Genomic DNA, 287,726 nt, shown 5'->3' on the forward strand with positions numbered 1-287,726 from the left:
ATGTACGATGCAAATACAAGATTAAAGATACAAAATACAGGGCTTTATACTATACATGTTTGTATTTGCATTTTCCAAACTGAGCCTAAAGTTCTGAGTAGAGGTAGAGCCCAAACCGAATTTTCCTAATCCATTGTCATTCTTGCACCGTTATGTTTAATGAAGGCACCAAATCGAACTAACAAGGTTGAATAAAAAATTCTGATTAATTGAATCGGTTGGTTTGGTTTTGGTTCAATATTTTCAAAAAACCAAAAGTACTGATTTGGTTTCAATTAACCAATATAAAAAAACCGGCAGTTAACCGAACTGACCGGTATGCATATATTATACATCATACGCATATTTATATATTGTATATATTTTATATTATCTATATATTATAAAATTATATAGATATGTATTATATACAAATATATATTTATTTACAATATATTATAAATATAAAATTTTAGAAAACCGACGAATCAAACTGATAATTAATCGAACTGGTCAACTGATTAAATAATTAACTTTGATTTGGTTTTGATTACCGATTTTCTAAAAATCGATAATACCAGCTTAATTTGAAAAATAGGCCTTAATCAAACCGTAAACACCCCTAACAAATCCTATTAGAATGATACGTTTTTAGATTTATAACCTTTTCAATGTTCTTTTTCCAACTCAGATTATAACAGCTATCAAACCCTAAACTAAAACCAACTCCGTAGGACTATGTTTTATGAGAATGATTCAATATACACCGAATCCTATTATATCATCTATCAAGTTTCCTAAACTAAAAATCTTTTTATGAATCCTAAGAGACATAACCTTCCATCCAAGAAATTATGTTGCATCGATGGAGTGATGTAGAATCAGGATTGCCCTACGTCAACTATATATTCATTACCTGTCCCGTAGCTAGACAGGTAGGGATGATTGTGGATGAATCATTGCTCGGATCAAAAGAGCATAATGATTAAAAGAGCATAATGAGACATTAACCCAATGGTGGAAAAGAATGGAAGGAAACAATGTCCATATCACTGCCCAAATTTTAGGGAAAGGAGTTGCTTTCTTCTATGGTTTATACTTTATATGGAAGCGCAACGTAACGAAAAAGTCCTTCAGGGGGCCCAATTTAAGGGTGGCATCCATCCAACATTTTTACCAGCTATTCGATATCAGTTCGTGAAAAGTTTGGTTCAGTTTGGTTTTAATTAAGTTTGGATTCGAATAGTTCGGTTCGTGAAAAGTTTGGTTCGGTTTGATTTCAATTAAGTTCGAGCTCGAGTCCAATTCAGTGGTTCGATTATTAAATGAGTCGAGTTTGAGCCTATTAGAGCTCGGCTCGTGAGGCTCGCAAGCCGGTTCGAATATATATATATATATATATATATGATAATTATTAATTATTATAATTCTTAATTTTTTAAATATAAAATAAAAAAATAATATATATAATTTTTATTTTTATAAAATATTTTTCTCAAAATTGAGCTCGAGCTTATGAATTTTTTACTCGAGCCGAGCTTAAGCTCAAGATTCTAGCTCAAACTGAGCTCGAGCTTGAGCTCAAGCCTTGTAGAACAGTCTAGAGCCGAGCTCAAGCTTGGTACTATTCGGCTCGGCTTGACTCGAATCCACCCATACGGCCCAACTTCTATTGTAGAAAGAGCAACTGTGGCATTAGTGTTCGTGAAAATCATTTAAGAATTTGGACAAAGAAAATCGAATTAATAACCGAACCTAGGTTGAGATGAGGTGATCCCCCAAAAGGTTCAATTTCAATCAAAATGAATTTGGGATGCCTCAGCTCATATTTAGATCTTCAACCCACAGGAACCCTATTCACACCTACCCATGCCTCACTACAGTTGTACATTGAGAGCATTTCCCTTATTTGCATGTTATCATTCATGGAGAGATGTTCAATATACAACTGTAGTGTCATGTGGGTAGGTGTGAGTAGGAGATCTGAATTGATACAATTAGTGGTAGATGCTCTCTTGAGTCACAATGGAAAGATTATATTTGCTAGTGCAGGATACTTGAACACAACCATCAAGATAGAATAAATTGGGAAGCAAGGAAAGTTCATGAACTTATAGTGTCAACCAACCGGCTTTTCGGTAGCTGATTCACTCTAACATTGACCTGAAATTGATTTTTGCAACCACCGATTTGGGGAAAAGGGAGGTTATTAGTGGTGTGTGGCACCAAATACCAAAACAAAGACCGAAAGAGACTCAAAGATTGTTGGGATGTGCATATGCAACCCCAGCTAAGCAATGCAAGAAAATGGACAAGAAATGCCGAACGGAGATCAGATATTCCCAGAGTTGAAGAAAGAAGGAAACCAGACTGCTTATTGGCTTTCTCACTTTGATCAAAATGGTGAGTTGGGGACAGAATCTTCACCTAAGATTTCCCCTAGTATCTTCGGTATATCTGTAATATGGATATGTGGGGCAGAACAAAAACGTAATATATTTTACCACTCTCGTTAGGTGAAAAGTTTCAACCCAAACTCAGGAGTTTGGTTTCAGTCAGGGCAAATCCCGTTTGAGCAGTCTTTATTGCCTTGCATTGAAAATATCTCTTTACTTATATGCTTTATTTTCTGAAAAATATTCTCAATGCAAAATTGAGAAAGGCTCTTAGAACAGTGTGGGCATAGGTTTGCCCTGATAGAAGCCGATCTCCAAACCCAGAGTTCCTCCAAGTAAAAAATTATGTATATATATCATTCAGCCACACATTGGAAGCATTTCCTGTATGTGTATGTTTATTTAATTTCATGAGTATATATAGTATGTATATAGTTTTTACTTGCAAAGAATCCCATCCCGACCTGAACTGCTTATTCATGACATAGTAAGGGTGTAACTTGGAGGATGGGTTTAGGTTCAACTTTTGCAATGGACCTAATCTAAAACCGAAGCCTGAAACGGTATAAAATGCTCCTTGTAGTCCTCTCTTTGTTTTTAAAGCTCAGTTTAGAAGAAGTACAAATCATGCTTTTTAAAAGCGGATCAGACTGTACGGTCAAGTCAGAAAAACTGGGAACCAGTTAGGTGACCAGTTCCATTTTACCTCAGAATCATTATTTTCTCCAAAACCGTTGATTTGGTCAGCAAACTGCTGACCCATGTGATTGAACCGTTCAACGGTTTAGTTGGTTTTTATTTATTTTTTAAATAATACTTTTTATCAGAACAGATCGTCTATTCGCTTGGAACAGTCAGACCATTCGACCTAGAAACCAGACCCCAGGTTCGTTGTCCTCTTTCTAAATTGAGCCTATTAAAATTTCTATGATCGATGGAGTAACTTGCAAGGGAATTGTATTGAACTTTTTTTTTTTTTCTTTCCGGCGGGGTGAATGAATCAGTTGTGGTCCAATTGGCAAAACATTGCATCCACAGTGTGGGAAAATAAAAGCCTTTTTAATAGTAAAAAGTTAATTTGCAATAGCGACCTGGGCGTCCAACACATGGTCCTTTTCTTTTATGAGTTTCCCCCAAGAGCAAGATTCATGAATTGGATCACACCAATCGACCGGGCAGTTCAACTATTCGACCTGCCAACTCAACTCATTAAAGTTTTGTACCGTTTTGGCCACACGAATTCTTTATATTATGTTATATCATTCTATCCAACAATGTTATCTTTATTGTTAAAATATGGGCTCTCAAAGAGTTGACATTCTAGGAAGCTTTCTTTATCTTGTTCACTGATGAACCATTCCTCATTTTTCTTGCATTTTTAAGCTTTCTTTCATCTCTAATCCGCATTCTTCACTGAATCAGTCATCTAATCCGCTAGGCTGGATAACAGAGAGGCTTCTAACTTTATAAGGTGGACCCCATGTATGATATAATTAAGCTATGTTTAGTAAAAATAGTTCAGGTTCATAATATAATTTTAGGATGCATATGAAGACTATCAAAGGTTTTTTGTCAGGGTAATGTGGCTCTTTATATTCGGGTTTAGGGATAAGGTGGATTGCGTCTCAATAATTTTTTTCCTCACTTTTGAGAGTGGTTAATTAATGAAATTTTATGGTAGTAGCCCCTCACCTAAAAAAACTCGTAATTAAGGGTGTCAATGGACCGGCTTTGGATTGGACTCTGTTCAATCTAAAAATAATTTGGACGGACCAATAAGATATATTGGATTGGATCAATTCGGTTTAACATATTCATTAGATTGAATTGGACCTGATCTATCCATAATAAATTTATATTAGATTGGGTTGGATTAAGCCAACATTTGATCCATTAATATAAGATAAGAATATAAGTGTCAATGAATCAGGTTTGGGTAGAAAGCAATCTAAATCAAAACAAATTTGAACAGATTGAACCGGTCCAAAATATTCATTGGATTGAATTGGGCTTGATCCATTTATAATAGATTCACATTGGATTGGATCGGATTGAACCAAATCCAGTCCAACTAACACCCCTACTTGTACTAAAATGTTAGTCAGTTAAAAGGGATTGTCCACTTCAGCCTCTTTGAATAGTCCATTCAGAACACTTCAGAGCAACTGAACAAACGTAGAGTCCATTTAGGAAGGCTTTTTGTCTTGGACTGAGTTGCCTTTACGAAGTCACTTTGAACAAAACTATTAAAACTAACTCGATTATTGGAAAGTCAGTTAAAAGAGGTTGTCCACTTCAGCCTCTTTGAGTAATTCATCCTGAACCCTTGAAAGCAATTGAACCAGTTTAGAGCCAGCCCATTTAGGAGGATTTTAGCTTAGACTAAGCTGCTTTTATTAAGTCACTTTGAAGAAGCTAATAAAACTAATTTGATTGGAAAGTCAATTAATTTCATGATTGAACAAATTAATTAAAGTATATTATTATATTGGGGTTTTCTGGTTTTTCCACCAAACATATTTCATGATTGAACAAATTTCATGTGGGGGCCACCTTGTAAATTAAGCCACGAAAGCCCTTCCAGAGGGGCATTTAGCTGCACATTCAACTTGGCCATTATTCCTAACGGGCCCCAACCCAAAAGCCTTATTAATTGAAACAGTTAGTTAGCGAACTGATTAATTTCGTGAACCATTTCGAAAGCATTTAACTGGACTATTTATGATAGTAGAAGGTTAAAAGACTCATAAAAGAAAAAAGAAAAAGAAAAGGATAACGTAAACAGTGGTTTTGCATAACTTAACAAATTTCTATTTCTTAGTGGGGAATAAACTAATTAATTGTGAACTGCAAGTGCAAGCATGGTGGTGGACAACCTAAACGGCATTGTGGTCCTGCTGAAATTCAACCCAACCACCATTTACACAGAGCTCTGGAAAAAGCGTGTGCATTATAACAAGCTACGTCATATCACTCCAAAGACTCCAGCTTTTGGTTAGAGACCTTTTCGACATGAATGAATGCCAAGGACCCATCAACCCAATTTTATATTATGAAGTCGGCCGGAGACGGGAGTGCTTTTGGAATGGGAAAAGGATAGGATCCCAGATATAGATATTTCAAAATTGAGATCTCACAAGGCACAACCTAACCCTTTGACGATCGATGATCGAGAACTCGAGATATGGAAGAATTAATATTGTTTGGTTCAGCTAATATTTGCAAAGAATAATTAGAAAGATAATGTAGTAGTCTCATCTCATATGGTATCTAAGTGGAGGAGTGCAAATGGTATCTGAAAATCCGACTTCATATTCAGGATTTGACATGATTTAATTAGAATTTGGATAGCTTTTAATATGATCATAGGTTCAGTTGGATTCAGATATTAAAATTATACTGTTTAGTTTAACGGATCAAATTTGGATATACCTGATAGTGATAAATTTATCTTCATATATAATCTATTTCATTCTAATAAAATTATATTATATGTTATATTATTTTCTTAATTAGATTCGAATTAGGATATGAATTGCTTGGCTTTAAATTCAGAGTTGAAAACAAAAAACAAAAAGGAAATGTTTGATCTCTACATCCATGGACGTCATGAGATGTTAACACTCAACTGTTTGTCACTTGGAAAAGAAATCTTGGGATGAAATGAAACCTCTCCTCTAATTGATCCAATGGCCATCTGTGTCAACTTCAGTTGCCTCCTTGGAGCCAACATCTGTAACAACAGTCAAAGTACGTAGGTTGTTTTGTTTGATGACTTTCATCTTTGGTGTTACTGTAGCAGCTTTCATTTCGTGCATTGTTGTTTATAAGGAAGGGGGAGGGAAAGGCAAACAGGCAATAGCTCGTGGACATGACATGGGCTATGGCCTATGGGGTCTGCCTCATTAATGCTTCTGGCCCCAGCCTTTATCCTTGTTATTTAACTGGGTTCCAAAACCAAAAGGAATCAGGATGCTTTCCTCCCCTTTCTGGTTTAGTTTCTATGGGTTGGGATGAAAATGTAATGCACAGCTGCTGCACAAATCACAATCACCTCATTTTAAATTGTTAATGCGTCAAAATGGAAGGAGTAGAGTAGATGATCAAACCCTCGCATTAATGTAGTCGGTGTAAAGCTTGTATACGTGGATTAAAATCACCAATAGTTGGAAAGTGGTGAGTATTGTGTTTGGGTTCTAGATCCTATTTTCGCTCTACAAACAAACAGAGAGATTAGGCAGATGACCTGTAATCGAACTAACTTTGGTTAACAAACAAACGGAGAAAAGACCGAGTTTATTTTCCAAGTTCCAACCAACGCTTTCATGCTAAAGTCATGTCCAATAAACAATTAAAAGGATTTCGTGGTGGCTGGTCTTGGGTGTTGGGTCCTTCTTTGCCTTTCTCACTCAGATAGGAATTGTGCCAAACCAAACACCCGGGTTGAAGTAAGCGATGGGTTTTCTCCCAAGGAATGTTGATTGTTGAATGGTTTTCTCTGACATTCAAAACCCAGTCAATTTACATGCTGCTAGTGCTAATGCTCTCTATCCCTCAACAAATATTTAATGAACAGTGATATTTATAATTTATTACCTGGGAATTAATGTAGCCTTGGAATTACAAAATACAAATCGTGGGCGTTCCCGTTTCAATTTCTTGAGACTCTTGAAGTTGAATATATTATCTTTTAATCGGTATTCATTTCAAGATTTCCCTATAATTAATTAATTTTGAGAAGTAATTTATATGTGTATCGTACTATTGTAGAGTGTAATAAGTGATCACAAGAAGTGTCAAATGTATCTTCCGTACGCTGAGCCTGAGGTTGACAGAAATTAATACACAAAAATGTTGAAAAGGCTGAGAAGTTTTTCAAAACGGGTTCTAACTTCTAAGAGGCCGAACGATAATGAGTTTGTTGGATAAATAAAGAAAAAAAAAAGAGAGGAATAGAAAATCCATGCCGTTGCCGCGTTGGACGGAATTGAGATTCCCATTTAAATCCATTAAGTTTCTGAGAACGTCAAATCAGTTAGGTGGCCCACCCCACCTTGACCTCCGCCCAATAAAATAACAAAGGGTTCGATCATCAAACATCGCTACCGTTTAAATCCATTAAGTTTCTGTTGTTTTAACATTACGTTCAAATTGGCGGGAATTTATTACGAGTTTCCTTTTCTTGGAATTAAAAAAAAAAAAAAGATTCCCATTTGAGGTTGAGCGCCAGAGCCCCATGTCATCGGTCGATGCAAACTTGCAAATGCGGTTTCTGCCTTTTTTCTCAAAAGCATTGCTCCCTTTTTCGTCCTTCTATCCATGGAAACTTTCGCCGTTCATCCATCCAAATGTAAATGTAAGATTGCAAATGAATCGGATGGGATTTGAATCGATTCAACAGTATGTAAATCAGATTTGATCCGATCAAATATGATTGGACTCGATTTGAACTCAAATTCTATTGGATGTCTGAATCTGATTTGATCCAACTTATTTTGTTTAAAAATTAATAAATTATTAAAAAATAAAATATACTAATTTAAATAAAATTTATAAAATATAAATATATTTTAATTATTTTTATCACATATATATATATATTTTTTTTATTTATTTATAAAAAAATAAATAATATAACAAATTTATAAAAAATACAATATAAATAATATATTTATAAATATATAAGACATTGAATCGAATAGGGGGTGATCCAAATCCAATCCAATCCAAAGATTCAATCAGGAGTGATCCAAAATCGACCAAATCAGATCTCGGATGATGATACGATCCATTTGCACCCCTATCCAAATCCAAGTCCAAGTCCAAGTGAATCTCTTTTCCTTAGTAAGAAGATTGATCGATCGATCTTTCATGGTATGGCATACTATAGGATATCATACATGCGCACATCTAAGATGCAATGATCAAGTGTCCCAGGTCCAGCCGTCCAGGTCCATCACTTGTATACCATAGATTATTGAGGCCCGGGCCCATTATTAATAACATAATAACACTTACAGTCTTACACTTCGGTTGGTTGCACAGATTGCAAAATCCCAAATCTTTGGTCTCTCTCTCTCTCATTTGGGAAACAAGAAGCTTAAAACTTGGCGATTGGCAAATGAGGTAGTGACGAGATGGGATATGCTCCTCACACTTTGGTGCCTCACATGTACATCCAGCATGCATAGATGTTCCCAATACATGGTAGTATGTACATGTGAGGCGCGTGTGAGACGCCATCTGTGAGGAGCAGATCGGTCTCGGGTAATGACTAGGGAAGACTGAAGAGAGAGAGCTACCAAACTCTGTGATGGGTGTAATAATAATGGCAAGAGTGGAGACTGAGAGGAATGTGCCCCACAATGAACCGGGATCTCCTCCTCGCATGGGGGCACCTTACATGCACATTGACCATACATGCTAGCATCACCCGTAAATAATAACTTATGGGAGCAGATTCGGTCTCCCCGTTAACAGTGTAAATATGTTACTGTGTGGTATTGCTTTTTCAACCTCTCAGGACAATGATTGTAGCATACACTACACACATGGAGCATGACTGAGTGTGGGACTGGCCGTATCATATTGGCTCTATGCCCCCCCCGGGCATTTTTATGGAGAGGACCGAAGAGAGGCCTTTTTGACTGTTCTGATATCATTTCATGAATTACATGTGTGGAATTCAGCCTCCTCCATCTCCATATTTAGGAGTGCTTAATTACGTTAAAAACAAGTGTTTATTCAGTTTTTGAATAAGTATTTATTTGCATTTGACATTTAGTTTTTTCAAGCATTTATTTTGTTTCTCCGACAAGTATTTAAATAAGTAATTGGGACTCTTTTGTCCCTTTTTTTTTTTTCAAGACATCCAATTCAAAGTGAATGAATAAAAGTATTTTCGTAAAAGTACTTTTTGTAGAAGTGTTTTTGTAAAAGTACTTTTATAAAATCACTTTTATGTAAAAGTACTTTTACAAATGTGCTTTCATTAAATTGCTTTTGTAAATGGACATAATTGGTATTCTAAAAATTTACCATGGATAATTTTGGGAGTAAAAATTTGAATAACTGCTTATTGTATGAACACTTAAAAAAAGGTTGGAAATATGGGCTTAAAAAATAAGCCCTTGTTTTTTAAATAATCATTTATTTTGGGCTTATTTTCCAAGCACCAATAAATGCTTAATGGTGTGGTCCCCACCCAAATAAGCACTCGTTTCGAATAAACACTTATTTTTAAGCATTCCCAAACATGGCCTTAGATTCTTGCACCCCTCTCTCTCTATTTCCATGTTTGTTGCACAGTTTTATTGTTTGTCCATGTCATGTGGTCAAGCCACTGTGTGCTTAAAACACGCTTCTTGTATTTCAAATTTTAATCCTAGTCTCCCAAATCAACAAACCCATCATCCATAGGTTGTGTTTAGTTGAGGTGTAAAATCAAACCATGTAAACTTTACGCCTTGGTTCGATTTTGCAAGCGTTTGGATAGAGTGTATATTTAAAACTCCATTTTGAAATACTTTTACACCAATAATTGATGTAAAAAATACATCAAAATTATCTATGTAAAACTACCTATTTCTACCATCGAAGTGAAATTCCTCTCACTCTAACTCTCTCTTCTCCATTTCTCCGTCTACTCCATCTCAACACCTTGCTCGTGGTTTCTCTCTCATCGGCACCACTCTTAGATCTCTCTCACTTGGTAGTGGCATAGTTGGCCTTCTCGACAACGACCTTGGTCACATTGACAACGAAAGCTTCAAGCTTCTTTTTAGCATACAAGGTGAAGTGACGACAGCTACTTAAATAAATCCCCTCGCAACCATGGTCGTCGAAGGGAAGGGTAAAGTGCACCGTGAGCCACACCTCTTGCTTGCTGCCCAAACAGCCTCTTAGATGCATCCGTTTAGGCAACCTTCACTTCCTCCCGTCTCATCTTGTACGCCTTTGCCATTTTCTCCGATCTTCATTCCTCTACTCTTTCTCTCGCGTTCGGTGCTTTGCAGTAGAGCGAACTGTGAAGATAAGCATCGAGAAAAGAGCCATAGTCTATAGTCTACAGGTAAGCAGACACATCAAACCGTTGGATCGGGATTATTGCATCACATAGGATTGTTGTGAAGTGCATATTGGTGTATGGTTGGATATTTACACCGACGCCTATCGACAAAAAAAAATTTTAAATTTATGCCTTGACAACCAAACATGATTAGTGTAAAAATTCAAAAACAACGGTTTCAATTTCTATTCATCACTGAAATGGTTCATATTTAAAATTGAATTTACACCTAAAACAAACATAACTTTAAGGGGTGTTTTATGACGTGAATTGTTTTTCTTGTTGTTACTCTCAAAAACAAAACAAAACCAACTTGTTGAAAACCAATTGATTTTTAAAACAAGGAGCACAGAAAAACATGGCATTCTTTTTGTATGTCTTTTATGTTTCTAAAACTGAAACCAAGAAAATATGTTATTGAACTCCTGTTTCAATAAACATGTTTTTATATGGTTATTCATTTTTTGTTTCTTTTTTCAAACCCCAAAGCTGAATTCATTCAGCAAGGCATGGTTATAAAATCATATAATTTGTATAGTCTGAAGTTTGTTTTGGTTTTTGGAAAGCATTACTTCATGATTTCAAAAACATGTAATGAGAAGCAGTGAAGTAATTTTACCTCGTATGGGTTAAAATAAAAAAAAGCCCACACATGTATCATTTTTTAAACAAAACTAATTTATTTGTAGTTTTCAAAACAAAAATACTGGTCAACAATTAAAAAGAAAAAAAAAACAAAACGAAAACAAAAAATTCATATCATAGAACATTCCTTTAATTTCATTTTTCACTATCAATCAAATTCAATATTCCCATGTTGCATTTTTGTTAGGATTTCACAAAGAAAGTATCGAAGGGTCCATTTGGTTTGTAATTGGAATCGGAATTATCCATTCTCATAATCTGTTTGATTCATATAAGAATGAAAATAGAAATTAAAATCATCAGGAATAGAATTTCATTCTTAAGGGAATGACAGGAAATGGCCATTCCTTCAAATGGAAGAATGTCATTCTAAGAGGAATGAAAATAAAATTCTAATTCCACCAAACCAAACAATTGAAATTGAAATAATCCATTCTGATTCTGATTCCGATTCCAAACCATATTCCCTTAAGGCAAACGGAACCTAAAATTCTGTGCTCCGTTTGGAAAATCCAATGGATGCAGATTATTTTGTTATCGTCTTGTAAACTGTTTTACCTTCCCATTAATTCCTTATCTTCCCCATTAAACAATTAAATAAAAATCTTTCGAATATCAGAGTTTATGTTAATGAAGAAGATTGAACGGATGAAAATTTGAAGGCGAGAGAGAGAAAGAGCAAAGAACAAAAGAAATATAAGAATCTTTGTGTGAGTTCAAGATAAACTACTACAAAACATTATCTGTTTTAGTTGTTCAATGTAAACCGAGATGACACGCAAATTTTATTTTCAGTGTCAGATGAGATGACCCTATTATATTAATTTTGACGATGAATGGCTGCTTTCGTAATTTTGCTAAGGAGACGAGGGTATTTGGATATGTTACAGATATTTTTTTAATTATATATTCAAAAATATTTGCAAAATTATTTACCCACTCTCAAGCAAGGTCCCAAGGTCCCTAAAATAAGTCCCTTCCTCATACACAAAAAATGAAAAATAAAAATACAAGACAAATGGCTATATAATTTTTCTCGTCTCTCTTTTGTTTCTCTCCCACCTTTATTGGGACTGATTTCTCTGTTCTCTTCTGGTTATATCATTCCCATTAACAAAGCACAGTTGGTAAAGATCCTGTAAGGAAATCTAGAGAGGCATCCGCTTGCGCTGTTCCTCTATTCGTTTCTCTTGTTTTCATTCCAGTGGAAGGCGACAGGAGAAGGGTTTATAAAGTTAAGATTTGTGTTCGTGTTCGCTGCTGGTTTGAAAGTTGAAATGCTGACAAACCAGCGATTTTTCCGGGTGTTGGAGCCGATCGGAAAATCGCTGGTGATTTGATGGAAGAGCTGGTGAGAGGGTTCCATTCGACTCACGCGGCATTTGATGGAGGTGAAAGTCTCGACCCGATGTATGGTTTCTCCGCAATCTGGGTTTCGAAGTTCGATTCTATTTGCAGCCCTTGTTTTCGAGGTAGCCTTTTACTGTTTCCTTTCTTTTATTTTGTTCTTCCCCTCTTATTTCTTTCATTGCTTAAGTTCAAAAGTTGATATTTAGGGTTTTCTTTCGTCTCCGGGTGCTAGGAATATGTTAAAAATGGCTGAAATAAATGCTTGGCTTTAGTGGGCCTCTCTTATGAGTTATGGCTTCAGAACTTTCGTTTCAAAGATGCATTTTTCTTTTTTATCTAACTTTTTTCCGTTATTTTTGTTGATCACTTGACTTCATATTGTAACGATTATTTGGTTTTTGAAGGTTATGAATAGCTGAGACCATCTTTAAATTTTCTTCCGATTTCTTCCCTCAGTTTAAGAAATGTGTTGTTGTTGGTTTATTTGGAGCTTCTAGTTTACTTAAAAATTTAGGGACATTTGCCAGCTATACTGATGCCTCTGGGTTATTTAGACCTTTGAGGGTTTTCCTGGCAGTTTTGTATAAGAAAGTCTTAATTTTATGTTCTAGCTCCCTTTCTTCTTCTTCTATGCTTTTAATTCGTTTTATTTGTAAGTCGGATTGGGTTTACTAGCCGAGGGTGAGACCCTTTGTGCCGTCCATTTTGCATCTTTTATCGAAGGGGTGATTTGGAGCTTCTTCTTAGTATGTGTCTAAAAGTGGGTGCGTGAGTTCATGTTCTATAGCATCAAAGAGTGTTGTTCCCGTTGTTCTGGAAGATCTTTCTTTCTTTCCGTAAATCATAGAATTAAGGCTTTATTCTGCTTGGCGTAAACTAGAATAGCTACTTTTCATTTTGTTGATTGATTATAGTGTTTTTAATGCTTGTAATTCTCTCTTTCCTTTAGATTGTATTTACCCTAGTCTCGATTGAAGCTGCTAATGGCATGCCCCAAGGAAATCAGCTGCAAAGGCAAGGCCTTGACCTTGAAAAAGGGAGTAAGGACATCCTCTCGCATTCCTGCATTCATGATCAGCTACTTGAACAGAGGAGGCGGCCCGGTCGCAAGGAGTATTCTGTAACCCCACAAGTCTACAAGGAGTCTGGTCTGAGTGGTCTCTCAAGACCCCTTCATCGCAAGGGAAGGGCATTACTTGGAATTTCCCCCTTGTCAGAGTCACAAAAGGATGCTAGACAACCTATCAGAATATATCTGAATTATGATGCTGTTGGCCATTCGCCTGATAGAGATTGTCGAAATGTTGGTGACATTGTGAAGGTGGGTATTTTAATAAGTTGATAAACTTGAAACTAGTCTATACATGCAGAATTCTATTTACACCCATTTTGATATCATGCTTCTCTTTTCTCTTTCTCTAGCTTGGAGAGCCTCCTGTGACTTCTCTTACAAATACACCTGCTTGCAATCCTCATGGAGATCCTCCTATTTTTGGTGACTGCTGGTATAACTGCACTTTAGATGATATTACTGGGGAGGACAAGAGGCATCGCCTTCGTAAGGTTTGATTTCACACCTTAAATCTCTTCTTTGATTTTATCTAAATCCATGAAACATTTTCAACATGATTTTTCTCTTACTAAACATAAAATATAAATAGTATGAATGCTGCTTTGGGTACCAAGTATCATCTTAATCCCGTTATGCACTTAAAATGTACTACTGAAGAACACTTTAAATTATCCTACTTTGTATTAATAATTAATAAGCTGATATATTATGAAATCTTTATGCTTATAACATAAATATAGTCCTCAGTGCTTCGTTTTCTTGCAATTCTATTTTTTCAATACATTATCTATCAATTATGATATTGGACTTTCAATCCGTAATGATATCAATGAGATTTTAAGAATATTAAAGTAAGAGAACAGTATAATCACTTATCCTACCCAGGGAGACAGATCTAGATCAATAAAATCCTTACATAAGAGAAGAAAACTATTCACAACAATAAGAGGAAGTAGCCCCAGAAAGTTCAAGGCCCCTAGCCATCTTTGAACTATTTTATAACAACTCGAGACCCCTGGCTTCACCTACTCTGCACCAATTAATGTAATCAATGTAAGAGACTAGGACCTGTCTCTGCACCAGTAGGGCTTTGACTTCAACTCCTCGAACCAAATCTTCAGACCCGTCTCTGTATTACATAATGGAAATATGAGAATCCCCCTCTACCTCCAGTCCTCTGCACTAATAGAAGCCTTCATGATGAGACCTTGCAATAGGGCCTTAACCTTAGTTTTAATCAAGTCTTCAGACCCAATGAACCTGAACAAGCCAAAATAATCTTCCATTACAGTAAAAGGGCTAGGTTTCCCATAAGTAACCATCCAAATTAAAATTCATTGTGTTTTTGTTCTGAGAGAACTAGCTCTGAGGAATAACCATCATGACGGTGGAAGGTCTAGAGATGTCAGACTATCATTGAGCCACATGGCTGAAAGAAAAACTCTTGAGCTCCAACATGATCATAAGATCTAATCATCTAAGCATTGACACATCAATTGGCTGTTTATTGGAGAAAAAAATATTAACTGGGTTCTCCCCACCCCTCTTCCAACACCACCACCAAAGGAAAACAAGAAAAAAAACAAATGACAGTCCAATATTGTATGTACTTTTTTCTTAATCTTTCTAAATGGAGTGCCCAGTACACCCTTGTTAAATAAACATTCTAATTTCAAAAGCAACCCTGCACAGGCCCTAGGGCAGACAGCCGACTGGTTTAGAAGAGCTTTAGCTGTTGAGCCTGTGAAAGGGAACTTGCGGTTAAGTGGATATTCTGCATGTGGACAGGATGGTGGTGTACAGCTTCCACGTGAATATGTAGAAGGTAATTGTTCCATGAAGAATTAATTTTTATTTTTATTTTTTTGTTTGATTTTATTTTATCTTGCTAGGTTGATTTGGGGTAGTAACCAATTACATTCTGTGCAGAGGGTGTTGCTGATTCAGACTTAGTTCTTTTAGTCACCACAAGGCCTACTACAGGAAATACTCTTGCATGGGCAGTGGCATGTGAACGTGATCAGTGGGGTCGTGCAATTGCTGGTAACACTATTCTGGATAAATTCTTTGGGCAGTCTTCTGCCCGTGCAAGTGTGGGATACATCTATTCTGGGAACAATAAATGACACTATTCTATGTACTTGTGTAGGGCACGTGAATGTTGCTCCACGACATTTGACAGCTGAAGCAGAAACATTACTTTCAGCTACTCTTATTCATGAGGTTGGTTGTTGAGTAAATAAGATGGAAAAGAGAAAATAGTATGCATTTTTTGTGATCTAATTAGCAAATTCATTTTTCCTAGGTCATGCATGTTCTTGGTTTTGATCCACATGCCTTCGCACATTTTCGGGATGAGAGGAAAAGAAGGCGTAATCAGGTAGATAAAATTATTATGACATACATAGTCCAGAAAATGCAAAAGTATGTTCTTTTTTCTTTTTTTTGGAGAAATCACCTACCACTGGTGGCTTTTATGTACACAAAATGTCTGGAGATGCATGCTTCACTTGTTAGTCCCATTCCTAAAAACATTCCATCCCCTCATATTATTAGGGTAGGATGATGCTTTCTTTTCTTAGTATTTATTTTCCCCCATTTCCTTTCTTCTCATTTATGTTTAGCATGTATTAGGTTGGATTCAACCTGTTAACATACAGTCCAAGTCCCTCACAATGTCACACCATTCATTGAATAAAAAAAGAAAAAGAATGGAAAAAAACGCTATAGTACTACCAATTTGTACAATGCCAACATATTATACTAATGTTTAGATATCTTAAACCAAGTTACATTAGGTTTTTCTTTTAAGCACCTTTGCGTTGCTTTTTTCTTATGTTTATTTATCTTATGAACTTGTCTCAAGCATGGGAAAGAGCTTTTTTTATTCTTAGTTCCCACGGTCAAATCAGTTGTTTTGTTTATAAGTCCAACGTCATGTTTAATTTATTTGTAAATCCAATTTGTTATGGTAAATTACCAAACCTCTTCAAGCAATGCTTCCACACAAAAACACAATTTCCCATTTTTGTATGTTCATGGTTTTCCTTCTCAAGAGTAGTACCAGTTAATTTCGATGTAATAGATAATTTCCATGCTTCTCTCTATCCACCATTCACTTTGTCAGGCTATCGTTTCAATCTTTACAATTCAATTGATGGGTCAACCTTTTGGAGGACGGTTAGAATAAAGAAAAGAAACTGTACTGATTTGATATCGTGTTAATATGTAATTTTATTTATTGTGGGAAACTCTTTACAGTTTCTGGTTGGTTTCAAAAAAAAAAAAAAGAAGACAAAGCAGTATGGGATGGATGAGATAAAATAGAAGATGGTGATAGTTCTTATGTTGGACTATATTGTTTAATGCCTTAATTTTGGATGTCTTAGCAGTCTGTTATTACATATTTAAAATAAGTTATATGAAAATTAGCATTGACTGAACAAGCATGGGCAATTGTGTGTTGTACATGGTATTAATAAAGATAAGAGGTCCGTCATAAATAGTTTTTCTGTGTGTCATAAGCCTCTCGCAGAAATGTGGGGTATCTGCTTTCTATGATAAGAGATACAAATCTGTAGCCTGTGTATTTTGATATCCTCAAATAAAAAAAAAAAAAAAACTAACAGGGTTTTGTAATATCTATTTGCAGGTTACTGTACAAGTTATGGATGAGAAGCTTGGGCGGATGGTGACTCGTGTGGTTCTTCCACGTGTTATCATGCATGCACGATACCATTATGGGGTTTGTTGAACACTTCTGAACTATGTGGATATATATATTGACAGAGGGTGCAATTTTTTGTTTGTCTTGTGTTCACATTTAAAGTTAAACATTTGATGTGTGCAGGCCTTCTCTGACAACTTTACTGGTTTAGAGCTAGAAGATGGGGGAGGACGTGGAACCTCAGGTCTCTCTCTCTCTCTCTCTCTTGGTAATTTGGTAGAGACATTATCTAAATATTTTGGTTGCTTTACTTAGATACAATGTCTAAATACATTGTGTATTTTGTTTCTTAAGCATGTTATTTTGACAAAGATGGCATTAATCTATTAATACAACATCATACCATTCTGTATTATCTAATTCCACCCATTTGCAGTGTTTTCTTGTTATACACCCTTGCCGTTCATTGTTTTCAGGTCTTTTACACAAAATCTGTTGTTAATGATCAATATGCATGGCTATTTGCATGCAGGATCCCACTGGGAGAAGAGGCTTCTGATGAATGAGATTATGACAGGATCAGTGGATACAAGATCAGTTGTTTCAAAAATGACGTTGGCTTTATTAGAGGATAGTGGATGGTATAGGGCTAATTATAGTATGGCAGACCGTCTGGATTGGGGACACAATCAAGGGACAGAATTTGTTACTTCTCCTTGCAATCTTTGGAAGGGGGCATATCATTGCAATACAACACAGTTATCAGGCTGCACATATAACAGGGAGGCAGAAGGGTATTGCCCAATTGTCAGTTATAGCAGGGACCTCCCCCAATGGGCCCGCTACTTCCCACAGTCAAACAAAGGTGTTTCTTGATGCTTCTGTTTTTCCACAGTTACATTTGTTGGTAGAAAGTTCATGCTGTTTTGTTTACTATTTGTTGTCAAGATGCTTCCTTTCCTGCATTTTAAGTGTTCAGCGTTCATTGACTTCTTTTCCCTAGCACCCATGATCATGCCATGACAGCTATCTGTCATTAATTTTGAATGCTTTTTTACATTTAATAGCTCAAAGTGGAAACTGTGTCATAACTGATACTACTGTCCTGCATGCATGCTTCAGGACAAACCATTAAGATGTTTCCCAGGATGCAAATCATCCTGGTCAAGAACCACAAAGAATGGACCTATTGCATTGTCTTAGAATCTGGTTGTGTCCAGCAAAAAAAAACCCCATGGTTGCCAGTCAATTCCTGAGGGGAGATCTTGTATGTCAGACTTGTCAATGTCTCCAACCTTTATGGAGGTTCTCCAAAAATTCCATCTATAGCTAAGATTAGGGTCTACGTATTACTCAAAAGAATTGGATGACCTTTTTATGGGTTTTGAAACATGTAGAGAATGCACAGAAAAATTACTGACAAATCATTATTAATTATTAGTTGACTTGTGCCAACTATCTTCTGATATGTGCAGGTGGGCAATCATCACTGGCTGATTATTGCACGTATTTTGTAGCTTATTCTGATGGGTCATGTACAGACACAAGCAGTGCACGTGCACCTGATAGAATGCTGGGTGAAGTGCGGGGGAGTAGCTCCCGGTGAGTTATACCCATGGAAATTTACTTCACAAAACAAGTTTCATCAATTGATATAGGCTTATGACATTTCTTTTATTTGTAATAGGTGTATGGCTTCATCTTTAGTGCGTACTGGATTTGTCCGAGGGTCCATGACCCAGGGAAATGGCTGTTATCAACATCGATGTGTAAACAACTCTTTAGAGGTATGGTAATCTTGGTCATATCTGTGGTGTTCCCTTGTGTGAAAAGTCCAATTCTTTGTGCTTGAACGTTGAAGGTTGGATGCCCATGACGTGAATGCAGAGGAGAAAGCAAAGAACTGGCCAAAGTTCTATTGAAGTTTTTTTTTTTTTTTTTGATAGTCAACATCAAATTCATGAAAAACCAGCATGCTCAAAAAATCAAGCAGCTGGAAAGATGGTAAAAGCTCCAAGGCTTGGAGCACAAATTACAAGCCAACAACTATAACAAAAGCAAACAACAGTACAGACAAATAAAACAGCTCTTGAAGAATTTCTTTTACCACATGCTTAACTTTCATGTTCCATATGACCTAAATTCTGGATTCTCTGGAATAGGCAATTTGGGTTTCTCTTACCATATGCTCCTTTCTGGTACGACTGAATTTGTCTTATGTAGGTTGCTGTTGATGGTATGTGGAGAGTATGTCCAGAGGCTGGTGGACCAATTCAGTTTCTGGGATTCAATGGTAATTCTGCATGCTACTGTCAAAAACTGTGGACACTTCTGTTTTCATTTTTTTTATTGGAAACGGTAACTTACTGTTTTCATGTTCATGAAAGTTTTTGGTCTTAATGTGTGCAGGGGAGCTTATATGTCCAGCTTATCATGAACTATGTAACACCATATCAGCACCCATCCCTGGTCAATGTCCCAGTTCATGTAATTTCAATGGAGATTGTATTGAGGGAAAGTGCCGCTGCTTTTTAGGGTTCCATGGTCATGACTGCAGTAAACGTAAGCCTTGGCCATTCCTTGTTTCTGCTTTAGATTGTTTTCATGTTTGGTCTTGAGCATAAAGGTAAACATGCGGTGCCAAAACCATGTGGTCATAGGTTGCCTAACCTGACATACAGAAAATTTTGAACCATGAAGTTGTCACTATTATTCCTCAATTTTTATAATACCAATACATAATAACTCAATGCTTCAAATTTTGGGAACATTTTCTTATAATCGTCAATGGCACATCACTACATCCACCATGTTATCCTCTTTGTAATTCAGACCATGATTGCATGATCTTCATGTTGTTTATTTTTTTCAGATTTTTATTAAGGTTTTTGTTTGCAGGATCCTGTCCAGGTAATTGCAATGGACATGGTAAATGTCTTCCTGATGGAGTATGCAAGTGTGAAAATGGGCGTACAGGCATTGACTGTTCAACAGGTAATGTGCCCTCTGTTCTGAAATTACTTTGTTTCTTTTTACTGATAATGTCACTGGTAATTTTACATTATCTTGTAGAGATATAATTTAAGCTTACTGTTCCTTTTAGCCTCATTTCAAGCAAGCTTTTGTTTTCATGAACAAAAGATAAATTAAGTTTCTATGTTACAGACATGATCTACTGAATTAGTAGATGCACCTTTGCCAGGTTATTGCCGTAGTGCAAATTATCTGATCCTAGGATTCAAATACATGACTAAGATGGACATATCTACACACGGTTGTGTTTATGGCATCTACAATGTCCCTACTGACTTGACAAACCCGGATCCCCTGAAAGCAATGTACGCACCCTGAGAGCATAGCATCCAGCCGCACATAGGCAATATTCTCTATGTATGGTATGTATGACTGGATGCCATGCTCTCAGGGTGTGAACATGATTTTTGCTTACTTCTATGCACAGGTGGCTGAGCCACATGTCTTTTCACAAGGTTGTGAAAACATGTGTTTTTTGCATTATTTGACTGTTTGCCAAATAACTCCATACCTTTTCATTGCCAAATAACTCCATACCTTTTGTATGATTGCAGCTGTGTGCGATGAACAATGCAGTCTACATGGTGGGGTCTGTGATAATGGAGTCTGTGAATTCCGTTGCTCTGACTATGCAGGATATACATGCCAGAACAGTTCCATGCTCCTTCCGAGTCTGTCAGTTTGTAGAGATGTTCTGGCAAGTGATGCAATTGGGCAACACTGTGCACCTAGTGAACCAAGCATATTGCAGCAGCTAGAAGCAGCTGTTGTCATGCCTAATTATAACCGGTTGATTCCCGGGAGTCGAACATTGTTTAATATTCTTGACAATGGTTATTGTGCAGCAGCCGCAAAGCGGCTAGCCTGCTGGGTAAGTTGTTTTTCAGATGTCCCTATTATTTTGCCCTCCTTCCTTATTTCTTCTCCTTTTTCTTCTGGTGTAATGCAATTGTAGAATAAATTGGTGGTCTCCATGCTGCTGACTCATCTCTCCCTCCAATTATGTCACCCACAGTTTTGCATAGCATGTGTTTCAAAGGCACACCTGTGTCCTTTTTCTTTTCAAAATTTTAGAGGGGTCGGTCTTAGGCCTGGCTACCCTGAAAGTGGTCAAAGCCCTAAAACAATGGATATTTAGCATATTGATGGGCATACCATATCGACACTAACCTTGGATATAGCCTGAGGTTTTTTTATTACTAATCGGAGTTGTCTGGTGGATTCTTTATTTTCTTCAAGAATGGCATGGCGGTCTAGTAGAAATTTCATTTGTTGGATGTTACATATATGCATGCTTTGATGGTGGCGAACTGTGATCTACTACCCTTGTTTTGTTAAATAGTCACACTAGATATGATTATTCTTTCACTAAATAGAGAATTATAGTGCTAATCTTCATTGTATGAAGTCGAACGTTAATTTTATTGATTCCTGAACTGGCAGATCTCAATACAGAAGTGTGACAAAGATGGCGACAATAGGTTAAGGGTGTGCCATTCTGCGTGCCGATCATACAATGCAGCTTGTGGAGCATGTCTTGATTGCTCGGACCAGACCCTCTTCAGCACCGAGGAGGAAGGTGAGGGGCAATGCACAGGCTTTGGTGAGATGCGACCATGGTGGCTAAGACGTTTCCGGAGCTTTTATTCCTAGTAAAAATAGCATGTAGGGAGTAGTTGTAAAATATGGGCCTGTATTTTTTTTAGCTGTCCCTTTTTTTTCTTTTTCTTTTTTGTAATTTTCTCTAGGGTTTAAATTGTAGCAAAGATAGCACGTGTAGTGCGATCATCACATGTAGGTTTTCCTTGCGCACCCAGCTGAAGGATTTGGGTGCCATGTTCTCCCATCTTGGGCTTCCAAAGATGGAAAGCCTAGAGGTGGAGAAATTTGAATGTAGAAAAAGAAAGGGGGAAAAAAAGAAGTAAATGAGCTTTTTGTACGAGATTAGCTAACAAAGAAATTGCACCAAGGCATTCGAAGGATGTGCCTTGGTTATTTCCTTCGTCTCTTACTTTATTAATTCCACTCCATCTCTCTCCTCAACTTGTCATGGTGCTCTACAATGAAATCCCGTGATTTCGTTTAATTGTAGGGTTTACAGTTCTCGTTTGTTGTCCCAACTCCCAATCAATTTGGTGGACCGATCACCCATGTTCCTCCAATCCTCCCTTTAATGCAGTATTAAGAAATTGGTCGACTGAACAAGATCATGGAAAAAAAAGGACGTAGAGAGCGTTTCTCTTCCCTATACATCACGGGGGAGCAAGTCTCAGCTATTTTTCTAAGATATGACGTGTAGCATTTGGGCTTGATTTAGCGGTAAATGAGGGATTTGGATCTCGGAACAGCGTGAAAAAATGTTTTTTCTTAAATTATATACACACACGTGTATATTTGAATGTGTATAGTTGGGTCAGGTTCTGGCTACCTAAGGGTTAAGCCCGGGCCTTGCCCGAAAAAAAAAAAAGGAAAGAAAGACTTCTTGGGCCCGAACCCATCCTTAATTGACACCTACCCATGAGACATTCCATCCGCACATTGGGAATATTTCCCATACTTGTTATCCATGGGGAGATGCACCCAATGTACAGCTGTAGTGTCTTGTAGGTAGCAGATCTAGAGTCCTTTTTATTAGGATATGTTTGATTGCAATGCAAGTAAATTTGTACTGATGCAAAACTATGGCAATGCAAATTCTTGGAGTTTAAATTCCAACCTATTTTTGTTTCAAATTTTAGTTTATTTTGTCTGATTGCATTTTTTCATTTGCACTCCCATGCATTTATACTAGTGCAAATAAAATTGCACTGGGACCAAACGCAGTCTTAATGTTATGTGAGCATGCTGTAATCTAAATGCTATTGTGCTAGCTTGCACTATACAGAGTTGCAGACGCTGGCCATATCTTGTGCACAACACATGACCACCACACATCGAGAACATCTCCCCCATGAATTATTACATAAAGTAGATTAGATATTCCTCGTGGTTGCAGAGTCTCGTGCCGAGCATTTGTAGTTAGTACTATTAACTCTTCTTGCACTTGCAGCTTTTAGGTATAATATGTTTATGACTTTATGCATTCGTTTGGCTCTCTCTTGTTTTTGGTATCCATAGTGGTGTGTTCCTGTTTCTTACATCATGTGAGTGTCACATATGTAATTAAATTTCGATGTAAGAAACATCATCAACATTATCATTTATGTCTTGTCCAACTAAATATGTTTTGAATTATGAAAACATATTTAGTTGAATACCGTGTTGCATAAATTTAACTTAAAACAGAGTGGAGTTATATGTGGCAAAATAAAGTGCGGGTGCTACCCAATGTATAGGAATTTTGTCTGCATTTTAGATGCTTTATGTTTTCAACGAAAACAACTTACTTTGATGATACTCCACCGTTCATAGTTCACACCATCTCAATTACTATTATCACAGCCACAGGCCCATAACAAATATTGGGCCAGCTCCAAGTTTGGTCGGTATCTCAAAATATAAAAGAAAGATATTGAAAAAAAAAACATAAAGAAAACACCGTCAGTGGGACAAGGCAGGATTCGTAATTTGGTTTTTGTAGTTACGTTTCTTGCTTCTTTTTTTTTTTTTTGTCTTTTTCTTTTTGATTAGTGTCTAAAAGATTCCAAAAAGTACATGGTTTTGTTTATTTTTAATAATAAAAATATCGTCGTTATATTTGCAAGGAGAAACGGCATGGAAATATCCTGGTTATATTTCCAAGATTAATACTTTTTTTTTGTTCGAACCATGTTATAAATGCAGAGTTATAAGGCAGAGTATTGATTAACTGCAGCTCACCACAATATAATAGATGAAAAACCAATACTACTAGCCAACACCCAGTTAATAAATAATAATAATATGTTCCCACACAAATTAAATGCCAACACTACCCTCCTAAAATCAAAATCCAATAATAAAATTATTTTTTTTACAAAAAAAGGACGACAATGGGGTCTGGGTTACTGGGTATCATCCAAATTTTAATCACGATCCGGTGGGGCAGAACGTGATCAAGTAATCAGATCCGGTGCAGGTGCACGTGCTGGATGCATCATCGTATGCGTAACTGTACGCCGTCGGGCAGGCCCTCTTAAACATCTCCGAGTAGCGGGTCGGCGAGCAGGTCTGCGGCGTGGAGTGGCCTCCAGTGCAACAGAACTCCGGCGTGTTAAACGCTGCACATGCACTCTTGCATGCTACCACGTTGCCGGAGTCGGTTACTTGCAGTTCTTTTGGACAGCTATGATTGAGATCGGCAACACAACCAGCGTACTGGCAGGCTCCTGTCCCACCCGACGCCCTTACTCCCATACCTACATTGTAGCCGTCCACGAGGCTTACGTCGTAGAAATCCATATTGTTAGTGCCGCTGACACCGGTAGTGAATTCGGCGAGTGTAACGGGTGGTGCGCCACCTCCCGCACACTTTAGTCCACCGCAGTCTCCGGTGATGCACTTACCGTTTCCCGAGTCGTCAAAGTTACATCCGGTGCGAGCCCAAAATCGACCAGACCATCCGGGTGGTGCGGTGAGCTGTACCGATGCACCGGGTGCCAAAGAGAAGCCACCCACTCCGAGGACGGCACCACCATTGCCGGATAATGTTCCTGGCCAGACCATGTAGGCGCAGTGGTTTTGGAGCGTGAACATGGTTGCGGAGGCTGCACTTCCTGCGATTAGAAAAATAAACTATCTTGTGTAAGAAGAGAAAGTGAAGATTCAAAAATAAATAGTAAAAATTAAACCAAATTCACTTGACATTACATCCTGCTACAAGCCTTAAAGCCAGAATAAAGGGTGAAATTTTGCCGGAGAAATTAAAGATAATAGTCAGAGTTACTTACCTAACAGGAGTGTTAGAAGCAAAGAAACAATTCTCCAGAATTCCATCAGCTTGTTTTGATTAGGATCTCTTCTCGGAAGTCACCTCTGAATTCTGAGGGAGGGATTAAGATATATTTATTTATATAAATAGATGCGCAAGTAGCAAGCGGCCTTGATGGAATTAGCGAAATTTTTTGTGTGGGATGGGGGAATGAGATGGAGATGGAAGTTAAAGAAAGAAAGCCACCTACATATACATATTTTAATATTTATATATATATATATATATATATATATAAAATATTTTATTTGTTCAATTCAACGAAGACTTTGGTTGTCCACGTTCGACCGTCTGGGCTGTCTATACTCTATAGAACTCTATGGCTTATCGCTGTGTGTGATTGTGACTACGTTACAGTTACTTCATCCAGCGCTGATGATACTATTATTATATATCAAGAATATTCAAGACTGTATCTATGCGAATCGAGGAGATCTCTGTTGACAACCCAACAACCCAACAGCCCAGCCACCCAGGCTATCTAATTTAGAAAGCCAAACTTTAGCTGTTTGTATCTGATTTCTTACCGGATCTTCGGTTTGGGCAGTCTGCCTATAAGATTAGTCCCTCGCCGTCGCCGGTTTTGGTACCTTAGTTGGATTTCTAGTTTAGGCCTACCTTACCTCATCAGGATTCAGGACTTATCACGCAAATCACGTATAATTTTATTCGGGTTCCGCTTGAATTTTCCGTCCTCGGGATGGGTTGGGGCGAGTTTTTATTTTTTTTAGGCTGAATCCGGGTTAACTATGAACTAGGCCTGAATCCGGCCCAAGTCTGACTCAACTATACATATCTATACTTATATACGTAAATTTTGCATACATATTACATATTTGTATATATATTTATCTATTTATATAAATACGTTATATATATATATATATATATATGTTTACATATTTGTATAAATATATATTAGGGTTGAGCAAAAAAACTAAAAAATCAAACTGACTGAAATCAAACCAAAAATTAGTTAATTAAATCGGTCGATTTGGTTTCGGTTCGATGTTTTTAAAAAATCGAAGGTACCTGTTCGGTTTCAGTTAATCAATATAGAAAATCGATGGTTAACCAAACCGATCAGTATACATATATTTCTATATGTTTTCATATATATTATTATTATATATATCGGCCTTGGTCTGGTCTTGGGCCTTAAGTCCAAATTTTAGGATTGGGCTTGAGTTGATCATAAATCTGACCCAACGTATTTGACTTGCACTCCTAACCTTTTGAGTCTGAATCTGCTCCTCACATACCACACCTCACAATGAGCTCACAATATATACTAATGACACATTAGAAACATTACCTATACTTATATTTATTATTCATAGGGAGATATTCCCAATTCAGGGTGGGATGGAGCTGTGAAGTGTAAGGTGTTGATATCATTAGTGGAGAAGTGGTGGTGATGGGATCTGCTCCTCAGCCCTTTTACAGTGACCTCACACCCACATCCCACCTTATATTGGAACATCTCCCATTTCCATGAAGTGGAGTTGATAATGACAATGGTAGCTTTGGTTCTAGAGCATGTACGATTTATGATGAGAAAAACCCTCTAGAAGGCTGAGAAGTGGTATATCTAGAGGATCAGGATCTCCTTCTCCTATCATGTGGACGGTCAAGATGCAGAAACTTGTCGGATTATCGTCTATCGAATTCAAACGTTTTTTTTTGTAACACCACAGTGGCTGTACATGGAGCGTCACGTGGCAACAGTTAGTTTACAGGGCAAAGAGACGGTGGAAGAGTCGGTGTCTCCTGATCTCCTCCGTGTCGTTGTCAGTGTCACTTGTCAGGTTGCTTCATCGATCACGTGAGAAGCAACGCTTCTTTTCTAATTTATAGTGGGGCCCGTAACACGTTCGTGGTCGGTTAAGCCAACGTGCTCCACTTCCACCGTAAGGTAGGATGCATCATATTCCAGTTCCACAACATTAGCCTACACCGTTGTGACACGTCATTGGATTTATTGAGGTTGGCGACCTACTATACCGGTTTCCTCCCATCGCGGCGATGATCATTATGGTTGGAGAAGACTGATAACCGGTCGGGCACGTCGTCCATTTGCCCCCAGCTGTAGTTCACCCAACTCAACCAAATCCAACAAAACGGAAAGAATTCAAAGATATAGACTGGACAAATGTAAACAAATGGCACCGGCCAAGTGGATTGCTTCCATTTCAGCAATATATAGTATAACGCGTTTTTTAAGGAATGGATGTGCGCTTCACTGATACATCCACGTAATAAATAACTTATAGATATGAAAGATATTTCCAATGTATGATAGGATATACGTGTGAAACGCCCTATGTGAACAGCAAATGTGGTATCGTTTTTTAACAAATATCTTATAGGGCAGGGCTGACAGATTCACAGCCCATAAACAGTCACAGCAGAGAGCAACCACAGTAGTTCCTCCTATAAGGATCAGGATCAGGATCAGTTAGACAAAGGTGTGGTTTTGGTGACGATGGAGTCTTTGAAACAGCTGCACGTGCCAGGTGAATAAACCTAATACGATAAGGTTTGATTTAGTAATAGCAAAATGATAAGGTTGGATTAGGATCAGATCTGATATCGTTTTTTAACAAATATCTTATAGGGCAGGGCCGACAGATTCACAGCCCAGCAACAGTCACAGCAGAGAGCATGTGAAATGGAAATATAATAGCAATATGATAAGGTTTGATTTAGTAACTGATGACAGAGTTGGAAAAGGGGGGGTGAACAGTGAACATAACAACCACAGTAGTTCCTCCTATAAGGTTCAGGATCAGGATCAGTTAGAAAAAGGTATGGTTTTGGTGACGATGGAGTCTTTGAAACAGCTGCACATGCCAGGTGAATAAACCTAATACGCGGTGAAGAGTTTTGTTTTGTTTCCCCTTCGACCTTCGTTTGTTTGCATTGCAAACCATCTACTTGTTTCAGAAAAAAAAAAAAAACGAAAACCTAATACATTGACTATATGTAATATAAGAAAAAGTTAGTTAGTTCTTGATTTATTTGTTTGTTATGTTTTGTTAATGATGCCACATTTTCTTCCAATATAATATGTTTTGTTAATGATGCCACGTTTTCTTCCAACATAACCAAATCCACAAATCAACCAGGATAACGTCGTTTTTGTGTTGTGGCCTTGCAATATAGAAGTGAATAATCATTTCAAGAAGAAAGAGGCTGGGAAGAGTGGAAATTAAGCAAGGGTTTTATCACTTCAGGTTCAGGGATTTGCATGGGTTTCTTTCTTCTTCCTTTTGGACGAGGCAGCAGTAGGTATACTTTCAATAATTTTATGGCTTCCTTCACTTTTCGGTAAGTTATTTACCCATGAAAGACTTACCCATTTAAGTGTATTTACCCATATTCTTTTATCTCTCATGTAAATAAGGTAATGATCATTTTAACAATAAAATCCAATATTAAAAGGGGCATTTTTGTTCCGTTCGAGTGTTGTCAACTTCCCCCCAGCCCCAGGTATGAAAGTCATTTACCCACGTAGGATATGAGTATCATTTATTCGGGTAAGTGATATCCAGGAAAATAAACTTTCCCTAATTCCCACATAAATATGAAAAAAGAAAATGGTTTCTTGGTAAATGGGAATCAAAATCCAAAAATAGACACCCCCTAATAGTCTCTTTTATGTAGGCGCGCATGGCCTTATCCCATCACGGGCCTATACGTGGCAAGCGGTGCAGTTCAGAGTAGACCCAATCAGGGTGTGTGCACGACAAAGTTCAGCAGGTTTTGAGGAGCCAATGCGTGGAGTCACCTGGCGGCCTCGAATGGCCACGCTCCTCGTGTATGGACCACATCAAGACTGTCCAAGCTCACCTACCTCCAGGTGGCCTCAAGTATAAATAGGAAGCGAACCCTCTAAGGTAAAGGATCAGAACTTAAGTTCTCTATCTAGCACTTGAGAACTCTGGTGGCCTCATCTGAGTGTATTCCCCTCAGACCTCGTCCACCTAACACTCCTAATACTAACATGACCGTCGGAGCCTCCGCTTTGGGTCCTCATTCGAGGCCTCTGATGTTCTCCTCTTCGCAGAGTCAACCTACTAGTCTCTAGTCACCTCAAACCTCGAATCACTCATCGACACCTCGGCTTAGGAGCGAAATTATAGTGTTGTTTTTCGCTCATCCTAAGCATCAAATATATATATATATATATATATATATATATATTTTATATATATACCACGTATGGGCCTCTTGCACATTCAACCCATCCCCTCTAGGAGCAAATTTTGGTGGATTCACATCATGAGAGTCAAGAAGAGATGCATGAGAGAGGACTTTGACATTTTCAGACATCACTTCATTGAAATGGTGAAAACAACATTACTTCAGCATGAAAATTGGAGATACAGTTAAAACTACACGAACCATTCAAACACAATTCCACCTCTTATCGATGTACAGGAAAAGCAATAGAATGCCCTTCCTGCATGCCCTCAAGCTACAAATATTATAAGGCAGGTTTGATGTTTCAAGACCAAATCTAGCCCTTTCTGCAGTAAGCTGGTCAGCTTCTTTCTTGACCCAGTTACTCAGATTTTCTCCGTGCTTTTACTAAAATCAGTAATGGTCGCTCTTCTTTTTCTATGTTCCCTTTAAACAGTGGATTGATCTTCCTGGGAAGAAAGATGATATACACTGAAGCTGACAAAGGAGGGAAAACAGTAGGTAGAACTAGAATTCTGGATATGTTTGCAACCTTGAGACTATTCACTTTTATGGGCCTAAATTCACATGGTCAAATAATAAGGATGGCTGGATGGGAGAGATCATGTCAAAGAGAATTCATTTGACTTTATACAACAGAAAAGAAAATTCTTATTTGAAGATGCAAGAGTTATCTACTACTGTTCAGCAAGGTCCGATCATATTCCAATTGTCCTCAATACTTCCCCTAAAATATATGAAAGAGGACTCATTATGTAAATCCTTCTGCTAATATTGAATGAATATCCAGGTTTGTGGAAAACACAAAACGCGCAAATCCAGATTTGAGAGGATCCTTGTTAGATGGCAACCAAAGCTTGAGGAAGATAAAGTGGTTTCCCACAAATCTAGGATGGATTGGCTGAATGTGGAAAGTTGTTTTTTGAATTTCTTTTTGGCATTGCAACTAAAAAGATCGTGCAGGTGTTTGCAGAATTTTACAAGTGATCATCATTGAAGGTGAATGACTGTAAAGCCTTTATGTTGTTAGAGAATATCAACCTATTCAAAACCTCATCTAACAGTTTAAGTTTTTAGGTTGAATAGTTCTTTAAGATGGTATCAGAGTTAGATTTGACCAAGTGGTCTACTATTCATTCTCATTACCCCTATTATAATTAATTAAGTTTCAACCCAAGGTATGGATGGACTTATGCTTGTTCACACTTCAAGTCCAATGGGCTTTAGTGTGAAAGGGTGTGTTAGAGAATATCAACCTATTCAAAGATCTCATCTAACAGCTTAAGTTTTTAGGTTGAATGGTTCTTTAAGAATCTGCATATCTTCTCTATATGCAACTTGAAATGAGAAATCTGTTTTTCTTGAACAAGGCATACCAGAGAATGGGCTGTCTCAGATAAGCTCTTCTCTTTGGTTGCGAAGGAAAACAATCAAGTTGCTCACCATATTGCTAAGTGTTCGGAATTTAAAGCTCCTAACTCCACCATTTTAGGTGATTGTTCTGCCGCGATTGATGGTTGCGGGTGGATGTTCATATGATTGTTTCTTTTGATAACGATGGTTAACAAAAATTTTAGTTTGTTGTGTCCGTGTTGTTGTTTGTTTAATTAGTTTATATTGTCTGGTTTGATTTCTCTGGTTATTTTATGTTTTCCTTTGCCCTCTTAGTAATCATTCCTTTTTACTTGCCCAAAAGGAAAACGCAGCTCCCAACGCAATGTTAGTATCCTTAAATCAAGGTTTTAAAAATTAGCCCAGAAATGGAATCGTTTTGGCCACCGGTTTCATCATCTGGGTCAAACAGTTCAAACAGTTTAAACACTTTAAAAGGTGATATATCATCTTACCCATTAGATTGAAATATTAGGTAAGATGCATATAAATATCATGAGAAAGAATGTTGAATAATGAGAGAAATTTAAGAAACCAGTTAAAAGAGTTCAGAAGAGAAAGAAGACTGAGAAGGAGGAGGAGGAGAAAGTCACTTGCAGCAGTGGCAATGACGACAGCGACAACAAACCATAGTGGCAACAGTGGCAGTGAACTACAGCAACAACGGCGACAATGAAAGTAGACCTGATCTCTCTCTCTCTCTCTCTCTCTCTCTCCCTCTCTCTCTAAATTGCTCTCCCAAATCTCTAAACCTGAGATCTCTTAATCTAAGAGATCTAAAGCTTTCCATTCTTGTTCTGTCATAAATAATAAACCATGAACCATTGTCCGGGTCAAACAGTTCAGCAATGAAACCATTTAGTTTTTTTTGTCCAGGGACCAGGTTTGGGATAAAACAGAATGGTCACCTGGATGATTTCCAATCCAAACATCCGGGTCAATGACAATATTGCCTTAAATTATTCAATAAAATAATTTCAAATATGCAAGAAATTTTACTTTCAGCGTAAAAGCACTGCTGGTAAGATATGTTTTACAATATGCACGACTGCTTACCAAAAAAAAATAATAATAATTTGCACTACTGGTAAACTCTCTTTCAAGATTGTTCGAGCAAGTAGAAGTGTAGAACTTTATAATATAATATGGTCAATTAAGCCTCTTTAGATGAATTTCATGAGAGAGAGAATGGATATTTATTATGTCAGTTTTAGGGTGATTTTTATTTGTTTCCTCTTGCCAATTGTTTCTACAGATCACATTATAAACCATAATAAATGAGAACATCTGCTTAGTGATTACAAGAAGCAAGCACCTTACAAACAGCTCCACCTCTCTACTACCGCAATTCCTCATCAAAGCGAGATCGGCTTCGGTCAGTGCAAGGCTTGTTCAACACTGTTCAAACATTCTTTACAGCCTTCTATCAGGAACATCCCTAGTTTCTTCTGATGTTCTACTATCATCTCCATTCTTCCTTCTTCTAATGTTATTTTCAAAGGTAGGTCTTCATCTTCCAACCGTATGAAGTTTATAACTGTTGATCGTGTTAAAGAAAATCCCTAGCTTCTTTTCCAAGATTGAGAGTTCAGTTAATTCAGTCCAAGAAAGCTTTTGAACTATGATTAACCTCCACCCCCTCATCTACCCCTTCAATTAGGGGTGTTTACGGTTTGGTTAATCGAATTATGGAGTTAATTTTTAAATTGAATCGGGTTACTGGCTTTTGAAAAATCAGTAATCAAAATCAAGCCAAAGTTGATCAGTTCAATTAACCGTCAGTTCAATTGATTGGTTTTTCAGTTTTCTATTATTTATAATATATATTATAGAAAAATATATAAATATATAATAAAAATTAGAAATATATATAATATTATATTTTAAATCATAAATAATATATTTTATCTTATATATACAATGCATATTTATTAATTTATAATGTATAAAAATAAAAAATATATAATATACATAAAATATATATAAATATATGTACATCGACGGTTCAGTTGACCACTGGTTTTTTATTTTGGTCAATCGAAACCGAAGTTGTAACTTCAATTTTTTCAAAATACCAAACTAACCAATTCAATTTACTAAATTTTCGATTCGATTTCGGACACCCCTACCTTCAACCATTCGAAATGATTGTCCTCCAAGTGGCCAAGTCATCTATTCAATCCGAAACCACCTACCCACCCCCCAGTATAAGCTCAAACTTCCCTACCTCTAATATCATAGCTAAAAGGAACATCCATTTACACAGACCTACAATTCTTGTCCTCTCCAAAAGTGCCTGAGCAACTGAGGTCATATTCTGAACAGGACGGCCAACAGCTAATCTCCTTGAGAATATCACTGTTTTTTTTTTTTTTTTGATCGGTAACCAATCACCACCACCGGCATCATCATCATCCATACCTTATCCCAATCAGAATTTATTAATTATGGATTAAGAATTGTGTTCAATCAGAATCTATTAATTCTGTACAACTGAGGTCGGGTCTGAACAAGTGAGAAGATAACTGCTATTTTGATTGGCAACCAATCAGAATTTATTAATTGTGTACAAATTCAGAGTGTTCCAAGCACCCCTTCTGATCTTCAGCACATGACCCACTTTTCCTTTTCATTACAATTCCTATAAATTTCTAGGACACATTCCCCAAATACAATTGGTCTCCTTTCGGACAAGGCATCAGCTAGACAATTAGCAAAGCTATAGAAAGGACAATTACCCAATGTTGGTCCCAGCTAAGGTTTTCAATCTGTTGTTGACCCTTCCTGTTGAACCATTCAAACCATTATCGGTCAAAAACACGGGTCTGTTTCATCCTAAACCCGGTATTTAAGAGAAAACCGCCAACCCGGGCAGTTAAATTGGTAAACCGCTTGAACTGTTCGCAGATCGTAGTCCATTCAACCCAAAACATGATGTCTAAAACCCTAGTCTCTTTTTATTTTTCCCCTTCTTCTTCTTCTTTTATTCTCGCACCAACCCATTGCATCTTTACAGAAACCATTATTTTTTTAATCTCATTTATATTCATAATAATCTAGTAACTACATTCGCCCACCATTGTAGATTTGTTGCCACTACCATTGCCTCCACGCTGAATATCTGATATGCGCTGCCGCTGCTGATATGCAACTGTCATAGATCAGTTGCCACTGTTATACAACCGCTAGAGAGTACAAGAGGGGTTGCCGGCGTGAGTTGGGAAGAAATGTCTCTAAGCATGAAGATACTCAGTTGCTGCTGCTTCTCTCTGCTCTTACTCCCTGAAGATACGAGGTGTTGTCGTGGTACTATTGTAACCACTGAAGAGCCTATCAGCTTCTGGCTATGGCTAATGAGCCTTTATCCTCCCTCTGTTAATCTCTTTCTTCCTTGATCTCCCTTCTCTACCCCTCATATTTTCTTATATATTCAACAAACCTAGATCCAAAGGATGATATTCAATGTTCCTAATCTAACGGTTAAAACATTATTACATGTTGAACCGTTGGCCCATGACCCGGAGGAAAAGACAGTTTCGTTTCCAGGTCCGGTTTTAAAACATTGGTCCCAGCCATCCAGGATCTTGGGAAGGTGGACCGGATACAAACTTAGGCCTCGTTTGAAGGTTTGGTGTCTAAAAAACTTGCTTTTTAAACACTAGATTCGTTTGGTATTGTGTCTGAAAATCGATCTGAAATTTTAAGTTAATAGTCCGGCACTTATGCGTTTAAGCGTAATTGAGAGGTGTATAAAAGACATAAATGCCCTCAAAAAAATTTTAATATTACATGTTTTTGTTCTTCATTTAACTTGAATCAAACCTTCACTACGACTTACAAAGCTACATCGCAGGTCCCCCACCACCGTCGCTGCTCTCTCTCTCTCTCTCTCTCTCACCATCGCCACCGTCGTTAGCGGCAATTCAGTGAGTAGAAATAATAATAATATTATTAATTATTAATTATTAATTATTAAACATTATTTTTAATTTTTTTATTATTTATTAATATTTAATAATTATCTTTTATTAAACATTATTAATTGTTAATTATTTTTATTAAATAGTCATTTTTAATTATTTCATTTTTTATTTGTGTAAATTATTAAATATTAATTATTTTAATATTTTTATAATCATTAATTTTTTTAATTTTAATAATTTCTTTTATTAATTATTAATTTGCTATTTTTAATTTGTATTGTTTCAATGTTATTTTGAAGTTGAAAATTAATTTTTTATGAGATAATGTAAATTGAACTCAACATTTGCAAATAATATGTTTTATAGGTAAAATAGTAAAATCAATAATTCCATATGATAAAGGGTTGATCTAACACAAACAAGCTTATGAATTCAGAGCCCGTAAAAAATAGAAAAACATCTATGCCTCTTTTCCGATTTCAAACACTTAATATATTTTTAACTTTTCAGATTCGAATTTTCAGATTTATCAAACGCCACCTTAACCTTTGGCAATTTCTGCACAAATTGACTGCTATCAGACTTGAAGCTGCATTTTCACACTTGTCAACCTGAGATCTGACCATTGCCTTCGTTGCACCAAGCAATGGGCAAATCTACAAGTCAAACTAAAACCTCGTACTTAGCTGCCTTGCCAACCCATCTTACTTCTCTCATGAGATGTGATGTTTCTATTGCCAAGGCATTGGACTATCATTTTGGAACCATCACATGACCACCTCAGAATCTCCGCATACTACTAGATTCCCATACTTCAGAGGATGACCCAGAATTAAACCATGCAATAAGGGTTCTACCCCAGTGGAATCACCGAAACCAGCTATTCCTATGAAGATGATCATATTCTATCATCATTCCAAAGAAGCATCCCCAACACCTAATTGCCATGCATCCACCAAAGTTTTAACTTAAAAAAGGACCAACTCCTTAGAGATAATGTTCCTTTGCGATAGATGGAGCCACAATATTCCACATTTCCACCAACCTCTAACGATATTTGTGGTAAACGGGAAAAAACCGTCCCCAAATTATTGTTGCCATTGTACATAGGATCTTCCTCCTCTTAGAAGACAAGGAAGCTTTGAAGAGACCACCTAACTCAACCACAGGCCTCTACCCACAAGCTACAACCAAATAAAGAAATAAAAAAACTGCATATGCTTGAGAAAAAAAAATACAGGAAATTGGTAGATGGAAAATGGTCTCACAGCTTGCTATGCACAAAGGGCAAATACTATGTGACTATTTAAATTTGGTTTTCTTTTTTGCAAGCTCTCAGTAGTATTAATCTTCATGTAATAAACCTGCCATCAAAAAGCCCTAATTTTCAGTGGTACCAGCTCTTGTCAAATACCTTTCACTGGAAAATCCAACATGGATTGGAGAGATTGGGAAAGAACTCTGAGAAAAGAAGCACATGAAAGCAGAGCCCACATGAGTCAGCTGACCGATGAAAAGATTATTTGATTCCCATACCACCCCCTTTATGTCAACAATGATATACTTCAAAAGCATAACATTGGACTCTCTTCTACCCACTTCCAAGTTCCAACCTCTCCCGAAAATAATAAAAATAAAATCTTCCATAGTAGATAGTGCATGAGGAGCTTCATCTATAGTGAATAATTTGGCCAATTAATTTCTTTCACAACTCTAGAGATGGCAAATTGGTTGAAATTTACCCAGATCTACCTGCAGTCATCAGAGGCCTGTTCTCATGGATGAAACCGGGCTTTAAACCAAAAAGGGCATTTCCAGCTTAGACAAACATTTCCACAAGGTGCAAAAAGTTGAGTGATTTTTCTTTAGCTGTTGTCTTGACCGTGGAGTTGAAGCACAAGCACAAGGATTAATATTATTAATCAATATAATTAATGAACTAGTTATCTTATGCATATTTTCTCATGGATATGACTTTTATATCCCCTCCCTATAACTACAACAACAACAACACTTTTTTTTGACAAGTCAACAACAAAAATAATTTCAAAGTGGCTCCTCCTCAACCTCAAATATCTGGCAACTAAAAAAAAATCAAAAACCTTGGACAGAGGAATGACATGACCACGAAATCGGTTCTAGCATTTTTTTTCTTCAAATACTGACCAAAGAGTTACTGCTCTCAAAAACCTCTACATGATTTATCCTTTGTTTTCCCTTTTATTACAGGAAAGCCAAAATTGTGACACAAAGGAAACACCCCATTCAGATAAATCCTTAATCAGATAGCTCTCTCTCTCTATATGATGCTAGCAAGGGAAGATGTTGGGAGATCTATATTTTGGTTCATCCCTTCCTAGATAAGGGGGCTGGTGATGGTCAAGTTTTAGTTGGTATATAATTATCTGTCACTCTGATTGGACTGATACTAGGAAAGCTCAAATTTCATGGTCGCCCTTAAGTACTTAGAAAACTTGTTTTTTGTTTTCCTTCTTCCCTTTGCCGAAAGGAAGCTGTCTTGAATGCATGCCTGCACAAACTCAAGGAAGAGCATCATTCCTAGAATGTGGCTGAAAAGTTGGCAGAAAATTAACTTCATAGGAAAAAAGCACCATTGGAGAACTTCAGAATTGCTGAGTTTTTAGCTGTATTGCAGGGTGCACAGCTTGCTAGAGAGATGAATGTGAACAGTTTGATGATTGAGGGGGATTCAAAACTGGTAGTGGGTTGGTTGACAGATGCAGAAACTAAAATCTGGACCTACAGGGAAGCTATGAAAAGGTTTAAATGGTTAACCCACTAGCATGAATGTAAGTACTCTATGGCAAAGGAGATTGGCCAGTGGGATAGCTGATTATCTAGCTAAACAAGGAGTGCATAAGGAGCATTTGTTTTGGGCACAATTAAAATCTGACTTGTAACTGAGGCTACATAATTGTAATCTGACTTGTAACTGAGGCTGCATCTTGCGCCTCTCTTTGGGAAACCTCATTGTAGAAGTTACTTGTTTGTTTTATTTAAAAAAAAAATCTTCACTTACAAAAAAAAAAGAACTTCGGAATTACTTAATAGTTGTGGCCAATGGTTAAACAAATGCATTGCATGGTCTAAAATGTCCATAAATCCCCTAATATTTCCAAGATATATGTCCATTTCTATAGGTAGCAATACGAAATTTTACCAGAATCAACCTATTCCCCAATAAACATTACCAGCAGTATGTGGAGTACAAGAGAGAGTTTCCACAACATATTTCCATTTCCACTTCCACGAGTAGCAACATAAAATTTTATTGGAATCGACATATTCCCCAATGAACACTACCAGCACTATAAGGAATACAAGAGATAGTATTATAACATAAGTCGGTGACAATATTGGAGATATGTTGAGTAACAATGTTATTGCTCACCTAACTTACTTGATCACCACTCCCAGCTAGCACAATATTCATTTCAAACATGAAGTTAAATATTAGATCATTAGGTTTTTTTTTGTGTAATAAATTATTTGGTTGATCTATTACAACCATTTACATTCCTATAAGTTTAAATTTTGCTTTAACTCATTCTTTCATGAAGTTTTGAATCTTAAGGTTTACAGGACAACTTCAGAAACGTATTATTTTGTCTATAACCTTAGTTTCTTAGCGTTGTTTTATGATTTGGAATAAGATAATAATTTAAAAAGGTGTCTATGCTTATTTTATCATTTCATAAAATATCATTCTATATTTTTTGCATATTTTACAATGTTACCACTATGTTTGTAATTTTTACAATATTTCTGACATATTTCCTATATTTGGACAACCGACATGTCCACCGACACTGACATTTTAAACCTTGATGCATTGACAATAGCACGTGATAGGTATTACTCTTGTTATTCTCATAACCCAACTTAAGAATATTCTAAATGATAATTGTAAGAAACTACCCAGTCTTATTAGTTGAACAATCATGACTTAGGCTTAGGTTATAAACCTACTGTAGTACCCTCTCTATTTTGCATATCAGTATGCTTACATCTTGATAACAGAAAATTTGCAATGAGAACCCTTCAATTTTCAACAACACCATTCAAGCATTTCAATCATTTCGGTTATCATTTTCAGATATCAGCTTGCGGTTTAAGGTTCCTTTTGTCATTTGTTGGGTTGTTGAGAAAGAGAGGAAAAAAGAATTTGAAAATCTCTGCTGATGTTTGCAAACTCTTTATGGATTCGAATATCCAAAATGAGTTTTAGGAGAAGAGAAACATATTTATGTGGGTTACGTAGAGGTTGGTATACTTAAGCATTGGGCTGTGGGCATTTTCCTTTGTCAATTATACTCTTGAATCATCAGTAAAACTTTTTTCTCCATTAATCCATTAAAAATACATCATTCAAGCATACATCTTGAATAAGCAAAGCTTTCCAATGGGCTATTAACTAGAAAATGAGAGTACTGAAAGATATTTTATAAACCCTTCTAACAATAGGAAGTATATAAATTCCACAGTCAATTACATCTTTGTGAACGGTTGTACTTAGATTGGAAATATTGGAGCCCAATGACATGCTCTTTTACTAACTGGATTTCTTGCAATAGAACATGGATCCCTTGGAGCCTAGAACTGGTAATGGTCGGATGTTCATATTGGTAGCAGATGCAAGATAAGCACAGCTTAGAGCTACATATATTTTAAACCAGATGGATGAAAAAAATGTGACAAACGTACAGATGCTGGTCAGTGCAATTACCAAGATAAAATTTTTTAGGCACTTCAACGTAGAGAGATCTCCTTCTGTTCCTTGATGAGGAAAATAACCTTGAGCACTAAAATCAGAGAGCAACTGATCCTTCAGTTGAAAGTTATCCATCAACCAAGCAGTAGCCCCATCTTCAGATGTTGGAATCTCACTGAGAGGGATACGTCGAACATGAATGTGAACCTCAGAAGGATCCACACCAAAAACATTGTCCATAAAGAAAGGACACCGATACTTGTACCCAATACTGATGTCATAAACTGCAGTTAATTGAAAACAACAGGGGGAAACACGCAGAGCAGTTAGAACAAAAAGATTACAGAGAACAAGAAAAATGAAATTGGAGGTTAATAGAAGTGATCTCCTTCAGTAAGAAATTAATAGTAAGGTAATCAGAACTTTTGCCTTAAAACTGTGTTGTGTTTGTGTGTGTGTGTGTGTGTGTGATTGTTCAGACTGGGCCATTTGATAACTGAAGTGGCTGAGCACAATACCAATGCATTGTTGTCACCTGAATGAGTGATGTATCTTAAAACTTATTATTGCCATAAGATTTAACAAGAGTGGTTTTATATGTTCCTGATCCTAGAATCACATGTACCAATTATTCCAGATACTGTTACCAAGTAATCCAACATTCTTGGATGGGCCTGCTTACCTACGGAGAAGTCAGAAAAAATTTAGTTTGATGGAACTCTAACCAGGCGGTGGCCAGAACAAGGCTGCCTACACTGTATTGAATGGGGAAAAGTATGGCAGCCACATGATCAAAGGCAGTGTGACAACCCTATGAGACCAATTTGGGTATCATTCACCACCTTTGGTGTCATATATTCATGTTTCCTAATGTCCCTAAATTTCCTAATGTTTCCACAACATATTTCAATTTCTATGGGTAGCAACACAAAATTTTACTGGAATCGACATATTCCCCAATGAACACTACCAGCACTATGCAAAGAACAAGAGATGGTATTATAATATAATTTGGTGATAATATTGTAGATATGTAGAGTAGCAATGTTATTGCCCGTCTTACTTGCAGGATTACCACTTTGAGACAGCTTGATATTTATTTCAAACATGAAGTTAAATATTAGTTTTTTTAAGAGGTAAAGTATTGTATTAGATTCAATTCAAAAGTACAAGGTTTTGTACAAAGAGAATCTGCACAAGCATGACCAGAACTAGGAATCCCCAAAAAAGTCCACCCTCAAAAAAGAACCAGAAGTATAAGCATCCCTACATACATCAGAAAGAGGTAACCAGTCCCTCAGCTCTTCTATTATAAAATTAATAACCCCAGCCTCAGACTAGGCTTTTTGCCCAAAAACCCTATTGTTTCTTTCCAGCCAAATAGCCCACTACACTGCAGATGAGATGACAGACCACACTTGTTTCCCTTCTTTAGACATGCCAGGCACTTTCCATCCAGCTAGCACAGAAGAGACTGATTCTGGCCAGCACCAACTCAGATTAATGGCCCTAAATATTAGCTTTTTTGTGTAATAAATTATTGGGCTGATCTATTAAAACCATTTGCAATTTCTATGAGTTTGAAATTTGTTTCAACTCATTCAACCATGTAGTTTTGTATCTTAAGGCTTACAAGACAACTTCAAAATGTATTCTTTTGTCTATAACCTTAGTTTCTAAGTTTTGTTTAATGATATCGAACAATATAATAATTTAAAATATGCACCTAAGCTTTTTTACCATTTCATAAAATATCATTCTATATTTTTGCATTTTTACAATATTTCCATAGGATATTTCTGACATTTCCAACATGTTTCCTATATTTGAATGACCAATATTTCCACCAAAACCAGCATTTTAAACCTTGTATATTGTAGAAGCTAGATTTCTGAGCCTGTTTTTGTCTGGAAAGAAACTACACCTCTTCCTAAAATTTTTTTTATTTGTTATGGATCCAGCAATCTATCATTAAAAATATGCAGGTTAATTGGTAATGCAACTCTAGAAATTCCTCTAGTAGATGCTCTAGTGCGGGTCCATAAAATGGGAAATTCAAGGAAATTTCAACAAATTTTGGAACAATCGAAGTCCATGGATTCTTATCGTGTTTTATCAGGTTTTCATCCCATCATGTGCATCTAATCCTCAGTTATTCAAATATATATTTTTAAAACCAATTATAACAATTATCAAATATGCTTTGTCTGCAACTTTTTCTTTATCATTTACTATGTCTACAAGATGAAATGGAAATTATTACAAAGAGTAATCACAAACAAGCTCTTTTAGTCAACTAAACTAAATTCATTAAATCCATGTCTGAAGTAGTTGCCATTGGCTACATAGAAAATTTTTCATCATTTCTGTCAGGACCTTATTTTCTGTAAATTGAGTCCATTCTAAACAAAGCTCTTAATAAATAAATTATTGATCATGTGGAAAATCTGTCAAACCATGAAAGAAGCAGGTAAGCATACTGAAGCTTATAGAAAACATATTTCCATTAAAGAGAGAAGGTGCTTGTAAAGAGATAAGATTTCAATAAATTGGTTAATTGACAAATGTTATCTTTGTATAGTAGCCACTGAAATGGCTTTTTAATGTAGCCACGATCTCAATTTTGCAGAGTATATCAAGTCAGTGAGCTGAACCAGCTCAGTGCATATTACCAGCATCCCTAAACCAGAGAGACAACAAACTCTTAATTTCAGAAATTGAAGATTAGACAAATGACTCTTGCGAGAGGTTGCAATATTCTGACTAAACACAATAAACTACTTTAAAGCAACAGAGAACCAAGAAAGGAAATAACCTGCATCCAGGGAACCCCTCAGAGCTTCCAAGCAAGCACAGAAACCCCTTGTTTTTGGAAGAAGAACATTTTTCAGGATAGGTAAACCATTCTCAGCTGCAAACTTTTGACTACGTATGCATTTCTCTTCTCTGTAAAGAAAGCAAAGCAGAATCCTAGGTGGGCAATATAAAAGTATTAAAAAAAAAACTACAATGCAAAATGTGCAAGTTCAATGAGTTTTTCAACAGCTAGAAATAGACACTGAGAATTAGCAGGTTAGATATCCTTTGACCTGCAATTTGGAGCCTGTGGAAAAACGTAAATACATTTTTCTAAAAGGCAAAGAAAAGTAGCAATAGCTATATTACAAAAGATCCTAAAGATGTGTTTTATCACTTGATAGATAATTTGTGTACATGGGATGCAATGTGATATAAAAGGAATGTGAGGAATTACGTATAATCAGTGCCCTCAGGAAAAACAGCAAGCCAGAGGGGATCTTGAGGATCAGTAAAAGTTGAAAGCATTTGACGCATGGATGATTCATCAAGTTCCCATTTCCTCTCTACTGAAATAAACTCCATAATGTGAAATCCCCAACCAAAGACTGGTAACTTCATCAGACTGCTCTTGAGAACATACTTAATATATCCCAGGCATCCTTTCCGCAATGCAAGGTCCCACAGATACATCCAGTCAACCTCAGTTCTATGGTTAGCAATGAGCAAAACACGTTCTTCTTTAGGAACAGATTCTCCAGAAAAAACAACTTTAGTCTTGTTTATCTTCTCAAAAAGAAAAGGCCATAAAGCCAACCAAGCACCAAAAAAGAAGGATGTTGCTTTCCTGCTATAGTGTATGCTGAAAAGTCGCAAAATAACAGCACTGACAGGGCCACAGTACACTAGCATCATAAATGCTGTTGAAAGTAGCACAACTAAACAAACAACACCCCTTAATAACCTAAAGAGAGTTAAGGGATGGTGTTTCGGTCGATCTTTTGAAATTAGAACCTTGTAAGCGTCCATCTGATTCTCCAAGAATATTCAAAGCCACTTAATCAATAGGCCCTATACTGTTCGTGCTAGATAGATTTGCCCTAAGATCACTTGAGATGGTGTCGAACAACAAGAGCAGGGTCACATGTCCATTTCCTGGGTGCAGTTCACCAAGTAAATCTTGACTGTTGAGAAAAAGTATCAGATGACCAATCTACTGGTTGTAAAGGAGCACTTGATCTTGGATTTAAAACTTGGAATAACTGATACGGAATTGTAAGATCCTGAGTACTTTAGCTGTATCTTAGTTAACAAAAGATGCATTTAGAAGGCCATCGGCACCAATGACTTTCAAAACGGTAAAGATACAATGGAAGAAAATGGACAATTATCTGTTAACTAACAGAATATGGATTATTTACATTTACCTGCACAAAGAACATAATGGTGGGATTTAGCAATGACAAGTTTCATATAACATATCAAAGAAATAAAGATCATGAATGCTGAGAAAGAATGAATAACAGTATCTCATCCTAGTAACCAGAATCATAAACAAAATTATTTAGCATGGAGCATCTATTTGAAAATACATGCAGGATAGAAATGTTAACTGAGTAGCCAGCATCAGTGTTTAGGTAATTCCATTTTTTTTCCATATAGAGCAGAGTGTTAGTCAAGAAATGGCATGCCCAAAAATGAGTGTGGCAAAACACATGCTGAGATGGATGAGTGGAAAAAAGGTCAGAAATAAAGTTAATTGAAGGAACTTGGGAGTAGACTCAAATGCTGATAAAATGAGAGAAAGTAGATTAAGATGGTTTGGTTACATGCATAGAAAAAGACCATTTACAGCACCTACAAGAAGAAGCAATCTATTGCAAACTGAAGAGGCTAGAAGGGTTAGGGCAAGACCAAAAAGGACATGGGTTGAAATAGAAAGAACTGATTTAAGCACTTAAAATTTAACAATGGATATGGCATTAAACAGAACATAATGGTGAAACAGGACCCATGTAACTGAACCCATATAGTTGGGACAAGGCTTAGGTGGTGATGATGATTAACTAACCATCAAAAGTTCCAATGCAGAACGATATGGCACTTTTGTTTTGTTTTCATATAGAGGAGCTCTTGGTGAAGTGATGTCTCTCCTCTCAAATGCAAAGATATACATTGGGCAAAGGCATACACGAAGCCATAAGCCAAAGAACCAGCTAGCTGATAAAACCAGAACTCTAGGTGTTGGGATGAAGCCAACTAGAATGGAAATACCAAATAAGAAAGGACAATCTTCTTTTAAGTAATACAAGGAGGAAGAAAAATATTTAGGTCCATTTGGTTCAAAGTCAGATCGGAATCAGAATCAGAATCGTCTATTCCCATGTATATTCTCTGTTTGGTTCAGACGGGAATCAGAATGGGAATTGGAATCAGCTGGAATGAGATTTCATTCCCAAGGGAGGGGGAAGGAATGGTCATTCCCTCAAATGGGGAATGTCATTCCACCACAAATGGGAATGGGATTCCGATTCCGTCCAACCAAACAGTTGGAGTCGGAATGGCCCATTTTTTATTCTGATTCCAAACCTCTATTCCCTTGAACCAAACAGGCCCTCAACTTCTACAATACTGATCCTGTTTTCTGAATGATCCAATTATCCAAGTATCCACCCAAGGATGAGAGATCCCAGAATGTCCATGGCATAAAACAATGAACTCTAAAATGATGGAAAGAAGCAATTTATATTCAACTTACAAAATCACGACAGAGCATGAACATTTCATGGTCTTGACCGCTTTTAGATTGAAACGAACATCGTCCAATGCAGAGTATGAGTGAAACGAACGTTCCGTGCTAGATAGATTTGCCCTAAGATCACTTGAGATGGTGTCGAACAACAAGAGCAGGGTCACATGTCCATTTCCTGGGTGCAGTTCACCAAGTAAATCTTGACTGCTGAGAAAAAAGTATCAGATGACCAATATACTGGTTCTAAAGGAGCACTTGATCTTGGATTTAAAACTTGGAATAACTGAAACGGAATTGTAAGATCCTGAGTACTTTAGCTGTATCTTAGTTAACAAAAGATGCATTTAGAAGGCCATCGGCACCAATGACTTTCAAAACGGTAAAGATACAATGGAAGAAAATGGACAATTATCTGTTAACTAACAGAATATGGATTATTTACTTTTACCTGCACAAAGAACATAATGGTGGGATTTAGCAATGACAAGTTTCATATAACATATCAAAGAAATAAAGATCATGAATGCTGAGAAATAATGAATAACAGTATCTCATCCTAGTAACCAGAATCATAAACAAAATTATTTAGCATGGAGCATCTATTTGAAAATACATGCAGGATAGAAATGTTAACTGAGTAGCCAGCATCAGTGTTTAGGTAATTCCATTTTTTTGCTATATAGAGCAGAGTGTTAGTCAAGAAATGGCATGCCCAAAAAATGAGTGTGGCAAAACACATGCTGAGATGGATGAGTGGAAAAAAGGTCAGAAATAAAGTTAATTGAAGGAACTTGGGAGTAGACTCAAATGCTGATAAAATGAGAGAAAGTAGATTAAGATGGTTTGGTTACATGCATAGAAAAAGACCATCTACAGCACCTACAAGAAGAAGCAATCTATTGCAAACTGAAGGGGCTAGAAGGGCTAGGGCAAGACCAAAAAGGACATGGGTTGAAATAGAAAGAACTGATTTAAGCACTTAAAATTTAACAATGGATATGGCACTAAACAGAACATAATGGTGAAACAGGACCCATGTAACTGAACCCATATAGTTGGGACAAGGCTTAGGTGGTGATGATGATTTACTAACCATCAAAAGTTCCAATGCAGAACGATATGGCACTTTTGTTTTGTTTTCATATAGAAGAGCTCTTGGTGAAGTGATGTCTCTCCTCTCAAATGCAAAGATATACATTGGGCAAAGGCATACACGAAGCCATAAGCCAAAGAACCAGCTAGCTGATAAAACCAGAACTCTAGGTGTTGGGATGAAGCCAACTAGAATGGAAATACCAAATAAGAAAGGACAATCTTCTTTTAAGTAATACAAGGAGGAAGAAAAATATTTAGGTCCATTTGGTTCAAAGTCAGATCGGAATCAGAATCAGAATCGTCTATTCCCATGTATATTCTCTGTTTGGTTCAGACGGGAATCAGAATGGGAATTGGAATCAGCTGGAATGAGATTTCATTCCCAAGGGAGGGGGAAGGAATGGTCATTCCCTCAAATGGGGAATGTCATTCCACCACAAATGGGAATGGGATTCCGATTCCGTCCAACCAAACAGTTGGAACCTGAATGGCCTATTTTTTATTCTGATTCCAAACCTCTATTCTCTCGAACCAAATAGGCCCTCAACTTCTACAATACTGATCCTGTTTTCTGAATGATCCAACTATCCAAGTATCCACCCAAGGATGAGAGATCCCGGAATGTCCATGGCATAAAACAGTGAACTCTAAAATGATGGAAAGAAGCCATTTATATTCAACTTATAAAATCACGACAGAGCATGAACATTTCATGGTCTTGACCGCTTTTAGATTGAAACGAACATCGTCCAATGCAGAGTATGAATGACCCGAACCTACCAGAGTTTGGATTAAGGGGCGGGGGAGGAGAGCACAACTGTCAATAGAGTTCACAGCCAAGTCCAAAATCCAAAAATGCTTGTCATCCGACTGGTCTGACAAAGTAGTCCTTAGAGTCCACCAAAGGAGAAACAAGATCCCATCAGATTTCTTCTGAATGTCAAAATCCAGTATTATTCAAACCACTGCAATCCCAAAGCTACTGAAAGCCCCAATTTAACAAAGTTGATTTAATTTTTCAGCAAAGCAAAAAGATCCTAATAAGCGTTGATGTGCACCATTTTCTCAAACTTGTGATAAACAAGACAATATTTCAGGACCAAGTAAACAGAGGGCAGGGGAAAACCCACTTGCAGAAATGACCATAGACAGCATGATTCTTTACAGTTTAAATCTTACTAGAACGGAAAATGAGTTAGATAGAAACATCCTAACCTAACAAAAATCAGAATATCTACAATCCATGAATTTCTTGAAGACGGATGACTGTAAATACAACAGACCTGAACGTTCTCTGCCACGTAAGGTAGGAAGGATGCTCTGCAAGATCCTACCACTAACATTTAAAGCCGGCGTTTACCGAGACAAGATCTTGTCTTCTTGTTCTTGGCTCTGAGGCAAAATCGTATGGGACCGCAATACACCCGCCCCCGCAAGAAAGAAGAGAGAGAAAGAAAGAGAGAAGCAAGTGATAAAAAAAAATAAAGAAAATAAATTTTATTTCCACGACTCATTCGTGAGGTCGAAACAAGATAGAGGCAGACCATCAGTCTCCACAGTAGAAAGGCATATAAAACTGAGTTTGGTCAACAGAAATGGTCAGCGTATACCAGCCCACACTATCCTCGTATATATAAAAATTAAAAATAGGCAAATAAAATGGGGGAAAAGATCACCTAATTCCCATTTATTAGAAAGAAAGAAAAGGCAGCAACTATCGAACAATACATGACCCAAGCCTCGGATGAACAGAAAAGTAAGTTACATACACAATGAAAGAGCTACGATTTCTAACTCATCGGGCTTTTATAAACGGCGGATACTCTGAAAAAAAAAAAACGACATAATCGTCGTGAAAGCAAGAAAAAAGCGAAAGAGAATCACTTACGTCAATGAAACTTTGGGAGAGAATAATCCCTTACGGATCAAACGAGATTCCAGAATTCGGGGAGTTTGATCCCATGACTCTTGAGCCTCTCTGTAGTTTAGATGAAAGACAAAAGACAGCTACAAAAATACGTGGAGACTTGAAGAAATAGCGCAACGTTGTTGCAACTTGCAATAGAATACAGCCACAGCCACACCCAGTGAAGTGGAGGGGGTATATATAATTGATATTTCGGGCCGGGTAGCCGGTCTGCCCGATCCCGACAGTGGGATGCGGGTGGCGGGTGCATTTTTTCAAACTTTTTTTCTATCCATTGCCTTCACTGACGCACGAGTAAATGTTGGGGCGGGTTGGGTTGATATTTGTTATACTTTGTTGGTCTTGGTTGGATTCATTGAATTGAGGTAATTAGTCTAAGTGTCTAACCCGATCTTCATTCCAAGGTTAGGCCTATTATAAGTTTATAACAAAATAATAATTGGCTCCCATAAGACATAATATACACAACAAAAGAAAAGAAAAAGGGGCAGAAGGATAAATGGTCATCCGCTCTCCTCCCACTATCTCACACTCACATATACATGTCGCCATTGTCGTTTGAAGAATGATCTAAGAATATTCGATAGGTTATATTAAATGCTCGATTATTTTTAGACTCCATTCCATTTGTAAAATCTCGGCTTCAAATTCCTAACCACATGTCCGGAATTATAATCTATTTATTTATGGAGAACTACTTTACGAGAGAAACACATGGTCTGGTTTTCAAGCACGCAAGAAAAAAAAAGATTAAAGTATACATTGGAGAATTGCATTTGTCAAATTATACAAATCCCCACTCATCTGTCACATCATCCCTTATGGCCGGCCTCACGTGACAGAGATTAGAGTTCGTTGTGACTATGCTCTTGCTCCCTAGTCAGTCTCTACTGCAGCTGCAGCTGAAGGGAAAAGGAAATCAAACACAATTCAAAAGATTGCTGTCCAAGTCCAAGGAGGCGTAGAATTATTGCTGGATCAGTTTAAAAGGATTTGTATTTATACTCTTTCCAAACTGGGCCTATATGTGCTGCTTCTTCAAACATTACAATTATGAAAATAGGCGAATATAGACCATGATCAATGAAAACAAAGGCAATATATGCATACCATATCACAATCATGAAATGAAAGAGAGAGAGAGAGAGAGAGACGAGCGAGCTACAAGACATATAAAATGACCATCAAGTACGGGTTCTGGACTGAAATTGTAACTTATTTGCTTTACTGGGTATAGACGAATCATTTTGTTCCACGCAGCCATAAATGTAAATGATGGAATTAATGAATCGTCTCTCGTAGTTATAGCCCACAATCAAGGTTTGCAATTTATTGAATCGTCTCTTGTAGTTATAGCCCACAATCAAGGTTTGAAGTGGAACCGCTTTAGCCACTAGTTTTTAGGTCAATGGTATGATCATTTGGTTCGAACAAATGGTTCGTTTCAATTGAAGAATTTAAAAATAATAATTATTATTATTATTAAAATAAAAAATGGTCAAAACCATTGAATGGATTGATGATTCAACCACCTGAGTCAGTAGGTTACCAATAAAATCATTGGCTTTTGGTCAAGGACCGGGTTGAGGGTGAAGCGGAACTGGTTGTCTGGACAATTCCTGAGCTGAACGGTCTAACTGTTTGGGTCAACAGTTATTCAAAAACACTGCCCACAATACCAAAAAAAAAACATCATGGCAGCCCTTGCATGCCAACATTGTTCAAATATTAAGGCTGGCAGGTAAAATAACTGTATTCTAAAAATAAATTAAACTTTAAAATTATTTAATAAAATAGGTAAGTTTTCAAATTTTAGAAGTTATGGAATTAATAAAATTCAAAATATTGTATTTAAAAATAATAAGAAGAAGAAAAATATTTGATAATTAATTGCTAATATATGATTGGATTATTTTTAAGATTAATAGACGAAATTTTAAAACCATGTAATAATAAATTTAAAATTAGTTATTACTAATTAAAAATACATTTAAGTTCCACTTAAAATAATGATATTAATAAAAAATAATTTTAATCATTTCGTACAAATTAAAATTAATTTTAGAATTAAGATGGTGCAATGTTTTAAATAAAAATAAATATACCACAATTAATCAAAAATGATAAGTAAGGTGATATATGCTTAAGATAAACTATTAAAAATTAAAATTAGCATTTATTAATTTAAATCCATTTTAAATTAAATAACTTGAATTTTTAAAAATGATTAAAACACATATAATTAAATTTTAAATTGATCTCAAATTAAAGTTTTAATCAAAATTAATTTAAATTTAAAATCAAATTCCCTTATACATATCAACTACATGGCAATTATTAAAACGTGTCATGCTTGCAGCTTTTCTTTTAACATTTGTTAAAACATTCTTTATTGGCTACCATGGCATTACTAAAACCTCTCTTCTTAGCCCACACTTATAATATTCTGCTTGCATTCGTTATATTAGATAAATTTGATGCAATGCATGCATCCCTCTTCTTAGCCCACAATGCAATGCAATGCATTACCAACTGCCATGGCGATGATTGTAGAGAGTCCCATACTAAAGTTTATTAATTTGGAGTTATAGCTGTTTGTTGGACAGTTGTACATCACATCTATGCAAAACAAATTTTCATGGCCTTGAGGTCTATGCACTAAGATTTAATAGGTAGTAATCTGTTCACAGGCCTGGCTTTGAGTTACATCCATTCAAATTTTGGCAGAAGTCAACCTAAACCTGGCACCATGAACAGGTAATTCATCTACCTACCAGCATTTATTAATACTAGTAAGTGTACATTGTTTTGTACATGTCGATTTTTTTATGATGATGACAATAAATAACATGTTTTCAATTTCTTTACATTTTTTATATTTCTGTCAATAAAAGTTTATTCTTATTTTCCATGCTTATTTTTGTTTAATATTTTTTATTTTGTATTTTATTTCTATAATTAATAATTATTATTATTTTTTATCACACTTGTTTTTCTTTAATATAGTTAATTATCATAAGATTGAATGAAAGAATAATGAAACTTAATACCCTAAATATAATACTTAATGATGGGAATCAAATGAGAAATGTAGTATTTCAAATCACATTTTGTGTTATGACAATTAGAGAGAGACCAAATTCAGATATTCTAGTTAAAAATAGGATTCAATGACTGTAAATGGGAGTTAATATCTTACGACTTAATGAGATGGATTTTTTTATGAAAAATGAGATGGATTTAAATCAGGATATAAGTGGTTGTTCAAATTTTTATTTTGTCTTAAATACAATGAAAAACTATTGCTTTGTCCTTATAATTAAAGAGCAACCAAATAAAAAATCATGGTATTTTAGTCAAACAAAAGTTTTACATTCTCACTCACACTTTTAATAATAAGTAGTAAGTGTGTATGTGCTTTGCACGTGGCAATTCTAAATGAACATAATTATAGTAATAATATATCCAAAATTCTCTGTAAACTTTATGGTTCTTTGCTTTTATTTTTTTTTTTTTTTGTTTTTTATTATTAATCATATGCAGATTGCAAAATCCAAATCTTATTACATAAACACATCATCCAAATATGTGATAATTATATCAAATTGTGAAGTTTCAAGTATGATTGACAGTCCTACTTGCTTGGCTATATTATTTTTTTATTTTTTTAGTGTTTAATCTTTTTGGCATATCTATGATTTTTTGTTCATTTATCAGAAAACTGTAAGATTTAAATAGATGAAATTGATGAGGTGGAAAGTAGTAGCTCAATTTACAATTTAAACATTTCAATTAAATAGGGACTAAATTTAGAAAAAGAGAGAGAGTATTTTAGTCATTGTTTAAAAAATCAAACTAGACCAAATAGTCGAAAGTGTTTGGTCCGAGAACCAGTCAGCTCACCGATTCTATTTTGACCCTAAATCAGTATTTTACACAAAAAAAAAAAACGTTGAAATGGTTAAAGAACCACTAACTCAGTCGTTTTAACCATTAAAATGTTTGACCCAGTTAATAGTTCTTAGGCCTTCCAAACTAATTCCAATTTTTTTATTTCAATAGAAATTACAAAATAAAAAAAATAAAGAAATTAAACTTCCATATCTCATAATCCTATTTGGTTATTCCCAATGGCCAAAATTAGTTAAGGTTTTTAGTTTTTCCATTTGATTTTGAATTTTCTCATTTATGTGTTTCTTTTTAAGTTGTAACAACAAACAAATTACAACTCTAATAAAGAAATAGATGCAAGAGATGAGAGATTAAACATCAATTTTATATTAGAAGTCTGAGATACACCAATGAAACAAACGATTTGGAATTTGAGAGAAATTCAGAGAGACAAGAGAGATGTAAGAAGAGGGCAAATGGTGTTTGTAGCGGCGGTGATGATGAACATGGAAATAGTTGCTGGTGATGGTTTATTCTTCTTCTTCGTCTTCTTCTTCTTCTTCTTCTTCTTCTCAGCTTTAACCAGTTGCTTCCTTCTCAAAGTCTCACACTCCCCTCTCATAATACACACACACACACCGATAGACTTTAACCTAATACTAAAATAACAATCAAAATAAAAAAAAAGTTACATTATATTTTGCATCTTACTAGTTTAACCTACTCAAACTAGACAATTGAACCGTTGACTGAAAACCATAAGCCAAAAGTAGTTATGTTTCTAGGCCATTTTTTAAAACCTTGGTTTTAGATGTGTTCAATTTTTCTATAAGTCTTTTGTATTTTTATGTATAAAAATAATTCTGATATGTTACACTTACTTTTTGTTTAATATGATAAATATATGATATTATACATGTGTTCGAATGCTTTTTTTACAAAATTTATGTATTTTTGTATTTATTAATTTTATCACTTACTTATGACATTAAAGGTTAACACATTTAACCCAAAAGTTGGACTATTCATTATTAAATAGTTATAAGTTATGTATTTCATTTTCATTATCAATAAAAACAATTATTATTTATTATACTTATTTTTTTAATTTGATCAATAAAAATATTATAAATGTGTTTAATTTTTTCTACATTTTTTGTTAAAGAATGGTTATTGAATTGCTCAGCCACCACTTGGATAAAGAATGGTTTTATTTTTTAGTCACTTTTAAAGTATATGGGTTTATATTGTTAAAAACGTTGACATAAATCAAATTAATAGAATTTATTAGTGAAAAATAACTTAAAATATAGGATTTAATAAGAGAATAATGGGATTTAATACCATAAGTATAAGACTTAATTAATGTGAGGGAATTAAATGAGGTAGAAAGTAATAATTGAAGTTACATTTTTAACCCTTACAATTAGAGATGGATTAAATACACAAATATAACCATTTTTGTAGCCATTAAAGCTATAATAAAATGATTTTTATACCCTTTATCAAACAAAGAAATTGAGGGTAATTTTAGTCCAAACAAAATTTCACAATGCACCCACACTATATATTAATAGCAAAATAATAATAAATGTTAATAATAACAACAATAACAATGATAGTAATAACAATGGTATAGAGAGTTTCAAAAAATCATTAGTAGGATAACATTCTAAGCCTTTAAACCATATAGTCCAATATATCTCTTTTTTTGGGTAAACTACAATGACCCCCTATGTTATGGGGCCAATAATAACTACCCCCTAAACTTTCATTGGCGGTAAAGACTCCTGAAATTTTACTTTGTGACACACTAGAGGATCGTCATTTAATCAGTTAACTTTGAAAAAATATCATCATTCAACTATTTTTTTTTTAAATCCCCAAAGTACCTTTGACTTATTTATTTCAACAATTTATTATTTGATTCGTTTTCTAAGTATAATATTAAACCACCTGGGTTGCTCTAATAGATCCTTGCATATTTTTGGATGGATTCAATATTCGGATGAAATTTTCATTTTAATAGATATAAATTGAAGGTTTCATTTGTTTATTTTTTTCTTACTTTATTGGAGAAAGGAGTGGATATTTTTTTATATTTTAAGATGAAGAGAGACATTCATGTTAGTGAAATGATTCTTGTTATTTTAACCGGGTTAGCTTGGAGAAAATGGACATATTTGTTGGGTCAATTAGGGTTTAAGAGAAAAAAAAAACAATGAAAAGAAAATAAGTAAAGTTCAAATGGGTACTTTGGTAAATTAATGCATTTTATCATTTGACCTAACAAGTTAGGGGGGTATTTGTCACAAAGTGAAAGATCATGGAATCTTTATCGCAAATGAAAGTTAGTGGGTAATTGTCACCGACTCCATAGCAATGTTTTAAAAAATGACCTAGAACCAGAACTAAAGCCAATATTGCCATCGATTTTAGGGTTGACAGTTCAACTGTCCAATTTGAACTTATGGTCCATTCTAATAAATAATTGAAAGCATATCAAAATAAAAAAAGATGGTCAAAACCGTTAAACAGGTTGAACAGGTCAACAATTCAACCACTTGGGTCAACGAGTCGTTGATCAATTCAACAATTTTTAACCAAGGACTAGTTTTAGGATAAAACGGAACCGATTGCTTGGATAGTTCCCAGTTCGAACGGTTCAACTATCTGAGTCAATTACAGTTCAAAAACATTGCTCCATAGTGTATTTGCAATATACCATTTTTACCTTGCATTTCAAATGCATAGACTTAATGTCAACTGGCTATCTATGTAGTCATAGCACAAATTAATCTTGCTAAAGTTCTAACCACATAAATCATAAATGGATCGGGGTCTGCTACCAACTAAACACTATCAACCCCATCCCAACAAGCCAACAAGCCACTATAGCCTCACATTAGAAACATCTCCCTTGTCATTCATGGGGAGATGTTCCCAATGGTCGGTTAGGACTTTATTGGCACCGTGTGTTGTAGCTGATCATAACTCCATATAAACATGGCCAAATTGATGTTAGGTTTTGAAAGGTCAGCGCTGTGTTAAGCATCGTGTCTTTCATTTGTATGAAAAAGAAAATGCCACTACAAGTCTCTATCCAATTTAATATAGCTAAAGCCAAATCATATTATAGTCTATGAACACCTACTAATACTTTTTAATATGTAATAACAAAAGCGTTTGTATTTGGAAAGAAAATAAACAAAGAGCAAATATTTCTCACTTTCTTTATGTATTTTGAACTTTTTTTTATATAAACATTTTGGTCTTTAATTACATCTAGGCGATAATTGAGTTTACATATCAACTAATCGAATTATTTAAACAGGTAGTGTTATTATTATTCTTGTTCTTTACTTCGAACATAAAATTAAAACTAAATAAACTGGAATGGCTTGTATGAACGTAAGATTGATGCATCTCTTTTCTCTCTCTCTCATTAATTTATCAATTTATCTAGTACTTGCTTATTATTAAAAAAAACTCCATTCTATCAGCCTCTAACCACCTAATAAATGAAAAAAAAAAACTACCTAATAAATGCTGAGCTGGGATCACATGCCAACAAAACAAGTTTCAACACCGTACCAACTTGATTTGACACTGTACATATTGCCATAAAACTAGGACCCACTATAAAAGTGAGACCCACCATATATGAGATGTGCGGTGTCAGATGTTGTTGGTGGAGTGTTGGAACATATTTTGCTAGCACGTGATCCAAATTCCTAAATGCTTGCCCACCCGTTCCAAATCCATCACCAATTCCATTTAATTAGTACCAATCTGGTTATGTTGGTAATGTTTTCAGGGTCAATTCATAAACCAAATCCATTGCCCTATTGAAAAAAGGAATAAAACTTCCATGCTTGCAAAGAATAAGAAAGTTGCTTATTTCTCCTTTTTTTATTTTGATTTTTTTTAATCCATGTCATTTTTATAAACAATTCAATAAATACTTCAATTTCCCTCTATCTTTTCCCAAAATTATATCTCTAACAAAATAGATTCCCATTTATACTCTTAACTAATCAGGTGCACTTGCTTTGCATTGCATGTGACAATTTTAGATGATGATGATGGTAATAATAATGTATCTAAACTTTTTTACAAAAATTATGTATCGTTTGTTTTTATATATTATTTTTTATTTAATTATGGTATTATGGATTAACCCATTTGAATTGTATGGTTGAATTGCTTACTTGCCACATGGATAGAATAAGATTTTTTTTGGGCCATTTTTTAAATATGAGTTTTATATTATTAAAAGTACTGGATATAGATCTAATTAATAGAATTTATTTATGAGAAAAATATCTTAAATAAAGATAGAGCAATATTTAATATCTGATATGAAAATATGAAAACAACACTATTTTAAAAAATATTAAAAGAAATGTCCATTAGATTCAAAGACAGATTAGTAAGCTTGCCAAATAATTTTCTTTTGTCACTTTTGTTTACAACGCTCGACTTTTCACTAAACCTGCTCATATTCTACCCTAAAATGTTAGACTTTTGATTGAATGTTGTATATGAAAGAGCCTCAACTTGTAAGGCTATAAATGAATTGGAATTGGATCAGATTGAACAAAACCCAAATTTGATCCAATTATTGAAAATTTGCATTTGAATCCAATCGGATATGTATTAATTTGACTCTGCACTCATTTGTAAAATAAAAAATAAAAAATTAATTACTTTTTAAGTTTTATATATAATCAAATATTATAAATATAACATATTGAATTTATTATTATATATAAATTCATATATAATGTAATTTATAAAAAATATATTTTTTATACTTGTAAATATAATTATATAAATTTTATATATTAAAATCAACAAATATTACGATATATTCAAATTCATATTTTAATCCGAGATCGGATAGAGTCAAATTTGAATTCGATTTTATTATTGATTGGATGCATATTGCAAAATCTGAATTATAGATGTGTTTAATTTTTCTATAATTTTTACATTTCTATCTACATAAACATAATTATGATATGTCAAACTTATTTTTTGCTTAATATGATAAACATACAACATTATACATGTCTCCACTTTTTTTTACAAAATTTATGTATTTTTGTTTTTTATATTTTATTAATTATTAATATTTAATTGTGACATTAAAGATCAACAAATTTGACCCAAAAGTAGAACTATTAATCTTCATAAATCAGGAAAATAAATTCATTTTTGGTTAGTTTTAGATTATGTATTTCATTTTCATCGTCAATAAAATATTTTTTTATCGCCATTATTTTATTTATTTTGACTAATAAAAATATCATAAATATGTTCAATTTTTCTTTTTTTTTTTTTGTAAATTTCTATATTTACTTCTATTTGAAAAAAAAAAATATTATCTAACTATGACTTCATGGATTATTCAATTTGATTTTGGATGGTTGAATTGCTTAGTGACCACTTAGATGAAATAATGGTTTTGTTTGAGTCCGTTTTAAAATAATGGGTTTACATTGTTGAGTGTATTAAAATAGATCTAATTAATAGCATTTCTTAATAATAAATAGCTTTGATATAAGATTTAATAAGGGAGAAATGGAGTTAATAACTTAATATAAGACTTAATGAGAGATGATTAAATGAAGTGAAAAGTAATAGTTGAATATAGGGTTTAAACCCACACAATTAGTGATGGACTAAAATCACAAATATGGGATATTTTAGTCAATAAAACTTTCACAGTCTCAATAATACTTTTATTTTGTTAAGAATATTGACATAGATCTAATTCGTAGCATTTAATAGTGAAAAATAACTTAAATATAGAATTTAATAAGAGAAAGTGTAAGTTCTCTTCATCCACACTTTTATATATAATATAGATTATTAATGCAATTTCAACCATATTAATTAATGTTTTATCAAAACAAGCATTTACCATGGCTTAAAAAAAACACATTTACCCCTTAGATAACTCAAGTTGGAGGGGCATATTTTGTTAAATGAAAATTCCAGAAAACTACACCCCATTCATACTTTTATAAGTAGTGTATATGTGTATATGTGTATGTGTGTGTATACTAGTAATTACGTGCATTTGCACGTGAGAAATTTTTTAATACTAATTACTTGAATTTTTTATATATCATAATTAACAAAAGTAACAATATGATTAAAAATAAACTCAAATGCTTGTAGTAAATGTGCATGTGCATTGCATGTGAAAATTTTAAATTACAATAACAATTATTATTATTATTACTATTGTTATTATAATAATAATAATATTATTATTAAAATTTGTATTCCATTTTTTCCATAAATAAAAATAAATTTTATTTTAATGATTATTTTTATTTATTATGATGAATATATAACATTATAATTGTTCCCAAATGTGATAGATTTTTTTGCTTTATCATTGTTTGTATTATATCTTTTTTCTAAATATTTATTATTCAATTATGACAACATGAGTTTCTTTTAAAAGTTGGATCATTGATCCACCATCTAGATAAGTAAATAGCTTTACTTTCGGATTTGTTTTAGATTATATATCATCTACATTATATAAATAATCTTTACTTATCATACGTAATTTTTGTTTGACATAATTAATATATAATTTTTTGTATATTTTATTGACGAATTGTACTTTTTATTTTTTAAATATTTTTATTTAACTATCATATCATCGGTAAATGCAATTGACCCAAACCACTAATCCACAACCCAAAAGGAAAAATAACATTAGATATGTGCCCAAATTTTTTATATTTTTATTTTTGTTATTATTTATATTTATATTTTTAAAGGTTTTATTATTTGACTATGACATCATTTCATTTATAGGTTGATCTTAACTTTGGCATTCCATTTTTATCATTCATAAAATTACTTCTTACATTTCATACACATTTTTTTAGTATAGTGAATATGCAATATTAGATTTATGTCTAGTCTTTTTTATTTTATATATTATATTTTTTTATTTAATTATGATATTATTTATTAACCCATTTGACCAAAAATGGTTAAATTGCTTACCCACCATTAGAAGGGAAGAAAATATTTTTTTAAATAATTATTTTTATAATATTAAAATTAATTTTATGAATTTAATAATAGAATATACCTTAATATGAGATTATAATATGAAAATAATTTTATTTCTAATTGGTTTTAAATTTTACATTCAATTTCCATAATTAATAAAAACATTTTTTTTTATTTAGCATTTCCAAATAGAAAGTTTCTCATACTCCAATTTGGACATCTCATCCTCCTGTACTAAAATATTCCTAGAAAGTAAATACACATATCTATTAAAAATATGCAACTCAAATTTCTAGATAGCATAATAGATGGATTAGAAATCAATTTAAATCATTAATAACCTTAAAGTGAACACATGAAAGTATTTACCCCCCCCCAGTACAGTAATTACCTTGACTTTCTTATTATTGGAATAGTGGTCATAGGCCCTCATTTGCTAATCCTCAACATGTTGGAAAATCCAATGCCCATGTGATAAGCCACATGTTGATGGAGAACAAGTCATTTCTATGATACACCCTCTCTCACACACACCCACAACCAAGTCTTTGTTATGTTATTACTTATCTATTTTTTCTATAAAATAAATTTATTTGATTGTTTGGTTTTATTAAAATATTTTTGCATTGAGAGAATATTGTTGTAGTACTAACTAGATCCACTTCAACTCTCACTGGGTCAATGGTATGCCATTTTGCATAGTCATTTAAAAAAAGTGACACTACAAAAATTAATACTAAATAAAAATATAGTAAAAGTAAAAACAATTTAACAACAAATTAAATGAAAACTAATACAATTATGAATGTCAAAATGCTCATATGTTGGGGTGGGGATGAAGGTCAACCCAAGCCCAACTCAAGGTTAAGCTTGAGTTTACCAACCCAAGTCCAACCTGAGTTTAACCCAACACATATCAAGATGGGCTTGGACTTTGACATGTTGAGCTTTATAGCCCAATTTCTAGCTATAATAAATTGATAATGTTGGGTGGGCTCAGATTCTATCGGGTCAAACTTGGGCTACCCAAGGCCTCAATCTAAGCCTAACCTAAGTTTAGGTTATGCCTAAGATTTTTGGCCCAAGCCTAGCTTGAAGTTTGAAAACTCAAGCCCTTGTGCAAAATCTTTGGTTAATTCAAACTCGGGTTAGGCCCACCTATGTTGCATCCCTAGCTCATTTTTCCTAATTCTTTTAACAAATCTCGTGCATTGCATGAGTTCCCCTAATAAAAAAAAAAAGGTGATGGCAGGGAATATGATCTCTACATCGAATCCTACCTATTGCCATTCCTAAAGATCATTATTTAACCAAATTTGGATGGACTCCCCATAGAGCGCACCTCACATGTGCCCCACAAGCATAACCCACCCACCCAAGATTTGAAAGGCTAAAAGCATATTTGAGGTATAATGGACCAAAAACGTGGAGTGTAAACCTCAAATTTAAAGAATAAAAGTAATTAAAGTTTAAAAGTAACATATAATATACCAAATCAAAATGATAGAAGGTATAAATGCCCATGAAATAAATGTTTATAATCAATATATTTCAGTGGTTAAGCATTAAATAAGATAATAATGAATCAACTAAGAATTGTAAACATTTTACATTTCATATATCAAAATGCAAAGTTATCAAATAATTCAAATGACCAATTTAGAATAAAGGAAACATAAGAAGAATCATCCATATAATGGGATATTAGATTTATGGTCATTCATTTTTTTAGAAGAAATAAAATAACTTAATTAATTTGATCTATGCAAAAAAGCAATAAAAGAAATGAGAAAAATAACAAACTTGGGACGTTAGATTTAAAATAACACGAAAAATCATTTGATATATCCAAGAGAAACTAGGAATTTGATTGGCTCTTTTTTGCATTGAATTCTCTGAAAACACTTAGAGAAACTAATAGAACTTGATTCCCATATTGGTTTTTCATTTTTACTCTTTTTTATTTATTTATCCCATATTTATCGAAGTGTCTATTCTATATTTTTGAAATATAAAAATGCAAACAAAAAATATAGATTTTTTTTGGCACTGAACCACTAAATAATCATTGACACTTGAGTCTTTTTTTTTTCTTTAATGACTCAAGCTACGCTTCAAGCCTTAAGACCTCAGGCTTATGGTTCATTTTAACAAAGACTTAAGCCTTACATCAAAGTTTTAAAACTTAAACCTTGAGAGGCAAAGGCCATGTTTGGTTCAATTCTCATTCATTATCATTCTTACCCAATATGAAATTCTAAAATGGAAAAGAATGGGTAAAAATAGGCAGAATGAAAAAATATTGCTATGAACCAAACACTTTTTTCCTGAAATTTAATTATTTTCAAACTGACAAGTGTCCTTTGTTGCTCATTTTCATTCTTAAAAAAAAAAAAATTATGCCGGTATTCACAAACCGTCAGCCTAGGTCTCCAATAGTCAATGTTTACCAATTGGCATAGATGTTTTGTAAAAGTACTTACGTAAAAGTGATTTTATAAAAGTACTTTCGTAAAAGTGTTTTTATAAAAGTACTTTCATAAAAGTGATTTTATAAAAGTACTTTCATAAAAGTGATTTTATAAATGTGTTTTCCTAAAAGTGCTTTTATACTTTCATAAAAGTGCTTTCGTAAAAGTACTTCAATAAAATTGCTTTTATAAAAGTGTTTTCATAAAAGTACTTCCATAAAAGTGCTTTTATAAGAGTACTTTCGTAAAAGTGTTTTTACAAAGTACTTCCGTAAAAGTGCTTTCATAAAAGTGCTTTTATAAAAGTACTTCCAAAAAATTGCTTTCATAAAAGTACTTTAATAAAAGTATTTTCGTAAAAGTGCTTTTATAAAAGTACTTTTGTAAAAGTGCTTTAGTAATGTACTTTTAAATAAGTGCTTTTATAAAAGTACCTTCATAAAAGTACTTCCATAAAAGTACTTCTGTAAAAGTGCTTTTGTAAAATTACTTCCATAAAAGTACTTTTATAAAAGTGATTTCGTAAAGTGCTTTTGCAAAAGTAAACATCTATGGCAACAGTTTTATAGGTAGAGTTTCCTCAAAAAATGAAATGAGCAAGATGGGGCATGATTCTTTTTCATGTTGCAAGCTAGTCATTTTTTGTGCTATGGGGCTGATTTTTCATTCTAAAAAGAATGTAACCCTTGGCAAGAATTTTCTAACAAAACACTATAATGTTATTCATTCTTGCCCATTATTGCCTAAAATAAGCAAGAATTAAGAGGCATAAGCCAATATCACGTCTCGAGGCTTAAGCCTTTTAAAAACAATGCATCCACTGACCTGACTTGCTCAGCCCTGAATTGGTATCACAATTTAACCGAATTCACATGAACTCCCCATAAAATATGCTCCACACGTGCCTCACAGGCCACAACCCATCCCCTTGAGAATTGGAAACATCTATACTTGTCAAGGGGAGGAGATGCTCCTAATACGTAGAGTGGATGGGTTATGGAGAGCCCATCCGAACTCTGTTAACCAATAGAATTGTCTCTTTAGGCTACATTTTTTTATTGTACAAATACAAAATCAGGGTCGTGAGTTTGCATCACTCACAACCAAAACGAAATCGAAGAAAAAAGGTATAAACTTCGATTTGAATAAATATTACCTCATAAAATGCATTTTACTAGTTGGCTGTTGGGAAACTCCTTCTTATATCCGGTCATCAGAAAAAAAAAAAATTCCTAAAACAATTATTTCCTATCATGTAACTTTTTAACCAGTTAGGGGGCCACCTAGATGGTTTTTAATACCATTGTGTTGCACGACTATTGTGAAGGTAATAAGGTGGCTGATAGTTTAGCAAAGTTTGGTTGTGTGTCATGTAACTTTTTAACCAGTTAGGGGGCCATCTAGATGGTTTTTAATACCGTTGTGTTGTATGAGTATTGTGAAGGTAATAAGGTGGCTGATAGTTTAGCAAAGTTTGGTTGTGTGTCATGTAACTTTTTAACCAGTTAGGGGGCCATCTAGATGGTTTTTAATATTGTTGTGTTGCATGAGTATTGTAAAAGTAATAAGGTGGCTGATTGTTTAGCAAAGTTTGTTTGTGTTAATGGTTTTGATTCTTATTTCAATAGTTTTTTATGATTTAATTTTAGAAACCTTTTTTGAAGGCTAAAATCAAATTTCATTCATTGAAGAAATTGATATAGGAACATAGAATTGCCAACAAGGCCAATAAGAACCCAAATACAATTTTTTAAGAAGAACAAAATATATAAATGGATGTAGGAGAATAAATGAACTTTTGCAATTCAACAAAGGTGAAAAAATCACCAATAGAAGTAGAAAAGCACAACTACAATCCACCATAAATAGCAAGAGAAAAGATAGGAGAGGTTCCCAAAAGAGATTGCAAAGAGCCGGTAATAGCATGGTTGGGGTAGATTCGCAAAAGAGGATAGAGCTCCAAACATTACAACCGATACCAAATATGTAACTGCTTTCCAAAATGGCATTTGCCAGAGAATTGCAATTAGAACTGACCATGAATTGCTTCTGCCAGAGAACCACAAACGGACTTAACCATGGATGGCAAAAACATAAAGCAACACCCATCGGTATCGAAAGCCCAATACATGATCCAATAACAAGTAACCCTTTTGTCAAAATGCTTGCAAAAAGAAGAAAAAAAAAACAAGAAAATAAATGAGAGAATAAAGGAAAATGGAGGGTTTCAGGGAGCGGTTCAGTGAAGGAGTGGTTTGAGAGTGTGGGGGGTTCAGAGAAGGAGCGGTTTTAGAGTACATGACCTCCATTGCAATTTTGTTTGGATTTCCGTATACATATATGGTGTATATAGGTTTTTATTTGTTTTTTTTTTCCATACATATATGGTGTATATAGGTTTTTATTTGTTTTTTCTCTTCAGATACCATTAGACATAGGGCTTCAAGTCGGGCTGGGTTAGGTCGAGTTGAGGCCAACCCTATGTTCTAAACCCCCAACCCTAACCCTAACCCAACCCGACTTACCCAACCCTAATCCTAACCCAACCCGACCTACCCAACCCTAACTCTAACCCTAACTAATTCCTTCAACCCTAACCCAACCCGATGACAACTTTGATTTGGACCCAACCCAACCTTCCCATCCCTTAAAATCTAGTAGAAAAATAAGTATTTATTTATCATGAGTTATGACTTGTGATAAAATTTTTATCAAAAATATAAATTCATGGAATCAATAATAATGAAACATAAAATTATGGAAATAAAATCACTAATAACAACTCATATGATCAAGCAAATAATTTGAACATAAAAATTACAAGACAAAAGGAAAAGACAAGTAGTCAAGTACCTGTGTGGCTGTGAATAACTTAAAGAAAGGCATGATAGTATGTAGGGGGCTATACGACTATCATGCATCTAAACAAATCAATGCATGTTATATATATATATATATATTATATATATATGACATGTAGTAGAGTTGTAGACTAGTAGTTTAGTACTATATATATATGACATGTAGTAGAGTTGTAGACTAGTAGTCTAGTACTATAGGGGGTCGGGTTGCCCGAGGGGTCAACCCTAACCCTAACCCGATCATCAACCCGGCCCAACCCAACCTGATTTTTTTTCAGGTTGGGTTTGGGCCAACCCAGCCCAAGTTGCAGCCCTAATTAGACAATTTTGTTTTATATGAGTTTTTAGTCTCTTGGTTCATGCAATGAAAAAAGAAAATTAAGGAAAAATTTTTTTATCATAAATGCCACTAGGCACCACTTGACTTGCATGGCTGGGCTTGGGATGGATCCACATCAATTGAAATTCAATGCAAAGCAAATTAGCCGGTTGGCTCAACCAAGGTTTGACCTGGACCAAAATCAAGGCTGATTCCAATTTTGGCGATATAGGGTTGGGTCAAGAACTCAAGGTTGATGTACCATTTAAGTGGACCCATTTACATCCATAGGTATGCAACTTAGCTACTTGACTTGATTTAGGTCGGCTTTAGTCCAGTCCAACTTAATAACTCAACTAAGGTTGCAATTTGGGCTGAGTTAGTCGGAGCATAATTTGAAAAAAAAAAGTTTGGGTTGGGTTGAAATTCAGGTTTTGAGCCTATGATTAAAAGTCCGACTTAACTTCAGGATGGGTTAGGATTGAGGTCTTGTCCAATTTGAATCAGATTGACTTAGCTTTCTATCTTTATGTATAAATATTACATAAATTTGTGTATTCATATCCATATCTATATTTCATATTACTATTAAAAACGTGGATGAGGGTATAAATTCTTTTTTCTTTGACTAAATCACTTATATTTTTGCATTTTTGTGATTTAGTCTCTATCTAATTATAAAGGTTGAAATGTAATTTGAATTACTAGTTTTCACTTCATTTGATTTCTTCTCACTGAATCTTATATTTAAAATTTTAACTGATTAACTCCCATTCTCTAACATAAAATCCTATATTTAAAGTATTTTTTTTCTCATTGATTTGCTTGTAATTCAAAGCAAATATTTTCTTTATATTATAATAATACATTATATATATATATATATATATATATATGCTATGGCTAGCAATGTTTGATATGACACGTGAGCACGACACGAAATTAGTGGATCCTTAATAGTGTTTGTATCAAAATCATGTATGACCCATTAACATGATGAATAAATGTGTCGATTTTAGGTTGATTTTTTTTTAAATGATTTTAGGTTGATTGACTTAACTTGAAAGTGACCTATAATTTATGACCTATTAGATCATGTATTTATATCTGAATAAAATGCTATTACGATAGGTAAATATAACATTGGGATTTTTTTTTTATGAATTTATTTAGCTAATGGATGATAGAATATTTATTTTGCCATATATATATATATATATATATATATATATATTATGTTAAACTGGTTAATCATGTTTATATATGTGTTATTTAGTATAGAATAAAATGGATTAATCGTGCCAATTCGAGATACATACACGAGTCATGTTGTGCTGCATCATGCATGTATAATAACATAAGTCGTGTTCATGTTTAAAAATTGACACTATTAATTAATCGTATGATATTCGCGTCAACTTATACATTTGAGTAATCCTATCTCGACGCGACAAGACTATGCCCTGATAACACAAATTGTCACCCCAATTTGGAGGTTATGGGTTTGGGGGATGGGCTATTCATAGGAATGCAAATGGATTTGATAAAATTCAAATAAGGTATATTTGAATTTGATTTGATAATACAAATTCTATATTTAATCTCATCTGACAATTTTACAAAGATTAATCAAAATCTGAATTTGTTAATGACGTTGGATATTTGAATTTATTTCGATTGGATTTAATTACTCATGGGCTTATAAAATTTAACAAATTATTAGCAAGAAAAAAGAAAAGGGAGAATGATCGATAACCCAAGGGTCAGAATTTATAGGCTCAAAGTACATTAGGGGTAAGCGCCAGCTCGAAATTGATGCCAATTTACGAGCGGGTATGGATGCAAAGAGTGTGATTTTTAGATCTTCTGAATATTTGTAACTTTGTAGTGAGAATCAGAAATCTGCATTAGGCCTGTCTATACTTTTCTAGAAAAAAAATTATAAAGCAACATAATCATATAAAAAATCAAATTATATAAGTGGTGATCTGATTTTTTTAAACGAATCATATTTTCTCGATCCAATCCAATCCGAACATTTAATAGGGGTATCCAATTCAAATTCAAATTAGTCATGATCATGATCAGGTCCATTTATACCCCAAGGATACCCTTTGTTGTGTACCCCGTGAAGCAAAATAAAATAATCAAAATGTATGATTTATGTATTTATATATGTACTAGTGTATTTACACATATGTCTATTTATAAATTATACATGCACAATAACAATTTTAAATTTAAAGGGTGGCCCCAATTCAATCCCTTTACAATTAGACTAGCAAAGCGGCCCTTGCTTCATGGGGGCTGGATTGGAATTGTATCATACTGCACACAATCAAATAAAGTGTACAGTAGAAGAAACCTTTGAATAGTAAAAATTCAAAAGCATAAAAAAAAACAATGATTTTTCCCCAATCCCAGTCCCTAGACAAAAACCATTGAATCAGTCAACGACCCATTGATTCGAGCAGTTAAACCATCAACCTGTTCAATTTTTTTGGCATCTTTTTATTTTTTTATTGGAAACCATCCAAGCAACCGGTTCCGTTTTATCCCAATCTCGATCCCTGGCCAAAAATCGTTGAATCGGTAAATGATTCATTGACCCAGGTAGTCAAACCGTTATTGTCAATCCAGAAACCGGTGGCCAAATGGTTCCGCTTTCAGGTCCTATGAGTCACATGCTCGAATGACATAACACGTAGGGTATTGCTTAATGGACCTCACACACTCAATTTTTTGCTTATAATTTTTTTTGTCAAAACAGGTCGTTCGTTCAAACTGGATAGTTGAACCGTTGACCCAAAAACTGGTGGCCAAAGCAGTTCCGTAATTTTTTGCCTTTAATTTTTGTTGTAAAAATGGGCCATCCATTCGAACTGGATGATTGAACCGTCGACCCGAAAACTGGTAGCAGTTATATGTATATATATATATCTTATAAGCTTATAAACCAGTACAGTTTGAGAATTTTCATTGATGAGTTTTCATTGAATTGCTCGTTCTTGTAATTTGAGAACCGTCTACCCAAACTGTGTCCGTTCTTATAATTTTCATTGAACCGTTGAACCGTATTGCCATTTGGCAAAAGGGAAGACCACCCATTTCCCTTTAATATATAGGAATAAGTGGATTATAATCCATCTCAAAAAACTGAATTGCAGCCCCTTGTAAAACTGCATCTTGGTCATGGATTTGGCATCAATCTACGGGCAGGATTCAGTCCACCCCTAGAAATCTTAGCTCATAATGCATGATCGCCTTGCATTATGGTTGTCCCCCTTTAGCATGTAAGCGGCGCCTCCCATGGACCGGTCTGAGCCAGCAGAGTGCCCCGGCCATTGGACTTGAGGTCATGATCCGATGCTATTGACTTTGGTGGAGCCATCCCATCGGGCAACTCCTAGCCTCTATGCGTTATAAAGGCTTGTTCTGGCCTGCCTTGGCCACGACGCCGCACGAGTTCTTTCGTTGTAGAACTACCCCCGTGACGGTTGGTATCAGAGCAAGTTGGCCAATTGCAGCCATAGTTGGTTTTCAACAGATTAGCCCAGAGCCAGTTGAAGCGGTCATTTCGACAAGTAGCATTTTGTGGGGTGCGGTCCCTAGACACTTCCACCCAGGATTGAGCAGAATTAAGATCAGGCCTAGAAAGAGGCCATTTCAGTGTTCGTGTCCCCATTCCAATGACACTAAAACAGCTTCCCTTGCGGGGGCAGACGCATTGGTTGTTGTCCTCATGCGGGGGCAGACGCGTGGGCCTTGTTAGGAATGTGGTTACGCTGGCCATTGGATTATGGCGGCCTTACACCAGCAAAGTTACAGGTGGACATGCTCAATTTTCTGGTTGAACACTTGCAGCAGCAGAAGCTCATCACAAGGCGAGTGCGTGTTCGGCAACTCATGGGTAAAAGTTGTGACACTCGCACAGATTGCGGTCAAGTCTCCTTGAGGCAGTAGTAGTGGGGCCCCCTCGGAGTGAAGATGTAGCCCGAGTCGGCGAGGCGAAGCGTAGTTTCGAGGGCCAGGAGAGCATAAGCCATGGCTAGGTTTGAGTAACCCGCACAGGGCGAGGTGAAGTCTGCAGGGCAGCATGGTGAAAGGGTACCCAGGTCATCGCCAACATGAGGAGTAGACCTATCAACGTGTTCGGTAGCATCACTGAAAAACTACCAAGAAGACGGTTGAGCCTTGAGGTAAGATGATACATGGGGCGGACCTCCGTGAAGCACCACACACATTTCTTCGAGGGCCCTTCTTTCACAAATCAACGGCATAGCCATTGCACGGTTTGAGTAACCTCAACATTGGAGGGGTGAAGTCCAGGCAGGGCGGCATGGTGAAATGGTTTCGTCCCCATAAATGGACACCAACATAGGCGAGACCCGGGTTGACCAGGTGAGCCCAGGAACTGGTGGAGAAGTGGATGGCGCGGGACACAGACGCACATTCATGTGAAGACCATTGTCGAGATCGATAATGGATTGAGTGGGGGAGCCTATGACGGTCTGACACAGGCTTAGCCTTGCCTACGCTTGGCAGGCTTACGTTAGGGACATGCCCGTCATTTTTGCTTGTAAGATTTTTGGGAGAACTGATGTCATCTTCAGGCAAACCACCAGAAGCTTAACGTACTCTTTGAGGAGGGGTGGTCGACCTCCTTGGGTGCCTAACCTTGGCACTTCTAGACCTTCATCCCTTGCGGGGCGGCCCTGGTTAACAGCTAGCATGGCTACCAGGGTTCCTTATGGGTGCACACTTGCTCATGGGGACAGTGTTAGACCGGCACTGCGCTGCCGATACTCAAGGGAGGCTTGGCATGCGGGCTTGGCTCAAGCACGTCCCTTCACCACGCTAATCCCTTGCCCAAGCTGAGTGAGCTATCCCGTTGCCCTTAGCGCATGGGTGTGTTCCGGCCCAGGCGGTTGCCTATCATCATGGCACACAGGTGCCTGTCATCATCGGCATACAGGAGACCCATCACATCGGTGCCAAGTCACCTCATCGGCGCATGGTCGCCTTGCATTATGGTTGTCCCCCTTTAGCACGTAAGCGGCGCCTCCCATGGACCGGTCTGAGCCAGCAGAATGCCCCGGCCATTGGACTTGAGGTCATGATCCAGTGCTACTGACTTTGGTGGAGCCATCCCATCGGGCAACTCCTAACCTCTATGCGTTATAAAGGCTTGTTCTGGCCTACCTTGGTCTGGACGCCGCACAAGTTCTTCCGCTGTAGAACTACCCCCATAACACTCTTTCACCTTATTTATTTATTTTTTTGTGTGCTGATGTTTTATCTAAACTATTATTGTGGGACCTTGAAGATGGACATTTGCACGGGGTTAAACTTGGGGCAGGTGGAGGTGTGCTGAACCACATAATGTAAGGAGCACTATGCAGTAAGTCAGCTGAATTAAGGAAATTCTAGACATGTTTTGTTCTTGGTCAGGTCAACAAATCAGTTATGATAAATCATCAATCTATTTTAGCTCTAATGCCCATAGACATTGTCATTGAATGTTAATACGATGAGGGGTGACGAATTATATTTGGGTTGTAGTCTTCATGACATTACGAGTTGTAAAGAAGATGGTTGGAGGGTGATTGAAAATGTCAAATCAATATTGGAATGATGGAAAGGCCATTGTTTGTCTCATGCGGGTAAGGCAATTTTGCTTCGTAGTACAGTGTCTGTTCTCCCTACATGCATCATGAGCACTAAACCGTTCACATCTTCCCATTGTCAGCAACTTACATATTTGTCCCGCAATCTTTGGTGGGTTTTTCTGCTGATAAGAAGCATTTATATCTACGCAAGCGGATTGATATTACTACTAAATTGTCATGAGGTTTGGGTTTTAAAGATTTTCGTCGTCTCAATATTTCCCTTGTCTCTAAATTATGTTGGAGATTTTTTATTGAGCATTCACATCTATGGTAAAAGTTTTAGAGTCCAAATATCTTCAATAAAAAAATTGTTGGACGATTTCTTCCAAAAGCATAGGGACTTATATTTGGACGAGTATGCTTAAATGTAGAACTTATCTTAAGTGTGGTTGCCAATGGTGTATTGGGAATGGTTGGTCTACAGATGCCTTGGCTGATCCTTGGTTGCATAAACATTGGACTATTACCAGTACCAATTTCTCTCTCCCTCATGAGATACTTGTACTACGTGTGGCATATTTTATTGACCCTCACACTGGTTCTTGGACACTTACTCATCATGGGAGGTTTACAACGTCTTCCATGTACAATCTCTTGTCAACTGATGATGCACACCATTCTAATGCATGTTATGCTTTTGGCACAATAACGTGGAAGAGCTTTTGGAGTATTGAGCATTTGCCAGCACGAGTGCAATTCTTTCTTTGGAGATGCTTAACGAATGCTATTCCTACCATTGGTCGATTGGCTAACTATATTATTGGTATTGACCCTACTTGTCGCTTATGTGGCACTACTGTTGAAACCATTCACCATCTATTTTTTGGTTGTACGATGACCAGATCAATTTGGTTTGCATCATGTTTAAACCTAAAAGTTAATGAACATATAGACTGGAGTCTACAGGATTGGCTATTTCATTGGTTTAAATTTGAATATTCTTTTAATGAAAGTCGATTATCTTATTTTACTATTGCAAGCATTTTCATGTGGTAGATATGGAAATCTAGATGTAATATAATCATGGAAAATCGGGCATTTGAACCTATGATAGTTATCTTCAAGGCCCAGTCCCAAGTGGAGGAGATTCGATGCTCTTTGTTAATTAATGGGGATATTTCTAATACTACCATCTCAAGGCTGGATGACTCATCCCACTTTTGGCAGAAACCTATTCCTCCTATGTACAAAATCAACTTTGATGGTGCTTTTATCGTCTTCATATGGGGGTTTAGGTGTTGTGATCCGTGATCACTCAGGTGCTTTTATTTATGGCAGATCCATTAAAGTTCCTAAAGCTTATCCAAAGAATTAGAAGCAAAAGCTGTTCATGCGGCCCTTTTGTTTGCTTTAGATCTAGGGCTTTCTTCCATCATTATTTAGGGAGATTCTAGATTTGTGACTACAAGTTTGTTGGAGTTTGGCTCTCACGCTCCTTGGTGGATTACGATTGCAGAATTTTTATTAGAAATTTATCCCCCTGCTCAGTAAATTGGGTTGCTAGTTTTAGTAATATGGCCGCTCATATGTTGGTCAAACATGCCATGACTATTTGTCATTTGCATAAATGATCTTTGTGTCCATCTTTTTTTTTTTTATATTATGCTATCTTTCAAGATTGTAATCATGAGCGGTTAAATTAATAAATTTGGTTATGATAGTGCCTCATAACCTATGGACGTTCAAAAAAAATTAATATAAAAGTTACAGATGATAGATTTTAATAATAAATACGTGAAATTATAGGAGTGTCTGAAATCTGAATAAACATCCATTTATTTATATCAGTTCGGACCCGATATAAGTCCAATCGGTAAGGTCCGATTAGAAATATTTTTTGGTAGAAACTAGAAAGATTGAAATAGAATTAAACAATAAAATTTGGATCTAACCATATCCGCTTCGATTCGAGCCGAACTTAAAGAATAAAATTTGCATCTAACCATATCCGTTTCGATTCGATCCGTTTAAAGCCCTAATTGATGCGAGAAAGGGGTTTTTAATAGATGAATTGGGTGGATGGTAATACCTGTTACCCTGTATAAGGGAGACTTGCAAAATTACAATTTCACACCTATGGAGTCATGGACAAGGCAAAGGATGCGCGCTACAAATCCCATTCACTGAGACACTGACGACTGTCTTTTGTTTCCGTCATTTCATCCACTTTACTTGCTGAAACTTCTGCTCCGTGATCCCTGCGGGGATACAGAAGTGCAATGGAAGCCGAATTCGGAAAGTATCGTCTTAACTGCGAACTCAGAGGTCACGAAGGCGATGTAAGATATCCCACTCATTGAAATCTTTGCTCCATTTATGTTGACGTTTCTCATTCGCCATTGGTGTCATTTTTTTTTTCTGTTTTCCTTTCCTTTTTTTTTTTTTTTTTTTTTAAGCTTCTGTAATTGAGTAAAAGTGCCATGATTTCTACTACATCCTCACATATTTTGTATGCGAGTAATTGAGTATGTATATGATGTGCATCCACCAAGTATCATCTTGGTTTACTCCCTCCTCCCCCTAGAGAAACAAGAAGGGAAAAGAAAGGAAAAGGAGTAAGAAAATCTTCAACCAAAATAATCCCGCAAACTAGATTTATATGCTGGCCTGATGACATTTAAATGCTCATTAGTTCCCTTATCAACCATTTCTTCTTCTTAACTGGACGGATGACGTTTAGATGTTCATTGGGTTCTTTATAAACTCTCTGCTCTGTTATCTGGGCGAACAGAGTTTGAACACTCCTTAGTTCCCTCATGGACAACATTGTTAATTGATCCATCGCAACGGAATTCTCTGTGATTTCTTCTCCATTTGATGGATGTAGACCCACAATATTGGTGGATAATAGCTGAACTGATCATCTTTATGCTCAATACAAGAGCAGTATCTCAAATATTTAGTATTGCACGTTAGTTTATTGGTTTCACCATAATAAATTATCATTGCATGCTACGGCGTTACTTGTTCTTTTACTAGAAGAAGATTAAATTGGGGGCATTTTGAGGTTGCTAAAGTGATGAAGGCTACACCAATTTTAGCATCTGGCAGCTTTATTCTTGAGCCTGTGTTAGAACCTTCACATGATTAAATGTTATATGTTCATTGACTTGAAACCATGATCATCCAAGAGTAGGAGGACCATGTAACCATGGCATGTAATGTGAGCATTGGGCTTCTTCGGCCCAGCAAAGAAGCTGATTACTTGCACACATAAAAAATTTCAAGTGCTTTTATTTTTTTTATTCCATATATTGTTTTTGATAAAAGTACAATGAATGTATCAAAATCCAATCCATTACTTTGGCAATGAAAGAAGGCAAATTAGGGTTTGAAGTACCAGAATCCCATTATCAGAGCACTATAGTCCTACATGCTTTCAATATGGTTATCTTATTTATTTACAACATAGAGAATGATTAAGTGAAGATCAGTCAACTGAGTTGCTAGTTATAAAGTAGATAATTCAAGAAAGACAAAGGACAGTCAAATTAGTTGCTAATTCTGGTGAAGTCCAAGATCGGAAAGATTAACACCTGTTATGTGTTGCAGAAAAGAAGTCCAAATAAAAGCCTTTCCTCTCATATGTGTCTCCTCTGCAAGGACAGTAGTGAATCTGTTTCTCATATCTTTATATCTTGTCCCCTTGTGCTTTGCATTTGGAAGCATCTTTGTTCTCTAATTGGATACAGATGGAATCTTCCTCAGGATGTGGTGGGCATCTTTATCCTAACTTCTTGAGGCAACCAAAGAAAAGAGGAAGACTTCTTTGGATTTGGAAAGCAGTAAGGGCTGCTGTGGTATGGATCATTTGGGAAGAAAGGAATGGAAGGATTTTTAATGATAAAAGCAGGACTGAGGAGGAAATTACTGATTTAATCAAATTAAAGGCTGTACTTTAGGTGAAAGCTATGGAGACTTTCCAAATTTTTTCCCTCAATGACATTTTGAGGTCATGGAAAGAGGTGGCGCTCTCAGATCAAGTCAAGGTGAGGCAAGTCATGGTTTGGAATCCCCTGGCTCAAAACTTCTTAAAGCTCACTTTTGATGGAAGCTACACTGGTAATATGGCTATGGCTGGGATAGGGTGTGTTTTCAGGAATTCAGAAGAAATGGTGGTGGCTTTGTACTCAGGACCATTGGAACACAGAGATGCACTGACAGCAGAAATGACTAGCTTATTCCATGGCTTAAAATTTGCAAAACAATTTGGCTTATACAATCTAGAAGTGGAAGGGGAGTCCCAGGTGGTTATCTCCTTGACAAGAGCAAATTTCCAAATCCCTTGGGTCTTCCAGTAAACATATTGGGAGAATGAGTACTTAATAAGGGGGCTAAATGTTTCTATCAAATGGGCGAGAAGAACAGCAAATGGAATGGCAGACACTATCCAAACAAGGGGCCTTAAGAAAACAATTATTCTGGGCTATTCTGTGAAAATTTTGGGGTGGATCTTGCACAATTCTGATTGTAATATTTGAGATACATTAATAAAATTTCTTCAACTGATAAAAAAAATTCTGGTGAGGTCCAAGATCTGCAAATTCTGTTGTAATTAGCTTACTAATGGAATGGTAAACAGGTCTATGTTTCCTTTTTTTTGATAAGTAACGGGGTCTATATTTTATCAAGGAGCATTTTTTCCCAGGGTGATGTTGTGTTCCTTCTATCTTGTTTCTGTTCTGACAGAGTGACTGTTATTCTATTACCCTCAGCGTTAAGGTTTAAGGAGGAAAATTTGTGGTTGTAATTATACCACCATCTACACATCAATAAACTCTTTTGATACTGTTACATATAAAAAATTAATAAATTTCTGTTTGAGTTTGAGATTTTTTTTTTTGTCGCCTTTTGCACATTGCTTGTTATATATATATATATATTATTTATTTATTTATTTATTTATTTATGTGTTGCCAGTCATATCTCATGTATCCATCCCTCATCTTGACCATATAGGGGGCAGGGTTTTACAATCCATAGTTCTTTGATTGTTGGTATTGATACAAAATATCAACATACCACTTGCCTATAAAAAATGAACCCTCTTTGGTATAACAGATACCTTTTTCAGAATATGATTATCCCACTCAGCTTGCTTATTAATAGAAACAAACTTATTGAGAATGTAAAAAATGCCATTCCATATTCAATGAATAGAAGTCCCTTCTGGCTCATGTCATTTGACCTAACATGTTCTTCCAACAATTGGAGTCTAAAGAATATCTTTCTCTTAGTATATGGTAGTGACTTTGATTAGTTATAATGGTCTACAGGGGCAATAGGAAAAATGTCAAGATACTTTTTAGATGATCTACCATTCCATTTCTATGTTAGAATGCTGAAATGGGGTCATTTGTGATCTCGAAAATTTGTGCTATACTGTGTTCCTAATTTTGTGTCAGTTGGTCTGGTACTGCAACTCACCTGTCTTGCATGCAGGCTGTATTCAAGCAGATGGATGTGCCTGTTGGGATACTTTCAAGAAACTATTTGTGTATTCATACTTCATAGGGATAACTGTATGATACTATTTATGATATAGTTCAGATCTTTCAAAATAACAGCAGTGTTCTGTGGAGCTGAATCTGAACTATTGTAATTTCACGTTGGTAATCCAAAATCTAGACGCTTGTGGTGCATCATCATGTCCATGTGAACACATTCATTTTATATATCAATGTTATCGTTATTCCTGATTGCAGGTGCACTGGATCATTATCATCATCTAAGCCTTATCCCTACTATATGGGGTCGGCTACATGAATCCTGTTCCACCATTCCGTTCTCTTGCTTAACATAAAAGCCATTATTATTTATCCCATTTGAAAATATATGGTGATGATCTTGACACTTTACTTTCCTATTAGGCCCGTGGGATATGCATTTGCGGTGATGCTGGGATAGCAACCTCCTCAAGAGACAGAACTGTCAGATTCTGGTCCGAGAATCCAGATAAAAAGCACAAGTACATGCTGTCTAAAATAATGTTGGGGCATACCAGTTTTGTGGGTCCATTGGCTTGGATCACTCCTAATGAGAGGTTTCCAGAAGGTGGACTTGTATCCAGTGGCATGGACACAAATGTGTTGCTTTGGGATTTGAAAACAGGAGAGAATGTGCAAACAATGAAGGGACATCAACTGCAGGTTACTGGTCTCACCATAGATGCTAGTGGAGACATTGTGTCCTCGTCAGTTGACTGGTGAGCAAACATTTAGATTAGTGTTCTGAATGTAGTTTCCAGATGCATTCTCAAAATCTTCTCCTTGCCTTGCTTATGTTCTTGATGTGTGTGTCTTTTCATTTTTACTAAGTAGTTCATGATGGAACAATTATAGATACTCTGGGAGGAAAGAGAGGATGCAGGAAAGTCAGTAAGCCCATCAAACAGTACTGATTTGTATTCACTCTTAGTATAACCCCCTCCATGCGACGAAAAGAAAAGCAAATTAGGGCTGCAGTATCAATTGTCTTGTTCATCTGAAAAGTTTGGATCACATAGTATTGTTCATCACATACATACTTTTTGCTCTTTTGAATACCCTTCAGAAAGAAATCCGTGCCCTTGGGCTGGGCCCATTCAAATTTCAATAAATGCTCAATCTGAGCCCACCCAACTTGCAGCCCTATGGACTATTTTAATATTTTATACTTTTCTATAGATGTGTCTGTGCATGCTTGTTTGTTTCTTGCCAAGTCAGCCTCTTAGATGCACATCAGGTTTTGATTCCTGTGTTTGTGTCCATGCAACACTAGTAAATGGAAGGTAGCTTCGCAACTTGCTCTGCTTAAGAAACAGTCATGAGGTGAAAGGTGCTAATTTTGTATTCTTTTTAGAATATTCTGACTAGTGTTGATTTTCACAAGTATTACCTCCCAACAAAACACCCTGATCTTGGGTGGTACTGGTCCTCCCAAACTGCCTCCACTAGGAAAACCATTTGGGGAGAGGGGATCAGTCTAGAGAGCCATAAAAAGGACAGCCAAAAATAGACCTGAAGAATTTACAAACCAAATTCTGCAATCACTCTTGGCTCTATAAAATAAAACGTCCAAAGAGTGAATGATTACCATGACCTTAGAAAGTTAACCTTCCCATAATCCTCTCCTAATGCCCAAATCCCATACAAACCCTTGTTCAGAAAAAAAGGAAATGCAATTTTATTGTTACAATGCTAGTAAGTTTCTTATTTGAAGGTGTTTATTTATTGATTATTTCTGTATGAGGTCTTCTGGACCATCATTTGGTTTATTTTATGTATTGTCTTTTTATTTTCTTGGGCTTCTGCATGATAGTACTATACGCTGCTGGAGGAATGGCCATGCTGTTGAGTTTTGGGAAGCTCATAAGGCAGCAGTCCAAGCGGTCATAAATCTACCATCTGGTGAGCTTGTTACAGGTATGATCCCTATTTTCTGATATGAGCCCATAAGTTTGTTTATCTTCTAAATCTTTTCAACTGCCTTCCCGATTTTATTGGACAAAGTTTAGTTGTGAGCTTTGGAGAATGAATTCACTTTATATGTTCTGTAACTCTTTTGTTAATTTCTTTGCCATATTTTTAATGTATTCTTTTTGGCTAACTAAATGGAGACCACTGAAGTTAAACGTATCCAAATACTTTTTTAAACTGTATAAAAAATAGGGCAGAATAGAGTAATGGTTGATAAAGTTTCATTGGAATGGGAGATTTTGTTATAAGATTAAAGGCTTCGCTGTCAAATTAGAATCTAATATCTTTGTTATATATAGGTTGATTCATCATTTCACTGGGGGTGATAAGATATCACCCTCACACAAGAAGAGAATGATCCTTCGTCCACACCCCAAACAGAAAGAGGCCCACATAAACATATCTAACAATTCACTTGGAAAAACACAAAGAATGGTATGCCCAAGACTTGACAACATGATACAAAGAGCCTAAAACATCCCAATTCAGATGCTAAGGTATCCTCCATCTCATCTCAAGTCTCAGCAAAAATTACTTTAAAGTTTGAAACACCTATCTTATACTTGAATTAACTCCACTTCCCAATAAAATCCATCCTATTCAATCATCTCTTATATCTTTAGCAGCCAATCAATTCAAAACCAAAACTCTATTCTCCTTGATCCCATGTCAAAACCATATAGAAACCCATGCAAGCAGTTTATATTGACTTATCTCTTCCTCTTTCTTGATCTTCTAGTTCCATGACAACTTTTTCTTGCAAGGTTTTTCCCCTATAAAGAACAATACCAACTTGCAATCTCAGAAGGTGATTGGGAGTGGCCATGAGGCGAATGGGATATACCCATTTGACATGCCTGGACAGATTCAAGTATCGCCTCAGAGAGTAGCTTTTGGTTCAAATGTGTCAGAGTCAGTTAGTCGTATTATGTTATGTCATTATCATTTGGGTCATATTTCTTTTTTTTTTTTTTTTGTTGAGTCTTTTGTTTCCAACTCTGTTTAAGGAAATTAAGTTGTTAAGTCTACATTGTGAGTCATGCGAGTTGTCAAAGCATTGTAGAAATTCTTATTCTACAAGTAATGAAAGATCTATAGTTCATTTTCATATTGTTCACTCTGATGTGTGAGGGCCATACCATTTACTTTGCATGGGTGGTTACAAATACTTTATTCTATTTATTGATGATTTTTCTTGTTATACCTGACTTTACCTTATACTTTCTCGTGCTAAAGTACCCAAACTTGTGATGCAATTTCGTGAATTTGTGCTTACTCAATTTGATATTTGTATTAAGATATTCTAATTAGACAATGCCAAGGGATATTTTGAGAAGGATCTTGATTCATACTTTGAGAGGTTTGGGGCTATACATCATAGTTCTTGTCTTCGTGCTCCAGAGTAGAATGGAGTGGTAGAGAGAGAATCGACATGTTGAAGTAGCCAGGAGCATCCTTTTTGCCTCTAATGTTCTAGTGAGATTTTGGGGTGATGCGGTCATGACAACTACCTATCTTATTAATTGCATGCCTTCTCGAGTCTTGGAGTTCAAATCTCCCTTTGCTATCCTATTCTCTGAAGGTGAAGTATTTCCTATTCCTTTGCATGTTTTTGGTTGCACATGTTATGTTTATGTTCCTAGCTCTCCATGGATGTCACATTTGTAGAGTTACTTCCTTTTTATGGTCATTCGTCTGAGGGGGAGCATTCCATTGAGTTGTTTGCTTCACTACTTCCTCTGACTTTTCCTGTTGACCTTGGGGTTGAATCTCATGTAATTCCTTCTGTTTCATTGGCAGGGTTTTCGTCTCCTAGTTTTTCCATTCCTGCTCTTGCTCCTCCTCTTGTTAGTCCTCCAGTTTTCACTAGTCATCCTATTGTTCAAAGGTGGCACCAAAGATAAGGGCTACAACATGAACATGTTGTCCCCCCATCTATTTTTGAGCCTTAAACATTCCCAATTCTTGAAGAGAGGACAAGTCCTTCATCACCTGCTCCAGAACCTCCCTTCCCAGACAATTTTCACTGTCTTACAACATGTTGTCCCTATCTTATTATTTGTTCTTATCCTCTATTTTCTTTTCAGCCTATACCTAAGTCAGTTATAAAGGACTTTTCTAAGCTAGAATGGAGGGAGGCTATGAGAACTGAAATAGAAGCACTTCGCATAAATAATACTTGGGATATTGTGGATTTGTGTCATGGGAAAGAATTAGTGGGATGTAAGTGGGTGTTTACTATTAAGTATCATGCTGATGGCACCATTGAGAGGTATAAGGCTCGACTAGCAGCCAAGGGGTATACTCAAGTATATGGATTTTCTTATATGGAGACCTTCTCACCAGTTGTAAAAATGACCTCAATAAGAGTTTTATTGTCCTAGGCAATGAGTTATGACTGGACATTACATCAGTTTGATGTTAAGAATTCTTTCTTAAATCGAGATTTGATTAAAGAGGTTTATGTGTAACTTCCCCTAGGCATGTATGGTAAGGAAATGCAAGGCAAGGTATGCAAGTTGAAGAAATTCCTTTTATGGCTTCAAGCAATCCCCACGAGCTTAGTTTGATAGATTTAGAGCTGCACTTGTGGAGTTTGGCTATACACAGACACAGTCTGACCATACCTTATTCGCGAAGAGGAGAGGTACTTAGGTTACCTTCCTTATTGTTTATATTGATGATATTGTGGTTACAAGGAGTGGTATAGAGAAAGTTCAAACACTCAAGACCTTCCTTAACTCAGAATTTGAAATTAAAGATTTAGGGGAGTTGAGAAATGGGAGTCGAAGTTGCTAGGTCTAAAGATGACATCTTCATCTCCTAAAGGAAGTATGTTCTAGATCTTTTCACGGAGATTGGGAAAATTGGTGCCAAACCTGCTTTTACACCTACTGCTGCCAACCATAATGATGGTGATCTCTTGGCAGTGTTCTAGAGACTTTTGGGGATGTTATTATACCTTTATATGACACGACCTGATATCTCATATGCTGTTAGTGTGATTAGTTAATTTATGCATGCCCCTAGAGACACACATATAGCTGCTGTAGAACGGGTTTTGTTACTTGAAGGGAACTCCAAGAAAGGGTATCCTCTTCTCTAGGCATGGAAACATGAATCTAGAGGCTTAAAAAGATGTCGGCTGGGTTGGTAGTATTGATGATAGGAGATCTACATTGGGTTATTGTGCCTTGGTTGCAGGGAACATTGTCTCCTGGAGAAGTAAGAAACAGTCAGCTGTAACTAGATCTTCAGTTAAGGCAGAGTACAGGGCAATGACACATGAAGTTTCAGAGTTGTAATGGCTTAGGTCACTCCTAGAGGAGATGGGTATTACACATGATAGGCCCTTAATGCTGTATTGTGATAACCAGACTGCGATTAACATAGTTTTCAAATTTCAACCCAGTTCAACATGATAGGACACACCATATGAAGTTGACCAGCATTTTATAAGAGAAAGGGTGGCTTTTGGAGAAGTTTGTCTTCCTTTCATTGTCTCTAAGCAATAGTTAGTAGATGTTTCGACCAAGGGTGTCCCCAATAGTAGGGAGATGGTTCAGGAAGCAGGAAAGGTAATGAGTGTTGAGAAAGTTAAGAGGACAGATGAAGAAGAAGGAATGTGGTCCTTTGTGTTATATTTATTCTCAAAAGGCCTCCTATTTCTCCCAATCCATCTTGACCAAATCATTGCTTCCAGCACCACTCCCCATATGTTCTTCCCTTTTTTGGACAAACCTTTTTGCTGCCAACCCCCTAGCAATGCCTCCAGATCCTTTGGAAAGCATATCTGTACCTTAAAAAGTCCCAATGGTTGTACCCATAGCTTCCTTGCAAACTTGCAATGGATAAATAAATTGCCTGCCTCTTCAGTAGCTTCTCCACACATTACACACCTGCTTGGTTCCACCAACATCCCTCTGCTAGCAAGTTTGTCTGCTGTTAGACACTTTCCCAAAGTGGTTTTGTCCATATCCAAAAAAATAGCTACTTTTGTGCTTCAAAAATTGTCGGCGGAGACAAAATTTTTCATTTATAATTGTTTGATGATGCCTACAGATTACTTATGGATTGACAACTTGTTGTAGTGATTCCAAAGGTTTCCATAGGATGGATTTATTTATTTATTATTTTGAATTGGCATGCCATTATGAGTGCAAAGGGTGGTAAACTGTTATGGACGCCTTCCTCGGGAAGATGTACCATCACCGCCGACAGCAACAGGCACCTGACCCACCGCCAGCAGCAGCAATGATTCAGTGATACTCATCCTATCCAGTTCGGCAACAACAACCTTATCTAGATTAGATTAGCTCATTTGCTTGTTCTTATTTTATTGTTCTTATCTCTTATCTTATCTTGTTAGTAGCTTATCAGATTAGGATTAGCTTATCTTATCCTTAGCAAGATAGCACTGGAAGTCTCCCTATTCAGCAAGGAGACTCCCTTGATTAGGACTCTTGTAATCTCCTATTTAAGGAGACCCCATTATTGAATGAGATATCGAATACTCAGTTTAAGGAGTGAGTTAGGAGAGTTGGTGATCTCTTGAACAAATCACTAGAGGCGTCGAGATAGGTTCATCAAGAGCAGGAAGGAACAAGGGAAAACAGGAGGTTTTCCCCGTGGATCGACTCGTGACGAGATCCTATTCCCGGGCCCTCAACAACTTGGTATTAGAGCAAGGCGTCATGGGTGATTTGGAGCAGCTACTATCCAGGGTCCACGACCTCGAGCACCAACTAGTGGAGACCAGCTCTGAAGTCCGTGAGATCAAAGAAGAAGTGATGGAGCTGCGATGCCTGATGGAGCTATTCCTTTCTAGGGAAGGGAACTCTGAAGGAGGGACAACCGCCAATGGCCGCCGACTAGATCTGCCAGAGTCTTCTGGCGAGCAGCAGTCTGTTAGCCAAAGAACCGCAATCATCCCCAAGTACAGCAGGCTGGAATTCCCGTCGTACAACGGCAACGGAGACCCCTTAGGCTGGCTGTATCGCTGCGAGCAATTTTTTCGGAACCAACGGATAGATGACCGGGATAAGGTAAGTCTAGCCGCCTTTCACTTAACTGAGGAAGCACAACTTTGGTTTTATCGGTTAGAGCAAGAAGAACCCAGGCTCAGTTGGCCCCAGTTTAAGTCCTATTGCCTTCTTAGGTTCGGACCCCCACTGACCAACAACCCACTGGGTGAGATGATTAACCCTAAACAGACCGGCACATTCGTTGAATATCAGCGACAGTTCCAAACCCTCCTCGCGAGGGCATCCTCCGTGCGACCTGATCAGCAAGTGGATATGTTCACGACAGGGCTATCAGAACCTCTGCGGGTGGATGTCGAGATGTAGAATCCCCCAAATTTGGTCACAGCCATGAACTTAGCCCGAGCGTTCGAGCGCAAACTGCAGCTCAGCCGCGGAATTTTTAATATGGGTTGGCCACTGAACTCATGGGTACCCCCAAGATCAGCAGCAACGACCCCCCCCTTTTGCTACCAGCCGAGAACTAAAATCTCCCACCACCACTGCCTCTAGACCAATGACAAGTATAGGTAGCAACATGGCCGCTCCACCCATTAAGCGTTTGACCAGGGCAGAAATGGCAGAACGTCGAGCAAGATGCCAATGTTTCAACTGTGATGACCTCTACTCGGCAGGACATAGATGCAAGAGGCTTTTTTGCCTCCTCATCGATGAACAAGAGGAGGAGGAAGAAGAACCAGTCACATTCAAGCCAGAGATCTCTCTCCATGCGATCACCGGCATTAAAACTTCTTAGACTATGTAGTTACAGGCACAGATAGCAGGCCAACTGGTGTGCATTCTCGTCGATTCAGGGAGTACACACAACTTCATAAGTGAACATGCTGCCCTTCAGTTAAAGCTGCCAATGGAGCTTCGACCACGACTACAGGTAGCCGTCGCAAATGGTGAGAGAGTTCACAGTCCAGGAATTTGTAAGGACGTGCCGGTACAGTTCAATTCTGAACTGTTTCTTGCTGATTTATCTGTACTTTCATTGGATGGGTTTGATATTGTTCTAGGGGTCAAGTGGTTAATTACCCTAGGGCCGATTTTGTGGGACTTCAACACACTCACCATGACCTTCCACCTAAATGGGAAGCAAGTTTCATGGCATGGTTGCAGGGTTAAAGAAAGGACACCACAGGTCCATGCACTTCAGACAGAACCAGTAGCCATGGAAAAACTTCTTGTCGAGTTTTCAGATATGTTCCAGGAACCCAAGGGCCTCCCCCCTTCCCGAGCTTGCGACCATCGTATTCCTTTGGTGGTGGGTTCAGCACCAGTCGTTGTCCGGCCTTATCGCCACCCCCACTTACAGAAGGACGAGATAGAGAAACAATGTACAGAGATGCTGAACCAAGGAATCATACACAAAAGTCACTCCCCCCTCTCTTTGCCGGTTCTGTTGGTGGCGAAGCAGGATGGATCGTGGAGGTTTTGTGTTGACTATAGAGAACTCAATGACCGGACGATCAAAGATAAGCTCCCTATTCCCGTTGTGGATGAACTGCTGGACGAGTTGCATGGTGCCCAGTATTTTTCTAAGTTGGACCTCAGGTCCGGATACTTCCAAGTTCGCATGGCTCCCGGTGACGTAAAGAAGATTGCTTTTCGCACCCACCATGGCCACTTCAAATTTTTAGTCATGCCATTCAGACTCTCCAATGCCCCATCTACATTTCAATCACTAATGAACGAGGTATTCCAGCCCCATCTGCGCAAATTTGTTTTAGTTTTCTTTGATGATATCCTCGTTTACAGCAATTCATGGGTAGAGCATGTCCACCATCTGAGGACCGTTTTCGAGATCCTACGCCAACACAAATTATTCCTGAAACGGTCCAAGTGCTCCTTCGGGGAGCGACAAGTTCTTTATCTCGGCCACGTCATCCATGGGCAGGGTGTGGCAGTTGATAGTTCCAAGATTCAGGCTATAAAAGAATGGCCCAAACCTCAATCAGCCAAGGCCTTACGCGGGTTCCTCGGTTTAACGGGTTACTACTGCAAATTTGTACAGAACTATGGAGTGTTGGCAGCTCCGTTAACCAACCTGTTGATGAAAAACTCCTTTCAGTGGGAGGACGCAGCAGACGAAGCTTTCCTAACACTGAGAAATGCCCTGTCTTCCACCCCTGTCTTGCAATTACCTAATTTCGCCCTCGAATTTACAGTCGAGTGCGATGCTTCCGGAGTGGGTATCGGGGCCATACTACAGCAGCAAGGGCACCCGATTGCTTTCTTTAGCCGCAGACTGGCCGACCGGCACCTGAAGCTTCCAGCCTATGAGCGCGAATTAATTGGCCTAGCCCGAGCCATCCAGCACTGGAGGCCATATTTGTGGGGGCGGTCGTTTGTCGTCAAAACTGATCATTACAGCCTCAAATACTTGTTTGAGCAGTGTCTCACCACTTCCCCTTAGCAGCATTGGGTTAGCAAACTGCTCGGGTTTGACTTCCGGGTGGAATATAAGGCAGGATCCTCAAATTGCGCAGCTGATGCCTTGTCTAGGCGAGATGAAGACGCGATGGTTCTGTGTAGCATTTCCCAACCTCGGATCTCTCTGTTTGACGACATTAAAAAGGCATCACCATAGTCCCCGGAATGGTCGCTGTTGCTACAGAAGATCCAGTCCGGCACCGCCGACCCCAATTGGTCACTTCAAGACGGGTTGGTACTGTATAAGGGACGAGTCCATCTTCCACTAGACTGCCCGTTGATCCCCACCATCATCACTGGCATCCATAACTCCACCCACGAGGGCATTCAAAAAACACTACACCGCGTCGGACTGATTTCCATTGGCGAGGTATGAAGACTTCTATTCGAGATTTTGTCCAGAATTGCTCCACATGCCAACAACACAAATGGGAAAACCTACACCTGGCAGGCCTCCTTCAGCCCCTCTCCATCCCGACACAGATCTGGGCCGACGTCTCCATGGACTTCATTGAGGGACTACCCAAGGTAGGTGGCAAATCAGTTCTCTTCGTGGTAGTCGATCGCTTCTCTAAATACGCCCACTTCATTCCTCTATCACACCCGTATAGTGCCACTTCGGTTGCTCTCGCCTTCTTTACATATGTCTTTCGCTTACATGGGATACCAGAATCCATAGTCAGCGATAGAGACCCGGTTTTTACTAGTGCTTTTTGGAAAGAGTTTTTCCGGCTACAAGGCACCACCCTGGCCTACTCATCAGCTTACTGGCCACAAACCGACGGTCAGACGGAAGTGGTTAACCGCACAATCGAGATGTATCTCCGCTGTTTCGTAGGCGATCAACCACGACGGTGGGTGGATTGGCTCCCTTGGGCCGAGTACTGCTACAACACAGCTTACCATTCTTCTCTCGGCATGACTCCCTTTCGCGTCGTTTATGGCAGCGATCCTCCCCGCTTGCTGTCCTACGAGCTGGGTTCTACTCGTTTGGAAGCAATTGATCACTCCTTACAAGAACGCGACGCCTTCCTAGCCGACGTCAGCCTTCGCTTACAGCAGGCCCAGCTCCGCATGAAGCTCCACTATGACAAGCACCACCGGGAACTGTCATTCGACCCAGGACAATTTGTTTGGTTGAAGCTCCAGCCCTACCGACAACGTTCCTTGCGCCACAAGGCTGCTCCGAAGCTGGCCCCTAAGTTCTATGGGCCCTACAAGGTTCTAAGACGGGTTGGCAGTGTGGCTTACCAGCTGGAATTGCCTGAGACCAGCCGGATTCATGATTTCTTCCACATCTCCTTGCTGAAGCCATTTACGGGTGTTCCCCTGGACCAAGTTCCCTCCCTGCCACCCTTGAAAGATGGGAAGCTGGTCCTCCTACCTAAAGCTGTCACCCGCTCCCGTTTCAATCGTGGAACCCTTGAAGTCTTGGTGGAATGGTGTAATTTACCATCAACAGAAGCCACATGGATCCCCTTGGCAGAGTTCCAAGCCACATATCCAGAGTTCGAGCTTGAGGACAAGCTCGTAGTCCAGGAGGGGAGTAATGTTATGGACGCCTTCCTTGGGAAGATGTACCACCGCCGCCAACAGCAACAGACACCTGACCCACCGCCAGCAGCAGCAATGATTCAGTGATACTCATCCTACCCAGTTTGGCAACAACAGCCTTATCTAGATTAGATTAGCTCATTTGCTTGTTCTTATCTTATTGTTGTTATCTTATTGTTCTTATCTCTTATCTTATCTTGTTTGTAGCTTATCAGATTAGGATTAGCTTATCTTATCCTTAGCAAGATAGCACTGGAAGTCTCCTTATTCAGCAAGGAGACTCCCTTGATTAGGACTCTTGTAATCTCCTATTTAAGGAGACCCCATTATTGAATGAGATATCGAATATTCAGTTTAAGGAGTGAGTTAGGAGAGTTGGTGATCTCTTGAACAAATCACCAGAGGCGCCAAGATAAGTTCATCAAGAGCAGGAAGGAACAAGGGAAAACAGGAGGTTTTCCCCGTGGACCGACCGTGACGAGATCCTATTCCCGGGCCCTCAACATAAACTATAAAGTCACAGTCTCTGTTTTGTTCCTTTACATCCTTGTATAAATCAGTAGATAACTGGGTGCAACTCGTTTTCAAGTCTAATTTCAACAGCTAACCTTTTGTATTTAGTCACACTGTAATCGGATCTTTATAGCTATCTCTTTGTAATTAGTCATGTAGCATTTAGAAATTTTTGTATGGCTTGGAGGGAAGCTCTCCCTCCCTCATATTTTGAGTATTACTACAAATACTCTTTATCACTTATCAAAAAAAGGCACTATTTCCAAATATCCCCAAAACCTCTCCAGTCATGGTGGAGGGGAAGTATGAAGCATCAAACAAATCTTACTTTTATGTCTTATCAGTTACATATATATGATTTTTAAGATGGCTCCTTATGAAATTAATGATACCTGCCTATGCTTGTTTGAGCAAGAACCTTTCCTGTTTTCCCACATGTATAATTAATGCACTTTCATTATGACTTCATTATTGTTACTAATAATGAAAAAGGTTCAATTTTTGTTCTTGAACTTGGAACCAAGAAAGCTAGGCTGATGTTTTGAATGTGGGACCACTGTGGGAGACTTGATTACTCTGAGTGATGTTTTGGCTTCAACTTTTATGGTGACGTGCTAGATTCTATGTTCATACAGGTTCAAGTGATTCCACCTTAAAGCTTTGGAGGGGGAAGAGTTGCCTACATACATTTGTTGGGCACACAGGTTTGTTTTTCTACTCTCTTTTGCAGAATCTGGTACTTGTCGATGTGTCTGTATATTTCCATTTTTTAGGCATTTTTGCTTGTTCAAAGCAAGAAGCATAACTGTTCTTTTTTGGATGATTAACTAGAGAACTTATTCGTATGAAAGATGAATAAAAAAGAAAGGAAATATCAACCAGGTGTATGGAAGACTCCAACCTAAAGTATATGTGGCTTGTACAAATGAAACCAATACAAAGAAAGCAAAACAGTAATGAATAAAAACTGTTCCTTTTCACTTTTCATTTCTATCAACTGTAGATGGAAGGTATACAAAAGAGGGGGCTGGTTCTGATTGTGGTGACAACGATGATTGTAAGAGCAACCAAAGCTGATGTCATGGATGAAAATGCAGTGAAAAGAAATCTCCAGATTGAAGTGGAATCGTTCAATATTGAGGTTCTTTTGGGTCCAAAGGGAATCTATTATTGAAAGGGATAGGGGTTTTTGGACCCAGTTGAACTTGTCTGAAAATGAAACCTCAGGACTTCTTAGATTCCACTCTAGGGTTTTAGGTGATGCTTACAATGCTCCAAGCTTTAGGAAATTCTTTGGAAATGGTTGTCATTTGATAATACATCTGACAGCCAGTGACTGCCGCCGGGGGGGGGGGGGTACATGCATTTTGCATCTTGGGTGGGGGAGGAGAATGCTAGGGGGATATGCATCCTGGAAGGCGATTCTGGCCTCGGTTGGTGATCCTTTATGAATACCTTGAAGCCTTTCTCTTTGAAACCTTCAAAACATGAATACCTTGAAGTCATATAGTTAACTTGGGGGGTAGGTAGCTTCATTATTATCGTGCACCCTACCAACCCGTTTGGGATTTGGAAAGTAGCCTTTGTCTATGACAGGCAGGGTGATATTGATTGGTATGATGCGGAGAGGGGTTTGTCTACCAATTTTCACTCTTTGGCTTTGATTAATCTTAGACTGTTGGAGAAAAACATTGATCTTGGGTTTGCAGAGTCGGGATATCAGATTAATAAATGGGTTCAGTGAAGGTTGATATTAATCTATCAAGAGAAAATTACCATGAGACAATGGTGGTCCCTCATCAACTCAGTGAAGCTTGATATCTTCAAAAAAAAAAAAACCTCAGATGAGAGCTCTCTATCTTTTGATGGTTAGATCGAGATTAGGGATCTTCTCTTTCATCTCTGCTCCGTATCCTCCTTAACAATCATTTTGCTTAGCACTTCAGCCACAAAGGTAAATAGGAAGGGGGAAATGGGACCTCCCTGCCTTAATCATCTTTTCGCTGGGAAGAAATCCTTAGATACTCCATTTACCAGAACCGAGAAGTGTACTGAACTAATACATCCTTTATCCATTTCCTCCACCTCTTGCCCAACCCAAACTTTTCCAAAAGAACTAGAAGGACTAATCCACCATATCGTAGGCTTTTTATATATCCAACTTACAAATTAGGCCTCTTTTTTCAAGCATTCAACACACCACCCTCTCTGCTTGTACCCACGTGGCCCACTTCCAGATTAGCTAATTTCTCACCATAATTACCATTTTGGCCCTGAGAATGTGCAGGCCTGTCTACTGAACTTTACATTCTTTTTAAGTAAATCTTGTCGACCACTTGTCTGCCTAGAGCTACCATCTAATAATGCTTATGCGTAGGTTTATCTCCCAAGCATTCTAATCTAGCTTCTGATTTCTTCCCCTTTAAGTTCCCTCCTCAAGGCTTTCCTTGTTCGTGAAAGCCTCCCCAAATTTTGGATGGGCCAATCCCTTGAGGCCATCTAACCCTTCGTCAACCTGCTCATCTTCTACTCTCCTGCCTTCATGCCACAGGGAAGCTCCAATTAGCTGTCATCAACCAAATAGTGTAAAAAACTCCATCTGCAAGGATATCAGTCTTTCGAGGGATATCTTCTGGTTTTACATTACTTAAACTTACTGCTGCTGAATGCAGATCTTTCACAAAAAGACCATCCAATCTAGCCTTGCATAGAGAGGCAATGGAGTGGAAAACTTCTGGTTTCCATAGGTGAAATGGCAGCTCCAAAATCCAAACAACAACTCTATCCTCAACAGTCAGGTCTTTGGAATTGTCTTTTTCCTTGTTTGGGTGTAGTGGGAATCCTACGATTGATGTTCAATGCCTTTTTGCACCAACTTTCCTTGCATGGCCAAAGAAAAGAGGAAGACTCATGTGGAGATGCTTAAGAGTGGTAACAGTGTGGACAATTTGGGAAGAAAGAAATTCTAGAATTTTTCTAGAGAAAGAGATAAGCAAGGAAGATATAATGGAAACAATAATGATTAGAGTGGCGCATTGGCTGAAGTCCATGGACACCTTTTCAAATGTGTCAATGGATGATTTAGTTAGAAAGTGGAAGGAAGTGGCTGAATCTTGCTCACTTAAGACTGTCTCTAGTTATCATTGGTCTCCACCAGAAAGAGGATTTTATCAAACTTACTTTGATGGTAGTAGTATGGGAAATCCAAGAAGTTCAGGTATCGGTGGAGTGTTTAGAGATGAGGAGGGCATGATAATTGCCCTATATTCAGGACCGGCTGGGGAAGGAGACTCTCTTAGGGCGGAAATTTTAGCTTTGATGGAAGGTGTACAAAGGGCGAAAGAATTGAACATTAGAAAACTGATTATTGAGAGAGATTTGAAATCGGTAGTGAGCTGGATACGAAGTGAAGATATGAAATTGTGGACCTACAATAATGAACAGAAGTTCAGATGGTTGACAAGAGAAATGGAAATCTCTTTCAAATGGATCAAGCGTGTGCTAATTCGGTAGGTGATGCTTTAGCCAAACTAGGGGTGGGAAGAGAGATATTGTTTTGGGCATAGTTGTAAATCAGGGGTTTTGTTGTGGGGGGAGATAAGAGATCTTGTCTCTCATTGACTTTTATCTCTTACACTTTTATTATTTCTTTTCTATGTACACTCTTATAATTATTTTTTAATAAATTATGCAGTTATTGATAGAAAAACTGCTGTTTCTTCAAAGGTAGCATTTTTGGGTAAATTGCTGAAACCGCCCCTGAAGTTTCTAACCATTGCTGAAACTTCCCCTAAAGTTTGGTAATTGCAATCACCTCCCTTGAACTTTCTAGCACAGTTGCAAGTAGACCTCCTCTGTTAGAATCCTTTAACAAGAGGCATGAAAATGTCCAAAATACCCATGCAGTTACTTTTGACCAAACTGTTTATTTTCCAAATTTTCTCTTGTATCAATCACTACCCCAAATCCTTCCAATCTCTTTTTCCGAAATTGATTTATTTTCTAAATTTCCTCTTCATATCAATTGCTCAAAGGTAAAACTGCCACTTACACTCTCTTTTTTTGTTGTTTTTTTGATGAGTAATAGTAAAATTTTATTAATTCATAACCTGATTTAGAAGTGTAATTAGAGGCTGTCTTACTATACTCTGGCCCTTTAGGTGTTGGGAACTCAATTTGGGCAGAGCTGTTAGCTGCAATACAAGGAATAATTCTTGCAAAAGAAATGGGTGTAGAGCAGCTTCTGGTTGAAGGGGACTCTAAGACAGTGGTGAACTGGTTAAGTAATCCGGATGATGTCACGTGGGACTACAAGAATGAGATAAAGAAACTGTAATGCCTGACAAGGAATATGTTTGTGTTGGAATAATGTTAAAGTAACTTAGTTGCAGTTGTTAGGGCCTGTTTGTCTAGTTAAAGTGTTTTTTATTTCGTTTTTATTTCAGTTATGTCTGTTATTGTACTCAGGGGCACAAGGGTCTTTTCCCTTGTTATTTCTGTCGCCCTATATATAGTAAAATAAACACTGGCGCCGCCAGTACTGTTACATTGCAAACCTTCTCTCTTCTCTTCTCTTCTCTTCTCTCCTCTTCCACCTATCTTTGGTCGGCTACACTGTCAAGATGGTATCAGAGCGGGAATGCTGATTAAAAGAGAGCAGATCGATCAACCCTACTGTCAAGAGAAGATCGATCAATCCAAAGAATAGATCGAACAGACTAGTAGAAAGGAAGTCTGATTCTGGACTACATAATAGCTACGACTGGTACAATTCTCCCTATTTTTTCTCTTCTTTACTCTCCTTGGTCATGTGCCGAGTGAAAACCCTATGAATCTGGGGCGGCTGAATGCTGTCGAACCTGTGTAACCCTAGTTTTCTTGGATCGTGTGATCCTGTTCATGTGTTAAGACAACTGTAGGTCAATGCTGACCTGTCTTCTCAATGGTTTGAGTTGACTATAAGCAAGAAGGATCTCTCCTGCTGATTAGGGGCTGTTAGCCATTCTGGAATTCTGGTAGGTGGGGACTGATAAATCTATACAGGTTTGAAACTGCCGAATATTACCTCAGGTTTGTCCAGAATTTGGTACTGTTTGTGCTCAATCTAGTTGGTAAACCCGAGTGTGTGGGTGTGAACTGAGTGGAGCATTGCTTTGTGGAGTAAGGAGGGGTCCTAAGTCCGGTGTGTGGGACTGATTAACTGCTTGACTATGTCGACTGAGAATTCTGCTACTTCAGAGATCTCAGGGAGCCACAATGGAGTGAGTGGGGGAATGGATATGAGCTTTCCCATGGCTGTCATTCCCTTTGATGGCCTGAATTACCTTGAGTGGTCTAGGGGGATAAAACTCTACATCCTTGCTAGGGGGCGAATAGGATACATCAATGGGAGAGTAAAGGAACCGAAGTATGGAAGTACTGAGCATGATAGGTGGAACCAAAAGAACAATATGGTGATGTCTTGGCTCTTGGTTTCAATGCTGCCACAAGTAAGGAAGACCTTTATGTGGGCTGAAACTGCTTGTGAGATATGGGAACAAGCGAAGTCCACCTATTCAAAACAGAGACACTATGCCAAGATATATCAACTACAAGCTGAATCTTCTACTTGCAAGTAGGGGGAGAGGAGTCTCTCGATGTACTATTCTGATTTGACATCAATATGGAAAGAACTTGATCACTATCAGAATGTGAATTGGAAGTGTGATGAAGATGCAAAGGCCTATAAGTCACTTGTATCACAGCAACGCGTGTTTGCCTTTCTCCTAGGGCTGAATCAGTCATATGAGTCCATCAGGGTACAGATCTTGGGTAGTAAAGACTTGCCATCAGTCTAGGAGGTGTATGCCTTGGTGCAGTCAGAAGAAAGCAGAAGAAGTGTGATGAATGGTGTAGAAGGGGAGTCAGTTGCCCTAGCGGTTCGGGGAAATTCAGATACAAATGTCGGAGGTGGCTTTAAAAGGGGTGACACTCAGAAAACAAACAGAAGATAAAAGCAAGCTTTGGTGCACTCACTGCCAGAAGACACGACACATTAAAGATACATGTTGGGATCTCCATGGAAAACCCAAATGGGCACAGGATTTGGGTAAGAAGTCAGCACTGGATCAGAGCAAGAAACCAGGCCAGCAGAATCAAAGTAGGTATTACTCAGCTAATCTGGCATCGACAGAGACTAGTCCTTCTGTAACTCAGGAGAGACATCCCAGTTCTGACCCTAAGGAAGATATTATCAATTCCTTCCGTGAACATTTGGAATTGTATGGTAGGACTCTCCGCCAGGTGGATTCTGGGCCTACTCCTTCTACCTCATTTGCGTCTACATCAGGTAATGCCACATCCTTCCATGTGTCATCTCATACTACTGATTCACCTTGGATTATTGACTCCGGAGCCTCAAATCACATGACCGGTAAGTCAAATTTGTTTCAGACATATAACCTTCTCTCTGGGAGAGATAAGGTAAGACTGGCTGATGTTTTTTTTTCTACCATAGCTGGCCGAGGCACCATATCTCTCCCACTTGGCCTTACTCTTCCTAATGTCCTGCATGTTCCGAAATTACCTATTAATTTGTTGTCCATTAGTAGTATTACTCACTCTTTGAACTGCTTAGTCACCTTTTTTCCGTCTTCATGTGTGTTTCAGGATTTGACCTCGGGGAAGACGATTGGTGGAGGAAGCATGGTGGATGGTCTCTACATGTTGGAGAATAATGCTGGTCTAGTGGCGACTGAGTCCACAAGTTCGTCGAGTGAGAGTCTGGCCTATTTATGGCATAGTCGTTTAGGTCATCTTTCTTTTGAGTCATTAAAAGTTATGTTCCCAAAGTTGTTTGAATCCTTGTCAGTGAGTTAGTTACATTGTCAAACGTGTTAGTTGAGTAAGCATTGTAGAAGTTCTTTACCTTTAAGAAATAAAAGATCTGAATTTCCATTTCATATTGTTTATTCTGATGTTTGGGGCCCTGTTACTCTACCTACTGCGGCTGGCTATAAGTATTTTGTTACTTTGATTGATGATTATTCTCGATACACTTGGGTTTACCCTATGCGATCTCGAGACGAAGTGCCACAAATTGTGAAAGATTTTCAACGCATGGTGTTCACTCAGTTCCAAATGGAAATTCATATTTTCCAGTCGGACAATGCAAATGAATATTTCCATGGTGATCTCACGAAGTTCTTTGCTTCGAGTGGGTCACTTCAGCGAAGCTCTTGTGCCAGGACACCCCAACAAAATGGTGTGGCTGAACGAAAAAATCGTCACCTTCTCGAAGTTGCTCGTGGCTTGCTGATTCATATGAATGTGCCAAAACAGTTCTGGATGGATGCAGTATTGTGTGCGACATATATCATTAATCGCATGCCCTCTCGGCTACTAAAGTATAAGGCCCCACATCAGCTCCTGTTCCCAACAGCCCCACTGTCCACCATTCCAATGCGTGTGTTTGGGTGTCGTTGTTTTGTCCACAACCTATCACCTACTCGTGGTAAACTTGACCCTCGGGCTGTTCCTTGTGTTTTTCTTGGTTACCCCTCGTCTCAAAAGGGGTATCGTTGCTATGATCCCATTGCTCGCAAGTACTATGTTTCCATTGATGCCAAATTCTTTGAGAGTCAACCGTTCTTCTCGGTTTCTCCTCAGGGGGAGAGTAGGGTTGAGGAGAAACAGGTGACGACTCAAATGCAACTACCTCCTTTACCCGATCCTCCTCCGTTCCGGGTTTCCATCGTCGTCATAAGAGCCAGCAAAGTTCAAGAGCCGTGGAGCCAGACACCATGCAACCAACATCATCGGATTCACCCGAGGCAGATCCGTCTCATCAACTAGGTACACTTGATCCCATTGCTCCTTTAAATGTTGATTCACATGTCCCCAATGATCTTAATATTCCTATTGCTAAGAGAAAGGGTGTTAGATCTTGTACCACTAATCATCCTATCTCTAACTTTGTGTCCTATGAGCATGTTTCACCTTCGTACCGTGCCTTCCTCTCCTCTGTGGATAGTGTTCCCATCCCTAAGACCGTGGCTGAAGCTTTGTCAAAACCTGAATGGACAGATGCAATGCAGGAAGAAATCGATGCCTTACACAAAAATGGTACGTGGGAGTTGGTAGATCTTCTTGAGGGGAAGGAACCAGTGGGGTGCAAGTGGGTGTTCACAGTGAAACACAAAGCTGATGGAACTGTTGAAAGGTACAAGGCTAGACTGGTAGCAAGAGGCTTCACACAGGTATATGGAATGGACTATGCAGAGACTTTTGCTCCTGTAGCGAAGATGAACTCCATCCGGATTCTCCTTTCCTTGGCGGCAAATCTTGACTGGGATCTTCACCAATTGGACATCAAGAATGCCTTCTTGAATGGTGACTTGGAAGAGGAGGTGTACATGACCCAACCCCAGGGTTCTGTGCCAAAGGCAGTAAACAAAAGGTGTGCAGGTTGAAAAAGTCCCCATATGGATTGAAACAATCACATCGGGCTTGGTTTAGTAAGTTCCATGTAGCAGTCCAACAAATGGGATTCAAACAATGCCAGTCAGATCATACCTTGTTTGTAAAAAGAGGTGAAGGTAAAATTGCAGCTCTTATTGTGTATGTGGACGGCATAGTGATCACAGGAGATTGGGAGGCTGAAATCCAGAGACTAAAAAAATTCTTAGCCTCTAAATTTGAGGTGAAGGATCTAGGCCCCTTACGATACTTTCTTGGAATTGAAGTTGCCTGCTCTCACAAGGGCATCTTTATTTCCCAACGGAAGTATGTACTAGATCTACTAGAAGATACATGCAAGTTGGGGGTAAAACCATCGGATTCACCTATTGAACCTAATCACCGTCTGGGAGACAGTCAGGGAGAGTTTTTGAAAGATGTAAAGATGTTCCAGAGACTCGTGGGGAGACTTCTCTATTTGTCTATGACCAGGCCTGATATTGCCTATGCAGTGGGTGTCCGTAGTCAATTCATGCACAGCCCGATGACAACTCACTTTGAGGCTGCAGAGAGGGTCTTGAGATATCTCAAGAAGTTTCCTGGAGCTGGTTTGTTGTTCCAGAAACACAGTCACTTAAAAGTGGAAGTATTTACTGATGCAGATTGGGCAGGAGCAGTCAATGACCGAAAGTCTACCAGTGGTTATTGTGCCTTTGTAGGAGGAAACCTTGTCACATGGAGAAGCAAAAAACAAAGTGTGGTGGCTAGATCCAGTGTTGAAGCAGAGTATAGAGCGATGGCTCATGGGGTTGCGGAAATCATGTGGATAGGAAATCTGTTAGGTGAACTGGGTTTCGTAGTAAGCAATCCTACGTCACTCTACTGTGACAATAAAGCAGCCATCAATATTGCTGCTAATCCAGTTCTGCATGATAGAACGAAACACGTTGAAGTGGACAAGCATTTTATCAGAGAGAAACTTGAAAGTGGAGAAATGTGCACACCATATGTCAACTCGGAAGAGCAACTTGCAGATATCTTCACCAAAGGTCTTCATCATGTGCGGCACAAAGATTTGTGTGACAAGTTGGGCATGATTGACATCTATGCTCCAACTTGAGGGGGAGTGTTGGAATAATGTTAAAGTAACTTAGTTGCAGTTGTTAGGGCCTGTTTGTCTAGTTAAAGTGTTTTTTATTTCGTTTTTATTTCAGTTATGTCTGTTATTGTACTCAGGGGCACAAGGGTCTTTTCCCTTGTTATTTCTGTTGCCCTATATATAGTAAAATAAACACTGGCGCCGCCAGTACTGTTACATTGCAAACCTTCTCTCTTCTCTTCTCTTCTCTTCTCTCCTCTTCCACCTATCTCTGGCCGGCTACACTGTCAAGAGTCTGTAACAGTACAGTGGGTTGGGAGATCAGCTAATGCATTTGCTGATGTCTTGGCAAAACAAGGGACAAGCAGGGAAATATTGTTCTGGGCGCAACTGTAATTTGTGTCTTTTTAACAGTCATGAACTTTTTGATGTAGTTTTGTGTTTTCTGTATGGAGAGGCAGCACCTCATGCTTCTCTAAGGGGATTTTCATGTAACTGATCTTTTGAATTAATGGAATATGACTCTTATAAAAAAAAACAACCATGGAGAGGTGCGAGCTGAGCCCCACCTAGAAGCTTACGAGTACACTAAAATAAATTGCAGAAGTCACAGTTGAGCCCAAAACATTTCTTCCCTATTTACCCTTGTTTGGCTAACACATCAGCCAATAGCCATGGCATTTGCTGATCTCCCCACCTACTGTATAGAAACCAACATATTCCTTGTCAGCCACATGACTTTCTTAATTTCATTTTTGTAGCACCAGATGGTATCCTCAGGGTTTTTCAGCATCAATAATATGTTTTTGTTGTTCATAAAGTTAATATTGATTTTTTTTTTTTTGTTAAAATCAGTGTCAATAATAACTGCATGTTTATTTTGGATATTTACGTGTCTCTCGTTAGAGAACTTTAACCAAGGGGGTCTACTTGCAACTATGACAGAAAGTTCAGGGGAGGTGATTGCAATTACCAAACTTCAGGGGGGGTTTCAGAAATTTACCCTTTTTTTAGTTTGGATGACTACACTTGGCAGGTGCTTGACAAAAGACCAGCTGGCAAGAAGAGGAATGATTCTGGAAAGTGAGACCTATTCCTTATGCAATGAATGCTTAGAATCTTGGAATTACCTAAAGGATGAAGAATTTCAGGCTTTCCAGGTAGAGTGAAGGTGCTCTGGACTTTGGGGCATTTTCCTGCTGCTATTATCTGGACAGTGTGGAGAGAAGAAATATGCGTATTTTTGAAAGTTCTCAGATGTGGATACAGTAAGAAGTAATTTGAAAGGCCTGTTATGTTCTTGGCTAAGCACTCATAAATAATTTCAGTGAATCCAGTCCAACTCTTTTTTTTGATGCTGGATCTTTTTCTTGATCAAGGTTCAAAATATCGATATGCCCGATACGTTGGTAGGGGTGTATCGGGCGTTTTGATACTTGTTTTTATTATTATTTTTTTTCCAAAACTGGTTCAGGGGAGCCGGTCTAGGACCCCTCCATCCCTGAACCAGTCAGACCCTCGATACACCCACTGTAGGGGCGTATTGGAAGGGTCCCGGAACGATACGTATCGGTCGATACGTAACGATACTTTGAACCTTGTTCTTGATAATATGTTTTGTTTGTTTTTTCATTGTATATCCTCACTGTACAGTTTCTCAATGTACATGGGCTGCTGTGTACCAAAAAAAAAAAATCCACCCCTTTTTCCTCCCCTATTGCTTGTAATCTTCTACAAAGACTCCTATGGAGCACCTAACAATTCAACTTTGTTTTGGGTATACATTCATTGCTTTCTGTAGACAATCCTTCTTGCTTGATGAATGTAATGTAACTCATGCCATTTGAGTCTTGCACAGATACGGTTCGAGGTTTAGCCGTGATGCCTGGTTTGGGAATTCTTTCTGCATCACATGATGGGTGAGTTATCTTTCTTTGTTTGTTCCATGTTGCATTGCTGGTATAACTTAGAACTATCGCTGTTCAGGTGCTTATATACTAACTGTAATCTCAATAGCCCATGCTCTTACGTAAGTATGCAGTGAAAGTTTATAATAAGTGTATTAAATAATGTAGTGACTACTAGTTTTTTATTATTGGCTATGTTGTCAGATATGTCATGTGCCTTAACTATGTTATAGAATACTTCTGTCATGTGTGTCTGAATATAAACTCAACTCAGCCTTAATCCCGACTATTTGGGGCCAGCTACATGAGTTTTGTCCCAGTATTGTGCTCTATCAAGAGATATGTATTCTTTTTGAGAAAAGATAACTGATTTCATTCAACAAGGGAGGGATGTACAAAGCCTTGTCAGCAAAAGAAAAACAAAAGACAAAGCCCACTAATAATTTGGCAATGTATGTGCACTATACAAAAAATCCCTTCCCAGCCCAGATTTAGCAAGACTATCAGCCACTTGATTTAACTCTCTAGGAATCCATCTAAAACTGCAATGCAAAAGGTAAGCTCTGTGATTTCTAACAGCAGGTGGGAGAGCTTACATGGGTCAAGAGTCTGTCCAGAGGTCCAATTTAACATTTCTTGTATCTCCTTCCGCTGCAATGAAATGAAGCTGTTGCAACTTGGCAATTCTGAGTCCTTCCAAGGAGGGCCCTAGTCTCTGCTTCTGATGCATCAGCAGCCTTGGAAGGACCACTATAGGCCCGGGTCAATTCTCCATTTGATCTTTGAACCAAACCTCCTATTTCCTTTGTCTGAGCTGTCCTCTATAGCTCTCCTAAAGCTGTCATCAAAGTTCAGAATGTACTCACATTCTTGTCTTGGGGTGATTTTAAAGAAGGCTGAGGGTGAAAGGGAGTGGTTGACAGTGGGTCTGCCCAATTCCTCTGCAGTTCACTCCGATTGATACCCTCAAAGACTTTACTATTCACCATCCAGCTGTTGATATTAGCTAGGATATGATCTCTAAGGCTTCATTGGGAAACGATGTAAAACATCATCAGTGTAAAAGTACACAGATGATGTTTTATATTGAACCGTTAAAAAGTAACTGTTTGAATTTCAAAAAGTGTGCATGAGAAAAGCGGAGTTTTATATCAATTTTATCAATGTAAAACTCTGCCTTAATGAACTTTTACATGGGTTTACGATGTAAAACTCCACTCCATCCAAACGTACACAAAACTGAACCGGAGTGGAGTTTTACAACAATCATGATTGTACACTCCTTCCAAACGCCAACAAAATTGAACCGGCATAAATATTTACACCGATGACGTTTTACATCGGTTCCAAGCGCAGCCCAAGAGTATCCACGGAGGAGTAGATCTCATCGAATAAGCTCCTATTTCTTTCCTCCCAGATGTTCCACATGTTAGCATGGATAATTACTTTCCAGAAGCAACTTCCTCTCTTGCCGAAATTAATCTTTAGCCCTTGCTAAGAACTGATAAACTCTATAACAGAATTTGGGAGAGTCCAGCTGAGACTGCCCCTTGCTAAAGGATCAAGAAAAACCGCCAAAGACTTCTGGCCACAATGCAATTGATAAAAAGATGTCCAATAGATTCCCCACCGTTATAGCACATCAGATGAATAGAAGGAGAGATGTAGAGTTTGCCTTGAAGCTTCTTTTGGAGGTTGTCAAGGTATTCAGCTTTGCACAAGAAGCCTCCCAAACCATGAAGGAAACTCTAGGGAGAACTGTGGGAAGCCAAACCTTTTTCCCCGGAAAAGGAGAGGGGGTTGGCTGGCAGTTAGATGTTGAAAGAAAGAAGAGGTAGTGAGGGAACAAAGTGGGGTTAAGGACCACATGAGCTTGTCCTTAATGGAGGGAGAGGCCCTCTGATCGTCTTATCAAGGTTGCAGAAATGAGAGCTTGTTTATCATGCACTAACCTAAAAAGAGAGGGGAAAACTTCACCAAGAGGTTTATTTCCCCACCAAAGGTCTGTCCATAATTTAATGGTATTCCCATTTCCAACTTTCAGTCTAAGAAGGGGAGAAAAAGAAGCAAAGGACTGTAGAATACCTTCCAAGGATTTCCAGAGGAATGAGGTGGTAAAGGAAGAGAGTTGCACCGTCCCCAACTACTTCTACTATATTTGGGGCAGATGACTGAGGCCCATAGAGAGTTTTGTTTCATCTTGAACCTCCAAAGCCACTTCCAATGAGAGCCTGATTGCTTTTCGAGATGTGTCCCAACTCCCAAGCCTAGCCCACCTTCTTTTCTGGCCCTACAAACAGTTCACAAAGTGACAACCTTTCTCTCCTCCTCCCTCCCAGAGGAAATCTCTTTGGATTTTCTCCAATCTATTCCTAATCCTAGCTGGAACTTTGAAAAGAGAGGAAGTAGATAGGGAGGTTTGAGAGTGTAGCCTTGATTAGAGTTAGTCTACCACCTTTGGAGAGATAGTTCCGTTTCTAGGTACCCAGCCATCTCTCACATTTCTCAATGATAGTGTCTCAAAAACTTGTAGATCGTGGGTTTTCCCTGAGGGGTAGGCCCAGGTATGAGAAAGGAAGGGATTACACCCTACATCCCAAAGCATCCTTCAGATTTGCCATTAACGCTTGGGGGGGGTATTGAACTATTGATGCCTTTAATGCTACTTTTCTCCTCTAAATTTGTCTTCACACCTGTTATTGCTTCATAACACTTCAAGATCCTCTTCAAATTTAAGAGAAAACCTTTCTTTGCTTCGACAAAGAAAATGGCATCATCTGCATATCAAAGATTAGAAATTTGGATGTTCCCATGCCCCACCAAAAAACCTTTTATAAGATCAAAATCTGTAGCCTTTTCGTGAAAGCATCCAGAATGTCTGCTACCAAAGTAAGGAGAGGGGAGTGCAGGCAGCCTTCCCTTAAACCTCTAGAGGTCTTGAAGTAATCAACTGAAGAACCATTTACAGAGATTGTGAGCCGAGTCGAGCTGATGCAACCTCTCTTCCATTTAATCCAAACTTCCCTGAAACCTTTAAGCTCCAAAACCCTCCAAAGGCAATTCCAGTCTACCTTGTCGTAGGCTTTCTCAAGATCTATCTTGGAAATTACCCCACTTAACCTTCTCTCTTTTCTATCTTCCACCACTTCATTCGCAATCAAAACCCCATCCACAATTTGTCTCCTTTGGATGAAGGCACTTTGAGTAGGGGCTACCACTTCATTCAAAGCTTTCTTTAGTCTGTTTGCCAATTCTTTTGCAATTATATTATAAAGGCTACTTAGTAAGCTGATAGGTCTAAAGCCTCTGATCCTCAAACAACCTTCCTTCTTTGGGATTAATTTGAAAGTAGAGTTTGTACCTTTATTAATTTTAGCTGACCTGTAAAAGTGTACAAACACTTCTAGTAAGTCGTCTTTCACAAGATCCCAACACTCATGATAGAACCAACTAAGGAACCATCTGGCCTGGGAGCCTTATCTTCATTAATGGAGAACACTGCTTCTTTGATTTCCTCTTTATCAAATTCTCTTTCCAGCCAACTTCTACTTTCTTCTGACAACTTCTCACCATTCTAGGATACTAGGTTCAGCCTCCAATTCCTATAAGAAGAGTAAAGGTCCTTAAAAAATCAACAATCTCCTTTTTGATCTGAGCCAAGTCATCCACTTGACCATTCACCCGAAGCGTGGGACCTGATTTTTTCCTACTCTGAGCATTGGCATATCTGTGGAAAAATCGGGTGCTACCATCACCCTCCTTGTTCCAGTGGACTCTAGATCTCTGTCTCCAATATCTTTCCTCCCTATCAACTAAGGTCCATTAAGATTGAACCCTAGATAGAAGTCTGAATGCTACTTTCATATTTTTGATTCTGAAGGTGGAAGGAGCTACAATTATGAGGGATTTCAGACCTATAAGCTTGTTGAACAGCTTCTATAAGATCCTGGCCGAAGTTTTGTCTGAATGAATGAAGAAGGTTCTTAACTCGGTGATAGCCAAGAATCAATTTGCTTTTGTGCCAGAAAGACAAATGCTGGACAGTGTTCTAGTGGCTAATGAACTGATTGATTCAAGGAGAAGGGAAGGAAAACCTGGGCTGCTGTGCAAGTTAGACTTGGAAAAGGCCTATGATCACTTGAATTGGAGATGCTTGGATTTTGTACTGGAAAGAATGAATTTCGGGCAAAAATGGAGAAATTGATTAAAGTATGCACCACTTCTCCAAAATTTTCAGTCATGGTTAATGGTCAGTCGGCTGGCTTCTTCAAGAGTTCTAGAGGTCTTCGGCAAGGAGACCCCCCTCTCCTCTTCTATTCATTTATGTGATGGATTTTCTCTCTGCCTTTGTGAACAGGGTGGGAGAAGAGGGCCTATGGCAAGGTTTTGAAGTTACTCCAGGTGGAGAAAAGGTACAATTGCTTCAATTTTCTGATGATACCCTATGCTTCATTGATGCTAATTTGGAGCAATTGGGTGTGCTTCTTGGGGTGTTGTGCTGGTTTGAAGTAGTTTCAGGCTTGAAAGTCAACTGGGTCAAGAGCAGGTTAATTCCAGTGGGAAAGGCGGAAAATATAGAAAACCTGGCAGAGGTGTTTGCCTGCCAAGTTGGATTCCTTCCAACTACTTATCTTGGTCTTCCTCTGGGGGCTAAATGTACCTCCTCTTTGATTTGGGAGCCGGTGGTGGAGAGGTTAGAAAGGAAACTGGCAGGTTAGAAGACCAAATATCTCTCTGGGGGAAAGAATTACTCTACTCAAAAGTGCTTTATCAAATCTTCCTTCCTATTTTCTGTCTCTCTTCCCAATGCCAAGAAAAGTAGCCCAAAGAGTGGAAAAATTGCAGAGGGATTTTTTATGGGAAGGGTGGGAAGAAGCGAAGAAGATTCACTGGTTAGCTGGGGTCAAGTTTGTGCTCCAAAAGACAAAGGTGGACTAGGGATCAGAAAAATGAAGGTTTTCAATAAGGCTCTTTTGGGGAAATGGATTTGGAGATTTGGCAGAGAAAGAGGAAGCTGGTGGAGGAGATTAATTGCAGCCAAGTATAACCCAGACATTGGGGACTGGGTTACTACCAGCTCCATGACCTCTCTTGGGTGCTTGATTTGGAAGAAAATCATGGAAGTATTCCCTTCATTATTGAGTAATGGCCTTTTGGTAAAGTTGGGGAATGGCCAGAGGATTCAATTCTGGAAGGATATGTGGTGTACTAGTAGACCCCTTGCCGAGATGTTCCCTCAGCTGTTCCAAATGGCAGAAAACCAAGAAGCCTTGGTTGCTGACTGCTATGAGGTTAGAGACAACACTTGCCTTTGGTGCCCCTCTTTCAGAAGGCATTTCCAGTACTGGGAACTAGATCAAGTTTCAGGGCTGTTGGAGATGTTATCTAATCAGTCTCTGGAGTTATCAGAAGAAGATTCTTGGGTTTGGTCATGGAGCGCAGATGGTCTGTTTTCTGTTACTTCGTTTGCCAGGATCCTTTCAACTGATCAATTTGCTGATTTCCCTGCTGATAAAGTCTGGAACCAGACTGTCCCTTTAAAGCTTAATGCTTTGATCTGGGCTGTGTCTCTGGATAAGTGCCTTACTAAGAAAAATGTGGAGAGAAGAGGTATGCAGCTGCAGGATTCTTCTTGTGTGTTCCGTAATCAAGGGGAGGACAGCAGCCACCTGCACTGTCCTATCTCCAATAAAATCTGGAGCCACTTCCTCTCCTCTAGGCAGCTATCATGGGTCATGCCTGCAACTGTTCTGGATCTCTTGTGGTGCTGGGACCAGAGAGGCTTATCTAAGTTAGGAAAAAGTGTCTGGTTCTCAACTCCTGCGGCTGTAATTAGCACCATTTGGGCTGGAAGAAACAGAAGAATTTTCCAGGGTAAGCACAACACTGTGGATCAGCTATTGTCCTGTACTGTTGGAAAACTAATCTCTTGGAATGCTGTTTCTTTAGGGGTTCAACCAAGGGTATTGGGAGCCCCGCTGAACGCTGGCAGTTTCTAATTGTATTGTTTTCTGGCTTCGTGGTCCCCAGATTTATGGTTTTGGGGCCTCTTGTACTCTGTAATTTGGTTTTGTTCTAATAAAATTTACTTTACTTTCTTCAAAAAAAAAAAAAAGGTGAACCCTTGCCCTCCTTTCTTTATCCAAAGTAGAGAGCTGCCCATTGGATTCTTATTCATCTAGCAAGGATAACTCAGTCCAAATTCTCTTCTTCTCTATAGAGATAGGATAGAACACTTCTTACTCCAACTTTTGAGCTTGTTCTTCACATATTGCAGCTTTTTTTAGGAATTTGAAACCTGGACAGCCATCAACAACACACTCCTTCCTACTCTATCCATGGCTTCCTTTCCTCCCTACTTTGAAATCTTCATTAGGCCTCATCTAGTTTCTTTCCCTGACTTCTTTTCCTCCCTACACTATCTTTGGCTTCCTTCTAGTTCAAATCACATTGTAAGTTCTTCAGTTTCTCATTGACTGCAGATGGAGAGTGTTACCTGACTCCCCTAAAAGCTCCCCTATTTCCACTTCATACCTTGAGAATCCACTGTAGTAATGCCCAAACTTCCAGCCATCTTATTAGTTTCACTTGCTGATTTCTCTGTTTTCTGTTGCTTCAAGGGATACTTTCTTTGGGCCTTTGTTTTATGATGAATGTTGTTATAAGTAGACCAGTGGTTTGGGGGCTCCTCTCTGCACGAACGCATTGACACTAAAGAAAGAGAGAAGAATTGGAAGGAAGTAATAGGAGGTACCTGGAGAGAGGATTGAAGCAAAAGGGGCAGACTCCTGGGTTGAGCTGAGTTCTCTGACTTTTCCATGGTCATAGGGAAGACTCTCTTCCCACCACTATTGCAAGGGTAATGGGCCTTCTCCTGATTTTCGTGGAAGAGCAAGTTCACTCTTGATAAGGTGCCTTCGTCATTGGAAATTTCTGCTTCTATTCTATATGATCCTGACTCATTTTTTGGTCCCAAATCCACAACTGAATTTGAAGGAAATGAGGAGGGTGCGGAGGGGCAGAACACTGATGATTTTTATTCTACTAAAATTTGAGGGGTGTCCACTGAAACTCCCGAAGGATATAGGGGTTGAAGGTGACAATAACGTGTCGGGATCATCTGAATAGGCTTCTTCTAGAAGTTGTAGACTAGAAGCCCTAACCTCGAGGAAAGATGAATATTTGGAGCGGCTATTCTCTCAGCTAGGGTCTGGCTTGTCATGAATTGAATGCTGACAAGTTGAGCCAGCTTTGCTTGGGCCCAATCTTTCGATAGGGTCTGGATGGGCCTGATGGGCCCAAATAGGAAGGCTTCGACTTGAAATTCTAAAGTCTGGGCTCTAGCAACAAGACAGGGGGCAATGACAGGCTTTCTCGTTGGCCCACACGTGTGAAGGGACTTTTGAGTCACTGGGTCCTTCTGGTGTAAGCTATCGAGGACTTGGTGAGTTAGTTGGATGAACTTGGTCTTCTCCTCCGAGATTGCAACGTCGAACCAAATATTCCTTTAATGAAGGAGCACTGATTTGGGGATTCCATGAAGGTTTCTGCAACGAACCCGGATCTTTGCAGTATTCAAATCCTTAAGGAGTCTAGTTGAAGGATGGATTGTCTCTAATTCACCGCATAGATTGCCTATTAGCTCAAAAGTCGGTCAAGTCCAAAGGTGAAAGGGGAGTCTTCTGATCTTGATCCAACCGTCAAACTTAAGAGACTCATATGCTGAACTTACCAATGGACACTGCCTGCAGAGAGAAACATCAGTGCCAAAAATATTGATTGAGCCTTGCCTAAGTCACTTTTGGATTGTTCGTTTGAATCTGCAAAGCCAATTGCCTGGTTACTACTAAAAGGGTGGAGGTCTATCCATGATTGAGAGTGGAGGTTAGCTGTTAGGCCTTGTTCCAGATCTTCCTAGCCCATATTTGATGACTTCTCACAAATAAAAGCTAGCTTCTAGATGCCAGAGGGGTTCAAGTTGTGGAGGTTAGCTATTAGGTCTCATTCCACATCTTGCCTCAGCCACTTTCTTTTTGGGGTGGGGGGGGGTGTGGTTTGTCGCACCTCTAGAAGGGACCAAGAAGGATCTCTAACCTTGCCCCTTAACACTCTCTGGAATGCAGTTCCCCTAATTTTGTCTGATCCTTTCCAAGAGGCCACTTGAACATATCTCCCCTGACTATTAGCCTTCGAATGGAAGATTGTATATTGGTTGCTCGTAGGGATCTTCCCATCCGTATGTAGCTTTTATCCGACGATAATGGCGGAGAGAAAGGAGGTCAGTTCTGAGCATTCATGGGCACCTAAGGTTATTCTTGTATAGCCTCTTCCCCTTTCTATGATAGCACAACTACCATCGGTGGAAGGGGAGATTGCGAACTCAAAGGACTTGGATTTGATGCAGATTAGTTTATGGACGCTGTGAGATGGGGGTCTCTCAACCAAAGTGGGCATGCCTGGAAAGAGAAAAAAAAATGAGGAGAAGAAGTGGAGGGGCCTGAATGGAGGTTCAGCGGATCTTCAGCAGCGGAAGCGGTACAGCGGCGGCAGTGGCAAATTTTAGTGGAGCCCAGAAGGTTAGGAGGCTTCTATGCCTCAAGTTGCTTTGTTGGTTGATTGTTTGATGTGTTTTAGATCCTCTCTACTCAGCAGTTTGAAGAGGGACTGTCAATGTGGAGTTCGGTTGATTGATATATGTGGATGATGTGTTTGGTGGGTAGTTCTCTGTGAATTGTGAGGTTAGTTGACTCGTAGAAGGAGTTGCTTTGCTGATGCTCCAGGTTTAGGAGTTGCAGCTATGCTGTTGAAGTTTTGGAACCATTAGATAAGTCGGTTGAGTGCTGTTGTTTAGGTCAGGAAGGTCTTCGTCTTGGGAGATTGGTGCAAAAATAACTAATGGCAGCTTCTGGCAGTGTGTACAAAACAAGTGTGATGGTACAACCTGATTTAATGGCTGTACAAATGACGTTGGTTAAACTTAATGGTACCAACTATGTACAATGGGCGAAGTCGGTGGAGGTAAATTTGACGGCAAGAGGAAAGTTAAAATATTTTAAAGAAAACAAACCAGACCCAGGAGCTGCAGGGTATAATGATTGGACCTGGAGAATGCACAAATTATGACATGTCTTTGGAACAATATGGAACCTCATATCAGTGTGAACTTGATGTTCTTTGATACTACGAAAGAAATTTGGGAACATGCTAAGCAATTGTATTCTGGACAAGACAATGTAACTAGAATCTATCAATTGTATCAGGAGTATTTTCAACTACAACAAGGTGATAGGAGTGTGGAAGAGTACTATGCTTGCTTGAAGAGTTTGCGGAATGAGTTGGATTCGTATCAGCCTCTTTCGATTGATCTCAAAGTGCAAAAACAACAGAGAGATCAATTGGATGTGGCACGTTTTCTTTTTGGGTTGAGGTCTGAATTTGAACCAGTGCGTGCCTAGATTTTAGGTAGCAGTGACATACCTACACTATCAGAAGTTTTATCCAAAGTATGAGGGGTTATGAGTCCACATACAAACATACAAATAGCTCTCTAGTATTAGAGAAGTCGACCCTAGCCACAACCAGAGGTTGTAGAGGTGGCTCACGTGGTAGAAGTAGCTATCCTAGAGGGAGTAATCATGGTGTGAGAGGAGGTTACAGTGGTGGTAGAGATGGGAATTTTAGAGGTCGTGGTGTCAGTGTTGCTGGTCGAGAAATGATCAAAGAATGTAGCTATTGTGGACGAGAAGGACATACTGTGAACTACTGTTATGATCTGCATGTCCCACCATCTACTTGGGCCAATCATGCTACTGTGGAAGGAGATAGTGGTACTACGGGGGATGACTCCACTGCTTTAGGTACTGGGAAGGAGAAGGAAATGGTTTCCATCACCCAAGAAAAGTATGAAAAACTTCGTTTGTCTTCTTCTTCTATCGATAATATTGTCTCTTGCGAAGTCAGGTACAACATGTCTTGTTTCTTCTTTTAAACCATGGATTATTGATTATGGGGCCTCAAATCACATTATTGGGTCCTTAGACCTATTTGCATCTTTATCCCCTCCTTCTATCACTCATTCGGTTACCTCCCGTGTTTCTGGTACTAGTGATGTTTCTTTACATTTTGATTTCACTTACCGTCGGCCCTATATGTTCCTAAATTTCCTTTTAGTTTTATGTCTGTTAGTAAGTTGACAAAATCTTTGAATTGCCCCGTCTCATTCTTTCCATCCTATTGCATTTTTCACGATCTCGAGACGGGGAAGACGATTGGTGGCGGGCATGAAGCTGGAGGATTGTATTATCTTGATGGTGGTGGATCACAAATAGATCTTCATTCCTCTATTGCACCATTGCAATGGCACTGTCGGATGGGTCACCCTTCTCTTCCAACTTTCAAGAGTCTTGTTCCAAAGGTTGTGTATGTTCGTGGGTTATAGTGTGAAGTTTGTCAGCTTAGTAAACATCATCATGTCTCATTTTGTTCCAAGGGAATCTACTAGAGTCTCGGGTCTTTTTGAACTTGTTCATTCAGATGTTTGAGGTCCTTGTCCAGTTGAATCTTATAATGGTTTTAAATATTTTATTTCCTTTGTTGATGATTTTTCAAGAATGACTTGTATTTATTTAATGAAATCTTGTACATAGGTGTTTGATATATTTCTCTCCTTTTATGCTGAAATTAAGAATCAATTTGGTATCTCCATTAAATACTTTTGATCTGACAATGCAAAAGAATATTTCTAACACTCATTTCGTATGTTCTTTGAATCTCATGGCATAATACATAATCATCCTGCTCCTCCACTCCACACCAAAATGGAATAGTTGAGGGGAAGAATAGACACTTACTTGATACTGCTCGGGCACTTTTGATTCATACGTCAATTCCAAAAAAATATTGGAGTGATGTTGCTCTTACTTCTTGCTTTCTCATTAATTGTATTCCATCTTCTGTGTTAAGTGCCTCATCTCCTTTTTCTATTGTCTTTCCTTCTCAATCTCCGTTCCCTTTGCCTCCGCGTGTCTTTGGTTGTGTTTGTTTTGTTCATTGCTTGGGGCTGGCATTGGATAAGTTGGATGCTCACACTCTTAAATGTCTTTTTAGGGTAATCTCGGACCTAGAAAGGATATAAGTGCTACAGTCCTTCCCTTCGGTGCTCCTTTGTTATTCCTGATGTGACATTCTTTGAAAATGTTCCTTTCTTTTTCTCAACTGACCCTACTTCTCTTGATCTCTATCCCCACCTCCTCTTCCCTTACCAATGGAGGAGGTGTCTATGCCTGCTCTTGTTGTTCAAGAGTCAATGCAACCACCGATCCATCGAGTGTATGCTCACGACTCTCATGGTATTGTGCTTCAACTTTCTCCATCTTCATCTCAACCATCAGCGGCTCCTCTGTTAACGGATCCATTTCATTTCAATCTTTTCATTGCGCTTTGCAAAGGTAAGCATGCTTGTACTAAAAATCCTATATCTCGTTATGTTTCATTTGCCCATTTATCTCCATCCTATCGGAATTTTGTATCCCTTCTATTGTCTGTGTTTGTTCCTAGATCTCTTCAAGATGCTCTTCTCTCTTCGGAATGGAAAAGGGTGATGGATGAGGAATTTCATGCTCTTCAATCTAATCATACTTGGGACCTCACTTCTCTGCTTCCAAGGAAGAAATCATTTGGTTGTCGGTGGGTTTACACTGTTAAGCATCTTGCCAATGGTAGTGTGGAGAGATATAAAGCACGCTTAGTAGCCAAAGGGTATTATTATAATCCAAGAAATCTGCCCATATAGTCCCAGCTTGTTATATATGTAGTCCACTCTTCCCCGACTCAATCCTTTAGCAAACAAATCTGCCCATTGGTTTCCTGTGTTAACATATGAGTATCTATCACTCCACTCAGCACCTTCTCTCTCACAAAGTGACAATCAACCTCTATATGCTTGGTTATCTCATGAAACACCGGATTAGAAGAGATATGCACTGCAACCTGGTTGTCACAGTAGAGTTTCATTGGAGTGTCAATAGTGTATCCAATCTCCTGTGGAAGATTTCTCAGCCACACTAACTCACAAGTAGTAAGTGCCATAGCTCTATATTCTGCCTCTACACTGCTTCTTGCCACAACTATCTGTTTCTTACTTTTCCATGTCACCAGGTTACCCCCAAGGAAAGTACAATAGCTTGTAGTGGATCTCCTACCAGATATAGAGCCAGTCCAATCAACATCAGTATATCCCTCTATTTCAAGTTTTCCTCCACTTCTATATATCAAGCCACGACCAGGAGCCCCCTTTAAATACCTCACAATCCTTAGAACTGCATCCCAATGTAGAACCCGAGGTTTCTGCATGAACTGACTTACCACACTAACCGCAAAGGAAATATCTGGCCGAGTAATGGTTAAGTAGTTTAGTTTACCTACCAGACGTCGGTACCTTCCAGGATCTTCAAACTCTTCACCCATATCATTACTCAGCTTAATATTTGCTTCCATAGGTGTTTCAACCGGTTTGGCACCTAACAATCCTGTTTCTTCCAACAAATCAAGAACATATTTCCTTTGACACAAATTAATACCATGCTTAGACCTTGCTATTTCTATCCCCAAGATATACTTTAGTTTACCAAGGTCCTTTGTCTGAAAGTGTTCCTGTAGAAAGATCTTCAACCTATCAATTCCCACCTTTATCATTCCCGGTAATAACAATATCATCTACATATACCACCAATAGGATCTTTCCAGCCTGAGAGTCATGACTGAAGACCGAGTGGTCAACCTAGCATTGTTTCATACCAAACTTCTTTACCACCTCATTGACCTACCAAACCATGCACGAGGAGACTGTTTAAGTCCATAAATGGCCTTCTTTAGTCGGCACACCTTACCATCCTCCCCCTGAGCAACAAACCCCTGTGATTGCTCCATATAGACCTCCTCAAGTAGATCACCATGTAGGAAAGCATTTTTGATATCAAGCTGAAAGAGAAGCCAATTATACACAGCAACAGCTAGGGATATCACAACACGGACTGAACCAATCTTAGCAACTGGGGAGGTCTCTGTGTGGTCAATACCATATTTTTGGGTGTACCCTTTGGCAACCAGTCTAGCTTTCAACCGCTCTACACTACCATCAGGTAAGTACTTAACAGTGTATACCTACTTACAACCGACAACCTGCTTACTAGGAGGAAGTGTGGTGAGGTCCCATGTATGATTATGAACTAGTGAACTGAGAGTTCTTCTTCCATTGCATGGTGCCACCCCGGAGAGGCAAGAGCTTCCCGGACATCCGTAGGGACAACAACAGAGGATAACAAGGAGATAAACTGGCAATGGGAAGTAGAAAGATGAGTGAGAGAAACATAATTAGAAACAGGATGAAGGGTGCAACTACGTTTACCTTTTCGCAAGGCAATGGGAAGATCAAGTTCAGAGATCGGGGTCGGGGCTGGTGTGGGAACAATTGCCGGATCTTTCGACGAGGATGGAGCTGGAGGAGGAGTCGGTACATGTTGGCGATGTGTATACACTTGACGAATAGGTGGCCGTTCAACAGGTGGTGGCACCAGACATTCAACTCATTACGAAGGTTTCTCATGCTAGCATAGTATTCCTCAAGACTTTGATTACCCTGTTGCAAATTAAAGTATTCTTGATATAGCTGATATACTCTAGTTGTGTTGTCTTGACCTGAATGCAACTTCTTAGCATGGTCCCACACTTCCTTGACAGTATCAAGAAACATGAAATTCATACTAATCTTGGGTTCCATACTGTTCCATAACCTTGTAATAATCTGTGCATCTTCTTGTTCTAGTCACCATACTCATGAGAATCAGTAGAGGGTTTTTCCTCCCTTATGTGTTTCACTTTCTTCTTTGCTTTAAGAAAGACTTCTCTAGATTTCGCCCAAGGTACATAATTTTCTCCATTCAACTTGATAGAGGTCATCTGAACATTCAGGTAATCTGTAGGAACCATCACACTAGTTTTACTGTCATTGTTGTCTCCCATTGCTGAATTCTGCACTCTCTACACCACAACCCTACCACACGACTACCTGAAAAACTCACCACACTGCTCGAAGACCACTCTCCCTTCAAACCACACTGGAATCCGCGTAAACCCTAACCCATTACAACCTGAATTTCCACCATATGATCTGGAACATATTCACCATTTGATTCACAATAAAAAACTGCATAAAAACCACTTACGTAATCACCAGAAAATCAAACTATACTCGACACCCACTGCACCACTCGAATTAGTCCTCTTCTCTTCATCGATTAAGGGAGGGCTTCCTACAAACCATAGCAACCACCCATGAACTGCACGACTGGAGGCATAGAAACCTCCAAGGGAAGAGGGAGATCACTCCTTTTCAGCCTCTTCCCTTATCTCCAACTGATGGCGAAGAAAAAAAGAAGAAAACCCTAGACTGGATGCGTGAAGACCAGAATTCTGGGCAGATTCGGTTTGCTCAACCTAGCTCTGAGAACCAGACTAAGAAGAAGAAGAAGAAGAAGAAGAAGAAGAAGAAGAAGAAGAAGAAGAAGACGAAGAATGTAGTACAATGTAGGGTTTGAGAGGTTCGGTAATGTAGTACAACAGTTTGGGGATGACACAATGTAGGGTTGATCATTCAGTGTTTAGTAGAGCTACTACCTCTGGGAAGATTGTGTTTGCAGTCTATGCTGATGACATCATTATAACAAGAAGTGATGAGCATGGCATTGAAAAGCTCTAACAGTTCTTACAAAGCCAGTTCCAGACTAAGGACTTGGGGCACTTGAAATATTTTCTGGGCATAGAGGTAGCAAGGTCAAAGTGGGGAATCTCTCTCTCACATAGGAAGTATGTGCTTGAAGATGTGAAGATGTTTGATAGTGAGGGGGAGCCTCTAGCTGATCCTGGATGGTACAAGAGAGTAGTTGGAAAACTGATTTATTTAACCATTACAAGACCAAACATTTCCTTCAGTGTTGGATTATTGAGCCAATTCATGCAGAACTCAAGGACAATCCATATGGAAGGTATTGTTAGAGTTCTACGCTATTTGAAGGGTTCTCTAGGTAAAGGGTTGTTGTATATGAAAGAGAGAGAACTTTCCTTGGAAGGATACACTGATGCTGATTGGGCAGGGTCGGTTACTGACAAAAAATCAACAACTGATTACTGGACATTTTTGGTAGGGAATTTGATTACTTGGAAAAGCAAGAAGCAAAATGTGGTGGCTAGGAGTAGTGCTGAGGCCGAGTGTAGAGCAATGGCGCACACTACATGTGAGTTGGTGTGGTTGAGACAATTGTTACAAGAGGGGAATATCAGTCACAAACCCCATGAAGCTATTTTGTGACAACCAGGCAACCATTCATATCTCTTCCAATCCAGTGTATCATGAGAGGACCAAACACATAGAGGTGGATTGTAACTTTGTTAGACAAAAGGTGGTCAGTGAAGAAATCATTACCCCATAAGTGAAGTCTGAAGATCACCTAGCTGATTTGTTTACCAAAGTTTTGAGTGGTTCTCGGATGAAATACATTTGTAACAAGTTGGAGTTGTATAATATATATGCTCCAACTTGAGGGGGAGTGTTAAAATACAGCTTTGTTCTAGGGTTATTTTAGTCTTTCCTCTTCTTTAAATCAGTGTTTTTTTGTCTCTATTCTCAAGTCTCTGTATACAGGGGTAGTATTGTAATTTTACTTTTCATTATGAATTAAACATACAAGGCGGTAGTTCTCTCTCTCGATTGAGACTATGAGGCTCTATTCTGTTCGACTTCTTCTTCTTCTCCTCTTCTTCTTCTCCATCTCTTCCCCTTCTAGGCTCATATCAGAAGTTTCTTTTTCTTTATTTAATTAAATACAGGCCTGATAACGTGTACAATATAAAGAAAGCTTACTGTATTAGTTTCAGTCCCTTGGGAATGTTTAATGAATGCTTCTTGATAGGGAAATTATGTCTATTGATGACTGTAATTACTGCTTGCAAGATTAAAGGGAAGATATAAAGAATTATGGGAGAGAGAACCAAAAATCACTCAATGGGGTGCCTAGAATCACTCCAAGCTGCGGGAATCACTTGTCACCCTTAGCATAAGCTGCAGGAAATCAAATAAGCTCCATTCATTCATCACTCCATGTTTTTGTACTTTAGATACACATATACGTTATTGGGGTGGCCAGTTCTACTAGAACTAGAAAAAGCAAAAACTACAGAATTGCCACTATCAAAAGAAAACTCAGTAATCATAAGCTATTTAACCATTGGCTATGAAATTTTAAATACATCTAAACTCTGATTTGGAAAATCAAACTCTCTGGGTTCCACAGGCAACAAAATAAAATGACAAAAAATAACCCTATTGTTAAAAATGCAACAATTACATGAAAAATTTAGAAATTTCCAGTTTGGGATTCTTTACTTCTGTGTCGCTCTTGCTTTTTTGGAGTCTTCTACTAGCAGCAAGTCATATTGTGTTTTTGAATATCATCATTATCGTCTAAGTTTTTTTTCATGCTCATGTGTTTAAATATAATAAAACAAAACATGACATGATTAGGTATGTATTTTTCTAATCAATGTTGTCAGATTCAAAAACAGTTGTAATACTGTTTTGGTTACAAAGTCATATGTAAAATGATCCAGCCACTGGGTTGAGCCAATGACCCTTGACATCATACTTAAGTATTAGAAAAAATATTGTTTGCATGTTTATATGTACTTAAATGATTTGTGTCTAAAGTTTCGATACTGAGGTACAGGTTCAAATCCCCTCATCTCTTTTTTAGAGTAACAAAGGTAATTACAATTGTCTCGTGTTTTTCTGAAAACTAGAAGGTTTGTGAAAATCCCCCAGTTTGTCAGTTTTGGTTCTTCTGGTGTTTCTTAAAATTAGCACTGCAATAAAAAACGAAAACCCTTACTAGCTCATGGGTTAACGGGTCTGACTTTCTCCATTCCAAGTCTGACAATATTGGTTTTAATGCCCCCACTCCCTCTACTCTGCCGATTGCACTTTTCTATGGCCGTATCTCTCCATCTCTCTATTTTTCTCACATAGATTTTACTACAGGATGGAGAAAGAGTGCAAAATACAGAGTTCTTTGCTATGCCTAAAGGTAGGTTCTAAGGCCCGAAGACCTGACTGACAGTTGGGATTGCATCAATGTGGTTTTGGTGGTTGATGAGGTTTCCTAGTTTCTATGTTTTGAAAACCAGGGAACAGCTTCATTATAAAGTATAAACAACTAGCTCCAACTAATTTTTGCTCTTGATGCAAATACAACATATAAGTCTTGAATCTATTAAAGTAGGACATGCATGGCTTTTGCAAGATCCTATCCTAATTATCCCTGAAGATTATGTTTATAGTTGTCTTCAACACAAGCAATGCAGATGTTTGTATTATGTATTTGATCCATGCAAGGGGCTTGTCCGTTATGTATATATTTTATCTTTTTGTATTTTTCTTTTATTTACTCCTGCTTTCCTTTGCCCTTTATGGGTTTCTGGTGGTTGTATGAATTGTGTAATTCTAGTATTTGTGCAATGGCAGTTCTATCAGATTATGGGCATTAACTGGTCAAGTTTTGATGGAAATGGTTGGTCATACTTCAATAGTCTATTCTGTCGATTCACATATCTCTGGACTTATTGTTAGTGGAAGTGAAGATTGTTTTGCCAAAATATGGAAAGGTTAGTACTTTTTGGTGGAACATGTTTTGGTTCTTTTTGTAGTTCATTTTCCATTTTTTCTGTTTTGGTATAATCTTCTGTGTCGAAAAGATCCAATTGTAATTTGTAAGTAGTCAAAGAATGTTCAATTTTACTTCTGTATTGTCTATACTTGCACAGCACCCGTAAGAACAAATTTTTAGTTGCAAGTTGAAGGGGTTGAAGGGCTGGGGTAGACGAAAAAGGACATGGACAGAAGTAGTAATAAACGATTTAAATGCCAATATTGACATTCAATAGAACAGAATGGTGAAGCAGGTTTCATGTAGCCGATCACATATGGTTGGGATAAGACTTGGATGATGATGATGATGATTGTCTCTGCTTGTAGTAAGTACTCATGTTGCCTTAAGAGATGGTCTTGGATGTTGCTCTTTTGTTTATTGAGTGAATTATGTTGAGATTACAGTAACCAAGCTCCTGGCTATTGATTAGAAATTGCTTATATGTTTCCCCTCATTGCTACCAAACAAAGGAGATTGCTTTTTTTTTTTTTCTATCAAGTGGGTCATATACTGGCTGGCAGATCTAATAAGGCTATAGGCCAATGTTGGTCCCAGCTATCTAGGGACTTGGGAGGGGTGAACTGCACAAACTGGCCACTCTCAGGCTTAAACCAATGCTGTCATGCTTGTTAGCTGGAGATTTTACCATTACACCAAACAATGGTCCCTACTAGATGTGAGGTCTAGCATTTCTAAGTTAGTGATCAAGAGAGCTACCAACCAAATACAAGGTTTGTTAGTTTTTTTTTTTTTTTTGTTTAAATATTTGCAGTTGATATCATGTTCAAGTTTGAGCAAGTTCTGCCTTGGTCTTTTACCTCATAATTAGGTGCATCAGGTAAAGTGAATATGATCCTTAGTTATGTGCTACTTTGATGTTTATTCCAGAGGATCTTTCTTTTTGAATCGTTTACCCAACAATATCAGTGCTGAACCACTAATTACTATGTATAGGCATTCAGTTCTGTTGTTATACTTTTCCTCCAGTCATTAATGTTTTGTCTTGTTTGGTTTAACTTGAAATGTTCCTTAAGAAACTGTTTACTGCAGATGGAGTTTGTGTTCAAAGCATTGAACATCCTGGTTGTGTTTGGGATGTAAAATTCTTAGAGAATGGAGACATTGTGACGGCATGTTCCGATGGAGTTGTAAGGATCTGGACAGTACATGATGATAGAATTGCTGATTCACTTGAACTTGAGTCTTATGATTCCCAACTTTCTCACTACAAGTTTAGCAGGTATAACTAATCAGTATTTTTTCTTTATAGAGTGTTTATAATTGATTATATGGAACCTCTGTATGTTCAGAAGTTATCAGCTTGTCTGTACTAATCGTTTTCTCTTGCTTTTTTTTTTGTTTTTTTAAGGAGAGGTAACTCATTGTATTTGTGCCAGTGAGGTAAAAATGCTGTGAAAATGGGAGAATTCGTGCCTGTATAAGCTAGGGGGAGAGTAGCAGAGGGGCTAGCTCAATGTCTTCCTATTTGAGGAGGGCTACTTCCCTTGTTTGTGCATTTCTATGACTTTATCAGTATTTTCTAATAAAATCCTGTTCATTTACCAATCAAAAACAATGTTTTAGAAACCAACCCAGATGTTGACCCAGAAAGTGGCCAGGTGGCGGGTTTGGCTGTTATACTGGTGGTTACCTGGTGAAACCAGGGATGCAACTCAGGTTGGCCCAAGTTAACATTTTACACTACTTCAGTCTCAGGCTTTGGGTTGGGCCCATTCAAATCTTGGCAAAAGTCCAACCCGAGCCTACCCAAGTTGCAACCCTAGGTGAAGTGATTGAAATTATCAAGAGGCATGACCTGGTCAGCTGTCCTGGTCACTGGTTCAGTTGCCCAGGTCAACAACAGGTTGAAAACACTGACCAAACCAGAATGAAAAGTGCAAGAATTAAAAGGAAAAATGTAATTGTCGTGATTGTGATAATTATTCTTTTTTAAGGTTATCTGGCTATAGTTGGTTGAACCCATCAACTATAGTCTAGCTATTGTGATAATTATTCTTTTTTTTTGTTTTGATTGTATGGGCTGGGGAATAAAAAGTTTGTATGTAAAAGGTTTGAGGATTGTTGGTGGCCTGGGTTGTGGGCTTTGAGCCTTGGGTGATATCTTGTCACCTAGATGTACTCTTTTTCTATTTAATATATTTTTTCTTTTTTATTTATTTCCAAAAAAAAGAGAATCTTAGCCATTTGTTTCAAGCTTTTGAAGTCTTAAAATGACTAAAGCTGTAATTAAGAAGTGAAATTCACTGTAGGTAGGACACTTAAGGCATTATGAATATGAGTAGACTTAATGATCATTGTTGTCATTTTTTTGTGTCCTATTTGTGTTTATGTTACTGGTATTTGTCTGATCATTTACTTTGCCAGCTCATTTGGTTCCCTGATTTGCATTGCCTGTGACATGTTTACTTAGGAAGAGGGTTGGTGGATTGAAATTGGAAGATTTACCTGGTCTAGAGGCTTTGCAAATTCCAGGTTTGATCCTAAGTTCTTAAAGAAAACTGCAAAATTTGACATGTTATCACAATCCAATTTCATGGATTTTTACACATAATTTGTAGGCATTGATATGCATAAAGGCCTTATCATGCAAAATTAAATGCATATTTGTGCATGCATGCACGTCTTTATGTATTGCCAAAACTTTGTATTTTGGCCAATAAAAAGTTAGAATTTTTTTTGTTGGGAAATAAAATCATTGAGATAATGTATACATACAGATGCAATTGTTGACATGTGTTTAGGTATAACAAATGTTTAGTATCTATTATTTGCAAAGTCTTGTAATGGGCATTGAGATTGGTCAATGACTGTCTTATGTTAGTAACTTATTCAATCTTTTTAACTTTTTGTTGATTAGGTACCAATGACGGGCAGACAAAAATTGTGAGAGAAGGGGATAATGGTGTAGCATACTCATGGAATTTGAGAGAACAAAAATGGGACAAAGTACTAGCTTGTTATATTTAAGAAATTATTTACTTTGTTCTTTGAATCTCTACCAAATTCAAAATTATTGAATTTTCTTCTTACTCTAATGATGTTTTCTTAAATTTATTGATATGATTTTATGTAATTACTTTCCTTCCTATTATGCATTTAAGTTACAAAATATAGTGGTTGCCAGTTCTTTTCAATTGTTTGCGCTCTCCTTAGTGCATGAGGGTGGGCCTTAGGGCAACGGGTTGGTTGCTCCATTGCGAACTGGGTGATAAGGGTTCAAATCTCTTGGAAACAATCTCTCTGTATGTACAGGGGTAAGTCTGCATACATCTGTCCCTCCCCAGACCCCACATTGGTGGGAGCCTCGTGCGCTGGGCACTCTCTTTAGTGCATCATGTTGCTTGCTTACTTGTGGGTGCCCCCTAGTAAGGCCTTCAGCTTAAGTTGAATCTGCATCCCTTATTTCTGCTAACTTCCTGCTGTGTGCTGCCATCTGTTTTGTAAAATATCTACCAATTTCAGTTGGCTTTCAATTATGGAAGTTCCATGAAAGTTATGTTTAATCTCATATGCTGCTGGTTAAGGGAGATTATTTCAAGTTGACGATTTCCTCTCCCCCCAGAAAGGACACAAATCTTAATCTAATTTGGAGTAGTGGGATTGTTGATAGTAAACTGCAATGAATTGTGACTATTTGATGAACTCCTGTTAAAATTTAATACAAAGGGCTTGGTGGTTACAGGAAGCACCTTAATATATGGGGAGATGGGGAGGGGCACTTTGATTACAATTCTATCTGGTATATTAATATATTATACACATGTCATACTGTCTCCAATAGTTTCCTCATAAAAAAAAGTTTTATGTAATTGGTTTATAAACAACACTGGCCACATATCTATTTATGTATGTATATACATTTTTTTTTTTGTCTCAAACTTTCATTGCAAATATGAGTTAAACATGAATTTACATTTAGCCGATCATTTTCTGTATCATGTTTTTTTTGAAGATAAAATAATTTTTATTTCTGTATCGTTGATTCACTGAACTTTGGCTGTTAATTTTTATTCTTCAAAAATAAAAACCCTAACTTTTCCCGTAGCATACTTTACCTTCCCTCAAAAAATATTTTTGCTGTTTGTTGAATTGCTAAGTGTGTTGGACAGCCATATTTATGCTTGGCAGGCATTGTCTCTTATATATTTTTGGACTTGGTTTCTTTAATGGTATGATTTATTTAGGTAATTATTTTAATGTAGAAGTTGTATGTGCTTGTGCTGAAATCTGAAATTGGTAGTTATGGAAAAGTCATTTCTGAAGGTTATTTGGATTCCACTGAGAACTGGTTCCATGTGGTTAACTCATTTAATTTCTAATGTATTTCATTTGCATTGAATTTCTTTAATGGTGTAATTTATTTAGATTATTATTTTAGTGTAGAAATTGTATGTGTTTGTGCTGAAATCTGAAATTGGTAGTTCTGGAAAAGTCATTTCTGAAGGTTATTTGGATTCCATTGAACTAGTTCCATGTGGCTAGCTCATTTTTTTTGGATAAATAATGTGGTTAGCTCATTTAGTTTCTAATATATTTCATTTGCATTGAGTTTCTTTTCACTTATTTGGTTTCTTTGTATGCTAATATCTATAAATGCTGATTGAAATAAATTTTGAATATCTAGATTGGTGAAGTTGTTGATGGACCTGATGATAACGTGAACCGTGCTGTTCTTGATGGGGTTCAGTATGATTATGGTAAACTTAGGCTTTTGTGTCAGTCACAATTCTTTTATTTCTTTTTATCTATTTTTGATTCCTTTTTCTAATATATGATATTCTGCTTCTTAGTATTTGATGTTGATATTGGAGATGGTGAGCCTATCCGCAAATTGCCTTACAACCGATCAGGTATTTCCTTGTTATGTAACACATGCTTTTGTTTGGTTTTGCAAGGGTTAGCTTTGATGTTATCTTCTCTCTCTCTCTCTCTCTTGTTTGTTACTTTGTGCATTTTAATTATCTCTAATTATATATGCATTTTTTTTTCATTTCCTCGCAAACATACATTTCTTTGTTATTGGGAGCTAAACTACGAAATGGTGTTGAATGATTGATGCATTCTTTGAGTTTAAGCGAATGAAAAATTGAACAGTTCCTTTTAGTGTTCTCAAGTCTAGTCACTTGGTACCTATGCTGTAGCATATGACAACCAGGAAAATTTTTGATGGGAAACAGATAAAGGGGTAGTCCTACAACTTTGAGCTCTGGTGGTTTGGTTTATAGGGTGAAGGAAGGTAATTTGGGTGACTAATGATGAATAATATAGATTGTTAAACAAGTAATAGAATTAAAAAGAAAGAGGAAAAATCTTGCTGTTAGATTGTACAATATATAGATAGATTGCTTGAGGGTGAAATAGCTCGGGGGGGTGGTTGGATGTGGCTATAATCTTCAATTACAATAACTTAGGTTTTGTTTGGATAACTTCAGGGTTTGTGCTTTTTAAAAACAACTTTCATCGAATGCTCAAAACACTTTTTGCCTCATTTTTGTTTTCCAAAGTTCAAAGCTCAAAAGCAAAAGCTTATCCAAATGGAGACTTAATTTATAGAGTGAATAGAAGGGCTGGATTCTCTCTTTATTGATTCCAATTTCAACTAGGAAACTGACAAGAATAGATTCCTAGTTGAATTGGAGCTAAGGTAAACTAATAATTAATCCATGGGAGTATTCAAGAAGTCCAAAACCCATATATAACCCATAGGAACAGTCAAATATGGTTGTCAACTCTTAAATAATCCATTAGTAATCCTGAAATTAACTAAATAAAAGATGTTAGTTCCGAGATAGATCTATAATTAAATAGAAATAACACTATAAAGATTCCATTTGGGTTGTCTCTTGATATTTAGGTTTAGGTAGATGTATTTAGTCTAAGGCGCTATTTGAATAAGCTCTTACTTGTGGACTTTAGGCTTTTAAAAGTTCGAAAAACCAAAAGTTTACTTTGTTTATTTGGTAGAGCCTGCTTCTCGAAGCCAAAATCCAAGAAGCCAAAGTGGATTAAGGGCTGAAATTCCAAAGTCAAAATAATAGATTTTGGTCTTTTGGCCTTGAACTTTTTGGACGAAACGTGACTCAAACCTCTTGACTGTCTTGACTCTCTTCATTGGTAAGTCCATTCTTCTTCTTCTTCTTCTTCTTCTCAACAAAACTCTAACCGGTTTTTCACAAATCGAACATTTGGTTCCACTCCCAAGTATGGCATCTTAAAACCCTTCACAAATTGAACATTTGTTCTTTGAAACCCCCATTCAAATGTATTTGTTGTGTTCTATTAAACCCCCCATACTCATGTATTCCATCATGCTCTACAAAATCCCCTTTTGAATGTTTCTGTTGTCTTCTATTGAACTCCCATCCTTTTGTATTATAGTGTGTTTTATTAAACTCCCATTCATATGTTTAATCTTATATGTTAAAACACCAATTTGAACGTGTGTTAAACTCCTCATTCGGCTGTGTTCTACACTCCTCTCATACAGAAACAATATCCCTATTATGTTTTAAACCCCCCACATGTTTGATGAATTGTTTGTTTATCATGTAATTTCTATATTATCTGCAATGGACTGTTTCATCTACTATTTCTTTGACCAACTGAATACTGAATGGGGAAGGATGTTAATGGACTATTTCATCTATTGTTTCTTTGACAGATTGAATGTGAAAGGATGATCTTCTTTTGATTAACTGTTTCATCTATTATTTCTTTGATGGACTGAATGGGAAAGAATGATCTTATGAGTTATGATTAATTCACTGTTTCATCTATCATTTCTTTGATGGATTGAATGGGAAAGAAAGATTTTCTTAGGATCAATGGACTGTTTTATCTGTTATTTCTTTCTTGGACTGATGGGGAAGAAGGTTAATAGGCTGAAATACAATATTTTAATTACAAGTTTACAACCAATATATTGGTGCCACCTGTCAATGAAAGTAGGAAAAGTAGTTTGGTATTACCAAACACCCAATTTGAGCTTTTGCTTCGAGAAATTAGCTAAATGACCGAAATGGAAAGCCAGAAATTAGCTTATCCAAATGACACCCAAGTTTTTGGGGCTGGCATTGTTGTGCTTTCAGTTATTTGGTTTTGTGATAGTTTCGGTTTGCATGTGGTTATGGGTGTGTACACCGGTTTAGGGAGTTGCTTTAGATATGCTTGTGTTGATTTTGCATTTTGTCTTTATTTTTGGTGGTGTTGCTGGTTTTTTTTTTTTTTTTTTTGTTTGGTGGAGGCCTGTCTGTTGCGTTCTTGGGACACAAGCTATATTCCACTGGTATATGTACTTTTCTTTTAATGAATTTTATTTTTCCATAAAAAGTGGTCCTGTTACAAGTTTATCTATTGCATCCTTTTCCCTTTATTTTTTCTTCCTTTTTTTTGGGGGGGGGGATTGGTAACTCTAAGAATTCATTCAATATAAGATATGAATTTGTGTACAGGTCAGAGAGGTTAATAAACTCTGAAAATAGCATAGGCCACTTTAAAAAAAATTACAAATGAGTATAATCATATATTCATTAATGCCTTGCCATCTATTCTTTTTCTATGGCAAACTTTAGGCATTCCTTTGAATTCTCTTGAAAATAATGTCTATTCTACCTTCTGCTTCAGATGGATTGGATAACCATGTGCATCAATTAATTCTTTCTTATTTCCAATAAGATCTATGTGAGGTACTTCTTTCACAAGCTTAAGTCCATTTAAAGAACCAGCTCTAGAGATTAGAAAATATGTAATTATTGAAAAATCCTCGTGCTGGGTTGTCCGTAATTGTAACTTTAGAACTCACCACCTTCAACAATTAACAGTTGTGATCTTCAAGTTTCTGCTGCCTGATGGCCCCAACAACTCTGCTTGTGGTGTGTCACTATTTCTTATACAAGATTGCAATGGTTTGAAAGGTTGAAAATTGGTGTACTGTTGAATTCTCAGACTTTGTTTAGAGCTCAAACTCTAGCTGAAAGTGAAATTTCTGGAGGCTGAACCCAAACCTCTATTCACTCATTCTAGCTCCTTTTTTCTGAAACTCAAAATACAGTCTTACAAAAGGAGTAAATGGTGAAACTAAACTAAACATGCTCCTAACATGATATCCAACCTTAAATGTGAAAATACTGAAAAGCTAGGATACCCTGGTATACTGGTACAATGGTGCCCCATCATGTCAGATATTTCATTTTTTTTGTAAATTCTTTATCTGATACCATGTTCAGCTGATCCTTGCCATATCTAGGTAACTCAGATGGAAAAACATGCTACCTTATCAAAAAGTAAATTTTCCTTACTGGACATACATGATAGAAATGCTAGAGACAATTAAGTTACAATGTAGGCCTTGAAGGGCTAAAGAACAAAAAAGTTGACCTGGCCATTCTAAACCCATATTTCTTTTCGTTGCTTAGAGTATCCTCAAGAGAGTATTAATTCCTATTCTACATGGCTTCCTAAATGTTTTACAGATAAATTTAAAAGAGAGAGAAAACTTCATTCACATCAGCAGCATGGAAATTATTTTTTATTGAATTCATAATGTAGGCCTGGAAGGGCTAAATAACAATATAATTGACCTGGCCATTCTAACCCAAACTTTTCTTTTCCTTGCTTAATGTAACCTCAAGAAGTATTTATCCCTCTTCTAAATACCTTTCCAAATGTTTTACAAATAATTAAAAAAGAGGAATATGTACTCACATCAGCAGCATGGAGATTATTTTTTTAATCTGCATGTCTAGGCATAATTTTTGTCGCTCATGCTGCTTCATGTTTCACCTACTTTGAATTGGATGGATCTTCTTAATATAGTTTTTTGCTTATTTAGATTACTTATACCTTTTTTTTACTTCAAATGATATTTACTGTACCATCAAATGCACATATTCATCAGCTTGAAATGATTATACAATAGTGATCTATTTCCAGATAACCCTTATGATACTGCTGACAAGTGGCTTCTAAAGGAAAATCTTCCACTTTCTTATCGGCAACAAATAGTGGAGTTTATACTGCAAAATACTGGACAGAGAAATTTCACTCTTGATACATCATTCCGTGATCCTTATACGGGCTGTAAGTATTTAGAGTTTTGTGCCAACTGCCAACACATGATAGGGATAGTAGAATAGGTCCAATATCCTTATTAGCTTCTGTTTGTAATGAATGTTTATATATATATATATATTGTTGCAGCTAGTGCTTATATACCTGGAGAACCTTCAATTGCATCAGGTTTGTTATTCTTACTTTAGTTTCTTATTATCTTCCATGATCAGGATATATAACTAGCTTATCATGTTTAACCTCTACTTTTATCTCACATATTTTTGCATACTCCAGGTGTTTCAACAAAACCTGTTTTCAAGCATATCCCCAAGGTATGTTCTTATCTTTCTCATTTGCTTCTTGTTTCCATTGATGGGGAATTTTTGGGATATGGTTAACTTTATCGCAGCTTGTTGGTATTATTATATTGTAAAGATCTCTTTGGTCTTGTGAATGAAAAGAAAACAAGGAAAATTTAATTTACAGCACTCAAATATTTGAACACATGACATGATTTAGGGAGGAAAGGAGAGGTACAAAGAAAAGGAACCACATCAATCCGGCCTCCTAAAGATATTACTGTGTCAATGTTGATTGCAATCATTGCACAGGTTATAGTCAAAGAGCTGTTGAGATTGATCCCCCACAATGTATAGTATAAGTAAGTTTAGGTGATAAGAGAAAGTGAACAGTGTTTGTGTTTTGCACACATCGGCTTTATTTATTTCTATAACACAATCAGAAGTCAAATATCCACATCAATGTGTTTCTTCCCTTCCCTCTCTCTCTCTTGCTCTTTTTTTCGTCAATGCTCTCCAAAACAACCAAAACAAGAAAAAATAGTAATAAAAAGTAAAAGAAACATGAAAAAATAAAATGATGTGCCACAGTCTGATTTTACTAAAGAAAAAAAAAAGAATCTTAACATGGATTAGATTTAGGTGATATTTGGTATCATTGCCGTTTTCTCAGACAATGGCCACACCTTCAAATTCGATAAAGTAACTCCAGGTTCTATGCATATTTTATATTGTTATTTGATGCCAGATAGGCAGCATTAGGTGCCACGTAGGCAAAAAGGTGAAAACATTGTTTCCATTGCAAAAAATAAAAAGTCAAAATGATGTTTTCTTCAAAAGTTGCTCTCACAGAGTTAGAGGCATTCAAGTGTTGCTTGAAATGGCTTGAAAATGCTCAACCAAACAAGAAAAAGTGAGGGAGAGAGGAAAATGCCTACATGGCACTAACATGGCGGAAATGCCTTGGAGAAATGACTCTAGTACCAAACACTGCCTTAGGTTGCCTTGTTTGCAGTGGGAAGATGGTCGCCATCCCAGTGGGTTGAAAGATAAGGATAACTCTTGTAAATGTTTTTGCTGCCTAAGTGCCTGATATGTAGGGTGTTTCCTTGTTCATAATAAAGTGTTCAAAAAAGAAAAAAAAAGAAAAGAGAAAAGTAAACCTCTTGTAAATGTTTTTGCTGCCTAAGTGCCTGATATGTAGAAGGTTTACTTGTTCAGAACATATCTCATTATTTTTAGTCTTTTGTGGCTTCCTATTTTTTTTCTTCCTATCTTGCTTGTTTCGCTAATGAAATGGCTGAAAAGGAGATTCCAATAGACAAGTTGGCAGAAATATGAATGTTGAGATGAATGAGTGGGAAAACTAGAAAGGATGGGATCTGGCTTTACAATGTTTTGGGTGCATTTTCGTTGCTGGCCTCAGTACTGGCTCCATTTAAGTAGAAGAGGGAATGTACTTTGGGGAATTTTACCAGCAGCCATCATCTGGACAGTTTGGAGAGAAAGAAACTTGTGCGCTTTTGAAAACAACCCTTCTGAATTAGACACTGTAAAAAGCAAGTTAAAAGGTTTGTTATTGTTCCTGGTTATGCATTCAAACTCCTGTTTGAGGGGTCTGGCCTTGTAATTTTTTTGGTGTTGGATCCTTTTTTTTTGATAAATGAGTGATTTTACTAGTTCAAATAAAGAAAGTACAGTCAGCCTAGGAGGAGGCATGGGCATGAGGTGTTACCTCCCCAAGGATTGAACTATAAGCACTAAACACACACAAGCCTGAAGCACAATTACAAGGTAGCCCACAACAGATCTCCCCTTGATACCCCTTGTTTGGCCAGAGAATCAGCCATTGCATTTGCTGATCTGCTAACCCACTGAACCCTGACTGTCATATTTTTTGTCAGCCATTTAACTTTCTTTATCAGATCCCTGTAACCCCAACAAGCTGTTTCTGGACTTGTCAGCCAGCCCACTACTACCTTAGAATACTGGGCTAAAGATAGTTTGGTCATGTCCAGAGAAGACCATCTACAGCACCATAAGAAGAAGTGATCTATTGCAAGTTGACAAGTCTAGAAGAGATAGGGGCAGGGTGAAAAGGATTATGGTAGTGTGGTGTAGTTGAAGTCTCTGGGTCCAACTTTTATAGGTTAGGACAAGTTTGCACCTTCTGTGTTTAGAGACCTGGAAGAAAGTTTTGCCTAATAAGAACGAGTTGGTGATGTGCTGTCTTAAGTGATGACAAGTTTTGCACCAACTTGAAGAATGCTAGCATGTATCTTTTGAAGTTCGGAAAAACAACATGTTTTGTTTTGTGGTGCCAAATATTGTGGAGTGTTGTCTTAAGTGATGACTTTCTCTCTACAATATAGCAATGGAGAACACCAATGGTTGAAGAATGATATGAGATGGTTGGTTGAGGTTTAGAATGCATGAGAGTGATTGGGAAAATGATAAGCGTGGACCTCACATTCAGCATTTTAGAGACAAGACTGCCTATGAAAATGGGAGGGTGTGAGATTTTGATTCAGATGGATTCTTCTCACTTAAATTTTGTTTCCTTACATAGACTGGCGGTTCCAAAGCTCCCTGGCCCCTGGATTTGTGTACCCAATATCTCATCAAATATTTCCGTTTTCACTTCAATGTCATGCTTGGACAAGTTTCTAATCATAGATCATCTTTCGTCAGTCAGGAGTTACTGATCCCTCTGTGGTACTAAAGAGGAACCAGTACTCCTCTCTCTTCATTGCCCATTTCTAGTGAGATTGGTACCACTTCATCAAGCTTTTTGGGTCAATGGTTAATAGTGGACAACAGACAATCTGATTTGCATACTAGGGTGTTTGGCAATAAGGGTATAAATTGAAAGATTATTTGAAGAAAAAGGTTCTTGGGATGTGCTGTTATGGATAACATAGGATGGCCTAAATTACTTACATACCTTCTAACTAAAACAATTTCAGATTTTGAACTTTTAACAACTTTTGTGATTGCTGCAATGCATTATTTTTGTGATCCTAAATGGTGAATAATTGTTTATGTTGTGTATCTGCTAATGTTAAAAAAACAATCTTCTTTTTATATGCTTTATATCAATATTGTGCAAGACCAAGGTTTTTAAAACCGAACTGAACCGGGTCGAATGGTCTGACCATCCAGTTCGAATGGACGACCTGTTCTGACTTAAAAAAATGAAAAATGAAAAATGGCCAAAAACCGTTTTTTGGGTTGACGACATTGATTTAAAAGGCGCGCCTAGGCGCACAGGTGAGGCACATTTTAGGGTAAGCGCCTTGCCCAGGTCCTAGGCACAACACTTTCAAAAGGCGCACGCCTAGTGCGCCTTGTGCCTTGGTCCAGGTGTGCGCCTTTTGAAAAGGCAAATAAAATCATTATTTTTGTGTGAGAATTAAGAATTTAATGTTGTTCATTCATTTATCTAAATAAAATATTTGCTATTGTTGTTCATTCATTCGTCTTAATAAAATATCTTCTTAAAATCAAAATAAAATTATAAAATCATTATTTTTGTATGAGAATTAAGAATTTAAGACCCTAATATGGACTTGCCTTGAGGGGCGTGGCACAAAGGCGACTTGTAGAATTAGGAATGTAATATGTTTTACATCACATTAGCTACTTGAAGTAATGCAATTGAAGAAAAAAAGAGATTGTGGGCTTTACATTCTTGAAAATGTTTTATATGTTTGATTTTATTTTTAAATTTTCATTTGAATATGCTTTACATGTTATGCTTATGTATTTTACTTTTAGGTAATAGGTTTTTTAAAGCCATTATTTTTAAAAATTAAGTTTATATTTCTTATTAGTATTATGTTTAATATTTTTGCATTTTTTTGAATTTTCTGACATTTTTTGATTTTTTAGCATTTTTTTTGTATTTTTGCGCCTTGCGTTAAAAAGATGTGCGCCTTGCCTTGCACCTCTTGCCTTAGGTGCAAATTGGCCCTTGCGCTTTTAAAACACTGGTCGACGGTTTGATGGTTCGACCACCCAGGTCAGTAGGTTGCTGACCAAATCAACGGTTTTTGGCCAAAAAGCGGTTTTAGGGTGAAACAGAACCGGTTACCTGACTGATTCTCGGGTTTTCCGTTCTGACCATCTGGTCCGGTCTGGTTTTCAAAACCATGTGCAAGACTATCAAATTTTATCCATATATGTTATTTATCAAGGAAAGAAGATAAAAGCTATATGAAAGAAAGAACACAAGGTGTTGGATTAACACCTTGCATCTATGAACGCGTATACCTATACAACAGTGCCATACCATGTTATATGTTTCAACTTTTAGTTTAAATTTTGTATCCAACACCTTGTTGAGTTGTGCTTAAGTTGTATCCGGGGGTAGGGATGTTTATTGCTTGGTTCAAACCGCAAAACCGGACTGGACCAAACCAAATTTGTGCTTTGGTTCAGTCTGCACTTGAAAACGGTTTGGTTCGGTTTCATATTTTTCTAAGTTGCAATTTGCGGCTTCGGTTTGGTTTCATGGATTTTATAAACTGAACCAAACTGTAAACTGAAATTATATATATATATATATATATATATATATATATATATATATATATATAACAATATAATTATATAAATAAATGATGTATAGATATATAATAAACTCTTTTATTTTATAAGAAGATAATAAAATAAAGTTTTAAGTTTTAATTTTTAGGGGTGCTATTTGGTCTTTCTAATTGGGTTAAGCCCAATAGAATAAAAAATGGCCAAAGTTCCCCAAACTGTATTAGAAACAGCACCATTGCATAATAAAATGGTCTGGTTGGGTTTGGGAACTTCTCAAACCGTAATTTACTGGTTTGGTCTAAGATCTTTTCTAAACCACACTGAACCAGATTGTGAACACCCTTATTTGGGGGTAACAGAACCCAGCACACCAAAGGAAATCTGCTTTGGATAAAAAGACAAGTTCTAAACATGATTATCCACAAGATGCAAAACTTTCCAAGATTACCAAAAGCATTTCCAAAGTTGGGAAATATCAAAAACCATTCAATAAAAATGGATACATTATTCAATTCATTTGCACTTACCACATTGAAATTTTCTGCAGTCATTGTGGTGCCTCCCATATTCTGAAAGCCTCCTCCAATTTCCTCCTGTAGCCCCTTGAGAAAACTTTATGATGTTGGTAAAGAAGACCTAAAATATGTAAATGGAGTTTTTTTGGGTGAGTATCTTTTGAGTTGACAGATTTTTCTGTCTTTTAGGCACTCACTTTCTTGCTGCAAGATTTTATGTTTTGAGCAAGTATTTATAAGGTTCTGAAAGAGCAAGGAGAAGACAAAAAAAAAGCATGGTCTGAAGTGGTAAAAAATGATTCAAGTGCTTATAATTTGACTGAAAATATGGTTCTTGATAGAGACAAAATGGCAGGACAGGATTTATGGAACCAGGTCCAAATAGTTGAGATTAAGGCTGAGTTGATTTGAGTTTAGTTTCCATTCCTGGATTAACCTTACTAGGGTTAGTTCAGTACTACCTTCTCTTCGCAGTCAAAGAATTTCATTTTATGGTTTATCTGTCAAATTTTGTAGATTTGCATATAGATTTGGTAAAGGTTGCATCCATGTCTGTCAAAGGTTGAAATTTCTAGCACAAAATATGGGTTTTATTCTTCTTTTAGAAACAAATATTTCGAAGTTAGTTTGTGCTGTTTGAGCTTATATCTGTAGTTATGTAGTATGCAATATCATCAAATAACACAAATATTTCTTTATTTAGGGTGCATTTCCCTATATCCTTCTTAGTTTTTTTTTATCAGTATATATCCTTCTTAGTTTTCTAAGTAATATTTTCTTCATAGGTACACAAACTTGTGTCATCGTAGACTTAGACATTTACATTTTGTAATTATTCTAGGAGACAACAATATTGATTGTAGTGACTCCATATTTTCCAACCCAGTGGTAAGGAGCTTAGAGCTTCTAGATTTAGAATGGAACAGAGTGGCTACTTCCCAATCTGTATTTGTAAAGAGCAATTATAGCCCAGTGGAAATTAAAGAGGCTATGTTCACAATGGAGAGATCTAAAGCCCCTGACCTGAATAGATTCTCTATGACATTCTATGAGGATTATCATTGGAAGTTTTCAATGAATTTTACCAAAGAGGGGAAATTTCTTCAGGAACAAATGCTACTTTTATAGCATTAGTGCCAAAAAAGAAAGAGGCTAGGACGCAGGAGGATTTTAGACCTATAAGCCTGGTATAAAGTCTTTATAAAATTATAGCAAAGGTCCGTATTGGAAGATTGAAGAAAGTCTTGCCCTTGGCGATTTTACAGTTTCAAGGTGCTTTTGTGGAGGAGAGGCAAATAGTGGACCAAATCCTAGTGGTGAATGGATCGGTGGCACATAAGAAAAGGGGGGGAAACGGCTGATATGCAAGTTGGACTTAGAAAAGGATTAGGACTTAGTGGATTGGTCTTTCCTCAAGATCCTGGAGAAGATAGGAATGGATGAATGATAGAGAAGCTGGGTAAAGGGTTGTATTATCTTAGTGTATTATTCAATCCTGATTAATGGTGTTTCTAGAGGCATCTTTCCGACTAAAAGAGGGTTGTATTAGCTTAGTGTATTATTCAGTCTTGATTTATGCTCCTCTTCTTGTTCAAATTGATTACTGAGGTTCTAAGTAGAATGGTTATCAAGGCTGATCTGGATAACTTGATTAGAGGCTGGAGGGTAGGAAAGAATGAGGTCTCACTTGCAATATCTAGATGACATGATAGTGTTATGTGAAAGAAATGATCAAGAAATTGTGAGGAACCCAAAGGATCTAGTTAATGCCTTTGAGAATGCATCTTGTTGAGGGTGAATTTGGGGAAGAGCTGTGTAGTGGAGATAACATGGAGGTTAAAAGACTTCTAGAAATCTGTTAGGAGGAAATCCGAGAACAAAAGACTTTTGGAAACCTAGATTCACTAAGAAGCTGACTCTTTGAAAAAGGAATTACATTTTAATGGGAGGGAGAATAACTCTAATTAAATCTACAATGGCTAACTTACCCATTTACTACTAGGCAGCCTGAACAATACATGAGGGAATTTTATTGGAACTGGGGATGAGAGGAAGGACCATTTGGGAAACAGTGGTGTGGACTATATGGGAAGAAAGGAATGAGAAAATTTTCAGTGAAAAAGCAGGTCTAAAGAGGGGATAATAGAGGGTATAAAGGTCAGAGACTCAGAGTTACACATTGGGTAAACACAATGGAATTTTTTCAAACTTTTTGAGTGGTTGATATAGTTAGAAAATGGACTGAAGTGGCACACTCATATAAAGGAAAAGATAGGGTGAGCATGGAATGGAAATTTCCAGTAGATAACAGACTAAAACTGAACTTTGATGAAGCTCTTTGGGCAATCAAGGGATGGCAGGCATAGGGGGTGTGTTCAGAGATTCTTCAGGCAAGGTGGTGGCTATGTACTTGGGGCCAATTGGGGTTGGAGATTCACTCAGAGCTGAACTATTGGCAATGCTGCAAGGATTAAGATTGAAAAAATAGTTTGGCTTCCAACAATTGGAAGTGGAAGGGAACTCAAAACTGGTTATATCTTGGGCAAGGAATAGTAACCCAGCACCTTGGGCCTACAGGAATGCCTTCAGGGAGATAGAATACTTACAAGGGAGCTGAATGCCATTTTTAACTTGGTTAGAACTGCGAATGGGATGTTGGGTACACTAGAAAAACAATAGACAGCAATTGTTTTGGGCAAGAGTGTAAACTACTTTGTATTTGGGTTGGTTGGAATGAATCTGGATTCAGTCCTCACACCATCCTCACAACACTTGCAGCCCTGCATTGGGAGCATCACTCCATGAATGAAAAAATACAAGTACGGAGATTGTTGTGAGGACAATTTTTGTGAGGACTGAATCCTGTCTCAGTTGGAACACTACAACTTTGTTTGTTCTACATTTTAAATCCATAATTTATTAACATTTGTTTTGCTGATCAAAGAAAAAAAAATCATTGTAGTGATTGCAGATATAGAGAAGTTGTAATGTGGTGTTCTTTATCTGCTACCATTGTTTGAAGCCCAATAGTCTACTATTTGAAACATAGTAGATGTGATTCAGTCCTGTAAAATCAGAATAGAAATCTGGAAAAAAATAAACAGAAATAGAGAAGAGAAGAGAAACAGTGGAGGAGGAAGAAGAAAAGAAGAAAATAATAAAGAAGGGAGAAGGAGAAGAGAGTTTGGTTGGATCTCTCTCTATTTTCCTAATCTGTTTTATTAAACTAATAATCATGGATCAATTACAATCTTGCCCTTAATGGGGCACCCAGCTATTAAACATCACCTAAAAGAAACAAAAGAATGATTAAGAGGCTCGTGTGGACAAGGCCCATTGACACTAACATAACATATAAGAGAAAAAGAAACAAACTAAAGCACTAGGGCCCATCTGGCCCAGTTTCTCTACAATAGTTACTTGGTGAATTTTAGATCCATCTTGCAATGCATGTTTGCAAGTTTTCTATTTTGCTAGTGCCAAAATTTAGGTAAATAAATGTTCTGGCTTGAACCTTTTGTTGAAACCTTTTTGTGCATTGTGATCTCTAAAATGTACATTTCTTTCTTAGTTGTTCAAGATGCAAATTGTAATTTTTTCTAATTGTCAATACCTTTTTCTTTGTTTTTGTTTGGTTCCCAGAAAGGAATGCTTTACTTTGACGTGGCCCAGTTTGATGGGATCCTCAAAAAAATTGCAGAATTTAACAATGCTCTACTGTCTGACATGGTATGTTTTTTTAGGCCCAGAAGTGTGAAATGTTGTTTTATGTAGAATATCACAAGTCCAGCCTGTTTTTTAATTGGTTAATGCACTGCTTTTGCAATCACCACTCTCATGGTTTCCACCTTATCACAAAATTAATTTCCTGTTTTCTTAATATCTGATTTTGAGTGGTGTAATGGTAAAATCTTGGGCTGGCAAGCATGAGAATGCGGATTCAAGTCCGAGAGTGGCCACTTCATGCAAAAAAAATGAAGTTATTAAATGTAAATAATAACGTTTTGTGCCAAAAAAAGTTGAAGGTTAGGGCTAACATTGGGTAGTGGTCTTTTTTAAATGTAGATGGTGACATGATGTATGGCAATACTTGTTGAAGTTAAACCTGATTTTGGGTCTTAAGTTTCATTTATGATCACTTTAAGCAAAAGAAATAAAAAAAAGACAAAAGTTAGGTCTGTATTGAGTCTACCCCTCTCAAGACCCTAGAATGCTGGAACTATCATTGGGAAATAACTCTTTCTTAAAGTAAACTTGATTCTGGATTTTACGTTTCAAAATTCAAATACCATTCTTCTATTTTGGTAAGTAAAATATTCATTAAGGAGGCACAAAAGCCAAACAGGATACAGCAAAGAGATTGACAAAGAAACACTGACCTAGACTCGGACACTAAAATATCACACAAGCAGCCAGGAGCCAAAGAATGGGTTGCCACATTACAAGACCTGTTAACAAAACTAAACTGAACAGATTGTTAGAATGCTCGAGTTGGGTATTTTGGTCATTCTGGTTTATCTGTTTGAGAGTGAAAGGTCTGTTGTATCTGAGTTTAAGTTATGTGTCCCACCTCTTATGTGGGACAAAATGGTCTTTCTTGTAACTCTATGATTTTGAATAAATACAAGTGGGTCGGCTAGGGGAGAGGTGATTTCTTTCTCTCTTCTAGTCTGGCCAAACTTCTCTTCTTCATCTTTCTCTTTTCTCTTTTTCTCTACTTCAACCTAGAATCAACTAGGGTTTCCTTACATGGTATTAGAGCAGTAAGATCTTTTTCTCCTTTCTTTTTCTCTCATTGTTTCTTGCTGCTGTTCTCTTTCTGGGTTCGCCGCCAGCTTTCACAGTCATCTTCTTTTTTCGGCTGACCTGAGTGGAGGTTCGATAAGGGGCTGAAAAGGAGCTGTCGTTTTGTGGGCCTGGAGGTGAGAATGCCTCCGGTCATTGTCATGGTGGTCGTTGAAGTGGTATACTAAACCCTCTATTCAATGTACGGAGAGGGCTGAATGTGGACAGGTATGAACACTGCTGTCGTTTGTCCAAGTAAGGGACTGTGAATGCTGTGTTTTTTGCTTCAAAATTTGTTTGTTGTGGAGCTCGGTGTGACTGATATGCATATCAGTCGTGTTCCTTTGCATTTTTCCTCATATGTGTGCTGAAAGAAGAGTTGTCGACTGCTGAAGTTCACGACAGCAGTGGTGTGGTAGTGGTTGTGTCGTGCTGATTGGTGTATCTATGATTCTAAGTATATAAAAGTGAACTCCTAGACCTTGTGTGTAATCAGTTCTGCAGTATGAAGAACAAGTGTTTGATGTAATGACTGAGTGATTTCAGCCCTAGTATGTTGACGGTGAATGGTTCTGCAGTGTGCAATACAGGTGTTTGATGTGATGACTGAGTGATTTCAGCCTTAGTGTGTGGTGTGTAATGTGCATTTGAAGAAGTTGGAGTTGGTGGTGCTATAAGTGAGATAAGTCTTGTGAAAGTGTGTGAGGTTGGGTTGTATATTTGAAGGTGAAATAATTAAGATGGCTTCATTTGGAGATGGGAATGACAATAAAACAAGTGTCATGCTTTCTCCTGACTATCTAAGTGTTCAAATGACATCCATCAAGCTGAATGATGAGAATTATGTACTATGGGCAAAATCTGTGGAGGTGTTCTTGAAGGCCAAGAGGAAGGTCAAACATGTGAGAGAGGAGAAACCTCCCTCTGATTCCCCTGGGTTCAGTGACTGGGAACAGGAAGATGCACAGATAATGACATGGCTCTGGAACAACATGGAATCAAAGATTAGTGTGAACTTCATGTTCCTAGATACAACTAAGGAAATCTGGGATCATGCTAAGAAGCTATACTTTGGACAAGATAATACAATTAGGGTGTATCAGTTGTACCAAGAGTACTTCAATCTGAAGCAAGGGAGTCAAAGCTTAGAAGAGTACTATGCAAGTTTGAGGAACATCCGTAATGAGCTCAATGTGTATTACCCTCTAACATCAGACGTTCAGATCCAACAACAACAACGTGAGCAACTTGATGTGACGAGGTTTCTTGTGGGTTTGAAGGCTGAGTATGAGCCTATTAGAGCACAAATATTGGGGGGATCTGCTCTTCCCTCACTTGAAGAAGTTTTTGCCCGCCTTAAGAGGACATCCATTGAGTAGGTAGAACATTCTCTCTCTGACAGATCTGGTTTGGTAGTGACTAAAGGGGGTGGTTGTGGAAATAGAAGTGGTGGTGGTAGTAGTGGACTCCCAAGCAATCGTGGTGGTCACATGTTTAACCGGGCTGGTGGTCGGATTGGAGGCCGAAACTCAAGGGGAGGCCGTGGAAAAAGAAGAAGTAATGCCCAGAGAAAGTGTACACATTGTGGTTTAGAGAGACACAGTTAATTTCTGCTATGATTTACGTGGTCCATCCAACACTTGGGCTAACCATGCTATGACTGAGGGTAGTGGCACAATTACTGAAAGCCAGCAAACTGACCCAATCCCCTCTACATCTACTTGTGCTTATGGGAAGGAAATGGTGAGTGTACCGCATGCAGTATATGAGCAGTTCCTTCAAACATCTCAACAGAACACCGCTACACTTGCCCATTTAGGTATGGCTTGCTTAGCTTCCAAAGCTTCACACTGGATCATTGACTCTGGAGCCTCGGACCATATGTCTGGGACTCTTGATGTATTTTCTTCCCTTTCTCGCTCTTCCACATCTCAAACAGTTACACTTGCTAATGGTTCTACATCTCCTATCTGTGGTATTGGTGATGTTGATCTCTCATTGCCTTTATCATCTGTTTTATATGTCCCTAAGTTCCCTTTTAACCTTATGTTTGTTAGTAGATTAACCAAGTCTCCTAATTGTTCTGTAACCTTCTATCCTTCTTCTTGTGTGTTTCAGGATCTCAAGACAAGGAGGAAGATTGGTGGAGGGCATGAAGCAGGTGGATTGTATTACCTTGATGGTGGTGGCCCTTCAGTAGCTTTTCAATCGTCTATTACTCCTTTTCAATGGCACTGCAGACTTGGTCATCCTTCTCTCAAGGTTCTGAAGTTGTTGGTTCCTTCCTTGAGTCATCCTTCATCGTTAGATTGTGAGTCATGTCAATTGGAAAAACATCATAGAGTCTCATTTAGTCCAAGAGTTGATAGTCGTGTCTCAAGTCCTTTTTCTTTAGTTCAATTTGATGTATGGGGTCCAATTAAAGTGGTATCATACAATGGCTATAAGTATTTTGTAATCTTTGTTGATGACTTTTCAAGGATGACATGGATTTTTCTTATGAAAGACTGTAGTGAATTGTTCTCTATTTTTCAAAAATTTTATGCTGAAATATGCACTCAATTTGGTGTTCATATTAAAATTCTTCGCTCCGATAATGCCAAAGAATAAAACTCATCACCATTTCAGCAATACCTAGAACATCATGGGATAATTCATCAAACTTCTTGTGCCTACACCCCACAACAGAACGGTGTAGCTGAACGGAAAAATCGACATCTCCTTGAAACTGCTCGATCCTTGATGATCAATATGAATGTCCCAAAGCATTTTTGGAGTGATGCTGTTCTCACATCCTGTTTTCTGATCAATCGGATGCCCATGTCAATCCTTGGAAGTCAATCCCCCTTCTCCTTGTTGTTTCCCACCTTGTCTCCATTTCCTCTCACCCCAAGAGTCTTTGGGTTTGTTTGTTTTGTTCAACACTTGGGGCCTGGGGTAGACAAGCTAGATGCTCGAGCTACTAAGTGTATCTTTCTTGGCTACTCGAGGACTTAGAAAGGGTATGTGTTATAACCCTAAATCCCATAAATCGGTTGTGTGCTCTGATGTCACCTTCTTTGAATCAGTTCCGTTTTTCTCAGATGCTATGGTCTCTTCCTCTCCCTCTGTGGTTCCTCCTACACCTATTGTGGACCCTCTTCCCGTAGCTTCTATTTCTACTGCAGATGCACATCCTATGCCTGTTACTACTGAGAGGTCGCCAATCACTCAAGTGTATACCCACAGAAGTGCATTGGACCCTCCTCCACTTCAGCCCCTGTTGACAGATCCTACTACTACTCCTTCTCCCTCAGATCTTGATCTTCCTATTGCTTTGCGGAAAGGTAAACGTACTTGTACTTCTCATCCCATCTCACACTATGTTTCTACTGTTCACCTTTCTGCTTCTCATTGCAATTTTATATCATTACTCTCATCTGTTTCCATCCGCAAGACTGTCCAAGAAGCTCTTACCTCCCAGGGTGGCGGCAAGCCATGGAAGAAGAACTCTCTGCTCTACAACATAATCACACATGGGAACTCACTGCTCTTCCTCCCGGTAATCATACTGTTGGGTGTAAATGGGTCTACACAATGAAGTATTTTCCTGATGGTAGTGTGGAGCGATTGAAGGCGAGGTTAGTGGCCAAGGGTTACTCTCAGTTGTATGGGGTGGACTATATGGAGACAGTGAAGTATTTTCCTGTTTGTCACTATGGACGTTGCCTTTTTTGAGTCTACGTTCTATTTCTCTGGTGGTTCTCCTCAGGGGGAGAGTCTTGGGGAGGAGAACTCACGGTCTGTTCCTCTTCTTGTTTCTTTTGTGCCACTGGTTTTACCATCAACACCTCCATCAGTTCCGTTACCTGATCCACTACAGACAGCCACACAACACTATCAATGTCACTAGAAGAGGGTTGACTCCACGCATGCTCAACCAGTAGAACCCGCACCACTCTCCATCAGTCCTTCCAAGGCTCCAGATTTGGTAGACACATTTCCAAGTATTCCCCTTGAGCCTGAGCCTGTTATCTTTTCTGATGATAATGTTCCTGTACCTAACACTATTGTTGCAGTTGATCCCATTGACCTTGATCTTCCCATTGCACTTCGCAAAGGGAAGAGAAAGTGTACTGCCCATTGCATCTCACACCATCTTTCCTATAAAACCTTATCATCCTCCTACCGAGCTTTTCTTTCTTTCCTAGATTCTGTGTCTATACCCAGGAATGTTACTAAGGCTCTCTCCAAATCTGAGTAGAAAACAACTATGCAAGAAGAGATGGAAGACTTGGTTAAAAACCAGACTGTTGATCTTCCTCCAAACAAGGATACAATCAGATGTAGATGGGTGTTCATTGTGAAGTACAGGGCTGATGGCAATATAGAGAGGTACAAGTCAATGTCGGTTGCAAAAGGGTATTCACAAACCTATGGCATTAATTATCTGGAGACCTTTGCATCAGTTTCTAAGATGAATTCAGTTCAAATTTTCTTGTCTCTAGTAGTTACCTATTCGTGGCCCCTACTTCAGCTTGATGTTAAAAATGCATTCCTCAATGGTGATTTGCAGGAGGAGGTATATATGGACATCCCAACTAGGTTTTATGAAAATGTTGGTAAAGGAAAGGTTTTTAAGCTGAAAAAAATCATTGTATGGCCTGAAACAGTCACCTAAGGCATGGTTTGATAGGTTTAGAGGGGCACTTTTCCGCTTTGGGTACACACAAACCCAGTTTGATCACACTCTCTTTGTGAAAAGGAGAGATGCACTTGTGTCAATTCTGATTGTGTATGTGGATGATATAGTAGTTACAGGAAACGATCTGAAGGAGATTGATGCTCTCAAGAAATCATTACAACAAGAGTTTGATATCAAAGATCTTGGTGAGCTAAAATACTTCCTAGGGGTTGAGGTTGCAAGATCCAAGCATGGGATTTTCATCTCTTAGAGAAAGTATGTACTAGACCTACTACGGGAGACTGGGAAGTTGGGAACCAAACCAACTGACACTTCTATTGACCCAAATCATAGAATTAATGTTGTGGATGGTGAGTTGGTTAAGGATGTGGGGAGATATTAGAGAATGGTTGGCCAGCTATTATATTTGTGTATGCCACGTCTAGATATTTCCTATTTGTTTGTGTTGTGAGTCAATACATGCATGCACATCGGGTTCGGCACTGGGAAGCCATTGAAAGAATATTTGCATACCTGAAGAAGCACCCCAACAGAGGTATTCTTTTCTCAGACCATGAAAATATGAAACTGGAGTCTTATATAGATGCAGATTGGGTAGGTTGTTTAGATGACAAGAGATTTACATTAGGGTTATGTACCGTTGTGGGTGGAAACTTGATTTCATGGAAGAGTAAAAAGCAGGTGGTTGTGGCTAGGTCAAGTGCTGAGGCTGAATATAGATCCATGGCTCATGGTGTCTCAGAACTACTTTGGGTTAGATCCCTACTGAGTGAGATTGGGGTAAAATCTGAGGAACCTATGATGTTATATTGTAACAATCAAGCTGCAACCAATATTGCCCACCAATGTTTTAAAACGCGGAGGCGTGACGCAAGGCGTTCCACTACCTAGAGGCGTGAGGCATAGTTCAAAATGCAAGAGGTGTAAGCCTCTTGAACACAAGGAGGCGTAAGCCTCCTCCTTAAGAGGAGGGGGGTTAGGAGAAGGATGAAGAGGAAGGGGGGATTTCATTTTTTTCTTTATTTTTAATAAAAATCATTTATATTAAGAAGAATAAAGATGCATAACATTAGTTGAAAGGGGGCAAACCACTTTCTTTCCCCTTATCTTTTCTTCCCTTCCCTTCCTTTTCCTTTTCTCTTTTTTTCTTCTCTTTCTTTTTCTTTTCCTTCCTTTCCCTTTCTTTTCCTTTCCTTTCCTTTCCTTTTTTTTTTCTTTTTTCTTTTTTTTTTTTGTTTTTTTTATATCAGATGTGCATGAGGCGTATGAGGTGTACGCCTCTAGCATGTCTCATGAAAAAAGCGCAAGAGGCATACGCCTCTTGCACCTGAGGCGTACGCCTCAGAGGTGTCAATGCCTCTGGCATACACCTCAGGGCGTTTTGGGAGCGCCTTGCCTGGAGGCGCGTATGCCTTCCACACTTTTTAAAACATTGTTGCCCACAATCCAATTCGGCATGATAGGACAAAACACATTGAAGTTGATAGGCACTTCATAAGAGAAAGGGCAACAAACGGAGAAGTTTGTTTGCCTTATGTCTCTTCAGAATTGCAGTTGGCTGATGTTCTCACCAAGGTTCAAAGTATTGATGCGTATTGGCTCATATCGGCCAATACATATCGTGTTGGTAGCTTCCCGATATGCCCCTACAGGGGTTGTATCGGGTTAGACCACGATTCAGGGGTTGTGTCGATACTTTGAACCTTGGTCCTCACTAAAGGGGTTGCAAAGAACAAGACTGAACATGATTTATGCAAGTTGGGAATGTGTGACATTTACTCCCAACTTGAGGGGGAGTGTTGAGGATTTAATCAGTTTTGTGTAGATTTAACAATACTTTTTTATATGTTAATTTTTAGGTAGGAAGTGGGGACCACAGCATTTATGTTAGGTCCTTTGCTGATTGTTTTGAAGTCTTTTATGTGTTTTTAGATGCTTGCCGCCCTATAAGGGCATATTAGTCATTATACTCCATTTTATATTTTTAATATAAATACTAGTGAAGGGGGCGGCCAGAATTAAGCTCTCTTCTTCTTTCTCAAATCTCTTCCTCTTCTTCTCTCTCTTCTCTTCTTTTACAGTTTTTTTTTTAATTTAGCAGATTTCTACTATGAATTTGGTGATATGATGGTTGATTGATGATGCAACCTCTCAAAGTCATTTCAGGAATTGCTGGATGGAACTTTTCTGGATATTTTCTAAGCTTTAAAGACCTTTTCTTCTTACCATGAGTTTAATATGCAATAGTGAATTCTCATTGATATTCAAGTATCAGGCATCTCATATCCGTGCCGGTGTTCCCAGATACACATGGATACACTGACTGGGTGTATCGTATCTGTATCGGTGTACCCAGATATGCATGGATACATCAATACAAAAAAGTTTTAAAAGTTCTAAAACTTATAAAAGTAAAAAAACATCAACTATTGGTGATATCAAAGAGAAAAAAATTCTCTTAACTTTGGCCAAGTAGAAAAAAATTCTGCAGTATTTCCTGGCTGAAAAGTTGGAAATCCAAACATTGATGTGAAGAAGTTCCACAAGAAGCCAGCAACCTTACAATGAATAAAAGATGTGTAACAGTTTCTTCCTGTTCTTTGCAAAGAAAGCACATATTGGCCATGCAAAAGCCTCTGGACTTCAGGCGATCCGCCGTCAAAATACTGTCCATAGCCACAAGCCATGCAAAAGCCTCAATCCTTGGAGGGATTGGATTTCCCCAAACACCATCTATCTGAAATTGATCTGAGTCGTCCTTAACAATTGCCATATAAAAGGATTTAACAGAGAACTTCCCATTTGAACACTCCTTCCATCACAGTTCATCCCTAGTTTGTGAAGATAACTTTGTGATGCTGCTGACCTTTCGCTATTTGCTGGAACATCTGGAAAGAGAGAAACAGGAGTCTTTGAAGACAAATACTGGAATATGGAAAAGATTGTGGCAGCCATCAGTAACTCGGTTGCCGATTGGATTCAGGTCTCTCCAGCTTTTAGTCAAGTTTCTAAAGAAGATTTGAGTGACAGATTAGGGGAGATTTTGGAATATCAAATTTGTAACTTGGATGGTTTTTAGTATGTTGCTCTGTTTAGCTTTTGTTCTGGTTGTATGAGGGTGATGCCTTATCGCCTATGAGGATGTATCTTTTTCTTTTTCATCTTCAAAAGAAATATTGATACACATCAATACCCAACTTTGGGTATTTTGATCCTTGTTGATATTGGGGTCAAGATGATGCAGGAACTAAAGTGTCAAAATTGGAATTTTATGAAATTTTATGTATTTCTGTATTTTTGGACAGCAGGGGTATTTTTTTTTCATTTTTTTCATTTTTTTTGTGGGGTCCAATAATAGGGTTTGATTGTCTAGTTATAGTTTGTTTGTGTTTAAAATTTCAGAGTCATTGCATAAGTAGGATTGGAGTTATTGAGTGTTCTTTGAATTGAAATAGGATATGATAACTTAGTTTGAGTCCTACTATGATTATTGAGTCTAACAGTTTGACTCCTAAGACTATTATGAGTCTAACAGTTTGACTCCTTGGATTATTATGAGTTTAGAGTCTATAAATATGTATGGACGTTTTACAGAAAGGCAATGAATTATATTGAGTTTTCTTCATCTTATGCTAGCTATGGTGAGTGATTCCCATGCCCTAGAGTGATCCTAGGCACCCTGTGAGTGATTTCAGGTATTTTCTCTCTTCTTTCTCTCCCTATTTTCTCTCTTATTCCTTCAAGAAGCCATTGCAGCCATCAACAGCCATAAAATTCTGATCCAAGAAGACCATTAAACATTCTCTTAGGACTAGAACTGAGTTGGTCCTACATCACAAGAGTAGTAAGTTTATTATGTCATATGTGTCTACCATTTAAGTGCTGCTAATTTCATTATGCTGAACATTGGTTTTTTATTTATTTTATTTTATTTTATCTATTTATTTATTCATTTATTTATTTATTTATTTATTTTTTGCTGTGGATGGTTTGATTTCTTTAAAATATTTTGCAGGGGCAAAATTCCTTGGCATTAACAGACTTTGAGTTGTCAAAAGTGGAAGCTGTTGTTAAAATCTTGAAGGACACATCACACTATCATTGCAGTAAATTTGCAGACGATGACATTGGTTTATTGCTGAAATTGTTAAAGTCCTGGCCACATGCAATGATATTTCCGGGTGAATATGCCAATTTCCATTTCTGTCATTTAAGATAATATTATATTATATAATGTATCCATTTCCTCCATGCTTATTTATCTGTCTGTCCTAATTGTATAGAGCAAATAGGTGATAAAGTGATAGGACAAATCTACATACTAAATATTTTCTTACAAGACAACTTTTCTTCTACTAACCTTTACATTCATGTATACTTCATAAACACCTAGGACAAATCTACATACTAAATTCTCTTGGTTGAATGGAATTGCTTATCTGTTTGTCTTTTAATGGATAAGCAATTAAGTAGGTGGTTAGCTCCTTAGTTGTTGAATGGTATGTCAGGTTGAGTACTTTAGAGCTAAACATTTCATTATTTGACTATTTTATCCACTAAAGGACAAACCAATAAGCAAATCCATTAAACCTTTTTAATAGTTATCAAACAATCCCTTAATACACAAGAAGTTTTCTAATTTCATTTACTCTTTAAAATAAGAATTACTGGAAGAAATTTTCACATTTTTATTATAAAAAGTAAATTACTGGAAGGCTGACTATACAGAACCATACAACCTCCTAACAGATAGAACTCTTAGTAAACATTAGGAAAGGATACATGATAAAGAAACTGAAGAAAAATATATCCTAGAACTGGAAATTTACAAAAAAATGTCACTGACTACTCATGCTAAAGGGAAATTTAAGTTTTTTCCAATCTGTTTTTCAAATCAGTTGCCTTAAGAAGGCACTCGTTTTGTTTGACATGCCTGGCTGTGTGGTTGGTCTTGTAGGACCCACTGAAGCCCTTTGGGCAAAACTCTAGATTTCTTGTCGTTTCTCTTCCAAACTACTAGACCTGTATTATTATGTGGATAAGTTGTTTTTCTTGCATGAGGGAATATATACTTAGAAACTAATGCATTTATCTATAGGAATACATGTGAGAATTTGAGAGAAAAAATGAATTGATTGTATTGTCTTACAAGGAGCATATACACAGCTTTATATAGAATTACAGAGCTAACTTACAGGGTGATAAAATAGGAAACTAACTTTTCCTAGAAAACTAATTTCTATATCAGTGGGATTCTCCAGTTAATATCCCATGATTCTAGGATATCCCATGATTCTAGGAAACTACTTATGTATGTTTCCTAAACTGATGGACCTAAAATTATGGAGAATCAATCAAAGAGTCAATCTTCTACTTTCCAACACTCCCCCTCAAGCTGGTGAATATGCATCTTTCATTCCCAGCTTGGAGATAAGTCCTTGGAATGCCACACTGCAAAGCCCTTTTGTCAGCACATCTGACAGTTGACCATTCGTTGAGACGTATGGAGTGCAAATTAATATGCTATCCAGCTTTTCCTTTATGAAATGCCTATCTATCTCAATGTGCTTTGTCCCGTCATGTTGGACGGGATTGTGAGCAATGTTAATAGCTGACTTGTTGTCGCAGAATAATCTCATTGGACCTTCCCATCTGATCTTTAGGTCTTCCAAAATTATCTTGAGCCATAGTAATTCACATACTCCCTGAGCCATTGCCCTGAATTCTGCCTCCACACTTGATCTAGCTACCACGTTCTGCTTCTTACTCCTCCATGTCACAAGATTTCCTCCAAGGAACGTACAGTAACCTGTAGTGGACCGCCTGTCCACGGGAGAGCTTGCATAATCTGCATCGGTGTATGCCTCTAGGGCTAATCCAGTATTTCTTTTAAACAAGATTCCTTTGCCAGGATTAGCCTTTAGGCAATGTAGTATCCTATAGACCGCCTGTAGGTGAACCTCTTTCGGGTTGTGCATAAACTGGCTGGATCTTTATTTGCTTCTCCCAATTTGTGATTTGGCTCAATCGGTGTGGAGGATGGTTTGCATGCTAACTTTCCTGTCTCTCTTAAAAGATCTATTACATATTTCTGTTGTGAGATAAAGATGCCTTCTCTGGAATGAGCTACTTCAATCCCTAGAAAATACTTCAATCTCCCAAGTTCTTTTATTTTGAATTCTCTGACTAGGCATCTTCTCAAGGCTTCCTTCTCCTTTTCATCATTTCCTGTCACAATTATGTCATCAACATATACCAAAAGAGCTGTGACTCCCCTTGCATCCGAATGCTTTATAAAGAGTGTATGATCTCCCTGACTTTGTTTGTATCCGATGGCAAGCATAACTTTAGTAAATCTTCCAAACCACGCCCTAGGTGATTGCTTGAGACCGTATAGTGCTTTCTTCAACCTGCAAACTTTATTTCCTTTGAAGCCCGGAGGAATATCCATGTATATCTCCTCCTCTAAATTACCGTGAAGAAAAGCATTCTTTACATCAAATTGCACCAAATACCAATCGAAGTTAGCTGCTAGTGACAACAAAATTCTTACTGTATTCATCTTAGCCACTGGAGCGAATGTCTCCTGATAGTCAACACCATGGGTTTGTGTATATCCCTTTGCCACGAGTCTTGCCTTGTATCTTTCTAGAGAGCCATCTGACTTGTACTTTACTGTGAAAACCCACTTGCAGCCCATGGGTTTCTTTCTTGGTGGTAGGTCAACAATTTCCCATGTTTGATTCTTATCTAGAGCCTGGATCTCTTCTCTCATAGCATCTTTCCATTTCTCATCAGATAATGCCTCAGATAAAGTATTAGGAATATGAATGGTGTTTAGACTAACTAGGAAACTCCTATGTGATGGTGCGAATTTTTTAAAGGACACAAAATTTGCTAAGGGATATAAGGGATGTTTAGTGCATTCTCTTGTGCCTTTCCTAAGGGCAATAAGAAGATCTTGGTCAGATGCTAATTCAGAAGAAATTTCTGGAACTGTATTTACCTCATTCTCAGGATTAGGAGTTGAATCTTGAACCTGCACAAGATTAGGATCCTGGTCTCTTCTTCTTGAATATACCTGCAATCTCATAGAGTCACAAAGTTCATCATTCTCTGTCATGGATCTGGTATGAATGGGTGAAGAAGTTGGTTTGGTTTGAGGTGGTTCAATAGGTGCAGATACGGATTGAACTGGTATAGATGCTGAGTTTGGGTATTGAGAAACTGTAGGTAGACCAAGCGGGAACAAATCTCTGTCCTTATCTTCAATGAATGACAAGGACTCCCCCTGAAGAAAAGGTTGAGTGAAATGTGGTGTTTTTTCTTCAAAGTGACATCAATAGAGATAAAGAATTTTTTGGTAGCTGGGTGGTAACACTTATACCCCTATTGACAAAGTGTTTGCATTTGTGTTTTAAATCCCAGCACCCTCGAAGGTAATCGATTTATAATGTATGTGGCTGTAAGCACAACTTCCCCCCAATAGGTTTTTGGAACATGTTGGTGGAAAAGTAAGGCTCGGGTTGCAGCTAGTAGATGACCATTCTTCCTTTCTGCTACTCTGTTTTGTTGTGGAGTATTAATGCAGGAGGATTCATGGATAATCCCTTCTTTTTGAAAATATGGGGATAAAGTTTGGTTGAAATAATCCCGTGTTTTATCCGTTCTAAATCTTTTGATTCTAACCCCAAACTGATTTTGAATCATGTTATGGAAATTTGGGAGTACACTACTTACGTCTGATTTAGATTTAAGAAGAAAGATCCAAGAGACCCTAGTGCAATCATCAATAAAAGAGACGAACCATCGTGAGCCAGACACATTTTGAACTGTGGAGGGTCCCCATATATCACTATGGATCAAAAAGAATGGGACTGAACTTCTCTTGTTGCTGATTGGAAAGGGCACACACTTGTATTTTGCAAATTCACACACATCACAATGAAAATATTCAACACTCAATCCTTTAAACAAGGAGGGAAACATAGTTTTCAGAATTCCAAAAGATGGATGTCCTAGTCTAAAGTGATGAAGCCAAATGGTGTCTTTGTTGGATGATGAAAGGAATGATAGAGATAACTTATCCTGGACAATATTTGATTTGCATGATTCTTCAAGATAGTAGAGTCCATTCTTCCCCTTAGCAAGTCCAATCCTCTTCCCCGAATCCTGGTCCTAAAATATACAGTAAGAAGGATAGAAAAGCACATTACAGTTCATGTCATGGGTGAGTTTTTGGATGAATACCAGATTAGTGGACAATTTGGGAACGTGAAGGACATTTTTTAGTGTAAGTGATGGATTAATATGGATATCCCCAAGGCCAGCTACAGTAGTAAGGGAACTGTCTGCAATGGCTATTTTTTGATTGCTTGGGCAGGGGGTATAAGTGCTAAAATGTAGTGAGGAGTGAGTCATGTGATCTGTGGCTCCTGAGTCAATAACCCATAAATCCCTAATAGGTTCATCTGAGACATTTAGTCCGTGAGGAATGGAAAACTTACTTGAGATTGCAAGAGAGCCTGCACCACTAGGTTTCTCCAACGATCCCAGAAGCCCCCTTAACTTTTCGATCTCCTCCTTATTGAACTCGGTCTTGTCTGGAGGCTTTTCTTGGCTCGGCTGATTCATGGTGAAGTTGGCTTGATTTCGACTCTTCTGTTGTCCTCCTCGGTAGCCCCATTCCCTGTTCGATGGTTTATCATTCAGCTTCCAACACTTCTCTTTGGTGTGCCTTGGTTTCTTGCAATAGGTACACCAAAGTGACTCCTTGTTGTCCCGTGCAGAGGACAAATCTGTCTTCATTCCTTCCAGTATTTTCGGTTGTTCCATCCTTGTAGCCATGGGTGAACCTTCTAGTACTTGGGGTTCAAGCATAACCCCCTACGGCTTTCTTCAGCACGAATTAGAGAAATAGTCTCATTTAGAGATGGTACATCTTCTTTGCTGAAAATCTGGACCCAAACTTGATCAAATTCTGCGTTGAGTCCTGTAAGAAAGTCATAAACGCGATCTTTTTCGATAAAACTCTTTAGGATTGCTGCATCCGCTGCACATTTAGTCTCAATGCACCGATAATGATCGAGTTCTTGCCACAGGTTCTACAGTAAATTTGCGTACTCGGTAACTGTCTTGCTGCCTTGTTTAGTTGCTCCAGTCTTGACTTTAATTTCATACACACGTGCTGCATCACGTGCCTTTGAATATGTTTGTCGGACGACATCCCAGATCTCTTTAGCCGTGGATAAAAACATACACGTGTCGCTGATTTCAGGGTTCATTGAATTCCATAACCATGACATGATCATGGAGTCAGCTTCGTCCCATGCATCAAATCTTGGATCTCCTTCCTTCGGTCCCGTCCCTAAGAGATGGCTAAGCTTTCCTTTTCCCTTTAAATATGTTCGAGCAAACTGAGACCACTTCAAATAAATTTTCCCGTTCAACCTATATGCTGCCTGAATGTTTTGCAGGTCGCCAGATGATCGATGATTGATGGGAGGAAACTTCTTCCGATTGTGCAGTGGTATTTGATACGGTGGCTTCTGACATATTGGGCGGGCTTCAAGAAAGAGAGAAAAACAGACAATGAAGTTCTGAAAAATTTAGTAAGGGTTGGCGATGAAGGCCTAAAGAATCTTTCAGCCAATGTCCAAAAAAGGTAACTGTAATGCTCCGCCAAACTGAAGAGTGGATCGAAACCTCTCAAAATCAAAACTGATCCAAACCAAACCAAAGGGATTCAGTAAATCTGCTCTGGGCAACACCAGATCTAAGATTTCAGACTGATCCGATGTCTCTACAAAGAGATTCAAGAAAAAGGATGAATCCGATGGCGCTGCAGTCCAGAAGAAGAAAAAAAATGTAGAGTTCAGATCTGTAGCCGATCTCGAAGAAGAAGAATCAAGGACACTCAAAAACCTCCCAAATACTGTTATAGAGTTCTTGAACCAGCAGCAGCATAGATGACCGAAGAGATACTATGTGTAGATTAGGTCGTGACCAGCTTTGACACCATGTGGGAATTTGAGAGAAAAAATGAATTGATTGTATTGTCTTACAAGGAGCATATACACAGCTTTATATAGAATTACAGAGCTAACTTACAGGGTGATAAAATAGGAAACTAACTTTTCCTAGAAAACTAATTTCTATATCAGTGGGATTCTCCAATTAATATCCCATGATTCTAGGAAACTAACTTATGTATGTTTCCTAAACTGATGGACCTAAAATAATTGAGAATCAATCAGAGTGTCAATCTTCTACTTTCCAACAATACATTCTACTTGGATCAGCCTCTGTGATCAATTGTCTAGCAATAATTGATGTCTCATTAGTGTATATTTTGGAATATGATTTCATTATGTGATTCTAATTATCTGCATGCAAGGAGTTGAAAATTAAAGGTTTCACTTTCATTTTGCTAAGTGGCTAATATGGGATGTGTTTGTCCAGTGATTGATATCTTAAGGATGATCATCTTACATCCTGATGGGGCTAGTTTACTTCTTGTGCAAGTCCAAGGTGAAAATGGTAACTTCTCCATATGCTTATCTTTTGCTTTTCATCTGTGGCAAACTGGTTTGGTCGAGAACAGTTCTAGCTAGAATTTCATTTTAGATACATTTAGAGTTGTGTTACTTTATATTGAACATAATATGTTCTGCTTATAAAACTTTGCTTCCAGACAGAATTCTAGCAGATATAGTAATATAGTAATGGCATATTTTGTCATTAATCCTATTCTCCTGAATCCTGATTAGTCACACTGATCTCTTTATTATTTCTTCTTGTTGTACATCTTATTCTTGCATTTTTTTATTGTTGCATTTGATATGTAAAGACTTTTTGTGATCTAAACAGATGCGTTGATGGAGATGATTAAAAGAGTTACCATGCCTCCTGCACTGCCAGCAAACCTCTTAACGAGCATTCGTGCTTTGACAAATCTCTTCAAGCATTCATGCTTCTATCAGTGGCTACAAATGCACCGCACTGAGGTCATTTCTTAATTCTTACTCCCAGACTGGGGTTGAGAATTCAGATTCAACTATTTATTGACAAATTACTAATTTCTCACTTATCAGTTATGATTGCAAGAATGGGCCTTCTTTTAGTAGATTAAGGGTGATTGGACCCTTGACCTTAACATTCCATTCTCATATTTTCTGGTTAGTTCACAAAAGTCTGGTATGAGATAAGATATGATCCCTTACATTTTCTTTTTCTCTAAGTCAACATTTGGTTTTATTTTTGGCCAAGTGATAGTTGACCCAGTCTGTTGTTTTGTTTCCTTTTAGTTACCAGATCAAAGAGTGCTTAGTAAAAAGATAACAGAGTGCACATTATCAAGCCTACTCTCAATTGTGCTAGACCTATAAATCCTCTAGGGTCAAAGATAACACTATGTATATGCATAATCTTCATGAGTATGGTTAGACTATCTAATCTGGAAGAGTACTCCCTCAATACAACCCTGATTTTCTTATCCCACTTTATGCAAGTCTGTCAGCCAAAGAGTTGTGGATATCTGGATCCATCTGGATGATGTGTTCATGTTGCAAATCAGAGCTCAGGCCTCACTATATAGTTATGGAAAAACCAAGGTCCCTCAACAGCATCCCTAAACCATTAAATAACTACCTGTGAATCTCCCTTCACATCCACACGTGCTAAACCTATGGTAACCAACAGTTGTAGACCTGTAGTATGGATCTCATCTTAGCTTTGAGTCCTCTGAACAGATAGGCCCAAATATGCTACTAAAATCTCCTCTTGCATCCCTGAAAATTCGCCCTGCACTGGAGGGGGAGATTGCTATTACAGTTTTATAGTTTTTGTTTGGTTTAGCTGGTAAGGAAACATGCTTTGATGTGTTATTTTTACATATGAACATCTGCTAGTTGGAACGATAACCACAAATTAAAATTCCAATACTTATGAGTTGTCTAATACAAGTACCATTACATTGGGTAGGGATGAATTAGTGCTTGAGTGAGGAAAGTGGAGTGATGTTTCTCAGTCTAGTATGCAATATTGCCTTTTCAGTTGATGCTTACACCTAGAACTTTCCACCATAATCTGTAGAATTCTTCCATATGAAGTCATTGCCTTGAAAGGGGTTTTTATATGCTAATTGTGGCTGAAGCATTTAGAGATGCTAGAGTGTGCAGGTTTCTTTAATGGTTGTAGGCCTACCTCAGAATACTGTGCATATTCTGGAGGGAATTGGTAACTTAATAAGAATCAATCGTGGTGAAGCCAAAGTGCTGGAGCTAAATATCAAACCATATCTCATGGTGTTACTGAACTTCTCTTGTTGAGGCTTGAGTGCATTGTGGTAAATTGGGGGTTTAAGGAGTCAAAAGGATCTACATGTTGAAACTTGAAACCAAATATGAGAACCAATTTTTCTATTTGAGGAGGAAATAAAGGAAAAAGGACCAAAACTGCTTGGTCTAATACGAGTTATGATTCCCACAGTAGAATAATAATGGAGCTCAAGTATTAGAGCTTTAATGATGCCTTGATAGATGTAAGACCTATTATATGAATCCTTGTTGGGATAACTTTCTACAACATACTTTGCTCTGATGAAGGGACTACCTTTGTCAGCTACAGAATTTTTGTATCTAGCTGAATAGAAGCCCTTGGGATGTATAAAGTTTTCTTTTTAGTTTTCCTGCTAAGTGTCTTGCTGTGCAGGCTCCCTGTACTTTCTTCCCTTTTTAATGAAATACTTTACCTTTTCTCAAAAAAAAAAGAAAATGTGGGAAAGATATTTTTGGATTTGGATGAGAGGATCCGGTGCTAGTCCCAAGGACTCAGAAGGGAGGATATCTTTTTAGATTGACCCATGTTCCACGTTTTACTTAAGGAATTATTGATGGTTTTGATAAGCTTAAGTCCTCTGATTTTGATGATTTACTTGACTGAATTGTGGCAAAAAATCAGAAATACTGAACAAAATTTCTTCCCTGTACTTGATGTTGATGCAATTGAGAAAGGGGATTCTTATAATTTTACTACAATCTGTGAGCTCCTTCTCTATGCTCTTGCACTGAATCGTAGACATATTTCAAAAACTTATGGCATATTAGTGGTATGATGAATATGGTGCATGCATCTATAAAAAAAATGATGCATGCACTTCTTTTTCTGAAACATATATTCTATATTGAGTAATAGTGCATGGTGCTTTTCTTGTTTTCAAAAGGTCATGTTTTGCATATTTTTCTCAAGGAAAATTGAGTGTGTAAAACCCTTGGTATGGCAGGAGAGGATTAGTAATGTTCTTCATGTTTAGTGAGTTTGCAGATTCTTGATGCCCTGTCAAGTTGTTGTTCATCTACCAACAAGAATGTGCAATTGTCTTATTCCACATTGCTACTCAAGTAAGTCCAGTTTGTATTTTGGTTCCCTTATATTTATTTTTCCATTGCATATTTATTATCTTAAAAAGGGAAAGACACTACTTGTTAGCATTCAAATTATGCCACATTTAGTTGATGAGTATAAGCTAACACACATAACAGATATTGTTAAAGCAACTATTCGTTCTTTATATACTGGTTGAAGATGGAAAGTTGGAGGGGTCTGCAAATGTTTGCAGGGGAGTAGTTTGATCAGACCACTTCTGTTTGAACAAGGGGCCTGAAGGGGACTTCGGTAGTATTGATGACCAAAGGAGGCAACCTGTAATAAAATCCACTAAGAAGTAGGATCACCCTTTACAAACTCCAAATCCAACTAAAAAGCTAACCAGAAACAGCTCCTGTTTACTTTATAGTTATGATAGTCCCACATGTAACCCATGGAGGTCTTCAAGTAATGACCAAATAAGCTATATGGAAGTATAAGCAAGATAGTGGAAACTAGGAAGATTCAATTCTTGTCATCAGTTGACACCTTATCCGGAAAAATGACCATAACTTTTCCAAAACAGATAAGATTCAGAAGATCTTGGTCTCATTAGATAGGTTACTAGAAAACCTATCTATTGACACCAAAACAAGTCAAATTGACAACTTCTGAGATCTAAAACAATACAACACTCAATCTTCTTCCGCTTATCAAACTCAGAAAACAAGGAGAGGAATACAAGAAGTTTTGGGGAAAAAGAAAAGAATGATCCCTCTCAGGACAAGGATTGAAAGAGGAAGAAAAATCTAAGAATCATGCGACGGTTAGTAGCAATAGGATAAAAAACCTTTGAATTTGACTCAACACTCCACAATCACGATGGTGTTCTGGCCTTGACTGAGAGAGGTAGAGGTGCTTGGTCGAAAATCTCACTGTCAGTAGAAGAGGCAAAATGGCTAGGAGGTTTCCTTCAAGAGGCAATCAAAGATCAAAAGATTGCGATAAAAGAACAAAAACACGCCTGTAGAGGGAAGATGCTGGTCATTCAAATAAATGAAATTAGATGGGGTAGGTTCATCCGCTTAGGCTGTTGGGAGCTTGCTCAGAAGCTCAGATTCATTTGCATCCCCGAAGAAGCAAGGAAAACAGGTTGGAAATCTTCCGCTGAAGTACTAAATTCTCTTCTCCCGAGTTCTGTTTTGTCAACCTCTGAAGCTCCCCTACAAGGGGATTTCCCACCCATATTGGCTACGAGCATAATCGTTAAGTTTGGCGGCTCGCCCACATCTCCATAGCCAATTAATCGAGACCCTTCAGCAAATGGAAAAACGCTTTTGTGTGTTCCAAAACTGACGACCTATCTTGGAACGAAGTGGAGTTTGGAGTTTCAGCAAATCTTCACTCCCCAGAACTTGTACGTCTCCACCCTTTCTCCCAAAACAGAGCTGTGGGGTTTGCCTCGTCTGAAGATCTAGTCTCTGCTTGGGTAAGGTTGGAGAAGATTCTCGTCTATGGTAGGTGGGTGAAGATCGATTGGTGGTGGCCGACTATTAATGCAATTCCTTCTGGGTTAAGTTTTGATGGTTGGATCGTGTTCATGGCCTCCCGTTTCATTTATGGTCAGATGAGGTGTTTTCTTTGATAGGAAGCTTATGTGGAGGGCTAGAAGAGATTGGCCCCAAAACCAAGGACTGGTCGGAGCTGAGCTTTGCCTGTCTGAAGGTGAAAGACCGCGGAGTTCACTCCATCCCCCATTCTATACCTATCATTGATAGAAATGTCTGGTTCTTCGCCATGACCGAAGTAGAGAAGAAAACAAAACCACCTTCTCCATCCACCGAGTTAACTCGGAGCGCCAACTCACGAACTTGGGAATCCCTTGTTGCCGCAGTCGAGCCTCTGAACAGAGCAGGAAACTTTCTTGTTAAGGACAAAGAAAAGGTGGCGACTGTGGCAGAGGCGTGTAAAGCAAGGAAGAAGCAAAATCTTCCCCTGCCAAGCAAATCCGTGGCTCTTGTCTCAAAGCCTGCACCAGAGCTATTTGCTTCAGACCCAAATGCCGCCACTGGATACCCAAACCCGACCCGGTTAGGAAACCCGCCAAACCAGCGGGCTGTCACTCACCTCCAGACCAGGGCGAAGGCCACCCCAAGCGAAGCCGCCCCACCCCATTGACACCAACTTTCAGCGAAGAAATCATCCCTGCAACTCCCCCAAGTCCAAACGATCGCAGAAAGAGAATCTACTGACCCCCAACTCCGTCGCAGATCTTGACCCCAAGCTCCTTCGGAGATGAATCTGAGCCGGATGAAGACCTGAGCACTTACAGGACAGAATCTGAAATGGATACCCAGGAAATGGCCAAAAAAAATTAGGCCTCCAGCAATGTGATTCCGGAAAGGTTTCTGGTAGAGAATGGAACAGTACAAGAGATAAGGGAGTTGACCAGGTGACATCAGGAACAAAGAAAATTCTGAAAAAGGGACCGAATAGGGAATTAAAGAGGCTACAATGGGGTATAGCTGATCAAAATTCGGAATATGCAGGAGAAGGGAGTAGAAGAAAAGGTAAGGGTAAGATCATCAGAGGTTAAGATGAAAGTCCTGAGCTGGAATGTAAGGGGGTTGGGTGGAGAAATAAAGGGAAGCTTAGTAAAAGATACTTTCCGAAGAGAGAATCCTGACATTATTCTGATACAAGAAACCAAAAAGGAAGAGGTGGACAGAAAGTTAATCAGAGCAATCTGGGGTTTAAGAGGCAGAAAATGAGCTACACTCCCAGCCATAGGCACTTCAGGAGGAATCCTTGTCATGTGGAGAGAAGATGTGGTTTCAGGAGTGGAGGTTGATAGAGGTGAATTCTCTCTTTCACTGCTTTTCACAAACAAGTCAGATGATTTTACCTGGATCCTAACAGCAGTTTATGGCCCTAATGATCCATCAAATAGGAGTAGATTTTGGGAAGAGCTGGACTCACTGCATGAACATGATGAGATTCCATGGGTTGTGGGAGGAGACTTCAATGTCACGAGATTCAGTCAAGAACATTCGAATGGGAAGAGGGTAAATAGAAGCATGAGAGAGTTCTCCAACTTCATATCCAGACACAGGCTGCATGATCTCCCCCTAAGGAATGGTAACTTTACCTGGTGGAACATGCAGGAGAATGCCATAAGTTGTAGGCTTGACAGATTCTTAATTACTTCAGATTGGGAAGCCCATTACCCCCTAACCTTTCAGGAGATCCGCTCCCGATGTACTTCGGACCACTGGCCTATCACCTTAAGTACAGATTTGGTAATCAGAGGAAAAACCCCTTTTAGGCTGGAAAAATTCTGGATGGATCACAAAGATTTCTGCAAAAAGGTTGCCTCATGGTGGGAGGAATGCAAGACAGAAGGTTGGCCAGGGTACAGATTTCTGGAAAAATTTAAATATGTAAAAAGGAAGCTAAAAGGATGGGCCAAAGAGGAATTTAAAGCCTTCAAGGAAGAGAAATCAACAATCTTATCCGAATTGGCTGATTTAGACCAAAAGGAGCAGAGTAGGCACCTAAATGAGAACGAAAGAAGGAGAAGATTTGAGCTAAGAAAAGAATGGGAGCACGTAGTAAGAAGAGAAGTTTACTGGAGACAGCGATCTAGGGTCAGATGGTTAAAGGAGGGGGACAATAACTCCAGGTTCTTCCACATATATGCATCTGGGAGGCGGAAAAGAAATCTTATAACAAAATTAAAAATTGGGCAACGAGAAGTGGAGGACCCTGAGGAAATTTCTGAAGCTTTCTTATACTTCTTTAAAGATCTTTACTCAAAGAAAGAAAACAGAAAACTCTCCATAAGCTTTTGGGAAGGGTTTAAACTGTCGGAGGAGAATAGTCTGTGGTTAGAAAGAGAGTTTCAAGATCAAGAAGTGAAGGATGCTGTCTTTAGCATGGATGGAGATAGAGCCCCGGGCCCTGATGGTTTCCCAATTCTATTTTATCAGATTTGTTGGAGCATAATTAGTTCAGATTTGATGCAGGTGTTTAATGATTTCTATCATTCAGCCATTGTCAACAAAGGAAACAATTCTAATTTCATATGCTTGATTCCCAAGAGAAAGGGTACTTTAGAAGCAAAAGATTTCAGACCTATCAGCTTGACTGGGAGAGTATACAAAATTTTAGCAAAGGTTCTAGCCGAAAGACTAAAAAAAGTCCTAGGGGGAATCATTTCCCCAAATCAGTTTGCATTTGTCAAAGGGCAACAAATCATTGACAGCATCCTAATAGAAAACGAATTCGTTGAAGAGAGGAAGATGAATGGCAAACCAAGGGTGATTGTGAAACTCGGTTTGGAAAAAGCATACGACAAAGTAGACTGGGAGTGTCTCACAGAAATAATGAGATTAATGGGATTTGGAAACAAGTGGGTCCAGTGGGTTGAGGGATGTATAAGCTCCACTTGGCTCTCAGTTCTAATAAACGGGCAACCAAAAGGATATTTTAATGCAAGCAGAGGATTAAGACAAGGCTGCCCCCTCTCCCCATTGCTCTTTACTCTAGTCACAGAAATCTTTAGCTAACTGGTGAATAAGGCTATCTCTCTTGGTCTTTTGAGAGGTTTTGAAGTCGGATGGGAAGCCACCCAGATATCTCATCTCCAGTTTGCCGATGATACCATCCTTTTCCTAGAAGCTGATGAAGAATTTGTATCAAATCTGAAATGGGTCATCACCTGTTTTGAATGGATTTCTGGACTGCAAGTAAACTTCGCAAAGAGCAGTATTGCTGGCCTAAATCTAGCTGGTGCTCACTACTTGGACACTTCCACAGAGATCTTGGGATGTAAGGCGGAAAACCTCCCCTTCCTCTATCTGGGGATGCCCCTTGGAGGAAACCCGAGAAATCAAAACTTTTGGGAACCAATTCTAGAAAAATGTGAGAAGTTAGCCACATGGAAAAGGAACTACTTGTCAAAAGGGGGGAGGATCACTCTAGTTAGAGCAGCATTGGCAAACCTTCCCACCTACTACCTCTCTATCTTCCGCATGCCCAACAAGATAGCAGTTCAGGTAGAAAAACTTCAGAGAAATTTCATTTGGAAAGGAGGCGGGGAAAGGGGCTCTCACCTTGTGAAGTGGTTTCAGGTTAGCAAACCAAAGGAGGGAGGTGGATTGGGAGTAGGCCACTTGAAAGAAAGAAACTCAGCTCTTCTCAGTAAATGGTTGTGGTGATTCCCTCTTGAACCAAATGCGCTTTGGACTGCTGTAATTACTAGCAAATACGGAAAGCACGCTAACGGTTGGGATAGCAAGCTCCACTTGAATTGGGTCAAAGACACCCACCCTTGGAAAGGTATAATCTCAAACTACACTTTTTTCATATCCTTTATCAGATATAAGGTGGGAAAGGGCGATTGAATTAAGTTTTGGACTGATATATGGTGGGGTAATTCTACCTTACCCAACTCCTTCCCTCGTCTATTCAGCCTTACCATAAACCAAGAAGCTTCCCATATCCCAGGTTTTACCCCCCTCCCCCTTACTTCAATTGGAATCTAAATTTCAGGTTAGGGACCTGGAACTTAGTGAAATCACTAGCTTCTTGCATACCCTGAGAGAGGTATACCCGTCCCAAATTTCCCCAGATCTCCGTGTTTGGACCCTTCACCCATCAGGTAAGTTTTCAACCAAGTCTTGCTTCAAGGCTTTAGTTAGGGAAGATCAAGCTACTGATCAGTACCCCTACAAGAGAATTTGGTGTGCTCATTTCCCTTCCAGGGTATGCTTTTTTGTGTGGGAAGCCAGCTTAAAGAAAATCAATACTTACGACCTCCTTCAGAAAAAGAACCATGGAAGTATTATCTATCTCCCCATGTGCGCTGTTTCTGCCTTAAAGCTGGGGAATCTGTCAACCACATCCTGATGCACTGTGAGAAAACTAGAAAATTTTGGAATTTCTTTCTATCACTCTTTGAATACAGCCGGGTAATCCCAAAAAATGTGGTTGATTGCTTAGGGCAATGGTCCGGAAGAGGTTTAAGCAAAAGAGGAAAAACTTTATGGCTGTCTGCTGCTCATGCTATCTTCTGGAGCATTTGGGAAGAGAGAAACAACCGGGTGTTTACCAACAGAACAAAAAACTTTGAGGAGCTGATTTCTATAATCTGTCATAGATGTTTCTTGTGGACCTCCAACTCAATTTACTTCATAGTAGTTACTTTTGATGGCTTTCAAAGAAACACCATAAATTTTCTTCACTCTAATCATAAACAGCTCATCACTTCCCGCAGTTTCAGATCTGAAGTGGAAAGGGAGACGATCTTGTACTTTGACAGGAGTGCTTTTGGAAACCCAGGTGCTGCGGGTATTGGAGGGGTAATTCAAAACAGAAATGGCAATATCAGATGGGCTTTTAGTGGGCCGATTGGGATAGCCTCCTCAACAAAGGCCGAAGTCATGGCAGCTCTAACTGGCATCAGGATTGCGAAAGACATGGGCTTACTAAACCTTACCATTAAAGGAGATTCAGCCAACACCATTAACTGGCTTTCTAACCCTGACAGTGGGCCTTGGGCTTTAGCCCATTACCTGGCTGAAACGAGAGACATCCTCTCTTCTCTAAATGCTCATGTAGTCTGGATTCCGAGGGAGCTAAATTCTAAAGCCGACAGTCTAGCTAAATCTGGCGCTCACAGGGATTCCCTTTTTAGTGATAGTTTTATGCCTATGTAACTTTCTGAGTGCTTAATTGCTGTGTACATCTCCTCATGTACCTTTCTTTTCTTCGAATAAAGTTAACTTTTTCTTCAAAAAAAAAAAAATAGACTACAAGAAAATGATGTGATTACAGTTTCAACTTCTCTAGAAACCAAAACTCTATATGAGATCCTTTAAGTTATTTTGACTTTATTAACTAATTAATATTTTTTCAAAGCAAAGTACTCAAACAAAGACTCATCCAAATAAATAGGGGTTTTTTACAAGAATCCTGTTTTCCCATTTCACTCTATCAAGAGAGTTGTATCCCTTGTGAAACTGTTTGCTCTCAAATCATATCTTGTTATTGCAACCATTTTCTTTTTTGTTCTGCCACCCCTTTAGATCCTTACACTTGCATTCACTTCTTGCTGGTGTAGTGGTTGGTCTTCTATGTACATTCTTAAACATCTTTTTCTACTTTGTCTTGTTTTAATCCATGGTTTCTTTTCCTTTTTCATGGCTAAAACATGAAGAGCAATGTTTTGTTAAAAAGTTTATATGAACAAACTAAGGAATTAAAGTGCACATTTTTAGTTGGTACTCAGTACATATGGTACCAAATATAAGTTCGTTTAATAGATACAGCACGTATTTCACATTTTTGTACTCTAGCTTGACAGAAAATCTCTCTAATAGTTTGATGCATACACATTAGGGCCGACTCTTTTTGTGGTCACCTTGCAAATTCTGTGCCCTAAGGAATCATTTGCTATTTTTGCAGTTATGCTGTCCTATTGATTGAAAGAAAGGATCAAGAAGGCCAATCTCAAGTTCTATCAGCTGCCCTTGAAGTATGTTCCTTAGATAAGGAATTTTATTTTCTCTCACTTATCATTACTCATTTTCTAGATGTTTTTCTTTTCTTTCTTTTGTTTTTTTTTTTCTCAACAATATTTGGTTCTTTCTATTCTCTTCCTTTTTCCTATTTGGAGTATTTTCTAGCCACATTATGTTTGGTGTTAATTAGACATTTTCTAAAATGAGAATGGTGTGTTTTCCTTATCAACAATATTGTTTGCTCTTGAAGTATGTTCATTAAGTAAGGAATCTTATTTGCTCTCCCTTATCGCTACTCGTTTTCTAGATGATTTTCTTTTCTTTTTTTTTTTTTTGTTTTCCTTCTCAACAATATTTGGTTCTTTCTTTTCTCTTCCTTTTTTTCTCTTTTGGGGTATCTTCTAGCCACATCGTGTTTGATGTTAATTAGACATTTTTTAAAATGGGAATGGCATGCTTCATCACAAATGATATTTCTCTCTCTGTTTCACAGATTGGAGAAGATGGAAATCAAGATGCTGACTCAAAATTCCGGGCTCTTGTTGCCATTGGATCACTGGTACACATTGAGAATTTAATTTATGCACTCCTTTATTTGTTGCTGTTAATTTGATGGATGCTGATATATGCACAGTTTCATTGCTTCATATGGACTTTTTTTGAAAGGAATGTTCACAAAGGGCAGAAGATGCCTTGTACTGGTATTACAGAAAAAATAAATCAATGTGATCATACCTTGGGAACTCAAACCCCCAATAAGATCAGGACCAGTAGGGGAAATGAATAATTTGATCTCTCCAATTAGTTACAGATGTTAATTTAACATCTTATGCTTTGCACAGATCAACTACTCAATACTGACCTGAGAAAAAAATTAAATGTTCACTAATTTATTTTCCCTTTTCCATCCTTGACAATTGTTCTAATACAAGTCAAATTTTATAGAAAATAAAATTTGTATATTTCCTATGTTTATCATATCTATTTCAAATTTCTAAAACAGAAAATCCATTAAGAAAATTACAAAAGCTTAGATAAAATTTGCTTTGTTAACTTGCGTCGCTAAGGATGTTCCTTGCCATGATGACCTTTTATGGTTTGTTCAGATCATCCTGCTAAATCATTGGTCAAAACCTCTAGTACTAGTAGAACTCCAAAACAACCTACATTGAGAGGTGATATGGCGAGATGAGAAATGATCTTTCATTGGTTTTACCAGAAAAAAAATCTTTCATTGCAAAATATTGAATGCTATTCCTGATCGCTGTCCTGTTTTTCAGAGAGATTGACCACACAAGATGGCCTCTTTTGGATTGAGTGGTTTATTATTATGCTAAGGTTTAGTCCAACAATGTTGGGGTTCTTTTACAGTTGAAGATGGTTCAGAACGTCAGTTTTTCCATTGAAAGCTGAAGCTATCAAAACTTGTTTCGAATGCTGCTACAGTAACCCGAACCAGGAAGAGAAGGAAGAAGAAGAGGAAGAAGAGAAGAAGAAGAAAAAAAATAAGGGTCTGTCGAAATCTGATGGAGTACCCATACAGTCGACCCCCTTAATCTTTATTAGATTCTAATGACCTTTACAAAGACTAAACTACCCTTAAAGTGTGGGGCAGAGTGTCTCTAATAAGACTGCCACATAAGCAAACTACTTAACAAACATAAGATGACTAAATTACCCCTATTCGGCTCACTTTAACACTCCCCCTCAAGCTGGAGAATATATGTCATATAATCCCAGCTTGTTACATAGATAGTTCACTTTCCTTGAGCTTAGAGTTTTTGTAAACAAATCTGCCCACTGATCATTCGAGCCCACATGTTCTGTATTTATCTCTCCAGCAAGAACCTTCTCCCTCACAAAGTGGCAACCAACCTTCTCCCTCACAGCTTGATTGTCACAGTACAATCTCATAGGTTTATCCATGTGAAACCCAATTTCTTATAGGAGATTCCTCAACCACACTAATTCACAGGTAGTGTGAGCCATGGCCCTATACTCGGCTTCAACATTGCTTATGGCCACAACCGTTTGCTTTTTACTCTTCCATGTCCAAAGATTTCCTCCAAGAAATGTGCAATAGCCTGTAGTATATCTTCTGTCATTCACTGAGCCTGCCCAGTCTGCATTTGTATACCCAACTACTTCAAGTTTTCCTCCAGGTTTATACAATAGCCTACGGCCTGGAGCTCCTTTCAGATACCTTACAATTCTAAGAACTGCATCCCAGTGAGGTATACGAGGGTTCTGCATGAATTGGCTCACCACATTGACTGCAAAGGAGTCGGGTCTCGTGATAGTCAGATAGTTCAGCTTTCCCACTAGTCTATACCTTCTAGGATCTTCAAATACTTCTCCTATATCACTGCTCAACTTAACATTTGGTTTCATAGGGGTCTCAGTTGGTTTTGCACCTAACAATCCTGTTTCTTCTAGTAGATCAAGAACATATTTCCTTTGGCACAGATTTACACCTTGTTTTGACCTGGCAACTTCTATTCCCAAGAAATACTTTAATGTTCCAAGGTCTTTTGTTTGAAAATGATTTTGCAGAAATACCTTTAGTTTGCCAATCCCCAATTTATCACTGCCAGTAATGACAATATCATCGACATAGACCACTAATAAGATCTTCCCAGCTTCTGAGTCATAGCTAAACACTGAGTGATCAACCTGGCATTGCTTCATTCCAAAACTCTTCACCACTTCGCTGAACTTCCCGAACCAAGCACGTGGTGATTGCCTCAACCCATAAATTGCCTTCTTCAGTCTGCACACCTTACCATCCTCCCCCTGAGCAACAAACCCAGGTGGTTGCTCCATATATACCTCCTCCACCAGATCACCATGGAGGAAGGCATTTTTTATGTCAAGCTGGAACAGAGGCCAATCATACATTACTGCCAGGGAAATTAGTACACGAACAGAACCAATCTTTGCCACCGGAGAGAATGTCTCCATGTAGTCCACTCCATACAACTGTGAGTAACCTTTAGCAACATGTCTGGCCTTCAGACACTCCACACTACTATCTAGAAAGTATTTCACAGTATACACCCATTTACAGCCCACAACATGTTTACCAAGTGGGAGAGTAGTAAGTTCCCATGTTTGAGTATGTTGAAGAGCAAAAAGTTCCTCCTCCATTGCCCGCCGCCATCCAGGTGAACTAAGAGCTTATTGAACATTGTTAGGTATGGAAATAGAGGACAAAAGTGAAACAAACTGGCGATGTGAGGTAGAAAGACGAGATAATGAAACAAATTTGGAAATGGGTTGGAGGGTAGAACTACGTTTACCTTTCCGTAAGGCATTGAGTAGGTCAAGGTCTGAAGGTTCAGCAATAGGAGCCATGAGAGGATCCGCAGATGAGGTAGAAGCTAGAGGAGGGGCTAGTGTCGTTCGACGTGTATACACTTGTCGGATCGGTGGTCATTCGGTGGTGATCTGCACTGAATAAGGTGATGAGTCTACTCCAACGACAGCATTTGGAATTGGATCACTGATAGGAAGAGGAAGAGGAAGAGGAAGTAAGGGTGGAGACAAAGGTGCTTCAGGACTTGAGAAGAAGGGTACAGACTCAAAAAAGGTGACATCAGGGCAGACATAGCACTTTCGGGTAATGGGATTATAACACTTGTACCCTTTTTTGAGTCCGAGAGTAGCCAAGGAAGACACATTTAATTGAGCGTGCATCTAGCTTGTCCATTCCAGGACTCAGATTGTGGACAAAGCACACACAACCAAAGACACGAGGATTTAATGGAAATGGAGATAAAGTGGGAAACAAGATAGAGAAGGGGGACCGACCATGAAGAATGAAAGAGGGCATCCGATTAATGAGGAAACATGCAGTGAGTACAGCATCACTCCAAAACCTTTTAGGAACATTCATGTGGTGAAGAATAGACCGAGCAGTTTCAAGAAGGTGATGGTTCTTCCGTTCAGCTACCCCATTTTGTTGAGGGGTGAATGCACATGAGGTCTGATGAATAATGCCATGCTATTCTAAATACTGTTGAAATGAAGTAAGAAAGTATTCACGACCATTATCTGAACGGAGAACTTTGATTGGAACACCAAATTGTGTGCGTATTTCAGCATGGAATTTTTGAAAAATGGAAAATAATTCACTTATTTCTTTCATTAAGTAAATCCATGTCATTCTTGAACAATCATCAATAAAGGAGACAAAATACTTGTACCCATTATATGACTCTATTTTGATTGGACCCCAAACATCTGAATGAACCAAAGAAAAATGACTCAACATACGACTCTCAACTCTTGGATTGAAGGACACACGACAATGTTTCCCAAACTGACATGACTCACGTTACAAAACTGACAAATGACTCAATGACGGAACCAATATCTTGAGAGCCTTGAGAGATGGATGTCCTAGTCGGCAATGCCATTCTAGAGTAAGTGAAGTCTGAAGAGCAATTGAAGATCCACCACCGTCAAGATAATACAATCCACCAGCTTCATGCCCCCCACCAATCTTCTTCCCCGTCTTGAGATCCTGAAAAACACAAGTGGAAGGAAAGAAGGTAACAAAACAGTTAAGAGCTTTGATTATCTTACTAACAGACATAAGATTGAATGGAAACTTAGGTACATATAAAATAGATGATAAGGGCACAAAAGCCATGTCAACATTACCAACACCACAGATGGGAGATGAGGACTCATTGGCAAGTGTAACAGTTTGTGATGTGGAGGTTTCAGAAAGAGAAGAGAACACACCTGGAGTCCCGGTCATATGATCTGAGGCTCCAGAGTCAATAATCCAGGGAGAGGTTTTAGATGACATGCAAGCAATACCTGAGTGGGCAAGTGTGGCAGTGGTATACTGTGAAGTAGATGTGGGAGGAGTTCGGTCTGCCTGTTTACTGTCACTGATGTCAACCTCACCTGCTACAGCATGATTAGAGAGGGCCATGTAGGTCATAACAGAAATTCACTGTGTGTCCTTCCCTGCCACAATGAGTACACTTCCTTGCAGAGTTATTCTTCCCTCTGCCACGACCTCCCTCTGAGTCACGACCACCCCGACCAATCATGGAATTGCCACGGCCTCCTCGGGAGACATGTCCTCCTCCTCTTGTACTGTGTCTACCTCCTCTAGCTGTCACAAGTGCTGATCTATCAGACTGTGTGGGATTCTCTGTCTGTCCCAAAGAAATTCTGTGAAGCCGTGAGAATACTTCCTCAAGTGTAGGAAGGGTGGAGCTCCCTAATATTTGGGCTCTAACTGGTTCATACTTTGATTTCAGCCTCACCAAGAATCTTGTAACATCTAGTTGTTCCCTTTGTTGTTGCTGAACTTTAATATCTGGAGTGAGGGGATGATAGACATTGAGTTCATTCCTTATATTCTTCATGTAGGCATAGTACTCTTCTAGTGTTTTGTTTCCTTGTTGCAAATCAAAGTACTCCTGATAAAGTTGATATACTCTTGTTGTATTATTTTGTCCAGAATACAGCTTCTTTGCATGTTCCCATATATCCTTAGCCGTATCAAGAAACCTGAAGTTGGCACTAATTTTGGGTTCCATAATGTTCTATAGCCAAGTCATGATTTGAGCATCTTCTTGTTCCCAATCATCAAACCCTGGGGAATCAGCCGGTGGTTTCTCATCTTTTATGTGCTTTACTTTCCTCTTTGCCTTGAGGAAAACTTCCACTGATTTAGCCCATGGAACATAGTTCTCCCCATTCAGTTTAGTTGAGGTCATCTGTACACCTAGGTAGTCAGGGGAAACCACCACACTAGGTTTCTGATCATTAAACCCATCTCCTATTGCTGCCATTGTACTCTTTCACAGTTGCCTCTAACCCGAATTCTCAGCAACAAGCTGACTACTGTAATTCAAAATTTGATATTCCAACACCTATAGCAACCCCTAAACACAACAGTAGGTACACACGCCTTGTTCTTATTCACACTACTGCTGATTTCACAACACCACGAACCACATAAGCATCAATTTAACACTCACTAATCACATGTAAGCCCTCTTACAACCACTCAATAAGGATTGTGCAACACAAACATCACAACATAGTCAAACCTTCCTTTGAGAGTCTCAACCAACCATTCACTGCTGAAGTCACTTTTCTTGATGAAGAAGATTATGTGCAGCAGAGAGAGACGAGCTGTGATGTTTCAGACCTAGGGCGAACCAGTTCCCTCCATTGACTGATCAGAAACGAAGGAAGAAGAGTCACGAACACTGCTGAGGTGCTTTACCAACTAAAGTAGGTCAGGAACATGGCTCTGATATCATGTTTCGAATGCTGCTACAGTTACCCGAACCAGGAAGAGAAGGAAGAAGAAGAGGAAGAAGAGAAGAAGAAAGAAAATAAGGGTCTGTCGAAATCTGATGGACTACCCATATAGTCGACCCCCTTAATCTTTATTAGATTCTATTGACCTTTACAAAGACTAAACTATCCTTACTTAAGTGTGGGGCAGAGTGTCTCTAATAAGACTGCCACATAAGAAAACTACTTAACAAACATAAGATGACTAAACTACCCCTATTCGGCTCACTTTAACAAAAGTCAAAGAGTAAATCAGGCCCTGCTTGGGAGGGCTTAAGCTTTGGTCTAGTTGTAGTTGCTTTAGATGAGCTGCTTTGAAGAAAGCCAGTGTTTCTGACATGTTGGTCTGTTCTAAAAGCCATGCGTTGTTTAACGGGCTGACCTGTTCAACCTGGATGGTTGAACTGGTGAACTGTCACCCAGACCAAAAAACTGGGTTGGCCTCTGGTTTGGTTTTAAAACATTGGAAGAAGCCTCTAAAAGAAGCTTTGAAGGAAAGCCATGTAAGTGGCTGAAAAATAGTCAGTTTGGGCTCTCTGGATTTTTCACCCAACATTGCTTATAGGCTTTTTAGGCAGACCTCAACTTGCAAAGCCAAAAACAGCAAGGCAAAAGCCCTCTCAAATGGGCATTCAAAGTGGACTGTGGAAATTTGTGAACATGGAAAGCAAGAAACAGAATTAGTGGCAGAAATTGAGTCTCGGAGTTTTCATGGATTTCTGGGGATGACAATTGTAGGAAAAGTAAAAAATCGAAGGTGTAGAAAATGATCTAGATGCTATATAAGAGGGATGGTTAATGGGAAATATAACTATAGGCATTTTTTTCATCAATAGTGTCATTAATATCCATTAGCAGAAGCTTGATAATTGATTATGTAGGTAGTTTTACAGTTCTTTTCATCAATTGAACGCCACAAACCTTTGTTCATTGGCTAATGCTGTGTTGTCAGCTAGAAAGAAATCAAGAAAGGTGAAATGAATTGAAAGAAGAAAATAGACATGGTTGTGCCACAAGGGCAACGAAAATGATATTTCCCTTTTCATTTAGAGTGACAATACAAACAGTATAAATGCTTACTTGGATCTCTCCCTCCCAATCATTTCCTACTTATACTAGAATGTAGAATGAACTACTCAATTTCTAAAGACCAACAAGAACATTTGGAAACAGCTTTTTAGATCCAATGGTGAATCTCAAATGGAATAAAGACCAAGAAAAAGGAAAGCAGCACATATTGGGATTTCTTATTTATTCCATTTTTATTAGAATATGATCCTTGGTAGCCTTGGTTGATGAAAGCCATCTTTTGCCCACTTTAATCATCACGATACATTAAAATCACATGGTTTGGGTCTCCATAGCATTGAGATTGGTCCTCTAAGTCAGCTTTGGCTGGGGTTGAGAAGTTTTGGAAGCAGCCCAGGCTTGTCTCAGAACTCCCCTTGTATTTGAATGCAGTAGATCATGAAGCTCCAGTCCCACCTGGGCTCTTTTCAGAAACTCCTTGAGAAGAATTCCTCTTGGACAGAACAACATCTGCAACCCTAAAACATACTAGGGAATTGAGGGGGTGATGAGGAATTGATGCAGAGGAAAGGAATCTCATTATGAACTTCATAGATGAAAATTGCCTAGGCATGAACTCATGTTTATTGATTACTTGGAAATGAAAAGATCTTGAAAAGATGAAGAACCTATGGTGATTTATTTATCATCTTGATAAGTGCCATTCTTATATTTTCTCCCTCTTTTTATTGATCTTTAATAAAGATTTCTTTTGTTATCAATAAAAATTAAAAATTGAACACCCTAGACTATACAACCATATTATGGATAATATTATAGTAATCTGATGGTTGTATTTGAATATATGGTGACTTGTAGTTGCTGCTTGAAAATCATAGATTGATAAGTTAACTGGATTTTTGAAACCAACTATTCCCCTTCAAAGGACACTCCCCACTATTTGATGGAGCAGAAGATCTATCATTTGTAAACTCAATTTCCCCCCTACTGATCTCAAGCTGATAAAACATCGATGAGTTTAGGGGTGAGTATTCGGTTTGTTCGGTTTAAAGCTGAATCGAAAAACCGAAATTTTAATAACCGATTTATCATGTGTAAACCGAACCGAAACTGAACTTTGTTAAAACTGATCAAACCGAACCAATTTTGTATTCGGTTATTTTGGTTAAAAACTGAAATAGAATTTCACACCCAACCAGAAGAAGAAGAAGAAGAAGAAGAAGAAGAAGAAGAAGGGCTGCAGGTTGCAGCCTTGCAATCTCTGGCATCTTGTTGCAGTCACTGCATTGCTGCTGGTCTCTCACTCTTCTGAGTTTGAACTTCTAGGTTTGAAAGGTGAGAGTGAGATCATGAGAAGAGACATTGGTCGGGAAGAATGCAATCCCAGCCTCTGACTCTCTGGCTTTCTCTGCACTCTACAAGTCTACAGTTTACAATAGGCAACAGTATTGGAGACTTGGAGTTGGAAAAAGACGTTGATGAGAAGAAGACGAATAGATCTCAGAGGCTAGACAGGTGGACGTGCTCACTAAGGGAGGACTGAAAAGGTTTTTTTTTTTACTTTTTTTAGTTTTCCCTCTTTAGTTAAGCTTCTTGAGTCTTGACGTTTAAGTTTCCTATTCAGCTCTAGAGTTCCACTTTCCACCAAGTATTTAATTACATGCAACCAAACTACAAGAGACAGGACAGAACCATAATTATTTCGTGTCCCATGCATAGTTGTCAAGGCGATGCCTAGGTGACAAGGTGCCCTTGGGGGCTCGCCTCGCCCAGTCGCCAAGCAGTTTTGTGCACTGGGTTATAAAATACTTTTATATTTTTAATTTTTTGACATTATAATTATAAAATAGACATTATTAAACTAGAATATTCATTTTATGTGTTTATATACTAGTTTCTTTTTATTATTTTCTTATTTTGTTAGGGTTTAACCAATGCAGACAACTGTTGTATTGAACCCATGGTTCAAAGTATCGATACACCTGTGTATTGGCAGAGGTGTATCGGTACTTATAACAATACTCCCTCTATTTTTTTTTTATTTCTTTGGTTTTCAATTTCATTTTTAAATATATATATATATATATATATATATATATCATTTAAAAAATGGGTCCCCGAAAACACCTATAAACAGGTATTGGGACCCCAAAGATACAATACAATACACCCGATACGGGGCATATCGTATTGAAATTTTGATCCTTGATTGAACCCTCAAAATTTTCAAAACCTGAACCAATAAGCAAGGGAAGAACTTAAAATTTTGTCTAATCAACACATTTTCTTCTTCCACATCTTCTTCCACCTTTTCTTCTTTTCTATAACAAATGTAGGGGTTCAGCCCCTATAGTTTTTGAATTTTCTTTCCTTTGTTCTTGTTCTTCTCATAAAATGTTGATTTTCTAGACTTAAACATGAAATTTATACTTTTCTTATGAAAATTATGAATATTTATTAAGGAAAAATGGTTATGGAACCTGGGGAACTACCCTAGGATATATGGTTTTACTTAAAAAAATCCATCGCCTAGGCGTCAAGGCGCCCCCTATCGCCTAGCCTCGCCTTGGCCCCTTGAAAACTATGGTCCCATGCATCGAGGTATCAAACTAAAATGTAGAAACTACCAATAATATTAAAAAAGTTATATAGCTTTAAAAAATAAACCGTTTTTTTCAATTAACTGATTTGTGAACCATGACAACCGAAACCGAAAACCGAAAAATACTAAAACCGATTTTCACAGCTGAAACTAATTAAACTGAGCCAATTGAACTGAAACTGAAATTTCGGTTCGGTTTTTCAGTTTTAACCAAATTATGCTCACACCTTTTCATGTCCTGTTTGTAGAATTTTGGACTTTCCTACCTTGAATCTTCTTTTTAGTTTTTTCTTCTATTGGTCACCCATCTTGAATTACACAAATAGGATATCTTTTGATGTAACATATGCTAAGAAAGCAGTTTTGTTAAATGAGAATTGGAGCATGGTTCTGTGGTAATAAAGTCATGTGATTGGTAATAAAGGCCTTGGTACAGAAGGTTGAACTATGGTTTTCTAGAAGTCTTGCTGGAATGTGGTGGAGAGATGGTGAACTCCATGTTTATATTTTAAAAAGCCACATTCAAATAAGACTTGCTGAAATCTATATGAAACTTTCTGCATTGAGCTTTGACCACTGATCTTTGAGAGGGGTTGGGTGTTGAGACCCAAGCACCCCCTCCAGAACCCACTAGGAGAGTGGAGCAGGTTGCCACCTATCAGCCATTCACAAGAAGACAGAGGAACCAAGCGGCAGAGCCCCAGAATTAGTTACACTCAGAGTTGGTTACTCTGCCACCTGAAGATTTTCCACCCATGTTATCTGCAGAGTTAGTTATTCAGAAATCAGAGATAATTTCCTATGAAAGGCCATCATCACATAATGAAAGGAATGAATATCCCTTAATTTTCCTCTCCCTGATTCCAGTTTCTTCCTTCCCTCCCTTCTCTCTTTTCTCTCCATCTTCTGTTTCAGGAGGTCAAGCCTCCCTCGAAGAGGTTTCCAAGGTGAGCGGAAACTCACCAAGTTGGTATCAGAGCAAGGTTGTAGACCGGCTATGCCGCAGATAAGATCCTCTACCATGGAAGACAGAGTCAACCAACTTGAGATTGGGTTCCATCAGGTACTGAACGAACTCAGGGATCTCAAGGTGGTCATCTCTAACCTCGCTTCCCAACAACAATCCGGAAAGACCAGTCATCCAACAGGGGCCGATGCCTCTGTTTCCGGTAGCCAGGGAACTGGGGGTTACCCCGCCGGAAAGGTTACTAAAATCAATTTTCCCAACTATTCCGGTGGAGATCCCATTCCTTGGATTTTCAGAGCAGAGAGATTCTTTGAGTATCATGAAACCCCTGCACACCAGCGCGTCGCCATCGCTTCCATTCACCTAGAAGGAGATGCTATGCTCTGGCTTCAGTGGTATCGAAAAACCCATCCTCAGGTAACTTGGGCGGAGTTCACAGAAGCCTTGTGCATCCGTTTTGGGCCGACAACGTTCGTGGATTATGACAAACTCCTCACTCGACTAAAACAGACCGGGATAGTAGCAGACTACCAGCTCGAGTTCGAGAGAATGGCGACCAGGGTACATGGATGGCCGGAGAAGGCTTTGGTAGGGTGTTTTGTGGGAGGTCTCAGAGAAGACATTCGCCTGGAAGTGAGAGCTCTTCGACCAGTGACAGTCATGGCGGCGGTGGGAATGGCTCGCCTACAAGAAGAGAAGATGGATAGCATGCGCAGAACCAGCAAGCCTTCCTACCCGAATGTGAGGGCTCCCCAGCGGACCGAACAGCAACCCATGAAACAAATTGGAGATTCTCAGAAGCCCATTCTGTCCAGGCCCATTGTGCCCTTCAAGCGCCTCTCATGGACTGAGATGCATGCCCGACGCGAGAAGGGCCTCTGCTACAATTGTGATGACAAGTTTGGATCGGGCCATAAGTGTCGAGTCCAGCGAATGTTTCTCCTTCAGACAGAGGAAGAACCAGAAGAAAACGTAGAAGACTGTGAATTGATCTCAGTTGAACCAGAACCGGGGGGAGCCGAGATCTCCTTACACGCCCTCATGGGCCTCAACCCTCTTCATTCCATGCGAGTAGAAGGAAGGTTGGTGGGCCGATCTGTGATGATCTTGATTGACAGTGGCTCAACCCTGAATTTCATCACTTGTCGATTAGCAAGGCAACTAGGTATGTCTATACAACCCACTCCACTCTTTTCAATCTATGTGGCTCAGTTGACATGTGATGGTGTGTGCAAGAAGGAAAGGATCCTTATACAAGGCCACTATTTCGTGGTGGATCTCCACCCATTGGATTTTTCAGGGGCTGATATTATTCTGGGAATTCATTGGTTACGTGGCCTAGGGCCGGCACTGTGTGATTGGGCCAAAATGACAATGGACTTTTATCAAGATGGTCAAACTTGCCATCTCCAAGGGGTGCGACCTCCGAGTCCCCAAGGTGATATTGTAACTTCCATATTACGGGCCTCCAAGGATACTGGACAGCCCTTATTTATGCACTTAGGCATGCAGCCCACAGCTCCAACTTTAAACAATCAAGGCTGTGACCAACCCACGGAAGCCCAACATGAGGCACTACGATCGATACTTGATCAGTTTGTTGATGTGTTCAAGGAACCAAGCCAATTACCTCCACCCCGGGCCCATGACCATCAGATACCCCTCTTACCAAATTCTAAACCGGCCAATGTGAGGCATATAGATACCCCTATTTCCAGAAGCTAGAAATTGAGAAGGCGGTAAGAGAGCTAATGAACAAAGGGCATATACAAACCAGCACCAGCCCATTTTCATCCCTTGTACTCCTAGTAAAAAAGAAGGATGGCAGTTGGCGGTTTTGTGTAGATTACCGGGCCCTGAATCAGATTACAGTGAAGGACAAGTTCCCGATACCCCTCATTGATGAACTGCTGGATGAGTTAGGAGAAGAACAGGTGTTCTCCAAACTGGATCTGCGATCCGGGTACCATCAGATCCGGGTTCACCAGGCCGACATCCACAAGACCGCTTTCCGAACCCATGATGGCCATTATGAGTTCCCGGTTATGCCGTTTGGGCTCACCAATGCCCCCTCCACCTTCCAGGCCCTTATGAATGACATTCTCAGGCCTTTCTTAAGGCAATTTGTTTTAGTATTCTTCGATGACATTCTGGTTTACAGCAGGGACTGGAGCACCTATATGGAACATCTGAGACTTACTCTCACCACTCTAAAGGAACATCAATTACATGCCAAAATGACCAAGTGTTCTTTTGGACAAAAACAGATACAATACTTGGGCCATGTGGTTGCAGCAGGGCGAGTCATGGCAGACCCAGAAAAGATAGAGGCCATCCAAAAATGGCCCAAGCCCACTACTGTTAAGGCTCTCAGGGGTTTCCTTGGGCTTACAGGGTGTTATAGGCGTTTCATTAAGGGGTATGGGCTCATGGCCGTCCCTCTAACGCGCCTGTTGAAGAAGGATTCTTTCAGATGGGCTGACGAAGCCCAACGGGCCTTTGAAGACTTGAAGACAGCAGTTTCAAGCCCTCCAGTCCTTATTCTTCCAGATTTCACTCAGCCCTTTGAGATTGAGTGTGATGCTTCAGGTGCAGGGGTGGGGGCCATCCTGATGCAGAAGGGACAGCCCATTGTTTACTTCGGCAAGGCCTTACCAGCCGCCCACCAGAACCAGTCCACTTATGTCAAGGAGATGATGGCAGTGGTAATGGCAATCCATAAATGGCGTACCTATCTATTGGGACGCCAATTTATCATAAGGTCAAACCAACGAAGTCTGAAATATATAGCAGAACAAAGAGTGCACACTCCAGAGCAGCAAAAGTGGTTGAGTAAACTGATGGGCTTCGACTACCGAATAGAGTATAAACCTGGGCCTGCTAACAGGGTAGCCGATGCCTTATCACGGGTAGAAGAGCTGGCCCAACTAACCTACTCTCAGCCCAGTTTTCCCTTGTTTGAAACCATAAGGCAAGAAGCAAGGACTGATCTGCAGCTGCAGGACATTAGGGAAAAATTAAGGCAGAACCCTTCCCAGGTTGCAGGGTACCAAATTGTGGGACCAGACCTCTTCTTCAAGGGACGGTTCGTGATTGCTCCAAATTCCAGCCACAAAACTGAACTATTGAAGTTGTTTCATGATTCCTCCTTGGGAGGACATTCAGGAGTGCTAAGGACTCTAAAGAGGCTCAGCAGCCACTACCACTGGGTAGGTATGCGCAAGGATGTGCTACACTATGTATCTGAATGCCAGACCTGTCAACGGCAGAAATAATACTCAGTCTCCCGCGGGCCTCCTACAGCCCCTCAAGATTCCAGAGCAAGTATGGGAAGACCTCTCCATGGACTTCATCACCGGACTTCCCCGTTCTTTAGGGAAGGAAGTTATCATGGTGGTAGTTGACCGTCTCACCAAGTATAGCCATTTTTCTGCCCTGCCTCACCCTTACACCGCAGCAACGGTGGCTGACATCTTCATACGGGACGTCGCCAAATTGCATGGGACACCAAGATCCATTGTATCGGACCGTGACCCTGCCTTCCTAAGTTCATTCTGGAAGGAATACTTCCGATTGCAAGGAACCCAACTGCACCCATCCACATGTTACCACCCCCAGACGGATGGACAGACTGAAGTTCTTAATCGGTGCTTAGAAGCCTACCTGAGGTGCTTCATAGGGGAGAAGCCCAAACAGTGGGCTCACTGGCTTCTGTGGGCTGAATACTGGTACAACACAACTTATCAGTCAGCAGCAGGAATGACACCCTTCAAGGCTCTATATGGCAGAGAACCTCCTCCCTTATTACCTTATGAATTTGGGTCGACTAAGATGGCAGAAGTAGAGACTCGCCTACTGGCTAGAGATGAGATCCTTAGACTACTCAAGGCCAACTTGACTAAAGCCCAGCAAAAGATGAAGGCTTACTATGACTCTCACCACCGCCCACTAGAGTTTCAGGTAGGTGATTTTGTTTACCTTAAGCTCCAACCTTACCACCAGGTCTTAGTAATGAGACGGGCTTGGCACAAGCTAGCTCCCAAATATTATGGGCCCTATAAGGTGCTGGAGAGAGTGGGCCTCGTTGCTTACAGATTGGACCTCCCTGCTACCTCGAAGCTACACCCGGTGTTTCACATTTCACTTCTCAGGAAAGTTGTGGGGAATCATACCCCTATCTCACCGAACTTACCCCAATTTACAGATGAAGGGGACATTTACACGGAGCCTGTCAAGATTGTGGATTTCCGATGGGTTCGGCGAGGAGGGCAGGTGGTGCCAGAAGCCAAGGTTGAATGGGCCGGTCTGCCTCCAGAAGAGGCCACATGGGAACCTTATCTAAGGCTGAATGAGAGGTTTCCCAACCTAGACCTTGAGGACAAGGTCAGTGCTAAGGGGGGAGGAACTGTTGAGACCCAAACACCCCCTCCAGAACCCACTAGGGGAGTGGAGCAGGCCGCCACCTATCAGCCATTCACAAGAAGACAGAGGAGCCAGGCGGCAGAGCCCCAGAATTAGTTACACTCATTACTCTGCCACCTGAAGATTTTCCACCCATGTTATCTGCCAGAGTTAGTTATTCAGAAATCAGAGAATATTCCCTATGATATTACACCTGTAGGCCAGCTATATAAGGCCATCATCACATAATGAAAGGAATGAATGATTCTCCCTTAATTTTCCTCTCCCTGATTCCAGTTTCTTCCTTCCCTCCCTTCTCTCTTTTCTCTCCATCTTCTGTTTCAGGAGGTCAAGCCTCCCTCGAAGAGGTTTCCGAGGTGAGCGGAAACTCACCATTGGGTGACTATGATTTGGGTCTTGGATATCAACATACTATTTCCTGTTTCAAGTCATATTTGGGAATACTAATTACTTGTACAATTTTTGTCTTATTTTCTTTGTTTATTGCCATTTAAAATTGTAAACTTGATAGTTATTACAAGACACGTTATGTATCATCTTCACATTCTCCTCTTAGTTGTGGTGCTTTTCTGTTTCTGTTTACTCTTTTATGAACATTTTCTTTGTTTATTACCATCTAAAATTGTAAACTTGATAGTTGTCACAAGACATGCTATATATCATCTTCACATTCCTCTTAGTTGTGGTGCTTATCTGTTTCTTCTTACTCTTTTATGAACATTAAGTAGAAACTTTATTGACAGTTAAATGGAGGAATAGGCTCCGACAAGTTGCACCATTGGAAGATTTGAATTGTTTATAGGGTTGTAATGGATCATTTGGGGCATGCTTGGTCAATCTATGTTTGGCCAGGGTTAGTAAATACCCAATTTGATATGTTTTGATTGTCAGTTTGGTTAGTATACGTCATATGACATTCAGCCCATTTAAATCAAGAGAATGGTTGATCACGTTTCATTGCTGCCACTCATGGTGGTATTAGTACCAAGTCTTCATTCATTTTGCCCAGCTAGCTCTACCTTGTTAGGAGTTCTAGCCTATATATTCAGTCTGTTACTTTTTCTGTTTTTTGTTGATGTCCTTGATTTAATTCTCAAACAACAGATGCTTGAGGGTCTTGTGAAAAGAATAGCCATGGATTTTGATGTTCAGAGCATCGCCAAAGCAGCAAAGGTCTCAAAGGAAGCCAAAGTTGCTGAAATTGGAGCTGATATTGAACTCCTAATAAAACAGAGTTAAACCTCTTCTCACCAGGCAAATTGTCATCTTAGAATTCATTGGGGAAGATGGCTAATATTTGAGTTATGACCCTCCCCCCCCCCCCCAATTTAATTCTTCAATCCAATTTTCTCCATGGTCACAGGGTTCAGATGTGAGGAAATGGTCTCTGAGAGAACAGAGATGAACAGCAGGGGATTGATACGATGATACACCATAAACATCATTGCAATTACTATGCTTGAGTATGGATGGCATGCTATCTACTTGTATTTGACTTGACCAAAGATGAATTCCTAAACATTGTTTCCAACAAATGGCGGATGGGAAAATTTTTTCTTCTAGTGAAGTGTCAATTTATAGTTCCGCCAGTGGTTTGTTGGTAATAAGACATTATCTCATTAAGATCAGTGCTTTTCGACTTCACAACATGAATTTCCATGGTTTCTTTTTCTTGTGCCTTCGCCTTTTCGTGTTAGTTACTTTGTTTCATTCATCATACTGTTTGAACATTAAATGTTGCTAAGAAAATGGGAAAAGGAAATCTAGGAGGCTTTCTTAATTTATCTGTTCTGACAAGAGAAGAAAGAAAAAAGACAAAATAGGAAGGCAAGTTTTTTCAATGACAGTGGATGATGAAGAGATAAAGCATGCTTGGATCACTTGAAGAGATAAATGAACCTCTCTAGGTTTTTTTCTTTTTTTTCCTTTTTTTTTTACTGTTATTAGTAATAGGGTTTTGTTTCAGTGAGGGGCCTTAGACACCGTTCGAAGTACCAGTCTTGCAAGGAATTTTGGAGAGGCAATATTAAGAGTCTAGGACATATATACTATGGAGAACACTAGGAAACAATGAAATACAGACAACATGGATGTAATAGGGAAATCTACATTAATAAAGACATTATACAGCTCAGCTGGGTAAAGGCATAAAAAAACACATGCTTTAATTGCATGTGTGAAAGTAATAAATTGTAATTGATATACTGGACATGAACTAATTGTAATTTATGCTTGTGCGTTAAAAACATAGAACTATTATATATTAATATGCTTAAGTCGCCAAAAATAAATAATATATTATGCACCTTAGACTGAGTATGAAAGGAGTACAAATACAAATATGTACTGTATAAATACATACAAAATAATACAAAATACAAAGTTTTGCACTCTATAAATGTGTATTTGTACTCCTTCCAAACTCTCAGCCTTAATGGTAAATCTGAAATAATATATAAACCTTAGTAACCAAAAAAAAACATGTACACCCACTGCATATATCAAATTAAATTATTTCCTTGCATATTTTACTGGTATAAACATACAACTTTGTATCATGTTTTAATTGAACTTAAAAATATATAAGTTTAATGTAACATTATATTAAAAATATGTAAGTTGTATTGACTAGTGGGTAGAGGTGGCAACAAGCCGAGCTTTTCATGAGCTGCTCGAATTCGGTTCAGCTTAGTTTCAACCAAGTTTCAAGCCCAATTTATTGGCTCGATTATGAAATGAGCCGAGCTCGAGCCTATTAGAGCTCGGTTCGTGAGGTTCACGAGTCGGTTCGAATATATATATATATATATATATATATATATATATATATTTTTTTTTTTTTTTATAAAATATTTTTCCCAAAATCGAACTCGAGCCTCGAACTATTCGGCTCGGCTCAAATCCCCACTACGAGTGGGTGTGTATGCCCCTCCGCCCAAAAACGGACAAGTATAGGTTGCTAGGTCTGAGCCTTGGCCTAACAAGAACGGAAGCTTTTCCATCATCGGTATATGTATCTCATTCTGAATTTCATGAAATCCTATCCCAAGGATCCACCAAGTAATGCGCCCAACTGGTAAAACCAGTATGAGCTCCATCTCTGCGCCAAGTTCGTTGTTTAGCTTCCAAACCTGGAGCTGGAAGATGGTAAAAAATTATGTTGTAGTCTCAGGCTGCAGTTACCTAATAAAACAGACCAGCCGTCTCCTTGTTTGCATTGTGTCCTGTGCTAGCACGTTGTATGCCATACTACCGTAGTCCAAGAGAATATTTACACCTAAGTCATAGTTTGGAAGGAGTATAAATACAAATATATACAGTATAAATATATATAAAATACATATTTTTGCATTCTATATATTTGTATTTGTACTCTTTCCAAACTGAGCCTAAAGCTTAATTTGAAAAGAATATAAATATAAATATGTAAAATACAAATACATACAATATAATACAAAATGTAAGGTTTTTCAGTTTGTACAGTTGTACTTTTTCCAAAGTGAGCCTAAGATTATCGATGGTGTAAGTAAAGTCTTCTCAATGTAAACCAGTGATTGTGCATTTTTATTTGTTTCTTGATACATGCTTTCCGGATCGTTAGGTGGTTGGTTTCATGAATCTGGGCCCTCCACTTGATGGGGCGGATGAAAGATGCACACGGAATGCACCTCGTCTGTTGCAGACAAGTGAAAATTCATGATAAGACGATGCCTGAAAATTGGAAAAAAAAAAAACCCTTAATATGGGGGTTTGAGAGGTAAGCTTTTCTTCGGGTTCTACACACTACACAGGACACTAGGACAGGCCAGATCTGACATTACACATCAATCTACACTAGGCATCATCTGTTGTGCTCTTCATGGGAGGGCATTTTAGTAATTAAGCAAACATCTTGGATTCTTTGTTGCACGCAGAGGAGAACCAAAGTAGACTTACTACCATGGTCCCATTCCCGACCAGAATGAGTTTTAAGCTGGGGATCTTTGCAGGTTGACTGGTAATTCTATCAATGGGTCTTTTATTATTATTATTATTATTATTATTATTATTATTACCTACACTTGTTTTCTTATGAGGTTTGATCGTTACGTTACTCCTCTTGTCCTAACGATCATATGTTTTGGCCTTTTGGGTACCCTATCGCACAATGTTGGCTGGGGCGCTGGGGCAACCCCACTTGTTTTCTTCTTTTCTTTCCGTTTTTCAAAGAGTGTGACTCCGGCAGCCGACGCACATCCTCCAATCTTGAGTCTTGACAAACAATAATTGACCCTGAATAAAGAATAATATGATAGTTGTTGAAATTTCAAGACCAGACAAGGGCACTGTACTCCCCCCCCATCACAATTCACGAGGGGGGGGACTCCCTACTGGACTGGACTGGACTGTTAGTTAAAGAGTGACGTGGCAAACATACGGATCGTGCTTTGGACAGCCACGTGTAATATTTTAGACAGCTGGCAAGTCACTCCTACACTAGACCTTATTCCGAACGATAAAACTGCCATCCAAGCAAGCAAAATTCCCGGGGTTGCTTAGACCCTAATTAACCATTAAATGTCCCCTCCCCTCCCACAAGGCCCCGACGTATGTTTGACGAGACCCAGCGGCCAGCGCTAGATTGATGGGAATCTGAAAACGAGAAGTCCGAAGCTTTCCTTTTTCTCTGCCCTAAACAAGCCGAAGTAGTCGCCAAAAATGAAAAACATAGAATATTAACGATGACTGCATTATAACCATTTATGAAGATTTATTTTCTCCAAAACAGCATTCAAATAATACCATAAATTTATATTCATATTCCTCTATACAGAAAAACAAAGAAAAAGAAACAAAACTGATAGATTGCAGGGGTGTTTATGATTCTTGAGCATCCCCCGGTCCCCCCCCCAAGAACTAAATTTATCAGTTTATTTTGTTTTTTTTTTGGGGGCTCAGCTAGACATTTCAAGTTTACATTTTACAACACACTGAAAGAAGAAAAAAGAAAAAAGAAAAAAGAAAAAAGAAACAAAAGACTGCAAAAGAGCAAAAGGGGAAAAAAAGGAAGGAAGAAAGAAAATTTACAGATTAAAGACCCCCGACGAAGTGAGTCGCCAAAACTTTTTGACTAAAGATCCTTGTCTTTAATTTGCTCCATATCTTTCCTCGTCTCCAAGGCAGAGCATGAATGAAATGTTGAGTTTTCATCCCGAACAGCCACAGTCTTTCTCTTTCGGAGGTGCACCCTCACATAGAAGTTCAAGAAGAAGAGAAGGATGGCACCGTTGAGGACGGAATTGAACACCCAAGCTCCAATTCCGTTGCAGCCTCCTTTCATGAAATGCAGCAAGAGCACCCCTATGTGGCACACCAGGTTGCAACTCAGCAACACAATCTGGCAGTTGATGACGAATGGGAAGCAAGCGCTGGGCAAACCAATTGCCGTCCAGAATCGGTACCCATAGACGACCGAGTAGATCAGAGTCGTCAATAGGATGCCTATCACCTGGAACGATTGTGAGAATTCGAGCCATATGAACGACATGCATATCATAATTGACTGGTTGAATAGCTGAAAGAATGTCAGTTTCCGACGGCGGAGGATTGTGAAGAAGGTTCGGAGCAAGTGGAGGAAGCGAGAGAGGTAGAATACGTAAGACCAGAAGAAGACTCGGCCGCTGGGTCTGGTTCCCAGGGGGAAGCATAGGAGCCACTGGAAAGGGGTCTTGGAGCGCCGCCAAAACCACCGGGTGTCTCGGATCTCGGCGGCTGCGGAGAAGAGGATCCCGAAGAAGATGACGACGGATATTAAAACCATGGAGAGACTGTGGATGGCAGGGATGGGTCCAAGGGGAACCGGGCGTCGGCGGCGGAAGAGAAGCAATACGAAGTGGAGGAAGACCGATAGGGTGATGTAGGCGGCTATGGAGGTGAATAGAAAAGACCAGGTGGAGCCCCAGGAATGGGCGTGACTCCACCTGAAACTGACGATGGCAGGATGCTCCGATAGCAAATAAATGAGGGTTCCCATCCTCGATCGATTTCTCCGGCGGGGTCAAAATGTGTGGAAGAGGAGGGAAAGATTAATCCTAGTTACAGGAAGAATCCTCCCTTGTGCGTCGAAGCATCCAGCTTTCTTCCTTGTGAGTCTTTTATTCTTTTAATTTGTGCTCCTCCGCCTCTGGAAGCAAAAAACAGAATTAGGTGGAGATGGGTTTTGTTATCACGGAGAAGAAGGAGAAAGGGAGGCAGGGAGCGGTCCAGACTCCAAATCCAGAAAACCGAAACCCTCCTCCTCCACTCAAAATGAGAGAGAGAGAGAGCGCGCACGTGCACGACGGTCGAAGCCCCGAGCCCGAGAAACGAAGATCGTTGTTAGGTTACGCGTAGTCTTCTTCTAGCTCTAAGCTGCTGTGGCCTGTGGCTGTGGGAAACAAAAGCGGGACAGTGGGGAGCGAATTGCGAACTGCGAACTGCGAACTGCGAACGAACGCAGGGTGCGAAGAAAGGCATGCTCTGAGAAATGAGAATTCGATCGAGAAGCAGCGAAGCGTCCAGCCGTCCACCTTTTTTCTATTTCTGTTTTATTCTTAAATTGGGAGAGGGTGAGGGTCGCTCCTTTTATATCTACTTAATACACATCATTGGTATTTAGTAATTGCCTTGGTGGGTGACTGTAGACTGTAGACGTGTAGTGTAATGTTGTTGGTCGTATTGGTTTCCTGTTTGTCATCTCTACACATTTGCCACGTGGTGAGTTATGACTGGCACAACGGTCAACGAAAGACCAACTTCTTAAAGTTTAAAGACCTTGTGATTCGTGCACAATAGCACATAGACGAAAGGGTGTGCCCACTGCCCACCCGTGAGATGATTTTATCTGTATTTCTCATTGCACGTGCCGTGACTCCGTGAGGTGAGAAGAATCGTTTCTCATTGTGAAATGATTTGTGATTTGTGAAGGTGGTGGGGTGGGAGGGTCTGGTTGGGCACATCCTCTTCTTTTTTCTTTCAAATAAATGCATTTCATCTTGTGGGTGGGAGTGGGCCGAGTGGTGTAGTATGTGTGGTTTGGTTTATAAAAACCCAAAATCAGTTCTAATCAGCAGCCATCTGACTGTTGTTATGAAGAAGAATTACCCCCCATCCTTGATAATAGTTTCTCGTTACTAGATTTTAATTATTAACTTATTTGACCAAAATCAACATTCACATAGGTGATAGATGATGTTTTAAAACTTTTTTTTTTTTCTTTTACAAAAAAATAATTCAATTACCCCCCACGGAGGAGTGAAGGTCAGCTAACGGACCTTACCAATACCAACCGATAAGGTAGTTGGTACCTTCTTATCCTCTGATTTTATTTGGACATCAGGAATGGATTTCAGTTATTTTGAATCGCAAATAATAATTGATAAAATCAGAGGGTTGAAATTAAAAACAACCAATCTCATTCATCTGGAGTCGTAGGGACCATTGGATTGGATAAGGGGAGTTTCCCCATACTTGAAATATGTGATGAAGATGGGAAAGTATTTTAGGTGTATACGAAATTACGAACAGAACGGTCCTTGTACTCAACACGTCTCCTTCCGTTTTCGTTTTGATGCATTAAGACAATAAGACTTGGGTGTTTTCCGTTGTGGACTTTACATCTCTTCTTACCCCACAACACAACAACTCTGAATTCTATTTATGCAAACCCACAAAACGCTGGGTACCTTCTTCATACATACATTGGGATTTGGGAATAAGAAATCTAGACTTTTTGTGGGTGGCTTCGAGTTGTCGTGGATAAGAAATTTAGACTTTTTTGTTTTTATGGTAAGTTAATTTTTGAATCCAGATTTCCTACACATGACAATTTTACCCATATATTCCCAATGCACGGAGGTAGAATTTTATGAATAGGCGTGGATAGAGTTATTGTTGGAGTCTTAATTTTCTCCCTTTATGAATCTTTTCTCTCTCTCGTTTGACCGTGACCACGTTCCTGCCTCCGTGTCTCTCATTCGGTCGGTTTATCTTCCCTTTTCTTTTCATTTCCTTGTAAAGTAGACAATTCTATTTTCTCTTCTTTTTCTTCTAGAATCTAATCTAAAATTACACAAGCATACCAATATACCACACATCTGCTTGCTTCTATCCACAATTTTCTTTTATAATTTACTATAATGCAGATTTCATCTTTTTTTTTACATGCATATCCTTAATGGTTAATATGGGTTTGACTATAATGCCGAAAGATATGATAACCAATCAAGAATTATAAACTGGTCAATTAAGTGGATTTTCATCAAATTTCATTGTGAATTTTGATTGTTCAAAGTCTTTTCAATATTATATATTTCTAGCATCATAATTTTTTCCTATTAAAATATATATATATATATAAAATAAAAGATCGGGAAATAAAATAAAACATATCAAAAAGGATTTATAAATATTAATATACGTAAGAACAAGTGCCATGCACATGTATAAATAAACATCGACCATATATGATATCACGTATTTGGATTTAATTTTTGCACTTACAAGGAAATCAAAGCAAATATCTGGTATAAATATAAATATGTAGAATGCAAAATCTTGTATTTTGTATTATTTTATATGTATTTATATTGTACATATTTATATTTATATTCTTTTTAAACTGAACCTAAAATCTCAAAACCATGGTTTTCAAAACCGGATCAGAGGGGAAAAACCGGGAATCAGTCAAGTGACCGGTTTCATTTTTCCCCAAAATCAGAATTTTGCCAAAAAATATTGGTTTGGTCAGCAAACTGCTGACCTGGGTATTGGAACCATTCAACGGTTTTGATCATTTTTATTTTTTATTTTTTTTAGTTTTTATCAAAACGGGCCGTCCATTCAACTCGAACGAACAAACTATTCAACCCGAAAATCAGACCCCTAACAGATTCACTGTCCGATTCAATTTTAAAAACCTTGCTCAAAACCATAATTGGAAAATAACAACAGTTGATATTGACTATAGTATCATGCTGACGGTCGATAGGGATATTCCTTATTTCTTAACCTTGAAAGGAGTAAGCAAGGTGGTAGTTTGTTTGTGTATGTTCTGCCTAATTTCATGCACGAAATCATTCCGATATGTGTATCTGACCGACCAAAAATGAAATATTTCCGTCTTCTCTTCCCTCCTGGCCAAATATCTGTATCTAAACGACTAGATCTTAATTTCTCTGCAGGTCAAATGTGCTTATCTTGATTTTCTAGTCATAATTTGTTTGGAGGTCAGGTCAGTTTATTTACTGTTTTGTTTGTGGGTTCAACTATTATATTATATTACATCAGAATGAAATTCGAAAAGACAAAGATACCTAAAAAAACTCTTAACGAATTAACCAATATTATAAGCGTGGAATTAGCTAGGTGGTATCTATCAAAATTCATGGATTTTAATTGGGCAAAACTCATTTGATAGCATATGGCATTATAAATTTTCTCGTTGTTTATATCATAAAACCCAAAGTCTATTAAGGTTTTCCGTTGAGAGAGACAATATTTGATTAATCCTTAAAACTATTTATTATTTGAACAAACCATGGTCTAGAATGTATAGCTAACGTCACCTTGTAAGTTAAATTAATATTTAATAAAAAACCAATATAACAAATTTGGGTTATTGTGAAAACACCCCTTCTTAAGGCCTTTATTAACCCCTATACAGGTGTCAGGTGGGTAAGAAAAAAAAAAAAAAAAGTCCCCAGATTAAACAGAAATCCATGCCTGTAGCCAAGACTTTACATTCAAAACTAAAATTGACTCCAATGGGAGGAGGAGGAGGAGGAGAGTGCCTTGTTAAGCACGTCCTTTGGACATAATTACATGCTTGTTACAAATTTCTCTTAAATTTGTGAATTTAAGAGAAATGATAAAAACTTATAATAAATTTTAAACAATTTCCCAAAAAAAATGTAGTTTCTAATGATATTGTCAGATCTAGCTGCTGAAGCAAAATGGAACGTTCAGATAAATAAAGAAAATAAGTGTGACTTTGGGACTTTGCTGAATTTGCTACATTATCTCAATAGCGGATATGAATTAAATGCAATTAACCAGATTGGATGATCCAAAACTGATTTTTCCTACTATATATGAGCGCAACCCAGAGAATATTCCGGTTTGCTTTTTTGCTTTCTTTTCTTTTCAACTCTCTCTCTCTCTCTTTCTTTTTGTCTATGTTCAATGTTCAATGCCAAGTCTTTCTAAGGATGATGACGACGCATTAAACAAGTATCATGGCCTCATCTTTTATAATTATTGACCTCCAGGCCCCAGCCCACCACAAGAAGTCAAGAGTTTTTTTTTACGAAACGATCCTCTCCCTTTCATAAAATACCCATCCATATCCTACCCGAAATTTTAAGTGCTGGGTCTGGGTGGGTAAAACCCATCTCCCTTATGACAGCCCGACCCATTTGGAATATGGTTATCGAAGAGCTGCTGTTTTATGAGATCATTGAAGCAGAAAGTTTGCAATCAAGGAACCTTGAAGAGCTGCTGTTTTATGAGATCTTGACACGTCTATAGTGGTGTAGATTCAATAATGTTATTGGTTGTGTGTATGTGTATGACAGTGATGAATGGCGATTGCTACTGAAAACGAAATAAATCAAATAAATGTAATTCTTTTTTTTTTTCCCAATCAGACAATCAGTACACAAAAGGTAACTCGACTGCTAATAATGCTATTCTACGCAGCAGCCATTTTAAATTACTTTTTATCTCCGACCTCCAATCTCCATCCTACTCTACCTTTTATTATTTTCCAGCAGCAGATTCCAGACAAAAGGCCTCATCAATGAGTAACTATGAGGGCCATCGGGCCATTAATTACTCTTTTACGAGAATCGAGATATATGAAAGTTATTGGAATTTTGGTGTAGTAATTAAATAGAGTAATCATTATAATAAATAGTTTACATTAGTTATAATTTCTTAAAATTAATTTTATTATACTAATAATTAAATTGTGTTATTTTCCAGAAAAATTACTAGAAATCAATGAATACACAAAATTTTCAACCAATAATTTCTTTATAAATGTCATTTAAAATTAGTTAAAATTTATAAAATTGAAAAATAAAGTCAACAATTATAGCTCCAGGAAAGAGTTGGTGGAGTTTGCAATTTGACAAACAAAGTCATAATTTTGGAGAAGAAAATAAAAAATATATTAATGTGCTTTGGGAAATTTTCTTTAAAATGTAGTAAATAATTATTGAAAATTATTGGAATATTTTGGAAATTTTATTACATTTTATAGATTTTGGAAAATTATTTAAAAATTATGTGATTTTTATTTTAAATTATTAAAGATAAATTAATGTTGATAAAGGAAAATGGAAATTTAAACCAATAATTATACAAATTATTTATGTTATTAATATAAATTAGTATAATATCCCATGGTCTTACCCATTCTGAATGGTCCAACTGATGACCTGCAACCCGGAGGCAAAATTGAATTTGTAATGTCCCTTTGGCTGCGTTGAAGGTGATTAGGTCATTTCCACTTGTTTTCATTGTGCAATTGATGCCTAATTTTCAGATATAAAGAACACCCAATTGAGATATATGTCTGCCTCATAAGAAAATAGCATTAATGAATAACATCCGAATCAGCTAGCTGTGCGGTGCCCATCTAAATAGAGAAAAAGGCTACTTTTGTAGTTGTCAATTAGCATTTGTTCCTTTTTTTAAGCATTTTTCCACGCTGCCATGCAAAGAAAAAAAAGAGTGTGCCTGATTGGCTCATTTGGTCTATTCCAAGTTTTATAAAATTACGACATCGACATAGGCTAATGACACCTCTCTCTCCTTTTGCTGTGATTATACAGGAGTGAAGTTTAGGTGACACCCTACGGATGATGTATTCAACCATTTTTCATTTTTACCCTTATTGTAAATTTTGACAGAATCATGTGCATTTTTAATTTTTCAATATAAATAATTCTTCAAAATTTTGTTGATCTTTAGGCTTAGTTTAAAAAGAGTATAAGTACAAATTTGTAGAGTGTAACCTTATTTTTTGTGTTATATTATATATATTTGCATTGTACATTGTATATGTACTCTTTCCTGATTGACCCTTAGGCTCAGTTTCCAAGAAATACAAATGCAAATATGTAGAGTGTAAAATCTTTCATTTTGTACTATTTTGTATGTATTTGCTCAACAAACTGGGCCTTGTGGAACGAGTACAAATACAAATATGTAGAATGTAAAACCTTATATTTTGTATTATTTTATATGTATTTATAGAGTATGTATTTGTATTTGTACTCCTCAGAAACAAATTAACTGCACTTAAAAGGAAAACGGATCTCACTTTTTTAAAATGATAATAATAATAGATTTCTTTTTTCAAAATGAAACCTTAAGGCTGCGTTTGGTTTGAAGTAAAAAGTATGGAAATGAAGGAAAAGTTAAGAAAACCTTTACAAACCTTATATAGGTTTCTCTACCTTTTTCTTCAAACCAAACATAGCCTAAGAGAATAGATCTATAATCTGTTTTGTTAGATCTGCACATCTATTGTTTGAATAGGAAACTCAAAAAACACCGGTTCCCACTTCACTTCCATAATATATGTTCTGTATCTGCGATTTGCACCCAAACAATGTACGCATCAGGATTCAGGAAGACATGAATAAGAAATCGTCTTTTGTTTTTGAGCAATGTTTTTGTAGTTTTCAAAAAGGTGCCCGTTTTCTTGTATATGCCAAATCTTGGTTAATTGATTGCATGTTTTGACAATGTAACGGGAACAGCAATTAGCGCCCTATGAAAATAAAACCAAATCAAGAATCACTTTTGTTGATGTTCAGAATGGTCGAGGTCAATATTGTCAATTTACCCCCAAGCTGGGGTGTGGAGCTAAGGTGCGAGGTGCCCGAGGCTGAGCTGTCCGAGGTGACCGAGGGCAGGTAGATCGGTCATGTATAGGGAGAGAGCACGTCAGAGGCCCCGGGTTGAGACCCAAGGCAGAGACTCCGACGTTCAAGTTAGTATGTTGGTGCGGGTGACCGAGGTCTGAGATATGAGGGCTCAAACAAGGTCACAAGGGAGGATAAGAAATCTCAAGAAGAGCTCGAGAGTCTTAAGTTTTGGATCCCTTACCTTGGGGGGAGGCACCTCCTATATATACTTAAGGTCGTCGGGTCACGGCAGAGCTCGGGCGATTGAGATGGAGTCTGTACGCGGGGAGCGCAGCCATCTAAGGCCACCAGGTGACCCCACATGATTGGTTCCACAAGGCCTGCCGAGCTCAGCTCTGCACGGGCCCTGATTGGTTCTACCATTGGTTCTACCCTAAGCCGTGCCGATTGGCACGTGTAGGCCCGCCATTGTTCGAACCGAATGTACCTACATCAACTTTCTAAACTAGGCATTACGTTTTATATATTCTTCACTCTACATCAATACATCATCTCTAATTCTCTAGCATTGATTCCCTTAGTTAATTGTAAAAAGCCTTTTTTTATTACATGTAAATGCAAAGTACCCATAAAGTGGGGCTCATATAAGGAGAATGACGGTTCAGCCCAGGGTCATAATTTTTAGGCTCAAAGTACATTTAGGGTAGGTGCTAGCTCATAATTGATGCCATATCACGGGCGGGTATAGGTGCATAGAGTGTGGATTTTTGACATTTTGAATGTTTATAACTTTATTGTGGAAATAAAAAATTTGTATTAGGCCTTTCCATACTTTCTCTGGGCTCATATATATCTGCTACCCACAAGTTGTTTCCACATCACTACCTATTGAAGGGACATTACAGCTGTGAATTGAGAATATCTCCCTTGTCATTTTTGAAAAGATGTTCTTACAATAATGGTGTTATGTGGGTAGGGATTTTTTTGGGTAAAAATATGAGTAGGGATGTGTGAACATTTTGTGGGTAGTAGATGGGAGAACCAAAAGTCAGGTTTAGCTTTGTTAAATGAAAGGAAAGTTACATCGTAAACCTTGACCTATGAAGAGAGGGTGGATTGTGGAGAAAGAATATTGTCAATTATCCATGTAATATTTCTGAAACTGTTGGGATCCTTTACCTAAACTAGCAAGTGTCAACATGTTTTGCATGTGGAAATTGGTTTTAAATTATATTTCATTCCAGCGTCAATAAGACTACTTATTTATTTATTTATTTTTCTGTAATATGATTAATATAAAACATTAGAGATGTGCCCTATTTTTTTATTTTTTTTTCTATTTATTTTTATTTTAAAGTTTTTTATTTCATTATGACATCATGGATTGACTCATTTGATCTAAATGGTTGAATTACTTACTTGCCACAATGATGGAAGAATGATTTCATTTTGTGTCAATTTTAAAAAGCATGTATTTTATATCGTTAAAAATATAGGATATACATTTAATTAATAGAATCTATTGGTGAAAAAGTAACTTAAACATAAGATTCAATAAGAGAACGTGAGTTAATACCCTAAATTTAAGATTCAATAAGAGGGAATTGAATCAGGTGAAATGTAATAGTTTAAATTACATTTTGTGCTTACCAAATTCTAATATATATTCTAGAGTAGGATTCAATGAATAATAATGGGAGTTAATACCTTAAATATAAGATTTAATGAAATTGAATTAAATGAGCATAAAGTGATTATTCAAATTATATTTTTGGTCTCACAATTAGAGAGTCACCAAATTAAAAATTGAAGTATTTTAATCAAATAAACATTCTACATTCACATTCACACTTTTAATAATAGTATAAATATAAACAATTTATGTAACACATATGAACCATGAACATGAAATTTTGTAGGTGGACTTTGGCTAGTTATATTTAGACTTTACGTGATTGATATAGTTGTCGACGATGATGAATCCATGAAGCCCATAAAATTGGGAATATTATAGCTTGACAATGCGTTTAGATTCTCATATACGGACCACCGACTACCATGTAAGTAGGGGTGAGAAAAAAAAATCGAAAAATCGATTGAAACCGAACCGAAAAATTTATTAATCGAATTGATCGGTTCAGTTTCAATTAACCTATATAAAAAACTGGCGGTTAACTGAACCACTGGTATATATGTTTTTCTATATATTATTTATTATTTAAAATATAATTTTTATTATATATTTATTTATTTATAATATATATTATAAAAGCCAAAAAAACCAACAAATCAAACCGATAATTAACCAACGAATTTCAATTCTTGTATGATTGGGGCAGGGGTAGAATCCTTTGGCCTCCTGGGCCACCAACTACATCTCTTCGGTATGAATCCATTGGTATCGGGTATGAACTCATTCTCAAATATTAAATAGAGGAACGATCCCAATTCCCAACAAATGAGATTTTTATTGTTCATCCTGACCGTCCCTAAATTGACAGTAGTATTAATAGCAAAAGCTTACATCTATTATTACATTAGGCAGTACGGTTTTTTCTTCTGCAGAAGGAATATCACAGACATTGAGTTCAGCTCTCTTTCGTACCCGTGGCCGTTATAAATAAATTAAAAGAAAAGATGCTTCTTCTTAGGCTCATAGCTGCGAATAAATGAAAGGGTATTAATTTTGCTTAGGCTAGCAGCTAGCTGTTAATTTTGAGGAGGGTCTTACTTTTACTTTCCCCTATGCGTTTCTGATTTTTCTCAAGTGATGTTAAAAAGCAATGTTCAATCAATTGTTTGATTTTTGTTGGTGAAAAACACTTGATTCCACTGTGGAGGCTTCAAAGTTTACTTCATATCCTTCTTCCTCGCTTACTTGCGCAGCTCATGGATCAGCACCGCATGGTCTCATCCTTAATTCTGTCATTCTGTGGTCTTGCATCTCAGATTTTTTTGCTTTTTATTCTTGTAAAAGACAACTTAATCGAAAGTGCCTGTTTCGCAAGTCTTTTCTTATAAGATTTTATATTTTGTAAATATATCTTGGAAGCTCAAAAATTATTTGGGCTAACAAATATTTCATTTAACACGTGAAATCCACATGGTGGGCCTCATATATCATTGGTAGATATATATGTGGGGCTCATATATATTTTACAAGATGGGTCAGATATTACCATTGGTGGATATACATGTAGAGTCATGTATGAACATGTATGTGGGGCCCATATACAATTTTCAAAGTAGGCCCCACACTATTGGTGAACATGTGTATGGGGTCATGTGCATTTTTTGAGATGGACCCCACACCATTGGTGGACTTGTAAGCCCACATACATTTTTTGAGGTGGGCCCCATATACATGTTTGTATGTTAGGAACAATGACACCCTAACATGGATTCCCCATGACACCCCATTTATTCGTATGTTGGGACTAAACTTTGTTTTACGTTTTGTCATATGATTCAAGGGCTTCATGACAAGGGAAAAAATACACCACAACTATATATATTTATGCAAAAAGGGCAAATTTTTTAAACTTTCCCTACTGTTTAGTTAATTGACAAACTGTATCATTGCTATTTGATCATTGTCTTAAACCATCTTTACTGTTTTTGACAATTGACTAACTCTACCCCTGTCATTGGTGTTTGTTAATGTTCTGTCAAAATTCATGCACATGTAACACCACTTGACGTATAATTTTTTTTAAATCCAATATTACCCTTCATCCTCCTCTATAAGCCAAGTAAGAATCATCATCGTAGAATCTACTATTCATCATCCTCAACCTCCTGAAGCATGAATAGTGGCAGTGGAGCACATGGAAACCCCCAAACCCATCTCACACTCAATGGAGAGAGTTCTCTCTCTCTCTCTCTCTCTGTTAGGTTTCCCGACAAGGTTTGGCTCGCCCAAACCCACCTTGCACTCAATAGAGAAGAAGAGGAGTACATGGAAACCCATCAAAGCTCAACCACATCGATGTTAGTTGCATGGTTTTTTTTGGTCTGTAGTAGCTGGTAGACCTGTTTATGGGCCGAGTCAGGCTTTGCCTCTTTATAAATAGAAAATTATTAGGCCCGAGCCCAAAGCCTGACTTGGATAGGTATTTTATAATATATTAATTATATATATTATATATTTATGCATTTAATATATGTAATACTTTTTTGCTATTAATTTTATTATTATATAATATATATTTATATTATCGGGCTCAGGCTAAGCTTATTTGGGAAAGCCCGAGCTCAGCCCAAAAAATAGTCAGGCCCTATTTTCAGAGCATGAGCCTGAACCCGTGGGCTTAAAATTTTGTCGAAGCCCGATTTAAGACGGATCAGACCGGGCCAGGTTGTTGGGCTACCCGACCCATGAACAGGTCTAGTAGCCGATAACGAGATCCGGTTTTTTCTGGTTATTGCAGCGGCAATCTACCCGACATCCCCCTTACCCGGCCACTCTCATTTCCCTCTCTCCCTTTCACTTTCTCTCATTCGATCCCCCAGTTCTATCGATCTCTCTATTTTTCCCTCTCATCTTAACCTCCCAAGTACCTACAGAGCCCTGTTCATCGTCGTGCCTAACCTGTGGTCTTCATTTAACCTATGAAGATACGTCGCATTCATGCTTCAATCCACTTCAGCAGATGGGACTCCCAGCTGAATAGAGCTCTGTCTCCATGCTTTGATCCACTTTGGCAGATGAGGACTCTTAGCATCGACTGCGAGGGTGAGCGGCAGGAGCTCTGTTCGACCCACTTCTTAGGAGCATTGCCTTCATTAGGCACTACTTCCTCGAATATGGTCTTCAGGTGTCTTGGGTTCACATTCTCCCCAACCAAAGTCAGAGAAATCAGAAAAGCTACTTCCTTGGTCTGAATTAAAGCACGTGGTGGTACTACCATCGGAAGGGAAAACGATTTGAAACCGATTTGGTCCTCCACAACGGGGACGGAATACAATGGCGTGGTTCTGAGGTTTTGGCAAACATCCATAAACCAAAATTCGGGCTAGTGAAAAATACTTTTTTTTATAAATCGTGGTTCTGAGGCTATGCACAAAATATTCACCATTATATTACACAAAAACTCTCTGTAAATGCCTGAACTCTGAAGGAGTCTTAATTAAAGTTCTAGTTTCCGTGTGCTCCACTTCTTTCTCCATCGAGTGCGAGATGGGTTTGGGCGAGCCGAACCTTGCCGGGAAACCTAATCGAGAGAGAGAGAGAAAGAGAACTCTATCTTCCTGCCGCTGTTCGTGCTTTGGGAGGTTGAGGACGATGAATAGTGTTCGTGCTTCGGTGGCTTGAATTCCTTGCGGTTGTTGGTCGATTATCAGCGAGGATCGGTTCTTGGTGGAGGGTAAATTTAATATTCTATTTTATATTGAAAATATGAGAAATAATGAAGGGTAAATTTGATTTTTTGCTTTTTTTTATCAATGTTTAACGAAAATATGAGAAATAATGGAGGTGGGGTGGATTCAAGTCGAGCCAAATTGTACGGAGGCTTGAGCTTGGCTCGCCAAGGTAGTACAAGGCCCGAGCTCAAGCTCAGTTCGAGCAAGAACTTTGAGTTCAAGCTCGGCTCGAGTCAAAACTCGTAAGCTCAAATTCGATTTGAGAAAAAAATGTTTTATAAATATATATATAATATTTTTTATTTGATATTTAAAAAATTAATAATTAGTTATTATTATATATAAAAATAAAAAAAATAAAAGTATTATATATAATATTTTTATTATATATTATTTTTCTATAATTTTATTATTATTATTATTATTATTATTATTATTATTATTATACTTTAAAAAGCACAAATAGCCGCAATAATATTTTTGGAATTTTTTGAGGACAAAATTTATCCCTCTATATTTAAATTTATTAATAAAAAATGAGGGCAAATAGGGTAATCAGTTACTGATATTAAATGAGTTAAAAATAGGTAATTTTAAGATATTCAAGCATTCAATTCCCTCTCATTAAATCCAACATTTAAGTTATTAACTTGCACTCATGTTTTCATCTAGGTGGTGGTAAGAAATTGAACCATTTTGGGTCAAATGGGCCAATCCATGTTGCCACAATTAAATAATAAAATGAAAAAATAGATAAAATAAAAAATTAAAAATTAAAAAAATTGGGAACATTTTTAATGTATATTAAACTATAATAAGTATGATAAATAACAAATGTTTTTATTAATGATGGAAATAGAATGTAAAATTTAAAACCAATTAGAAATAAAAGTATTTTTATATTTTATCTCATTAAATCCTATATTTAATATATATTTTTCTTATCACTAAATTCTTGTAATTAAATCCACAATACTAATTTTAATAGTATAAAAATAAATATTTTAAATAGTAGTTTGAAAATAAAAACATTTTCTTCCCTTCCGGTGGTGGGAAAGCAATTTGACCATTTGGGGTCAAATGAATTAATAAATAATGCTATGATTAAATAATAAAAATTTAAAATAAATAAGTATGAAATATAAGAAGTATTTTTATTAATGATGAAAATGCCAAATTTAAAATCTACCTAGAAATGAAATGATGTCATAGTCAAATTATAAAATTTTTATAAATAGAAAATACAAAGAATGACAAATTCTTAATTATATTGTTACGAAATTTAATAATAATAATAATAATAATAATGTTATTTTCTATAAGCATTTAAATTTATTTTTAATCATATTGTTAATTTTGTTAATTTTTACTTTTTATCTTAACTGTGATATATCTAAAATTCAATTAATTAATATGAAGAAAAAATTTTCACGTGCAACGTATGTGCTTAATTACTAGTATGTATGTATGTATGTATGTATGTATATATGCACCTATAAATTGGGCTCAAGCTCGACTGAAACCAAGTCCAGCCGAGCTCGGCTTGTGGCCACCCCTACCTAGAGGTACATCAAGACAATAAGTAAACACTAAGACTCTCAAGTTACCGATTTTTCAATGATGATTGAAGGGTAATTCTAATATGTTGTAATGGTATGATATTGGAAGAGTTTTGACCAATCAAAACACCATGAATTTTTATTAATAAGATCTGATTGGTTGCCAATTTACCACTTTTATGACACTAGTAGTTTGGTAGATTGGTTATAATTTAAAAAAAGTTCTGGTGTGATCAACTAAGAGGTGGCTCAATTAGTATGTTAGCTGGTTTACTCCAACATAGAGGGGAGATTCAATTCCCACAACCACCAACTTTAGGGATGGAGGGTTATTAGTCGTGCAAATCACCAAATACCCTTACTGTTTTTGACAATTAACTAGTTCTACCCTTACCATCGTTAATATTCCATCAAAACTCGTATGCACATGATGTATAATTTTTTAAAACCAAAATTTACCCTTACCATCTTCTTCTAGCGGCGGCAAACTGAGCTGGCTTGGTCCTTAACTAGCGACGGCGGTGGCTTCCTCCACCTCCGGCCTCTCTCTCTCTCTCTCTCTCTCTCCTTCTTCTTAGGGGTGTACAATTGGTCGGTTCAGTTTGGTTCGATTAGAATCGATGGTCTAACCAACTATTTGGTTTTACCATCTCTCCCAACTGAATTGAACCAAACCAAATTGAGTTTAGAACCAAACCGATCCTAACCAAATTAGATTTGGTTTTAATAATTAATTATTAGTCTTTAGTATAGGTTTAAATAATTAGTTTAGGTCTTAATGAACAATTAATACAACTACAACTACACTCATTTAATGACTATTTATAAAAACAGCTACACCCATTATTCACAAACAATTAATGAATAATTAATAATTAGTCTAGGTTTTAATACTTTAGTTGTTTAGAGTCTCTAGACAATTAATTAAAAACTAGAATAAAATGGAGAATTGCGAATTTGGCATTGGAAAAGATAATAATTATTAATTAATAGGTATAAAGTTTTAAATATTTAATAGGCATAGTTAGATACAAACCACTAGTTCGGTTTGGTTTAAAATCTCAACCAAACCGAACCGAAAACAAAAATCGATATTTTAAATAAACAAAAACCGAATTGATACTCGAATTAACCGAACCGAACTAGCTTGTTCAGTTTGGTTCAGTTCAATTTTTTGATTTATCATTCGAATTTGAACACCCTTAATTATTCTCCTTCATTCTCTCTCTCTCTCTCTCTCCCTTGTTTCATCACCGCGGCTATAGTATCGGACCCCTCCACCTCCGGCCTCTCTCTCTCTTTTCTCTCATTCTCTATTTTCCCCACTTATTCTCAAATTTGGACCTCTGACCCACCACCCCTGTTTTCCCCACGACATCAGTCTAACTCGCCGATCTTCACGATGACAATGCTTAACTTCACTCTCATGCCAACATCACCTCCCCTAGTTCAAATCTTACCTAAAATACAATCCTAGACAGGCTTTCATCGAATTCGCCAAGCCGGTCTTCTCTCTTTGAAAGGAAAGGATCCTTTGGTCGTCAATCTTTATTGCGGCATCACCGGTGAAACAATGGCGATAGTAACAACGATCATGTATTTATCGGTTTTGAGTGTGACCCATCCTAGAAGCACCGTTTCCCTCCTCATTATCCTCTTGGACGTAATCTACAACCACCATGGTCATTCGAAGATGAGCAATGCCACTTCTTTGGATTGAAACCAGCGACGCAAAGCCTTTGGAAACCCGAGTGGCACAAGGTATTGGTGATGTTTGCTTCGAGTTATCTAATGTTTCAGTCCATGATCCTTCGGATAGTCTGTTAGCTCCGCAATGGTACCGTCTCGAAAGCGGTGATGAGCAACAATTGGAAAGAACGGGTGGAGCTTCTTATTTAATTTAAAGGTAAAATGAACATTTCAGTCCTTCCGTTAATATTTTAATAATAATGATAAATTTTCAAAATAGTAAAGATAACATTAGATAATAATCAAATACTATATTTAATCAATTAGCTTAAATCACAACAGTAGTTTAAGAAATTAATCGAATATCATGGTACTTCATAAAGGTAAATCCAAGCAAAGATGTCAAAAGTAAGGGGTGATCATTTAAGGCCGTAATCAAAGTTTTTAGGCCCTACCTGAATTACAAAACTTTAAATTTTGGGTAAAATGGAAAATAATAAACGGCAACCCTGCCTGTGCCAAAGGATAATAATATTATTACCCTTCCAAGCATGGTGTGGCTATTTGTAATTTAGCTCAAAAGTTTTTCCCAAAAGTCTAAAGAGGGAAGAAACACCGAACCTTCCAAGCAAGTTTCGTCCATTTACCGCGAATTTATTCGTCTTCGTCCCATTTCCGGGAAAAAAGAGAGAAAAGAAAGAGAAAAACATGAGTAAAAGTATAAATCAAAATTCTTCACGGGTCTTGCGCCTGGTTTCAGGTGAGTGCTCTCTCTCTCTCTCTCTCTGCCTGTCTTTCTTTTTCTCTTGATCTTATATTATCTCGTATTCTTTCTTATGTTTCTTGAATTCCATGTCTTAGATCCGTTTCGACTTTCCATGTCTCCTTTTGATTTCAATGTTACACATCATATTTATATTGGGAGTTAGAAACAATAGGATATTTCTGTTTAATTTGCAGTTTGCACCATGTTTGGGTTCTTTTCTTAGTTTAGATGCGTATTGGAGTTTCCTCCGGTGGTCTTCCTGTTAGACAGCTTCATTTTTATTAGGGTTTGGGGCCGGAACTCGGAAAACCCCAGATGCGTCCTTTTTCTTTTTAAATCTTGGACGTTTTTATTGTCTTCTTTTTAAAGATGCATTAACCTAGATGTGGCAACTGAAAAGGTTCGGCATGATTCATTTGGCGATTTCTCGTTTTGTGGTTCAGATTTTGGTTCTCTAATGGTAAAATTTTCGTTTGCTTAGGTTAGTTGGTTTGTTGGGTTACTCGGCTTTTTATTGTTATGCTCTGAGTAGATTTATGTAGTTTAGAGTATGTGGAGCTTTCGAATTTGGAACTGAATCTGAACATTTTGAATTGAACAACATTGTTTTCTTTTACTGGTTGGTGTTGATTTCGGTTCTATATGATGTCTTTGAAGATTTAGGTTTTGGAGATGGCAAGTGGATTTGTGGAATCGACAAGCAAGCCACCCCAAAGCCCTTCTTGCTCAGGAAGTGGTAGCAATGATGCTGGCAATTTTGAATGCAATATCTGCTTTGAATTAGCTCAGGACCCAATTGTGACTCTTTGCGGCCACCTCTTCTGTTGGCCTTGTCTTTACAAATGGCTCCATATTCATTCACATTCACAGGAGTGCCCGGTTTGTAAAGCCCTTGTACAGGAGGATAAATTGGTTCCTCTTTATGGCAGGGGAAAGACACCAACAGATCCAAGATCAAAATCTGTTCCTGGTATTAATATTCCAAATCGTCCAGCTGGGCAAAGACCGGAAACAGCTCCTCCTCCAGATACGAACCATTTCCCTCAACATGGGTTTGGATTTATGGGTGGATTCCCTCCAATGGCGGCTGCAAGGTTTGGGAACTTCACTCTTTCTGCAGCTTTTGGTGGTTTGATTCCTTCCCTGTTTAATCTTCAGGTGCATGGTTTCCCCGAGGCTACTGTCTATGGGGCTGCGGCTGGTTTTCCCTATGGATTTTCTAACTCATTTCATCGGGGCCACGCTCATGGGTTCTCTCAGCCTACAAGTCAAGCACAACAAGCAGATTTTTATTTGAAGGTGATAATTTGGGGGGTGGTTGTCTTTGCCATCCTTGCTCTTTTATTGTAATAGGTGAACATGCTGCAAGAATTAAAATTGTGGATGGAAGTCCGAGATTTTCACTTGTTTGTAAATCTGTAGGTCAAGTACTTTGACTTTTATTATGAGGAAATTGTCCATATGATACTTTTTTCAATGCTCTTCTAGCTTGTGTTCTGTCTTCCAAGTATGTAGAACGTAACCTGTATGTTTTCATAGATGACTTAAGATCTCTCTCTCATATATATTTTGTAGTTTCTGACAATATATTAACTTTTTAATTTGAGTAACTGTTGACATGGAAGATGGTGGCTTCACTAGCGTTCTTCATGTGCTTGCTTAGGATAGTTGGGTCTATAGCTCTTAATCAGGAACACCTACTTTCAAAAATTTTCCCTTTTTCACCTTATAAATCTACAATTTGCCATTACGTGGTCTAATGGTAAAATCTAAGGTGGTCAAGTGTGAGAATGCAGTTCTAGTCTGAGAGTGGCCACTTAGTGTGAAAACAAAAAAGAAGCTAAAGGTTAGGACTCTATCTAGTCAACCCCTCCCAAGACCCAAGATATCTGGGAGGATAATGGCCATGACACCTTATAAATCCATAGTTTTACCATTAAAATTGTTATCCATGCTCAAAATCCTTGCACAAGCATCAACTTGACATTAATCCATTGTATATTATTAAATAAGAATGAGAAAACAACTATCTTATAAAATGAACCAGATACTTTAGGCTGCAATTCTTGCTTATAGTTGGGAGTTGGTCTGAAATGATTCAGGTGGAAATGATGACTCTCGGCAATGAAAATGCAATTAGATAAGAGTAAAGGAGATTTTTTGGAGACTACTTGGTCCTTTTTTTTTTTATCTGGTGGTCTTATGGGTTCCATGTCACATACTTCCAATTTTAATTATTAATTTTGTATCAACATGATGTCCATGTACTGCGTTTGTTATTTCTCAGTAATGCCAGCGATATTGATTACTGTAATTTATATTTCTACTATTTCCTTGAAATTAGTTGGTTTCTTATTTCCAGGAAAATGATATTGCAACATTTAGGCAAAAATATTGGTTTCTTTCTACTATATTTCCAGTGTTGCTACGTATAAATGATATATCAAACCATCATGTATGGAATAGATGCTTCAGATCCCTTGAAATGGGAAATCTTGTGAAATCTGGTAGAATTGCATTCTATGAAATGACCAGATCTGAATTTTGAAGTTCATAAAATATTTTGGTTGGATGTTTCCAAGTAGTCGACTGCTAGGGAATGCTCTTGTATGGGGTTGTCGAGGGCATTAGGCCTTTGAGCGGTTAGTGTAATGTTGGTTTGATTGAGTGCACTGTAATATGACAAAGTTTGAACTTTGGAGTGGGTTTTGCAGTAGGATAACTTCTAGGAAGTTTGGTGGAACATGAAATCATAAAGTGCAACCTGATGTAGGATGTATGATAGACATTAGTCTAGGAAGTTCGGACAGTTTGTTGGTTACTGGGTTTATCTTGAACAGTTTGTAGATCATCTTCTCAACATGAAATCATAAAGTGCAACCTGATGTAGGATGTACGATAGACAGAGACAAAGGACCAGTTGGCTTTCAAATGAAATGTTTCTGTTTAGGCTATGTTTGGTTTGAAGGAAAATGCAGGGAAAGGTAGGAAAACCTTTACAAACCTTGTATAGGTTTCCCTATCTTTTCCTACCTTTTCCTTCAAACCAAACATAGCCTTGGGGAAAACCTAAGATGCGGGAAAGAGATTGTATGGAAAGAGTTTTGACCAATCAAAACCCACCCATGAATTTTGATAAATAACCCCTGATTGGCTACCATGTTTATTTTTGATTCCAGTTGACTAGTGAAGTTTTTCAGATATCATATCTTTCCCGTATCATACATAGTTGAACCTTTCTGTTTAATACAGATGTGAAAGATTATGTGATATTGGCTTTGCTTCATAAAATATCCGTGATGATTACTTTCCATTTATTTATTTCTTAAACAGCATTTTGCCCTTGAAAAGTTTGGAGAAGAATGGGGGGCTTTTTTTTTTGCACCGTTTTGGGGTGCGTGGGCCGTGTGGCAAGAAAATGTTTTGTCGAGCTAATTTTGGGGAAGGGGAGCTATTGGATAGTTCTTTTTTTGGGGTTTGCAGAAAAAAAACTCTACAACCACCAATAGCTATGGAAACCTGGAAGTTTAACAGCTGTTTTGTGACAAATGAATAGTTTATTATTTCTATTAAGTATTAAGATTCTAACACCCGCCCAGTCTTTTTGAATTAATCGATGCATTCCTCTTCGCCCCCCTCCCCCTCCCGCTTCCGCTCTGATCTCTCCCCTGTTTTACATTGATCACCGGTGATGGTTGTGCCATCGGAGCACACATTCCATACCGGAAATCTTTGTTCTCCCAATTTTCTTGTTTCCTTTTCTTCCCTCTTCCTCTGAATTGGCAACCCAATATTCTAATCGGGCAACCACTTACTCAAAGGAAGCTGTTGCAGCCACCGGGCATCTGACAGCACCGTAGAAGGCCGGAAATTTTGCCGTAGAAGGTTGGAGATATTGGTGTGTTCTTTGGTCTTGAAGGTGTGGAAAAGCCAGATCCTAGAATCTATGAGAATGTGCCACAGAAGACTGGAAATATTGCACCGGGAAAAGCTTTGCATGTTGTAGATAGCTTGCGAGAGGATTACATGCAAACAAAGAGTATAAGAATGCATGCATTGATGCTTCCTATACCTGATGTGTTTTTCTGTTATTTTTCTTGATTTCTTTGGACTACTTTACATGAAGGTTAAACCAGTTTATTGTTGAAATTGCTTATTGGGTGATGTTACCCACTTGGACAACTGTGTTATGTTTTGATAATTCAAAGTTTCAAACTATAAACGTTTGTGAGGAATGTTTTTAGCATGTCCAGTGGATTTGAGGCACATATTTTTGTGTGACAATTCTAAGAGAAATAAGACCAAACACATTCCTCTTCGGAGTGAATGTCAATTCTAATTCTGGGCAGAACCAAATAGGCAGGAGGAATAGACTTATTTCAATAGCGATTCTGGTTTCAATGTAAAATATAACTTCTCTCCAGCTAAAACTGATCAGAGAAATCTCGCTAGTGAAGGAATTCCAATGCATTAGCACTGAAGACAAGGAATTCTCTACTATCAAACATTGAATCACAAGGACTAAGGAACTTTAAATATAAAATAGCTTATCCTCCCTTAGTTTATTCTACTAAAAAGCATTTCATTTTACCCTGAATAACGTCAACACTGTCACTTTGGAGAAGATATAAGAAATACATACATTACATACTAAAACAGCTTCTCTACCAATGGTTGTCAACTCGGAGCAAGCGGTGGCCCGGTCAGAGTGTTGGGTTGCCGATTCAGAGGAAGGGGAAAGAATAGAAAATAAGAAAAATGAGAAAGAGAGAGTTCCAGTATGTAGCGTGTGTTCCCAGTGGTGCAACCGTTGTCGGTGGTCAGTGTGGAACAAGGGAGAGCTTAAAGGGGAAGGTAGAGGAGGGAGGGCGAGAGAAAAAAAGGGCGGCGGAGAGGAGTGCATATCGATTAATTGCAAAAAAGACTGGGTGGGTGTTTAAATCTTAATAAAAAATAATAAACTATTCGGTGGTTGTAGGGTATTTTTCTGCAATCACACGATGTAAAACTCTCTTTGGCTTTGTATTGGTGGCTCAACTGCGATCAAGGCTAGGCTGTCAATGGAGCGGTTTAGGATTGGATCCAACCCGAATAACTTGGATTTGAAAATTTGAACAATGAACACCCACTGTGTAATCAAATTGGGTTGGACTATAATAAATGGTTCATTTTATTATTGGATCTAACCAAATTGGATCCATTAATTATCCAATTTGAATGTTGTGAAAGAAAAAAGGGACATTTTAATTTGAATGTGGTATGGCCACTCTTTTTTTTCCCCCCCTTCTCGGAGCACTGGCAACAATGTAGGAGATTCAATGAGCTTCCGCGTAGTTAAATGACAGAATTAATGGATGGTAACCAGATGATGACGGAGGGATGGTGCTGAAGCACTGAAATCACAGTAAACAAGTTGCTTTATGCCCATGGCTATGTCTGGTTTGAATTTGACAAGAAAATAAGAGAAAGAAATCTGAATGTTGAGGGAAAATTAACAAATTTTGTGAATTCGTTAGCAACTTCTCTGTTTCCCTCTTTAACCGTAACTCTAAATGCTGGTCCTTGATGATCAATTCTTCTCACAGAGAAACCGAAAATACATTTAAACATCTACTTCGAACATGTGGTGCAGTCTGCAAATACCTAAGACATTGAGAGATCCACGCATCTTTTCGAAATTCCATTGCCGTATTCCCAAGACGTTGCTGGCTCCGGCTACACCCACCCAGGCACTGGCACCAACTTTTGGTCCCGTGGCCATTGTTATCACGTGTGATGGAGAATAATTCGTGCGTTGAGTGGAGCACTACTGTACTGGAGCTGAGGACGAGTGACGAGTAGCCTTTGTTGGAGTACTCGATCGATCGATGAGGTTTAATTATTTTGAGTGGGGCTGATGTATTGAAAATTTGAAACCCAAAACTTTCAATCGTCGGGCCTGTGGTTGTTGCAACAAACCAGAAACCACAACGTTGGTATTATTTTGAAAATAAATAATTTGGCACTTGTTTGATATGATCTTGAAAAACCCCAGTTTCTGTTTCATTACAAATTGCGGATTGGATTTGCATAATTTGGACTCGTATCTGATTATGGATTAATGTTTGTCGGATCATCATTGGATAAGATCAGAGTCTGGTCCATTGACAGCTCTACCGGTGCTTCTGTCCTTGTGCTTGAAGGCAGGTCTTTTCTTTTGGGGTGGGGGACTAGCACATTAATTTTACAGTTGGCACTTGTTTGGGGGGGGTGTGTTTTTAGCAGGTTATTCCAGTTGAGTTGTCTAAACTCTAAAGCAAAGTGCCTACTTCCCTACTTTCTGTCACTAAATTTGTTTTGAGAAAAGATAATTTTTAGGACTTTGTTTTAGGATGATGATGATCACATGTAAACCATGCCATCATGTGACATTCTGTTCCAGATTGTAAGATTTTCCCCTTTATTCTAGGACCCTGTCTACCCACTGTTTATATATATACTGAAGTCCTTTCATTCAAGTTTGAGCCACATATTCTCTCTTCTCAACTCGGCCACTGATTCTGAGAACAAAACTAATTAAATATACGTGGCCCCAGCTTTATGTGTGCATGCCTTTTATCTGTTCTGGGTACTTATTAATGATGCATCTTTTGGTGTTCTGTGTACCTAATGATACGCATTTTGGTTTCAGTTTGCGTGATGTAGCTAGGTATATTTTTAAGGTTTTACTTTTTCGTTTTTGATTATTCTGGGAATAGCTTTTCCTTCTCTGTACACTGTTTATTTCTATCTTAATCCTAGTACTAGTTAATTTGTACAACATGCATATGGCTTCACTGAAAAAGCCTGATCATTTCTTAATTGTGAGTTGTGACTGCATTTCCAGTTCATTGCATTTTTTATTTTCTTTCGAGTTGGGGTGGGGTGTCAATGATGAACAATACTGATTTTGAGGAGGTTTATTCTCCTCTCCTTGTCGCTATATTGTTGAGTCGGCCAGTTGGGTAGTATCCTTCCTGTAAACGAGTGGGTTCCCCATTGCCTAATTGCATATGTATGGACCTTATTGGTTCAGTTTTTAGAAACTCTTGGGTTTAATTTCATTCTCTTAAGTGCTCGATCTACACCTTGGAATAGGAACTAAGGAATTGTAAGGAGTCATTTGAATAGGATCATAAGATATATATATAGTATCATGTAGGAGCAAGCAGCGGTAAAAAGAGAAGTTAGACTGGGGGCGTAGATGGACCACCGGGGCAGCACTCAGCAGCACTTAACAAAGAATAGTCACTTAAAGTCGACAACTGATTCATGTCTCTTTCTTCTGTGACTTTTCGTTTTGTTAATTTGATCGAGGGTTTTTTGTTGTTGTGGAACATGTAAATGAGTAACAAAATGTTCACCAAAAAACGAATGATATGAAATATTTCTTGTTTGTATCCGTTGGATGGACCGTAGGAGTGACTGAAATGGTGGCTAATGGTTGGGGACTTATATATGTATATATATATATATATATATATATATTTGTAGAGTTGATGGAGGAGGTGACAAACCAATGCAGTGAAAGCATTAGAAATTGTGGGAATTGGAGTAATTGAAAGCTTACATACACACTAGTAGTGATGTATATGTATGTGGTAGAGAACTTTGATGTGCTCCTGGTCAGGACCAGCAGATATTTAAATCTCTCTCTCTCTCATCCTGGGCTGATGCTGATGTTAATTAACCTAGTTACCCTGTTTCATCGATCTGATGATCCAGTAATTCATTTTGATGTCGACTTGAATTATAGAGCGGAATATGAAGGAAGGAGCTACGTACTTTCTGTTTCTGGCACATGGGCGCTTCTGCATCCATGGCCGGGTAGTATACGTGGTGGGAGCTGTGATGTAAAGTACGTAGTGTTTTGTAAGGAACGATGGAAACAAATATAGGCTCAGTTTGGAAGGAGTATAAATGCAAATAGGCAGAGCGCAAAATCTTATATTTTGGATTATTTTGTATGTATTCATATCATACCTATTTGCATTTATACTCTTTCCAAACTGAGCCTTAAAGTAACTGTTCAGCTGAAAATATATGTGAGATTTGTAGTTCATTACTTTCCATGAATCCGCCTGAAATCACGACATTTATAAAAGCTAAAACTAAAGTGATCAAATCAAACTTTAATTTTTCATTTCTTTTATTGCTTTCATCAACCCTACTATCTTAATTAATATTCTCTTCCTGCTGATGTTACATATAAGAGAGGTCAAAAGGGCCTTCGGTTGGCCGGGCTTCCTTTTCCTTTCTGAAAATAATTGATGCCTAATTTAGGGATTATTTCCTGATCGATGTTGAGGTGAAATTAATTCTACAAAAATATCAGACGTCAACATCACCCAACAATCACGGCTGCCACATAAAACATTATACATGTGATGAGCATGCAAATGCAAATGTATTTATGGGGAAGAAAGACTTGCTATTGTCACCATTAATTTTTAATTTATCTCCTACTTACTATCATCACTCTATAGTACACATCTCATCTTCTTTTCAACACTTTCATTTTTCAGCAAAGTTGGAGGAGTAGTCATCATAAAATTTAATTAATCAATCAACGTCAGAGGGTGTGAACAAAACATAATTCTCATGAAATTACACTTCTCCTATATATCTTTTGAAACAGAGATAATATTCCATGGAGAGGAAGGCTCCTCAAAAATGATATCAATTCATATACCCTTGTTATCACTTTTAACCTTTAAATTACAAATACTATTATCCATCGAGGTAGAAAGACAAACCCTCATAAACGTTCCAGTGTCATAAGAATTTTAGATACCAAAGTGAAAGGCACCATTAGTCAATAGTCAATACGTATACAAAGAGCTGACGTGGTGGATTTAGATGGGCTTAGAGGTACCATGTGCATCTCGGGCCCAGAAGAAATTATTCAAAAACGGATCTGAATCTCTTGCCCACAAGGACTCTGCTCATGTATATCAACATCTCTCTGTACATAATACTATATAAGAGGATGAGATATTTTCCATGATTGATTGTAGTGTTATATGGGTAAAAATAGGCAGAATTCTTGTGAGCAGGAGATGTTTTCACATCTCATCAAGTCACAAGCAGGACATATACGTTAATTGAACTGAAGCTATTGATCAAGCAATTTCCCCCTTTTTTGGTATGGTTACATCGATTTGGTAACTTAAAATGAAGAAGATGACACGAGTAAAGCTATGTAACCGTGAAGATTAATCTTTCATCATCATCATCATCATATAAGGTGGCGTTCAATAAATTTAAAATCTGAAGTCAAACAATCTGAAAAAGCTCCAAAAGCAATATGTAAAAAATTTGCTTTTTTGCTTTTGCAAACATCTAAAGGTAGCGGAATTGCTCGACAATCTAGTGATCTCTCTCATTTTCTTTGATTTTCGGATTCTCTTCGTACAAAGGGTTTAATATAAAGTTATATAACTTTACCATAAACCAAAAAAAAGTTATATAACTTGGGTCTCTCGCAAGAGTAAATTTCTGGCCTCGTCACTGGCTTTTCAGTTCAGGTGATAGATGCAATTACTCGTTATTATGAAAAACTCAAACAGCAGGATATATAATTGATGCTGAAAATTTAAAGTTGGTGATACGCTTAGCGAACCCTGGTTTCAATTCCAACTATTTAGGCAAGGTTTTAAAAACCGACACGGAATTGGAACCGTTCAGGCCATTGGTTTTTGGGTTGATGGTTTGACCATCTGGTGTTCGAACGAATGGCCCGTTCCAATTTAAAAAAAAACATAATCAAAACAAAAAACAGCCAAAAACCATTGAATTGGTCAATGATTCAACCATTTGGGTCAGTCGATCACTGACCAACTCAACAGTTTTTGGCCAAAGACTGTATTTAAAATAAAATGGAGCTGGTTGTCTGAACGATTCCCGAGCCAAATCATCCGACCATCTGGGTCAATGGCGGTTTTAAAAACACTGATTTTAGGTGGTTTGAAACACCCATACAGAAACAAGAGTGCGTTCCTTAAATGGGCTAAGGCAGAGGGAACTGATTGATCAGACCACATTGACTAAACCCTTGCATTGAATGAAAAGAGTACATATGATTCAGGTACTCAAGGAATTAGGGTAAAGCATGCAAGCATTTTGAAGGGATTTCATCATTTTATATATCTAGAAATTGCATTCTTTTCGGGGACTCGATGGTATGAATGCCTGGAATAAGTGAACTGCAGTCTACCTCAGAAATCTGAATTGTAGCTCTTTCCTAATCTACTAATAGCCCCTCTCTATAAATCGCATTCTGCCCTTGAATTTGACATCAATTCATAGGTAGGATTCAGTCCACCTTATAAATCCTAGCTCCACGGTAAGGGTGGACTGAATTATAAAAACCCCATTAAACCAAAACAATCCAGGATATTGAAATTAAAAGAGGATTAAAGGCCCAAACCCACTTTCTCACACTAGCCTATGGCTCATAACACACGCAAGCCCATATCATGATTTGTTTATACTTGGATAGCTAGGCAAGGGAATCCCTACAAAGGTATTTGTGGGTGGAACCTTGTTTTCTGTTTGGGAACAGTTGTAGAAACTTTAGCATCCTTAACAAATGTTGTTGACTTGTCGACGAACTTGTAAAAACAAAAGTTTAGTCCTGTAGCTCTAAGGAAGCTATAGCCTATAGCCTATAGAAATTAGAGACTATGGCTAGTGAGGATATTCTAGTAAGACAATGGAGCATCCTCGCAAGTCAATAGGGCCAAGGGTCCCCCCTAAGTTGCCAAATTATAGATAAGTTCACAAATATAAATGTAGTGGCGCAAAGTATCTAGATGTAAGATGTAGTAGGCACGTTAGGTAAGCATAATGAGTGAAAATATAATAGCTATGTGATATATGTCCTAGTTAATGTGTCTTTCATCTAAATATTTTTGTTCAGTTAGACAGAGATTATTCATTACTTTATTATCATTGTTAAAATAATTAAAAATAAAAAATGAAAATGTAAGTGAGTCCTAATTTTTAATATGTTTAGGTTTTTCTTTTTCATTATTTTTATTTTTAATTATTTTGATAAAGATAATAAAATAATGGATAATTTCTGTGAATGATACAAAAACGTTTGGATAAAAGACACATTAACTAGAACATGTGTCACACAACTATTATGTACTCATTCATTGTACTTACCTAATGTGCCTACTACATCTAAACCCATGCACAAACACTGCGAGCTTAGCCACCCTTGTCAAGTATGCATGAACCATAACGATATACCCAAAATTTGAAGTCTGAATAAGCTGCAAATTTAAATAATTTAATTTTCAAATAATTATTTCGAGTCAATAAGCAGAAATATTCCCTCCCTCCACCCTCATAAGCCCAACTGAGCAAACCCACGACTGACGTATGTAATTGTAATGTATGCCTCCTTAATTTATGATCAACTACAGATCCAATTGACATACACTTGCGTTCGTAGTTTTGGGTAAAAGACATGAAAAGTCAGTCTGTCATCTTTGGTGCTAAGTGCTAACCCATAAAGGCATAAACACACACTGCCATAAAATATAAAATATACATGAACTTCCAAAATTAACGTTGTTACCCATTTGATTTTTTTTTCTTTGGAATTAATTTTAACATACACAATAAAGCATAATCCCTGGAACTCGAATATAATATTATATTGTTAGGTTATAGAGTGTGGACTTAGGCTTAAATTAATTAGTGCAGAGGGAAGAAAATCGAAAGAAGATAGAAGGTTGATCGTCCAGTCTATAAGTCTTATTTGACTTGGTTTATTTGTTTTATTAGGCAAGGGCAGTACGGTTTGAAGGAAAACCAAAGGTGTGTGGACTATTTCTTTTAGGGGGAGGGTAAGCCTCCTCAACTTATCACACTTGGAATTAATCAGTGGTATAAGGTATTAGGCAGCCACGCAGAAGCTAACAAAACTACTAGAACCACGCAGTATTGTGAATGACAGAATGAGGGAATATCGTGTTCGTGACCTCAGAAACGTATATACCTATATATATATATAGAGTTCAGAACGTTTTGACTTTTGAGTTTTTCATTACTCTCTCCGCGTTTACGTAGTTACGTACTCGTTAATTACGTATAAATATACGTGCTTTGCGCGTTAGTTGACTTTTCAACGGTTGCTGACCTATGGGGACCGGGACCCACATATGTCGGTGAACAGATGATGTCGGTAGGATGCAACGCCATTGTATTGATTACGCAGCCATGAAGCAGGAGGAGTTACAAGTTTCTTTTCTTTTTCCTGTGAATTTTAATAATTTTATGGTAATTAATTAAGACGGGCAATAGGAGGACTGGAAAGCTGAGTGCAGAGAGAAATTAAATTAAAAGAAAAAAAAAAAACAGAAAGACTAAAATGTTAAGATGGTGGTATTGACGTGAGGCCAAGGCAATATTTAGGATGATGAATAACGATGTATAGCGCATGACGCAAAATTATATAACATGATATTGCCATGTTGGCTTCTTAATTTTTACATCTAATTAATATTAATTGATGCGGCTCTTATGTTGCATTATTAGAGTAATGTGAGATGTGAGCCGCGCATGCCAATCCGGTACATGTGTGTATGTGTGATACTTGTGCAATATCTTATTCTGTCATAGTTTTAAGGCCATAATTTTTTTTTTTTTATCAATTTGGCCGATATCTATTAATTTAACAGGATGACATTCAAACACATCAACCTATTTGAAGAAATTACGCCTTACCTTTTTTTTTTTTCTCTTTTTTGCTTTGGAAAATTAACAGGTAGATACCAACAAACAATTATAAATAAAAGCTTGTCTGTCCAGAACTCTATTCCCTGTATACAAGGGCGGACTTGGTCGGTCACATTTAAAGGTGGCAATGACCTATTTAATGTGTTAATGACCTATTTAATGTAAATTAATCAACCCAAATTCACCTTGACCCAACCCAGCCTTTCGAATTCATTAATTTTTTTAATTCATTAAAACACAAAAACTGTAGAAATCATATAATAATGCAAAATTACAAAAAAAAAAAAGAAATTTTATATAAAAAATACATAAATTATAAAAAAAAAAAACAGAAGATACAAAAAGCTAACACAAGTTATAGAAAAGTATAACATTAAAACTACAAAAAGTATTAGGCATATTGAAAAACAAAAATTATAAAAAAAATAACAGAAATTACAAGAAAATGAAGATAAGTAACAGAAATTGTGAAAAAAGCATAAAAAACAAACAATTTTCAAAAAGGAATATGATCTCAAAACTTATTGTAGCGCACGTTCAAAGATGTGTTCACGTTTCCCAAGTAAATACGAATTCGTAGGTTGAGGTCTTAATGAGAAAGAAATGACAAGAAACTAACATATTTGCATTCTGTTGTGTAAGAAGAACAGGTGCCTTGTGAAATAAATGTCTTTGATTATAAAATAAGTACAAGAAAATGACTGGTTGTTTAATTGTCTGGTTTCTTCTCCTTGGATGATTAATACCCAATAGCTCTTCCCATTGGAATGGGGCTAAAGCACCAAAGAAAAAACGATAAATAACTTTAATAGATTTTTTGGTGATAATGTTATTCATAGGGGGTGTTGAAGCAAGAATGGGCACGTGCAAATATTTGTTACTTGTGAGATTGCAGAATGGGCACGTGCAAATATCTGGTATGGGCCGGCTTAGAAAAATGTTTGGTTTGCTATGGAATAATTTTGCATTTTGGTTTTTTAGTTTTAGTTTGATTTTTTGAATTTTAAAAACAAACCCAAACCATAAACAAAAGTATACTAATATATATGATACATTACTATAAATATATTATACTATATATTACTATATAATATAATAACTTTCTAAATTCCACATAATAAAATGGCCCACACCATATTAATAAAATGGCCCACACCATATTAATTACAAAATCTATATTGATTTTGTAATTAATTTTTTTTTAGTTATCCATTATATTCAAACTTTTAATAATATTTTTGTATTACTAAGATATGCTTCTCTATTATTATTATTATTATTATTATTATTATTATTATTATTATTATTATAAAGTTGGAGATAATAGGTGCTTCGATCTGCTGCCAGGGGTCACCATAAAACTGGGAACCCAATATATGAAATGTGTAGATCATGTTGGGGGGGGGGGGTATTGGAACGTATTTTTGTTTGTAAGTGATACAGACTCAGAATGCTAGTATGTGGAAAACATTACAAAATTTATGGTAGGAGAACAAATTGTGATCACACAATCTCCCTTGTATTAGCATACATACCACTTTATTCTCACATGCTCTAATTACTTGGCGTGAATCCGGTCCAACCCAACCTGAAAAAGCAAGGTTAGGGTTTTATATCTAATTACTTGATGTGACCTAACTTGGAAAAAATTAGGTTGGATTGGATCATGGGTGACCTGCTGACCTGATTGCTAGGTTTAATTAAGACTATTTATATATTGTTAGAAATTTTCACTTTTTAATCTTTACTCTATAGTCTTTACTGTTTAGTACTCTATGAATTGTTAAAAGCTTAAGTTTTTTTTTGTTTTCTGTTTGGAATTTCAAAATTAATTCATTTAACTTTGGCATTTTTTATGTTTTTTTTTCTTTATTTTTAAAATTTCAGTTATTTTTAGGGATGACTCGAATTGGTCCATAGGTCAATCCTAATCGGAGCATTTAGGGTTAGGGCATAGCTGCATTTGCTGATCCAACCTCTATTTCAACTCGAAGTGTTTTGACCCAACCCAATTGTTAGGTCTATTGATGATGATCTTTTCTTGCTGATTATCGAGAAATCAGTGATTGTTGAAAAATAATAATTTTTCAACAATCAATGCCTTGTTCGATGTCATGCCATCCTCAAAAAATCTTAATCAGTTAAAAATTAAAAAAAATCACCAGAAAAAAAAGTAATCCCGAAACAGAAAAATGATTGATTCAATAATTGACTTTTGGCTGTTTTCCCAGAAATTGACAAAATCGTACAAATAATACAAGTTAGCTTAATCTAGGATTCAGAGTAACCGTTTCCTCTAACAGTGCAGGATTTAAGAATCCTGGGATATACGATCATCTTTATGGTCTACAAATAGTACGAGCATGAGAAACTAAGACCCGCTTTCTCCTGAGATGCTTGTTTCCTTAAAGGGGAGAGTGAAGGAGATATAACCACATCGGTTAGATCGCGCAAAATACCCTTACAATCGACAGTCAGGCATAAAAATGTTGATTTGCCAACGGATTTCCTGCCCACAACTCTCTACTCACACTCTGCGTCTCTATCCGCCTTACAATCGACAGTCGGTTAGATGTGCGGTTGCAATGTAAGGTAGGTAGAGTGCGAGTAAAGAAAGTGAGTAGGAAATCTGTCCACCCAGATTCTTTTTTTTTGGTGCATCTCCATTATTCACTAAATGGGTTGGAAATAATTTGATTTGACGTCGATTCGTTCAAGTCGAATTCGAACGTCCATTTAACCATATTTGGAACAGATTACAAAAAATAAAAAAGAAAATGCGATTCATTTATTAGTTAGATCGAGATTTCGATATTGATTGACTTGATCCACCAGGATTGTGTTAGAATTTACTTTTAAAGTATTTTTAGGATTAAGTTTGATTTTGGGATTTAAATAAACATAAGTTTGTAGATAGATAATATATGAGTTCTTAACTTCTTATTTTATATTATATTGAACCAGATTTGAATGGAATATTTGAATATATAAATAAATTGAAATTGAAGTTATGTTTCTTAAAAAAAAGATTGATGAATTTGGATATACCTCATTTGAATTCAATTAGATCTGTTTCAGCCCTAAATTTCAAGTTTGAACATTTATTTGGACTGGCCGAGATCCGTCAAATACCCAGAACGGATCGTTGATCCTTTTGAACTAGGAAGATTAGAAAAGAGTCCAAATTAGATTCATTTGATGGCTGTGTGTTAGCTAGGAGCTGTTTAATGTGGGGAATTATTATTATTTGGTTAAAAGTAAACAGCCCTTGATTCAGTCATCTCGATCTCAACTGCAGCTAATTAATCTGGATTCAGTAGAGGGATGGGCTTCCATATGTGGATGTTTCACCTGGCTTGCTGTTTCTAGAAAATTCATTTTAATTGTTGTCTTAATGGAGAAAATTTCACTTATTGAAGGACGGGCTACACAAGCGTCCTTCCCAGTTCCCACCGACTACCCCAGTGATGGACACCTGATCGGTATTGATTGATTAACCTTAAAATTGGACTAGCAAAATGGCCCAATTTTTTGTCTGTTCTAAGGTCTGGCTTGTTTGTAACTCTTCCCTTTTTCCCCATTTATTTATTCACACTCTGGTAATAGCTACTACCTCTTTCAATCCTCCTCGGCTCAGGGTACTCTCTTAAATGAGCGGTTACAAGTCAATTCGACTCTTATGGTTCTTCAGAGTGGGCACCCTACCCTTAAATGTGGGACTCATTCAATGATGTTGGGTTCTGAATCTTGGTAAATCTAACACTATAAGCAATCCAACCAAAAAGCAAATTACGTGGTGTTTTTGAATTTGGATCAGAATCGTTATTCGACGGATGATGACAAAATTAATTAACTTGGCGTGGTTATGGAAGTGGCCAATTTAAGGGTGATTTTGTAGTCGTTCGGAACGATCGATGCCCTTTGAAGAGATGCTTATTCTTGAGCGTTTTCTCAAAAACACTCTTTTCGACGTTTCCAATCTTTTTTTTTTTTTTTTCACTATTGCTAACTAACAAGGAACAACAATATAGTGATGTGGCACTGAAAAACGATTATGTGGTAGCAATGATCCAAAAGAAGCATTTTCTCGAGAAACAACAAACCTACTCAGCACCAGTGCTGAAGAAACAGCACCGATTCCATACACCGTGTGTAAATCATAATAAGGGTTAGGTCAAGCATTAGAAGTTTTAAAGCAACTATATACCTTCCACTGGGTCTTTCAGCTAAAAAGGAATAACAGATGCGACAATAGTCTCTAGATAATAGCATTATTTTCAGAAAATAGAATAAAAACGAACGCTTATTGCAAACACGAGAAGTAAAAACTAAAATGAATTATATATATACAAAAGGAAGGAACCGAGCTGTTTCCTAGCTAAAATCTGTTTAATAAACTTTTTAAGTACGTAAATGGCCATAATAATTTACTTATAAGTAGTCATTAAAATTTTCATTTGTCATTTTATTAGGTTCTTTGAGAATTTGTAACTGAATTTGCTGGTTGGCAGAATTAAGAAGAAGAAGAAGAGAAGAAGAATCAATAATCAGTAATTAAAGTATATGTATGGCATTGATGTTGTAGTTGCTGCCAGGTAAAATAAGATGGTGCCTTTTTTTTGTTTGGAATTGTTGCTGTCAGGTAAGATATTTCGTGGAGTAACACTAACATTTTCTTTTCGGTACCAATGCTTCAGAAAATGTTTTTTACACTTTTATCCTTTATCCAATGTTTCATCACTTCCTGGAACACTATTTTTTCCTCTATGAAGAGCAGTACATAGTCATTAGCTAATTTGGTTAGTAGACAATAAAAAAAGTGCATCTTCTTTCCACGGTACAAACTACAAATAAAAACAGAGGTGTTAATTCCAAATTCCCTGTTCCTTAGCAAGATAATTGGCATCTTTGAGAGAGAGAGAGAGATGGGTCCTCTCTTTGACGGTCGATGTTACTATTTAATTGGTGGTCCCATGGGAGGCCGGATCTCCTGCTCACGTTTATCACAGTCACACATAGAAATCATCTCACATGTGCGGGGAGAAGTTTCCACTTCACGGAGGGGTATTATGTTGTGGGTTCTCGTGGGCAGGAGACCCGAACTCGTTCCATGCATCCCATTACTGATTTTACCAATTTTGCAACTCTTTGACCAGAAGACGCGTGGATGACAGAATTTGATAAAGAGGGGTATTATTACTGCATACCTGGCAAATTGGCATTGAATGTGTCATACTATCATCTATGTATGGGGTATGTCTCACAAAAAAGGAATCCTTTGTTACACACTCCTTACTGTGATGAGGTTGACGGTGTGTGAGATGTGAGATGGGATGGGGCATTGAGTTGGTTGGAGAGGTTCTAATTCTATTCTATCTCATTTTAAAATTTAAAGATGAGTTTCTTTTTCCTCTTTTTTTGTAGTTTTTTACAAAAATAAAAAAGAACTGTTCAAATTCATCTTTCACTTAGAAACTTACTTGGGGAGAATTTAGAAACTACGGCGAGCTTCCTTAGAATTTAGAGTTCTTCTTAAATCTTTAAGCAGAGAAAAGCGGCAAGTCTTTCTTTCTGGTTTATGAATTGTGATGTAAATATATCGCATCTCATGTGGGGTTTAAATTTTATGCTCCCTAGTCCCTCCACATCTTACCTTCCACGGTGTTAGTAGATTCCAAATTGACGTCAGAAAAATGTTCCCCTTTCATGTGCATTGTGCGGGACCCATTGTTGAGTCAGTTGTGTTGTCGTAAACTTGTAATAGTCTAATAGATGTAGATTGCAGCTTGCAGGGAAGAAATTATCATTTCATCAATCCTCAGTATTTACTATTTAGTATCTCCTCCTGTAGATTAAAAATTAATTGACTTCTTTTTTTATTTAAATTTCTTTAGTTTATTTACATTTACACTGAGTCCAGACTCTAGACTCTGGAGTCTCCCAGCCTCCCTCCACGAAAGGAAGCAAGATACGGAACCAATGTGACGCCAATGACTTTAGCTTCTAACTCTTGACTTCGCGTCCCAGCCAGCCACCCAGCCACCCAGTCACAGCCAGCCATTTTTCTCGAGAACGTGGATTCAAAGCCAAGTAGAAATCCCTCCCTCCTTGAATCCGACTCTCTCTCTCTCTCTCTCTCTGTCTCTCTTAAAACCCAACACCACCCCCCTCCCTCCTCTCTAGCAACCACACCACCATGCCCAGACCAACACCCCTTCACCTCCTCCTCTCCCTCTCTTTCTTCATCCTCTCCCTCACCTTCACGAATGTTGCTGCTACTTCTCAGCAATTCAGAGAAGCCCCAGAATTCTACAATTCTCCGGAATGCCCTTTGGTAGTTGTTGACGAAGATGAGGGCAACAACAGCATCGTGTGCTCCGATCACGTAGTCCACGTCGCAATGACCCTCGACGCTGCCTATCTCCGAGGTTCCATGGCTGCCATCCTCTCCGTCCTTCAGCATTCCTCTTGTCCTCAAAACGTAGACTTCCACTTCGTCACTTCCGCCTCTGCCGACACTGACTACCTCCGCCGCACCATCGCCAACTCGTTCCCTTATCTTCGATTCCACCTCTATCGCATCGACGACTCCGCCGTATCCGGCCTCATTTCCACCTCCATACGGGCCGCCCTCGACTGCCCTCTCAACTACGCCCGCAATTACCTCGCCAACCTCCTCCCCTTGTGCATACGACGAGTGGTTTACCTCGACTCGGACCTAATCCTTGTCGACGACATCGCTAAACTCTCCGCGACTCCACTCGCAGATGAGGCAGTCTTGGCTGCCCCAGAATATTGTAATGCCAATTTCACGTCTTACTTCACGCCGACGTTTTGGTCGAACCCAGCTTTATCCTTGACGTTCGCAGGTCGCAAGGCATGTTACTTCAACACGGGCGTTATGGTGATCGATCTCGAGCGATGGAGAGCAGGAGATTACACCACCAAAATTGAAGAATGGATGGAACTTCAGAAGCGAATGAGGATTTACGAGCTGGGTTCATTACCCCCTTTCTTGCTGGTGTTCGCCGGAAACATTGCTCCCGTTGATCACCGGTGGAATCAGCACGGCCTCGGGGGTGACAATTTTCGAGGACTTTGCAGGGATCTTCATCCAGGCCCTGTAAGTCTTTTGCATTGGAGTGGGAAAGGTAAACCATGGGCTAGATTGGACGCGAATCGGCCATGCCCATTGGACGCCTTGTGGGCTCCTTACGATCTCTTACAAACTCCTTCCGCTCTTGATTCCTGAAGGATGCGAGAGTGCACGAGAGCGAGAGCGAGAGAGAGAGAGAGAGAGAGGACGAGGGGGAGAGAGAAGTAAGATAGAGACTAGAGAGAGACACAAATTAAGCTTGGGAGGTGGAATTAGTTTCGTTTTCGCAATATTGGCTAGTCTCTCCGGCGCATGTTAGTCATAGGGACGGCGAACAGTGGAGAATTAATTAACTACATATCTACATTAGATTTGAAGCGGTTCGGTAAACAGAGCCTGATATCCGACGTTGCAGATCTCGTTATTTCTCCTCCCTGTCTCCCTATCTCAGGTGTTTTATTGCAGGTCAGATGATAGTCCATGGGGATTTTGTCTGTAAATTATATCGATATTTACAGATCTTTGAAGAAGCTTCTCTTTTTTTGGTTCTGCAAGCAACTGCAAATGCAGAGACTTAGAGTTACAGCACAGTGCTTATAGAAGAGGGCAAATTAAAAAAAAAGGGAATACTAAATTGTTCCATCTGTATTCAATGTAGAGTTAATTTGTAGAGCGAACGATCACCTTTTTGCTTTTCCCTTTTTTTTTTTTCTGACTTCATGAATCATGATTTATTTGTTCATGAAACTCTCTTGTAATAAAACAGACAAATGAGATATGAATAACATCTGGGATTTTATTTTACAGGTAATTTGATTTGTCCTTTTTCTTTTAATAATATATATATATATATATATTGGATCGAGTATAGAGTATAGACTATAGACTTTTCTCTGCGCGTCTCACTATTGTTTTTTGATCATAAATTTATAAAATTGGAAAGAATAAATTAGCCTGATTTGAATTTGACACTTACAGTTTTAGTTGGCGGGGAGGGGACTGATTTGCCAAATACTGCCAAATGCCAACTGACGAAAGACTAGAACGTGTTTCAGTAATTCATTTCCCTCAAATAGAAAGAGGGAAAGAGTGTACATCTTATTATTGAACTTTATAACATAAAGAAATTATTAGTCTACCGGAGACATCAGATTCAGATGGCTGAGATGATTTAGGTTTTACGAATATGGGGTCTGGTCTCTCATTGCGATTTGCGTGAGTGAGATGGCCTAGAGCGTCAACATTTACGGGTATGGGATGGGCCTGCTCAACGATTTGGGTTACAACTTTCAATCCAGATTTCAGATGCGACTGTGATAAGATCTGTGAATTAATAGGCTTTATTAATCATCGTTTCAGTTTTCTTAGACACATGATTAAATAAGTGTTGCATATATTTCGTTATAAATAAGCTGCTGTCCGAATCGTTTCAGATTTTTTTTTTTTTTTCGTTCTAGAAAAACTACTGTATACTTGTTTTATATTTTGATACATTGATGAGATTTAATATATATTGTCAATTAAATCCCAACTATTTTCTCATAAAATATGTAAAGGACGACTTTCCCTCAACTGGACCAAATAGCCAATGGGGAGAATACTGAAAAAGTATAAATTGAGTATTTTAATCTATTTTTGTTTCATTTCATTATTAAATTATATTAAAAAAAGGGGGAAGACGAAAGAAAAAAAAAAAAAGAAATCCATTTGAACAGAGTCGGACGCTGTAATAAGCTTTACAGGGTAGGATATTCGTTTCTTCATCACGAATCAAAACATGGCAAGTAAGTAAGGTGTGTAGTGTCTCTCGCTTTAATGTGATCCCCCCACCCATGTGCGGGGTATTATCATATTATGTATGGGCTAAAATGTTTCTCAAAACACGAAGACGTCGCACGTGCCTCACAAGCAACATGCTCATTCACTCGCTATTTGAGATTTGAGAGCGCGCCTACCGCTTACTTGATCCAATCGGATGCCTACGTGTTTGTCGCTCATTCAACGCGCCTACCGCTTATTATTGTTATTATTATGATTATAGGGCAAAGGAAACTTCGAAGCAACGAGTGATCAGCACGGCACCGGCACCCGGCAGGGGCGCTCCGGCGCTCTTGAGTCTTTGACATTAAATTTTAATGAGTGCTCCCATCGCTCAACAACGATTGCGCAATGCAATTGTTTGATGTAAGTAAGAATGGCGGGACACGCCCATTGATGGACTGGTGAAATAGAAATGGACGATATGAAGCCAAATGCAATTATCTCTTGTTCCTCAAAATAATGGTTTTTGCTCTGAGAAAGATGATGGAATGAAGTTCTAACGTGAAGTCCGGGTTTTCTATTTAGAGCTCGGATCTCCTGTACACAAAAATCCTATCTATAACTGTACATTAAGAATATCTTACCTATTTACATGTTATGATGATGTACAGCTCCGTAGGTAGGAGATCCGGAATTTTCTATTTACGTTACAGAGTCAAATACAAAAGTGTCGGTGGAAAACACAAAAAGGTGATTAAAGGGATAATGGTATAGAGAGAGAGGAGAGATTGAGCGCTAACGCTCTCTCATTTATCGTTTGTCAAAAATCAAAAAGAGCGGAACCATCGAATTGAAGAGATGGGGTCAATTCTATTTAACACGTGGCAAGTGCAATTTCCAGTACAGAAGTACGGACTTGAGATTGGACAAGGAAGGGGGAGAGAAAATCCTTGATATGACATGGATCCCCCAAAAGCGATAGAGAAACATATTGAAGTATACGCGGTTCTTAAATTTTTGGATATATGCTCTCTTTTCTCTTTTTAAAGCTTTTGTTGGGTAGTTTTTTAAGCTTGAACTTATATGCTCCTCTGTCGCCTCTCGTCACTTGCAAAAAAAAAATTAAAATGATTGATCAGTCCAGTTCAAAAGTTTTTAATTTTATTATAACCGTGGATTGGTGCCAAATCTATGAACAGGATTAAGGAAACTCGTGGAAGATTGTAATTCAGAATTGTATATTAGATTGCAATGTAATTAAAACCCAAAAACATTATATGTATATGAATTTTGCATCAGCTTCAACCTTCAATTTGCCTGCTCCTGACATTTAGTTTATACTTGTACAAACAAAACATACTTTTGGATTGACTGAGAACGTACGACTTTCAACTTTAACGTTATTTATTTCCAATAGCAGCACTATATAGTAGGAATTAGGCATATAGCTGGCTAGTTTTACTTTTCAATTCTTATTTCGTTATTATTAAGAGAAAAAAAGTTTGGTTAATATTAATATTAACATATTAGTTATAGTAGGTCACTTGTAAAGCTAAGGATGCATACTTTCATGTTTTATTTACCGTTGAATCGTAACAAGTACGATAAATGTGGAGTTGGGGGGTTCAGATCAGCTCATATATGAATTTGTTAGGCATTTTCGCTTTCAGCAATTACTGCTGTTAAATCATTCTATTAATTCCTTTTATTTGTTTCTCCACTAATTAATGCACTACTTAAGCTGTCTATGCGAGGATCCTTGCTTTGGCTTCAGGAGAGGAGTACGTCCCACAGTATATCTCCGCCCTGAATTCGGAACAAACATCTTCCAATGATAGTATAAAAATCGACATCATCTAGAGATGTTTGTAATATATGGCAGAGAGATGTGTTGTGAGACATTATGGGGCGTAGATGTGAATTTTCGAGAAAAATAAGAGAAAAAAAGAATAGATATTATTTTCAATCTTCAACAGTAGGAATATGGATGAACTTACATTTCTTTTCTTTTTAATTTTACTTTTTTAGGCGCTTGAACAGGTTATGGACGGAACTTAATTTTATTCATCGGGAGAGGTTTCTTAGTTTTGGAGCATGTAGTTGGAGGACGGAAACTTTTGGGAAATGATGAGACAATGAAAAAGTTGTACGAGTGAGTGAGTAGTGTGCAGAGAGATGTCTGATTCCTGATCATTTTGCTCATCACTCGAAATATATTAAGAAAGCTACATAGCTCCTTATTCTATTTATTTTAATTCTTAACTCATTTTTCTGAATTGAAAGTTTATGTAGCTACTCCTACATTAGTTCATAGTGTATTTAAAATACATTTATTTTTTGTACAAATTATAAATTATATAATATAAACATTATAATCCTTGCCTATTAATGAAAAACAGAAAAAAATGTGTTTTGTAATGTATTCTCATGATTTCAGTTTCACTCAATAAAGCCCGCACATCGCATCACCATTCACTTGACGAATGGTGATTGATGTGTGAGTCTTAACCAATTGTATTTCCAACCTCTATATATGTTTTAAGCAACTTTATATCCAGTGCCACTACTCTCTTATTCTCTTATTTTTTAGCTCTCCATCATTCACATGCCATCCATGTTTTTCATCATTTATATATTACTTGAGGGAAGATAAAGATATGATGATCAATCAATTAATATTTGCAATGTATTTAATAGAGAACAAAAACATCGATCCATCTGTTGCCACTAAGGTACTAACTAAGCCACATGGCTTAATTATGACTCCTATTAAGTACTAATTAAACATTAAACAACCGATCGACGATGGACGAGATTATGCATTAATTCTTTGATTTCTAATTACCAAAAAACAAAAAACAAAAACAAAAACAAATAATCCATGGTTTAATTCGGTATGATGCAAGATATATAAGATAGATAGTACGTACTCATACGACTAAGTGCATAGTAGTAGTGGGGTTGAGAATTCAGAGTTGAATAGACCACCGTTGGATGTATGAATATGACCACATTAATTAATTAATTGGACAGTCGTTTCTTCTGGATCTGTTGACCATCCAACAATTGAATGGTCGCATTCATTTGACGATGTGGACCTTGGTTATTATTAGGGTTTGGGGTGTACGTAACTGGTCCACATTTAGAAATTAATTAGAATGGTGTCAGACCGAATTCCATTTCCATACCGAAATTTAAATGGGTTGTGGAATTTGGACTTGATCGGTTGTGCTTGTGATGGTGAGAGATCCAATTTTGAAGTTTAAACTTAGTTTGATCCGGAAAAGGCGGATATATTTGGTGAGATGAGCAAAAATTTAGTAAAAGAAATATGGCAGGCAGATGGAACCAACTCCAATTCATGATCCCAGGCCGCACCATCCGCACCTCCATCACATGATTACAAAGTTGACCCATTATACATTCAATTCAATCTGAGGAGGACCTTAATTAAACATCTCCTATCTAGTTTATTTTGCATGTACATCCAGTATCCAGTATTCATTTATTGATGCTTGCATTCAAAATGTCTGCATTGGAAACTTTACTAATGAGTTGTAAACTATAAGCTTTCAATTCCTAATTAATTAATTACTTAACCGCCATTTTGAGCAGAAACCATGTTTAATGGGGATGAAGATAGGAGGTCAGTTATCACTTATCAGTACCCTATGGAACTTGTCTCGGATCATGTTTCTATATACACTGTCGTTTTTTCATTTTTTAATTTTCTTCTTCTTCTTTGAATTTTTTTTTTTTTTTAGTTTTCAAGGCAAGAGTAAAAATATATTGGTTTACAACCGCAAGTGCCATAGACTTGTTTTATATAAAAGATAAAGTAATTAATGTTTTTTACCAGAGAAATAATTTCTTCTCACGTTTGCTTCGAGATAAAGCGTATTAAAACAGTTCGCAGCTTTTTATGCCAAAGAATGGGTTTCACATTCTTTAAATCATTAAACAAGTTCATCAGTGTCTATCTTAACTTACAATATCAACTTTCTCAGTAGCAAATATTAGACCCCTTAAGAGGGGAGATGCATCCATTGTAGAAATAAAAACTATTTAGGGGTGTATATAAAAAACCGAATAATCAAATTTAACTGGAAAATGCAGTTAATCAAACTGATCGGTTCGGTGTTTTTGAAAAAGCAAAGGATTGGTTCGGTTTTTAGTTAATCTAGAAAAAACCGGTGGTTAACCAAATCTATTTTTAATATGTTTTATAAATTATATATAAATATATATGTGCATTATATACATATATAATATTCATAATAATCTATTTATAAACATATTATATATCATTTATTAATTTTTAAGGCAAATATCATATTTCATTCAAACTAAGAAACTTGTATAAATGCAAAGAAGTAATAACATTACCAAGCAAGAAAGCACAAACACAATTCCTTAGAAAGAACAAAATAGACGCAATGGATAAAGGAGAAAAGAAAAAACTTCTGCAACCGATATAAGGTGAGGCAGAATCACCAATAGAAGAAACAATTGATCCTATCTCCAACCACCGAAAGAGAGGGATAAAGACAGCAGCAACTCACAAAGGTAAAGACCGAGAGTCCAAAAAGGCATGAGAGATGAAAAACAATTGCCACCAAGGAACTGCAACTATCACCAAGAAATTGGAACCACCTGGAATCGTAACCACCAAAACTTTAACCACCCAGAACAATAACCGCCATAACTGTAACCACCCGAAACTATAAACACTAGTGAAATATAGTTGGGAAACAACCACCGACGGTGAAATCCAAAGTAGCCATAATGGCCACCACCCAACACCAAATTCATTAAGGAAGAGTAAGCCTCCTATACCAAAATCCCCAGAAAAAAGAACAAAAAACAAAAAAATATAAAATAATAAAAATAAAGGAGAAGAATGAGTGAGAGGACAGAACGAGAAGTAGAACAAGTTAATCAAGAAGGAGATAGAAGAGTGAGGGAAAGGGAGAAGGGGAGAAGAAAGGAGAAGAGAGGGGGAGAGTGGGAAATAGGAAGAAAAGAAAAGGGGATAGGGGCAACTCCCAGAGGGGAGCCACCCTAAAAGCAACCGATGACGAAATAAGGACGACAAAGGGTGGACGATGAGATGAAATCCAAGGAAACCCCGAGAATGAAACTTTCTTAGAGCAAAGAGAGGGGATACCTCTAGAAACCTAGAGAGGAAACTTTAGCATGGGTTTAGCCTTTTTGCATTTATTATTTATAGTATAATATTATACATATATTTATATAATATATGTTATAAATATAAAAAACCAAAGAACCAAACTGGTAAAAAACCGAAACTGATCAACTAATTAATTGATAGTATCGGTTCAATTTTGGTTCGGAGAAATTGAAAAATTGATAGGATCAGTTCGGTTTGAAAATGTTGGGTATGGTTCGGTTAATCAAACCATGGATATCCCTATTCAATCCAGATCATCCTACTACCTTCTCCTAAGGGTTCTGAAGAAAATGAGTTAAAATATCTTAGTATAACAATTCCTTTTGCACCACGGGAGTCAAGAGTGCACTTTCAATTTCAGGTTTTTCATAGGTGTGGCACATCTATTTAGGTCAAGCTTTTTAAAATCGGACCGGATAGGGAACCATTTTGGATCTGATTCTCGATAAGCCTGTTCATGGGTCGGGTTTGGATTAGGCTTTGCCTCTTCATTAACAGAATATGTTCAGGCCCGAGCCCGAGCCCAACTTGACTATTGGGCCTAGGTCTTGAGCCCGAGCCCGGATTTTAAAACTAATTTATTATATAATACATAATAAAACCCGGATTTTAATACTAATTTATTATATAACAATTCCTCATATAAAGCCCGAAGCCTAGGCCTAGGCTTGGCCAAAAATTTGGAAAAAAAATTACTTTTTAATTCAATTAAAAACTAATTTATTTATATTAAAAGACCTTAAAACCTAAGAAAAAAATGAAAGATCTCATTATTAATTGGAAACTTGGAAAAAGAGAAGAAAAAATATTATAAATATGTTTTTTTATTATATAATACATAATCAAGTTGGACTCAAGCTTGAGCTGGGATTTTTTGAAAAATCCCTAGCTTGGCCCGAAAAAGGTTGGGCCCAAGCCTAAACTCGTGGGCTTGAAATCCTGTCCAAACCAGGAAAAGGTCTAGTTTCGGGGTACGGTCCCCTGTCCCATGTCAAACAGTCTGACTGGAGGGTCTGCTTTGACAAACAATAAATAAAAAAGATCAAAAACTATCGACCACCTGAGTCAAATCAACGACTTTTGACCAAAAAGTGGTTTCAAGGTGAGAAGGAATTGAATTTTATACCAGAAAATGATGCTTTCTCTTACATTTGTCACTTAACTCAAGGAAGTAAAACTTAAACCTCCTGAGAAGTTTGTAACAGATATTAAACCGCACCTTTTTCAAATAAATATAACAACCTCCCTCTGTTAGTTTATGTAATAAGACAAATTTACCCTTAGTGACCCTGTCGTTATTTGTCAATACTCGGATGGTGATTACAATACAAGTGCCATTAAATTTTTGTTGTTAATCCAATAGTGCCCCCTATTTAATTCCAACTTAAAATAAATAAAATTAAATGGGTCAAAATGCCCACTATGGTTTACCTCTAATATAAGGTTTTATCAGATCTATGTTTTCTTCACTCAGCAACATGCTTCCTCCTCAAGCTAATGGAAAATGGGAGTGTTTCCACTCTCAACACGATGCTGGAACTACTCTTTAATTTATTTATCTCATCTCCTGCAGATCTATGGATTGTTTTCTCCTATCACGATATATTATACTATTGCAATGATTTTAGGGTTTGGTGAAGAATTTGATCTCAATATCTCTCCCTTTCTGTCAAAATTAACGGTGGAATTCTTTGTTCTAGGGTTGTTTTGAATTAGGGGGAAACAGATGGAAGGTTTGAGCATGTATCAATTAAGCTAGGTCGTGTTTGGTTTGAAGGAAAAGATATGAAAAGGAAAGGAAAGATAAAAAAACCGTACAGACCATGTATGGGTTTCCCTACCTTTACTCCAAATGGTAAGGAGAATTGCCCCTATAACAAAGATAAAACTTGCGCATACATAAAAATATGTAGCAGCAAATTCTTATAACTTCAAATATTTCGGTGCGAATTTTATAAAACTAAAATTGTCTTCCAGAAAGTAAGCAAAAGCCACCCATGATCCATGAGATGGGCTGGTGATTGAACTGGTTTGCATCCAAGATCTAAGCTTTGAATGATATGGGCTAGGAGAATTATATTGCTTGACGACTATGGACATCAGTGCATGTAGGGTTTTCCAAAGACTAAAGGGCCCAATATGGGGCCCCAGTTTCCTAGTCAGACACCGGCCACTGAATGTCGAATGATAAGTCTGGTGCAATCAACCCTTATTTGGATTTTTCTCTGTGGATCTTATATTTTCCCAACATTGGGTTCGACACTCTTCTACCATAAATTCCTGTCTTTTAACATTATTACCCCTGACTGGACCCTCAAGTTAAGCCCACCAAATATAATGGGCTTATTGATCTTTCTTATGGAAACCATGGCTTAACCAGGAGAGCCTCTGATCATCTCGTCTGTGGTATTGGAAAATTTTGATGGGATTTTTATTCGTATGGTAAGTCCATCTACTCGTTCACATAATTCAAATCCTTGTTTGGGTAACAACAAATCTTTGTTTATGATGGATAAAAACGAGAAGATGACACCGTTTGCTTATACCTTAATGATATGTTTGGTTTAAAGGAGAATTTAGGGAAAGGAAGGGAAAGATAAGGAAACCTTTACAACCCTTGTATTGGTTTCCCTGTCTTTCCCTACCTTTTCCTTCAAACCAAACATAACCTAAAAAAAGCAATTGTATGTAATCCTCCAGAAAAATTTCCAGTGTGCACTTGAAAAACAAGTGGTTCCACTGCATGTAAATATATGACTATTTTTTCTTCCTTCAATTTCTCAGCCCTGCATTGATCAAAGATTTATTGCAATGAAGCAGCCCATGGGCTTTAAAATATATGTGTTGTATTCTCAGAAATGGGATGCAAGTTGGGTACACGATGTCAAGAATTTGCACTGCGCCAAGCCCAGTCTTCCCTACCAGGCCCATTCAAGTTTTAACAAAAACCCAACGCAACCCCGCCCAAGTTGCACTCTACTAATTTCATAAACTGAAGCGCTTCCAGTTTCTTTTATCTATGTGAAACCAAACCAAACATAAACCATATGGATATATGCTCTGATATCACAAATCTCGTCCGATACATCAATTGCTAGGAAACTTTTAACATGGATAAATTAGGAGTGCAAGACAGATACCCAACTTGAGGAATCTATACATGATCGAGCCCTTTGGGCTGCGCCCATTCAAAATATAACAAGTCCTCAAACCAGAGCCCGATCACCTTACAGTCCATTATAAGTCATTCAAAAATCATAAATGGGTTTAAGCGGGAATCCTTTGTTTGGAATCTATTGTCGGAGATGCCTTTTGTTCTCCGTGCCATACTGCCATGTGAAGCACCTAAATAAATATCAATTCAAGTTTTTCATAACCAGTTCTGCTGAACAGCTTTCTGGTTTTTATTTTAAAACAAGGTAGCACAATAGCTTTTACATTTTTCCAGGTTGGAGAAAACCTTTGTTTTCTAATCCCAATGTGGACTTGAATTTTTAGGTCCCTTCTTTTTTTCCAGTGTTTCCAAAACTGGACCGGACCGGAAAAATCGGGAACCAGTCACTTGATCGATTTCGTTTTCCTCTAAAACCACTTTTCCCCCAAAATCGTTGATTTTATTCAGCAAACCGCTGAACCGTCTGGTTAACCGTTCAAACGGTTTTGACTGTTTTTCAAAATTTTATTATTTATTTTTATTTTTTGTCAGAATGGGCCAGCCATTTTGATCAAACAATTGGACCATTCAAACCAATAACCGGACCCCTGACTGGTTCGATCACCGGTTCGTTTTTAAAAACTATGCTTTTTTCACATTTATGTGGGGTACATGAAAATTTTATTTTCCTTAAATATCACTTACCCTTATCTATCTCCCAAGTGGGTAACTTTTTCATCAAAGGGGAAAGTTGCCAACACTTGGAATGAACAAAATTACCCCTTTTAATAATAGATTTTTATGGCAAACACGGTCATTGTCTTATTTACTTGAAAAATAAAAAAGAATATGGGTAACTACACTTATTCCAAAAATCATAAATGGGTTTACAGTTGGAGTAGGTGCCATCTCGGAATTGATGCCAATTCACGGGCGGGCATTGATGTATAGACTTGGGGCTTTTGACATTTTAAATGTTTATAGATCTGCAGTAGAATTCAGAAATCTGCATTGGCCCTGTCTGTACTATTATGTAAAATTTTTCCATATGCATGCAAGCAGAACTGGAGAGAAAAAGAATACATTTCTGCATAAACCACAATAACAAAAGAAGCTGAGAAACTTCTACTCTCATAAAAGGGAAAAGGCCCAGATCAGTCATGAACCTGCTTTGTTTCGATCACGTATCACGTACTCCCTCATTTAAAGGCCTTCAGATTTCCTACAAACTTTTCCTATCCATTCTCTACCCGCCATGAATTGAAGCCACACATCTCTAAATTTATAATAGAATGTGTGGCTCCAATTCACGGCGGATAGAGAATAGGTAGGAAATCCCAAGTGCATTTAAAGATACCTCAATTCTGTTCTTGCTTATACCTCCATTCTGTTCTTGCTTCCCTCTTAAATCATTTCGATGAGTTTTTCGAAGAATAACAATAGAACAGCAGTGTCTTTAAGGAATTATTGTAGCAGCAAAGTTCACAATGTCTTGATGTGATGTCTTACCAACGATATCTTTGATGCTTTCTTCTCTTTGCAACGTAAAATGCAATATCAAGGCCTTATCTAGAACTAGCGGCTAAGTTAAATTGACCATGGACTGACCCAATTGCACAACCAACATGATGATCTCTCCACCACCTAACCTCATCTTAAATTAGGGGTGAGAAAGAAAAATCGAAAATGAATTGAATAAAAAACCTATCGAAACCAAATAAAAAATTCAGTTAATCAAATCAGTCGGTTTGATATTTTCAAAAAATCAAAGGTATCGGTTTGGTATCAGTTAATTGATATAGAAAACCGGTGGTTAATCAAACCGACTGGTATACATATATTTCTATATATTTTATATATATTTATGTATATTATATATTTTATATATTAAATATTTTATATATTATAAATTAATAAAAGTGCATTATACATTTATAATATATAATATATTATTTAAAATATAATATTTTATATATATTTCCAATTTTTTCTTATATATTTATATATTTTTTATAATATATATTATAAATATAAAAAAACTGAAAAACTAACAGTTAACCAAACCAGTCAACCGATTAATCAATCAACTTTGGTTCGATTTTGGTTACTGATTTTTTAGAAATTTGATTTCAAAAATAGGCTTGATTTAACCGAACCGTGAATACCGATGGGTGGACTAACCTCATATCAAAACCATTTCATGGCCTTTTTTACCACTAAATACAATGCGTTCAAGCCTTTATTGCAGTGAGTGTAGGTTCTATCAATCAGCGGGGGTTCTATGCGTGTATTTACAAAATCACAATGTATTTAAGGCTCCATCCGGGAAGAGTGCGAATACAAATATATAGAGTGAATAGTCTTATAGTTTACATTATTTTATATGTATTGGTATTAAACATAATTGTATTTGTACTCTTTTCAAACTGTACAAATATGTAAATGTATTTTATATATATTTTATATATATTTGTATATATTTTATATATTATATATATATATATATATATATTTTTTTATATATATTATATATATATTTTTTATATATTTGTACTATACATATTTGGGTATCTACATGTTATATACAAAATGATAAAATATAAGGTCAAATGTTTCATAATTGGGTCAAATAGGAAGATGGCCTACACAATGTGGCATACTTTTGCCATGTGAAGGGATGACGTGGGCACCCGCAGTTCACATACACCCCATGCAGCCATACCCCACCTTATCATAGTGCTTCCTGACAAATAATATCACTGCTGAAAAGTTTCAACGTTGCCTCAAAAGCAAAGAATTAAAGATTGTTGGACTGAAATTTGCACATTAATTAATAGAGGATAACCTGTAGCCTGTAGGGCCATTTCGAGCCTCCAACCAATTTATCACATTGAGGATAGCTTTGGTCATTTAAGCTTTCCAGCTAATTGAGTCGACTAGACGTTCTTCTCGTATGTATAGGCTAGCAAGGTTTTTAAAAACGAATCGGTGGCCGAATTGATCAGGATCCGGTTATTGGTTCGGACAGTCTGACCATTTGACTCAAATGGCTGGCCTGTTTTGATAAAAAATTTAAAAAAGATAAAAATAAATAAAAATTTGAAAAATGGTCAGAACCGTTTGGATGGTTAACTGATCAATTCAGCGGTTTATTGACCAAAATCAATGGTATTAGAAGAAAACGGAACTAATCAGATGATCGATTCCCAGTTTTTCTGGTCTGACCGTCCGGTATTAAAAACAGTGAACAATAGCATAAAGCTGGCTAACGACATTGTAGTTGATAGTTGGTACTTGGTACAGGGCATTTATTTGAGACCTGCTACCATTTTTTTTTTCTTAGTTGACCTTGGAGATTAAATTAGGTTTGATTTCTGATTGAAAACAAAATTGGGTTTACTTAGAAGAATGTCAGTATTGGACTTCTTCATTTGAGTTAGGAATTTGATTTGTGATTCAGAGATAAAAACTAACTCTTTAATTTGAATTATGGAACACCATAATTTTAAGCTTTTCTTTTTCTGAGTAGGAAACCTGCTTGGCCCATGTTTTAAACGAGAAGCTCTCATATCTAATAGGGCTTTGCTTTATGGGCTGGGCCAGGTGGATTAGGCCTTAATATTTGAATCCCCGGTCGAGGTTGATACTTGATCTGGAGTTTGTATTAGAAGGCAAAGCTTTGCTATTGTTGCAAATAGCAGAGAGGCGACACTCCGGATTTCCTGCCCACAGGACTCTATCCACCCTGCACTCTCACATTGTGAGGTGTGAAAATTCTATCCAACAATCATTGCCATGTCGTGTGCCAAAAAAGATCCTCAGCTTTTGAGATAGGCATGGTCGCAACAAGATTGTGAATCCATGCGGTTCCCTACTTGGTGGACAACTTGGATTCGGCACGTCATCCCTCCACATGGCAAAAATATGGAAGGTTGTGTTGGGAATCTCTCTACTTGACTCAATTAGAAGAGTTCAAATCAGCCCCCACAAGATAGTTTTTACACAATGTTTAACAGTACATCCTCACCGTGTATTGGGAACATCTATCAGCGAGAGATATTTTTATTCCACGGCACGAATGTGCTGTGGGACGTTGTGGGAAATTATCTTGTGGTGTGTGGGGGTAGGGGGTGGGGGTTCTGATTTCAACTCCAATTAGAAACGTTAAACACAATGGGGATATCAGGCTATGTGGCGGTGGACAAGGCTTTGTTTTGAATTGGTTCTTTTAGGGGCCGCAAAGGATCTTGCTTGCTTGGCTATTAATTAAATATGGTTCATGGCTTCATGCGTAGCTCAAACCTCAAAATGCTCTCTATCTTTACGCCGGAAGCAATAGCAGTTTTTTAAGCTGTTAAGCTTGTTAAATTACTGATTCTTTCCAAGGTGATTATTGAATACGTGACTCTGCACAACTGATATCATAGAACGACTTTAATTTCCACTAACAAGGGGAAATTGTTTCATGGAAATCTTCATTTTGATGAGGGACGACATACCAGTTTTTTTTTTTGTTCGTGTGTATTGAACAACACATCAACTGGTCAAGTAACAGAGTAGCGCACGAGTTGGCTCGTCGTGGTTATACTGAAAGGCTGAAAGCCCCTTGTAGTAGTTTGGTTTAGTAATTAATAAGCCACTAAGCCTAGTAGATTGTTATTGTTTTATTTTTCTCTGTGTTAACTTCTGTTCATGTTCACCCAAAAAAATTAATAAAAGAAAATTCGAACTTGTCCTTCGTCCAGGTTCATTGGGGTTTTTCTCGGCCAGAAAAGCAAGGACAAAGAGAATGAAGTTGTTAGGTGGAGAATCTGGTCTGGGTTTGATCAAAACGCTGTCGAACAATTTCCAGAATCAATCTAGACTCATTCTCATGTCTTGGTAATTTCTAAAACATCAACAGTTAGAAATATGCAATCTGCCTTCATAGGAAAATATTGTTTATTAAAAGGAATAACAATCGACTCATACGAAAACATTGTGTTCGTAAGACGAGACTTGGTTATAAATTGCTAACTTGTGAAAAACAACAAATCAAGATACAATGGGTTTCACTGCTTCCATGTAGCCTTGTTGAGAACTAGCTCTCCTCTTTTGGCCAGATTTGTAGTACATGTACTGGACAATGATCTGTGTAGGCATTGTGTGTTAAAGTCAACATAAGCCAAAGAGAACTGATTGAACAAAACTAAATATTATATGGTTCTCCTCCATCTAGAATATTTCCCAAAGGATACAAATAAGTCGAGTGCCACACAAACGATAGCATCAAATAACCATGGCATGTTAGCTTTTATTCTGGTCCATTCTGTGCTTCTAACAAGAATACTGCATTAATTCAAACAAAATATTAATTAGACACAGATATATGGAGAGAGAGATCCTCTATATAGAGAGAGAGAGAGAGAGAGACCTTCCCACGTAAGTGACATTGGCGATGAGCGCAAATATGAACATGAGAGGGTTCAACCCCTAGAAATTCAAGGATAAAAGAATTTATGAAATTGAATTGAGCACTGGACAAAAAAAAAAAAAATCAAGGCAAACTGGAAATGTATAAAAATGATATAGATATATCTACCTCCACACTCCCTCTTCTAATCTGAAAAATAAAGGCCACATAAATTTCGTTAGAAATTAAATAAATCAAAACACCAAGTGACAAAAAGAAGAGACAAAGCACTAAAAAGAATACTACAAAGTCCAAACTGTGGCATGGACATGCACTGAGTATATATATAAGAACCGGAGTGTCTTGAGCCTTGGCAGGAAGAATCCAACCGGACCAACCCGCACTTTGTTGGATGGGTCAGTGCTGTCAAATCCCTGCTTCCATCGAGTTTGAGGTAGGCTGTAGGCAATGATTTGGATCTAGAGATATAGATGGGCCTGGAGCTCATAACATGCCACGTAGCACATGTTCAGACATTGGATGAAGAATGGCTCGATCCCCCCCCCCCCCCAAAAGGTCCATATATGAAACAAAGCATGCAACCAAATTCCAGAGATGAGGACAATAGAAATCCAAAAGAGAAGAGAAGACATCGATTCTTGGTGCAGGTGGGTCCCATCAAATGGTGAATCCTTTACTCGGAGTCGGACAATGCAAGCATCCACCACCATGTTTGTCACCTTGTCCGTGACGGGAGAGCATTGTGGTTGTGGAAGAAGTGAGCTCCATCCATCATCTCTTGCATGTAACACTAAGTACAGTCATAAAGTGAACTCGATAACTTCACTATATTAAATACTTGGTATTCTTATGATTTAATCCAATGACTCCCACTTCTGGTTCTGGTAGTGAGCTAATACTACGCCCAAATATTTGTGAGGAAGCAAATTATTGGTTTCTCAAATCTATACTCATCAAGAGTCGCTGCAGGAAAATTAAGGGTACTCACATTTAAGAAAATTTGAGGGAGTCGGCCTCCCATGTAAATAGCAGCCATCAACCATCCCAACAGAAGTCCATAGACGTTGTTCGCAACCTCAGTTTCCTACAAATTAAAATTTAATTAAGCATACATATATATATATATATATATATATATATATATATTATAGGAATGACAAGCATCGATCGATCAACGCATCAAACGCCATGAATGACTTGATTTCCCTAATAGGCTAATATAGTTATACTAGTATCAATCCACACAAACACTCGTCGTCATACATGCAGTCGTCTTCCTGTTGAGGCCAAGTATCCTTCCATCAAAGCCATACTACGAAAGGGCAAGTTAGCAGATGCACCAAGGAACGCTCCATATCCCACCTGTGAACATATTTTGGCCACTAATTTATCAGGCCAGCTTAAAATTACAAATTATAAAACAGAAAAATGCAATCCAAGCTAAGTTTTTAAAAGATCAGAGGTTCAGCATATTTCCTTCAACCCCAAACAAGGTAAAATCTTTTAATGCGCTGGCATCGGTAAATTCCAAATTTCTTTAGATTCAAAAATATGCTCCTCCGATTTTTGCTCGTATTTTACGAAACTTTAGCCAAAAAAAGGGGGAAATGATCCTGTTTTGGACAACAAAGTCAAGAACTCGTATTCGTATACCCGGGTCGGGTCTTGATCTATTTCCATATATGGTAGGTAATGGGGTTATTAATAAGTGAGAAAAAAAAAATTACAGTCTCAATTACCGAAGGTGGAGTCCTCTTGGGCTGGCTTGAAGACTTCTTGTCGTAAACGGGAAACGCTTCATCTTCGGAGGAGTCGCTCTGTTCCTCCAAAGCCGAAGGACCACTTCTCGAAATCCCAAGATAAGAACCCAAGGTAGGAGTACTACTACTAGCCAGTGACCTTGCAGACCTGGATATTTTGCAAGATAATAAAGAAATAGAACTTATCAATTTCGACACAAGTAATTTGCACAGAGAAGTAAATACTGACGTGTATGAGAACTTGGATGTATATGTACGTATAGTATAAATCTCTCGAAGGAGATGGTCCCTGTGGTCCACTACTAGGTATCGGAACGCTTGTATCAAGTAGCTTGGAGTTCAGGGGCTTTGTCTCTTCATCAACCTGAAGTGTTGATTAAAAAGAAAACTCATAAGGAAGGATATATATACTAATTAATATATTGATACTGTTTTAGTTTGGTGACTACAAAACTTGAAAAAAAATAAAAAAAAAGAGAAAGTGGGTACCATTACATATGATTGTTTGCCTTTGGACTTCCACCATAAACAGATACGGTCGTAGTATAAGCACTGCAATACCAATACTACTGTGGTTGCTGTGTAGAGCTGCAGAGAAAAAGTAACGAATACGGATATAAGCAGCTACATTAGATCATATCAAAGCGGTGACTGGTGAGATAGCATTTGGGATCCTTCCAGAAAAGAACCCACAAAGTTATAAACATAACAACCCCAAAGGCCAAAACAACTTCATTTCCAGGTTTGTATACCAACATATGTAGGGTGTTTAGCATTTAACAGAAAAGAAATGTAAGAGGAAGGGTTTGCCAGGTTTGTATTACCACGGCCGTGTAGAACTGGGTCGGCAACTGCAACAAGCCATCCACACCAGGAAAAAGAAGAAAACCAGTAAGAAATAAAATTCGTTATGATGAAAATGAAATGGGTCGGTAATTAACCCAGAGAAACCAACATCTGCGTGTAGAGTGAACTTTTGTTTGAGGTTTGAACCATTTACAACCATGGAGAAGAAAAACTTACTGTAGCTGGTTCTAGAAGGCAACCTACTAAGTTGAAAACATCACTGCAGAGCAAAATAGAACCGAGTATGAATGAGACCTTTTAATGTGTCGTATGTTTTAAAATCCAAATGAAAAGATAAAAATGCTGGTGCCAAGGTTAATAAACAAATTAAATAAAAAATACATATGGTGAAAGAATACAAACCCAACAACCCAAGTAAGGAGAAATGCAAGAGAAACACCCTGGCCAGATTTGGTGTTGAAGTTGGTGATGATCTGAGGGATTTCAGCAACTCCCCAGCATATGAGACTTAAGAAACCGAAAGCGAACGAGATTTCATCGCTTAGATTGCAGAGACAGTCTTTGAAATATACCTCGACCCATCCAACACAAGGCTTCTTCTGCTTAGAACAGTGGGCATGAGAAATGCGGTTCACCATTCTCTCTCTCTCTCTCTCTCTCTCTCTCTCTCTCGGGTGGGCGGGGTGTTTGGGGCGGCCGTGGCGGTGATGGTGTTGAAGCCCGTAGGTGGTTACTTTTACTTTTATAGGCGGCAACCTCTAAAGATAAAAAAAAACCGCCTTACCCTGTCAACAAAAAGAAAATGGTGATATTGAAAGAGCCAACAAAAAAACTAAAGCAGTAAACGGTAAATGCCAATTTCACCGGAGTCCGTGTCCATCTGGGTTAAGAAAGAAAATGTTGTGGCTAGAAATTAGGGAGACCACGTAGAATATTCGAATCTGAAGTCTATTACTCTCTTATGTGCTTATTTTGTGGAATTCTTTAGACTGTGTTTGGTTGCGATGCAAATGAATTTACATTGATGCAAAATAATGACAGTGTAAATGATTTGAGTATAAATTTTGACTTATTTTTATTTCAAATTTTAGCTTGTTTTATTTGTTTACAATACAAATAAACTAAATCAAGACATGAAGCAGAGTAATGTGAAATTAAAAAAAAAAACAAGAAATTGCATTTTTTACATTTATACTCCCATGCATTTGTATTAGTGCAAATAAAATTGTACTGCAACCAAACACAATATTAAGTTCAATTTAAAAAGAATATAAATATAAATGTGCACAACGCAAATGCATACAGAATAACACAAAATATAAGGTTTTGCAATTTAAGCTCAATTTAGAAGGAGTACAAATACAAATATGTACAGTGCAAATACATACAAAATATAAGGTTTTGCACTTTACAAATTTGTATTTGTATTCTTTCCAAACTGAGCCTTATATTTTGTATTTGTACTCTTTTCAAGGCTCGGTTTAGAAAGAGTGAAAATACAAATATGTAGAGTTCAAATGCATACAAAATACAAGGTTTTGCACTCTACATATTTATATTTGTACTCTTTTCAAACTAAGTCTTAGGCTTAGTTTTGAAGGAGTACAAATATAAATTTGTAGAGCACAAAACTTTGTATTTTGTATTATTTTATAAGTATTTGCATTGTACATATTTGTATTTGTACTCTTTCCAAATAGAGCCTTAGGCTGTGTTTGATTGCAATACAAATAAATTTGCATTGATGCAAAATCATGACAATGCAAATGATTTAAGTGTAAATTCTGATTTTTTTTATTTCAAATTTGAACTTATTTTATTTGATTGCAGTACAAATGAAATAAATTGAGACATGAAGCAGAATAAAATAAAATTTAAAGCAAAATTAAACAAGAATTACATTTTTTACATTTACACTTTCATACATTTGTACTAATACAAATAAATTTGCATTACAACCAAATACAGCTTTAAATTCAATTCAGAAAGATTACAACAAAATAACACAGGTTTTGCACTCTATATTTTATATTTGTATTCTTTCCAAAGTGAGCGCTAATTATATTCTTGTTATCAGGAGAATTGAATCGAGATTTTCTTGTTGTAGTGTTTAATCAACTCTATTTTATTGTTTTTTTTTTCAAAAAACAGAAGCATGCAGCTATCATATCCCTTGATATAAGGAGAATATTGCAGAAGAATTTGTGGCAGAATTAATGGTAATGGACTTTATGTTATCAACTCTGAATTGAGAATTGGATCGCGAGAAGAATCCTTTTCTCGTTGATTGGACTTGGACTTGGACGACATGAAATTTTATGCAAAAGTAAATAACATTTTAGAAAGAATACAATATTTTATTATTTTGCTTGGGGGCCCACCTGGTTGCCTTTAGACAATCTCTGTAGCATTTAGCAGCCGAACGGCCACGTGTCCGTCTAAATTGGCTGAAGTGGCTTTCCATTTTCCAAGGAGTACCCACTACCCACTACCGACGGACAGTGAGGACACAATCGCCGGGTGTCGGTTTCGCGAATTCGCTTCATCCTATACAAGAAAAGAAATCAGCTCCAAGAAGCTAAATCCGTGAAATTAAAGATTTCGATGGATCGTTGTGGCCCCATTTTTGGGTTTCCAAGTTCACTTTTACGACATGAACTTGGGTCTCCAAGTTCAAAATGGCCTTAATTGGAAATATTGCAGATCTACAATGTCTCTTCACCAAGACATTATTACTTCATTTTATTCAAGGTGGGGCCCTAAGCCTAACATTAATGAATGGTCAAAGGTGGTTTTGATTTGATTGTTTGACACTTTCACTGCCACGCCACAAACACTGTTATAGCAAATATTATCTGTATCCCGATTCCCGAGTCAGCTTAGGCTCATCCAGACATTGTTCTTCACACTTATTATCTCCCCTCCTTCCTAAATGAATTTGTTGAAGTTGGCGTGCCTGCTTAATTGGTTTACCCAGAAGATCAAGAACCGTCCATTCACATTCAACTTATGGGGTGCTCACGGTTTACAACATACAACGTTTTTTTTTTTTTTTTTTTTTTACTTGTCATATCAGCCAAAAAACAAAATCATGCATTTGAACTGTCTTTTGGTCGTGAGAAGCAAAATCAGATTGGTTTTACTTGATAAAAATAATTCATGTTTTTTTAATCATTAAAATGATGGTTTTTAAAATAAAAATAATGTTTGAATAATATATATATAGTATGTTTGTATTATCTGATTCATGAAATATTATGAGATTTATTATATGATTTAAAATTAAAAAAATATCTATTCTTTGTTTTTCTTTTTTATTTCACTTTTTCCAAAAACAAATTAAAAAAAAAAACAATCTTTGTAAATAAATTGTTTCTTAAACCAAAAACACAAAAACATATTATTTGTTGAAAAAGTGTTTTTAATTTTTGATTCTAAAACTGAAACCCAAAACAATTAATATTAGTGAAGAACACCCCCCGCCCCCCTGGGTCGGTACCAAAATATTGACAAGTCCGACTTTGAGCTTTCAAGGCTGCAAACAGCAAACTAACAATTCATGATCTGTTAGGTTATCGATATATTCATCTTTTCAATATATAAAATAAGTGTGGTGCGCATAAGGGATATTCTTTCATATTGATGCTATTTCACGTACGTACGTAGTAAATATATAATATAATTGACACTTGACCTCGACTCCTCCTCCTTGCTCATTGGAGGAACCTCCCATTCATTATTCACAAACTCAAACGGTGCTTATACGCCATTATTCTGGACCAACGAACAACGAAGAGAAGTACTACGAACGTCTGTCAGTAGCTTTACTCGTCGATTCACAGCTAAAGATTCAATTTCAGGCAAAGAGATAGTGTGATGGATTATTGATAAGATTAATTAACTAATTAATTATCATGCATATGCTGATCGCGTTTGGCGAATAGAATGAGCGAAAGGGTATATAAGATGTGATCAATGTGAAGTTATGGTTACTGGAAGATGAGCTCATAAGTCAGGACTTCCGGACCAAATAGACAGCTAGCGTTACGACAACTCCCACGTTTAATCGGTTCTGACTTGTGAGCAGTAAAGCCGGTTTTGATGATTCTTTAGGAGTTCATGACGACATCCTCCAACCACTGGACCGGGGGTTCTCTGTTGACACAAAAGCTACTGAGTAGATTGGAATAAATGAATCGAGGAGGATATATAGTTCACCCAGTTAATTAATTAGAAAGCTAATTAGATTGTTAAGATTTTTATTGTACTTTAGTTTTGTATGTATATCTAGAGATGATTTTGTTCTGGTTAGGTGTCTAAATCATTTTCGATCATAAAGTGGATGTTAATTTGGCATTGATGTCATTTTCTGAGAAAATAGTGTCATGTAAGCACTACATCAGAAAAAGAGTGCTTCAGTTGACAAAGAGGCTAACAGCACTGAACATTGCCCCAAATGGGGGCCAAGTTCAAATTAAAATACAATGACAAGAGAATGGGGCCTCCAAAACGACCAGGTTCATAGTCGTACTACTTCAACCAGCTACCAGAGTTACCAGCTTGGGTGGAATTATATTGGCTTTATATATTGGAGCTAACTAAATAACTAGTAACTTCTCTCCTCTTCTTCTACTTTCCCTAATTCTAATTAATATAATGTTACATGGTTATAGTAACAAAGCATGCATATATATATATATATCGACTGTTTGTTGGTGAATGATGAATTGTCACATCTACTGACATGGCCTCCTTGCCTGAGGGTACTATTTATTATGATGAGGAAAAAGACAGAAATATGGAACCACGTATCGTGGTTCACTCTCATCTCACGATCCATGAGTGATGAGAGGAGCTAAAACAAATCAATATATAAAAGCATGGTTTTTAAAACTGAATCAATGACTGAATTGGTCAGGATCGGGTTACCAGTTCAAACAGTTTAATTCGTTTTAACAAAAAAATTAAAATAGCTAAAACCGTTTGAACAGTTAATCGGTTGGTTCAGTGATTTATTAATTAAAATTAACGGTTTAAAAAAAAAATAACCTTAGGGAAAAACAGATCAGTTCCCAGTTTTTCTAATACGACCGTTCAATCCGATCCGATTTTAAAAACCATGTATCCAGTCCCGTTACTCTCCTTTAGCAAAAAAAAAAAAAAATCGTATAACTAGTCAGAAAGGACAAGAGAAAAAGATAAGTGTTAACATCTTATCTCATCTGGCATAAAAGATTGGACCGCAGGTTGTATCGCATGTATCGGGCCCCTTTATATCTTCATGGCTAGCTTTAACACAATTTGTCTACTTCTCATTTAATTAAGCAGATAACTATTAGACTATTAGTTATCATACCAGAAACTGGGCAGGACAGATATGTAGTTTGTTGTAATAATAGTAGTAGCTATCTAGCTATACATCTGTATATATTCCTTGAACTCAACAGAAGCAGAGTTCTATGGATTCAATATGTTGGGTGACGTGGAGATGTGAGTGGAGCAACATCGACACCACCAGACAGAGTGTGAGTGAGAAAGAGGCGACGGATACTCCATACTTGAATATGGATAATAGCATATGCATATAATATAAGTAAGAGGTGATGGCCCATCGTCATCGAGTAAGCATGTATATCTTCTTCCATTGCTTCTCTCCAAACAACCCAAGCCTTGGCTTGCACCATTACAGTTAAGCAGGTATGAGATAGCTAGGCCAACCAGAAAACAACCTACCAGACTCTTGATAAATTAACTAACCTCTCTCAGTCTGAGCAACTAAGTACGTGAAACCGATCGGGCGGCCGGGCGGCCAGGCGGAAGTCTCAATTCAACAACCAGTCTCTACTACTGCCATATATATATATATATATATATATATATATATATATATATGCCCATCCAGCTGGGAGGACAAGTAATATTTTAGACCAATTTTTTTAAAACTGGACCAGACCCGATGATCGGGCCGGAAAAACTGAGAATCGGTCACTTGGCTAGTTTCATTGTCCCTTAAAACCATTTTTTTTTTCAAAACTGTTGATTTTGATCAACAAACCACTGAACCGGCCAGTTATTTTTTTTTGTCAGAATGGACTGACTGTTCGGATTCAATCACCAATTCTGCTTTAAAAAACCATGTTTTAGACATTATATGGACCATCTTGTTTCCACCTCCATGCTGAGTTCGGATCAGCTGACCAGCTAAGAGAATTTGGATCATACATGCTCATCTTTGGGAGAAATTTGGAGCTTTAAAACTAAAATCTTATACTGTTAGATTAGGTCCTTCAATATATTTTTATTCTACCATACCCCTTCACTGAAAACCTATGGAACTGAAGCTTGCACAAATAGATTCATTTATACTTTGTGCTAAAATTTAACTAGTTATTGGTCAATCAGAATTTAATATCATAAAATCATTCAACTTAAAAGTTTAAGCTGTTAAGTGGGGTTCTTGAATTATTTTTTTTTTATTTTCTAACAAAACCCTTTTATATCTAAATTTTCTTTAATAAAATCTGTCATTTACTCTCTCTAATAATAAGATCATTTTTATCTTTTTCACAAAAAAAAATGTTATTCTTAAAACTAGATCTCTCTCCTCAACCCCTCCCCCAAATAGTCAATATCGATTATATTAAGATAAGAAGCAGCCCAAGACATGACCATGCCTGAATTCAAACATATGTGAAAATTGAAATCTGTCAATCAAAATCTAACCAATTAAATTTCTATTTGCATTGCATGAATTTAGTTGCTAGTTATTAATTAAATTATTGATGATGCAGAAAAGGCAAAACTGAAGCATTTTTATCTTAGAGAGAAGACGAGGCAATATTTACTCCTCGATCTCTTCAACCGTCCATAAGGTTGGTGATAGCCAACGCCCTACCCTACATATATAATGTTGCGAGTTGTGACTGTAGCCACAGCAGTATATATTCTAAAAAACCACTTGGACGGACGACATGCCAGATATATCCATTTGGATTCTCAAATTTGAAGTTGATGGACAATTCTTACACGTTTCACAGTGTGATCTGCGATTCTTGATCGTAAGTTGGTAACCACTTGTTATTTTCCTACATTATATTGTGACTATGAGTGGAGTAAGATTAGAGTAGCCCACGCCCCCACGGCAATGCAACAAGTAGCAGACTAGGTGCCGACAATTACATTGACTTGTGATTTCACTATAAAGTGCAAACATCCACTAAGCAGACATACTCACTTGCTCGAGTTTATCTTCACATTTTGTCTACTTCTTTATTGCCATCTTAATTTATTTTTTATTTTTTTAATCAGCTAGCTGAATACTGATCCATCCACCGTCAATGTTAACATCAAAGATCAAACAAACAGAACAATTGATGGACAATTGCTACTTTATGACGGGCTTGAAGATATGAAAGTGGAACCACTTTTAGAGAATCGTAATTCCAATATTAATTTTAGTCTCTCAACCCTCAATATAATCCTTCCAATAAATCGATGGATAGCTGCCTTAGTGCCTAGCAATAAAACGAATACTAGTCTTTAATTAAGCCCTACCCTCATGTCGAAATGAAGCAACGGTTTATTCGCTACTCCTATCACGAAACCATCTCAATTCTCAAATAATAACGTAAACTACCACCTGAGCCTTTACGATGCATACCTAGCTGCCTTTCATGAATTATGATTCTGATATCAACAACTGTCGAATCGGAAAAACTTGATGAATGATGACTCACTGAGACTTCATCATCCTTATCCGAAGTAACATAAAACTACAAGAATTTGGCAGGAAAAAAAATAAAAAAAATCTTAATGTCAACTGCCAACCCGACACAATCTTCTTTCATTATCCAGAGGATTGGCTGATAGCGGAGAGTCGGGGTTATATCTGTGAAATACAACCTTGGATTGCAGCTTTTCTTGCTTTTTCTTTTTCTTCTTTTTTTTTTTCAAGGGTACATTAAAGACATACAACACTGAACACCCTATATCGGTTTTGCTTCTTTTCAAATATCGGTTTTTTGCGGTAAAAAAAATAGCACAATTAACTAATTTTGTTGAAAATTTCGAGATGGGGCCTACCAGAGGCAAATCGAATGCTCTAGGATGTTGCAGAATTTCCGTTATTTACAATATGATAAGACAAGCTTTACGTTTTACCTGGTCGTGTCTCTGATTCTAGAGAATTTTTGAATATCGTCGCCTTCCAAATTCATTTATGATGCGGAAAATATATGGTATTGGAAGAGTTTTGTCCAATCAAAACTCACTCATCAATTTTGGGCTGCATTTTGAAGTATAGTTTTACGTTAATAATCGATGTAAACCTCATCAATTTTAAAGTTTTATATCAATAATCGATGTAAAAATTATATCGATTTTATCGATATAAAACTTTACACCCTTCCACCCATTACTATTTTCAAAAAAGCAACGATCACTTTCTGGTTCAATGTAAAACGTCATCAGTGTATATACTGATTCCAAACACGGCCTTGATTAATAACACCTTATTGGTTACCACGTCTATGATTCTAGTTAACTGGTCAGAAGTTATTCAAATATCTTTCTCATATCTTAGTCCGCCCCCTGATTTATTTGAAGACTAAGAACAAGATGAACCCAATTAAAACTTTATAATCAATCATTACAATAAATCAAAGTTTGTCATCCGCCTACTAGATCCATGTCCCGCCCTCGAGGATACTATTCATGCACCACAAATAAGAAAAGACAGTTTAACTGACTAACTATACCCTAGTGTTTAACTACATCATCCCTACTATTTCTGACAATTGATATTGATAAGGGCATATTTGGCCCTCCAGTGGAATTGTGACACATGACACCTCTTGCCAACTAAGTGTGGCCTCTTGACAGCTCATCATGGGCAGCTCATCAGGTAGCTTGCCATAGGCAACTCGCCACAGGCAGCTCGCCATAGGCAGTTCACCATAAGCAACTTGCCACAGGTAGCTCGCCACAGGCAACTCGCAATAAGCAGCTCGCCATAGGCAGCTTACCATAGGCAACTCACCCTCAGTTTGGCAACTTAGACAACTCGACATTGCATAGGCAACCCGCCACTGGGCAACTCGCCACTTGTAGGGTAACTCGGTACAGGGGTAGTTTGACGTATCGCAAGAAGATCTCCTGCCTGACGACTTGGCCTAGACACTGACCCGCTGACTGACACGAGTGCTGACTTGACGACCTGGCCAAGACACTAACCCGTCGACCTGACAACCTGGCCCAAACACCGACCCACCAACTGACACAGGCGCCGCCCTGACAATCTGGCCCAAGCACCGACTTGGCCACCTAACACAAGCGCCAATCTAACGACCTCGAGGAGTTTACCACCGTACCCCGATTCTGACGGGATGTGACGGGTCTTACCGTTTGGAGGCTTTTCACCCACCTAACCCACGAGAACTCCGATATATAAAGACCTCACCCTCAAAGGGGAAGGGGATCAAAAAAATGGAGGTAACCCCTGCTCTCTAACTCTCTCGTTTCTCCAATATCATCTTCAAAGCTCTCTACAATCAGAGTTTTGAAAAACCCAATTTCGAGTTTTGAGCTTAGACTCTCCCTTGCTTTGCCCATCATCCTCAATATTCCAAGTTTGCTCCCATCAAGACACTATATCATGACAGAGCCAGGGCGCTAAGAAGAAAAAAAAAATACAAAGCTTTATGCATTCAACCACACACTTCTGATTTTGGACTTAACTAATTGATCAACATCGCCAACAATGGCACCACTTCATGTGGTGCTAGGGACCTTACCAGCATCTGAATGGATTTTAAAAAAGGGTTTTTCGATGACAATTCTTCTAGGGACAGAGGATCATATTACCCGATTCATAAAAGGACGGAGGGTAATATTGGATTTTAAAAAAATATTATACCACACATGGTGTCATGTGTATGAATTTTAACGAAACACCAAGGCTCGGTTTGGATGAATACAAATACAAATATGTATAGTACAAATACATACAAAATAATACAAAATATAAGATTTTGCACTCTATATATTTGCATTTGTACTCCTTCCAAATTCAGCCTAAGGGACACTAGCAACAGGGGTAAAGCTAGTCAATTGTCAAAAAAAATTAAGAATACTCTAAGACAACAATTAAACAATAGAAGTAGAGTTAATCAATTAGCTAAACAGTAAGGATAGTTTAAGAAATTAAACCGGAAAAAAAGAGTAATATTAGTATTGGGTTGCCTTTCAAGTTTAAAGTAGAACCATGACCATAAGATATCCATTTATACTTCCGATTAATTGACACTCGTTCATTAAAATTTCGCTATGATATTTTAATCAGAGGAAGCCTTGGTGTAATACTAAATTCATTTCATACCACAAGAAGCCAACCAAGTTGGTAGGGTCTCCTGCTGGTCGTAGTGGGGACTTCAGATCGAATCCCGCCGATACCTGGGTTGGGGGTGTTACAGGCAAGGTTCAAAGTATCGATATGTGTCAGCCGATACATATCGTATTGGGAGCACCCCGATATGCCCCTACAGAGGGTGTATTGGGGTTCTGACCGGTTCAGGGGGTGGAGCCGTAAACCGGACCCCCCTGAACCAGTTTTGAAAAAAAAATAAAAAAAAAAAGTTAAAAAATGGCCCGATATGCCCCTACAGGGTGTATTTCGTACTACATATTGAAATATTACAAAAAGTGACCTATGATTTATTTACGTGGTATAAGCCCCAACTCTGGGGAATATGCATTAACAGAGCGTGTCATGCTCTTCCTGGGGGCTGTCCTAAATTCGAACTAAGCAATCTGCAAGGCTTCTTCACGTTTGATGTCAAATACCTTGATGAGGACATCCTCCACAACCTGGATATGCCAATCAAACAAGAATTAGAACCAGTATCACAAATCACAAGGTAAAATACAACCTTGAGGGGAAAATGACTGGTCAACGAGAATATACAGCAGAAGCACAACGAAAAAAAGAGAAAAGGGGAAATCCACTATCACAAATCAAAATGTTGGTCGGCAAAAAACATACAAGGTTAAAACTAAGATGCCCCATGAACTAATTTTCATAATGATGAAAATCCATTAGAGCAAGCAACAGTGAGGCTGCAAAAAAGACAACTCTAGAAATACAGGTAAATGCAACACATTACTATCCTGAAGTATTTCAGTTGGTGTTGCCAATAGGCAGTATCTATTTACCACAGGCTTAATACTGCTGGATCTCGTGAACATGAATAAAGGTGTTTTGCAAGCAACTAAACCCAAAAATCAACAGTTAATAACAAGAAGGGCATGTAAGAATTAGAGATCATACTATCCCAAGTCTCCTCACTGAAAAAAAAAAAGAAGAAACAAAAAAAGGTTAAAAGAAAAGATGGTTACATGGAAGAGGCAAAAATGATCAAAAGGGTCGCGAAGAGAGAGTGAAAGGAAGAAAGCTATGAATTCATTAAAAGGTCATGGTAATCCCAATCGAATAAGTGTGATAGAACTTTGTAGAAAGATTTACCATGTTCAAGAGAATTACCTTATCTGGTGTAGAAGCACCTGATGTAACACCTACTGTGATGGGACCCTCAGGTAGCCAGTTTTCTTTTTCAACCAGCTCACCATGCTGTTAAAGTAAGGTAATTAACAAATATAACTTGGAGACAAAAAAGGATCTCCTATCAACTAACTTATAACTACTCTGAAATTAAAAAGAGGTTTGGATATTCCGCTTAAGAAACTCACATTCAACTTGTAACTTATTCTATTTCCTGGTCCTATTCTTTCCTCACTATCAACCCAATAAGAAGGAATTCCATGCTCCTCGGCAATCTCTTGTAGGTGTGAAGTATTGCTCGAGTTCCATCCACCAACTACTAACATAAGATCAACCTTTTCCTTGACCAGCTCATACATTGCATCTTGTCTCTCCTGTGGGTACGAAAGGTGCAACAGAGAAGAAGACATCAGAAAAAGAATTAGAAAAGGTAAAATGGAATAATGAAATTCAAACAAAGTCATGGTACTTCTTAGCACCCAAATATTGGTTTCACCCATTTGGAACAGAACTTTGATTTCTGCTAGCAGAACTACACAAGTCTTGCCAATTATCAAAAAGAGCAGAAGAGAATCTAAGTGACAATTTGGCTTGTCTACTAAGAACAGCAATTATCATCAGCTATCAATTTGCATCATACAACATATCATAGTCTTTTGGGGATACAAGAGGAAAGAAAATGCATTCCTTGTATATAAATTATAGCATAAGAGAATTAATGTATTCAACATACAAGGGTAAAAATAAACAGAAACAAAATCTAATGACAATTATCAAACCAGAATAGCCAATTGATCATTGTTCAATTATCTAATGGAGTTTAAGATTAAAGCATTCCTAAGCAGTGCTCTTATGCATTTTCTTTGTCCTCTATTTATAATATCTTTCTTTAATTTAATATACTACATCAAGTTGACCTAGAGAGAAGATTTCAGTCCAGTGGTACGGACTCTGGGTCTATATCATGTCTATCACTTGGCTGTACCCATGTGTATATTCCCATTGTCAATATCATCATCATTCACCCTTATCTCAGCTATATGGGGTCAACTACATGAATCCTGTTTTACCAATCTGTTCCATTTAATGTCATATCCAATGTTAAATTGTTAGTGCTTAAATCGTTTCTTACTAATTCTACTTGTGTCTTTTTTTTTTTTTTGTCCCTAGCCCTTCTACCCCTTCAACTTGTAACAAATCACTTCTGTTAACTAGTGCTGTTGATGGTCTCCCCCTTGTCAGCCATAAATAGACCACATACTATTTCTTTTATCAGAAACATACCCAACTCATCATAACAAGTCAGCAACTAAAGTCCTAACAAGGATTAGAAGTCAAAATAGAAGATATAGTGATAAATGAAGATAACCTACAGCATATAGATAAATATTTAAATTCTGACAAGTAGGACATTTGTCTTCTGCTTGAAGACCGGAATCTAGCCTCAAACAGTCAAAATCAGCATTATTAGTCAAAATCACCCTCAAACCCGTTTTGGTGGTTTCCATCCTTCATGCATAATATATTGATGGTTGCCTGTAACCTCCACTGCTGAGCTGAAGTCACATGAGCCACTTCTTGTTCTGCCATTCAACAAACATGAGACAACAGATTTAACACTACTAACATAGCAGCACAAGAAAATGGAGAAACATAAACAACAGTCCTGAGAGCCCAAGTACTGATGTTGAATGCTTCAATGACCGAAGGCACAACAGGTGGCTGTTTACACCCTCTCACCAACTAGTAACATCCAAGAGCTGGAGGTCACCTTCCATCCAGGCAAACATAATGTTCAAACTGATGAATGCATTTTTCTTTCTTTCTTTCTTTTGGGTACAAACTGGCCGCTCTCAAACTGGAAGCTATGTTCTCAGGCTTATCAGCCCAATATTTTACCATTACACCAAACAATGGCATTTTTCTTTCTTTCTTTCTTTTGGGTACAAACTGGCCGCTCTCAAACTGGAAGCTATGTTCTCAGGCTTATCAGCCCAATATTTTACCATTACACCAAACAATGGCCCCTAAGATATTTCTTATACATGAAATGAAAAAGTGGAAATGTGGGTTCAAATAATACAAGGCAAGCCAGGACTAGAAGAGGCTTAGGCCATATTTGGTAGTGCTTAAGTTAAAAACAAGTGCTTAAAAGCAAGTGCTTATTCAAATAAGCACTTATTTGCATTTAGCACCCAACTTTTTCAAGTGCTTACTTTTTAAAATAAGCACTTATTTTATATTGGGTGTTTGGTAGTCTTTTTCTCTAATAAGCACTTAAATAAGCATTTGTGACTATTTTGTCCTTCATTTTCTTTCAAATTTTCAAAATATACCCTTTGAAAGCACTTTTAAGAAAGTACTTTTATGAAAACAATTTTACAAAAGCACTTTTATGAAAGTACTTTTACAAAAGCACTTTTATGAAAGTACTTTTACAAAAGCACTTTTATGAAAGCACTTTTACGAAAATACTTTATAAAAGCAATTTTATAAAGTGATTTCATAAAAGTACTTCCGTAAAAGTGCTTTCATAAAAGTGCTTTCATAAAATTACTTCTGCAAAAGTGCTTTCAAAGTTTTTTCGTAAAAGTGCTTTCATAAAAGTACTTTCGTAAAAGTGCTTTCATAAAAGTACTTTTATAAAAGTTCTTTTGTAAAATGCTTTCATAAAATTACTATTATAAAAGTGCTTTCCTAAAAATGTTTCATAAAAGTACTTTCTTAAAAGTTCTTTTGTAAAAGTGCTTTCATAAAACTCAAGCAGGGATAATTTTGGAAGAAAAAAATTGAATAAGTGCTTATTGTATAAGCACTTAAAAAAATATGGAAATTTGGGCTTAAAAAGTAAGCCCTTATTTTTAAAATAAGCACTTATTTCCCAAATACCAATAAGTGCTTAATGGCCCAAATAAGCACTTATTTTTAGCACTCCCAAACATTGCCTTGCTTTTCCAGCCACAACCACCTCACACACACAAAAAAGGAAAGAAAAAGGATTGCATACCCAGGAGAGAAAAGGACCCAACAGCCCCTATATACCCAGCAGGAAACAGAAAAGGACTATACATCCAGCCACCAAAAAAGAAAAAAAACATATTGAACAATCACCAAGGTGGAACTGTGGAAGTCCTCCACACCTTTGATACCCAATAAAGCACATGCAAAAACAGAACAAAAAGTCTCACAAGAAATCACCATTTTAAGACAAGTAGCTATCTACCGATCAATGGACTACCCAAATGAAAATAAGAACTCAACAGAAAACATCAACAAGACAACCCCTTTTTCTCAACCTCTGCTTCTCTGTTTTCTGCATCCACCTCATGTATTTCTTGAGGCATTCCTTTAAACCTTGCAGCTTCCTCAGACCACCTACAGTTCATTCATATCCCACTCTTAAAACAGGTTTCTTACCTCTCTGAAGTCTGAAACTTCCTTGACACAACTTTATCAATATCAAGAATCTAACTAATACCATCCTCCTCCATTAGCATTTCTTTGGCTTTGGCATTAGTTCACAATTTGTCACTTCTCCCATTCCCTAGAGACAAACTATCACCACCCACAAGCCTACAGTATTGTTTTGGTTTTTTGAGATAAATATAGTTTTGGTTTTCATATGGTTAATTTTTGAAAAGGGTGGAAGGGGATTTGGTCCTGTTGGATTGTCCATTTTCTTGTTTTGTGGTGCCATACTTCTCTGTCATTCTTTCTGTTCATTCTTTTTTGTTTTCTGTTTTTTGTTTTTTTCACCTCTTCTTCATCCTTATTGAATCTTTTGTCATTGATCAGGAGGGTGCCGTTAAGAGTTCAATCACATCATGTAAATGATCTGTTATGTGGTGCCCAATCAATGTCTCAGAAACAGATCTCTCTATGGAATCAGTTCATGGTGCTTGTTGTGGCTATGGCTGAGGGCAAGTGTTTTTGAGATGAAGTATTACTGACAAAACAGGAGTATAGAAACAAATAAAACTACTTAATCTCCTCAAAGAACTGGCAGTGAAACTGTGGGCTCCCCTGCCTTGTCTCCCTCTTCCATATACTGGCCCTTCCTTTGGGTGATCCATCAAATTAAAATGCATAAACATAACACATAAAGCATATGCAAAGTGATTATGTAAAATAAAATTGAAGACAACATATAATATATTCAAGCACTCAACAATTTAAGCACATGAAACTTTCAAGCTCGTTATTTCTTTCTCAATTACATTAAACTCTAATTCTACGAGCCGCTTTTTACTACTGAGCCCCTTGAGACAAGCCCAAATAAGTCCATGCTAGGGTCTTAAGTTCTTTTAAAAATGTATTGTATTGGGATGAATGAAATGAACAATATTAGTAAATAGGGGGGTCTTAAGAACTTAAGACCCTAGCATGGACTTATTTGGGCTTGCCTCAAGGGGCTTGGTCAGGGGTCTGGGGGCTGCCACCATACTTGAAACAGTACAAAAGGCGGCAAATTTAACAAAGGTGCATGCCTTGCACAAGGTGTAGAAGTGGTGAACCTGGGCCTACGCAAGGTGCAAGCCTGGAAATATGCCTAGGTGTGCCTTTTCATTCACTGATAAGGAGGGATCAATGGTAGGCAAAAATGATTTTAATGGTCTTTTAATTGCTGGATACCAGATTGTGATGCTCATATCACAAAGTAATACCTTCAGTGGAATTTGAGAACGTGATGTGTCATAGTACCAGGCTCAAAAGACGCTTGTATCTTCTTGCGGTGATGCCACTAGTATAAAGCGGTAATCCATCAAAATAGTCATCTGGGTGTAAATATAAAGGAAGTTCTTTTGACTCTTGCCGACAGGATTGTGTTGAGAGAGAGAGAGAGGGGGGGGGGTTGTGTAACGGGACAGTCCTTGGAAATCCAATTAGATTTCTGTCTTTCTACAAATGGGTACTTCTGGTATTAGATTCAAAAATCTAAAAGCCACTAAGGGTATTTTCAATGTTTTCACAGTTTTATCAAGGTTAACAATAGAATCATTTAAGAGGAGATGTTTAAGGAATTTTCCCTAAATAGAAAAGTAGCAATAATCTTTAGGGAAAATTCCCGATAGGTACCCTGTACCTTAGGCCGAGTGCCAATTTAGTACCCGAACTTTAAAACGAGACAATCTAGTACCTGAACTTTCATTTTGCGACAATCTAGTACCTACCGTTAATGGACTGTCAGTTATGTATATCATGTGACTTCATGTGGGATTTAAGACTTTTAAAAATGTCAAAATTATCCTTGGACACTGTTCATCATCTTCTTTCTCAAGAAAATGAAAGAGGCAAACAGCTGCTTCAAGCTCTAGCAAACCTCCAAGCACCGGACAGCAAGCATTTTCCACTGGGTTCTCTAATCCAACAAGCACCAACCCGCCAAAAACATCCAAGCACAACCCTAGTTTCAGTGCGTTGATTGGGCATGTCAGACTGGTTGAAGGTGGAGGATTTGTCACTAGAAGTCCACTTCCACCTCCAAAAGGTGGTGTAAAACCACCAACACTGCTACCTCCTGAAGGAGGGTTAGGGTTACCTGTGTAAGGCGGGTACATGGATTATGGAAACACCTATCTGCAATACATCAGTGGAGATTAACACATTGAACAGAAGAAAGAAAATAATACACCCAAGTGTCCTTTCAAAAGCTTGAGCCCATAGCTCTGTTTTATACTCTCTGTTCTAAATGTCGATCGAGCGCAATAACAGAATATTGGAAAACAAAAGGCTAAATAAAAAGCAACCTCAACACTGTTTTGTCTTCTCTGCAACTGCTATAGCTCTCTTCTCCACCACCTGATCTGCTTTCCCAATCACACTCTCCACCATTTTCATTTCTCTTAAGAAGGATATCCATTTGCTTCATTTAAACTAGAGCTTCGTCTCTGCGACAAAGCAATCTCTAAAAAACCGTCAAGTGCCTTAAACGAAGACCCCAACTGATCTCCTTCTATCTTCACTGCATCTCTTATCTTTCTTGCAGCTTCACTCGCCTTCATTTTCATCTCCTTCCCTTTCTCTCCCTCACCCATCACCAACTTAATTACTCTCTCCACTTACACACTCATGACCCTACTGTCCGGTCCCCTTGCCAATTCCACATGCTCAGCAACCCATTTATTAAGGGCTCTCTGTTCAACCCACTGTTTCAAGGGTTTAACAGCATTATGGGTAATTCTTCTCTTGTTTCGTGGCCATATGATACCATTCGTAGCATTGGCCAAGCAAATTGAGCAACAAACAGGCTACACCATCACCACCGCCACCACTCTCATCAACGTCATTTACCTCCAACCGACCATCTCCTCCTCCTCCTCCTCCTCCACCCCTACAACCATTCGTGTTGCCGAGCTGCCTTTTAAAGAACTGACCATGGTCTACCACCCAACACCGAAAACACAGAAGCCTTGCCAAACCATCACATGATAACCCTCTTCTGTGCCTCACAAACCCTTGAGCCTTCCTTCCACAACCTTGTCTCCACCATCACCCAACAAGACGGCCAGCCTCCACTTCTCTTTGTGGTTGAACCTCCCACACCGCCACACGGACTTCGATGAATTCACCGTACCAGGCTTCCCTGAAACATGCCGTTTCCATCGCTCATAGCTTCATCCAAAATTGAGATCTGTCAATGGTACTGGCCCCTGTTCTATTGTTTACCAGAGAGAGCTACAACTCTCTTTGGGTTCAAATGGCTTCTTGTGTAACACAGCCGAGGACATGGAGCCATTTGAGTTGGAAATATTGAGAAAATTCCAGTGCAGTGCAGTATCCCAAAGAACAACAACAACAACAACAAGGTAATGGTGAGTGAGAAGAAGCAAGCAGAAGTGCTTGAAAAGGTTTCTCTGTCAAAGAGAAGAGGCAAGACGATGAATAGCGGCACTGTCGGTATGGTTGTACCTAAGGTTCAAAATATTGATACACCCAATACGCCAGTAGGGGTGTGTCGGGCGTTTCGATACTTGTTTTTTTACTTTTTTTTTTCAAAACTGGTTCAGGAGAGCCGGTCTAGTACCCCTCCATCCCCTAAACCGGTCAGACCCCCGATACACCCATTGTAGGGGTGTATCGGAAGGGTCCCGGAATGATACGTATCGGTCGATACGGGCCAATACATCCGATACGGGCCGATACGTAATGATACTTTGAACCTTACTTGTACCGGATGGTTGATAAGGAAAATTATATGACATTTGAAGGGCATTTTTGTCTTTTTGCATGCCACTTAACGGCTGGTTAGCGTCAAGTACTAAATCGTCGCAAAGTAAAAGTCCGGGTACTAGATTGTCACATTTTAAAGTTTGGGTACTAAATTCGCACAGCCTAAAGTACAAGGTACCTATCGGGAATTTTCCCTAATCTTTACTAATAACATTAATTTTCATACCAAAATAAAGAAAATCATCATCATTATAAGAAAATTGCATTTTAAATCAATTAATTTCAACAGTTCATGCACAACATTATAACATGATAGCAACTAAAAAAAGCTATAATAATATTATTTAGAGATAAGAGTAACAAAAAGGGGAAGAGAGAGACTGTAGAAAAAGAGAAAATCTTCATACTTCCTTCTTTCCCTTTCTCTTCATAAAATTCTTGGGTCTTTTATGCTCTGATGCTAAAACCCTTAATCAAAACACAAGTAAAGCATATAACATATCATAAGATGTATTAACACAAATGTTAATAATATGTAGCCATAGTAACAAACTAACAACACAACAACAAGGTGTCTGTTTTGCCTTTTTTTATTCGAAACAGTATCTTCATTAAGCAAATTAAGAAATATCATGCACAACTGTCAGCCCCTGAAAAGGTGCTGACCCCCAAAAAAACTTTTATTACAATTCTGCCCAGAACAGATTCTCCTTCAATGCCCTCTGTTTAGCTAAAGTATCAGCTAGCCCATTAGCTGATCTTCTAGTCCACTTTAAAGAAGCCCCAATCTCCTTTGTTATGTTAGTGATCTCCCTTATAGCATGTCTAAAAATCCAAGCTCCCAAACTAACCAATTTCAACCAATCAATGAGCATTTTAGAGTCTCCTATCTCTATTTTCTTTAGCCCCATCTATTTGGCAAATATCACACCTTGAAGCAAAGCTATTACCTCTGTCCTCAAAGAGTCACCTACTCCTGTAGCCTTGAATACATAGGGATGATTTTACCATCTCCATCTCTGAATACTCCCCCAATTTCTGACAGTCCTGGGTTTCATCTAGAGCTCCCGTCAAAGTTTAGCTTCATTCTGTGTTGTGTTGGTGGGGACCATAGTTCTTGCACTTTAGACCTAAAGGAAGAAGTAGTTGCTATCTCTCCAGTTTCTGTAAATGCCCTCAGCTGAGAAATCCTTAAACAAGTCATTTTTTTGTCACCAAGCCAGGCAACTTATCACCTAGAAGCACCCTTTCATATAAGCCATGACATTCAAATCAGGTGCCCAACCAAGGGCACCTTGCTGCCAAGGGGATGCCTGGGTGGGTGCATAAGAAACATTTTGATAACAATGCTCTGAACAAACCTTTCAGACCTGCCACCTTTGGAACTGACTTCCTAAAAAATTAGACTTCTTAACAAAAGAAATCAGACTCTTCACCCTTTCTGAAATACTTCACTACCTACTTGTGACCTTCGTAGAAGAAAATTTCTACTTTTTGGCAAATCCAACAGATTGATCAACTCTTCTAAGTTTCTAGCTTCTACGTAGGACCAACTTAGTTCCAGTCCTCAGAGAATGTTGAATGGTCTCTTTGATCAGAATTTTATGGATGTAATGGCTTCTTGGATGAATAATAAGAAAATAGGGATAGAAAGAAGAGAGAAAATACTCGGAATCATTCACAAGGTGCCTAGAATCACTCTAGGGCATGGGAATCACTCACCATAGTTAGCATAAGCTGAAGAAAACTCATAAACTTCATTGCTCTGTGAAAAACGCCCATACTTATTTATAGACTTGAAATTCATGATAATCCTAGGAGTCAAACTATTAGACTCATAATAGTCCTAGGAGTCAAACTGTTAGACTCAATAATCCTAGTAGGACTCAAACTAAGCTGCAATATCCTATTTCAATTCAAAGAAGAGTCAATAACTCTAATCCTACTTATGCAATGACTGAAATTTTAAACATAAACAAACTATAATTAGACAAACCTATCATTGGACCATACAAAAAAAATTGCAAAATGACAAAAATACCCCTACTGTCCAAAAATACAGAAATACATAAATTTTCATAAAATTCCAATTTTGACTCTTCAGCTCCTGCATAACCTATCAACACTTTCATCCATAGAGGACACCTCTTCCAAAATAGACATGCATGTACAAGGCACATTTTAATGATAAATCAGGTATATGAAGCCTTCATTGTGTGTGTGCAGGCATTTAGGCAGGTGTTGAAATCCTTACTTCCATTTCAAAATAATCCATGATACATAGCATAGTCAAACATCCTTAAGCCGTTTCACAACTGTCTGTAATATTGGCAACACAAAAGAATGGGAAGAAGACTGCATAATGCCTGAATGAATCACATTAAAAGCATAAACAACCAGACATAAATTGGTAATATTAATGTATGCCATAAATTTTCTATAATTTAATATGAAAAAATAAGTAAATGGATTCCAAAATAAGAGATTAGGGAAAACAAAAGTGCCTGAGTAGCATCACAAATTGTGTTGAAGTTCATGAAGTGCTCATTGATATGTTCTACTCCATACTTGCGCATCAAAGTCTTCTCAACCAATTTTCCTGGGAAAGAGTAATTAAGAATCTGAATACAAGAAGTAGAAATCCATTATAAACTTGGATCAAGATATAGCACAACGCTAACTTACCAATCTCTTCAGTCTCTCCCTTAAGCATTGTGGTCTGGTTTGCAATCCCAACGTTTTGGAGATCACTGTCTGGATCAAACCCCTTGGAAACTGCATATTTGAATTTCTGCGGACATCCATAAACAACTTAAGAAGCAAAGTCTTGTCATAGCCTTGTCACAAGATACTCAATAACTAAGGCAGAATATACCTCTAGAAAAGCCTCTTTTGTTGAGCTAGATCCGTCAAGTTCACCTCCAAGAATGTAATCACATACGTACATTGCCTGATTTCAGTTGAATAACACGGACAAGTAAAAATTAGTGGATGGAGATGTGCATTACTTTTGACAATCTGGATGATAATAAAAATAATATAACTGGACAAAATAAGGGAAAAATGTAAATCATACCTCTGTCATGCTCTTGACAATAATATACTTCCCTGCAAAAGATGCAGTTGCAATAGTCTCCTCATGAGAATATTTACCATGAATGATTGAAGTGTACTCTTCCTTCTTATGCTTTTCAACAGTATTCCAAACCTTTACATGAATTGTAGAATATATTATCAGAAAACGCAAAACTTAGGGTTTCAACAAAATCTTGAAAGAGTACCCTAGTGTCATGAAAAATACCTTAGATACCCATGGGCATGTTGTGTCAACTATTTGCACATTTTTGTTACTCAAAACCAACATCTCATCAACTGCAGCTCCAAAAGCAGGTAAAATCACAACATCACCCTCATTAACAACACCAAATTGTTTTTTTCCACCCTCAAGTGGAATATTCTGAACTTCCATCTCTTCTAACCGCTAAAACAAGAACCAGAAAATTACAATTCAGTTCAAAGTAGTAAGAACATACCGTATAACAAAAGATAAACCAAGATAATGCAGGTAATGATGATTCCCTAAATGCAAATGCTTTTATAGGAATCGAAAGAAGGAATTTTTTTTATTAAACATACTTGAAACAACATATACTACAAAAAAATATTGGACCATGCTTTATAGGTAAGTTATATTCCATAGCTATATTTCCTTAAATAATTATCCATAATTTTCATAAGAAAGTATAAACATCATGTTGGTATAGAAAATCACCATATTCATGAGAAAAAAAAAAAGATAAGAAAAGAAAATTCAAAAAACATAGGGGCTGAACCCCTATTTTTGTTGTAGGAAAAGAAGAAAAGAGAAGGTGGAAGAAGACAAAGAAGAAGAAGAAGAAGAAGAAGAAGAGAAGATGTGGAGGAAGAAAATCTGTTGATTAGACAAAATTTTAAGTTCTTCCTTACTTGTTTGTTCAGGCTTTGAAGCCTTTGAGGGTTCAATACTGCAGTTAGAAATTGTAGAGAACACTGATGTGGGCCCCACTGCAGTGGTCCCCACTGTGTTCGTAGGACAGCAGTATTTGTTTCAGTTATAGTAGTGTCAGTTTGAGTCAGTTTGCTAATTCAGCTGTTATTTATTTCAGTTTTATTTACTTTCTTTATTATGTAAGTACCAAGGGCAGATGTGTCCTTTCATCATGTACTAAGCATAAACCTATAAATATTAAGAGAGTGGCGGCGGCAGATCTGCTAGAATCTGTCCCTCCATTCAGCAATTTGTGTTCTCTTGCTTCTCTTCTATTCTCTCCCTTTTCTCTCATCTTCTTTTCTGTTTTACAAACCTAAAACCTTTTAGGATTCACGACTGATTACAGTCTTGATCTTCTACTTGGTATCAGAGCCTATCTAGGGCTTCTCATGTGTATCTAGTCCAGCCGATCACATGAGAACTAGCTAGAGCTAGAAGCCTTGCAGAAGTTTTTCGGCGGCTGAATCTTGGAGATTACCAGGAGAGGTTCGCAGCAGTTGAAGACTTGCCGCAGCCTGCAGAGAGTTGGTAATCAGGAAGAGGCAGCGAAGGTTAGGGTTCAGGTAACCCTAGAAGACAGTACACCGAAGGTAGGTAATCAGTAAGTAAGTTTGTTTCTTTACTGATTTTTAGAGATTGCAATCAGCCAAGATAGGTTGGACCTATCTAGAAAGAGGGGCCGAACTGTGTTCAAGTTTGCTCTAGGGTTTGGCTTGCCGAACTGTGATTAAGTTTGTGTCTAGGGTTTGATTGTTGGGCCGAACCCTCCTCTTCAAAGGGGATTAGTTTTTAGGGTTTCACAGTGCCCTACGACAAGTCCCACTGGTGCGGACTGCTTGGAGAGTGCAGCTGAGCACTTTAGTGATTTCAGATCACTAATTTTCTTCAAACCTACAGTTGAAACCCTATTTTTTCTTTCACAGTAGTGGGCCCCACAGTAGTGGTTTCAGAGAATAGCATCTCAGATTGATAGGCGATTGATTTCAGATCAGTTTTGTGTTGGTATTCCTGATCGGATCAGACCAGTTTCAGATCACATTGGTTTTGTGTTGGTATTTCTGATCGGATCAGATCAGATCAGTTTCGGATAAGCTTTCAGACTTACTTCCTTGACTCTGTTTTCTGGTATAATTGCTCTAACAGTTTGTAGCCACTGAATCTTGATCAAAGATGGAGTTCAAGGGTCAGGGAGATAGTAGTTTTGGAAACCACAGTTATGGCAATGTATCTGAAACCGGGTTTCAGATTACAACTATGAGATTTGATGGGTCAAATTATTTGAAGTGGGCACAATCAGCCATGATGGCTATTGGAGGAAGGGGAAAATTGGGTTACCTCTTGGGAGATGTGAAAGAACCTTCCAAGGAGGACCCAATATACACCAAGTGGGTTCAAGAGAACTATTTAGTTATGGCATGATTGTGTAATTCCATGCAGCCACATATCAGCCGAAATTACTTGTGGGCAAAGACAACCAAAGAAATGTGGGATGTTGTGAAAGAAACCTATTCCCAACCCCTTAATGTTGCCAGAGCCTATGAACTGAAGTGTGAGGTGAACAACCTTAAACAAGGAGAGAAGCCAGTTTCTGTCTACTTCTCTACCTTGAAATCCTTGTGGCATGAGATTGACCATCTGGAGACCCTTGAGTGGGAGAGTCCCAAAGATGCACAGACTCACAGAAAACAAGTTGAGACGAATAGGGTATTTGAGTTTCTGGCTGGTTTGAATTCAGAATATGACATTGTGCGACAACAGATATTGACAAGAGATAGTGTGACCCTTTCTCAAGCATACTCCTTGGTGCATAGTGAAGAGACCAGGAGGAAAGTTATGATGCAGCCTCAACCTTCTTTCCCAGCCTTGACAGCTATTAAACCCAAGCCAGGGGATGACTCAGAAAGGGACCGGAAGAAGGAAGATAAACGGGATCTAGTATGTAAACATTGCAAGAAACCCAAGCACACAAAAGATACTTGTTGGAAGCTACATCCTCACTTGGTCCCAGCAAAACTGAGAAATAAGAAGGGCAATGCTCATATGGCAGTGAACACTGATTCAACATCCTCATCAAGTACATCCCTGGAGACTTTAGTTGCTGTTCGGGCTGCCCTCATACAGTTGGAAAAGGAAGTTGGAAGTTCAGCTCAGCCATCCCAGTCCCAATCAGCTCCTGCTACATCTGCATTTGCACATTCAGGTACTCGAGCCTCAGCTTACCATGCTTCAGCTCCAGGTAATACTGATCACTGCTGGGTAATAGATTCAGGTGCATCTGACCATATGACTAGCTTGCCATCTTTGTTTACTTCTTATCACTTGTCCTCTGGCTGAGATAGAGTATCCATTTTTTATGGCTCTCTTGTTCCCATTTCGGGCAAGGGGGACATCAAGTTATCGGACACTATCTCTTTATCTTCTGTTTTGCATGTTCCTAAGCTTGATACCAACCTCCTTTCAGTTAGTAGTATTACCAAACACATGAACTGTTCAGTAACATTTTTCCCTGACCGATGTGTTTTTAAGGATTTGGAGACGAGGAAGGTGATTGGAACTGGCCGTGAGACGAACGGGATCTATTTGCTTGGAGAGAGTACCCGACGGGAAGAGTCAATGGATAAGAAGTTTTTTGTTTCCCAGTTTGTGAGTTCGGTTATGCTTTGGCATAACCGATTAGGTCATTTGTCTTTTAAGTCTTTGAAGGGTCTGTTTCCTGCTTTATTTGAGTCTGTTGAGCTATCAGAGTTGAGGTGTGAGAGTTGTGAGCTTGCCAAACATTGTAGAACCTCTTATTCTTTAAGTAATAAAAGGAGTAATTTCCCTTTTGATATTGTGCATACTGATGTTTGGGGGCCATATCATATCTCTTCTACGGGTGGGTACAGATATTTTCTACTGCTTGTTGATGACCATACCCAGTTTTCTTGGGTATATCTTATGCGTTCTCGGGATGAGGTTCCTGCTCTAACCCAAAACTTCCATCAAATGATTCTCACTCAGTTTGGAACTAAAATCAAAGTCCTCAGATCTGATAATGCAAAGGAATACTTTGCTCAACCATTGACCTCCTACCTTCGTAGCCATGGAGTTATACACCAGAGCACTTGCCCTTATACACCACAGCAGAACGGCGTTGCCGAAAGGAAGAATAGGCATATCTTGGAGGTGGCTAGAAGCATTATGTTTACCTCCAATGTACCTATTCGCTTCTGGGGTGATGCTACCCTCACGGCAGTTTATCTCATTAACCGAGTTCCTTCCCGGGTCCTTGATATGAGAGCCCCCTTTTCCCTTCTTTACCCAGATAAGGAGTTGTTCATTGTTCCCCTTAAAACCTTTGGTTGTACTTGTTTCGTCCAGCTTCTCGGGCCTCATCATTCCAAGTTTGACCCTAAGGCCTCCAAATGCATTTTCCTTGGTTATGCACAAACTCAAAAGGGTTATTGCTGCTATGATCCGGTTTCAAGGAAACGATTTGTCTCTATGGATGTCACCTTCTTTGAGGAGACACCCTATTATCCTAGGGTTTCTCCTCAGGGGGAGAGCAGTAAAAGTGGGGCTGTTTTGAGTTTCTTTCCTCAGGGGGAGAGCAGTGAGAGTGGAAGTGGGGCTGTTTCGAGCAGTGAGAGTGGAAGTGGGGCTGTTTTGAGCAGTGAGAGTGGAAGTGGGGCTGTTCCTTTACCTATTCCACTGGGTAATGAAGGTTGTAGTGGTGAGGGTGGTCAGAGGGAGCCAGAGTTGAGAGTCTATCACAGGCGATGCAGGCAGGTTGATCCTAGTCTTCGGCAGTCCCGGCCAGATCCAGTTCCTTCTGCGGCTCCAGATCCAGAGCCTACTGAGATACCTCTCGTTGTTGCCACTTCCCCTCTTGTGGATGACCTTGATCTCCCTATTGCCATTCGCAAAGGAAAACGACATTGCACCACTTCTACAGCTCATAGCATCTCACAGTTCCTATCCTATGATCGTCTATCACCATCTTACCGGTCCTATCTCACTTCCATTGCCGATGTCCCTATTCCAAGAACTGTGCAAGAAGCCTTATCGGTTCCAGAATGGAAAGATGCAATGCAAGTCGAAATGGATGCCCTGTTGAAGAATAATACCTGGACACTGGTTGACCCACCAAAAGGAAAGAAACCGGTGGGATGCAGATGGGTATTCACTGTGAAGCATAATGTTGATGGCTCTATTGAAAGGTACAAAGCCCGGCTGGTTGCAAAGGGATTCACTCAGACTTATGGTATAGACTACTTGGAGACCTTTGCCCCAGTAGCCAAGATGACTACCATTCGAGTTTTGTTATCCCTTGCAGCAAATCATTCTTGGCCCCTGTTTCAGATGGATGTTAAAAATGCCTTTCTGAATGAAGACTTACAAGAAGAGGTTTACATGCAGTTGCCTCCTGGATTCTATGATACAGAGACAGGTAAGAAGGTTTGCCGACTGAACAAGGCATTGTATGGTTTGAAGCAGTCACCTAGAGCCTGGTTTGATAGGTTCAGATTAGCCCTTGGAAGGTTTGGTTATATACAGGCCCAGTCATATCATACACTATTCATCAAAAGGATGGAGTCCTCTCTAACCCTACTAGCAGTATATGTAGATGATATTGTGGTGACAGGAAATGACAATCATGAGATTGAGTCCCTCAAGCAGCTCCTTCATCAAGAGTTTGAGGTAAAAGATCTTGGTGCACTATGGTATTTTTTGGGTATTGAGGTTGCTAGATCCAAGCAGGGGATTTTTATCTCTCAGAGAAAATATGTTCTAGATCTGTTGGCGGAAACTGGAAAGCTGGGTGTTAAGCCGGCCGATACACCCATTGAACAAAATCACAAGATTAGTGCAGAGGGTGGGGACCCTCTTGAAGACAAAGTTATGTTCCAACGGTTGGTTGGAAAGCTTCTATATCTCTGTCTCACTCAGCCGGATATCAGCTATGCAGTTAGTGTTGTCAGTCAGTACATGCACTCCCCTAGAACTTCTCATCTTCTTGCGGCAGAACGAATATTAGCATACTTGAAGAGATGCCTGGGTAGAGATATATTACTCAAGAACAATAATCACATGAGGGTGGAAGTCTATACAGATGCCGATTGGGCTGGAAGTGTTGATGACAGAAGGTCTACCTCTACATATTGTGCCCTTGTGGGAGGTAACCTTGTCTCTTGGAGGAGTAAGAAGCAGAGTGTTGTTTCCCGCTCCAGTGCTGAAGCGGAATACAGGTCAATGGCTAATGGAGTGGCTGAAATCTTATAGCTGAGGTCACTACTTGAAGAGTTGGGTATTGACTATGAAAAGCCCTTAATGTTGTATTGTGATAATCAGGCAGCTATTAATATAACCCACAACCCAGTGCAGCATGACAGAACTAAACATATCGAAGTTGATCGACATTTTGTGCGAGAAAGAGTTATATCACAAGAAGTGTGTCTTCCGTACATCACATCCAATATGCAGCTCGCGGATATCCTCACCAAGGTTGTATCAAGGAAGAAGTTAGAGGCAGACCTATCCAAGTTGGGCATGATAGATATCTACTCCCAACTTGATGGGGAGTGTAGAGAACACTGATGTGGGCCCCACTGCAGTGGGCCCCACTGTGTTTGTAGGACAGCAGTATTTGTTTCAGTTATAGTAGTGTCAGTTTGAGTCAGTTTGCTAATTCAGCTGTTATTTATTTCAGTTTTATTTACTTTCTTTATTATGTAAGTACCAAGGGCAGATGTGTCCTTTCATCATGTACTAAACATAAACCTATAAATATTAAGAGATTGGCGGGGGCAGATCTGCTAGAATCTGTCCCTCCTTTCGGCAACTTGTGTTCTCTTGCTTCTCTTCTATTCTCTCCCTTTTCTCTAATCTTCTTTTCTATTTTACAAACCTAAAACCTTTTAGGATTCAAGACTGATTACAGTCTTGATCTTCTACTGAAATGTCTATGTTGATTAATAATAAAAGGAAATTAGTATATAAACACACAAAATGAATATTTTAGTTTAATAATGTCTATTTTATAATTATAATCTCAAAAAATTAAGAATATAGAAGTATTTTAAAATACAATATACAAAACTGCTTGGCGATTAGGCGAGGCGAACCTCCAAGGGTGCCTTGTCGCCTTGACAATTATAGAATCAGCATTTTTAAGACTCAAAGTCTACAACTGTAAACCTAAAAAAGGATAACTAAGAACCATAATTATACAAGGAGGCATAGAACTCCTAGATTCATTGCCTGGAAGGCTTTCTTTTGGATCCCTCCTCCCCTGACAGCCAAAGTTTGGACCCCTTATTCTTCTGGATTATTCTCTTGCACCTCCTTTTTTCAAGCCTTGTCCCCTGTAACCCCCCTCCCCCAGAGTTTTTCTAGTAAGAGAAATCTGGATGAGACCCACTCCTCAAAAGGTTAGAGCTTTCTGCTGAGAAGTTTACCATCAAAAGATAAACACATTGGATGGCTTACAAAAGAGAAGACCAAATCAGTGTCTATCACCTAGATTTTGCTCCCTTTGCATGGCAAATGGTGAAACTACTTTCCAGTTTCCACTCCTGCACTTCTATCATTTGGGAGTTTGCTTTTAATCTTTTTTGGGTGCAGATGGTCCCCTCCAAGGGATATCCAAAATCTCTGTGAAAAAAGCTTTTACAACCCAAAAAGAATTGGATGATTTGAGAAGAAAGGAACTCAAGAATCTTCAGAGGAGGAGGTAAAGCGGAAACCCAGGGCCCTCAGGAGTTTCTTTTGGGGGGGGGAATCTTGAAGGTGCTCTCATAGGCCAAGGGAATTCAGTGAAAGCAAAGCTGATGACATACTTTATGGATTAAAGTATACACAAGTTTTGAGATCGGCAAATATATTGGCAGACACAAGTTTTGAATACAAGAGTCCTTTGAATTCAGAGATCGGCAAATAGATTGGCAGACTACCTTGCTAGACAAGGGGTAAATAGGAAAAAAATGTTTTGGGGTACATTGTAAAGGTTTGTGTCTTTCAGCTACTGCTGGTAGCTGGTTTAATCATTGTATGATTGTACACAACTTTTTTCTCAAATCTTATTAAAGGCTGTTGTTACCTATAAAAAAAAAAACGATGCGGTCATTTCCCTCATCCCACAGCAGTCAACTAACTGCAGGTGGCACCAAGTTCCATAGAATAGATCCACGCAAGTTAAAGCCTTTACTTGACCAAGCATCTAATAAACTTCTTATATGCCTAGCTGTAGCCCATTGCTTCTTAAAAAGCTTCAAACAGTGCGTCCAAACAGTGATGTCAATTGTCAAACAGTTTGCATTCCTAATCTTAAGAGGTTGGGGCCTTTATAGTGTAGCGCTGATGGGCCTAAAAAAGCCCGTGTGGGGGTTTGAGGGCAGCACCCCGACCTAAATTTTTGGCTCATATATGTAAGGGGATTTTTTTTATCAGTAAAAAGATTTTAATAAAAACAACTTCAGGATTATTACATCATGGTGGGATTAATATCCATTTTTATATATAAGGGGATGTTTTGTGATTTTGATTGCAAATCATTCCATTTTAGAGTTAGGGAGAAGAGATTAGTTGTATTTGTATTGATCCTTTAGTTGAAATCTTGTTACCTGAAATTCTACCCACAACAACTAAGGATTCAGGTATTCAAAAGGTTTTTTCTTTTTTCTTTTAAAAGATAATGGATCATTACTAGTACAAGCATCAAGAAAAGGCAATCAAGAACGAGAAGTTGATAGATCACTGCAAAGGTGTAAAATACAAAAAGAATGTATAAAAAGTTCCTAAAACAACACTTATAAAAGGCATGTGCCTGGGCCAAAGTGCGAGATGCACCAAGCATATACTTTGTCTAGGTTCAAGCAAGGCGCATACCTTAAAATGTACCTCAGCCCTGTGCAAAGGCACATCGCACACATGCACCTTTTAAAACAGAAGTCTGCTTAAGTAGATTCATCATTTAAATAACTGTTCTGCTTAATTTACATAATCGATAAAATTCTTTGATAAAGCATTCTGTCTTTTGGAATACCCGCCACCTCGCAAACTCCCCGCGCCAGGGCAAGTCCCTTGGCACAAGGAGTGAGGGCAATTGATGAAGGAAGATTTGGCCCGACCTCATAACCACTCAGCACGTGGAAAGGCAATAGCTCGGCACAACAGTACGCCCAAGGCGCGAACTCCGAAGAGAGGAACCCACGGTCCGAACTCCCCACAAAGAGCACAAGCTCTCCCTTGGACCCCGAGCTTTACAAAAGGCAACAACCCGAACTGGCCCGCCCCATGGCAGTTCGGGCCACATCTCTATCCGAACTCAAGACCACCTCGCACACCACTCCAGCACTTCGCCTCTAGAACGTTGAACTGGACAACCACACCGTACCTGACACCAAAGGAGTACGTATCTCGAGGCGGCGCACCTGACTGACTTGAGACCTGACGCTTGAGATCCGCATTCCAACGGCCACCTACCACCTCCACCCGCCATCACCATCTCTAGTCACAGAGACGGCTCCGACAAAGAGAGCAGTGGCGGTTCTGCCCCAGTAGAGGTGAGGACACCCGAACTGGCAGAAGCGTAGGTAATCATACCCGACCTGACAGAAGCTTAGGAGTGAGTGCGCGAAGTGGTTATAAAAGGCTCTCTACCCCCCAAGAACGAGGTATGCGAACTTTGTGCCATCTGGTTTATCATCTTGCCTTTGAGGATACTAACTTGAGCTTCAGAGCATTCTCACCAGGTCCCTCCCCGGAGATGCTCGCTTTCTTCACCATTTCAGGCACCTTCTGCTCCGACCAGAGGCAAGATCGTTGACAGCTAGGACCAGCCGGATTGCGCACCATCAGGGGGGTTCAGTTCACATTCATGAGGTGCATGCTTGATCGTTCTAAAATGGTGACAAATGAGGGATAATGCCTGACGAGCTCTAGCAACTGCTATGCGTATTGTGCAGGTGTTAAGTTGGTTGAAGAGGGTAAAATTCACAAACTAATTAAGAGCATTATAGGATCAGGACAAAGCTCAAGCCATTTCATGCAGTTACCATACCGTTAAGAAGAAGCTGGCAGCCCAAGAACACCCACTAAATGGTTCAAAGCATAACCATGAAATGAACCACGTACAACACAGTGGAAATCTCTAATGAAAACAGCCCATTTAAATTTGATAATAAGGGAGCTTAAGACAAATAGTTTTGGGAGAAATTATTTCAAAAGAAACTAAAACTTGGCCTCCAGACGAGCACTTGAACCCCAAATATGAATCAGAAAAAGCCACTTGATAGTTATTACCAGTCAAGTAAAGGAATAGCGTTGCACGGACCTTATTAACAGTTGGATTGTGAATAATCTCATTTGTAATCCAGATCTTCTCCTCTGGGAATTGTTTCCTCGCTTCATACGCAATTTGAACAGCCCTTTCGACACCCCAGCAAAAGCCATATGCCTCGGCCAGTTTAACAGTAACATTACCCCATGTGTATTCATTGCCATTCTCCTTTAGTTTCTTTATAATATCACCTGAACATTTCCGAAGGATGAAGTTACAAACAAAGGGAAAAAATATGAAAGGAAATATGCCATCATATCAGACGGGAAAAAAACAATAAGAAAGACTAAAAGGTCAAACTCTGGAGTAAAGAAGATGAGAATTCAATGATTTCAGAAGTTTGCCAAATCGGAAACTAAAAGATTGATTCATCTTTCTAAATGAAAAGTAGAGCTAGCGTAAAATGGAGTGATATTTCTCGACTAACGAGGAAATTAAAAAAAAAATAGTAGAAGACAATTCCAGCACGAATTTCAGACACCACAAACGAGAGCAAAAGGAATGGTGGAAAAAGACTTCACTAGTATACTCCCGGTTCATGAGTTCTAGGGTTTCCTTTTTATGGCCGAAGCCCTTTCGGTTGTAGTTTTCGGTTCTAGTAAAGTTATGACGGAACGCTTTAGCATCGAAATCCGACTGAACAGCAGCCGCCGGGGCGGAAGAGTCGCCATAGCAGCGAACAGAGAACGATTTCCGGCATCTTAGAACTTGGAATCCGGCACGATTGTCCGGCAAGGAGAGGTAAGTAGGGGTGGAGAAGTTGCAGAATTGCAGAGAAAACGCCATGGGTGGGTGCGCACGTTAAGTGTCAATGGGAGAGCTCAATTGTTCGGTGCGCTTTCTATCCCCTGCAATCTCATCCACGTTTTTTATCACTCCTCTGATTTTGCCTTGCCTGATTAAAAAATTTCTTTTTTTTATTATTTGCTTTTCGCACCAAAAAATCGAGATGCTGATTGGGACGTGTGGATCCCCAACGACAGTAAGTGTGGGTTCTGGGGAGTTCACATCAGCCCCCTGATATCTCATCATTTCTTTTTATGAAATGTTTCGATAGACGGCTGAGATGTGCTGTGAGACGTTGTGGGGGCTGATGTGAATTCGGATTTGGGTTTTATAAGAAGTGGGAGGGAAGAAATGAGGGTGGAAATATTAGCACGAAGCAAGCTAATGACTTTAGTTTTTCTTTCGGTAAGGAGCCAAGCTAAAGATGGACCACGAAAATTAGGACAAATAACCCAGGCGCCAAACTTAATTCTTAACCAGGAATATTTGTATTTGTTATAAAAAACAGGAATATTTGTATTTTACGTGAAAGCTTAAAATACATCCCGGAGTTTTAAACAAGAAAGCGTCATTTTACTAACATATCCCTTGTAATTTGCAATTTATTTAAGATAGGTTTTAGTAAATTAATGAAATTATAGGGGCGTTTTAATATAATTAAAATGTTTAGTCACTCATTCAAACATGCTAATAATTTTCTTAAAAGAAAAAACGCACACAATCATTTGGCAATTTCATTGTCGTTAACACCCCCCGATATGTACGAAATTTGGAGACCACACAACACTTGCTGTCTCCGAGTGTATTCTAGAATACTAGATCCCACCCTACTACAGCCACACGTTGAGAATATCCATTATTCTAGAATATAGAGGCTTGTTCTCACAATAAGATCCTACTACAGCCACACATTGTCGTTATAATTCATGTGTAAATGTTTGGGAGAATGACCAATCAGCCTAGGGTCAGAATTTGTAATAGGTGCCAACTCAGAATTGATGCTAATTGATAGGGATGTTTATGAAAAATCAAACCAAGAAAATTGAATCACAAAATGCGATTAATTGAATCGGTTGATTCGGTTTTGGTTCAAAATTTTTAATTCTAAAGGATCGGTTCAATTTTCAATTAACTTATAAAAAACCAACGATTAACCAAATCGACTGGTATATATTTATATGTATATTTTATATATATTTTTAATATATGTCACATATTTTCTATGTATTTTATATATATTCATTATATATAAATATATACTTATATTATATTTATAATGATCTATTTACAAATATACTATATATTTTTAAAATATTTATAATATATTATATATCATTTATTATTTATAGTATAATATTATATATATTTATATAATATATATTATGAATATAAAAAACTAAAAAACGGAAGAACCAAACATATGACAGGTTAACCGTTGGTACTGATTCGGTTTTGATTTAACCGAACCGTGGACACCCCTACTAATTCTCGGGCAGTCATTGATGCGTAGAATATGGATTGTTGGCCATTTGAAAATCCGTAAATGTTTTGTAAATCAGAAATCTACAAAAATCCATATATGAAAGAGAGATTTAAAAATAGACAATACTACCCTCATCTAAAAAAGGGTTTATGCATCGGAGGGACGCACTGTTTCACTCAGGCTTTGTTATGAGGTTGCAGTGCTTGCCGCCGATGTATTTGTTCCAGTAAACACCGTAGGAGACCACTTTTCCGGTAGTTTGAAGTCATCGCCAACGATTAACTGAGCATTCTATTCGATCTATGTTTACAAGGTTTTCTCCAATATAGTTGTTTAACGGGAAGAAAGCAACTGCAATCCATTATCGACATCGGAGAAGACAATAAGCCCTTGCCGTCGTCGGAGAAGATGGTAGAAAACTCACTTTTTAACCATGAATTTTTGCCCCTCTTTGTTATATGATTATGATTTCCTTCTTGAACACAAGAAGAAACATTTAAAGGGAGTCCAACTTCTTCCTCCAATACGAGTTAATGGTGGACGAGGGAGCTTGAACAGGGGATCACGGTTGTCGTTGCCGGGGAGCTTCAACAGTGGCTAACGGTGGATGGAGGAGACTGAACGAAGAGCTTCAACAGTTGCTCATGGTGGATGGTGGACACTGAAAGGAGAACTTCAATAGTGGCTCGTTGACAGCAAGCTTGAAGTTGGGAGATCGTTGACGGCAAACATGCAAATGGGAGATCGTTGACGGCGAGCTTGAACCTGGGAGATCATTGATGGTGAACTTGCAGATGGGAGATCGTTGACGGCGAGCTTGAAGATGGGAGCTCATTGACAGAGAGCTTGATTGGTGTCCTTCCCCTTCTTTCCTTAATTCTTTTAACACCAAGATGCAATGGGCAAAGTAGTCACAAAAATAATAAAAAAGGTAATTTTGCCAATTTAAAAAAATTATGTGCATATGATGTCATGTAACGGTCAACTAATAATGACCTATTAAAGATAAATTGAAAGTTCAGCGTCACGATTGAAAATTCAGAAACTGATTAGACACAATCCCAAAGTTCAGGGTCTTATCTCGAATTTTACTAGATGTTTTGTGATTCGCGTTGCGACTGTAGCCTGTAGGATCGTATGCACAGGATGTGACCAGCTTTTTGTTGTTAATAAATCCGAACTCTCTGGAGAGAGAGAGAGGTAAGTGATAGTCATGCAGAGGTGGGTGGTGATGGTTTTTTGCGCTACTGGACCCATATAAAATAGATAAAAAAAAAAAGGAGGAAAATCTTGAGAAAATCTTGAGAAAATGAAGGAAGATCGGAATTTAAGTTCCAGAGGTCACAGTCCAAGCAAAATTATGGTGGCAACGATGCCAGGCCATACATTAAAACAAGTTCGAATGCTCCAGGTTAGAAACAAGCTTATTTTATTTCCACTAGTTCTTTCACGATAGCTCCGTTTCTTTGGATCTCTAAGTTGATCAGACCGAATTTGGATAGGTGTAAATCCAAATCCAATATGATAATAATCTAAGATATTTCAATTTTCTATCAAAAATTTTCAAATTTGATTCATAACTGAATAGGCAATTGGAAATCTACAAAATCGAATACAAAGCACGAAATTATATATTGTAAATAAACAATAATAGGTTTAACTAGGGCAACTCCCTTAAAATATTTTTAGGAAATGTACTTACTTTTATCTCTAATGCCAAAATATTCCTTTAAAATTCCCTAAGTTTTTTGACAAGTGATTATTAATTCGACCCTTACTATTGGTGTGTTGTGCCTGTCGCATTCCATCTTATCTATATATATATTAATATGAAATGGGTGTTCTATCCGTGTTTTAAATAGAATCTATTCGTGTGAATAGATTCACGATTTCACGTGTAAGTATTTTGTGTGTATTTGTTGGCTTCTCCGAGAAGCTTTGTCTTCGATAATGCTTTAATTACAAACAAAAGGGATGCTTGCAAGATAGAATACATGTTCATCTCATTGTGCCACCCGTCTAGGTTGCTTTGAATCATCAAAAATTGTACCAAAGTCATTCTGTCTCAAGGGACTATATTAATACAACCATTATTAGATGGAGAGGCATTAACTCATTCAAAGATAAACATAACATAGTCCTCTAGCTTGGCGTTGAACTTAAAAGCCTTGAATGTTTTTTTCAAATTCAGCACAACTTTCACTTCTCCCAAATTCAACCTAGATTCAAAATCATTCACATATCTAAATCAGGATATAATAGGAAAACACACCAAAAAGTCTCAACTTCCTAAACTTACCTTCCCACCCCACCTCTCTCTTCCCACTTGAAGTTTTGACTCAATTTTATAGAAGAAAATAAGGGCAAGGCAAAGCATAGCAGTTCACTATCATTTTTACAGAGAAACAAGGGCAAAGCATAGTCATCCCAGGTATGTACTTTCGGCCTATGTGGATTGGTTTTAATGAAAATGGTGTTTATTCTCATTAGTTTATTTGTTTTGTAGGTTTTGGCATAACCAAAACAGGGGTAGTGCAATCATTTTTGCATTCTCCCAGGTATGTCTTTGTAGCCGATGTGCATCATTTTTATGAAAACAGAGGTCAAAGGTGTCACTATATCTATTTGATAGGCAAAACATGATGAAAAAACACCTCTGTATTGCTACTATGGTCGCCACATCGAGTGACCACTATGGCTTTTAGGTGGGTAAAGAAGAAGGTTTCAAATGCTCAGGTTTTATACAATTAGAAATGGATCCAAAAACTAAATCCAATATTCGAATGTGATTGGTTTATCTCTTGTTGTTCAGATTGTTTTCTTGGTCTAGACAACTCCGGTCCAATTCTTTTCTTGATCCAATTACTTAAATTACTTTCTAGACCAATTTTTTATCAAGTCAAAGCTTGTACAATTTTATTGATCCGATTCATGAATTATTAATAATTAGCAATGATTTTTTAAAATCCTTAGAAATTAGTTGTAATTTTTTTTATTACTGGTGTCATTAGTGAAAATAAAAAGGGAAAATTATTAGTTGTGAGAAAAATGGTAATGTCAAAAATAATTTGATAATTTACAATTAGAAAACATTTTTTGTTATTTTAGTAATTTGATAATTACGGAAACCTCAGTAGTTATAGTAATGAACTAATTTTATTATTCAATAATTATTTAACAATTTACAAAATTATGTAAAATATACAACAATATTTTTGATTATACGATAACTTTTAATTACAATTTAATTATGTTATATTTTAATTTCAACAATAATTTTTTATAATCTGATCATTTTCAAATTGTTAATGTTTTTATTATTACATCATCAAATTGCAATATTCTCTCAATTATTTGGGATTACCCGCCCGTGCTTAGCACGGGCGCCCCTTGCTAGTTATATGTAATGCACATGACTGTCAAAATATTTTTAAAAGCCCAATTTTGCCCATTCTTTCTTCTTCTTCACCATCTCTAACCATCAAGAGAATAGGGATGCCACTACTCATTATTGTAAAGTCAAACCTCTGCCACAATGTTAAATGTTGGTCGTAGAAGATGAAAAAAAAAAGAGTAGTTATAAAAGATTTCTTTTTTATTTTCCATTTTCTTTTAAGATGTTTGATTGATTTTGATTCTTTGCCCAAGGAATGAGTGGCAAGGTTTTGCACAAAACAGGCCTTAGGGCAAGTTTGAGAGTGTTTAAAAATATGTGCTTATTTGAATAAGCACTATTTTTCTTAAAAATAAGTCCAACTAATAAGCCCAACTAATAAATGTTTATTCCTCAAAATAAGCACTTTTCTCATGAATAAGGCCATGTTTAGTGCTTAAAAATAAATATTTATTTGGACCTGGACCACACCATTAAGCACCTATTGGTGTTTGGGAAATAAGCCCAAAATAAATTCTTATTTTAAAAATAAGGGCCTATTTTAAGTCCAAATTTCCAATTTTTTTTAAGTGCTTAACCAATAAGCACTTCTTTTATTTTTTCTACCAAAACTGTCCCATTTAGAGATATCTTCTTCCTCTGTAGTTCTTAAAGCTGAATGTTACAAATTCTCTCATAAGCAAGAAAACCAAAGTCCAATTTAAAAGTAAATTTGAATAAATTTTCATAATTGTGCAAATGTAATAAATTTTCCAATTTTTCATAAAATTACATTTTTTTTTAAATTAAAGAGAATTTAGTGTGTTTTTAGAAATTTACCATGTGGCTGATACTCAGTATATCCTTTTAATCATTTTTTGTCATCAAATTGAATATTGGGTTAATGGGAGTGGGTAGCTTGCCTTGCCCTGAATTTGCTTGGCACTGAGGATGAGGTGGAGAAATTTGAGGATTCCCCATTCCTAACGGGGAGTGAGTGCCTTGCCTTGAACCCGCCTAACACTAGGGACGGGGTGGGGATGGGGTAGAGTGTCTTGAGTACGGGGTGGGGATAGGGATGGGGTGCCCCTCCCTAAAATCGTCCCATTGCCATTCCTATATAATTGTTAATTATTAGTAAAATCATTAAAATTGTTAGATTTTATAATTATTTTTATCTATTTAAAATCAATCAAAAATTCATTTAAAAATAATGAAAATAATAACAATTATTAAACTTACTATAAATGATTAATAAAATTAAATTTATTCAAAAATATTTGTTCATATTAGATTAACAATAATTATTTTCTATAAATCCACATTAAATAAAAAATATAATTATTAAAATTCTAAATATTAACAATAATTTTAAATACTTATACTTAATTAAAAATAATTTTTAATTATTAATTTATCAATTAGTTAACTGGATGTTGCATATAAACAAATTGTGCCCTTTCAAATTATGCTAGATATAGTTAATTGGATGTTGCATATAAACAAATTGCACCCTTTCAAATTATAGAGAGACTCTCTCATCTTCATCTGCAGCTACATATGCACTTCAGAGATAATTTAAAAGATTCTAGAAGTTGCTCTTAAAATGAATTGAACCTTAACCTATATGGTTTGAAAACAAAGCCCATAAGGCCCATGATCATTTCACCTATGGAAACTTGTTAATTTTTTTAATAAATAAATAAAACCAAGCCAATCAGGGTGGTCAGTTGTCTGCCAGTTCGTAGTTATTTGTCTCTTTTCCCTGAAGGTAAGGGAATCCGTTTATTTCATTTCAACATAAAATGGATGATTTTTTTTTTTTTTTGAGACTGATGAAATATAATTGATCTATACTTTTGCTCAATTTGTGACTTTTTTTTTTTTTGAGTCAATTACTATTTACATGCACCAAAACAAATATCAGATGATGAGGGGTGGAAAATTTTTTGTTTATCCTGATTAAGGGACAGGATCGAATAATACCTACAACGCTACAATACATATATAAAAGGATCAAGGGAAACTGTGTACGTACTTTATGCAAAGGGATGATCCTGCTGAGAGAAAAGTCGGTTCAAAACGAAGTTGCAGTCCACCTTCCTCTGCCAACATTCTCACGTAATTTAGCTATTACGCAACTTCTTTGAAAGTCTCTCTCTTTTTCTCTCTCTGTAACAACTAACAAGTTGCCAGTCATAATTATTTCTGTCGATTTAAACTTGCTGATTCAATTGCTCCCTCCATCCACAGTTTCACATTCCACAGCTTATTTAAAGAGGTCGACCGTGGCTCTTCCCTTTTGTTATTGTAGTTGTTGTACAAATTAACCAAGGTCCAAGGAGCCCTCTCTCTAGCTTCATAGATAGTCTATCCTAAATTTATAATGGCAACCGTCAGCATTCCCAAGCCATCCAAATGGTTCTCCAACAAGAGCTTCAAATTAAGCATTAATCCTCGCCGTCGCCCTCCTAGTCCTAATAACCCACCGGATGCCGACGACAACAGCCATTCAGATTCAAGGAGGAGCCCTGAACCTGACAATCATCATCCTGTGTCGTCTTCATCATCAATTAAGGACAACACGCGAGCGCGAGAGGATGAGCTACAGGAAGTTTTTCGTTACTTCGACAATGATGGCGACGGAAAGATCTCGAGTTACGAACTCATAGCCTACTTCGGATCGATAGGCGAGGAGATGTCACAAGAGGAGGCACAAGGGGTGATCACTGATCTTGACTCGGATGGCGACAATTTGTTGGATTTTGGAGATTTTGTAAGGTTGATGGAACGCGAGGGTGGTCGTGGGGAAGATGAAGATGATCTAAAACAGGCGTTCCAGATGTTTGAAGTGGAGAAGGGTGCTGGCTGCATAACACCCAAAGGCTTGCAACAGATGTTTACTCGCCTCGGAGACTCTAAATCGTTTGAAGAATGTGTAGCCATGATACAGATATTCGATCTTGATGGCAACGGCGTCATTGATTTCCACGAGTTCCACATTATGATGACTACTTGATCATAACACACCTCTTCTACAGTTCTACCCTACCTTTGTCGTATTTCGTGCATGATTCACTGTGTTTCTTTGATTTTAATAGGTATATGCATATAACTATGTATGAATTTTGTACAGAAATTGCCAGTTGACCTGCCTTGGATTTCCTCCTATATGTAATATGTATGGCGTCCCAGTTCCAGTTCCGGAAGTGGATTTTGAGCACTGTAACTTTAAGTCTAGGAGGATGTGGACTACCGTAGATTTTCCCATATATTGCAACGGTACATAATCATGTGAATCGAAGGCCCAGCTATCTAGCCAACTGGAACTGGACAACTCTTAAAAGCCAAGCAAGCGCGTAAGGAAGAGAAAGAAATTTAGATTACATAAGCACTGACATCAAGATTCAAAGTATCGATGTATCGTGCCCATGGCTTTCCGATAGGTCAAATTATGGTTCAAAGAGTAATTGGGTCTTAAATTGATTCCTCTGAATTAATTTCAAAAAAATAAATAAAACGTATAAAAAAAAGTACTGATACACCTCGCCCGTGTCAATACTTTAAGCCTTGACTAAGATTTTAACATAAAAAAAGAAGTCATTAACCCAATCAAAAATACCAAATGCAGCCTAATCTATGGAACAAATTTAGTATTGCAAGTAACATTTTACCATTTCTATCATTGAGGGGGAGTTCATTTTTTGGACTTTGAAAAAGAGAAAGTTGATGAACAAACGATTTGTTCAGTTAAAAATTGAATCAAATAAATCGAATTTTTAAAAATCTTTTTTTTAAGGAAAACCAAACCGAAATCAAAGTTTTTCCAAACCGAAATTCTCATTCTGTTATATATTTTAGTTATTTTGCTTTAAAACCGAAATAATTAACAAAGAGCCTATAGGGGTGACGCTTATACCTTGGTCAGGCATTTCTAGCTTTCAAAGACAATTTTCTTTCAAATTTCAATTGCAAAAGCCACCGGTGACCACGCTATCTATAAAAGCAAAGCCACGAAGCAGGGGCAATGTCTAAGAAAACAAAAAATCAATGTTCTCTGTCTATCGCCTAATAAAACAAAAATACATCTCTCTTACTTACAGAACCCAGCAGATAAGAAAACAAAATACAAGGGATGAAACGAAGAAAAAAGGGGGAAAAAGAGAAAAAGAAACATTACCTGAGTTGTTTTTCGCTGGACTATCGCTACCGATGCCGGAAACGAAGAAGTTTGTTGGAAGTTCAGCGTTCGGTCGAAATTTGCTACACCAGTCACCACCACTGAAACAGAGTGTTATGAGACTTTTTGGTATGGAGTTTGGTACTTGGGTTTGGTCAGTGATGTAATGGTATTTTGTCACGTATCATTTTTTTGGCTAAGTACCTCGTCATTTGGTCTACTCCCAAGTGGCCTGTGAGTTAGAGGTTGAAGTAGAGCTCCCTAGTGTAGTGCAACCTGACTGCTCCCTACAGAAGCCGATCTGCTCCTCTCTGTAGACGGCGGGAACTGAGGGACCTGCGAGAACTAAATCAGAGAACCCAGGGGTGTATATCCGGCAAAGTCACTCTGATGGCTAAGTCTGCACTTAGTAGTGAGCTGAATATGATATTAGAGAATGAGAGAGCTAGAGAGTAGAGGTTACCATCATCATCCCTCCTCCCCTTTGGGGGGGAGGCCTTTATATACTGGAGTTATCGTGGGTTAGGTAGAGCAATTCCTGGATTCCCGCTGTGATGGGACCTGCTTTCATGTTAGGTGGGGATAAAGCCACCAACTGGTAAGGTTGCCCATTTTCGCCTAAGTCGGGGAGTGGGTAAGCTAATATAGCCATTACAAGTCACAATCCCGTAAAACGCGGGGTACGGTGATGAGCTCCTTGGGGTTGTCACGCGGTGGTCGGTCTAACTAGGAGGCGAGCTGCCTGTAAGTGGCGAGCCGCCTGTAATTGGCGAACTCGAGTTGCACTTAGTTGTCAAGAGGATGCACTTGGTTGTCATGAGGTGCCAGGTGTTACAAGACAATTGGAGGGCCAAATCCGCCCTCATCAGTAGGTGTTGTGTCTCTCGTTGATGAAATTAGGAGTGAGCAAGAAGAATCGAAAAATCGAACTGAGCTAATGAGATCGAACTGAAAATTCTGGTTAATCGAATCATTTTATTTGGTATTTTTGAAAAATCAAAAGTATCGGTTCGGTTTCAGTTAATCAATATAAAACATCGATGGTTAACTAAACCAACCAGTATATATATATTATCTATATATATTTTTATATTATATATATTTCTAATTTTTTATTATATATTTATATATATTTTTTGCAATATATTTTGTAAAGTCAAAAACCAAAATACCGAAGAACCAAAACGATGGTTAACCAAACTAATAAACCGGTTAACCAATCAGCTTCAGTTTGATTTTGGTTACCAGTTTTTCAAAAACCGATACTACGGTTCAATTTAAAATTTAGGCCCACGATTCAATTAACCAAATTGTGAGCACCCCTAGATGAAATGGCGAAATAAGGTTCGGGTTATACTTTTAGTCTTTTAGACTTGAAAGAGGAGGGATAAAATGAAAGTAAACTAGTGAAACTACAAAAATTGGTCCCGGGTTAGGGTTTTTCATTATATATATATATATTAACATGTCCTTAGAAGTTTGATTTTTTGGTTAGCCAAACTTCTAAATGCTAGAATCGAAACTCACACCTTGAGTTTAGAAAACCAAACTAAATAAATCAATCTAAACCGATCTCTGAAATAACCGAACTGAAATTTCGGTTTCAACTAAATTATGCGCACTCCTACGAGGAAGCCCGTGTTCTTTTTTCAAATTTACGTGAAAACCAGGAAAAGTTTATTTTCCTGGGTATCATTTACCTAGAAGATAGTTTCCAACAATTGGATGGGACAAAAATCCTTCCCATATTAATGAATATTAATATTAATGAATGATAATAATTGAATATTAATGGAATTCAATTATGGTAGTTATTTTAAAGTTTATATTTTCTCCTTTTTTTGAATTTTTTAGTTTTTTTATTCCATGTCATTTTTTAAAGAACCAATGAGATGCTCTCCTTCCCCAACAATCTCTTCTCCTAAAATTTATCCTAAACTACATCCCCCACTTTATCCTAAATCATCTCCAATTCCTATTTATCTCTTAACTTATATCTAATTTACTAGAGAATTTTTCTCCAAATTATCTCTAATTCTTATTTATCCACTTTGCCACTTTTTATCTATATCTACCCAAAGAAAGTTTAAATTAAAATTTAAAAAAATTATATAATAACTTTAAAATATTTATTAAAAACACAAAAAAAAAATAATTATAATATATTTAATAATATTCATATTATTAATAGTTTTGTATTTGCACAAAATTCATCACGAAACTATATACTAACAATATAAATTATGATTTTCCAGTTTATTCAAATAATAGAAATTTAACATTAAAAAATAAAATATTATTTCAATATTTCAATAACTAAATATCTTAAATAATAAAATATTAAAACTAGCTAAATAATTATATAAAAAATATTTAATTATTTCAATATTTCAATAAATAAATATCTTAAACCCAAATAATGAGTATTTTTCAATATTTTATATATTGTTTAAATACCTAAATAACTAAATGTTTTAAATAACGGAATATTTAACATAACTATATTTTATATAGTTAAAATAACGAAGTCATGCAATAAAATAAAAAAAATCCTAACATAATATTCAAATTAAAGAAATTTTAATATTTTTACAAAATTATGTAATAATAGTATAAACTTTAAAATAATTATAATAGATTTAATAATATTCATATTATTATTAGTTTTATACTTTTACAAAATTCATCACGAAATTATGTACTAACAACATATAATATGATTTTCCAGATTATTCAAATGATATGTTATTCAAATAATAGAAATTTAGCATTAAAAAATAAAATATTATTTTAATATTTCAATAACTAAATATCTTAAATTCAAATAATGAGTATTTCTAAATATTTTATATATTTTTTAATTATTTAAATAATTAAATATTTTAAATAATAAAATAATTAACATAACTGTATTTTAAATAGTTAAAATAACAAAATTACGCAAATAAATAAAACATTATAACATAATATTCAAATTAATAATGATTTAATATTTTTAGAAAATTAACAATGGAATTATGTAATAATAGTATAAACTTTAAAATAATTATTAAAAACACATAAAAAATTATAATAGAATTAATAATATTCATATTATTAATAGTTTTATATTTTTACAAAATTCACCACGAAATTATGTAATAAAAATATAAATTATGATTTTCCAGATTATTCAAATTAAATGCTACTGAAATAATAGAAATTTAACATTAAAAAAATAAAATATTATTTCAATATTTCAATAGCTAAACATCTCAAATAATAAAATACTAAAATTAGATAAATAATTACATAGAAAAATGTTTATTTAGTTAAATATTTCAATAACTAAATATCTTAATTTCAAATAATGAGTATCTTAAATATTTTATATATTATCTAAATATTTAAATAACTAAGCATTTTAAATAATGAAATATTTGACATAACTATACTTTAAATAGTTAAAATAACGAAATTATGCAATAAAATAAAAAAATCATGACATATTATTCAAATTAATAATAATTTAATACTTTTACAAAGTTAATAATGAAATTATGTAATAATAGTATAAACTTTAAAATTTTTATTAAAAGCACAGCAAATATAATAGATTTAATAATACTCATATTATTAATAGTTTTATACTTTTACAAAATTCATCGCGAGATTATATACTAACAATATAAATTATGATTTTTTAAATTATTCAAATTAAATGTTATTCAAATAACAGAAATTTAACATTAATAAATAAAATATTATTTAAATATTTCAATAACTAAATATCTTAAATTTAAATAATGAGTAATTTTAAATATTTTATATACTTTTTAAATGTTTAATAACTAAATATTTAACATAACTATATTTTAAATAGTTAAAGTAATAAAGTTATGCAATAAATTAATAATTTTGAAATAAAAAAATCATAACATAATATTAACATTAATAATAATTTAAAGTTTTTACAAAATTAATAATAAAATTATGTAATAATAGAATAAATTATAATTTTATAGATTATTAAATTCAATTAATAATTAAAATTATAAAATTTAAATGAGGATATATTTAAATAACTAAATAATATTTTCAATAACCTATTTCACTTATATCAATTAATAATTCTGGAAAAATAGCTTTCAAAAAAGTAATATTCATTAATAATGATTTTAAAATCTTAATCTATATTTATTGTATATTTAATATACTAAAATTAATATTTATTGTATTTTCAGAAATTATTTATAGTTTTTTGATAAATATATTTTCAATAATTATGTATAAATCTATATTTGTTTTGTTATTTAACAAAAAATGTTTAATAATCATTGGATATTAAACTTATGTTATTTAACTTTTTAAATTAAATTTATTATACTTATTGTATTTAATGTATTTTTGTTGTACTTTATTCATTGATATTTATTAGAGATTAAACTATTATTTGATATTACAATATTTATTGATTAACTTAATATATTTTTTAGTATTTTGTGATTATTGTAATTATTTTATTTTTATATCAATATATTTTTAATTATTGTGCATTTTCACTATAATTTTTTAATAATAATTGGACATTAAACTATTTTTATTTATTAGATATTAAAATATTAATTTAGATGAAATTAAGAGTGTTGATCACGACCTTGTTTAGTTCGGTTGTAGGCTATTTGGCCAACCAAATTGACATGGTCAGGTTGGGGAGTTGTTTAGTTCAGTTGTAGGCTGTTTGGTTTGTTCAATTGATTTAAAAGATTATATTGAAAACTTAATTTTAAATTTTAAAAATTATATTAGTATTATTAAAAAATAAATTTATAATATGAAATATTTAAGACTAAGAAATATGGGAATTTCTTAACTTTTCCATATTAAAAAATTGTATTTAAAATATAAAAATATTATATATATATATATATATATATATATATGATTTGGTCATTCCATTTTGGTCATTTTACAAATGGCCACAGTGAAACTGATCCCAATTTCAACCGGAAATAAAACTGAGCAATTCGGGTCGAATTGGTTGGGTTGGTTGGTTTTATTAGTTTGATGAAGAAGCTTAGCTAAAATAAATTATTGTTATTTTTGTATTGTAAAAAATTATTAAAAATATTATAAAATATAAATAATTAATCATTATTTAGAAAATTAGAAATATAAAACAATTATATAATGTTATGTATTTTATTATATCAGATTGGATGGGATATATTAAAACAATTATTTTATTATATCAGATTGGATGGGATAGATCATATTTGGTCCAATTATAAATAATGGTCAGATTTGAATCACCCTTAACAGGATAAAATTCAAATTCAACAACCAGATACCGTACATTTACAACCTTACCTATAATTAATCCAATGGAAATGTACATGAGAGAAGTAGGCTGATTAGGGCCGAATAAATTATTTAACAAAATAGTAAAAAAAAGAGGAAGCATGGTGCATAGAATAATCACAAGCTTGTTTTGAACATTGAGATTCTAGCACTTTTCCCTATTGTTAACATTTCATCAGGTAATTTAATGGAGTATTCATTTAAACATTTCTATAACTTCCGTTTTTTAATCCTAATATTTATTTAAACGTTTATATAACTTTGTTTTTTATTTAAACCTTGACTCTCAAATGTATTTTTCTGCATGATTTGACACCACATATTTCGGGACCCACCACCATGTACGAGATGTGTGGTGTGAGATCATATCGGAAGCGCCTTATAACATATTTTATTGGGAATATTTTTGGACCTTTTCCAAACTGAGTGTCTTACTCTCAAACACATTAATTCAGTGATGTGATAATCTTAAGGCCTGTTTAATTCACAGGGAATCGAAATCAAAATTCCTCATAATTGGGATGAAAATGATCTATAATCATAATCTGTTTGGTTCAGAAATGAGACTCCAATTCTATTATCCAATTAAATTGTTGAAATTGGAATGACCCATTTTCAATTCCAATTCTATACCCTATTCCCATGAACCAAACAGCCCATAGTTCTACATACTTGGCGATGAACCTGGTTCATACAAAATATTCACTTCATCAAAAAAAGTTACCAATAAATGAATCACTTGTGATGAACACCAAATTGCTGACATACCAGCAAAGCCTTTATCGTCTTCAATACAAGATCGCGGTTTGTAGAAACCCGTAGTGGTTGAAGAGGGCCGGATGTCAAGGAATGAAACAATTCCCCTCAGCTTCCTCATCTATAAAACAAAGAAAAAATTACATCACAAAACCTAATTTGTGGTACATATGAATTACCATTACGAACAATATATACTCGATCAAATCACACAGCTGGTCAAAAGTGATTGGTTTTCAGTCTCTTCTTGTTTCGTTTTAGAAACTAAGGTTTTTAAAATCGGATCAAGCAGAAAACCGTTTTGGGTTCAGTTCCTAGGTCGAATGTTTCGACCATCCAGTCTCAATAGACACATTTTGACAAAAATAAAATAAAAACAAAAAACAAAAAATGGTCAAAAACAGTTGTTTGGGTCAATGGTTCAACAGCCCGAGTCAACGGTTCATTGACCAAATCAACGGTTTTTTATCAAAAAGCGGTTTGGGGATAAAACAGAATCGATCAAGCCAATTTTTCTAGTCCGACCATCTGGTCTAGTCTAGTTTTGAAAACACTATTAGAAACTAGAAACATCCTCCTCTTCTTCAACATTATTATGATTATTATTATTTTTTGATAAATAAACTATACATAATAACAACCACAAAAAGAAACAGAGTCTATACAATCAGGCGGGCTGTCCCAAGTTACATTTGGCCCCGTTTGGTGCGTATTTCTGCACGGTCTACTGGCTATTTACAAGTTCGATAGACCATGATTCGATCTTTTCCCATTTGGTTCATGGTAAATCTAACTATCAAGAACCGACGTGCTAAAAAGACGCGAGAAGCCTAAAACGGGCAATTTTCGGGAAGCTCCAAATGGAGCTTTTGCGTTTTTTTTTTTTCTATTCATCTTCACGTGGAAAGACATGCTTAACCAAACGGACTTCAGACTGCTCAGATCTTTATGCAAAAGCTCAATGCGTCTTTTGATGTCAAAGCTATCAGAAGATCTTCCCGAAAGGACTTGCCAAAAGACCCCAAAATTACTGTGATATCTCTTAAGCTATAGAATGGACAGCCCAATTGAACTCTCTAGGCAAACAATTAAACTTAACATAAGCAAAAGAAACAATAAAAGATAGGGAAATTGTCTAAAACTCACCATGTCGCTAACTTGACGTTAAATAGACTAACAAGCATTAATATATTACTATTTTAACCTTCATAGAAAAATATAAAATATATACAAAATAAATTAACAGTGTTAATATATTACCATTTTAATATTTGAAAATTTTCGGAAGCCCCAAAACGATGCCCGTTCTATTGATCCTTATGGTATTTATATACATACGGTGGAGGAGTTCCTTTTTCCCTAAGACTTTCTAAAACAAAATTCCTAATCCAAAAAGGAAAAAGACTTTCTATACAGATTAGTACAGGTACAGATTCGAATAAAGACTTTCAAGCCGGGACTCTCGTGAGTCTTCTTATCTTCGTCCAATACTCCCCCTCAAGGTGGTGCATGAGGATTGCGAATGCCCATCTTGGGAAGGAAGGAATCAAACTGTTGTTGTCTGAGGGTCTTGGTGAAAATGTCGGCAAGTTGTTCACCAGTATGGACTTAGGCAGGTGCAATAGTGCCGGCTTAAAGCTCATTGCGAATGAAATGACAATCAACTTCAATATGTTTGGTCCACTCATGGAAAACAGGGTTCGCGACAATGTGCAGAGTAGCCTGATTGTCACAAAATAGGCATATAGGTTGAGAATGAGAGATACCCAAAGATGATAGCAGACCTTTTAGCCACTTCAACTCACAACTGGCAGTAGCCATTGACCAGTATTCAACCTCGGTAAAGGAACGGGAGACAGTATGTTGTTTCTTGGTTTTCCAAGAGATGGGGGAATGTTCGAACATGATAAAATACCCAGTAAGAGAGCGACGAGTGAGAGGGAAACTCACCCAGTCGGAATCACAGTAGGCATATAATTGCATATCACTATCAGAGCGCAAAAATATTCCTTGACCAGGACGTCCTTTCAGATAACGAACCACATGTAAGGCCGCATCCCAATGATCAACTCGAAAAATTGAGCTAGGACATGGACACAATAAATGAGCTCCGACCATGTAATGGTTAAATAAATCAAACAGCCCACAAGACGTCGATACCGTTCTGGGTCATCTAGGAGCTTTCCGTCGACAAGGGCAAGTTTATGTTTCTGAGTAATAGGAAAATGAGTAGGTTTGGACCCTAACAAGCCAGTTTCAGCAATAATGTCAAGGGCATATTTTCTTTGTCAAAGGAATATCCCCGATAATCCGCGAATTACTTTGATGCCCATAAAGTATTTAAGAGCACCCAAGTCCTTCATGTGAAAGCACCGGTTCATATATTGCTTAAATTTGTGGATGAATGCCGGGTCATTCCCACCAATGATTAAGTCATCAACATAAACCAGGACGTGCAAGATAAGCCCATTCTTGCGATATGTAAATAAGGAATAATTGGAATAGGACTGTTCAAACCCAAAAGTTTTCAAGGCAGCACCAAACTTAGAGAACCAGTTTCAGGGGGCTTGCCGCAAACCATACAAAGATTTCCAGAGTTTGCATACCTTTCCAGTCCCGGAGGCCAAAAAACTGGAGGAGGTTTCATATAGACCTCCTCATGGAGATCACCGTGCAGAAAAGCATTGTGAACATCCATCTGATGCAATTCCCAATGTTGGGCCACAACAACTACTAGGAAGGTTCGAACTGTGACCATTTTATCCACAGGGGCAAAGGTCTTGTTGTAATCAAGACCTTCAACTTGAGTGTTGCCTAGGACTACCAACCATTTTTTAAATCTTTCAATGGATCCATCAGAGTTGTATTTGATTTTGTAGTCCCATTTACACCCGATTGTCTTTTTTCCAGGTGGGATGTCTTCCTAGGTCCATGTCCCATTGTCTTCCAAAGCCTATATCTCTTAGCGCATAGCCTGCACCATCG

General features: G+C 37.5%; 10 protein-coding genes across 49 annotated transcripts; 5 read left to right on the forward strand and 5 right to left on the reverse strand.

Moving 5' to 3' along the window:
* The first annotated feature begins 12,022 nt into the window (after positions 1–12,022).
* Positions 12,023–22,253, forward strand: LOC148850978 (uncharacterized). The gene is made up of 17 exons (XM_088943921.1): positions 12,023–12,560; positions 13,388–13,759; positions 13,861–14,001; positions 15,203–15,335; positions 15,440–15,553; positions 15,660–15,733; positions 15,816–15,890; positions 17,163–17,255; positions 17,361–17,421; positions 17,710–18,042; positions 18,653–18,779; positions 18,865–18,964; positions 19,401–19,470; positions 19,587–19,739; positions 20,076–20,171; positions 20,765–21,081; positions 21,654–22,253. The coding sequence occupies exons 1-17, from the start codon at positions 12,474–12,476 to the stop codon at positions 21,861–21,863; spliced, it is 2,556 nt and encodes an 851-aa protein (XP_088800047.1). The 5' UTR covers positions 12,023–12,473; the 3' UTR covers positions 21,864–22,253.
* Positions 22,254–24,036: 1,783 nt separating this feature from the next.
* Positions 24,037–25,307, reverse strand: TLP-3 (thaumatin-like protein 3). The gene is made up of 2 exons (XM_088946100.1): positions 25,079–25,307; positions 24,037–24,904 (listed from the first exon to the last, which is right to left on the reverse strand). Exons 1-2 carry the CDS (start codon positions 25,122–25,124, stop codon positions 24,219–24,221), a joined length of 732 nt encoding a protein of 243 aa, XP_088802226.1. The 5' UTR covers positions 25,125–25,307; the 3' UTR covers positions 24,037–24,218.
* A 13,678-nt stretch (positions 25,308–38,985) lies between these two features.
* On the reverse strand, positions 38,986–48,260 carry LPAT5 (lysophosphatidyl acyltransferase 5). Of its 26 annotated transcripts, none has more exons than XM_088947238.1 (6): positions 47,904–48,091; positions 46,796–46,904; positions 44,927–45,127; positions 42,626–43,595; positions 42,188–42,342; positions 38,986–39,656 (listed from the first exon to the last, which is right to left on the reverse strand). In XM_088947238.1, the coding sequence occupies exons 4-6, from the start codon at positions 43,195–43,197 to the stop codon at positions 39,214–39,216; spliced, it is 1,170 nt and encodes a 389-aa protein (XP_088803364.1). In that variant the 5' UTR covers positions 43,198–43,595; positions 44,927–45,127; positions 46,796–46,904; positions 47,904–48,091; the 3' UTR covers positions 38,986–39,213. The 26 variants fall into 26 exon arrangements, with proteins under 26 accessions (XP_088803364.1, XP_088803386.1, XP_088803376.1 ...); XM_088947260.1 differs by having other exon boundaries at positions 42,188–42,318; positions 44,927–45,124; positions 47,904–48,042; XM_088947250.1 differs by having other exon boundaries at positions 42,188–42,318; positions 44,927–45,368; positions 47,904–48,042.
* Positions 48,261–72,146: 23,886 nt separating this feature from the next.
* On the forward strand, positions 72,147–178,170 carry LOC148850981 (transducin family protein / WD-40 repeat family protein). Of its 6 annotated transcripts, none has more exons than XM_088944222.1 (22): positions 72,147–72,479; positions 76,071–76,405; positions 77,500–77,603; positions 87,820–87,888; positions 98,578–98,638; positions 116,199–116,338; positions 117,433–117,622; positions 118,814–118,875; positions 119,261–119,349; positions 121,028–121,100; positions 121,194–121,253; positions 125,335–125,481; positions 125,602–125,640; positions 125,749–125,786; positions 134,459–134,545; positions 144,301–144,466; positions 150,747–150,824; positions 151,155–151,291; positions 153,609–153,685; positions 161,118–161,187; positions 161,667–161,732; positions 177,628–178,170. In XM_088944222.1, the coding sequence occupies exons 1-22, from the start codon at positions 72,420–72,422 to the stop codon at positions 177,760–177,762; spliced, it is 2,283 nt and encodes a 760-aa protein (XP_088800348.1). In that variant the 5' UTR covers positions 72,147–72,419; the 3' UTR covers positions 177,763–178,170. The 6 variants fall into 6 exon arrangements, with proteins under 6 accessions (XP_088800348.1, XP_088800349.1, XP_088800353.1 ...); XM_088944223.1 differs by having other exon boundaries at positions 150,747–150,815; XM_088944227.1 differs by lacking the exon at positions 177,628–178,170 and adding an exon at positions 177,267–177,371.
* Positions 178,171–181,272: 3,102 nt separating this feature from the next.
* On the reverse strand, positions 181,273–183,297 carry LOC148850982 (fatty acid elongase 3-like). Its single transcript, XM_088947573.1, has one exon. The coding sequence runs from the start codon at positions 182,534–182,536 to the stop codon at positions 181,634–181,636; it is 903 nt and encodes a 300-aa protein (XP_088803699.1). The 5' UTR covers positions 182,537–183,297; the 3' UTR covers positions 181,273–181,633.
* A 14,317-nt stretch (positions 183,298–197,614) lies between these two features.
* Positions 197,615–200,274, forward strand: LOC148850983 (uncharacterized). Of its 9 annotated transcripts, none has more exons than XR_016098726.1 (2): positions 197,615–198,248; positions 199,455–200,274. XR_016098726.1 is itself a non-coding variant. In XM_088942700.1 (2 exons), exon 2 carries the CDS (start codon positions 199,470–199,472, stop codon positions 200,145–200,147), a length of 678 nt encoding a protein of 225 aa, XP_088798826.1. In that variant the 5' UTR covers positions 198,635–198,791; positions 199,455–199,469; the 3' UTR covers positions 200,148–200,274. The 9 variants fall into 9 exon arrangements, 8 of the variants coding, with proteins under 8 accessions (XP_088798826.1, XP_088798830.1, XP_088798824.1 ...); XM_088942700.1 differs by lacking the exon at positions 197,615–198,248 and adding an exon at positions 198,635–198,791; XM_088942704.1 differs by lacking the exon at positions 197,615–198,248 and adding an exon at positions 198,643–198,791 and having other exon boundaries at positions 199,461–200,274.
* Positions 200,275–217,499: 17,225 nt separating this feature from the next.
* LOC148850984 (putative galacturonosyltransferase-like 1) lies at positions 217,500–219,475 on the forward strand. The gene has a single exon (XM_088942914.1). The coding sequence runs from the start codon at positions 217,765–217,767 to the stop codon at positions 218,818–218,820; it is 1,056 nt and encodes a 351-aa protein (XP_088799040.1). The 5' UTR covers positions 217,500–217,764; the 3' UTR covers positions 218,821–219,475.
* Positions 219,476–233,693: 14,218 nt separating this feature from the next.
* On the reverse strand, positions 233,694–237,572 carry LOC148850985 (PQ-loop repeat family protein / transmembrane family protein). 2 transcript variants are annotated; one of them, XM_088942864.1, is made up of 12 exons: positions 237,153–237,572; positions 236,967–237,009; positions 236,768–236,794; positions 236,433–236,531; positions 236,201–236,307; positions 235,923–236,091; positions 235,447–235,545; positions 235,172–235,267; positions 234,352–234,372; positions 234,184–234,242; positions 234,008–234,098; positions 233,694–233,900 (listed from the first exon to the last, which is right to left on the reverse strand). In XM_088942864.1, exons 1-12 carry the CDS (start codon positions 237,386–237,388, stop codon positions 233,805–233,807), a joined length of 1,143 nt encoding a protein of 380 aa, XP_088798990.1. In that variant the 5' UTR covers positions 237,389–237,572; the 3' UTR covers positions 233,694–233,804. The 2 variants fall into 2 exon arrangements, with proteins under 2 accessions (XP_088798990.1, XP_088798991.1); XM_088942865.1 differs by having other exon boundaries at positions 236,439–236,531; positions 237,153–237,543.
* A 9,378-nt stretch (positions 237,573–246,950) lies between these two features.
* On the reverse strand, positions 246,951–269,820 carry HDR (4-hydroxy-3-methylbut-2-enyl diphosphate reductase). The gene is made up of 10 exons (XM_088942706.1): positions 269,345–269,820; positions 268,818–269,014; positions 258,776–258,955; positions 258,551–258,682; positions 258,350–258,424; positions 258,160–258,265; positions 257,979–258,073; positions 248,493–248,678; positions 248,287–248,373; positions 246,951–247,613 (listed from the first exon to the last, which is right to left on the reverse strand). Exons 1-10 carry the CDS (start codon positions 269,607–269,609, stop codon positions 247,548–247,550), a joined length of 1,389 nt encoding a protein of 462 aa, XP_088798832.1. The 5' UTR covers positions 269,610–269,820; the 3' UTR covers positions 246,951–247,547.
* Positions 269,821–276,504: 6,684 nt separating this feature from the next.
* Positions 276,505–277,674, forward strand: CML41 (calmodulin-like 41). Its single transcript, XM_088947720.1, has one exon. The coding sequence runs from the start codon at positions 276,852–276,854 to the stop codon at positions 277,482–277,484; it is 633 nt and encodes a 210-aa protein (XP_088803846.1). The 5' UTR covers positions 276,505–276,851; the 3' UTR covers positions 277,485–277,674.
* The last annotated feature ends 10,052 nt before the right edge of the window (positions 277,675–287,726 follow it).

Source organism: Nelumbo lutea, chromosome 5, assembly GCF_056320005.1.
Source record: "Nelumbo lutea isolate HS-2025 chromosome 5, American lotus-T2T, whole genome shotgun sequence".
NCBI classification, from domain to species: domain Eukaryota; kingdom Viridiplantae; phylum Streptophyta; class Magnoliopsida; order Proteales; family Nelumbonaceae; genus Nelumbo; species Nelumbo lutea.

Excerpts from the sequence above, each read along its gene's own strand:
- CML41 (XM_088947720.1), top strand. The coding sequence starts at position 276,852 with ATGGCAACCGTCAGCATTCCCAAGCCATCCAAATGGTTCTCCAACAAG.
- LOC148850984 (XM_088942914.1), top strand. The coding sequence starts at position 217,765 with ATGCCCAGACCAACACCCCTTCACCTCCTCCTCTCCCTCTCTTTCTTC.
- LPAT5 (XM_088947243.1), bottom strand. The coding sequence starts at position 43,197 with ATGGACGCTTACAAGGTTCTAATTTCAAAAGATCGACCGAAACACCAT. Across the intron at positions 42,343-42,625 it reads CCTGAGGGCACTGATTATAC|GATTCTGCTTTGCTTTCTTT; the intron begins GTAATTCCTCAC and ends TTGCCCACCTAG. Across the intron at positions 39,657-42,187 it reads GAGGGGTTCCCTGGATGCAG|TTTATGACATCAGTATTGGG; the intron begins GTTATTTCCTTT and ends AATTAACTGCAG.
- LOC148850978 (XM_088943921.1), top strand. The coding sequence starts at position 12,474 with ATGGAGGTGAAAGTCTCGACCCGATGTATGGTTTCTCCGCAATCTGGG. Across the intron at positions 12,561-13,387 it reads TTGCAGCCCTTGTTTTCGAG|ATTGTATTTACCCTAGTCTC; the intron begins GTAGCCTTTTAC and ends TCTTTCCTTTAG. Across the intron at positions 18,043-18,652 it reads CTTCCCACAGTCAAACAAAG|GTGGGCAATCATCACTGGCT; the intron begins GTGTTTCTTGAT and ends TGATATGTGCAG.
- LOC148850982 (XM_088947573.1), bottom strand. The coding sequence starts at position 182,536 with ATGGGAACCCTCATTTATTTGCTATCGGAGCATCCTGCCATCGTCAGT.
- TLP-3 (XM_088946100.1), bottom strand. The coding sequence starts at position 25,124 with ATGGAATTCTGGAGAATTGTTTCTTTGCTTCTAACACTCCTGTTAG. Across the intron at positions 24,905-25,078 it reads GCTTCTAACACTCCTGTTAG|GAAGTGCAGCCTCCGCAACC; the intron begins GTAAGTAACTCT and ends TTCTAATCGCAG.
- LOC148850985 (XM_088942864.1), bottom strand. The coding sequence starts at position 237,388 with ATGGTGAACCGCATTTCTCATGCCCACTGTTCTAAGCAGAAGAAGCCT. Across the intron at positions 234,373-235,171 it reads TCCCTCAAATTTTCTTAAAT|ATTAGAAGAGGGAGTGTGGA; the intron begins GTGAGTACCCTT and ends TTTATTTTTCAG. Across the intron at positions 233,901-234,007 it reads GTGTGGCACTCGACTTATTT|ATCATTGTCCAGTACATGTA; the intron begins GTATCCTTTGGG and ends ATGCCTACACAG.
- LOC148850981 (XM_088944222.1), top strand. The coding sequence starts at position 72,420 with ATGGAAGCCGAATTCGGAAAGTATCGTCTTAACTGCGAACTCAGAGGT. Across the intron at positions 117,623-118,813 it reads TCTCACTACAAGTTTAGCAG|GAAGAGGGTTGGTGGATTGA; the intron begins GTATAACTAATC and ends ATGTTTACTTAG. Across the intron at positions 118,876-119,260 it reads AGAGGCTTTGCAAATTCCAG|GTACCAATGACGGGCAGACA; the intron begins GTTTGATCCTAA and ends TTTGTTGATTAG.
- HDR (XM_088942706.1), bottom strand. The coding sequence starts at position 269,609 with ATGGCGTTTTCTCTGCAATTCTGCAACTTCTCCACCCCTACTTACCTC. Across the intron at positions 269,015-269,344 it reads CATGAACCGGGAGTATACTA|GTGATATTATAAAGAAACTA; the intron begins GTGAAGTCTTTT and ends GGAAATGTTCAG. Across the intron at positions 248,374-248,492 it reads GAATAAGTTACAAGTTGAAT|CATGGTGAGCTGGTTGAAAA; the intron begins GTGAGTTTCTTA and ends TTACTTTAACAG.